Genomic DNA, 288358 nt, shown 5'->3' on the forward strand with positions numbered 1-288358 from the left:
TATTTCTCTGTAGTTGTTATACATACTATAACCATTTTTATTATTATTTTTTAATTAAAATAACCAACTTTTTTTCAGACACAAGAGAAAACTAGAGAACAGAAAAGTAAAAATTATTTGGCTTTTTTTCCTCCACAATGAGTTAATATAATTTTACAGCTTTAGGAGGCAAAATATATACAAAATATTATCCAGAGGCTTTTGTATTTTTTGTTAGTTGATAGTCATTAAAAAAAACCATAAACCTATGTAGCCGTTTTTTTTTTCTTTTTGAAAGTGCCCAGACATCCAAAGATTATTTACAGCTAACTTAGGTCTAAGGTCTTTTAAAAACTTATTTATCTATTTTAGAGATGAGCATCTTATTCTGTTCCCTGGGCTGGAGTGCGATCATAGCTCACTGTAACCTTGAACTCCTGGGCTCAAGCAATCCTCCTGCCTTAGCCTCCCAAGTAGCTGGGACCAGAGGTGCATGTCACTATGCCCAGCTAATTTTTCATTTTTTGTAGAGACGGGAGCCTCACTGTGTTGCCCAGGATGATCTCGAACTCCTAGACTCAAGAGATCCTTCTGTCTTGGCCTCCTGAAGTGCTGAGATTATAGGCATGAGCCACCACGTCCAGCCTGTTTTTTTTTTTTGTTTTGTTTTGTTTTTGTTTTTTAATAGAAATCAGGAAATAAGGCCGGGCGCGGTGGCTCAAGCCTGTAATCCCGGCACTTTGGGAGGCTGAGGAGGGCAGATCACTTGAAATAAGGAGTTTAATACCAGCCTGGCCAACATGGTGAAACCCCGTCTTCTACTAAAAATACAAAAATTAGCCGGGAGTGATGGGCGCGCCCGTGGTCCCAGCTATTTGGGAGGCAGAGGCACAAGAATCACTTGAACTGAACCCGGGAGGTGGAGGCTGCAGTGAGTCGAGATTGCACCACTGTACTCCAAGCCTGGGTGACAGAGAGAGACTTCGATTCAAAAAAAAAAAAAGAAAAGAAAGAAAGAAAGAAGGGAAAGAAAAAGAAATCGGACGGTAGTGGCCGTAAAAGATGAACCGAAATCAGAAGTTCCTTAGGAGCCCAAATTCAGAACCACATGGAATTCTGAGCCCTCTCAGAATTCTCAGAAATCTTAAGGAAGACACTGGACTTCCCTGGTAAGGGATAAGATGGAGCTTGAACCAATTATATTTGAACTGGATGGACAGGATGACACTCTGCTGACATTTGGCTTGCTTGTGCACTTAGGTCAGGATAAGCACAGAGTAGGTGCTCAATGTTAGTTGTGTTTGAATCTTCATTTTGTTAACGTCTGTAGTATTCCTTCCAGAGGAGGCTGTAAGCTCTCTCAGAGCAAAGGTTGCATCCGGAAACCATCCCATTTCTTTATATTTCCCTCGATGTCTGGCAAAGTGCTAGACACAGGATAAGAAGAGAAAAGAAAAGACAAATGTCAGCAACTAAGTAATTTTTTTTTTTTGAGAGTTTTTTGAGAGAGGGTCTCACTTTTTTGCCCAGGCTGGAGTGCAGTGGTGGAATGAGGGCTCACTGCAACCTCGACCACTCGGGCTCAAGTGATCCTCCCATATCAGCTTTTGAGTAGCTGGGACTACAGGCACACCACGACACTCAGCTAATCTTTAAATTTTTTGTAGAGACAGGGGTTTCACTATGTTGCCCAGGTTGGTCTTGAACTCCTGGCCTCAAGTGATCCTCCTCCCTTAGGCTTCCCAAAGTGTTGGGATTACAGGTGTGAGCCACTATGCCTGGCAGCCTCTAAGTATTAACAGAGAATTGCTATTTACTGTGCTATGTCCCAGGCTGAGGGGGGATATGAACCCAATTTGGCTAGCTACAAAGCCTAAACTCCTAACCATTATGGATTATGTAGCCTGCTTCAGGACCCATCTCATCTTGCCTTGCCCCAAATGATCCTCCCCAGAACAAAGCATGACTGGGGTGCCCAGGGCAGGCCCACAAGATGAAGAGATTGAGGGCTGAGATGCAGAGAAGAAGATGCGTCCATAGGGAACATGATTTCCTGTGTGAGATTTCCCTAGCCATTCTCTTGGCTCACACCCCAAAAGCCAGCTTGTCTTGCCACGGCAGACTGCCCTTGCCTGTAGGGCTGCTGGATTCACTAATAAAAATACAAGGCACTCAGTTAAATTAGACTTTCAGACAAACAATGAGCAATTTCTCAGTATAAGTATGACCCATCCAGTATTTCGGATATACTTAAATGATTATTCATTGTTTATCTGAAAGTCAAATTTAATTGAGTTGAGCATCATGTATTTTATCTGACAACCCTACTTGCCTGGGCATGATATTTCAAAGAGCAGAGGAATGGGGGGCTTTTGGGATTTCCCATTTAGTGGTTTCAGCAAGGGGAACCTAACACCTGCTTTTGTTGTTGTCAGCCCTTGAGGCAACTGCTTCAAGCACAATGCTTAAGGCAGTGTTCCAGTGCTGGTGTAGGCTGACCAACTTGTTCTGGTTTTCTCAGGCCGTACCCATTTTTAGCACTGAAAGTCCCACATCTTGGGATCTCTTTGTTCCTGGCAAACCGGGATAATTGGTGATTGGTCACCCTAGTGATGGACATACCCAGAGGTGCTGGAGATGTTGGAAGACAACAAATACACAGAGAAACTGCTAGGTGTGTCTCAAAAAGTCTCAACATTTCTTCCAAGCACATATCCTTGGCTCCATTTTAAAGATAGGCAGGTTCAGGGGAAGTATAGGAATCCTGGATCTGAAAGGTGTTGGTTCTAGAGATCACTAAAGTTCAGCCTCTATTTTTTAAATGCTTATCAAACATTTGCAGAGATACTCTGTCACCTCATTTGGTGATTATTATTATTATTATTGTTATTATACTTGAGCATAGGCATTATGGTAAGAATTTTATGTTCAGTATCTTGTGTAATCTTTTTTTTTTTTTTTTTTTTGAGATAGAGTCGTTCTGTCATCCAGGCTGGAGCGCAGTGGCACCATCTCAGCTCACTGCAACCTCTGCCTTCCGGGTTCAAGCGATTCTTGTGCCTCAGCCTCCTGAGTAGCTGGAATTACAGGCGTGCGCCACCATGCCTGGCTAATTTTTTTTCTTCTTTTTTTTTTTTATTGAGACGGTGTCTCGCTCTGTCGCCCAGGCTGGAGTGCAGTGGTGCGATCTTGGCTCACTGCAAGCTCCGCCTCCCGGGTGGCTGGGACTACAGGCGCCTGCCACCACTACTGGCTAATTTTTTGTATTTTTAGTAGAGACAGGGTTTCACTGTGTTAGCTAGGATAGTCTCGATCTCCTGACCTCCTGATCTGCCCGCCTCGGCCTCCCAAAGTGCTGGGATTACAGGTGTGAGCCACCACGGCAGACCAACCTGGCTAATTTTTATAGTTTTAGTAGAGACAGGGTTTTGCCATGTTGACTAGGCTGATCTTGAACTCTCGACCTCAAGTGATCCTCCTACCTCAGCCTCCCAAAGTGCTGGGATTACAGGCATGAGCCACCACATTCGGCCTTGTATAATCTTTTTAATAATCTGTGAAGTCACCACTATTATTATTCCTTCTTCTTTTTTTTTTTTTTTTGGGATGGATTTTCGTTCTTGTTGCCCAGGCTGGAGTGCAATGGCACGATCTTGGCTCACCACAACCTCCGCCTCCTAGGTTCAAGCAATTCTCTCACCTCAGCCTCCCAAGTAGCTGGGATTATAGGCATACGCCACCATGCCTGGCTAATTTTGTATTTTTAGTAGAGACGGGGTTTCTCCATGTTGGTCAGGCCGTTCTCGAACTCCCAACCTTAGGTGACCCGTCTGCCTCAGCGTCCCAAAGTGCTGGGATTACAAGCGTGAGCCACTGCGCCCAGCTATTATTCCTTTTTTAGAGATGAAAAAATGAAGACTCAGAGAAGTTAAATCATTACACAAAGTCACAGAGCTGGTATTTGGTGGAGCTGATATCAAGCCCAATTGTGCCTGACTTTGGAGTCTATGTTATTAACTACTGTATTCCACTGCTCACAGAGAGCCCTGATCATCTGGATGTCCCACTTGATGTCTAGCTAAAATTCTTCATGCTGCAATTCTAACAACTTCCCCCTTGCTCAGTTATAAGTTATCAGTGGAAGAGGATAGTTACTTCCAGGAAGCCCAGGAATAACCATTCTCTCCAAACTCAGCTCTCACTGGGACAGCCAGCTCCAGTGCGATATCCACTAGCCACCTCCATGTCGCCCCTTTTGAGGACATTTGAGGACAGCTGAACAGCTCCTGCCCCCCATAATGGAGAGCTCTATTGGCTCTTCAGGCTTGTAGCTTAGGTTTAGTGGCTCTCTCTAAAGCCAGTTCCTTGGAAGGGGTCTCTTGGGCAAAGAACTGAGTGGACCCTCTATGGACAGGCAGCAGCAGTAGAGTCAGGGTGGAGAGGACATCCAGTGAGGGTTGGATTTTCTTTTGAAGGTTTCTGCTGTGAAGAAGGAGAAGAGGCTACAGGGAGCTGCTGCCACTGTACCCTTTGAAACCCTTCCAAGAACTGCTGGATTCAGCCTGTGGAAATAATTGCAGTGCTTTATAAATTTTGAAGGATTTTCAAGGATAACCTAAGGAGCATGTAAAACCCTCTTTGGAGGGTCCTTAGGGGGAATCGCTTCTTAGACTTTATGGTTTTGAACTAATTGTGCTTAAAAAAAGAAACCATTTTTCTCTGAGTGCCAGGGTGTGCACAGCCTAGGGAAGGGCAGGCCAGGATGCAGGATGCATTAACCCCTCCCTACTGTGGGGGCTGGAGGTAGGCGACAGCTCAGCAGAGCCTGCAGACAGCCTCAGCTCCAGGTCCCAGTGCCTGACATGAACTCTTGGCTATCACAGAGAAAACCCGTAGCAACAGAGTTCCTCAGGAAGGAATATTTGGAGGGTGGGGGCTCCCCAAGGTCCAAAGAGTCTGCTCCATCCTACTTAGAGGCAAGAGGAGGCAGCAAGTCTCTTCCCTCCATGTGCCAGGATATAGGCTGTCACTTGGGCGCATGGTGGTGGGGAGAGCAGCTGCCCAGGCCTCCTCCTGGGCTTGACCAAGAGGGAGGAGGAGGAAGCGGGGATGGCGAGCCTCAGCTAAGAAGCAGGGGCGGGGCAGGTCTCTGTGTGGGGTATTTGCTGTAAGCTCCAGCAACATAATCTGTGCTTACCTGGGAATGTGCAGCTCTCATCAGGGAGCACCAAGGTTCCCCTTCTTCTCCATCTTGGCTGCTGGCGGTTTGTCAAGGAAGGTACTCCGACCTCAATGTTAGACAATCTGCTCCATAGGAGTCCAGCTTTGATTTGAAGTGCCACCCACAGCCCAGAGTGACACCTTTCAACCAGTCAAGCAACCAGAGATGAAGGGCTTGGCCTGGTTTCACTGAAAGGGACAGCATATGATGGTGATGATGATCATGATGATGATGATGTTGGAGCGGGTGGAATCATATCTCTAAAAGGCTGCTCTGGGCAGTGACTTTGAAAGAAGGAGGCCTGGGCAGCTGCCAAAGCCGGGACCTTCAGAGACAGATGTAGTTCTCAGTCTTTGTGGGGTCAGTAGATGGGCAAGGAGGGGGCTTGTTCTCCTGGGAGGCTGACTCTTGGGCTAAGGACCTCTCTGGCTTTCAAGGGTTCATGTCTTGCCCTCCCACAGGGAGCAGCAACTATTCTTCGCCATCCAGCTGTGCCTCCAGAGAGGTTCCCAGGAGTCTTCTCCTCAGGCTAGGGGCAGCCTATATTTCACAATAGATCAGTGTTTCAGAGACACAGGCAGAAGGGGGTAGGCAGAGTGGATGTTTGTGTGAGGACAGTGGAGGCTAGCTAACCTGCCACGGCGACTGCGTCACTCTCATGATCCACCTGAGGTCAGTGGATTATGAGTAGACCCTGAGGGGCCTGCGGACTTCTGTCACTCAACCCACCCTGAAGGACTTTTCAAATGAGATTTTCAATAGAATAAGTCAGAAATGCATAAAATTACAAATTCCAACCATACTAAAGGGCATAGAGTGAAAAGTCTCCCTCCCACTCCACACCCCCAATTTCCTTCCCTAGAGGCTGTCACTCTTAGCAGGCTATAGGCATCCTTACAGAAACATCAGAGATTTCTCTTGGAAATATATATATTTTTGCTTCCCTCCCTTCCTCCCTCCCACCTTGTCTCTCTCTCTCTCTCTTTCTTTCTTTCTTTCTCTCTCTCTCTCTCTCTTTCTTTCTTTCTTTCTTTCTTTCTTTCTTTCTTTCTTTCTTTCTTTCTTTCCTTCTTTCTTTCTTTCTTTCTTTTTTTTCAGATCCTCTCTCTGTAGCCCAGGCTGAAATGCAGTAGCAGGATCATGGCTCACTGCAACCTCAACCTCCTGAGCTCAAGCCATCCTCCCACTTCAGCCTCCCAAGTAGCTGGGGACACAGGCATGTGCCACCATGCTCAGCTCAAATTTTTAATTTTTTTTGTAGAGATAGGGTCTGACTGTATTTCCCAGGCTGGTCTCAAACTCCTGGACTCAAGCAATCCACCAGCCTTGGCCTCCCAAAGTGCTGGGATCATAGGTGTGAGCCACTGTGCCCACCCTTTTTTTTTCCTTGTGGATCAGCCTGAAGCATAATTCTGATGGCTTCTCTTTTCTGTTCAATTATGCACAAAGTAGAGGAAATAGTATAATAAACCTCCATGTACCCATCTCCTAATAATTAGCAGTATTTGACCAATGTTATTTCATCTAACCTTGTTACACTAAAATTTTCTGGAGTGAGAAAACCCCAGGTATCATAACATTTTATCTATAAATATTTCTGTATTCATATCTAGTGGATAATGACCCTTTTAAAAGCATAATCACCTTGTTATTATCACACCCAAGAAATAGAACAAAAAGTCCTTAATATCCTCTAATCTCCACTGACTTTTGCTGACTAATTTGGAATCCCACTGATCCCACAAACTGCAGGAAGTTTGCCTCTGCCCTGGGTTTCAAACAGGGGCCTCCTACTTAACCTGAGAAGTGTAGAAGGTTGAAAACTTGGGCTACAGCAGCCTGAAGCTTGTCCATCCTCCCCCTGGCCCCTGGCTGTTGTTGCTCAGGGCAAAGGCTCTCTATTCACACATTGTTTCACAGCAGAGCAATCTCCCAAGCAACTTCCAAGCAATAAGAGTCTGGAGACAGGCATTCTCTAGAGATGGCTCTGGTCTTTGCTTGCTAGGTGCCATTGGGAAAGTTGTTTCAGTATCCCATCAGTCAAGTTGAACAAATAACGTTGGTTCCCCAGAAATAATACTAGTTTTATTTCTACTTTGCTCAGAAATCACATCAAACAAGCACCCTCTCTGTAGGGGCAACCCTGCAAAAGTTGGCCAAGTTTTTATGGTGGTGGAGGTGGGTTCTGTGGACAGCTTGTTTCTTCACATTGCTAGTAGCTATGTGGTGCTCCTCGGGCATTCTTTACCTGAGATTTTTCATGTGATGATTTTGGCTTCCAGGCTACTCTTTACTCCATCCCAAGCCACAGGCATCTCCCCATCACAAATACCTCTCATGGCCTGCCCCTATCCATCCTCACACTGTTCCTTGAACCTTCAGGAAAGGCAGAAGATCACCCTCCACTCTCTACCCCTGTCTGCCAGCTCAAAGTATGTGACATCTCTGGCCCTCAGCCCACGGTTCTCTTGGCCAGAAAGGCATAGTCTAGCCAATCGGCATGAAGTTGGGTGTGGAAAGTTCTAGCCACAAGTACATAGGACATAATATACTGCCTGCCTGCCAACCAGCCAGTCTTCTATGCCAGGGCTAGGAAAGCTGTAAGACGCAGCCACTTGCCTTCCAAAATTTGGTCTGAGAAGACATTATCCTGGGAATGAGAAGCAAAGCCTCAGCTCTAGAAGCCCAAATGATAGCAGATGACCCCAGGCTCTCACTGGTACTGTGCCTTCTCTCTTCCCCTTTATGCTCTTCTCTGTGCTCAGGGAGAAGTGGGCCACTAGATTGGGCACTTGAGCCCTTATCTAGTTTTTACTGGGAGAAATTCACCGGACTTCTCTGAGTTTCAGAGTTCAGTCTACGCAATGGAGCAAGGAGAACCCACTTGTTCTGTGGCCTTCAATAATCTGATACTATGGGATCATAGAGCAGAGAGTGGAGGTAATATCCAAATGTTTTTGAGTTATTTGCAAGAAAGCTGCACAATCAAACCAAGCTATGATCAAGGGGGACCAGATTCTCTGAGGTACCATCAGAATTGCATGAAGCAAACTGTTTACGAGTTTCATACAATCCTGCATTGTTCCCGCAGGCACCCAGTACAGGCAGCAGGCTGCCACCAAGAAGTCTGGCAGTGCCCTCTTGAGGAATCCCTTGGCAGTGCCAGGAGCCCAGCTGGACTCTGGAGAATATTTCCCAAGGGCACCCAGCAGAACCAGTGGAAGCAGAATCACAGAAATAGGTGGGGGTATGTAGATAAAGGCCTCTGGAGGACCTGGGAAGATACCTTATGAGGTCTGTAGGGAGCCCTCAGGAAAGGTCGGCTGATGAGGTACTGAGGCAGAGTGTCGGGGTGTAGAGAGCAATGAGAATACACTAGATTCTAGGGAGTTGGGAACCTTAAGGCACTGGGATGAGTGAGACACAGTCACCTGGCTGGATCCCTTTTCTGGCCCTGGGCACAAGAACAAGCATAAGAACAAGGTGAAGACAGGGAATGTGGAGAGAGAGAAAAAGAAGGAAATAGAGAGACAGATACACAGAGAGAAACAGAGACAGAGACAGGTAACAGCGATAGAAAGAGATTGAGACTTGGGGAGAAGATAGAATGAATATTAAGGCAATGGAGATGGAGGAAAGGAGAAGAGAAATGTGTATTAGGGGAATGTGGTTGATAAATTGGTATCTGTAAGTTTATTGGGAACACATATTTTCTTTCCAGTAGCATTGCTGTCCCCAGAGCTGCTGCTGAGAACTCAGGGGAAGCTTTGTGAGAGGGCTCAGCCTGAGTGATGTCTCCTGTGTGCAGAGCTGTCTCATCTATTCGAGCTGTGAAGGATCATTTGTCTCATTCTCTAAATCTGAACTTCCAAAGTTTGGGCTCACTCCTGCCCTCTGATGAGCTGAGGAGACACATTTGGTGATTTCTTGCCCTTGATCCTCCCCCTTCTCCAGGGCCATTCTGACAGTGACCATCCAGAAGTTTATTGCTGGCACAATCCCACAGTTGAGCTTCCAAAGCAGGCATAGTCTATGGCTGGTGAGCAGGGCTGGGGAGGGCAAGGGGCCCTAGGACCCTTTTCATCAGTCACATGGCCTGAGTCTGGTCTGCTCTGGAAAGCTACTACTATACCGTTTTGCAAGGGGCAGCATTTCCAGAGATCCTTTTTCCTTGGGGTTGATATAAGAGCAAAGGATCTAGAGTTCTAGGACTCTAAGCAAGCCTCAAACTGTGCAAGATTTGGCCCCCAGTGGGCCCACAGGGGCATCTGCCGAAGACTTGCCCATTTCCTAACAGCAGAGCCCAAGCCAGTAACGTGTCCAAGGTCACAGCCCAAAGAGAAAACTGTAAGACACAATCTTGCCTCTCTCCCTCCCACAGGAAGGTACTAGTTTCTGCTCAGCATCTCCCTCCTGTTCTCTCCTCTCCCAAGGCAAAACCACAGGAAAAATTCCAGGAGACCATACCTTCCTTCTCCGGAGTCTTCCAACAGGTGCCCCTCTTATTATATGCCAGCCAGTTGTTTTGAAGGCCATCCATGGGAGGACGCTGGCCTCTAGGTCAAGGGAGCTGTGAAGGGAGACAGGACTGACAAGTAGCCCAGACAGACACTGCTTAAGATTCACCTGTTCTAGAAAACCTTCCTAGGCTGATCCCATCTAGCACTGGGCATTTAAATACCTTCACAGTCTTTAGAAATAACTTATTGCTAAGGCAGGTTTTATATAGTATTTCCCTGTTTTTGCTGCTTAGCCATTTTTGTCTTACCGATTCTTTCTCTGTGACAAGGACTATATTTCATTTCTCCTCTCCACCCTCACTGCCACCTGCTGCTTCACTCTAACCCACTCCCTGCCTCTCGCCTGCCTGGCTTAAACTCTCTGATGAAGACATTTCATTTTCAGGATGGAATACTGACTACCTGATTCCCAGATCGTGTTCTTGACTTGTCTCAAAGTCGATTATCCTCCTTGGAAATCACCCACATCTTCAACACTGGCCTTTTCTTTAACCTAGTCTGCGAACTTGCATAGGTCTTGCCCACTTCTGAGTCTTTATTATCATAGCTATAAAGTTATTACAATCCTAGCCTCCCCCAGCCTAATCATAATCTGTTCATCGAATTGACAGCCTGCATTTTGTCTTCATGCAGTTGAAACTGAGAAGGATTTGGAGGAAATTTTCTTAAAAGACAATTTTTTCTTCTCTATTGTATTCGTAGAGCTGGGCGGGGCGGGGGGGGGGTGAGGAATGCTTATTTTCCAAGGAATCGGGAGGGGAAAAGTGGAGAGGGCCAAGGGCAGCTAGGAGTGATGTGGGGAGCTGGGGCAGATTTGGAAGGACTTTGGGAGCTAACATCTAAGTTTTTGACTCTGAGCCCCTATCGGGGCTCTCACTTCATGGCTTCTCATGCTTGTGCTGCATATCCCACACCAATTAGACCCAAGGATCAGTTGGAAGTTTCCAGGACATCTTCATTTTATTTCCACCCTCAATCCACATTTCCAGATGTCTCTGTAGCAAAGCGAAATTCCAGGCAAGCCTTAGGGAAAAAAGGAAAAACAAAGAAAATGAAACAATTGGCAGTGAAAGGCAGAAAGAGAAGATGGAGCCCTTAGAGAAGGGAGTATCCCTGAGGAGGTGGGGAAAAGGGGAGGAGAAGGGGAGGAGGAGAGGAGGAGGAAAGCAGGCCTGTCCCTTTAAGGGGGTTGGCTGTCAATCAGAAAGCCCTTTTCATTGCGGGAGGAGAGGACAAAGATACTCAGAGAGAAAAAGTAAAAGACCGAAGAAGGAGGCTGGAGAGACCAGGATCCTTCTTCCAGCTGAACAAAGTCAGCCACAAAGCAGACTAGCCAGCCGGCTACAATTGGAGTCAGAGTCCCAAAGACATGGGTAAGTTTCAAAAACTTTAGCATTGAAGATTCAAGCGGACACAGGAATTCACAAGAGAATTTCCAACTTTGGGGTTCGGGGGTTCCAATGGTTTAAATGAGTCGTGTTTTGGCACTTGTTTTCTTTTTAAATTCCTTAACATTCAGTTAGATTAACTCCTTCTCCGCTGTACTGAGCGTGATGCTTTATTACCAAAGAATTCCAGCAGCACGTGGAGAGTCCCACAGATCCCTGGAGAGAGTGCCCAGCAGGATGGATGTGGTCATGTGTCCTCCTACTCCCTCACTTCCCTCTATCTTCTCTTTTCCGTTGGTTCCAAGGCCCTGGTAACAGTCGGGTCAGCTTGCCCTCCTGGTTCTGCTGGAGACCACTGAGCACTGCCTAGCCCTCAGATGTACAAAATAACTGCTTGCTTGATGCAAACGTTGAACCGTGTTTGGCATCGATAGGAAGCTGGGGATCGAGCAAGCTGGACTCAGGCTTGGCTATGGCTGAGGAGGCCATTCTCAGGCTCAGGAAATGAAAGTAAAGTCCTCAATGGCTTGACCATGGGAAACAGATATGGGTAGGAGAGTGTGTGTGTGCATATGTGCGTGTGTGTGCACCTATAGGAGTGACCATTTCTAGCAGATATCACAGACATAGTTTTCCTGAGGGCTCTCTGCTGTGACAAGGAGGCTGCTGGGACATTAGAGTTCTTGCTAATTTGACTGAGTATTGAGGGCTTTTCTAGGTTCCATGAACAAAGACAGAAGCTACGAGGCTCTGGTGGTAGTTTCTACTCAGAGTAATGTGTGCAGAGCACAAGGGTCTTTGTCCCTACTGGACTCCACAGAGCCCTGTAGACATTGTTCACATTTGGCAAAACAAAGATAGCAGCTTAAACACATACTAAATGAAATGAGACTCAGTTGTCCCATGTATTCCCTATCAAATGTAGCACCCAGTAGACAACATCCACAGAGATCAATTTGCAATTATATTGAGGTGGTTCAGCCTTTAGGTTGTTTCATCATGAAACACAGAAAGAACACTTTGAAGCATGTGTTCAGGTAAAACAGGAGGGAGAGCACCGGACAGGGAGTCAGAAAAATCAGATTCAAATCCCAGATCTGCTACTTATGAACTATGTGACCTTGGTCATGTCACTGAATCACCACTTCCTCATCTGGAAAATGGGGATAGCAATAACTACTTTGTCTACTTTCAGGGTTGTGAGAATCAAGTAACAATAATGTGGAAGTCCTTTGAAAATGGGCAAGATCTATAACAACTGTAAATCATGATAATAACTACTATTAGACAATAATGTGTATACAGGCTGACTCTTCCTCTTTCCAGGATGGTTGGGTTTTCTTTGCGTGCTTGGGTCAGAATCATATGACCAATTAAGTGTGGCCAGATGAGAGGTGAATGTTGGAGGAACTCAATTCCTGCCCTGGGTAACATCAGGAATCCTATCTAATGTCAGCCTAGCTGATTGGATAGGTTGTGCATTAAAAACAGAGAGGGAGTAAAGAAGAATGTTGAATATTACTTCCTCAGGGGATGAAATCCCTGAGGAAAGACAGGAACAAATAAGGTGACCACAGGGACAGTTGCCTGTTATGGAGGCTGGATGGTTTCCTCCAGAGGAAGATTGCCACAGATAAGGGCACCATTGAGGATGCACATTGGGTCCCCAGTCCTAAGGGTGGACGATACTTGGGCCAGGTACATATGATGGAGCAGCCACTGAGTTTTCATTTATTCAATAACAGAGTATCTAAAGTACTTTGAATTATAGATGATCTCTAACAAGGTACCGGACTGCCACTACTTCTGATGTGGAGTGCACTGCTGTTCAACAATTGCAGTAAACACATTATATCATGGAATCTGGGATTGGAAGGAACTTTAGAAGTTGTCTGAGCCAACCTTCAATGCGGGATTCATTTTTACAACAACCAGTTAAATGTTCATACAGCCTCTGCTTAATAACCTCCAGGAACAGGGAACTTACTACTTCAACCATATAGAATCCCTTAAGATTGGAAGCAAGGAGGAACACTAATTCAGTAGTGTTTGTACAAAAAGTTTATGGGGAAACTGATAACTCATTAATTTTTGCCTTGATTTGGAAGGGGAATGTTTCAAGTGAGTCTTTGGGATAACGATGGAACCAGAAAGGAGCCAAAGAGCAGTAGCTGATTATTCTCTGCTCAGAAACACAATGCCATTATTGAACAGCAAAACATTGTCTGCAAGCCTGTTGTCGTCTGAGAACAGTGGCTGTTACCCTGGTAACCAGACTGTGATGCCTCCATCCAAAAGTGGCTGTTTGCCTAGCAGTGTAGTTTTGGCTGGCTTGGAGTAAGTGGGTGTAGCCCAGGCAAAAAGTGTGGCAGCAGAGTCGGGGTCCAGTTTTATAAAATGCCCGAAGACTAACTGAATCCCATCAAAATGGCAAGAATGCCCCAAGAATGCCAGCAGCCAAAAATAAACCAGATCCCAACCGGCATGTTCACCTAGTCTTCCTGGAGACACTGACTAAAATAATCAAGTGCAGCCTTCCCCACCTCACTTCTCTCTTTGGCCGTGCAGAGCCAGAGGAGTCCTTGGAGAGCCAGGCAGATTGAAAGGTTTACCCTGCTTTCCGGGGCCTTAGGCTTAGCTCTGAGCTAGGAAAGCTACAAGTTTACTTAACAGGCTGATAGCTAGAACTGCTCTCTCAGAGCGATCTGAGTAATAACAACCTCAACCCTGGGAGGTGGGTGGGAGGGGAAATATAGTCTCCAAACCCATTAAGGTAGAACTCCAGCCAGTAACATCACTTTCCCCTGTTGCTTTTGTCTCTCGTCCTGAAGCTTTGAAAGCCATCCCCTGGGTACAGGTCTTTGTCTTGAAAAAAAAAGCAACAGTAGAAAAGCAATAGTAGAAATGCCTTCCCTGCCCACAGCACTTCAGGTCTAAAGAAGACCAAGTGAGGACAGTCACATGATCAGGAAGGGTAACAGCAGCCATGGTAGGTGAATGGAGCAGCCTTTCCTTCCTTTTTTGCTTTCAGAGCCTACTCAGTGCCAAACTTACATCAAAAGCTCAGCAAGTACTGATTGATTAATACCTCTTGGCTACTGCAAAATGGCCCTGAGGGCTATCTCTCAGCTCTGCACTGGCCTCTGAGCTGTCTGCCAGGCAGGGCTCTAGAAGAGAGTCCCAAGGAAGAGAATAAGGTTCCCCAAATCAGCTTCACACTGCAACTAAGGAGAGAGGAGGAAATGGTGGGAGACTGACCTGAGGAACAAGGTATGGCTACTATTGTCTCTAGTACCAGTTACTTCCCTTTCATCTTCCCATTTGTGGGCAAGGTGGAGACAATGTGCCAAGGATAAGTTTTAACAACCAAAGTCCTACCTCAGCTTCCCAATGCTTGCACATAAATTGGAATGTGTACATCATTCATTCTGTGTGTGTGTGTGTGTGTATGTGTGTGTGTGTGCGTGTCTGAAGAGGAGTGGGGAGTATAGGAAACAAGATGGTCCAGATGCTGTTGCCTTGGTAATACTAAAACTGTGTCCAAAGAGGAGGCTGAAATTCCTTTTTAGTTAACCTTGTCCACATGATTTGACTATCCAGCAGGCTTGGATTCCCAGGCCCTAGAGGTTTCGGGACAGTTTTCCAGCACTTGAATGTGGTATATAAGTGCTGATATCACAAGGGATATGTAGGAAAGACAAGATTATAGGCAGGGCATTGTCTGACCAGGACAGGGCCAGAAGCAAAAGTCTTTGTTTGTCTCTGGCACCTCTTGATAATTGTTGTTTTACTCCTAGAACCCACCCACTGATCCCCATCCATCCCTAGTACCAGTCACGGCTACTCTAGCATTTCAGCCTTGTCAATCGCTGTAGGCCCTGATCAAGGAGGCCTCTGTTCATGGGGTGAGGTTAAGGGGTGGGTTCTGGGAGGAGGGTAAGACTGTAGTGCAGATTCGAGACCTAGGGAGATGGGGCCAGTTTCTCACTCAATGAGCCTGCCTGTTGTTTAGCTCTATTGTATACGGTTCTTCTATCTCTCCCTTTGTCAGCTGGATTCAAGGGACAGGCTGGGAATTGTGCAGGGTACAATTGGTCTCTTTCTACCATTCCTTTCTATGAAAGCCCTTCCTCTCCTTCCTTTGATGAGTTCCCAGATTCACACTGAATTTCCATCATGGAGCTGGTCCTTGAGGCGGGCCCAGGGCATGGGAAAGGAGGGAGGGAGAGTTGGGAGCTCTTGGCGCCTGCTTAAAGAGACAGCATCAGGATCAACACAGTCCCTTGATGAACCTGGATCTGTGTAAGTCACATTGGTTCTGTTGATCTGTCAGACCCCTGTGAAGAGCACTGATGAGAAGGGCTTAAAGTTGGAGTGTCAACTATCACAGATTGATTAGACTTGTTTTGGGAGTTTGTATACAAATGTAGCTGACCATGACATGATCTGTTCCCTTTGCTTACATTTTGCCCACACGACTTCGTTATATCCATTTTAACACTTGCTTATATGTGGCTTTGGATTTTGATTCACAGATTCACAGTTTGTTTGCCCCAACAGGATTTCAAGTTTTCTAAAGAAAGGGACTGGCCTTTTAATTCCCTTCTGTTTCTCCTAGTGTCTATGTCACTGCTAGTGTGCTTAATCCTTGTACTGAATTCACATAAACAGAAATGAAAGGAAAACACTGGAGGGGGTCATTATTTTTCTCTATGACCTCTCATCAAAGTTAGGCCGTTTAATCCAATTGAGTTGCATTGAGAAATGTTATTACTATATGGTTCTTTTATGCCAACTCTCCCATCTTGCAGTCTGTACTTAGACTGGAAATGTGAGAATGTCTCTTGAGAGAGCCAAGGAACTTCTCTAGAATTCCTTCCAGCCTTCTTGAATCAAACTCACACCCTTTCAACCAGGAGGGGTTCTGAAATGGAGAGTCTTTGGCTTTAGGCTATTGTTCACACATACCCACGGACATTTCTTGGACTGTGAAAAATCAAAGGGAGCCCAATGGATCTTTTCTCAGAATGCTTTGATTGTTAACTACTTTGATGAAAAAATAATTTCTTGTAGGCTCTGAGTTTTTCTCAGTTAGAATCTAAAATCTGATTCTTGCTTGGACAGACTGACTGAGATTCTTCACTTCTGCTGAACTTAAATGCCCCCAAAGCACTTATCTAGGTTGTGAAGAGATGAACATCTGATGCTTATGCTGATATTACTGAATTGTTTATAGCTTAATAGTGATAGATTTATCTAAAGTCATTTATTTCAGACTACATTAGAAACTCATTAAAGCCTACTTCCTTCTTGTCCCTTGCTTTGAGCTGTAGTGGAGCAGAAAAAGGGAATGCTAAGTTTTTAAAGCTCTAAGAAAATAGAGGAAAAATGGATGTAAAAAGAAAGGCTATGATCTGGTGACTCAGAATTGCTCCTATGGCTTAGCCATTTATCATCCAGTAAGAACACAATCCATGACACTCTCAGGTCATTTGGATGATGATTGAGGGATCAGATACACTCAAGAGGATGTATCTCTTTGCAACCTCATCTTTGCAACCCCATCTTTGCAACCCTGGAGGTGGCATCAGCTAAAGCTTAAAGTGGAGTTCTCTTTTGGCTAGCAAGAGTTCAAGTTCCTCCATCCCTGACCATACCTGCACAACAACTTAGCCCTTCCCGGATGAAAATGCTGGGGTGAGTGAATAGGCCCAAGATGGTCACTTGCTAGGGTGGATGGCTCTTCTTACCCTCGGCTAAACAAACAGTCCTGCCATTGTTCCCTGGGTCTGACCCCCTCCCCACCCCCGGGCCTGCAGGCCCCTGTGGAATACCAATCAGGCTCCTGAGATCTCAGGAAAGAACAAGGCTTCTTTGTCCGGGGGAGCGATGGAGGGCTCTGTCCAAGCCCTGACCCTGTGCTGGGGAGAAAGGGAACAGTGGGGTCACTGACCTTCCTCTCCCCCTATTCCCAGGCTTCAGAGACTTTCTTTACTAGAAGAGTCTAAGAGTTTGGGGGTGGGGAGGAGTTGGACAGGCAGAGAAGGAAAATGGCAGTACTGTTTACTTCCAAGCTCCTTTTCTTGACTTATAGGCTGAATCTAGTATCTTAACCTGTTGAGAAAAAGGAAGATCAATTTCTGGAATGTTTTCTGAGAACAACAATCGATTTCAGTTGTTGCGTTTTTCTCTATGGTACACATGTGTGTATGTGCAGATTTGTACACATGCATGCACGTGCGTGTGCACACACACAGGCACATCCATGGGCCAGTTCTGAAAAGACACTCTTCCCAAGCACGTTTGCAAAGTTCATGCTGAGTAAACTCAGCCTCCACTCACAGCAGCACAGCTACAGATTGCTTCTCATAGAGGCCAAGTTTCCTGGCAGCAATGCTTTAATTCTTGGAAAAGGAAGTTCTGTTTCAAATGTTAGCTGCTTACTTTGTTTGGCTTGGGCTTCTGAGCCTCATCTTTGGTGTGACACACAAGTATCTTTGAAGAAGAGCCTCTTTGAAGGCCAGGAAAGGGCTGTCATTTCAGGAGATGGTGGGTAATAGGACTCACTCCTTTTGTGTCTCTGAGAACAGAGGCAAATGCCTCTACCTCAATTTTCCCATGACAGAGATAATTTGGTCTTTCCAAATCTGTTCACATTGATGCAATTCAGCCATGCAAATCACCAGGTGTTCAAGCTCTCTGGGCTAAAAACAAACTGTAACTAATGTTAACAGAATCAGGCAAAGGAGTCCCCTTTCCCCGGTACCCTATAGAAAAGTGAGTGTGGCTTAGAGAAATGCTTGAATACAAAAATCCAAGCCTAAGTAATTAATACAATTTATTTTTATTGTACAAGCTGTCACAACCTGCTTATTCAAAAATAGCAGCTTCCCAGTACATTTGCTGAGTATTTGTGTGTGTGCATGTGTATACTGTGTTTATAGATATATAACATCAGTGGGTGTGTGTATATATATACATACATATATTTATATATATACATACATATGAATTAAGACATTTTTTCTGAAGAGCTTAACATTCTCATTTCTTCTACATTTTAGGGATCTGGCCAAGAGGCCAGAGGAAGCCATTGTTTTCCTCATCTAGTCAGTCATCTACTTGGCAATTGCTAAGTCTAAGATGTCTCCATATGACATCTTAGAGCATGGGACTAGTACTTGGAACACAGCTGCTTTCAGAGCCTGTGACTTCTTGTGTGCCTTTCCTGTTTCTCAGCAACACTGGCGTAGGGCCTGGGATACCAGGTCTGGGGATCTCAGGGACTCTTAGCACTTTAAGACACATGTGTTCCCAGGCCCTGGTGTGTTCTTCTAGTGCCAGAAAGATGTTTCATGCTTTGCTGACTTTGTATAAAGTCTGTTTGTAGCTGTTTTGACAGAATCTCAGTGTGTAACTGAGCGTGGGGACATTAGCCAAGCTGCATTATAGGAGGACAACACCACCATGCAAAGTGTCTAAAATCATGAAGCCTGCATTTTTATTATTGCAAGTAATATCAATCTTCCTATTTTCATTTCTTGTCCTGCGCTAGCTCCCTCCTGTTTGGACTACTCCTCCCATATGTAAACTAAGAAGAATCAAGCATTCCTTGCAACAAATACACACGATGCTCAAAAATATCCAGGAGCATGCAATTTCCAAAGTTTCCTCCACCTGGAATGTTCTTCATGCTAAAATCCTGTCTGACAATACCAGCATCTCTGGCCTGCACTCATCCCTTCCTGGAACTCCTAATGCATTTACCCTCTCTTACCACTTACTTGGCTGCCTGAATTGTTAGTTGAAAATATTAGGTCTACCTAGCTAATTCTTCCTCAGGAAATTAAAGACTCCCATATGGCTGAGTCTGTGTCTTTTCTCTCTTCTTATCCCATATAACACCCAGCATAATGCTGGGCATATAGTGAGTATTCCATAAATAGTTGATGAATGACTAAAATAAGTAAGCAAACAAACAGACCAGAACAATAAGAAAGAAGAGACTGATTTCATAATCTCTCTGGCTTGCTATTTGAATTGCTGAATTATTATTATTTATTAAATATTTTTAAAATTCTGACAATAAAAGGTAAGGATTTATTTTCTTTCTTTCTTTTTTTTTTTTTTTTTCCTTGAGACAGAGTCTCACTCTTGTTGCCCAGGCTGGAGTGCAATGGCGCAATCTTGGCTCACGGCAACCTCCGCCTCCCGGGTTTAACAGATTCTCCTGTCTCAGAATCCTGAGTAGCTGGGATTACAGGCATGTGCCCATGCCCAGCTAATTTTTGTATTTTTAGTAGAGATGGGGTTTTGCCATGTTGGCCAGGCTGGTCTCGAACTCCTGACCTCACGTGATCCACCCGCCTCAGCCTCCCGAAGTGCTGGGATTACAGGCATGAGCCACGGCTCTCGGCCAAAGATTTATTTTCAAGGATGAAACAAAGTAAGGATTCTGGGTCAATCTCACATGCAGAAAGCCAAAATCTCTAGCTGCTCCTGCTTTTTGACTCTGGGGTACCCACTGTCTCTAAGCCTGTGAGCACCGGGCCTGGCTGGCCTGGCAGAGAGGTTTGAGTGTCATGAGCTACCTACTGGATATGCCTGACTGTTTCCCCTTCTTCTTCCCCAGGCTTGTTAGAGTGCTGTGCAAGATGTCTGGTAGGGGCCCCCTTTGCTTCCCTGGTGGCCACTGGATTGTGTTTCTTTGGGGTGGCACTATTCTGTGGCTGTGGACATGAAGCCCTCACTGGCACAGAAAAGCTAATTGAGACCTATTTCTCCAAAAACTACCAGGACTATGAGTATCTCATCAATGTGTAAGTACCTGCCCTCCCACACAGACCCATCTTTTTTTTCCCTCTCTCCATCCTGGAGATAGAGAACTCTTCAGTACCTTAGTAACTAGCAGGGGACTGGGGTGGAGCCAGAGCGGATTCCTGAGTCTTCCCTCTGTGCAGATCTCTCCTGCTTCACATTCGAAGCCCATTCATTAAGAACAGGTCTGCCTGCCTGCCTGTCAGCCCCTCCCACCCCCGCCCCTTGTTTTCTTACACGTGTTCTGACTTCTGCTAGATGTAGTTAATATTGCCCAAGTTGGAGCCTTCAGTGTAGTAGGTATGGAGAAGCCAAGGGAGGCACTAAGCCTCTCCTATTCCTAGAACAAGTTAGGCTCCTGTTCCTTCATCCACATTTCTTCTTGTCTAGCTCCCCACTCCTGTGAGGTAGCATGTCTGAAGGGTCGGGCAGGGAGAGTAGGTCCCTGGTTCTCCAGGTCCCAGGGTAAGCAAGGTGTGGTGGGAGGAGCATATGTTTCTGGTCACATACACCCTGTCTTCACTTATTTCAACAAAGATAAGGTGAAAGCATGCAGAAGGAACCTAGTGATTCCTCTGGAGAATCCCTAGCCTTGTTAAGGTGCTCGCTCTGGTGTATACCTCACTTATGTGGGGAAAGGAACCAGGTCTTCAATTAATAAGATTCCCTGGTCTCGTTTGTCTACCTGTTAATGCAGGATCCATGCCTTCCAGTATGTCATCTATGGAACTGCCTCTTTCTTCTTCCTTTATGGGGCCCTCCTGCTGGCTGAGGGCTTCTACACCACCGGCGCAGTCAGGCAGATCTTTGGCGACTACAAGACCACCATCTGCGGCAAGGGCCTGAGCGCAACGGTAACAGGGGGCCAGAAGGGGAGGGGTTCCAGAGGCCAACATCAAGCTCATTCTTTGGAGCGGGTGTGTCATTGTTTGGGAAAATGGCTAGGACATCCCGACAAGGTGATCATCCTCAGGATTTTGTGGCAATAACAAGGGGTGGGGGAAAATTGGGCGCGAGTCTGTGGCCTCGTCCCCACCCAAGGCTGGGTCCTCTCTAGGGGCCTGGCATTTGAGTGAGGAAGCGATGGCTGCAGCCGAACGAGAAGGTCAGGAAGAACGTGGTGCCCAGCTGGCTTAGCCTCACCTTTCAAAGGTTCCCTAAGCAAATTTCTTCTCAAAACGGAAAGCATGAGTTTTGTGGGATGCTTTGTACAACCAGACCATTTCTAAGCCATCTGTTGGTATCCCTTTACTCCCTTCCTAGCAGGGACCACAAGAGAAGATCTAACTGGACAAGAATCTAAAATGTGATTGAGACTTGGGCACCTGATCTGAGAGGGAGGATTGATAATAAAAATTAAATAATTGACTCCAAGATGAAATTTACAATATTCTGGGATCCTGCGCTGTTGGAGGTCCCAGAGGGCATTGGAGTAGGTTTGCATGTTGAATGTTTTATCATTGCCTGAGGGTTATCCATGCTTTGAGTGAGGCGCACATTTGTTTTCAGTCTCTGGAGTTAAAGATCCTTTGGGGGCTGAACATGTGTGGGTTCTAGCAATGTCTTTTTGTGGCCAGCAGTTAGCTTAGAAAGGTTTTGTATCTGAAATTTTAATCTCCTATTGGCTTTGTTCAATGACTAGGGAACAAAAATGTTCCTGTGGCAAGGAACATTTTCTAAGCTCAGCCTAAGGCACAAAACGGCACGACTTTCTTTCAAGATCTGTTTTGATTTCTTTACACCTTATCTGCCCAAAAACATCCTCTGAAGCCTCTCTAACCCAGGGATCCTCCTCACTCCTCCCCTACCCATTCCCCCCACCCTCCGTCATGCTGGGGCCAGTTCTCTAGTAGATACTGCCAATGACCCTTGGCAGAGGTGCCCTGCTCACTAATTTCATTTGAGGGAGAGCCCTGGAACCTGGTTTCAATGTCTGGCACACGCCACTCCAGGATCTCCCAGTTTGTGTTTCTACATCTGCAGGCTGATTCTGATTTCTAACCACCCCATGTCAATCATTTTAGTTTGTGGGCATCACCTATGCCCTGACCGTTGTGTGGCTCCTGGTGTTTGCCTGCTCTGCTGTGCCTGTGTACATTTACTTCAACACCTGGACCACCTGCCAGTCTATTGCCTTCCCCAGCAAGACCTCTGCCAGTATAGGCAGTCTCTGTGCTGATGCCAGAATGTATGGTGAGTAAGGGCACGGGTGCTTTGGCTCTCCTACCCACTATGGAAGCACTATGTATTTGGTTATTTTCTTAGTGTAAGGAGGGTGGTGATTACGAGAAAAATATAAGATGATGAATGATTGGGTCTTAGTTTATTAATCCTTCCTACTGAAACCAGAGAGGTTTCTTCCCTGGGAAGGGAACTTGGAAGTGGTGGCAGTTTTCTTGGCTGTTCACGTGGACCTACTCTAGTTGACTGCTGTTCCCAACCCCAAAGCAGCACATTTCAATAACAAACACAAGGTTTCACCATTGTTCAATACCACCTTCTCTTTTTTGTAAACCTGTAGAAAAGAGGATCCTGATTGTTGGTAGAATCCAAATTTACAGCCAGGATAATTAGAGATGGAAGAAGGGCTCTGGGGGAAAGTCTCCATGTGGCCCCGTAGCTCCATAAAGCTTACCCTGGTTGATGTTTGTGTCTTACTTAGGTGTTCTCCCATGGAATGCTTTCCCTGGCAAGGTTTGTGGCTCCAACCTTCTGTCCATCTGCAAAACAGCTGAGGTGAGTGGGTTATTTGGGTTATTTTACAAGGGAGTAGCTAATACCATACATATTACACCCATGGTCTTCAATTTTAAGGACTAAAAGTTTCTCTTTGCTGGATTTTGAATTAGCCGATTGCCTTCTACAACATATTGGCTAAGTATGCCTGAGCCAATGAGCATAGAAGGTAAAACACCTGTTTTCCCTAGAGCTGCATAGAAAGACTTCCTTTCCAACCCTTCCCCTCTTAAAAGAGAAGTTTGTAGCTTTAGGTAAAGATAGAGCCTGATGGCAAAATCCCCCACATGAAAATTTTCATTCCTTTAGTTAAAAACCGTATCAAGAAAATGGGCTGTGCACAGAGGCATTCATAGGTTTTATAAAAACATTTTCAGTTTGGAACTTCTTTATCTCAAATGAGAGGTAAAATAAGTACATTTGAAAAGGAAAGCACTGTATTGAGAACAGATATTATATACAAATGAAGCAAGGGGAATAAAAGTGAATCCTGGGGAGAAAGGTAGTAAATTATTTCTTTGAAAGCAAAATATTGACTTTAAATTTTGGACCCCTGGGCACAACTGTAGGGAACCAGTTCATTATTTTGGAGTACTATGCTATTTCATGAGTATTCTGTGTTCTGGGTGTTATGGGCAAGGTGCTATGGCGTACACTGAAGACTGGGAGGCCCACATTTAGGGAAGTGAAAACTTAGTTAAAGATGTAGAATTAGCACACAAGAAAGATATCAACACATTCAGAAAGCTGTATTCATGATTTACACTGAGGCATATTATTGCTGTTGCAAGAAACAGTTCTTCCTCTTTCATTTTCCTGCAGTTCCAAATGACCTTCCACCTGTTTATTGCTGCATTTGTGGGGGCTGCAGCTACACTGATTTCCCTGGTGAGTTGAGTTTGAATGATCTTGGCAAGTAAATAGGACTGAGATAGTGTGGGTACAGCTATTCTGAAAGGCAAGAAGGTAGACTGCTTCCATCCTTGAAATGCTGGAGGGAAGCTTCTGGGAAAATAGCAAAGGGTAGAGGCTCCGTACTTCTACTTGCACTGGCAAGGCAGAAAAACATCACAGATTAGATAGGAACAAGAAAAGTGGTATGAGGAAAGAGGGGGTAAGAGATTCATAGATACAATGATAATATTTAGTATTTATAGAACATGTAATGTTGCCAAGTACTTTGCAGTCATAAATTACGGTTAATTCTCAATACATTTTGATCAGATCAATGACAAAACACTGAAACATCACGAAACATGACTTGCTATAGCCTGGAATTCTATATACTATCAATATGAATCCACCTTAGATACTCTCCAATGGATTTAGTTACTCATGTGGAACTACTGGGAGGACCTCCTAACATTATTAGAATTGTTTTGACTATAATACAACGCTATGTCCCAGGTCTTGCTGATAGTGTTACAGTGCCCTGTGAATGTAGTGTGCTCATTGTGCAGATTAAAAACGTAAGGCACTGAAGGGTGAAGTGATTTATCTGAAGTCATTTTATAAGCAGTGATCAGACAAGATGAGTTCACAGAACTCCTGGCCCCTACTGCTAAGGTTTCTATACAGAGTCAAGTAATTTCTCATCTTGTAAAATAAATTGATTCATTAACCAGGAGAGGGCGGTACTGCATGATGTGGCTGTGTGTCTACAGCAAGCACCCTATGACTCTAAGTCACTCGGACATACGGATGTGGCAAAGCCCAAATATTGTTCACTTCCCTGAGGAAAACTCAGTGCTAGATCAAACAGAGGTGTTGAATAAATCTTTATGATTTGATTCTCTGGGCCTGGGCCGTGAGACACATCAGACTTCCAGTCAAGTGTATATGGAGAAAGCCAAGCCTGGGATGTACTATTTTTTGCAGAGCAGGAGTTTTTCCCTTATTTAGTTATGATTTTATTTCTACCCTTCCTCATTCCCAAAGGGATCTGAGGAGGGCATTCTTTCTTTTCTACTCTCATTCACATTCTCTCTTCTGTTCCCTACAGCTCACCTTCATGATTGCTGCCACTTACAACTTTGCCGTCCTTAAACTCATGGGCCGAGGCACCAAGTTCTGATCCCCCATAGAAATCCCCCTTTCTCTAATAGCGAGGCTCTAACCACACAGCCTACAATGCTGCGTCTCCCATCTTAACTCTTTGCCTTTGCCACCGACTGGCCCTCTTCTTACTTGACGAGTGTAACAAGAAAGGAGAGTCTTGCAGTGATTAAGGTCTCTCTTTGGACTCTCCCCTGTTATGTACCTCTTTTAGTCATTTTGCTTCACAGCTGGTTCCTGCTAGAAATGGGAAATGCCTAAGAAGATGACTCCCCAACTGCAAGTCACAAAGGAATGGAGGCTCTAATTGAATTTTCAAGCATCTCCTGAGGATCAGAAAGTAATTTCTTCTCAAAGAGTACTTCCACTGATGGAAACAAAGTGGAAGGAAAGATGCTCAGGTACAGAGAAGGAATGTCTTTGGTCCCCTTGCCATTTATAGGGGCCAAATATATTCTCTTTGGTGTACAAAACAGAATTCACTCTGGTCTCCCTATTACCACTGAAGACAGAAGAAAAAAGAATGTCAGAAAAACAATAAGAGTGTTTGCCCAAATCTGCCTATTGCAGCTGGGAGAAGGGGGTCAAAGCAAGGATCTTTCACCCACAGAAAGAGAGCACTGACCCCGATGGTGATGGACTACTGAAGCCCTAACTCAGCCAACCTTACTTACAGCATAAGGGAGCATAGAATCTGTGTAGACGAAGGGGGCATCTGGCCTTACACCTCATTAGGGAAGAGAAACAGGGTGTTGTCAGCATCTTCTCACTCCCTTCTCCTTGATAACAGCTACCATGACAACCCTGTGGTTTCCAAGGAGCTGAGAATAGAAGGAAACTAGCTTACATGAAAACAGACTGGCCTAAGGAGCAGCAGTTGCTGGTGGCTAACGGTGTAACCTGAGATGGCCCTCTGGTAGACACAGGATAGATAACTCTTTGGATAGCATGTCTTTTTTTCTTTAATTAGTTGTGTACTCTGGCCTCTGTCATATCTTCACAATGGTGCTCTTTTCATGGGGTATTATCCATTCAGTCATCGTAGGGGATTTGAAGATCTTGATTTGTTTTAGAATGATGCACATTTCGTGTATTCCAGTTTGTTTATTACTTATTTGGGATTGCATCAGAAGTGTCTGGAGAATAATTATTTGATTATGACTCTTTTTTAAAATAGGAAAATTGGACATTAAGCATCACAAATCATACTAAAAATTGGCTAGTTAAATGAATCTATTGGGATTTTCTATAAGTATTCTGCCTTTGCAGAAACAGATTTGGTGAATTTGAATCTCAATTTGAGTAATCTAATCGTTCTTTCTAGCTAATGGAAAATGATTTTACTTAGCAGTGTTATCTTGGTGTGTTAAGAGTTAGGTTTAACATAAAGGTTATTTTCTCCTGATATAGATCACATAACAGAATGCACCAGTCATCAGCTATTCAGTTGGTAAGCTTCCAGGAAAAAGTACAGGCAGAAAGAGTTTGAAACTTGAATAGCTCCCAGATTTCAGTCTTTTCCTGTTTTTGTTAACTTTGGGTTAAAAAAAAAAAGTCTGATTGGTTTTAATTGAAGGAAAGATTTGTACTACAGCTCTTTTGTTGTAAAGAGTTGTATTGTTCTTTTCCCCCAAAGTGGTTTCAGAAATATTTAAGGAGATGTAAGATCTTTACAAAAAGACACTTGATACTTGTTTTCAAACCAGTATACAAGATAAGCTTCCAGGCTGCATAGAGGGAGGAGAGGGAAAATGTTTTGTAAGAAACCAATCAAGATAAAGGACAGTGAAGTAATCCGTACCTTGCGTTTTGTTTTGATTTAATAACATAACAAATAACCAACCCTTCCCTGAAAACCTCACATGCATACATACACATATATACACACACAAAGAGAGTTAATCAACTGAAAGTGTTTCCTTCATTTCTGATATAGAATTGCAATTTTAACACACATAAAGGATAAACTTTTAGAAACTTATCTTACAAAGTGTATTTTATAAAATTAAAGAAAATAAAATTAAGAATGTTCTCAATCAAACATCGTGTCCTTTGAGTGAATTGTTCTATTTGACTTCACAATAGAAACTTAATAATTGTACCTTGTTCAAGGAGCTCATTCATTTTTCAGGTCATCCAAGTCATTCTCATAACATTTCTCTGAAATAAATAGTAGATGAATAGATTACTTCTATTTTTATAGTTGAAGACACTAAGAAATAGAAGCAAAGTAATTTGCCCCAAAAATTCAATAAGTACATGTCTGAGCTTGTGTTAAAACACAGATGTTGAAATCAGTTTATTGCCTACTTAAAGGTTTCTTTTCTCTTCGAAGTTGGATTTTAGAGTGTTCAGAGTCAACCATGGTTACTTTGTCAATACCATAGTGGTGCCCCAGTTCCCGGTGCATTTAGATTTAAGTTATTGTTACCTTCTCTTTAAATGGTTTGGATGTTCCAGTAATTGTCCCTTAGTAATTCATACGTGACTAATATTTAGTTTTATTTGAATAGTACTGGATGGAAGGTTGAGTACTTAAAGGACAGAGCAGGTATGTAAAAGGCAATGTAAATGTAAACAGGCTGTGGCAGGGCAGTACTAAAATAAATTAGTGACACCTACCACCCTGGATGGCCAGCCTACTAGCTCACCGGGGACATAGCATTAAAGCCCTTTCACAACCCTAGGTTAGAATTTGGCACCGTTGGACAGCACTCTGATGACCAGCTTAAAGAAAGCTGACAAAATCAGCTGCAGATTCATTGCCCCATAGTTGCAGCTGACAAAAGATTGGAGAGAAAGGAATCTTTAGCTGGAGGGATAACAAATCAGTCACCAGTTAAGGAGCTCCGTTCAAAAGCAGTTTCAATTTAATTTCCTGATTTCTGCTTAACCACAATTAATATTCTGCAAGCAAGTCTGGTTGAATGACTTTAAGACATAAAGAATAAAAATATGACAGGGACTTATTTTAAGACACTGGCAAACAAGGACACAGCACCATATTTTGGAGAATTGATTCAGGGTGCTACAGAGTGATTGTATTTTTGCCTCACAGGAACCGAAAGCCAGTTCCCAAGAAAGCTATGTTTTCCATCTGCCCTTATTTGGCTCTGCCCTCTGGGATGAATCTATAGATGGAGTTTCTAGGCTCTCAGAAGCTGAGAGCATCTCCAGTCTCTCAATTGAGTCCATTGTTCTTAGCTCTCCCACACACCATAAACCTCCTTTTTTCTAACTGAAAGAGCTCTCTTTGTGCTTAGATCAGCCAAAGATCAAGATGCAGCAGTATAAACAAGAAACATTTTCTTACAGCACCAGTTGTGTTGCTTTTCCTATCTTCAGGGTCAGTACTGAGTGTAGTTATGCAGGATGTGGAAGGTGCAGCTTTGTCCAGAGCAACATTTGTTCATTCCTTAATTCCTTCTGTGAACATTCATTGAGAAACTACTAAGTACTGTGTTAAACCCCAGGAAGTTCAAGTTTGGGGGCGGTATGGGTAGAAAGGTGATCAAGACCAGATCTTACACTCAAGGATCTCTCTCAGATTCAGCCATAGCAGAGAGGTATCCCAGGGTAAACTGGAGTGGAGGCAAGGAGTCTGCAGTCTGACCGGCTGACTGCAGTGGGCATCTGAATTCTCCCCTCAGTATGTGGGAGAGGTGGGTGTTAAGGGCCTTGACTTCACGTGGCTCTGGGTTTTTAGGGCACTGATACAAACAAAACTTCAATTTAGAGTCCTGACAACTTGTGACTTGCTCTTTCTATGTCACCCTGCTTCTTGCCTTACATGTGACAGCATTTATGCACACACTGTCACAATGCATGTGCGTGCTTCCACCCACTCAATCATTTGGGGAGTCAGAGGGCACATGAATCAAGATTTACATAAACACAGGCTATTCAGCCTGGCCTTTTGTCTCTATCCAGGCTAAATCTGAGAAGCCAAGGAAGGGTAATGTAAGATACAACATATCAAAACTGCACTTGTACCCCCTAAATTTATACAACGACAACAAAAAAGATAACAAGTCTTTCTCTGTTTGGATTTCCTTAATTGTGAACACAGGTAGTGTGTCTACTTTTTTTGTCTTTTTCTTTTTTTTTAAATTGAGACAGAGTCTCCCTCTGTCGCCCAAGCTGGAGTGCAGTGGCGCGATCTCGGCTCACTGCAAGCTCCACCTCCCGGGTTCACGCCATTCTCCTGCCTCAGCCTCCCGTGTAGCTGGGACTACAGGTGCCCGCCACCGCACCTGGCTAATTTTTTGTATTTTTACTAGAGACGGGGTTTCACCGTGTTAGCCAGGATGATCTCGATCTCCTGACCTCGTGATCCGCCTGTCTCGGCCTCCCAAAGTGCTGGGATTACAGGCGTGAGCAGTGTGTCTATTTTGACATTAACAGTTAACTTCATGAATATTAAGTAACAAAAGAAATACTCATAATTATATTTACAAAATCAATACTTGGCTATTCCTACATCAATAAGCAGGTAAGGACTTCAAGTCAATATTTATACATTGGGAAAGATTTTCCTTGTTCACTCACTTGTTTGAAAGAAGCAAACATGCTCTTCATTATATTTGTTGTCCCACAAAGTTTGGTGTCTATGTGCTCCTGTTCTGGGACTCCCTGAATTGACTGACTTTATTCTACAGGAAAATATCAGATAAGGTCATGAGTGTTTTACTGATCATGGATCAGTCCAAGGAAATCCAGTCTTAACATTTTACCCAAACTCTCAAAAAATACTTATTTGATAAATTATCTGTGTCAAGTGTTATGCTAAGTGTTTGTGGTATAGCAGTTAATAAAAGAGATACAGTCTCAGCCCTCACGGAGTTCAACTAAAGACAGAAAGGGGTAGGAAGGGAGACAGGGAGCATGGTGAAGAATGAGGCTAACATCCTTCCACAGAAACAGTGGAAAAGATAGAATCAGGGAGAAACTTGCACAGTCCCATGAGAAACAAAGAGTCATTAAAAAAAACAAAAGATATAGACATGCAAGTCTGTATTTAGATAAATGCAATGGTATTTAAGATTGGAAAACATTAAACAGGCTTGGACTGTTTTGTTCCCCAATGTGGAAAGTGACTCAGCTCTAGGTTCCAAAGGAACTAGCTTCATGGATCTATATATTATGTGAAACCCTACCTTTCAAGCATCAAAGGGGCAAAATACAAAGCTGATTCTGAGGGTTGCAATATTAAAACCAAACAAGCCAACTGATATTTGAAAGTGTATAGATGGTTTTAATTCTAGTTGATGATGAATTCGCATGTAGACCAACTTTAAAAAACAACAGGGAAATGTGGCTCTTTTTTTTTTTTTTTTTTTTTGAGACGGAGTGTCGCTCTGTCGCCCAGGCTGGAGTGCAGTGGCCCCATCTCAGCTCACTGCAAGCTCCGCCTCCCGGGTTTACGCCATCCTCCTGCCTCAGCCTCCCGAGTAGCTGGGACTACAGGCGCCCGCCACCTCGCCCGGCTAGTTTTTTGTATTTTTTTTTTAGTAGAGACGGGGTTTCACCATGTTAGCCAGGATGGTCTTGATCTCCTGACCTCGTGATCCACCCGTCTCGGCCTCCCAAAGTGCTGGGATTACAGGCTTGAGCCACCGCGCCCGGCAGAAATGTGGCTCTTGCAATCAAAGCTTCCTTCCATGTCCCCAACATGTACCAGATAGAAATTTGGTGACATCTCATTCGACTTAAAATATGAAATCTGCCCACATTATCAAATAAAAGTGAACAGAAACATAAAAATTATCCTATATGCAAATGATATTATTTTCAGAAGCTCAGAGTGGTCTTAGCAAACAAATGGCTCAGCTAATTACTGCTAGGAAGAAAGTATACATATCAGCTTTCCTAAAAATAAATTTGTCATTTTCAGTAGATGTTCCCACCTTCTTGTTGATGAATAGTGTGAGTAATTCCATAAAGCAGGTACTTCAGGATATATTCTGCAGCTGGCTTATCTGAAAGGACAAAAGTAAATTACGTTTCTCAAAGCCAGGTAATATATGGGTGCTTATGGAATTTCTACACATGTGTTGTTGTTTGTTTGTCTTTAATAGCTTAGCGGGTTACAACTACTTTAAAGTATTTCCAGGTTAAAAAATTTTAAGTCGTGCTTTATGCCCTATTTGTCTTGGTGTTAAAGAAGATTCAAAATAATTGTCTGGGAAGGGCGTGGTGGCTCATGCTTGTAATCCCAGCACTTTGGGAGGCCAAAGAGGGCATATCACTTGAGCTTGAGGTCAGGAGTTTAGTTTTGCCATGGCCAACGTCGCAAAACTAAAAATACAAAAATTAGCCAGGCATGGTGGTTCAAGCCTATAATTCCAGCTACTCAGGAGGCTGAGGAACAAGAATGCTTGAGCCTGGGAGGCAGAGGTTGCAGAGTGCTGAGATTGTGCCACTGCACTCCAGTCTGGGCAACAGAGGGAGACCCTCAGTAATAATAATAATAATAATAATAATAATAATAATAATAATTGCCTGAAGAGAATCTTGGTCAGGACTGTAGGCAGCCTTACCTCCAACAATAATAGCTGCACTTTATCAAGCACTGTATCTGCAAAGTACGTTACACATCTTATCTCATTTCATCGTCACATCAGTCTTACGAGGCAGAAGCAACTATTATCCTTCAGTTCCATGCTGGAGCATGTGGCCTTGTTGATCACATCAGTTTACACATGAGGATGTTAATCCTATCCTAGTTCAACTGACTGGCAAAACTGCAGGGACTAGCTGCATTCAGCTATTTGTCAGGGAGCAGAACCACTATCATTGTAGCTCAGTATTGTGAACAAAAGTTCTCTGAAAAGGGGCCACAAAGCGAGACCCCGCCTCTACAAAAAAAAAAAAAAAATTACTCCAGCATGGTACCTAGTGCCTGTAGTCCCAACTACTCTGGAGGTTGAGGTCGGAGTATAGCTATAGCCCCAGAGGCTGCGGCTGCAGTGAGCTGTGATTGCACCACTACACTCCATCCTGGGCAACAGAGCGAGACCCTGTCTTGAATAAAAAATAAAACAAAATTATTAAAAATAAAAAGGAATTTGGAGGAAAGAGACTTTTTTTTTTTTTTTGGAAACAGGGTCTCACTCTGTTGCCCAGGCTGTAGTGCAGTGGCACCATCTCAGCTACTACAGCCTTGACCTCCTGGGCTCAAGTGATCCTCCCACCTCAGGCTCCACAGTAGCTGGGACTACAAGCGACTGCCACCAGGCTCAGGGCTAATTAAAAAAATTTTTTTGTAGAGACATGGTTTTGCCATGTTGCCCAGGCTGGTCTTGAATTCCTGGCGGACCTCGGCCTCCCAAAGGGCTGGAATTACAGGCATGAGTCACTGCTCTTAGCTCCAAGGAAAGAGACTTTATTCCAGAGAATAGTTTGGACACCAGAGACACACAACCTTAGGTGTAAAACGAAGGTGTGTTCCACAGAGCAAAGGTAGGGTTCTACTTTTATAGCAAAAGTTTATGCAAATGAAGTATTCAAACTCACCTGGTTCTGATTGGTTGATAGAACTGAGCCCTGACTGGTCAAGGCAACTGAGCCCTGATTGGTTGAGGCAGCTAAGTCATAATTGGTCAAGGCAGATGGCCTCTGGTTGGTTGGTTCAGGTGAGCTCTGGAAGTCCCAAAGTTGAACAGTCGTGTGGGTTTTGGAGGAACTTGAGACCTCTGACCTTTAGTTGGCAGATGGCCCCACTTGGCTCTATTTAAAATTTAGGCCCAGTTAGCCACTCAGGATCCATTTTGAAGTATTGCCTATTTCAGGTTCACATTTGTTCATAGTACCTGCCAAAAACTCCCCTGAGAGAAGCAGTGGTTAAGCGGGGATAACCTGAAGGAAGTGTACTCCATTCATTCCCCAGGCATCTCCAAATATTTTTTACTGTGCAATCCTATCAGTAAAACACAATGGAGCCCACACCCCCACCCCCAGACCTTGCTGCTCTAAGTGTGGTCTTAGAACAAGGAGCATCAGGATCGCCTGGGAGCTAGTTAGAAATGCAGAATCTCAGCCTGATCTACACCCACTGAATCAGAAACTGCACTGTAACAAGATCCCAGGACGATTTGTATACATATTAAAATTTGAGCAGATTTGCTGTGTGTAATTATATAACATGTATTAAAATATATATTAAACATATGCTTTAAGTATTGACATTATATTCATGTACTGCTGTTCTAATATACACATTATAAAGCATGAAAAACAACTTTTAAAAATATAAAATAAATATGAAGTAATATTTTAAAATATATTTTATTTGATAGTATATACATACACAATTTATATCTTATTTGAAACATGATAATATTAATATTTTAGTGAGAACAATGTGACTGAATATGCCTCATTAATTTTGAAATCATGGTTTAACATTTTAGAATACTGAGTTCAGTTTAAACTGACCCTTAGCTTGAATGGATGTTATAGCCGAAAATAATAACTTACAAAGATTCATAGATTTAAATGGATGTAGTATGACAGTGGCAGTGCTCAATAAATTATGTTAATTTTTCAGCCTCACTTTGCAGTTATGCAAAGATTTTTGTTGAAATTTGACTATTAAATTTTCGCTCTCCCTGCCATCATTCAGTGGTCCTTGCAAAGTACATTTTTTTTTTTTCTTTTGTGACGGAGTCTCCCTCTGTCACCCAGGGTGGAGTGTAGTGGTGCGATCTCGGCTCACTGCAACCTCCGTCTCCCGGGTTCAAGCAATTCTCCTGCCTCAGCCTCCTGAGTAGCTAGGCTTACAGGCATGCACCACCACACCTGGCTAATTTTTGTATTTTTGGTAGAGACGGGGTTTCACTATGTTGGCCAGGCTGGTCTCGAACCCCCGATCTCGTGATTCCCCCGCCTCAGCCTCCCAGAGTGCTGGGATTACAAGCGTGAGCCACCGAGCCCGGCCCAAACTAAAGTATTTTTACAAATGAGTTCAAGCTATCGGAGTAGGATGTTTCAGGCAAGTTAAACATATCCTGTTACTTTAAAAAAAAAATATATATATATATATATATAATCTTATACTTTTAAATGTTCTGTTTTTCATGCCTTATATGTGTATATTAGAACAGCAGTACATGAATATAATGTCAATACTTAAAGCATATGTTTAATATATATTTTAATACATGTTATATAATTACACACAGCAAATCTGCTCAAATTTATATATATATATAAATTTTCCATATATATATGGAAAAGAAGTGACACACATAGTTTTCAGCAACAAAGTCACAAGCTGATGAAGGTATCTCCACATATCTGTTTTCAAATGCTCTCTGTATGGCACATTTCCTTTGAAAGGCACTTACTTGGCCAGGCGCGGTGGCTCACGCCTGTAATCCCAGCACTTTGAGAGGCCGAGGCGGGTGGATTACGAGGTGAGGAGATCGAGACCATCCTGGCTAACACGGTGAAACCCCGTCTATACTAAAAATACAAAAAATTAGCCGGGCGCAGTGACGGGCGCCTGTAGTCCCAGCTACTGGGGAGGCTGAGGCAGGAGAATGGCCTGAACCCAGAAGGTGGAGCTTGTAGCGAGCCGAGATCGTGCCACTGCACTCCAGCCTGGGCGAAAGAGCGAGACTCTGTCTAAAAGAAAAAAAAGAAAGGCACTTACTTCTCACTGATTGTTAAAAAGGCATATTTCCCTGACAAATCTGCAGAGTGAGAACACCAGAGTCAATCTTGTTAATATTTATTGATATTAGGTATTAATAAAATTTTTCTTATTTTAAGATTAAAAATTAATACAAATACTAGTTCAAATGGATCATGTTGCAATCACCACAGAGTGCACACATATCTCACATTAGAGGTCATACTGTGTAGCAGTTTCTCCAAAACATTTTGAAGATGGAAATCTCTTTCTAAGGTGATAAGTTTTTCAGGCCTCTACTATAACAGGTGGAGGGAGGTATTACCATTGGTTGAGAAAACATTTAAAATATATAATCAATTCAATAACACTATTTTAAAACTTTTTCTTACAGAAAATTTCAAACATACACAAAAGTAAAGAGGTTCCTTAAATGCAAGGAGCCTCATGTAACCATTACTCAGCTTCAGTAATGATCAATATTGAGTAACATTTTAAAATGAGTTTGTATTCTGTTGATGTCCACACAGATTAAGACATATCATTCGTTCATTTTACTGACAATCCTTACTGTTCAGATGGATGCCAGAGGGGAGACTCCTTGCAGCAACACCTCCATTTTCTTTCTTTCTTTCTTTCTTTTTTTTATTATACTTTAAGTTCTAGGGTATATGTGCACAACGTGCAGGTTTGTTACATATGTATACGTGTGCCATGTTGGTGTGCTGCACCCATTAACTCGTCATTTACATTAGGTATATCTGCTAATGCTATCCCTCCCCCCTCCCCCCTCCCCACAATAGGCCCCCGTGTGTGATGTTCTCCTTCCTGTGTCCAAGTGATCTCATTGTTCAATTCCCACCTATGAGGCAACACCTCCATTTTCTACTCTACCCCCAAGAGGACAGAGGACAAAGCTTGGGGATTGCTCTACTTTAGAGTCTAAAACATCTTCCTGATTTATGCCAGACCAATAGGTAGCAACTATTACTTGAATTGCTTCACAGTGGCCATCTTGGAATTATTTTTACTAAATTGCTCTGTTTTGTGATGTCAGTGACCTATGTTGAGGACTATTTTTAAAAAGCCATCCTACACAACAGTGGCTATGTCTACTATGGTCATGTTTTTGTGGGTGTCATTCATTATACTATATTTATCCAGAAGGCTACAGGGGACCTATTTCTCTTCAGTCTAGTATCAAACTAGTTGTGCTTTATTTGAGTGTTGAAGTAAGAGCAGACTGTCATTATGATTCCTGATGTTGTGTTTTGGACTTTTTTGGCGGGGGGCGGGGCAGAACACATTCATTGTTTTAGTAATTTAATCTTGCTGAGTTGTTGAAACCAAGTAAAGGTTCCAAAACCACCTCTTAGTTTGTTGGATTATTTTTCTTTCTCTTTCCCCTCTCATTTCTGTGGAAGTGTGAAAGGTGGTCAGAATTGAAAGAAGAAGAAAGAAAGAAAGAAAACAGTTCTAGGTCTTTTCTTCCCTCACCCTCATTTCAAACTCTAGAATTCAGAAAACCTTAAAACACTGGACTTAGATGTGGTTTTGTCAGTAAGTTAACAGATGGATTCAAGTATGGTGAATTAACATCTTCTCTCGATCATATTTGTATACTCCAGCCCTAATAAGAACTCTAAGCTCTTTACTCATTTTAATACATCGGCGTGAGAGATATTGTCTGGCAAAAACTTGGAGAAATAGGTATAAATCTGACTTTAAATGGCTCCATGTCAAAAGTTTTTACTTTCACAGGTAAGAAAGTCTTTTGATATCGTTCACTATCTTTTTTTCCCCACAGTAAAAGCCTAGGGTAGCTCATTTCCAGGGCTGTTTTCAACATGCTGGGACAACTCGAATTGTTTCAAGGAGTATTAGGAAAATGATACAAATAAGATTTTAATGCAATTCAATTTTAAATGCATATACCATACACCTTTAGGAAAAGAGAATAAGATAAACTAAAATAGAATAAGTGATAGTTTTCAATTCTGAAGTATTTGGTGATTATTTCTTTAAAACAGGGTTACCAACAGGCATAGATCCATTGTAAGCTCTGCCTCATTCTCTCCCCTTCTGTCTCCCTGGGCTTACAGTGGGGTACAATGATGTCTCCAGGACTGGGTTTTCTGTTACTGTGGACACTCATGACTCCTTCTCCACAGTGTTCCAGCACCCCATTCTCCTAGTCTGAGTGCCCACCTTGTTTACCATTTATAGTAGGGTTGTCCCCACTTCAAATCACTTTACACTTATTGCTCCAGTCCCCTCCCAGGAGTGTGGCTCCTAGGCTCCTATCATTTGGTCCCGCCACCTTCCCAGGTATGCTGTTCCTGCCAAGTGGTGACAGGCCTCCTAAAGACCACTGCCTGATGTTCTCTAGATTTGTTTGTCATTGGGCCTAGCATCTACACTCTGTCCACCTTACTGAGTGTGAATAAATTATTGTTTCACCAGAAGATCCTGGAACTGACAACCTGGGAATCCAACAACGGCAAACAATATGACTTTGATTATGTACCAGCACTGTTGTTTGTACTTTGCAGATGTTAACTCATAAAAGCCTCATAACAATCCAGAGGTGAGCACTATTATTATCATCATTCTAATTTTAAAGATGAAGCAACCGAGGCACGGATAGGTTAAGTGCGTTACCCAAAGTTACAGGCTGGTAAGTGGTAGAACTATGTTTTAAAGTTAGGTAGTCACATTTCAGAGTCTCTTTACTTAACTACTGCTCTATGGTTCTCCCAGCACAGGGAAACATCCTCTCACAGGGGAGGAAGTCTTTAAAATGAAAGAAAACATTTTATATAACAAACTGTCCTGTTTGTCCTGGGAGAGGAGCATGTCAAGGACAAAATAAGATTAATGAGAACAGAACACTGAGGGCCAGAACAGCTAATCAGAACTTGGAACACCTAGTCTCTACCATGAGGGGAGTCAATGCCACTGTGCAAATTATGTAGCCACTAAATACAGAACAAATTTTATCAAGAAATTAACAGCTAAAAAGTACGTAATACATAAACACCAGCAGATAACTTACAAAGATATCAGCATGTTTAAGGACAATATTAAATAGATCAAAGTGGGTGCCTGAGGTGGGAGAAGAAAATAGGGGTAGGGATCATAGAAGAAGAAAGAGAGAGAGAGAGAGAGAGAGACAAAGAGAGAGAGAGAGAGAAAGAGAGAGAGAGAGAATGGGGGTGAAGAGAGAGAGAGGGACCTTGCCTGTAATGATAATGAAAATATACTAAGAACTCAGAAATATGATCAACTCAATTCTCAGCCACCTGAGGTCCAAATTCAACAAACAAATGATTGCCCTGGAATGGCATCCTTTGCTCTTGAGGGCACTGATAATTTTTCTATTTGGACACATAGAGTTTCTGATACATCTTAAGGGTAAGCAGAACTACAGTTTAGGAAGTGGCTACGTAAGAATGAACCTTGATGTAGCCTTTGCTTTACTGGGAAATGACTAGGTTATTCTTTGCCTCTGCTTTTCTTTGCAGTTACATGTGAAAATAAACTCATATCACCAGCTATCAGTGTATGCTAGGTTACTTTTTTACAACTTTATGATTGTATAATTCATACACAATTGACCAATTTAAAGTGTGCAGTCCAATGAGTTTTATGAATAGTATGCTCACAGAGTTGTGCAATTATGACAACAACCAATCTTAGAACATTTTCATCACCCCCAAATGAAGATCCATACCCATTAGCAATGATTCACTATTCTTTCACCCCCACACCCCCAACACTAGGCAATCGCTAATCCACCTTCTGTCTCTGTGGATTTGTCTATTCTGGGCGGTTCATATAAATAGCATCGTATACCATGTGGTCTTTTGTGACTGGCTTCCCTCCCTTAACATAATATTTTGGAGGTTCATTCATGTTGTAGTATGTATCAGTACTTTGTTCCATTTTATTGTCAAATAATATATATTTCAATTACTGAATAATATATATTCGATTGTATGGGTATGCCACATTTTGTTTATCTATTCTTCAGTTAATGAGCATTTGGGGTTTACCCATTTCTTTGCTATTATAATAGTGCTGCAACAAACACTCCTGTACAAGTTTTTGTGTGAACGTATGTTTTCAATTCTAATGGATTTATGCCTAGGAGTAGAATTGCTGAGTCATATGATAATTTTATGTTTACCTTTTTGAGGAACTGTCAGACTGTTTTCCATAGTGGCTGCAACCTTCTACATTTCCAACAACAATGTATGAAGGTTGTAATTTCTCCACATTCTTGTCAACACTTGTTATTACCTGGCTTTTTAATTATAGTCATCCTACTGGGTATGAAGTGAAATCTTATTATGGTTTTGTTTTGCATTTCCCTGATGACTGATGATGTTAAACATCGTTTCATGTACTTATGGTCCATTTGTATATCTTTAGAGAAATGTGTATGAGATATTTTGCCAATTTTAAAATTATTTGTCTATTATTGTGTTATGAGTACTTTACATATTTTTATTTACTTATCTATTTTTGAGACTGAGTCTCGCTCTGTCGCCCAGGCTGGAGTGCAGTGGCGAGATCTCAGCTCACTGCAACCTCCGACTCCCTGGTTCAGGTAATTCTCCTGCCTCAGCCTCCCGAGTAGCTGGGATTACAGGCATGTGCCACCACGCCCAGCTAATTTTTGTATTTTTAGTAGAGACAGGGTTTTACCATGTTGGCCAGGATGGTCTCGATCTCCTCATCTCGTGATCCGCCTGCCTCAGACTCCCAAAGTGCTGGGATTTCAGGTGTGAGCCACTGCATTTGGCCTACTTTACATATTTTAGCTACCAGCTCCTTATCAGATACATGATTTTCAAATATTTTCTCCCATTCTGTGTGTTGTCTTAACTTTCTTGATGGTGGCTTTGAAGCAAAAAGATATTTAACTTAGATGAAGTCAAATTTATCTATTTTTTCTTTCGTTGCTCTTGTTTTTGCTATCATGTCTAAGAAATCATTGCCTAATCTAAGGTCACACAGATTTTCACCTATGTTATCTTCTAAGAGTTTTATAGTTTTAACACTTACCTTTACATCTATAATTCATTTTGAGTTAATTTTTGTTTATACTGTGAGGCAGGAGTTCAATTTCTTTCTTTTCCATGTGGATATTCAGGCATCCCAGCACATTTGTTGAAAAGACTACTCTTTCCCCCATTAAATTATCCTGGCAGTCTTTTTGAAAATAGATTGTAATGTAAGGGTTTATTTCTGGGTTCTCAATTCTATCCCATTGATCTATATGTGTATTATTATGTCATTACTACACTGTCTTGATTATTGTAGTTTTGTAGTAAGTTTTGAACTTGACAAACGTGAGTCTTCCAACTTTATTCTTTTTTGAGTTTGTATTAGCTATTCTGAGTTCTTTGCACTTCCATATCAATTTCAACATCAATTTCAGCATCAGTTTGTCAGTTTTTGCAAACAGAACAGAACAAAACAAAACAGCTTGATTTTGCCAGAGATTGTATTGATTCTATAGATCAATTTGGGGAATATTGCCACCTTAACAATATTGAGCCTTTCAATTCATGAAAACAGGACACCTTTCCATTTATTTAGGTCTTATTTAACTTATTTCAATGAAGTTTTGTCATTTTCTGTGCACAACTCTTGCACTTTTTTGTTAATTTGTTTTCTAAGTATTTTTGATGCTATTATAAATGAAATTATATTTTAGTTTTCTTTTTGGATTGTTTCTTGCTAATGTATAGAAATATGACTGATTTTTATGTGTTGATCTTGTGTCCCTCAGTGCTGCTGAACTCATTTATTAGCTCTAATAGATTTTGGGGGTTTCTTTACAATTTTTTAACATATAAAATCACATCATCTGTGAATAGAGATTATCTTACATCTTTCTTTCCAGTTTGGAGGCCTCTTGTTTATTGCCGCTGCCTAATTGACCTGGTTAGAACTTCCATTACAAGGTTAAATAAAAGTGGAGAGAGCGGACATCTTGTCTTTTTCTTGATCATAGAAGGAAAGCTTGCAGTCTTTCCCCATTAAGTAGAATGTTAACTGTAGATTTTTCATAAGTGCCCGTTATGAGGTTAAGGAAATTCCCTGTATTCCTAGTCTGTTGAGTGTTTTCTTTTATCAAGAAAGGGTGTTCAATTTTGTCATCTATTAAGATGATTATACACTTTTTTCCCTTTATTCTAATAATATGGCGTATTCTATTGACTGACTTTCATATGTGAACCCACCTTGCATTTCTGCGATAAGTCCTAGTTGGTCATGGTGTATGATCCTTTTTATATGTTGCCTGACTCAGTTTTCTACTACTTTATTGAGAATGTTTGCATCTATATTTGTAAAACTTATTGGTCTGTATTTTTCTTTTCTCGTTTTCTCTTTTACCTGGCTTTGGTATCAGGAGATTACTGGTCTCATAGAATGGGTTGCGAAATGTTCCCTCTATTTTTGGAAGAATTTGTGAAGAACTGGTGTTAATCCTTTTTTTAAAAGCCTGGTGGAATTCACCAGTTAAGCTGTCTGGTCCTGGACTTTGTGGGAGGTTTTTTCATTACTAATTTAATCTCTAAAATTTTCTGTTTCTTCTTCAGTCAGGCTTGGCAGTGTGTGCCTTTCTAGAAATATGTTTATTTCATCTAAATTATTTAATTTGTTTATGAAGTTTTTTTTTAAAATAGTTTTCTTTATAATTAAAAAAATTCTGTAAGGTGATACTTTATTCCTGATTTTTGTAAGTCAACTCCTGTCTCTTTTCTTGGTAGGTCTAGCTAAATTTTGTTGATCTTTTCAAAGAACCAACTTTTGATTTTGTTGATTTTCTCTATTGTTTTTCTATTCTCTATTTCATTTGTTTACCTCTAATCTTTTTGTTTGATTGCTTTTGAGAAACAGGATCTCACTCTATCACCCAGGCTAGAGTACAGTGGTGAAACCAGAGCTCACTGAAACCTTGAGCTCCTGGACTCAAGTGATTTTCTCACCTTAGCCTCCCAAGTAGCTGGGATTACAAGTGTGACTCACTGCACCCACCTCTAATCTTTGTTATTTACTTCTTTCTGCTTGCTTTGGATTTAGTTTACTCTTCTTTTCCTAGTTTTAAGATGAAAAGTTGGTTATTGATTTGAGATCTTTCTTCCTTTTAAATATAGGTATTTACAGATACAGTATAAATTTCCTCTAAGCACTGCTTTTCCTGTATCCCGTAAGTTTAGTCAGGTTGTAATTTCATTTTTATTCATCTCAAGGTATTTTATAATTTTTCATGTGATTTATCCTTTTATCTGTTGGTTATTTAGGTGGGTGTTAATTTCCACATATTTGTGAATTTGTGAATTTCCCAAATTGCCTTCACTTGTTGATTTCTAATTTCCTACCGTGATCAGAGAATATTCTTTAGATAATATAAGTCTTTTAAAGTTTATTGAGACTTTTGTTATGGCTTAACATGTAATCTATCCTGGAGAATGTTCATTCTGCACTGGAGAAGAATATGTATACTGCTGTTTGGGGGTGGAGTTTTTTGTAGATGCCTATTAGGTCTGGTAGGTATATAGTGTTATTCAAGTCCTTTCTTTGTGATTTAGTTGCCTAGTTTTTCTACTCATTATTTCAAGTAAGATATTGAAGTCTTTAACTATTATTATTGTTGAATTGTTTATTTCTCCCTTCCATTCTATCAGCTTTTTGCATTATGTATTTTGGGGCTCTATTGTTAGGTGCATATATGGGATAGATTTTTGAAGGTTGTTCAACCTGTTTATCCAAAGTGATAAAAGAATGCACTCAGACCTTAGGAAGAGATTTAACCAGATCTCTTCATGTTGGTCTCAAGGCTAAGATGGAAAAACATTGACTGTTTGGTAATATAGTTATGTGGGCCTTAGCAAATAAGTTCCTGAGGAAGGAAAAGTTAAAACATGGGGCAGACAGGGGGCGGTCCTCGTGGCCCAAAGTCTGCCCTATCTTCTACATGCCAGGACATAGGCTGTCACTAGATTCCATGCTGGTGGGAAAAGCAGCTCATGGTTGCATTTTACTGTTTCATGTTCCAAACACTCCCAAAATGACATATTTTAAGAGAGAAATGAAAAATTAGAGTTTGCTCAGAAGTGCTCAGAAACCAAAGAATCATTCTAGACTCTTCCTTCATGACACATACCTAGTTCTGTCAGTCCTACCTTTTTCCTCTTATTATAACTGAAACCTGAATGATTGAAACAGCCCAATCTCTGCTCCTCGTGCCCCCTTCTAGCCCCAAGGCTGATCTGTCTCCTCACTGCAGTCACAGTACTCTTTAAAAAGGCAATTCTGATCTCCAATCACTTTTCTGTTTAAAACTTTTTACTGAAAGCAAGCATGGTCAGTGATTCCTGTGGGACTTTCCTCCTCTTCACCTCTCTCTACTGCTGTCACCCCAGCCCCCACTGCTCCCATAAGAAGAAGCAGACCTTCCCTGCCTCTCCCACTGTCAAGGGACTCTTCTCTGAAAGAATAACATTCCCTGGGCTTCTTCACTGAATTATTCATCTTTGTTGCCTTGGTATGGCAAAACTTTTCATTAAAAACCCTGGTTGGGAGTGACCTACTCAGTCCAGCCCTCACAACTAGACAGAGAGAAGCCAAGGGGAGGAAGAGATGCAATGGCAGGGGTGGGAGGCTCCCCCAAAGGGGTTGTGACAGGGCATCCCCAAAACCCAGGGACTTGGGAAGCTGAACGGCACCTCTAGAGACTCATGGCCATGGGGTGGCCATGGTGCTCATCTGGGCTGTCATCTTTCTCCACAGTTGTGGTCAAACCCAGAGACCTATTTCCACCATTGATTCTCAGTCCTAGAATCTTCTGAGTACTGAGCAGTCATAGAAAATCCAGTCATGGGATGGAGGAGACCTCAGCTTTCTGTCTAGGTCACTGGGACTCTAGTGGCTGGGTGAAATGGGATGAGTTATCCCTATTGTACCTTGAGTGACTGAGGTCATGTCAGGAGAAGAGCCAGAGTTGGGGAGAGAAGACCGCATTTCTAGTTCTAGCTCTGGTATTAACTGGCTATGTGACCCCAGGGATATTGCTTGCCTTCTCTTTCAGTCTTTATTTGCTAGTACACAGAAGGTAACACACATGCTGCTGCCATAAAGATCATGGGCTCTGTTGCCAGGCTGCTGGCCTCTGCTTCTTTCAAGATATGTAACTCCGAAAAACCATTTAGCTTGACAAAGCCTTAGTCTCCTCATCTGTAAAATGGGGACAACAACAGTACCTACCTCAAACGATTGTTGAAAATGCATGTAAAACACTCAGCACATGGCCTTAATAAACACCCAATAAATGTCAGCTATTGGTCTCTCATCAGAGAGCCTCGTTCTCCAGAACTTGGTTTGTTGAGCTGTAAACTGTCAGGTCTGTCTTTCTGGAAGGAACGTGACATTCTGGCCGTATCGTCTCCCGGAAGAGGCTGTTTGCAGGTAACCTGAGCCATCCCTTCAGAATATGTTTAGATCGATACACATCTCATGTGATGCCATGCAAAGGTACATGGCCCACCCCTCGTTTTCTCTGCACCCTTGAAAACACTGCCTTGGAGCCCAATGCTCCTGAGCTTCAGAAGCCACCTTCTCATGATTCTGTACACAACAGCTGTAAGAGAAACTCTGAGGGCCCACTCTCAGGAAGGCAGGAAGGCTGGGGAGCCAGAGGCCAGATGAACTGGGGCCAGGGCAAGAGGGTCAGTAAGAAACAGGGCCTCCTTCCCCCTGGGCTTTGGGGATCCAGCTAACTGGCTGGAAATGCACCTTTGCCTGTGGCTTCTTTCCCAAGACCTGGCTAGCTTGGCTTTCCTGTTTGCTGTACATGTTGGGATTGACTTCATATTCTGCCTAGAGACTAGGACCCATGAAGAAGGGGCCCAGGCTCTTTCTTTGTTACCTTTTAAGCCTATTAATGGTTGTTATGGAATGAATGCTAGTGAAATTCATATGTTGAAGCTCTAACCCCTAATAGGATGGTATTTGGAGAAGGAGCCTTTTTTGAGGTAATTAGGTTTAGATGAGGTCATGAGGGTGGTGTCCTCACGATGACATTGGTGTCCTTATAAGAAAAGTGAGAGACCAGAGCGTGATTTCTCTCTCTCTGTCTCTCTCTCTCTCTGTTATGTGAGGCAACAATAAGATGGCGGCCATCTGCAAGCTAGTAAGAGGGCCCTCTAGAGAGCCTGACCACCCTAGTCTGGGATTTCCAGCCTCCAGAACTGTAAGAGATAAATTTCTGTTTTTTTTTTGTTGTTGTTGTTGTTGTTTATGGAGTTTTGCTCTTGTCGCCCAGGTTGGAGTGCAATGGCTCAATCTCAGCTCACCACAACCTCCGCCTCCTGGGTTCAAACAATTCTCCTGTGTCAGCCTCCCAAGTAGCTGGGATTACAGGCATGCGCCACCACACCTGGCTAATTTTGTATTTTTAGTAGAGACGGGGTTTCTCCATGTTGGTCAGGCTGGTCTTGAACTTCTGACCTCAGGTGATCTGCCCACCTTGGCCTCCCAAAGTGCTGGGATTACAGGCGTGACCCACCATGCTTGGCTTAATTTCTGTTGTTTTTAACCACCTTAATATCTGTTGTTCTGATATTTTTTATTGCTACTTGAGCTGACTAAGACAGTGATGCTGCAAGAAACCTTACCACCAGAGCAGCTAAGATGAGCCCCCATGGAGCCACTGCCACGCAGCATGGTGGTTCAAGCTGAGGCAGGCACCAGTGCCTCCCATGCATTCTTTCATGCATTCATTCTATTTTTTTTTTCTTTCCTCAGAGGCAGGGTCTCTCTTTGTTGCCCAGGCAGGTGTCATACTCCTGGGATCAAATGATCCTCCCACCTCGACCTCCCAAGTAGCTGGGACTGCAAGTATGTGCCACTGTACCTGGCTTAATTAAAAAATCTTTAGCTGGCATCTACCCTACGCCTGGCACTGTAGTAGGTGCTGTAGGGTGCACAGCAGGCCCAGGCCTCAACTTCGTGGCGCTTAGTGGCTAATAAGAAGGAGTATTGCTGAAGAATCACACACATGGAAAGTGAGACACAATAGAATTTTTTAAACCGCAGGATGTTGTGAACACCTGTAAGACTGGATAAGGGGCCAGGAAAGAATTCCAAGGGGGTGATGTTTAAGTCTGAACACCAAGAAAAAGAAGGCACCAGCTAGGCAAATAGTGAAGGGGAAATTGGTGCAGGTGGAGGGATGAAGTGAGTTCCTGCTTCCCAGCCAGGGCATTTCCAAACTCTTTTGTCTTAGAAGAGTGTGGCTCTCTGAGGTCTGGATGCCTGTTGGCTTCTATTGCCTTAACAAATTCTCTGACTACTGCCATCTGGGCTTTACATCAGAGTCACCAGAAAAACTTGATAAGATGCAGATGCCTGGGCTGCGCTACCCTTAGAGACTTTAAGCAGGTCATGGTGGGGTCCAGGAATCTGCATTTTAACAAAGCCCCCAGGTGGATCTGCTACAAGTGGTCTGCTGTTCTGTGAATGCTTCTTTGAAGGTATTGGCAGGATAAAGTCTAAATGCCATGGCATAACCTGCATGGCTCTTCAGCTTTTCCTGTCTATTGTTCTGGCCGTCTCGCTAGTCACCTTCCTCTAGGCTTCTCATACCCAGTCCCACCACCCCTATCCTCCACAACATTAGAGTAATCATTCTCTAACCCAAACCTAAGCTTCCTACCCCTTTGCTTAGAACACCTTCTTTTATTCCTTGTTCCTTTCACAATAGATCCCCATTTCTTAACATCGTATCAATCATGCTTCTGCCACTTCCCATTTACTCTCTTCACCTTCATACCTCAAACAGTACCTGATGCTGGAAAGACACTGAACAGATATTTATTTAATTGCTGCAATAATGAGGGACTTAAATATGTCATATTTCACTGAAGAACCTGGGGATATTTCAAGTCATAAAAATCATGTCCAGAAGGGAAAGAGCTGTCTTCAGTTATTGGAAGTCCTGTGTCATGTGGAATCCTTGTTTTGAGTGGCTCTAGGACCAAGCAGTAGAAGTCATAAGAAGTCAGAATTTACTCAGTATAAGGGATCATGTGCCATTTTTGCAAGATATAATGATCTGCTTCAAAAAATGGTAACTTTTCTGTCACTTGCCCTCTCTGGCAGGCATTTGATGAAAATACTCAAGCATTGGGTGAAAATACTCAAGCATTGGGTGGAATTTGGACAAAACAACCTACTAGTGAAATCATACGAGTCTATGAGGAAGTAAAAGTGAAGAGGGGAAGAAAACAATCTCTCCATTCCAAGGAAATAGAATGTTGTGGTTAATTATCATGTCACTACGTGACATGCATTAAATGCTTCTTCTCCATACCATAAAATAGAATAATAATAACCCTTATTTTTTCTTTGATGATCCAGAAATTAATTTGGGCTCTTGCAATGTCTAGGGGTCCCCGTTATAAACATTAATTTTTATTATAATAGTGACATGTGGAAATGCCAGTTAAAATCTCCACCAGAATGTCAAATAAACATGCATTTATTACTGTAACTAAAGATATTCTAGAAAAAAAATTAAAAAAATGTATCATGCAGAGACACAATAGCTCTCCAACTCAATTTAGTATATACGAAAAAATTCCCTTAGGACAAAGAACTATGCCATCACAATCTAAAGAATAACACTACAGATTGGAAGACTCATTTGGCTGAAATACAGCTAATAACAAAAGCTAATGACTTAGTCTTCTTAGGTTGCTATAAAAATACCATAGACTGGATGGCTTAACAAGGGAAATTTATTTCTCATAGTTCTGAAGACTGGGAAAGAACCTTCAAGATCAAGGTCCTGGCAGATTCAGTGTCTGGTGGGGCCCCCTTCCTGATTTGCAGACAGCTACCTTTTTCTTGTATCTTCAAAGCAGAAAGAGAGAGAAAGAGAGGTCTCCTATCTCTCTCTCTCTCTCTCTGTTTTATGGAAAGTGGGGGCAAGGAGTTTCTCTCTGTCACCCAGGCTGGAGTGCATTGTCATGAACATGACTCATTGCAACCTGGACCTCCTAGGCTCAAACAATCCTCTTGCTTCAGCCTTTGAAGTAGCTGCGACCACAGGTATGTGCCACCATACCCTCTTTCTCTTCTTATAAGGGCACTAATCCCATTATGAAGTCTCCACTATCATGAACTAATAGCTAACTCTAATAACCTCCTAAAGACTCCACCACCAAATACCATCACATGGGAGATTAAGGCTTTAACATATTAATTTGGGAGATACATTCAGTCAGTGGCAACCAAAAACTGCTGCATAGTTGTCAATTAAACAGCAATTTCCACAGTTGATTGCCGATAGCTATTTTTCTTATTTTATCTCTACATGAAAGAAACAAGAAGAGTGTGGGACTGAGTAGTAGGATCCTGGTGATCCTCCCCGTCAAGTATCTCTTTCTTTGTTCTATTTAGTAGGGACACTTAGATTATATCATTTAGGTAATTTTTAATCAGACTCTTAAAGACTTGGGTCACTAACAAAAACCAACAACTTTGATTTTAACAACAATTTTCTGTAGCTTTTGTTTATTCAGTAAGTCAGAGACTATTGTGGAGGCATAACTTCTCAGTAGTTCCTAAGGTTACTTCCTGTTGGGAGGAACAATAAGGATACGACAGACTCTAGGAAAATTTCTTTCAGGCCAAAGCTGCTTGCTACTGTTTGCTTCTGCTCCCTCCACTGTCTGATGCCTAAACCCTGCTTTGCTTTAAACCAAACCTTTCCTTTTTTTGCATCTCAGGTTTCATTACTTCCCCATCCTTATCTCTCTGTGTCCTTCAAACTACAGTGTTAAAACCATAGCCCCAGATTGCCTGTAGCAATTTGCTCAGCTTCTCGGTTCCTTAGGTTTTTTTTTTGAGACAGAGTATCGCTCTGTCACCCAGGCTGAAGTGCAGTGGTGTGATACACCTCCTGTGTTCAAGTGTTTCTCGTGCTTTCAGCTTCCTAAGTAGCTGGGATTACAGGCACATGCCACCACCTCTGGCTAATTTTTGTATTTTTAGTAGAGATGGGGTTTCACCATGATGGCCAGGATGGTCTCGATCTCCTCATCTCGTGATCCGCCTGCCTTGGCCTCCCAAAGTGCTGGGATTACAGGCTTGAGCCAGCAAGTCCAGTGTCAGTTTTATTATCTATAAAAAGATGGGATTGGATCAAAGCACCTTAGAGTCTGTTCCAACATTTGACCTAAAATGGCACACATCTCACCATATTTTCTGCACCTCACCCCTAAACTGGACTCAACCTTCCTTTTCTAGAATTCTTCTAAAAAAACTGTTTTGTTTTGTTTTTTTTTTTTTCTAATTCTAAGTGTTCTTTTATTCCAGATCATATAGAGCAGTTAAGGCAACTGTAACAGCATTTTTTGAAATACATTGTAAAATAATAAAAGGTAACATAATTAAAATTGAGTGGATATTAAAAAGAAGAAAACAAGCATCAGTATATGTGAGACACTAAATACACTAGAAGAACTAGTATCTAAGAAAAAGAGTTAATATAGCATCTATTAAATACTGCAATCTGTCACCAATGATATCACAAGAACTGTTTTTTGTTTTTGTTTTTGTTTTTGTTTGTTTGTTTGTTTTTGAGATGGACTCTTGCTCTGTTGCCAGGCTGGAGTAGAGTGGCGTGATCTTGGCTCACTGCAACCTCTGCTTTATTCACACATAACAATATTAACCTTAAATGTAAATGGGCTAAATGCCCCAATTAAAAGACAAAGACTGGAAAATTGGATAAAGAGTCAAGACCCATTAGTGTGCTGTATTCAGGAGACCCATCTCATGTGCAAAGGCACACATAGGCTCAAAATAAAGGGATGGAGGAAGATCTACCATACAAATAGAAAGTAAGAAAAAAGCAGGGGTTACAATCCTGGTCTCTGATAAAACAGACTTTTAAACTAACAAAAATCAAAAGAGACAAAGAAGGCCATTACATAATGGTAAAGGGATCAATGCAACAAGAAGAGCTAACTATCCTAAATATATATGCACCCAATACAGGAGCACCCAGATTCATAAAGCAAGTTCTAAGAGACCTACAAAGAGACTTAGACTCCCACACAATAATAATGAGAGACTTTAACACCGTACTGTCAATATTAGACAGATCAATGAGACAGAAAATTAACAAGGATATTCAGGACTCGAACTCAGCTCTGGACCAAGTGAACCTGATAGACATCTACAGAACTCTCCACCCCAAATCAACAGAATATACATTCTTCTCAGCACCACATCACACTTATTCTAAAATTGACCACATAATTGGAAGTAAAAGACTCCTCAGCAAATGTAAAAGAACAGAAATCACAACAAACTGTCTCTCAGACCACAGTGCAATCAAATTAGAACTCAGGATTAAGAATCTCACTCAAAACCGCACAACTACATGTAAACTGAAAAACCTGCTCCTGAATGACTATTGGGTAAATAACAATATGAAGGCAGAGATAAAGATGTTCTTTGAAACCAATGAGAACAAAGACACAACATACCAGAATCTCTGGGACACATTTAAAGCAGTGTGTAGAGGGAAATTTATAGCACTAAATGCCCACAAGAGAAAGCAGGAGAGATATAAAATCAACACCCTAACATCACAATTAAAAGAACTAGAAAAGCAAGAGCAAACAAATTCAAAAGCTAAAAGAAGACAAGAAATAACTAAGATCAGATCAGAACTGAAGGAGATAGAGACACAAAAAACCCTTCAAAAAATCAGTGAATCCAGGAGCTATTTTTTTTTTGAAAAGATCAACAAAATAGATAGAATGCTAGCAAGACGAATAAAGAAGAAAAGAGAGAAGAATCAAATAGACGCAATAAAAAATGATAAAGGGATATCACAACCGACCCCACAGAAATACGAACTACCAACAGAGAATACTACAAACACCTCTACCCAAATTAACCAGAAAAATCTAGAAGAAATGGATAAATTCCTGGACACATACACCCTCCCAAGACTAAACCAGGAAGAAGTTGAATCCCTGAATAGACCAACAACAGGTTCTGAAATTGAGACAATAATTAATAGCCTACCAACCAAAAAAAAAAAAAAAAAAAAAGTCCAGGACCAGATGGATTCACAGCCAAATTCTACCAGAGGTACAAAGGGGAGCTGGCACTATTCCTTTTGAAACTATTCCAAACAATAGAAAAAGAGGGGATCCTCCCTAAGATCCTCCCTAACTCACTTTATGAGGCCAGCATCATCCTGATACCAAATCCTGGCAGAGACACAACAAAAAAAGAGAATTTTAGGCCAATATCCCTGATGAACATCGATGCAAAAATCCTCAATAAAATACTCGGAAACCGAATCCAGCAGCACATCAAAAAGTTTATCCTCAGCAATCAGGTCAGCTTCTTCCCTGGGATGCAAGGCTGGTTTAACATATACAAATCAATAAATGTAATCTATCACATAAAGAGAACCAATGACAAAAACCACATGATTATCTCAATAGATGCTGAAAAGGCCTTTGACAAAATTCAACAGTCTTTCACGCTAAAAACTCTCAATATCAATGGAAGGTATCTCAAAATAATAAGAGCTATTTATGACAAACCCACAGCCAATATCATACTGAATGGGCAAAAACTGGAAGCATTCCCTTGGAGAACCGGCACAAGACAAGGATGCCCTCTCTCAACACTCCTATTCAACATAGTATTGGAAGTTCTGGCCAGGGCAATCAGGCAAGAGAAAGCAATATAGCATATTCAAATAGGAAGAGAGGAAGTCAAATTGTCTCTGTTTGCAGATGACATGATTGTATATTTAGAAAACCCCATTGTCTCAACCCAAAATCTCCTTAAGCTGATAAGCAACTTCAGCAAAGTCTAAGGATACAAAATCAATGTGCAAAAATCACAAGCATTCCTACACACCAGTAACAGACAGAGAGCCAAATCATGAGTGAACTCCCATTCACCATTGCTACAAAGAGAATAAAATACCTAGGAATACAATTTACACAGGATGTGAAGGACCTCTTCAAGGAGAACTACAAACCACTGCTCAAGGAAATAAGACAGGACACAAACAAATGGAAAAACATTCCATGCACATGGATAGGAAGAATTGATATCGTGAAAATGGCCTTACCACCCAAAGTAATTTATAGATTCGATGCTATCCCCATCAAGCTATCAGTGACTTTCTTCAGAGTTGGAAAAAATTATATTTCATATGGAACCAAAAAAGAGCTCGCATAGCCAAGACAATCCTGGGCAAGAAGAACAAAGCTGGAGGCATCACGCTACCTGACTTCAAACTTTACTACAAGGCTACAATAACCAAAACAGCATGGTAGCGGTACCAAAATGGATATAGAGACCAATGGAACAGAACAGAGGCCTCAGAAATAACACCACACATCTATAACCATCTGATCTTTGACAAAATTAACAAAAACAAGAAATGGGGGAAGGATTCCGTATTTAATAAATGGTGCTGGGAAAACTGGCTAGCATAAGTAGAAAGCTGAAACTGTACCCCTTTCTTACACCTTATACAAAAATTAATTCAAGATGGATTAAAGACTTAAACATAAGACCTAGGGCCATAAACATCCCAGAAGAATACCTGAGCAATACCATTGAGGACATAGGCATGGGCAAAGACTTCAAGTCTAAAACACCAAAAGCAATGACAACAAAACCCAAAACTGACAAATGGGATCTAATTAAACTAAAGAGCTTCTGCACAGCAAAAGAAACTATCATCAGAGTGAACAGGCAACTTACAGAATGGGAGAAAATTTTTGCAATCTACCCATCTGACAAAGGGCTAATACCCAGAATCTACAGAGAACTTAAGCAAATTTACAAGAAAAAAGCCAACAACCCCATCAAAAAATGGGCAAAGGATATGAACAGACACTTCTCAAAAGAAGACATTTATTCAGCCAACATACATATAAAAAATGCTCATCATCACTGGTCATTAGAGACATGCAAATCAAAACCACAATGAGATACCTTCTCAAGCCAGTTAGAATGGCGATCATTAAAAAGTTGGGAAACAACAGATGCTGGAAAGGTTGTAGAAAAATAGGAATGCTTTTACACTGTTGGTGGGAGTGTAAATTAGTTCAACCATTGTGGAAGGCAGTGTGGCGATTCCTCAAGGATCTAGAACTAGAAATACCTTTTGACCCAGCAATTCTATTATTGAACATATACCCAAAGGATTATAAATCATTACACTATAAAGACACATGTACAAGTATGTTTATTGCGGCACTATTCACAATAGAAAAGACTTGGAACCAACCCAAATGTCCATCAATGATAGACTGGATTAAGAAGACATGGCACATATACACCACGGAATACTATGCAGCCATAAAAAGGGATGAGTTCGTGTCCTCTGTCAGGACATGAACGAAGCTGGAAACTATCATTCTCAGCAAACTATCATAAGATCAGAAAACCAAACTCTGCATGTTCTCACTCATAAGTGGGAGTTCAACCATAAGAACACATGGACACAGGGAGGGAAACATCACACACCGGGGCCTGTGGGGGGGTGGGGGGCTAGGGGAGGGATAACATTAGGAGAAATACCTAATGTAGGTGATGGGATGATGGGTGCAGCAAATCACCGTGGCACGTGTATACCTATGTTACAAAACTGCATGTTCTGCACATGTAACCCAGAACTTAAAGTATATATAAAAATATATAATACATATATACTACATATATAAATATATAATATGTACTATAGATATATAAATATGTTCTATAAATAAATACATACATAAATAAAGTTTATATTTATAAAGTATATATATAAAGTTTTATATATATATAGAGTTTAGTCTACGGCAGAACACTAACCGGTCTTTATTGCCCCCTTGTGGTTGAAAGTGGAACTGTTTTTATCTCTGCATTTATATTTAACACAAGGCTTCAGAATAACCTGTTTATTACAGCAATAAACTCAATTCAAACCAGTCATTCGACATCATGCAATTAAAGCACCTGGATGAATGAATATTTTTTATTTTTTATTTTTAGCAATTCTTGTATCATGGCGACCGAAGCTTAGATTCATAACCTTTTTAAACAAAAGCAGTCTCAAGTATAATCAGAAACAAAGAACAAATCAAATAAGCACTTCTCTTTCACATAGTTTTCTAATTTATCAGAACATAACCTTTTCTATAATATGGCAGTATATTTTTAAAATACCATAAACAAGATTAAAAGGCAAGAGCTATGGGAGGGCATTGCAGAAAACCAACAATGTGGATAGGATCAAAGGTTAATACCCACAATATAAAAAAAGATTTCCTTGGAATCAATAAGAAACAAAAAAGAATGTTCCCCAACCCCCATAAGGTCCATTCACTCAAGGAAAAATAAAAATGGCCAATAAATATATGAACAATTACTCTCAAAGAATTAAATAAATGTAAATGACAACATGAGATCATGTTTTCACCCATTGGACTGCACATATGAAGTCAAAAAGGAAGATAATAGTCCATACGTTTGGGTGTTGGAAAGATAGTCCTCCTCTTATTCTACTGGTGTTGATGTCATTTGGGATAAGTTTCTAGAGGCCAATTTGCCAGTATACATTAAAATTAATAAAAAATTCATACTCTTTGACCTAGAAATTTTACTAGTAGGAAATAAACAGAGGTGAGAATTAAGATAGATATTAAGGAACTTCACTGCTGCTTTATTTTATGAAAAGAAGGCAGCTGTAAAACAACCTAAATGTCTAGCAATAAATGCTTTATTAAATGTTTAGCAATATGGGTAATTGTGGTAAACCCTTCAATACAATATTATGCAAACAGCAAATTACAGGACACACCCTTGGATATGTCGTTTCTAAGGCAGCCAGGAACAATGTAAGAGAAAAGAGATGATATGAGCCTGTTTCTTGCTTCCTCATGAATGCACCACAGGAAGGCATGATTTGTATTTTTACTCTAATCAATATAGCTAACATTGAACTAAGAGCTATTTCTTTCATTAAGGCAGCATTTCCCAATTCTTTTTATCAATCAATTAACTAGAGGCGGCACAGCTTGGCAGGTCTGATTAAAATTCAGGAGCGCTATAGTGAGACCCATTACACATTTACCCATAGTTCATAGAGCACGAAAGGAACTGGCAGATTACTTAAAAATACACATGCTTGTACACACAAAACCCACCGTTTAAAAAGGCTTTTATATATAACTGAATCATCATTCTCTGTGTTTCCTTGGAGAAGGCAAAGAGATTTATGAAGACACAAAGATCACTGCAGCAGTTCCTATATGGCTACAGGTGACGACACCACATCTTGAGCTGTGAAGATGCTTGTTTTCACTGGGAAAATATTAAGTAACTTCTTGCCCCCTTAAAAAAAAACCCTTTCACACATTATTACCACTACTATCACTAGCAGAATAAGAGATCCTTGCTCACCAGTTTTTGCAAGCATATCAGTAAGAGGACATTTAATAATTTTTCTTTTATTTCGTAAACATGCGTAGCTTTTGTCATTATCCCTTCCTTCTCTTAAAGAGAAAGTAGTAAAGAATGAGAGTTCTTTTGGTGATGGAAACTTGAGGAAATTAAAGTGACCAGTTTGGAAAAATAAAACATTAGTGAATATCCCAAATCATGCACATTATAGTTTTATCAAAAGGTGTATGCTATGGTCTGAATGTTTGTGTCCCCCCCCCAAAATTCATAGGTTGAAATCCTAACCCCCAATGTTATGGTATTATAAGGAGATGGGGCCTTTGGAAGGTGATTAGGTCACAAGGGTGAATCCCTCATGAATGGGATTAGTGTCCTTATAAAAGAGGCCCAAGAGAAACCCCTTCCCCCTTCCACACAGCTAGAAGGTGCCATCTGGGAACCAGAAATCAGGACCTCACCAGATTCTGAATCTGAGGATACCTTGATTTTGGACTTCCTAGCCTCCAGAGCTGAGAAATAAATTTCTGTAGTTTATTGCCTACCAAGCTTATGGTATTTTGTTAAGGCAGGCCAAATGGACTAAGACAGTATATTACAGTTTATCTGCCCTAAAATCAAGTGTAAGAAAAACACTGCACTGTAGTAAATTTTACATTTCTACAGCAAGGACAGAAAAAAAGTGAAATGATTATCTAGATCACTGAGGAAAAAAATTGCTGCAAGATCTACTTTGGGTAACTCAAATGAAAGCAGAGATGTCCATCCCACCTCCCAGCTTGAAATTACTCGAATCGATACCTCAATTTTCCAGTGTGTTTTAAAAATACAGTTACAAGATGGAAGACAAATAATGTATTCCACACCTTCCTCTTTCTGGAAGGACTATCGCCAAACCATTTCCAAAAAATGAGACCATACTGTTTCTTAAGACATCAAGAGGAGATTTCCCACTGGGTTATGAATCAGGCAGAAAAACAGCAAGGACAGGAAGTTAGTATTCTGTTTTTAAAATATCAGTTATTGGCCCCGGCACATTGGCTCACACCTGTCATCCCAGCACTTTGGAGGGCCAGAGGGGTGGATCACTTGAGGCCAGGAGTTTGAGACCAGCCTGGCCAACATGGTGAAACCCCGTCTCTACAACAAACACAAAAATTAGCCAGGTGTGGTGGTGGGCGCCTGTAATCCCAGCTATTAGGGAGACTGAAGCATGAGACTTGCTTGAGCCCGGGAGGCCGAGGTTGCAGTGAGCTGAGATCAGGCCACTGCACTCCAGCCTGGGTGACAGAGAGAGACCCCATCTCAAAAAAAAAAAAAAAAGTCAGTTACGAATGAGCAAATCCTTATTAAGTGGCTTATAAATCTATGACTTTCTATATTCTAAAAGTTGCATCATTATAGACTAGTCAAAATGATTTGGGGTGCTGCATTTGAAGCATGGTCTGATAATGTGTTAAATTATAATCCTCAGAGATGGAAATGGTACATGTGGAAAAAAAAATCTGTTTTTCAACAAATTCCCCACCCCCAATTTCGACTGCCCAAAGTTGCAACAGGCAAAAGTAGACAGAGAAGAGAAGAGAATGAAATCTGTGGCAGATGGAACCAATGTAATGAAACTATATACGCTGTGGAAAGACTTGTGTCCAATTTAAAAACTGCCATTATGTATATTCAAGTCATTGGGTGCTAATATATCTTTAAAATCCAATATGTGAGAGGCAAGAGAACAGAATATTTAACAAAATTATTCTTTGCTTTTCTTATTTGTTTCACCTATATTTTCATGTTTTCCTAAGGTCTGGACAATTCACCAGTCAGGAAAATAAAGGGAATATGTCTACTCTGTTTATATTTTGCGATGGTTTAACATTTATTTTTTTATGTAACATTGTTTATTATAATTTTTTTCCTTTTATTTGTATAAATTTAGGGGGCACAAGTGCAGTTTTGTTACATGGATATATTGCAGATTGAAATCTGGGCTTTTAGTGTACCCATCACCAGAATAGTGTACATTGTATCCATTAAGTAATGGTTTTAAATTATAATAAAGAAAAAAGTGGAAAGTTAAGATTCAATTTCCAGTCCCAATATATATCATGCATTAGAAAGTGGTTGAGCCCATGAGTTTGAGGATGCTATGAGCCATGATTGTGTCACTGCACTCCAGCCTGAGCAATGGAGAGACCCTGTCTCTAATAACTAAATAAATAGAAAGAAAGTGGTATAAAATAAAAAGGACCTCCCTGCCCCAATCTTTAGAGTTTGCTTCACAATCAGTATAGCAGTATCTGATCACTAGGTAGTGGCTGCTTGGAGTACCACATGAAACATGATCCAGAGGCCACATCCAGTGCAGCCTGAAAGAGTGACTTGATTAATAAGTACTGTCCACCACACCCACCCATTGCTCAAAAAGACAAAGGGAGGGAAGAAGCACAAACATTGTGTGTTGGTTATTCAAAATGCACTTTTTATTCACTTTAACACAGATGATTTTTTACAGTCAAAAGAAAATATTGGTACACAATTTTGAGATTCTTTTTTAGCAGCACCTGCAACAAGAGGATTGTGGAATACCTCAGAATAAAGTAGAGATGGCTGGGGCAGGCACAAATTAACCTGATATTCATCAATCCACTGAAGACACACGGAATCTGAGGCCCCTGAAAGTTAGCCAATACATGACAATAAACTAAATAAATATTCTGTATGATGTTTTAACAGACCATTGAAAAGAAGTATAGTCCTAATTAGAAATATATTATTCCAAAAATCTAGTGTTCTTAAAAAAACACCTATTGAAAATATTACACTGCACATTCTAGGGTACACAGTCAATTTCTAAACCTATATGCACAGTTCTTGGTACTCACAGATTTCAGCCTTTGGTGTTTTTTAATCTTACCCAAACTATATGTCAGCACCCCACTGAGTGTTGCTTACCCAAATGCCACTGTTTATGTCACTTAATGTTGAATGCTTTCATTAAGATATTGAGTGGTAATTTGGCAGAAAACAATGGTATGGCTAAGAGGAAAGGGGCTCCAGTTGATAGACCAATAAGATTAACACTTGTCTTAGATGGACAGGATGCCTATGAATCTGACACCCATGTAATTTTTTTTTTTAACTCAAATGACCACATGCCACTCTAACAGAGACAAGTACTTTTGTGAGTTGATGGAGGTCTTTATGATGAAGACCTGAGATCTACAAATAGAAACTAGTATAAGCAGAGTGCAAGTAGAAAGAGAAGGCCCCAGGTCTCATGCACTTGAAAATAATTAGCATTTAACAGTTCTGACGTACAGATTTTCACCCTAACATGATTGTAGCAAAATGATCATAGAACTTGGAAACCAGTGTGGCTGGCTATAGGCATAGGCAGGATAGGGACCAGTACTTAAGAGCTGTGGGGCCCCAGTTCTGGCTTTGACTTCTGGCATCAAAGTTAATTGAACAATGGGGTAAGGATTATATCTTAATTGGAAATATTGAGTATGACTGGGTTGAAATACTGTCCTCTTTTTTCTATTTTGCCAATATGTCCCAGAGCTCTTAAAGCACAAAGGTCCTACATGTAAGTAAGGCTGATTCCATATGTGGCTACAATGGAGAGTTCTAGGCTGTATTCCTATGAAAGCTCCCACCCCCTTCCTGGCCTAGGTCTCTTTTTGGGGTAATTTCTGTCTGTCACTATTTTTTATCATAGATGTTTTAAAGTACAGATTAAAATCTATGCAGGATAAACAGATCAACCAAGAAGAACCACACTGCATATTCATAATACAGTATATAACTGGCAGTCATGGTAATCAAAAATTGTCAAACCATTTTTATATTTAACATGGGAGCTTTAAGATGTTTTTTATCAGTGCACATAAAGATTACTCAGAGCTCAAGAATTTTTCCTGCCACAGTGCAAAAGCAAAAGGAAGAGCTATGTAGTTGCTGTTAAAGATTGATCACAGAATGGTTTGAGAATTTTAAAAGTCCCTCTCCATAGTCTTAGCTATTATCATCAGATAAATCTAACCACAGCATGGCACTGATGTAATTTATAGATTCATAGAACTTAGAGCCAGAAAGGACTTTATATGGAACATGTAGCCAGTACAGAAAATCTTTTTATGGTATTCTAACAGATGGTCATCCAGTGAATATTTTCAGAGGCAGGGAGCTCATTATTAAGGCAGTCCATTCCACTGTTGGACAACTCTGATTATGGGAAATTCATTCTAACACTGGGTTAAAATCTGCTCTTCTGTCACTTTCAATGTCCTAATTAGGCTAGTTTAACATACAGTGCAACATATAAGAAACCAGTTCCTTCTTCTACAATAAATATTTGAGTTAAGGAGCCCTGTGAGAAAAGTTCATTATCCCCCAATCTTTTCTGAAGCCTTCTCCATGAGCCCAGCATGTTGGATCGAAGGACCATCTAAATTATGAGCAGAGAGCACTGCATCCAATTTCATATACTAAGCAGCATTGCTAAATTGGTAAGAGGTTGTCAGAGAAGCAACATCTCTATGCAGCAAAAGTAGACTTAGGAAGGAAAAGCAGACCAACCATTTATTTGCAAAGGTGGTTGGCATATTTAAGCATAATCCATTCACTAGTATCCTATGACTTCAAACACAAGAAGTATAATCAATTGCCAGGGTCATTAGAGTATCTCTTACTGAGATGGTATTTTTTGAAAAGCTCAGATGGAAGCAAACCATACATAAGGATTTAAACAAGTCAGTGTATATCATTATACTTTTGCACTCCTAATCATTACAACTTCTTTATAGTTCAAGCCTAGGAATCCTTATTTGCATTATTATTTTTATTGTAATACAGCTCAAAGTCTGATTTTTTCCCCTTTGGCAGAAATGTCAGAAACTGCTTGGCAAGAGTCTGATAGTGACATTTGTTAGTTGATTAATGGAACACTTTAAGAAATAGTTGTAGCTCTTTAACTCCTTCATGCAGCTGGGTTCTAGGTCTAAACTGTGATTTAAAAAATATTTAACTGTCTCAGGACTAAAAGTTTCTGATATGTCCTGAGACACACATGAAGGGGAAATAGCAGAAATTACACAAAATACACTTGGCTTGATAGAGCTTTTTTTTTCTTTCTTTTCTTTTCTTTTTTTTTTTTTTTAATAGATCTACACTTCAATTTGAAAGGCTCTGTTTCACAATCAGAACCTTGTCTCTTACCCTCTTGTGTGTGTGTGTGTGTGTGTGCGCACTCTTAGAGGGGCACAGTTATTCTTACACTACTGACTGACCAATTTGGGGCACATTTTTAAAAGGCTCCCTATCTTTAACAGCACGAAGACCCTGCTTTGGAGCCACTGTTCAAGTCAATGGTGTGACCCAACATGCAATGCTCCAGCTGTTCCTCTACAGCCAACACCTGCCTGACAGCTTCTTCAAAGGCCACTGTCACATTAGTATCATCTTTGGCACTAGTTTCTAAATAAGGGTAATCCCCATTCTCCATGCACCAGGCTTGCGCCTCCTCAGTAGTCACTTGCCTATCCTCTTTGTCTACCTTGTTACCCAGAACTACAAAGGGGAAATGCTCAGGGTCCTTCACATCTGCATAGTAAATAAATTCTTTTTGCCAGTTACCAAGATTCTCGAAGCTCTGCCGATCATCCACGCTGAAGGTCAAGAGGCAGCAGTCTGCTCCCCTGTAGAAGGGTGTCCTAAGGCTCTTGAAACGTTCCTGCCCTGCAGTGTCCCAGATCTGGAGGGTTACAAAGCGTCCATCTACCTCCAGATCTCGATTTAAGAACTCTACCCCTATGGTGTGAAAAGCCTGGGAGTCAAATTTGTTGGTTACATAACGGTTCATAAGCGAACTTTTCCCAACTCCACCATCACCCAAGAGAATGACCTTTAAGAGCAGGGATTTCCCACTCATTTTTGCAGCACCAGAAGGGAAGGAGTTTGTAACCAAGAGAACCTGAAAATAAAAGGAAAAGTAGGAGGGAAACAGTTAAACCTGAAACTGAAATCAACTTCATAGCAAATTTCTCTGAATTATGAGGCCTTCTCATTCAACTTCTCTTGATTTATGCTCATTAATTGATGTAGTACAGCAGAAGAAATAAAACTAATTTTGCATAAGGGGAAAAATAGGTCTTGTTTTTCTGAGGTCTTTTGTCGTGCCAGGAAAATGGCTGAGTGCCATGGGTAAATGGACTAGCAGATGGTCCTGTAATTTGGTTCAGTTCTGACCCTATTCTAGGAGAGGAAGCCTAGAACAGGAATGCCACTCAAATGTGTGACAACTTTAGCTTCTGGTTTGGACAGTTCCAAACAATAGGCAAATAGGATGAAATTGACTTGGGGTTTGAAGTCTGCTCCTGATGGATACAAGAATTACTGAGAAGAGAAAGCTACATAAACTGGATTCTTGATTCTGTTGGTAGAGGTCTGGGCCAGAATTAGACTGGACCCCAGAATTTGAAAGAGAGAACAAGGTTTCATTTCTTCAGACATTTACCCCATTATACTTGCATTGATAGGAACACCCTCTCAAGTAATTTTTTTCTTCATGGAACAATGGCATTTAAGTTGATGATAATTGACTGATATCAATATAACAGCTGTCATGAAGGAAGGAAATCTTGAATAGCTTATTAGTTTTTGGATTTAGGTTTTAATTCTATAATAGCAACACTTGAAAACATACTGTAAAATTTAAAGTGCTAATGTTTATACAGTAACCTACTTGTTACCTCCACAACATGTCTACATATGGAATACCTACAATGTATCTTAAAATAAAAAGATCAAATGCTTACTGAATGAATACTACCTTTTCCTATATTCTGTTAGGTACTTTCACACTAGGCCTATTGTGGGAACTCAACAGTGATGAAGTTAATTGGATGATATTTATACAATAGACCCAAAGGGATGAAAACGAACCACCAATCAAAGGAGTGCATGCAAAACAGTTTCTGGAAGCACACATATTTGAATATAATTTTACAAAATTTAGTTTCCCTTAAAACGATTTTGGAATGCCTGTGTACTAACTATATATTTTTCTAATATTCATTTTTAAGAGATCAAATATTAAAATATCCCAAATCCACAGTGTGCCCCCTTGAAATACCTACCCAGTGGGTTTTTGTCACAATTTAAATATTTTCCTTTTTTTCCTGTTGTTGTTTTATTCTTTCTTTTTAGGGTGCTATAAAACAGAATAGAAAACATTATTTTAAAAAATCTATAATAAAATAATGTTAAGTCTATATATAAAAATATATTCAAGTCAGAAAAAAAGAACCCACAGCAACCTGAGGTAACCTATAAAGGGTGCTTTTCAAAAATAAAAGTTCAAAATACTACCTAGGCTTAACATAAGCAAAATAATTTTATTCCAAGAACTTTAACTTGTCCTAATTTGTAATTTATATAATTTTTTTACTTTTTATGTTGTCTCTCAATTGAATTCTCCATTCAAAGTAAAAGCAAATTAAAGAAAGTATACGATATTCACAATAGATGACATTCAGGAAAAGGAAAGTACAGAGCAATCTAAGATATGTTTAAATCCTAAGTCAGAGATGAAACTTCTTCCTTTTATACCTACCAACGTTCCCATCTCCAAGAAAGTTGTTAGTGCACTCACCAGTCTGTCTCAAGGTTGTCTCTGCAATTGATTCCACATAATTAGAGAGCAGAAAAAAGTTGTGTTTGTGGGCTTCCTGTTTACAATAAAGTATATTATCTTGGCTAATTATTTTATTAATTAGTTTAGGTCATTTCTCTTTTATTTATTATTTTTTAAAATTTGAGACAGGGTCTCATTCTGTCGCCCAGGCTGGAGTGCAGTGGTACAATCATGGCTCACTGCAGGCTTGACCTCCTGGGCTCAAGTAATCTTCCCACCTCAGCCTTCCGAGTAGCTGGGACTACGGGCGCGCACCACCATGCCTGGCTAAGTTTTGTATTTTTTGTAGAGATGGAGTTTCAACATGTTGCCCAGGTTGTTCTCAAACTTCTGGGCTCAAATGATCTGCCAGCCTCATGTTCCCAAAGTGCTGGGATCATAGGCGTGAGCCGCTGCACCCGGTAGGTCATCTGTCTTAAACACCAGTTTTAATATTTAGCTAGTGTTACTGAATTTAAATATACATTCATTTAGTATTATAACATTATGGCAAGAGTCTTATTTAAGCAGCATCAAGAGTACTAGTCTAAGAAGAAAAACAGTGCCTAGATCTGTGTAGTGTTATTTCTTACTGAGGAAGAACGAAGCTTTAAAAAAAAAAAGAAACTGCTGCTTCATAATCTCATGTTATTTTCTAAATACAGATAAAACTTATAATAAGGATTCATTAGATATCTAAATCAGTAATTATGAATTTAAATAATATCCCCTAAATGGATAGGCTTTATACTCCTTCTCGGTTTATATACACTCTACAGAATTCTCAAGTTTCCTACAATTCCTGATTGTTGTTCTCTTTTTCCTGCTCCCAAATTGCTGTCTTTGGAATTAGCTCAAGTAACAAACATTTCTTTAAATGGAGATGAAACAAGTGTTAGCACACTTTTTATTTTTTTATACTGGTCTGTAGGATAATTTTACAGAGCAGAACTCTTGAACTCTCATTTTAAAAAGTAACAGAAGTACAAACTTGGGCATGATTCTGATGGCATTAAGCATCTGTGCCACATGAGCTTCCTTAAGTTCCTAGCAAACAGGTGTTCACATCATTAAAAGACTCACTGACCCTATTCTCTCAGTTGCAGATAAACTCAATAGACAGGTCAAGGACTGAGTGAATATGGAAACCAAATGCTCAGCTCCAGGAATAATGATGATGTATTAATAACTGTCTGAGATAATGCTGCAGTTGCTTGTGCATTCCCTATTTGGTTATGTGCACACATAACTTCTGGGCCTATAGGCTCTATGCCAAGGAAAAAAGAGGAAAAGCAATGTGGTTCAGTGTCAAGAGCACTGAGCTAGCTGGCAGCAATCAGGACGCCAGGGTCTTCCTCACTGTTACACCATTCATTTATTTTATGAACTTGGGCAGGTCATTTAATCTTTCTGTTTCAGTATCTTCTTACATAAAAATAGAGCAGATAATACCTGCCCTACTTAACAGGATTTGGGGGAGAATGAAAAGTTATGAAGTTTGCAAAAATTTGTAAGCATGTTTTGAAAAATTTGGTTTGAGATTTTTATTCCTCTGGCTCCTCCACATCCTTTCATGCACTGGTGCGGGCCTTATGGCTCTGTATTAACCCTTCTCAGAAAGGGCCTGCTAGTGAAAGTATAAGAATTCTTCCTTTTCTCTTTCTTCCATATTTGAGAATGCCTTGTTTCTCAACAAGCTTGAACATTTGCATATGGCACAGAGTCTCAGCATTGAAAGGACCTTCAGGGTCTTCTGGTCCAATCTTGCTACTGATATTTGAGAAAACACTATAGTGCCTATTGTGTGTTGTGTCCTTACTAAGGAAACCCTCCACTCTCCTCTACTGTCTCCAATTCCCATTTATTTGCTAGAAGGAAAAATGAATACAGTTCAGATTTGTCTCTTTGCCTTAATTCAATCCTGCTGATTTTCCCTTGAAGTATCATTTTTCTAGTCCTGTGCTACCATCCTCATTTTGGCCCACACCTTCTCACATCTAATCTATTGTGAAAGTTCTCTCCCTGCTTCTGGTTTCTTCCCACCCAATCTACTTTGCAAAGCTTCATCACTCAAACATCCACTGGGCGTAGATACCTTTGGGAATTAATAAATATTTAAGGCAAGGTCTTGCCCTCAGGAAGTTTACAAATTAACACGCAAGCTCAGGATCTCATTGTTTACAGTTGAAATAATATCATTATACTGCCTTATTTTGTTAACAAACTGTTCCTGTCTTTCTTACATGATCAATTTTAAATTCCTGGATAGTAAGCTCACTGTTTGTTTACATCTTTGAAGCCCCTTCAGTGTGCAGCACCAGGATCCTCCACGGAGATAATAAATATTTGTTTACCAATTAACTGATTAGGTAGGTCCCCAGAATTAATGCCTCTGAATTGATACCAAGGTACAATAGATCCATAGTTCTGTAAGATGTCCAAATACTATCATTTATAAGGTGACTAAAGAGCAGAAGTTATGAACTTGACTCGATCATTTTCTGGATGGGACGTAATGGGAATTCCACCTGTTGAAAGTCAAGGGAAATGCTCGAGTTTTCCTCCCCTTACTCGTACATTTAAAAAGAAGTATATACATTTCCCCATTCCTACCAAAAACAAGAGCAGAATAATGATCTCCACTTGATGTTGTCGGTGGGCGCTGGCATCTCCACAATCATTCATCGTTTGAAAATGAATGTGATGTCCTTTAGTACGTACTTAAATTAAAAAGAACTAGCACAGTATAAAAGTAAATGAAATCATTTTTTCCTCCCCCAGAATATGTCAGATTTAATCCAAACCTTTAAACAAGGTAGCATTAAGCAGGCAAATGAATTCTTTGATAACACTAAATATGTAAATAGGAAAGTCAAATGCCTTATGCATCCCTTATGGGTCCTCTATCGGGCAAGCATTTGGACCAAAATGCTTATTCTGATTTTGATCCCATTCAGAGAAAGATCTGGCTCTAACTGAGTCAAATATTAGAGAGATGCAATTGCCCTTTCCTACCCCCACAAACTCATTAATGAGCATGCTCTAAGGATAGTTTATTGACTTTTTTTTTTTTTTTTCCCCATCAGGGTCTCAGTCTTGGACAGAAAGGTGAATTAGGAATTCCTGTAACCAATACTCCCCAGCTCTTTGTTCTTTAACACACTTGAAACCTTCTGAATCTGCAGTGCCTGCATCCACAAAGCCTTATTTAAATTATTGTATTTAGTTGGGAATGCTTAGAGGTGGGGGTGGAGGTGGGGGAGGAGGCAGTACAATGAAGAAAAAGAAGTTGAACCTTTGAAAATAGTACATTTTAGTATGATAATGGAGAGAAGAGAGGCAGAAAAGCAAATTGGCATCAGTTCAGTTGCCATAGAGTGGAATGATGCTCAAAATCAGTAGTGCAGATTGCTCGGAGGCAAGTCTTGAAAGGCATGTGTACTGCAGGGCTCGGTAAGGGAATAGCAACTGGGGAGGGCTAGGCACTGGATGAGAGTGGCACTGTTGGAAGTCTGTACAGGGGAGGAGCCATGGTTGGACCTGCGGGGAAAGCCCATCTTGTGGCGACACACTGGTAAGGATTACTCAACTCACTGTTGAATGCTGGCACAATAATTGGAAATACTGCACTGAAGAATTGGGCGCGGCTATCTTTATGTAAAATTCAACACGGATGAGAAATGATCGAATGTTTGAGTGTGTTTCCAATACAACCCAATACTTGGCGTTGGTGGTGGTGGTGGGTGCTTCGTAGCGAGGAAGCCCTCTGACGCACTGGATTCATTTTGCAGAGCTGACAAGTTATCAGCTACATCCATGCCGACTCCAAATGCCACAGCTGTCATGCCACTGAAACGCTATTCCTACATTCATGCCCACATTTATATTCTATATGCAACTCAAAGGGTCCAATGTGGAATTTCACGTCTAACCTTTCACTCCTCACAACGACAGCTCTAGGGCTATAAGCCCAAAAGCACACTAGATAGCAATTTAGCATCGTCCCCAGGCCACGTCTTCCCCAGTAGACTGCCCAGGGACAAATAGGTAGATAAGGTTTGGATGACATCAAGCGAGCTGAACACAAGGAAAAGAAGCTTCCTTAGGAGACGAGAATGCTGGCATCTCTACGACAGGGGCACTGTTAGCATGACGGACCTAGAAAGTGAGATGTCACACACAGTCCCAACTACCTCCGACCCAGGTCCTCTCACCTCACCCCCAGCTCTTAGAGAGAGTCGGCTGTGGCGCATGCGCACTGAGCCACACCCGCTCCCCACCGAGCCCTGCGCCTCTTTGCCCGGCTCTGGCAGCAGCTCGGGATTACTCAGCAACGCCCCCCTGCACTGTCACCTGCCCCCAGCTCCGACCTCGGGAGCGGCTCAGTCCCTTTTCCCAAGCTATGAGTGGTCATCGGGATCAACTACACTTTCCTTTCTCCCTCTTCTCACAGGCCCCCCACCTCCCGGCCTTCCGGGTCCTCCAGCCCCTAGCCCCTGTTCCTGCCCACGCACAGGCACCTTACCCAACACAATGGGAAGGAAACAGTAGAGGGCCGCGGGTGCCAGGTAGGTCAGCTCTGCGTGCCGGGAGTCCGGCTTCTTAGTGTCACCGTCACTGCTCCTGCTGCCTCCTCGTTCTCAATGGGGCAGCAAGTGCGGCTTGGACCTCGGTGGCCTGACAGCTGCAGCTCGCGCCCGCTGCTGCCGCCGCGCAGCGTCTCGCGCCCGCGCCCGCGCCCGCCAGGGGGAGGGGGCGGGGCCCGCGCCGCCTCCTCGTGCCCCTTTCTTAGCGCTGGGGACCCAGTGTAGCTGCCTCCCGCCCTCCGTGTGGCAAGCGCTCCCTGGCTCGCCCACTCTTCTTTCATGCTCATCGTCCAACCCTGGTCTCCCTTGTCCTCCTTCTCCTCCCCTAGCCGATTACTAGGCGCAGTGGCAACAGACCGTCAAATATTGCTCTCCCACTTAGCTCCTCTGCAGCCTGGGGCCTAAGCCCTCAAGCAGGGGTAGCCACTGCCCCACTTCCTGCAATTACCCTCTGATCTACCTCATTTATCCTAGCTCAAAATCCTTTAATTTTGCCAAGAGGGTAGTACATACACCCTCTTGTTTCAAATAACTCAGGAAAACACATGATCACAACACATTGCTAGGCCCTCTAGCTGGCTACTGCTCATGAAATTCTCAGGCCATTAAAAAAAATGTCTACATCTGTAGCGCAGACATAGAGGACACACTGCCCTTTACTCTTACCAGGTAGGGTTCTAGAGGGCCACACAGGGAGCATTACTTGAAGTTCCCGGAATTACTGCTGGGGCAGAATTCGATGTTTTAATTGTGCCTAGCCGACCAGCTAGTCTCTTCTTGTTGTTTTCTGTAGCCCTCTGGTACCTCCAACTAGTTTGTGATTTTTTTCCCCCTGGAATTGAAGAAGGACAAAGCTTCTGAGGTCATTTAGCCTGCACTCCACCTCTCTGTCAGGCAGATCCATCTCTGAAGCTTCCCTATTGTCTGAAACCCTGTGCCCTTGTGGCACAGGCCCTCACTCATCTCATGACCCCTGCAGGCCCTCACACATACCCGCTACTTCCATCTAGGCCACTTTTCCTCTATCTCTTGACAAGGCAAACGTGCGATCAATCTCCGCAGGCCCCAGCTTAAATGTCACTTCTCAGGATAACCTTTCTCGATAATCCCAGAATAGAGATGATGCCCCAGTTTATACTCTTGTAGCCTCCTGTAACTTGCTGTGTTTTTCCTTCATAACACTTACCTATTTTTGGTGGTACATTTAAGTGTATGATTATTTGGTTGATGGCTGTCATCCCTACTAAACTATAGTGGGGAAGGACTATGAGGTCAAGGACAACGTTTATGTTCACCACCGTATGCACAGAGCCTAGGGCAATGCTTGCTGCATAGGACATGCTCAGAAAATATTTGCTGAATATGAATGAATGCTGTATCACTAATAATGGTTATATTTAAATAAAATAAATGGATGTAGCTGAATCTCGCGTGCTCCTATTTAAACCAATCCTGTTTCCTAACATACACTCTAAAACACTCTTCTGATGAAGAAGAGATTCACACAATCCTCTAAATCAATTTTTCTGCATACATTTTAGTCTATTAAAAAACTATTGAGCATGGGCCCCAATATATGTATATGGATTTATAGATTATATACATGTACTACCGTACATGTATACATTACACATTACTTTAAACATACATTTTAATGAATAAACATTAAAATACTCCAGCACAGAAAATTTAAAAGAATGAGAAAAATAAATATATTGATGTTCCAATGTTTTCTTTTTGCACCTCAATAAATAGTTTTGTGAAATGCTTTAAATAACAATCCTTCATATTAGAGTAACTCGTCTTTAGGTGTAACAATCTAGACTACTTTTTCATTTTCTCATAGATGCCATTTTCCAACAGTTTAATCATCTCTGAGAAACCCCCAAACCTACTGGCAAGTTTTAAGGATCTTTTAGTTTCCAAGCTACCTCGTTCTGTAGTCAGGATCTCACAACCGCTGAAAGCACCACACGTTTAGTGAATGTTGGAACACCTAAGGGTGAGAAAAATCCTTTGTTAGACTGAAGATTACTACACAGAAATCCTATATTAAAAGAGTCTCTAGAGGCCACTTAAAAAGCAACTACTATTGTCTGCCTAGAATGGAAGCAACATGACTAACACTAGTTGTGAGGGATCAGCACAAAATGGACAGCACAAAGATTCAAAGTAACAGCTGTGGATGGTTTTGTGGCTCTCAGATATTCCCAATGGTCAATCATTGAGACCTGTCAAATAGCGTCCTCCACACATAATAAAAAATTCTATTTTTATAGCACAGTTATACACACGCACACAAAATAGAATTATAGTGTAGTCAGTAGATAGAAGGTCAAACCAAGATTGCGTTTGGATACCAGAGATAGAGTTACCTTCAGAGTCTCTCTCTCTCTCTCTCTCTCTCTCTCTCTCTCTCTCTCTCACACACACACACACACACACACACACACACACGCTCTTCAACATTCAATGAACAAGATCTCCCAAAGTCTCATCCTGATCAGTTTGAAATAGATTGACCTGAGCTTCAGGAGTACATAATTGTAATGTGATTAATTTAAAAGTACAGCTTCGTCCAGCATTCACAAGTTGTTATGTACAAAAGGGTTCCGTGAAGCATTCAAATAAGTGTATAAACACTGCATACTATTTCCCTTCCAGAAGAGTCACATTGCATATGAAAACATTAATGTCTCTTGGAGTCCTGAAGTAAAGAAATCTGTTGTGTTGTTTTTCAATCCTACATTTCCAAAACTTTTGTGAACATGAATTTCTTTTGTTTATGGAACATCTATTAGCAGGACTAGAACAACTCAGGACCCAATTTAGCAACTGCTGTCCTAATCATTAATATTGAACATGTTCATAGGCCAAAGTATTTGTCATCTTTGGCCTAGAATATTTATGTGGCAACTATACAGGTTATATTTTCCAGATAGTCCTGATTTCAAATACTTTGTCCTATTGTCCTCATTTTTACAACAATACTCATGAGATCATATAATGTTTTATTCAGAAATTATGGCAGCAATAGGTATGTAAAAAGGAAATTAGACAGTAAGAATTTGTCAACTATTTACCTATCATTGTCCAAGAGCAAGTCACAGTTTCTGGTGATACAATATTTTTTTAAAAAAATCATTTGACACAGGGATACTCTTATGGAATAGGAATACTTTGCCAGATTTTTCATAGCCTGAAGGAAAGACCTCTTAAGATTATCCAATTATGGAAGGCATCAGAATGAACTCAGTTTTGTCATTTAAAAAACATTTTTAAGCTCTGTCCACTAAAAATACTTAGAAACAATGAACATCTCCGTGCCCAAATTCCCCTGTAGTGCCCATAGGATGGTTCTAAATGCTATTTCCTAATAAAAGGACCCAGAATTAAATAAATGGCTGACTTCAGATATGTGGCAAGAAATGTCCAAGATGAACATAAAATCTCTTGTCACACCAGATAGCAAGGAAGCTAAAAACGCTATTAGAGTTGAGTCAAAAGGACTTGAAGAGACTGTCATCAGTCAAACATGGGGCAATTTGAGCATCAGTAAAGATAATAACTACAATGGATTGAAATATAACAAATATGCTGTAATCCCAGCACTTTGGGAGGCCGAGACGGGCGGATCACTGGATCAGGAGATCGAGACTATCCTGGCTAACACGGTGAAACCCCGTCTCTACTAAAAAATACAAAAAAACTAGCCGGGCGAGGTGGCGGGCGCCTATAGCCCCAGCTACTCGGGAGGCTGAGGCAGGAGAATGGCGTGAACCTGGGAGGCGGAGCTTGCAGTGAGCTGAGATCCGGCCACTGCACTCCAGCCTGGGGGACAGAGCGAGACTCCGTCTCAAAAAAAAAAAAAAAAAAAAAAAAAAAATATATATATATATATAACAAATATGTTTAAATATACAAATTCATAAAAACACTTAAAAACATAATTGCTCAATTTGGCCAAACCTAGAAAGCTAGCTCATTATTTTAAAACTGGTAAATAAAGAGAATGACTCGAACATTTAACCTGCTTTTTTTTAATACAAACTCTTCCTTGGTGTAATGAAGGAGTTGGCGAGGAAAGTGTTTTAAAAAGATTCCCAGCTAATAAATTACGAAGGAATGATAAAATTACAACCTTTAATGAATTAGTGGATCTAGGTAATAATAATTAATGTCTTCTAACATTACAAAAAGAGTATTAACCATATATCATAAGCCTGTTGATGGAAAAACATAGCAGCACATAGAAAGCATTTTTTGTCAAAAAATGCAATTTGAACCCTGTCAAGCTCCTAGATATAACTGTGAATTTTTAGAAAAATACAAGGAAAAATATGTTAACATTGTAGTGATGTAAGTAACAACATCCAGACTTAGGTTTAGAGTGCAGGTGTGTGTGTGTGTCTGTGTGTTGAGGGGGAGAAACTCTGCAGAAAAACAACATGGTTTCTTCAACAAATACATTTTAAGAGAGAATCCAAAAATAAAAGTTCAAAAGAATGCATTTACAATGACATCAAAGAGAATGAAATATTTAGAAGTAAATTTTAAAAAAGAAGTGCAAAATAAAAACAAGTGCAAAAGTAACACTCTTAAAAACACAAAACTTTGTTGAAATTAAAAAAGATCTAAATAAATGGAAAGATATCACATGTTTGTGGATTGAAAGACAATATTTATAAGGTGGAAATACTCTTCAAATTGATCTACAGATTCAACGCAATTCCTATCAGAACCCCAGCTGGCTTCTTTGTAGAAATTTCCAAGCTGATCCTAATATTCTTATGGAAACTCAAGGAACCCAGAATAGCCAACACAATCCTGCAAGAGAACAAAGTTTTAGGACTCAGGCTTTTCAATTTCAAAACTTACTACAAAGCTACAGTTACCAAAATAGTGTGGTACTGGCATAACGCTAACGTGTAGATCAGTAGAATAGAATCGAGAATCCATAAATGAACACATGTGTCTATGGTCAATTGATTTTCAATAAAGCTGCCAAGGCCATTTAATGGGGAAAGAATAGACTTTTTTCAACAAAGTGTGCTGGAATAACAGGATAGCCACATGGAGAAGAATGAAGTTGGACCCTCACCTCACAGCATATACAAAATTAACTAAAAATGGATTATACTATAAAATTGTTAGAAGACAGCAGTAGTAAGTCTGGTCTTGAGTTAGGCAATGAATTCTTAGATATGACACGAAAAGCAAGGGCAACAAAAGAAAAATAAAAAAATAGGACTTCATGAAAATGCAAAACGTTTGTGCTTCAAAGGACACTATCAGAAATGTAAAAAGACAACTTACAGAATAAGGGAAAATATTTACAAATAATATACGTGATAAGGAAGTTACCTAGAACATATTTTTAAAAATCTTACAACTCAAAGGTAAAAAGATAACCCAATTTAAAAATGAGCAAAGGATCTGAAAAGACTTCTCCACAGATGTACAAATGATCAACAAGCACATAAAAAGATGCTCAGCATCACTAATTATAAGGGAAATGCAAATCAAAACCACAATGAGATGCCACATCACACTTATTAGGATGGCTATAAAAAGTTAGATAATACCAAGTGTTGATGAGGATGTGGAAGAAATGAGGAGCATAACATTCATACACTGCTGATGGACTGTAAAAACGCTGCAGCCACTTTGGAAAACAGTCTGACAGTGTCTTAAAAAGTTAAGCATAGAGATACCATAAGATCCAGTAATTCCACTTCCAGTTATAAACCCAAGAGAAGTAAAAACAAACATCTACACAAAAACTTCTACATGATAGTTTATTGCAGCATCATTCACAATGGCCAAAAGGTGGAAAAATCCCAAATGTACATCAACTGATGAATGCCTAAATAAACTGTAATATATCCATACAATGAAATATTATTCAACCTTAAAAAGAGATGAAGTACTGATACAGGCTATAACACGTATGTATCTTCAAAACATTATGCTAAGTGAAAGAAGCCAGTCATAAAAGACTGCATCTTATATGATTCCATGTATATGAAATGTACAAAACTGGCAAATGTATAGAAAGAGAAATAGATTAGTGATTACTTAGGACTAGGAGACAGGTTAGATGGGGATGTTGGGGGACTGGTAGCTAAAGAGTAAGGAGTTTCTTTCTTAGGTAATGAAAATGTTCTAAAATTGATTGCTGTGATGGTTGCACAACTTTGTAAGCATGCCAAAACCCATTTAACGATACATTTAAAAGGATCAGTGGCACAGTATGTGAATTCTATCTCAATAAAGTTGTACTAAAAGAACTCTAAGGGGGAAAATAAGAGATCTGGAAGTGGAGCCTATAGACAAATCTATAGATTAAAATAAACCTAAATAATTCCTTAGGGTTCTCTTTTAAAGCTAGCCTGAACATTGCCTCTCCATTAAACTCTATAAATCATTAAAACAACAACAACAACAACAACTCTAGCGACAACCTAAGAGACACATTAACCAATTGAATGTTATTTCCTTTCCTCGAGAGTTCTAATCCTTATTTATGTATGGATCAAACAAGCTTAGAAAAAAGATAGTCAGGAAAATTTGAACACTGGCTGTATATTTTATGATATTAAGTAATTGTTCATTTTCGTTCAGTTGTGATAAAGGTATTGTGGTTATGCTTTAGAAAAAATTCTTATTTTTCAGAGATACGTACGGAAATGCTTGTGGCTTAAGTGACGTGATATCTTGGATTTGGTTAAAATAGTCTGGTGACTAGTGGTCGGTGGTAGAGGTTTAGATAAAGCAAGGCTGGACAGGTGTTGAAACTGTGTGATAGGTGTATACACAATTATAGTATACTCTTTATTTTTGCATATATTTGAAATGTTCATAATAAAAGAAATATGAAAACGGATGATTTGATTCTATTTGCTTCAGCCTATGCTTGCAAGATCTCCTCTGACTATTGTTACTTTGGTGCATTAATTCTGGAATGGGTTATCTAGAGAGTGGACATGAGAATCCAAGTCTCTGTAAAAGATGATTCCCCATTGTACATGTGGATAAATTGGGCACATGACCATTATGAGCTTGATTAACATGTATCAGTCTTCTTTAAGCTTTTGAAACTTGCAAAACTAAGGATAATATTTTGGCAATTCACCAGTTTTCCCATCGTTTGAAGTCCCCCTTTAATAGAAAACCTGCCACAATCTGGTATCTTCACAATTCACTATATAGACTCTTGGTTTTGCAAGGATATTAGAGATCATCTAATCCAGTGATTCCCAAACATAGCTGCATGTCAAAATCACATAGAGGATTTACCAAAAGTGTAGATTCCAGATCCCTGCTCTTGAAATATCTGCAGTGGGGCCCAGGAATCTATATTTTTAACAAATTTTTAAGGGGGTTCTAATAAGCTGGCCCATATTCAAGCATTTAGGAACCATGGATTTTTTTCTAGCTTCTCATGGATTGCAGGAATTCCTTCTACAACTCCTTTACTTGTGGGCTTAGCCTCTGTTTGAAAAATGACCTCAGGAGTAGCCCATTCCATTATTTAGATAGTTTGCTTTGTTAAGAAGTTCTTCCTTATAAAGTGACGAAATCTGCAACCTCTAACTCCCATTCATTTTGGTACTAGTTCTGAACTCAGAGATGGCAGAGAGGTTTTGTAGAAGTCTCTCTTAAGGAAAAATAAAGTCAAAAATACAAGTTTCTTCTTTGAGGATGGTGAGTAGCTTCTAAAGGTAGGTTGCTTGTCAGCAAGAATGCAGGTTAAATAGAAAAAATTCAAAGAAAATACAAAGCTTAGTGCATTGTGCAAGAAGTCATTGTTCACTAAGACACTAACAATTTCTCTTTTTTTCCTCCTTTTTTTTTGTTGCCATGAGTCCATAGAAATGCATTTTTCTTTTAAAATATAATAATTTTTTAGGGCTGAAACATTCAGTATTTTACTTTCTTTTCCTTTTGAGAACATTACAGATCTATTGTTTCATAGTTTTTCCAAATGCTGCAAAACATTGTTCAGATGAATATTTAAGTCATAATGTGATGTTTTGTGTGAAAATTAATGTTTTAAAAATTGTGTTGGCTAATGTAAAACATCCAAAGTAAGCCTGTGCAAGTTTTATTAAAGAAAGCATTGTCTTCAAAGCCTATAAAATGTCAGTTTATCTAGATACTAAAGTTGTAGTTAAGATAAAATTTCATCTTCCTATTGCCTTGGAAATAAAAATGGTTTTCCTAAATTTTATATACAGTATAAAAGTTTGTTGCTTAATTATCTTTGACAGCTCCACCTAATTTGCCAATTTAGATCAATTGATATGTACTACCTAGATTACAATGGGAAAAATGTTGTGATATCTGCTGTGGGGATAGGAGTAGGATGGTGGCAATCTGCACACCATCTACTAACCAGTGCAATCCCTCTTCAACATAACAGACCTCCAAATATCTGGGCCGCTCTCATATACCCTCTAAGTTTTCTTTTCTCTAGGTTAAGCATCTGCGAGAAGACACTAACCAGTCTTCGCGTGGACCTGGTTTTTAGATAGTTCATTTTTCTCTTCCCTACCAAACACCCACAATTTTGTCACTCTTCCTCTGGAAATATGGTCCCTAAGCATGAGGTCAATACAAATATGTTTCTACCACACATATAATATTAACAATCATTTCTGACAAGTTACTTGTCTTGCCTTGTCAATACTTGTTTTGTTTCATTTCTGGTCATTTCTCCCATTTGTCATGGTCATATAAAATTATTATTATGTATTTTAAGATTCTAGCCTTCTATCCCAGTTTGGTTTCATTTACAAATTTAGTGAGCATATATATATACATATATATATATATATATATATATTTTTTTTTTTTTCTTTTTGAGACGGTGTTTTGCTCTGTTGCCCAGGCTGGAGTGCAATGGTGCTATCTCGGCTCACTGCAACCTCTGCCTCCCGGGTTCAAGCGATTCTCCTGCCTCAGCCTCCCAAGTAGCTGGGATTACAGGCGTGCACCACCACGCCCTGCTGATTTTTGTATTTTTAGTAGAGACGGGATTTCACCATGTTAGCCAGGCTGGTCTCGAACTCCTGAGGTCAGGTGATCCACCTGCCTCGGCCTCCCAAAGTGCTGGGATTACAGGCGTGAGCCACTGCACCCAGCTGAGCATGTTTGTTTTTTTCCTCCTTCATTTAAGTAATTAATTCATCCATCTAATCAACAAATTTGAGTGCCTATTCTGTGGCTGACTCTGCTCTAGAATCTAGGAGTATGATGGTGAGCAAAAACAGGCACGGTACCTGATCTCCTGAGTTTACAAGCTAGTGGATAGAAATCTAAATGCCATAATGTGTATCGGACATCAACAACATCAAATAACATCAGTTATTACAACGAGGAAGCTGGGGCAGTGCTGTCTTGGAAAACCATAAGGATGCTTTAGAGGAGAAGTCTTGGAAAACCATAAGGATGCTTTAGAGGAGAAGCAGCTCTGTTTAGATGGGAGATGTTTTCATTGACCTGTAATTCACTGTAAAATTTAACACTTGCTGAAAAAAAAATAGAGTTTTACTTCCCTATCAAAGAAAATATATTCAATCTTCTGTCAGTGCAATAACCCAAACACTCAAGCATTCAGTTCCTAGAGTAGGAAATACTATGTATAAATTCTATACTGTAGATAAACAGCAGACATACAGTACACTAAGCCACAGACTGGAAGGGATGCTGAGGGATTCATAGTTATTGTTAATTAAATTTATTAAGGGGGCTAGGATAGAATATGGGTGAAATTTGTTTCTATTGCTACTTGGAGGAGGCAGTTGACCTCATGGAAAATGCATGGAACCAGTTGTCAGCATGCCTGGGTATTGGTGCTGGCTAACTTTGCCATATAGGATATATGAGAACTCTGCTAAATCACTTGACTTCTTGGCCACAATTTCTTCATTATAAAATGAGACTAATATTACCTACCCTGACATCATTATTATGTTACTGGGACCAGCTAACTGAGACAAAGTCCACTAAGCACCTTGGAAAATGAAAAGCAGTACAAATATAAATTTCTTACATTAATTAGTCATTGTGTTTTAATTCTAGACAGGGTAGAAAGATGCTATCCCCGTTAAAGAGTTCTGTACTTCTTCCATAAGGGAATTTTACAATTTGTATAATGCTTTAAAGTTTCAAAAGCTATTTTTGAAAAAAACATGACCCTCTTTCCCCAAAATCATGCCAACACATGACCAAATGAAGATCAAGTAGAAATAGTTATTTTTCTGATGAATTTCAGTCAAAGGTAAAATAAAGTAATAAAATACTTCATCTTTTGAAATACCTCTTACTGCATAATTATTCCAGTTTGTAGGAAAAGTGTATGTCAAGATCTTTTTGTTAGTATTCTACGTTGTCTATACGCTTTTGATACATTTGTTTGAAGCTTTTCTAGGGCCAACATGAGCAGAAATATCACAGAAGTATTTTTTGAAATAAAAGCAAAATTTAACATAATATCACTGATTTTGGGAGGACAATGTTGGCACCGAAATTACTGAGGATGAGTAAGTTCATGGAAAAACTCAGTCTTCAAAAATAATGAAAAGCTTCAGGGTTTGGAAGATATAACCAGTGGCCTTCAAATACATCCCTCTTTCGAGATTATCTGTCTTTAGCATTCTGAGTTATGAGCTCAATGCCTTCTTGGTCATTTGCAAGGTATCAGACAGCAAATACCAGGAAATATGACGTTACTTTGAAGTTGTGCATTATATGGTATTAGTACTGGTGATGATGCCAACAGTTTAAAATAAACTTCAGGTGCACCCACTGTCCCCTTCTCTCTTTTACTCCCAACTGCTACCACAAGATAGAAGAACTAGCACACTAGAACAAGCAATGCAGATTTTGAAAAATGATAGCTATAATCTGAGCCAGTGGTCAACATCAGCCTCACTTAGAAATTGATCAAGGACTTGCATCAATTCACAGAGCATTTATTAAAAAGATCATCTGAATCTCAGTAAGACCAAGGAGCTTTCTGGCATTTTAACTCATCCTATTCCCATCCTCTCTCCTCACTTCTATGGTAACCTTGAAAACCAACAACTCACAATCGCACTGAAAACCAGCAGTCTTGCAGTCACTGGAGGGGTTGGAACAGGATTGGAACACTTCCAAAGCCTCATTCCCAGAGAACTGTCATTATTTGACTGGTCTGGCAGTTTCCTGGAAATCCCCACTCACAGAGTTTCTCTGTAATTCACCTGACTCAGAGCTTGCTCATAGCAGAATACTCTTTTCCTCAGAGCATTTGTCTAAAACAACCAGTAGCAATTGTTTAACACTGCAGTTGCCTGTGGTAATGATAACAATGGGAGAAAACAAGAAATTGACATAAAAACATAGAAGGAAAATCTGAGGAGTGAGATGTCTGTAGGTGGCATTAATCATTTCAATAGACACAGGAAAAGTAGCTGACAAAATCCAACACCCTTTCCTTGATTAAAAAAATCAACAAACTAGAAGAATAAAAGAAATTCCTCAATCTTATAAAGGACATATATGAAAAACCCACAGTTAGCATCACACTTAAGGATAAAAGACTAGATGCTTTTCATCTGAGGTCAGGAATAAGACAAGGATGCCCACCCTCATCTCCAACTTAACTTTGTGTTGGAGGTTGTAGCCAGGGCCATTAGGAAAGAAAATGAAGTAAAAGGCATTCAGATTGGAAAGGAAGAAGTAAAACTATTTTTATTTACAGATTACATGTTCGTAAATACAAAAAAATCCTAAGGAATCTATTAAAAAACTACTAAAGCTTGCAAAGAACCTGAACAGACATTTCTCCAAAGAAGAATAGACATTTCTCATAAGAAAACATAAAAATGGCCATCAAATATGAAAAATTGCTCAACCTCACTAATCATCAGGGAACTGCAAATCCAAACCACTATGAGATATCACCTCATACTCACTAGGATGGCTATAATAAAAAAGACAAGCGATAACAAATCTTGGTGAGAGTGTGAAGAAAGGAGAACCCTTGGGTACTATTGGTAAGAATATAGGTTGGTGCAACCATTATGAGAATCAGTATGGAGACTCCTAAAAAATTAAAAACAGAACTACCATATGACCCAGCAATCCTACTCCCAGGTATAAACTCAAGGGAGATGAAATCACCACCTTAGAAAGATATCTGCACTCCCTTGTTCATTGTAGCATCATTTGTAATAGCCAAGATATGGAAACAACCTAAGTGCCCATTAATAGATAAATGAATAAAGAAAATGTGGTACCTACACACAATGGAGTACTATTCAGCTATAAAAAGGAGACTCTGCCATTTGCCACAATATGGATGGTACTGGAGTACATTACGCTAAGTGAAAGAAGCCAGACATAGAAAGAAAAATATTGCATGACCTCACTTATATGTGAAATCTTTTTTAAAAAAGATCAAATATATAGAGATAGAGAATAAAACAGTGGTTACCAGGGGTGGGGAGATATAATTCAAAGGATACAAAGTAGCAGACATGTAGGATGAACAACTCTAGAGAGTGAATTATACCATAAAGACTATATTTAATAAAATTGTATTGTATTAGAGATTTTTAATAAATAGATTTTAGCTGCTCTTGTCACACACACATAAGAGTAACTATGTGAGATAATAGGTATGTTAATTTGCTTCACTATAGTAAGTGTTTTTCTATCTATACATATCCCATAACATCATGTTTTATACCTCAAATATAAGCAACAAAATTTATTTTAAAAATGATTAAAGATAGTAAGTGTGTTCAGAAAGGTTTCAGAATAAAAGCCAATATATAAAAATAAATTGTGTTTGCATAGATTAGCAATGAACAATCCAAAAGGAAAATTAAGAAAACAATTCCATTTATAACAGCATCAAAAGGAATGAAACACTTAGAAATAAATTTAACAGAAGTTCAAGATGTGTACACAGAAAGCAACAACACATCACTGAAAGAAATTAGAGAATACCTAAATAAATGGAAAGACACCCCATGTTTATGGATTGGGAGATTTAATATTGTTAAGATGGTAATACTCCCCCAACTAAGCTATGGATTGTACACATTCCCTATGAAAATTACATCTGCCTTTTTTTTTTTTTTAACAGAAATCGACAAGCTGATGCTAAAATTTATATGGAAATACAAAGGACCAAATTAGTTAAAACATTCTTTTTTTTTTTTTTTTCATGTACTGGAATAACGTCTGTTGTTGGTTTTTTTTTTTTAATTATTATACTTTAAGTTCTAGGGTACATGTGCACAACGTGCAGGTTTGTTACATATGTACACGTGTGCCATGTTGGTGTGCTGCACCCATTAACTCATCATTTACATTAGGCATATCTCCTAATGCTATCCCTCCCCTCTCCCCCGACCCCACAACAGTCCCCAGTGTGTGATGTTCCCCATCCTGTGTCCAAGTGTTCTCATTGTTCAATTCCCACCTATGAGTGAGAACATGTGGTGTTTGGTTTTCTGTCCTTGTGATAGTTTGCTGTGAATGATGGTTTCCAGCTTCATCCATGTCCCTGGAAAGGACAGGAACACATCCTTTTTTATGGCTGCATAGTATTCCATGGTGTATATGTGCCACATTTTCTTTATCTAGTTTATCATTGATGGACATTTGGATTGGTTCCAAGTCTTTGCTATCTTGAATAGTGCCACAATAAACATACGTGTGCATATGTCCCAGTAATGAGATTGTTGGGCCAGATGGTATTTCTAGTTCTAGATCATTGAGGAATGGCCACAGTGTCTTCCACAATGGTTGAACTAGTTTAAAGTCCCACCAACAGTGTAAAAGTGTTCCTATTTCTCCACATCCTCTCCAGCATCTGTAAAACACTCTTAAGAAAGAAAAACAAAATTGTAGGACTCACACTTCTTGATTTCAAGGCTTACTACAAAGCTACAGTAATCAAGATAGCATGGTACTGACATAACAATAGACATATAGACCAAATGAAGTAGAATTGAGAGTTCATACATAAATCATAAGATTTATGGTCAATTAATAATATTTGTGATACAGAAAACTTAAAAATACCAGGCATGAGGGTTAGAGTAACAGAATCTATCAAGAGAGAGAACATGGAAGACATAGGAACTTCAGATAGTAAGCTCAGTTATCTAAGCAAAGAGTATTCATTCCTTGACCCTCCCCACTCCTAAGGAGATTCAGCATTGCTCTATTTAGCCAAGGTCTTTTAAGGCCTGTGGCAGAGGTTTTTGGCCTAGGGTCTACGAATAGGATCAAGTGGCTCATAAAACCTCTAAAATTCTAAATAATAATTTATGAATGTGTTAATCTCTGCATTTTTTCTAGGGAAAATTTCTACAGCTTTCATCAGATTCTCGAAGGGGTTCATGACCAGAAAAGGTTAATAATCACTCACTGAAGGGTCCTTCTCTGGGATTTAGGCCAGCCACCAGTCCTGAACTGCCCTAACTGAAATGTAACTGGGTAACTTACTTCAAGCAACTATTTCCTTAGAGCTTTTCTTGGTGCTATGAACAGACCTGCTTGACACTGGCTTTGGGGCACATTTTAAGTATTATATAATGTACCTAAATCCTACCTGGTCTTGTTCTGCTGCCATGACTTATGCAGACCTGGTATTGCCCATTACTATGATGGTCATTTCCTGCCTCATCCTGAATCCTGACTAGATCTGTGGTAGTATCACTATCATGCTGATGTCACAAGCACAACCTTTTTCTGACTATTCTGTCAGGACACTTCAGTCATCCTAGATTGATGAATTAGGAAAATTATTATGTCATTGACAAAAAAATTTATAAAGCAGGAGTGGAGGGAGAACTGCTTCAAAAGAAGTTGCTGAGTTTCTTTGTAGACTTTAAATGATGGTGGGACGTACGATTAGAAAACACCAGCCGATGCTGAGTCATTTATGTCTATTGCCAGGCCCCTGTGAGAACCTGAGTTTGTGAGCACTGGCTATAACTGAATCCTTGGGAAAATCCGTTAGGGGACTGGAGGAGAAAGAGGATTGTTTGACAAGATCAAGAAGAAAAAGTTATACAGGTGAGATCCTAAAGAAGGAGACACTGCAATAAATCTTGGATAAGGGTTCTAGAAGAGCATGAGTGAAACAATTAGCTTTGGATAAAAGGAAGAAAGTTTCCAGTATCTAATTAGAGACAGAGACTCTTGGAGTTCCGAAGACACCTAGCCCATCACTGTCATTTTCCAGGTTCATGGTATATTAAAAGAAAATAATAAAGACATGTCAATACAGGATCTAAACATTGTGAGATGTTTAAAATTTTTATACTTAACATACTGACACTTCTATCACCACCAAAAGTTCCACATAATGTAATATAATATGTTTATGAAATAAAAGATTTAAAATGTAACCAGTAATATTCTTTACTGTCTATAGTTTAGTAATAAGACACAAATTTAAAGTTGTCTAATAAATTTCATTTTCTTTAATATTGTCAGTTTATGTTGGGAATTAGGACTAGACTTTCTGAATTTATAATCTTTCTGAAAAAACATTAAAAGTCTAAATAGAAGCCTTCAATAATATGAGACTGGTCAAAATTCAATAATATGAGACTGGTCCTTTTTTAGAGATGTGAGGCTTCTGAAACTGTAGGAATAAAAGGGATGAGGGAATGAGTATGCTGGTCTTTTTTCTGATATATGATTTATGAACACAGTATATCTTTTTTTTTTTTTTGAGACAGAGTCTTGCTCTGTCTTCAAACTGGAGTGCAGTGCAGTGGCATGATCTCGGCTCACTGCAACCTCTGCCTCCCAGGTTCAAGCAATTTGCCTGCCTCAGCCTCCGGAGTAGCTGTGACTACAGGTGCGAGCCACCACATCCGGCTAATTTTTGTGTTTTTAGTAGAGACGGGATTTCACAATGTTGGCCAGGATGGTCTCAATCGCCTGACCTTGTGATCTGCCCACCTCGGCTTCCCAAAGTGCTGGGATTACAGGCGTGATCCACCACACCTGGCCAGCATATAGATTTTTAGATCTTAAAGGAACCTTAAAACCTGATAATCAAAGCTAAATTTGGTAATTCAGATTCTCGTTTTATCACAGACAAGGAAACTCAGAGAACTTCTACAAATTTATGTTACTAGTCTAGACTCAAGATGAGAAATCAAGTCCTCTTCAGAGTTCTCCAAATTTGTCTGATCATATGAATCACCAGGGGACTTGTGAAATATGGATAAAACAAATTCTATCCACTCTGACCTACTAAATCGTAATCTTGAGGCATGGTGCCTGGGAATTTGTGTTTTAACAAGGCCCCAAGCAACATGAGTGTTTACGATCAGGTAATTTTGGGGGACATTGCATCTGGTTTGCAACTCACTCATCTTTCCATCTTGACACTTGCCCTTCATAATTGCCACAATTTATGGCATTTTAAAGACTAAAATGCTCACATTTTATAAAATTAATTAGGCAGAGGGTTTTGAATAGTGAATGAAGGCAAAGTTGTGGACTTAACCTTAATCATCCAATTTACCCTAATTTATGTTCAAGTTGAAGCACTTCAACTTTCAGTCTGTGTCAAATTATTGTGAGGTTGATTTTCATAAGGGTTCTTTTTAGCATGGCATTTGGTTTCTTGAAATCTGAAGACCTCTTGGCTACAGTTAACCCAGTGTATGCTCAATAATCTCTTCCTGGAGAATGTAAACATTCCATTATCCAGTCACCTTTGAAAAAAGACCACTTTCACCAAAAAAGAGCCTCATAACTCACATTTTATAGATGATGAAATGGGCACTCAGAGAAGCTAACTGATTCACCCAAGGTCATATAGCTGTACTGTGGCAGGGCCAAAACACAAACCTGTTCATCTATCTTGTGTTGACTGAGCATCTGCTTCCCCTGGGAAATACACTCACTGATGGGGATACAAAGGTGCAGAAGACTTGGTCTCTACCCCAAACGAAGCCCGGGTCTTCAGTTGCAAAATAAGTCAGACAGCCTGAAGATGCTGGGCCAACACTAATGTCACTTGAACTTCATCAGAGCAAGTAGCTTTTAATTTTGACTCCCATATTTATTAAAAACAGTCCTTGGGACTGTTTCAGAAGAAAGAGATGTTGCAAAGTGTTATCCTAGAGACTTGCTTTGCTTGATCTGACAACCCTTACATATATTTATATTGTCAGTTAAAAATTGGGAAAGTTCACATTTAAAAAATCTAGACTTCTGGATTATATTGAAAAAAGAAAACAAAAACAAAAACACCTCAAGATCTCTTCTTACTGGACCAGCGTTCCCTTGCTGTGATAATTCTTTGGAGGTAAGGCGCTATTGCCTACTTTATTTGGGCTGGTGCTAGCCAATTCAACATAGTTCCTAACCAGCACCTTTTACTCACTCCTACTGCTTACCCTATTCCCAAAGTAATTAAGTTGGCTAAGCCTGGCAACTAACTTCCGGGGCCACAGTTGTTGTCTGAACCATGCTTGACGGCAGGTGGCAGCAGTAAGCTGTTTTATTACCGTTTCTCCTCCAAGTTGGAAGGATGTACTGCAGCCCCAATCGGCTTCAGCGATTTTTCTTTCATTTCTCTGAAAAAACAAAACGAAAACCCAAGGTCATCAGGTTTTAGTTGAGTCATATTTTGACAAAGTAAGTTATGAAAAAGAGATTTAGTGTTAGTAGTGAGAAAAAGCCCATTGCGTGTAACAGGAATCTACCAGGAAAAAAAGCTGGCTGGCTACCAGGAAGAAAAGTCTTGAAGCTGAGAGACAGGGAAGCTGACTTGCAGCCACTAGTTGGGGAATCTCTTTCTCACACCACATAATGAAAATTAACTCAGATGAGTCATAGGCCTAAATGTAAGAGCTAAAACTTTAAAACCCTTAGGAAAAAAAACCACAGGAGTAAACGTTTGTGACCTTGGATTAAGAAATATTTTTTTAGACATAACACAAAAGCACAAGCAACAAAAGAAAAAAATAGAAAAATGAGACATCAAAATATAAGACTTTTGTGTTTCAAGGTACATCATCAAGAAAAGAGACAGCCTCCAGAATAGGAGAAAACGTTTGTGAATCATTGATCTCATAAAGGACTTGTATACAAAATATATAAAGAACTCTTGTAACAGTACAATAAAAAGAAGACTGACCCAATTAAAAATGGTTAAAAGATATGAACAGACATTTCTCCAAAGTATACAAAAGTTAATAAGCATATAAAAAGATGTGCAACATCATTTGTCAGCAGAGAAATGTAAATCAAACAATAATGAGATACCACTTCACTCCTCATGGTTAAGGATGGCTACTTAGGATGGCTAAGATACAGACAATAACAAGTGCTGACACTGATGTGAAGAAGTGAGAAACTTCATAACTGCTGATGAGATTGTAAATGGAGCAACTGTTTTGGAAAACAGTTTGGCAATTTCTCAAAATGTGACCCGGCAATTCCATTCCTTGATATACAGCCAAGAGAAATGAAAACATGTACACGCAAGAGTTGTACACGGAGATAAATAGCAGCATTTGTTAACAATAGCCAAAAGATGAAAACAACATGTCTATCAATTGGTGAATGGATAAACAAAATGTGGTAAGCAGTGCCCCCTTATCTGTGGTCTTGCTTTCCGTGGCTGCAGTTATCTGTGGTAAACTTCAGTCTGAAAATAGTAAATGGAAAATTCTAGAAATAAGCAATTCATATGTTTTAAATTGCATACCATTCTGAGTGTGATGAAATCTGGCATCATCCCACTCTGTCCTGCCTGGGACATGAATCATTCCTTTGTCTAGCGTCTCCACACTATATGTTACCTACCTGCTAGTCACTTGGTCATCTCAGGCATCATAGAACTTATGTTCAAGTCATCCTTATTTTACTTAATAATGGCTCCAAAATGCAAGAGTAGTAATGCTGATTCAGATATGCTAAAGAGAAGCCATCAAGTGCCTCTTTTGACTCAAAAGGTAAAAGTTCTTGTCTTAATAAAGAAAGAAAAAAGATTATATGCTGAGATTGCTAAAATCTATGGTAGGAATGAATCTTCTATCTGTGAAATTGTGAAGAAGGAAAAAGAAATTTATGCTAGTTTTGCTGTCACACCTCAAACTGCAAAAGTTATGGCCACAATGCCTGTTAGTTAAAGTGGAAAATTCATTAAATTTGTGGGTGGAAGACATCAATAGAAACATGTTCTGACTGATGGCAATTGAGTTCGGTACCATCGAGGTTTCAGACGTCCACTGGGAGGCTTGGAATATATCCCCTCCAGATAAGGGAAGTCTACTGTGTATCCATACAACAGAGTATTATTCAGCCAGAAAAAGAATGAAATACTGATACATGCTACAACATGGATCAACTTTGAAAACATTAAGCTAAGTAAAAGAATCCAGTCACAAAATAGTTCTATTTATGTGAAATGTTCAAAATAGGTAATTATACGGCAACAAAAACTAGATTAGTGGTTGCCAGGGGCTGCAAGAAGAAATTGGAGTGACCCTAATGGATATTTATTTTTCCCCAGGAGAGTTGCGAAAATATTCTGAAATTAGACTCAGCGAACGTACTAAAAGCAACTGAATTATACACTTTTAAAGAGTGAATTTTATGGTATGTGAATACAGTTATTCACATACAGTTATTTTTTAAAAAGGGAATGAGATGTTAGTCCCTTGCAGTGTGTCAGGATCAATGGTTAAAAAAAAAAAAAGTTTTATGACACTGAGGAAATATGGTTCAGTGTGGGTGATTTTTAGGTGAATGGATATGGGTTAAAGCAGCTGTGACTCTGGCTCAGACCCCCTTCTCCGGCTTTTGGAGGGTCTTTCTTATAACCTGGCTTTCTGTTGGGTTCCATCTTTGAGAAGTCCTGGCAGGAGATCTGTGAAAGGAAGGCAAAGGTCAGGGTGTTTAGTCACTCAGCTCACTCCCTGCAGGGTCTCTGTGGGATGGCTAAACTCACAATATTTAATAGATGACTCTCACAATATCTCCACCTCTCATCAACTAACTTTGCCCACGTCCTCTCCTCCCTCCTACAGGACTAGCAGTAGTAATAACTTCACCATTATTCATCTGGGGTCATCTACCATCCCTCGTGATTTTCCTATGCCCTACCCACGTATTTCATAATAGTCCTTTTATTAAATTTTCCTAAATTGTCTCATGTGAATGTGCTATCTGTTTTTTTGCTACCACTCTGACTAATACACTCATTAGCCTTCACATCCATTATCTCAGTTAATTCTCACCACAACGTTATGAGGTAGATATTACTATTAACCCTGTCTTACAGATTTGCAAATATGAGGCTAAGAGAGTTTAAGTAACATGCCCGAGGACCTTCTGACTCTAGGACTGTGGCTTCAATACACTATATGAATTTGTTTCCTTTTTTTTTCCCACTTTGGTGGTATCCCTGCATCCAGATCCAAGCAATCTGATACACTCTGACCAGTTTATTCTTCCCAAAACATTCATCCAAGGCCCTCTAGGATCTGGCTTCTGTCTATTTTTTATCTCCCCCTGCTTCTTCACTGTACAAGTATTCCAGTCAAGCTAAACTGAGCTATTCAATTTTTTCTAAACACACCTTATTAGTCCTACCTCATTCTTGTAATCATAAGGTGCCCCAACCCTGGATTTCTCTCCTCACCCCAGTCCCATATTCTTCTCTGCGGTTTTCAATTTTCCTTTCACTTTGAGGCCCAACTGAAATCCTCCTTCCTCCACAGAGTCTGGCTAATCCTGGTCTGCCACTTTCTAGTAAGTGACCTTAAGCAAGTCATCCTAACCTCTCTGAGTCTCAGAGAGTTTGAGCGTTAAATCAATTCTTGGTCCACTGATCTCAAAATACTAATATTTACTGTTCTCAAAATGGCCACCTAGCCTAGGGACTCTTCTTCTCTTCAACAACTTGATCAAGTTTTCACAGTGTTGTCTTGTGTTAAATATCTGCCTTTTTAAAATGGTTGCATAGTATGTGAACCCCTTTCCAATTTGGAGGACTTGTCCATTGCATTTTTTTTTTTTTTTTTTTGAGACGGAGTTTTGCTCTTGTTGCCCAGGCTGAAGTACAACGGTATGATCTTGGTTCACTGCAACCTCCACCTCCTGGGTTCAAGCGATTCTCCTGCCTCACTTGGCCTTCTGAGTAGCTGGGATTACAGGTATGTGCCACCACGCCCGGCTAATTTTGTATTTTTAATAGAGACGAGGTTTCTCCATGTTGGTCAGGCTGGTCTTGAACTCCCAGCCTCAGGTGATCCGCCCGCCTTGGCCTCCCAAAGTGCTGGGATTACAAGCATGAGCCACCACACCCAGCCCATTGCATACATCGTGATGGAAGAAAAGGCCCTGCCTGCCACTAGAGACCAAGAGGAGCCAGACATTCCTACTTCCTTCTCCCAACTACAGGCACATGACCTAGGTTCAGCCACATGACTTAGATGTTTAGCTCCTTCCCAGGACTTTGAATGTGGAGGAGGTGGATACAGGGACAATTGGAAATTTCTCTCTAGCCATAGTTTCACCATCCTCCACAGGCTATAGCATGGTTTAGTATTAATAGTTTGAGAACTTCAGTGTGCAACAGAAACTCCTTGGCATGATATATGTATGTGGGGGTAGGGGGGCGGGGAAGTGTCTTTGTTAAAATACAGGTTCCGGTGCCCTACATTGACCTGCTAAATCAGGATCCCTGGGAGAGGGGCACAAAAATCTTTATTTTTCACAAACTCCTAAGGGCCTTGATGATGCTGATACCCACTAAAGTTTGAAAACCGCAGCTCTAGGACATCTGTAGATAATATGTATAATATGTTATTCGGGTCATATTCATTCTTTCCTTCTTTACCCGTAGCTGTACAGTATCTTTCATTATTTGGTTCTACAGAAGATTAGATCTGTTTTCTCTTTAGAGTCTTTTGCTTTATTTTTCCCCTAAGAATACTCTTTACATAACCGCCACCCAGCGTACGTTAAATACCCACCCCCCCCACACACATCCTGCTCTGACATGTTGAGACATAAACAGGGCTTATATGCCATCAATCATTCCTCTTATTTCTAATTCTTCTAAGAGCAGGAATTTGCTCCGCTTACATAAACCTCTTCCAAGTTCCCAGTCTTTTAAGAATTTAATTTACATTCTTGACACAGCATGGTTGGAAATGATGACAATTTTCAGTGCACTTTGCAAGACTTTTGTTATTTCTTTCACATAAATCCTATCGATTTTATGGGCATCTTTAATTTTTTGGTTTAGTGTAAACTGGATTGATGGTATGACTTTATCTCAGTGTTTCCAATCCTTTATCATACTAATGTTAACCACTTGATTTCATAGGTCATTCTGATTACTTCTCTTTCCTAAGACATTTGAAAATCTCTCCCCAGTCCCTGATCTTTCTTTACATATTGGAGGAAGACATTACTTTCTCTGCTATAGATCTTTTCAGGGGCACGTGCATTCTTCATAAATTGGATCTTTTATTACTTTGAATACAAAACCATAATAAGCCTTCTTGCCACACCTCTTGTCTTTTTGACATTTTTATTATAATCTTGGGTAAGTTAAAAATTAACATGGGTCTCTGTTCCTACTCTAAAAGAAGAAGATTGAAATTAAGGCTCTCTAAAGGACCTTCTAGACAGTTTATGCCTACAAAGCACTGGGGAGTTAGACATCAGAACTCAGCACTGGCAAGCAAATATGAAAGTTTCAGTAAGTCAAAGCATTCTTGAACATTATAGAGCAAGGTTTATAAAACTTGCCTCATACCAAGAATACATTCAGAAGATTGTTTTTTAAATGATGATTCGCTGCACTCTCCCATGCCCATAGATTCTGATTCAGCAGGTCTGGGATCAGGACTGGAAATTTACGTTTTTAAACAAGGGCCCCAAGCAATTCTTCTAATCAGGTAAGCTTAGGAGACATTACTAAAAGAATGGAATATGATGCAGAGTTCTGTTTGTAAGCTTTATTTTTTATTGAAGTATAACATACATACAAATTGCATTTTTACAAAGTGAACACAACTGTGTAATCCACACCAAATCAAGAAAAAGAATATTACCAGCACCCTAGAAGCTCTCCAGTGTGCCCATGCTCCTTAACTACTTCATCTAATAGTAGCCACAATCCTCATTTCTCCCATCCAAGTACTAACCAGGTCTGACGCTGCTTAGCTTCCGAGATCAGATGAGACTGGGTGCGTTCAGAGTGGTATGGCCGTAGACAGCACAATCCTCATTTCTAACACCATTGATTGGTTTTGGCTGTTTTTGGACTTTGTGTGAATGGAATAAAATACCATGTACTCTTCTGTGTTTGATTTCTTTCTCTTACTGTTATTTTTGTGAGATTCGCATTGCTCCCTGAATGACAGTTAGTTATTCTTATTGCCATTCTGTTGCATGAATATACTACTATTTATTTATCCATTGTATTGTTGAATTGTTTCCATTTTGGGGCTACCATGAATAGTATGACTATAAACTTTCTTGTACATGTCTTCTGGTGCACAAATACACTCATTTCTTTTAGGTATATACTCAGGAATGGAATTGCTGGGTCACTGGATATGTGTATTCTTAGCCTTAATAGATACTGCCAAACAGTTCTCCAAAGTGGTTGTTCAAATTTTCACTCCCTTGTGCAGTGTATGAGAGTTCCAGTTTTTCCACTTCCTTGCCAACACATGGTTTTGTCAGTTTTTGATTTTAGGCATTTTATTGAGTATGCAGTGGTATCTAGTCATATATTTAATTTACATTTCCCTGATGACTAATGAAGTTGTTACTGCAGGGTTTTAAGGTCTGAAGAAAACTAGCATGTTCTCTGAAACCAATGAGAACAAAGACACAACACCAGAATCTCTGGGACACATATAAAGCAGTGTATAGAGGGAAATTTATAGCACTTAATGCCCACAAGAGAAAGCAGGAAAGATATAAAATTGACACCCTAACACCACAATTAAAAGAACTAGAGAAGCAAGAGCAAACATATTCAAAAGCTAGCAGAGGCAAGAAATAACTAAGATCAGAGCAGAACTGAAGGAGACAGAGACACAAAAAATCCTTCAAAAAATCAGTGAATCCAGGAGCTGATTTTTCGAAAACAGCAACAAAATTGATAGACCGCTAGCAAGACTAATAAAGAAGAAAAGAGAGAAGAATCAAATAGACACAATAAAAAGTGATAAAGGTGATATCACCACCGATTCCACAGAAATACAAACTATCATCAGAGAATACTATAAACACCTCTACACAAAAGGATATGAAGAGACATTTCTCAAAAGAAGACATTCATACAGCCAACAGACACATGAAAAAATGCTCATCATCACTGGCCATCAGAGAAATGCAAATCAAAACCACAATGAGTTACCATCTCACACCAGTTAGAATGGCAATCATTAAAAAGTCAGGAAACAACAGGTGCTGGAGAGGATGTGGAGAAATAGGAACACTTTTACACTGTTGGTGGGATTGTAAACTAGTTCAAACATTATGGAAAACAGTATGGCGATTCCTCAAGGATCTAGAACTAGAAGTACCATATGACCCAGCTATCCCATTACTGGGTATATACCCAAAGGATTAGAAATAATGCTGCTATAAAGACACATGCACACGTATGTTTATTGCGGCACTATTCACAATAGCAAAGACTCGGAATCAACCCAAATGTCCATCAGTGACAGACTGGATTAAGAAAATGTGGCACATATACACCATGGAATACTATGCAGCCATAAAAAAGGATGAGTTTGTGTCCTTTGTAGGGACATGGATGCAGCTGGAAACCATCATTCTCAGCAAACTATCGCAAGAACAGAAAACCAAACACCGCATGTTCTCACTCATAGGTGGGAACTGAACAATGAGATCACTTGGCCTCGGGAAGGGGAATATCACACACCGGGGCCTATCATGGGGAGGGGGGAGGGAGGAGGGATTGCATTGGGAGTTATACCTGATGTAAATGACGAGTTGATGGGTGCTGACAAGTTGATGGGTGCAGCACAGCAACATGGCACAAGTATACATATGTAACAAACCTGCACGTTATGCACATGTACTCTAGAACTTAAAGTATAATAATAAAAAAAAAATCCAGAAGAAATGGATAAATTCCTGGACACACACACCCTCCCAAGACTAAACCAGCAAGAAGTGGAATCCCTGAATAGACCAATAACAGGTTCTGAATTTGAGGCAGTAATTAATAGCCTACCAACCAAAAAAAGTCCAGGACCAGACGGATTCACAGCAGAATTCTACCAGAGGTACAAAGAGGAGCTAGTACCATTCCTTCTGAAACTATTCCAATCAATATAAAAAGAGGGAATCCTCCCTAATTCATTTTATGAGGCCAACATCATCCTGATACCAAAGCCTGCCAGAGATACAACAAAAAAGAGAATTTTAGACCAATATCCCTGATGAATATCGATGCAAAAATCCTCAATAAAATACTGGCAAACCGAATCCGGCAGCATATCAAAAAGCTTATGCACCATGATCAAGTTGGTTTCATCCCTGGGATGCAAGGCTGGTTCAACATATGCAAATCATTAAATGTAATCCATCATATAAACAGAATCAAAGACAAAAACCGCATGATTATCTCAATAGATGCGGAAATGGTCTTCGACAAAATTCAACAGCCTTTCATGCTAAAAACTCTCAATAAACTAGGTATTGATGGGACATATCTCAAAATAATAAGAGCTATTTATGACAAACCCACAGCCAATATCATACTGAATGGGCAAAAACTGGAAGCATTCCCTTTGAAAACTGGCACAGGACAAAGATGCCCTCTCTCACCACTCCTATTCAACATAGTGTTGGAAGTTCTGGCCAGGGCAATCAAGCAAGAGAAAGCAATACAGCGTATTCCAATAGGAAGAGAGGAAGTCAAATTGTCCCTGTTTGCAGATGACATAATTGTATATTTAGAAAACCCCATTGTCTCAGCCCAAAATCTCCTCAAGCTGATAAGCAACTTCGGTAAAGTCTCAGGATACAAAATCAATGTGCAAAAATCACAAGCATTCCTATACACCAATAACAGACAAACAGAGAGCCAAATCATGAGTGAACTCCCATTCACAATTGCTTCAAAGAGAATAAAATACCTAGGAATCCAACTTACAAGGGATGTGAATGACCTTTTCAAGGAGAACTACTGCTCAACGAAGTAAAAGAGGACACAAACAAATGGAAGAAAATTCCATGCTCATGGATAGGAAGAAACAATATTGTGAAAATGGCCATACTGCCCATGGTAATTTATAGATTCAATGCCATCCCCATCAAGCTACCAATGACTTGCTTCACAGAATTGGAAAAAACTACTTTAAAGTTCATATGGAACCAAAAAAGACCCTGCGTTGCCAAGACAATCCTAAGCCAAAAGAACAAAGCTAGAGGCATCATGCTACCTGACTTCAAACTACACTACAAGGCTACAGTAACCAAAACAGCATGGTACTGGTACCAAAACAGAGATATAGATCAACGGAACAGAATAGAGCCCTTGGAAATAATACCACACATCTACCACCATCTGATCTTTGACAGACCTGACAAAAACAAGAAATGGGGAAAGGATTCCCTATTCAATAAATGGTGCTGGGAAAACTGGCTAGCCATATGTAGAAAGCTGAAACTGGATCCCTTCCTTACACCTTATACAAAAATTAATTCAAGATGGATTAAAGACTTAAATGTTAGACCTAAAACCATAAAAACCCTAGAAGAAAACCTAGGCAATACCATTCAGGTCATAGGCATGGGCAAGGACTTCTTGACTAAAACACCAAAAGCGATGGCAACAAAAGCCAAAATAGACAAATGGGATCTAATTAAACTAAAGAGCTTCTGCACAGCAAAAGAAACTACCATCAGAGTCAACAGGCAACCTACAGAATGGGAGAAAATTTTTACAATCTACCCATCTGACAAAGGGTTAATATCCAGAATCTACAAAGAACTTAAACAAATTTACAAGAAAAAATCAAACAACTCCATCAAAAAGTGCGCAAAGGATATGAACAGACACTTCTCAAAAGAAGACATTTATGCAGCCAACAGACACATGAAAAAATGCTCATCACCACTCGCCATCAGAGAAATACAAATCAAAACCACAATGAGATACCATCTCACACCAGTTAGAATGGCAATCATTAAAAAGTCAGGAAACAACAGGTGCTGGAGAGGATGTGGAGAAATAGGAACGCTTTTACACTATTGGTGGAACTGTAAACTAGTTCAACCATTGTGGAAGACAGTGTGGCGATTCCTTAAGGATCTAGAACTAGAAATACTATTTGACCCAGCCATCCCATTACTGGGCATATACCCAAAGAATTATAAATCATGCTGCTATAAAGACACATGCACACATATGCTTATTGCAGCACTATTCACAATAGCAAAGACTTGGAACCAATCCAAATGTCCATCAATAATAGGCTGATTAAGAAAATGTGGCACATATACACCATGGAATACTATGCAGTCATAAAAAAGGATGAGTTCATGTCCTTTGTAGGGACAGGGACATGGATGAAGCTAGAAACCATCATTCTGAGCAAACTATCACAAGGACAGAAAACCAAATACCACATGTTCTCACTCATAGGTGGGAACTGAACAATGAGAACACTTGGACACAGGATGGGGAACATCACACACTGGGGACTGTTGTGGGGTGGAGGGAGGGGGGATAGCCTTAGGAAATATACCTAATGTAAATGACGAGTTAACGGGTGCAGCACACCAACATGGCACATGTATACATATGTAACAAACCTGCACGTTGTGCACATATACCCTAGAACTTAAAGTATAATAAAAAAATAAAAAAAGAAAACTAGCTAAAATAACAGCTTGATAAGCATTCCATTAATCAAATTTTGTTTTCCTGATGGCTCTTAGTAGAGTATATGCCACATTTGAGTTGTTAAATAAATGTTTGTTGGATGAGTGTCCAGTGAGTAAAATAAAGGAAAGGATTCTTTTTTTTTTTTTTTTTTTTTTTTTTTGAGACGGAGTCTCGCTCTGTCTCCCAGGCTGGAGTGCAGTGGCCGGATCTCAGCTCACTGCAAGCTCCGCCTCCCGGGTTCGGGCCATTCTCCTGTCTCAGCCTCCTGAGTAGCTGGGACTACAGGCGCCCGCCACCTTGCCCGGCTAGTTTTTTGTATTTTTTAGTAGAGACGGGGTTTCACCGTGTTAGCCAGGATGGTCTCGATCTCCTGACCTAGTGATCCGCCCGTCTCGGCCTCCCAAAGTGCTGGGATACAGGCTTGAGCCACCGCGCCCGGCCAGGAAAGTATTCTTAACTGTTGCTTATAACTCTTCAGTTGACTTCACCAAGCCTTCAGAGCTTTGTTGAAGGGAAAAGCTGTGGAAAACCATTATTTAATGATGTAAAGGATCACAGCTGTTCAGCGATTCAGAGTTATTTACATAAGGAGCCTAGAAGACTGCAAGGTAAGTTATCAATAATTAAAAGGCCAGATTGGGTAGTGAAGAATCAGTTGAGAATTGCAGTGGAGAATTAACAAGTAGGGACTAAAATGTAAACTTCTTGTTTGTATCTCTTTAAATTATTCCATATAATGTGTATATTTCATATGTATAATTTGAGGCTAGTGAATACCACCAGTGCTCTAGTCATTTTTCAACAGATACTTATTGAACACCTACTAGATACCAGGCATTGTGTTAAATAATGGTAAAATGAAAAGAGTATAGGCTTTGGACATCAGTACACCTGGGTTTGAATCCCTGATATTCTGCAAGTTATTTGGCCTCTCATAGTCTTAACTTCCTCATTTATAAAACATAATTGTAATGCTTATCATGCAGGTTGTTGTGAGGATTAAAGAAAGGAAAGCATGTAAAGTGCCCGGTACATGAAAGGCACATAATACCTTAGTTCCCTACAGCACTTATCAGAGTGTGATTTATATTATAAGAGTATGCATTCTGTCTCCCCCTTCAGATCGTGAGTTCCTTAAGAGGAGGGGGAATCCCACTCATCTTTGTAGCCTTCAGACCCTAACAGAGTTCCTGGAATGTACTGAAAGTTAAATAAATGTTTGCAGAATTAAAGATCCACTCCCTTCTGTCCAGAAACTTACAAGCCAATAGGCAAGCTAAGAGATTCACATAAATAACTATAGTAGAAGGCAGAATATAATGACTAGCATGTGAAAAGTACAAGCAAAGTGCTTTGGAAGCTGAGAAGAGGGAAATGAAAACGTCTGAATGTCTGACTGTGTAGGTCAAAGAAAGCTTCATGGAGAGAACCTGAAAGATAAGTAAAATTTTTAATAGACAAATATAATAGGAAAGACATTTCAGGCAGAGGGAGCGCTGTTAGCCAAGATTATGAAGTGTGTTATTATAAAATATAAGCTTTTTATTTTAAAAGTTTTATATTTTCAGAAAAATTGCAAAGCTAGCACAGAGAGTTCCTGTATGCTCTGCACCCAGTTTTCCCTATTTTAACATCTTACATTAGTATGTTATATTTGTCACAATTAATGAACCAATATTGATATATTATTATGAAATAAAGTCCTTTACTTTATTCATATTTTCATAGTTTTTATCTAATATTGTTTTTCTGTTCCAGGACCTCATTCAAGATACCACAATACATTGAGTTGTCGAGTCTAAATGTTGGGCTTCTCTTGTTTGTGATATTTCTCAAATTTTCCTTGTTCTTTATGAAGTTGACAGCTTAATGGAGTACTGGTAAGGGATTTTTTAGAATGTCTCTCAAGTGAGATGTGTCCAGTGTCTTTCTCATGATTAGATTGGGGTTACGTGTTTTGGGGAGAAGGTCACAGTGGTAAATACCATTTTCATTACATTATATTAAAGGTACATACTATCAACATGACTTATTCCTGTTGATGTCAACCTTGATCACCAGGTTGAGGTAGTATGTGTCAGGTTTCTTCACTATAAAGGAATACTTTTTACCCTCTTTTCATACTCTACTGTTTGGAAGGAAGTCACTATGCACAGCCCACACTTAGATAATTGAGAGCTATGCTTCACCTCCTTGAGAGTATCTACATAAAATATTTGGATTCTTCTGCATGGAGACTATTTATTCATCCATTTATTTATGGCAGTATGAACACCTACTTATTTTATACTTAGAGTTATAATCCAATAATACATTTTATTCTGTTGTTTAAATTGCTCCAGCTTTGGTTATGGGGAACTCTTTCAGTTGGCCTTTATATCTCCTTGAGATACCCTCATCATTGTGGGATTTTTTTAGTGCTTTGTTACGGAGAATGGTTTTGGAAACCATGATCTAGGCACTAGGCGTGCTCATTGCTACTGGGATGTTAGGTTCACTTTTAAATAATTTGCAGCAGTGGAAGAGCTTTCTATTTCCTCTTCTTGTCAGATGAGAATTTATTTGGGTCATATGTTACTTTTTTCTACTTTATGATCTGTGATGCCGTTTTTCCTTTCCCTAAGTAATCAGCCTCATTACCTAGGTCTAGTGACTTCAGAGTAGCAGGGAAAGGATTGATAAAAACCTTTATTTACACCAAATGCATGCATGCACATCACAAGTATTTTATCCTTGTTTGTCACCTGTTCAATAAGATAAGAGGGATTTTCCTTAGGTGCCAACAGCTTTGTCATTCAACTCCCTGTCCCAAGAAACAGGCACCAAAAAGTTGTTTTATTTTATTATTTGCAATTTTATAACCTATTCTATAACACAGACCTCTTAGAAATACATTTTGCAAAAACCACACTAAATTGTTCAATTTGCCTATTTTTCTTTTAAGAAAACATTTTAACTATCAGAAATAGAATGGATTTTCTGCAGATTCAAAAGAACTCCTCTTTCTCTCATACCCATTTGAAACATTTGTAGATGCAAATTTATCTAAGATTTAGATGTTATGTATCAAGCAACTACAACATGTATAGCATTTGTAGTCTACATTTTACTGTTTGACCCTGAAAATATCATGTTGGGAGACAGTTCTCCATGAGTTTTTCTTGTTCCTGCATGTCTTACAAACAAAACACCGATTGCCCTTTGTTCTGGACTATCTTTTCAAGGATTTTTATGATACGGCTCACATGACTGGAGGAACACCAGGATCCTTTGTCTCACGCTGATTTAAATAAAACAACACGGATACACGTGGAGTGATTTTAAGGAGTGGAGAGTTTAATAGGCAAGAAAGAAAGAGGCTCCCTGTACAGAGACAGAGGGAGGGGGGCTCCAAGCAGAGAGAGGAAAGCCAGAGTGTGGCAGAAAACGGTTATATTAGGAGGCTGGAGGAGGCGGTGTCTGATTTACATAGGGTCCAGGGGATTGGTTTGACTAGGTATGTCATTCATGTAGCCCGCAAAAAAACTGTCCCTCCTACCCTAGCCTTTTAATATGCCAATGCAGGGTGCCATGATATTCTACACATGTGGGGATATCTGGGGGTGGCTGTGATGCTAGGCACAAGTGGTGACAAGAAGAAGGTGGGAATCGCCATATTGGATGGACTCAGTTTCTAATGGCCTGTATTTGCATATCAAAGCTTGCCGGCCTGGCCCATCAAGCAGTTTTTCTGCTAGACAAGAAATGTTTCTGGAGCTGGTTTAAAAGGAAAAAAAAAAAAAAAAAAAGCCTTACCAAGGATCCGTTATCCTCTCTATCTGCCTAAAATAATTTCTTAATAACTCCTTTAATATTTGTATAGGAAACAACCTTACAAGATAGGGAAGGTATCTTCCAAAGGAAGAAAGCCCAATTTGCTCATAGCCTTAGAACACAGAAATAGTGATTCCCTCTGAAGCAAAAGACAGGCATAAAAATTTTGTGTTCCCTAAGCTTAGATTTTTTTCCTTTTAATGCGACCCAGTGAGTGTGAAAGTGTCATTTTTCCCTCTTCCTGTTACCCTGTAGGAACAGAGGCTTGAAAAACCAACATGAAATGCTGATACTCTGACTACTGCTATTGCCTTAGTAATAAACAGTCCTTTGTCTCTACCCTAGGAGTACTACATAGTTTACCAGCATCTATAAAACTGTGGCAAACTAAGTTTCATAGTTATTCACAGTTCTTAACAGTTTTGATGATGAGGTGGTGATGAGTTGGCAATGATGCTGATAGGGACAAGATTTTCTATAAGAGGAAGAATGAGGGCCTTATAGGCTAATAAATGGGATTTGGGGGCAAATCTATGTGAATCAGTAGCAGCTTGTTGACCAAATTTTATAGTCAACCATGCAATAAATGGTTCGTTACTTTATTTCCTGTGAGACATTGGGGAGGTGATTATAGGCTGATAATTGGAAAGTGAGTTTAAAGACCTCTGCGTGAATAGTGGTCTGGTTGTTACTAACTCTCCTATGCAAAAGGGATGTCTTCATTAATCTGGTGGTTACCCTAAGGCCCACTCCACTATAACCATCAGCACTAAGATGCAACCTGGATGGGCATAAGTTCTTGCCCTTTTTAGACAACAGTTAGAAAACCACTGTGGGTACAAACTAAACTAAGGGAGGAGACCACCCCCATATTGTCTTATGCCCAGTTTCTGCCTTCAGAGAAAGAAGAAATAAAAACCAAAAGGCAGAAATGAAATCCACAAGCAGACAGCCCGGTGCCACACCCTGGGCCTGATAGTTAAAGATTGACCCCAACCTAATTAGTTATGTTAGCTATAGATTACAGATACTGTATAGAAAAGCACTGTGAAAATCCCTGTCCTGTTCTGTTCCATTCTAATTACCAGTGCATGCAGCCCCAGTCACGTACCCCCTGCTTGCTCAGTCGATCACGACCCTCTCACGTGGACCCCCTTAGAGTTGTGAGCCCTTAAAAGGGACAGGAATTGCTTACTTGGGGAGCTCAGTTATTGGAGATGTGAGTCTTGTCGAAGCTCCCGGCTGAATAAAGCCCTTCCTTCTTTAACTCGGTGTCTGAGGGGTTTTTGTCTGCGGCTTGTCCTGCTACAAAACCAGGTGATTTTTTAAAATGTTGACTGCTTCACTTAGGAGATTGGGTTTGCGGGCAATGTAATGCTTGTTAAGGAAGAAAAGCAATAGCTGGGCCATCTTACAGGTCAACCGCTCCTTCAGCCTATCAATTCAACCTTATAACCTGGCTGCTTATAAGAACATTTAGGTACTCTCTGAGAGATTTCCTTGAGACAACCAAACTCCCATGGAAAACCATAGATGAGGTATTTACTAGTAGTCAGGATCTTATTGGCCTGGATTGGGTTCATGATGTTGATGAAGGTGATCCACTGGAGAATGAAAAATTGATCCAAATAAATCTAGATAAATTCTGGTGACCAGCCCTGCTGTTTTAGAAAATTCTCTTCACTCTAATAGTGAAATTGGCCCCAAACTTAGAAGATGTTATGGCAATGGTGCTCTAGATGTTCTGGATTAAAGCTGACTTTAAGGCAATTTGCTGTTGTTTAAGTGAAGCCTAGGTCAGCCAGAGGATGTAAATCTCACAGTCCAAACCAGAAAGCAACGTGTCTGTTGCTATGTCTGTGGCTGCTGTTCTTGAGGCTAAAATAAATGGTGTCAGTTATGAGGGACTTGCTACTCAATATAAAGCATTAGACAAATTGAAAACATTGGAAATTCATTTGGTTGAGTCATGAGTTGCTGCCATGCCAATAAAAACTAAAAGTTAATGCAAAGCCTTGTTGAATGACACAGGGCTTCTCTTTCCTTACATGCCATCTGATCCCTCCCCATGCACCCCAATCTCAACGTTTTAAAAATAAAAACAGAAATGTGACTGATTCCAAGGGGGATAAAAGGCCATAGACACTCATATGAATATTCTGGGGAATTTGGGGGAGGGGAAGGACTCGAACTTCAATGGTTTTACTGGATATGGGTGCTGAAGTCACTATTCAACCTGAACCTGTGGAAGGAAAATGTGCCCAGATTCAGGTAATAGGGTTTAAGCAGGGTTTGCATTGGGGCCAGAAAAGCAATATCAGCTTCTAGGCGGGACCCTTTAGGCCAGTTCAATATACTATGATGCTGTTTCTGCATCTGAATGTATAGTAGGAATTAATGAACTATATTCTTGTACTTCTTTGTCTCATAAGTGGGGATTCTCTAAATTGTAAAGAGCTACATGTAGAGAAGTGGTAGTGAGACACTTTAATTGCTTTCTTCCCCTACTGTGCCGTCCAACAAAGACAGTATAGAATCCCTGGAAGAAGAGGAATTGTCTTGACTAATACCTAAAGGCAGCAGAGGTAGTAAAAGATACAATATTTCAACACAACAGTCTTGTATGGCAAGTGAAAAAGACTAACAGAAGCAGGAAGCCTACAGTGAATTATTACCCATCAGATTCAGTTTGTGACTGTAGTTGAATTCATTACATGGAATTATGCCACTTAGTGTACTGTTTTGAACATTGCCAATGACTTGCTCTGGATAGAGCAAGAGGCATCAAAGATCCAAGATCAAGAAAAGTTTGCATTCATGTAGCAAAACCTCAAACATGTATTTGTAGTCTTCCTCTAGGGATACCTAAACTTCCCTGCCATTTGACGCCAGCGAATAGGTCAGGATTTAGCATGGTGCCTCTACCCTCTGAAGTCCATAGTTTTCATGCTATAGATGATGTCCTGTTGATTGCTAAGTCAGACGCCTCAGTCTCAATAGCTCTGACTTTGGTGTTATCACACCTTTGCAAATAGAAAGGCTAGTAAACTCCAAAGAAATGTAGGGGTCTACTTGCCAAATGAAGTTTCTTGGGACAATGTGGGCAGATTCACAATGCTTAATCCCTCTGGCAATCAAGAAAAAGCTGTTTTTTCTTAAGCCCCAGGCATCAGAGAAAAAAACCTTCTTTGACTCTTTGGGTATTGAAGACAGTATGTGTCTCTCTTGGGCATTCTACTTGGTCCTTCATATTAGCTATCCTTCAAATCAGCATCCTTTGAGTAGGTCCCTAGTCAAAAGGCTGAATTGGAATCTTTTCAGTAAGCTGTGCCATGCTCTCTATCTTTGGGTCCTCACAATCCTAATGACCCCTTTAAGCTACAAGCCTCTGTGACTGATTATTTTTCCAATCAGATCATCTGGCAAAGGGAGGCAACCTATTATCCTTTGGGGCTTTGAACCCACTGTTCCCCTGATAAAGCTACCACACACGCCTCTTTTGAAAAGTAGCTATTAGCTTACTATTGGGCTCTTGTCAAAATTGAACACCTGACCCAAGGAGGCCTTGTGACTATCCAGATTGATATTTCCACTTTGGGGTGAGTCAACTTAGACTCAATGACTAATAAGGTGAGGAAAACTCAACGAGCCTCACTTTTCAAATAGAAAAGGTGAATTCAAAAATGCAGCCAGCCTAGCTCCAGCAGCATCGTGGCTTTACATGACAGAATGGCAGCTATCCCTGAGGGGGAAAATTTATTCCTCACTCTGCCATCTGAAGCAAAGCCACTGGTTCCATGGAATTCTCAATTCACATAGCTTTCCCAAATTGCTGGGCCTGATTCACTTATACTTACAATAATCTGAAACCAACGGTGTCCACTCGTCTGTGACAACTGTTCAACTTCAGTTTCTGCTATACAGAGCTGAAAACGGACACGGCCACTCTACTTAAAGGACAGAACTCAAGGTCATTCTCATACTCTGGCCAATACTGTTCTTGATGAACATTGTTATATTTTTACTGTTGTCAATGGCCTAGCTGTTTGGTCTGCCACTTGGAAAACTAGAGACAGACAGATTAAAGACTTCCCTCTTTGGGACTGAAAGCTGTGGAAACTATTTGCAGCTACTGACCACACTGTCAGAGTCACACAAGTAGATGTCATGTGAAGGCTCATTTTCTGATGAGACTGACTGTAATCAAGCTGCTGTTCAGGTCTGCACTGACCAGATTGCCAGAAATGCTGCCTGTATCACATGTACCATCAGAGACTGGGCACAAAGTAAAGGACTTGATGTTCGTATTGCAGAGGACACCACTGCATGACATACTTGTGATCCCTGCCAAAAGTTGACCTAGTTGCTTCATGGTGAGGGAGGATACCTAGGATAGGGCCCTGCCCATTTCTGGATTAGCTACATCGAATCTTTGGCCCCACCTCAAGACTATCAATGGTACCTCACCTCTATTGACACGTTTTTCACATTATGGTACTGCTGTTCTAGTCCAACCAACTGACTCCAGCCACACTATTGTGGCTCTTGAAAAGAATCTCAGCATTCCAGACAATTTGAAATCTAACGATAGTTCATCCTTTTTGGCAAAAGAAACCAAGTGTTTAGGGAAACGTCACCAGTGGATAATGTAGCCTTCAGAACACTGCAGATATTGCTCCAAAATGAGAGTAATTTGATTACTCAGAGGAGTTTGCTGGAGGGATAACTGACTTGCTAATTATGTGCATCCTGTGGATAATTTTCTCTACAATGAGAGCCTTTCAATTAGAAATTGTGGTATAAAATTTGTCCTTGGCTTTAGCTAAAGTGATAAATGACACCACATTGGCCCTGGAAGTCATTCGGGTAAAGTTCAACTTATTGGTCAGGGTTGTTATAGAAGATAGACCTGCCCTAGAATTCCTCCTAAAGGACAACAGTAACTCTGTGAAATTACTAATATATCCTGCTGTACTTGTATTAATACTCTAGGCAAAGTGGAAAGGTCAACACAGAAACTTAAGGGGAAAGCCATTTGGCTTTCTAAGGTCGTTTAAAGGATTTGTTTAGCTGATTGGGTTTGGAATTCTGAGGGGCACGGTTGAAGTCAAGACTGCAGGTTGCCCTCATCCTGCTGCTTGGAATCCTGTTGGTGGCAGCCTTAATTAAATGTTCTATGAGACAAATTGAACAGATTTAGTCCCAGTCTCTGTCAGTGAGAGTAGTCAGAGAGGCTGATGGAGCGGTATACTTATGGGGAAATTTACCAGAAGCTAAGATTGTGTAAAAATGAAGAGCAGATATTGTTGGGAGACAATTCTGCATAATGCTCTTGAGTCTCTGCATGTTTTTTCAAACAAGGAGCTAAATGTCTTTTGTTTTGTATTATCTTTACAAAAATATTTGTATAGCAAATGGCCTTAGAAGATAGAGCTAGTTTCTCCATCAGGATCAGAAAGCAGGCATGCTTTTTGTTTAGTATGATAAACATTATGTCTTTAACTGAGGCAAAAGGGTAGGCATATTGCTGCCTATTGTGAAACATTAAGGTTCTCTAAATTCAGGGTTTGTCTCCTATAATGCAACATGTTATCCTGTAATGCATATAGATGCCATCTGAACCTCTTTACCTTGTCCTTTGGAAATTGGAGCTCTGGGAACTAGTGTAAAAATGCTGATATTCTGGTTACTTCCATAGCTATGAGTAATAAACTTTCTTCACTGGCTGGGGAGTCTCATTTTTTTTGAGACGGGGTATCACTCTGTCACCCAGGCTGGAGTGCAGTAGTGTGATCTCAGCTCACTGCAGCTTCAACCTCCAAGGTTCAAACGATCCTCTAGAAATTTTAAAATTTTTGGTAGATATGGGGGTTTGCCAGGTTGCTTAGGTTGGTCTTGAATTCATGAGCTCAAGTGATCCATTTGCCTCAGTCTCCCAAAGTGTTGGCATTACGGGTGTGAGCTACTGTGCCCCACCAGGAGTCTCATGTCTTCTACCAGCATCCATCAAACTGCCACCAGATGACTTGTTAACTTGCAAGTAGGGTAAAAATCTCAGACTTTTCTCAGTTCCTGATGAGACCCCTGTGTAGTAGGCATGGCTGTTCCCATTTTACAGATAAGAAAACTGAGACTCAAAGAGACTTAGTAAGTTGTTTTTGATGAATGTCACCTAATTGTTCTCCAGAATGCTTGTATCAGTTTAATCACCAACAGAATGTAATGTATGGGTGTGTCCATTTTTTTGAATCCACACCAATATTGGACATTATGTTTTTTAAAAAATCTTTTCCTTATAACGAAAAAAAGATAACTCATAATTATTATATGTGAATTTTAAAATTACTATTAAAGGTGAATGTCTTTTTGCCCCATGATCTCACATGGTCAAGAATTCTTTTCCACTAGTATTCTTTCTGGGTGAAAAATCCAACCAGAGTGATTCTCTTGGTGAGATGGTGACAAAAAGTTAGGCTTTCCATTTAACACAATTATAAAGGACCTTCATTATCTGGTAGTGAGGGGGTCTCCTTAGGCATAAAACAAACAAGTAAGCAAAACCAAAAACCTTGGTTATCAGCTCCTAGAAAATGAGGCCAAGGTTTAGGAATGATAACAGTTAAACATTAAACAATGGGTAACTATATTATTGTGTACCTTAGCACCATGTCAGACACTTTAACATATTTTTAAAAAGGTATTCAGTACACAAATTGAACTGAAACAAATTATCTTATTGATACTTCATTTGATACTTCATGATAACCTCATATGATAGGTATTACTGCCACTATTTTACAGATGAGGAAATTGAGGCTTAGAAATGTTCAGTAAATTGCCTAAGACCACATAGCTATTAAGTGGTAAAACCAGGATTCCAACTAAGATAGGTTTGACTTTGAGACTTGTGCTAACTTTCTTCTAGTGCCTCAGCAACAACTAGTGAGCTAATATTTCTTCTGGGATACCACAGTGGAAAATATTAAAATCCTGATATTATCAGTGTTGTAGTTTCATTCATGTATTAAAATATGTAGTAGTGTTTTATTGTTTGAGATAGTATTTAGAGTTTTTTGTTTCATGTCTAAGAGAATTAAGGAGCATGGATACAAGGGGGAGGTTAGAGTTAAAGTTTAATAAGTGAAAGAAGAAAGATTTTTGCAGTGGAGAGTGGGACCCGAGGTTTGGGTCTGGGTTTCTATGGATTGGGAAAAGGAAGGAATGTGTTTAGTCTGTGGGTTGTCTTGGAGAAAGTATGATTCAGTTTGGCCCGTGACTTTGGTTCGGGACTAATCAGGAGTTGAAGTGATAATTTATAGGGGTTTTCAATTTGGTCTGGGACTTATCAGGAGTTGAAGTGATGATTCATAGAGGCTGGATTTACAGTCTAAAAAGGAAAGGAAAGTGTACACTGGAACCCATTGGAGTTTATTGTATTAATGTCTATAAAAGGAGAAGAAACTTTTTCCTGGGAGTCTGTTGTTTATATAAAGGACAAAGGCATTTATATGTTGAGCCTTATTTTTTTTTAATCTGAGTGAGTCAGAGATTTGTGTAAGGTTTTATCTGAATGGGCTGGAGGTTCTATGTGTGTAGCCGTGAGTATGTCTCCAGGCACAATCTTCTATGTTAGTTCTCTTATTGGTGTCCGTATTTTTTTTTTTTTTTTTTGGACTGCTGTTTTGTGTTATGTGAGGATGGGGCACTGACCTGTCGGTCAGGGGCTCTCTAGGGACCCTTTTCTTGTTGTTTATCTAAGGCAAGTTAGTTAACTTCTCTCAGTCCTCTCTCAGGAGTGGAGACCTTAACTGTTGTTAGGGAGAGTGAGTGTTAATTATTTTGGCTACTTTTTGTTGGAGAGGGGTGTTGTGTAGGGAACAGTAGTTAGGATTTTTCTTGGGGCTGGTTTAAGGGTTCTTAGAAGAAAGGGGTGTTTATGTGTGGTTTCATTTGTATTATTATTTGGAGTTTGATAGTTTTTAGGTAAAAAGAAATAATTTGGGTTATTAGAGGACGTGTATTAAAATGAGACAGTTTAAACTGTCCTTACAGTTTAAAAACCTTGAGGCTGTTGACATGTCCTGACAATTGGTAGTTATATATATATATATATATATATATATTTGTTGTTGTTGTTGTTGTTGCTGTTGAGACGGAGTCTCTCTCTGTCGCCCAGGCTGGAGTGCAGTGGTGCAATCCCGGCTCACTGCAAGCTCCGCCTCCCGGGTTCACGCCATTCTCCTGCCTCAGAATCCAGAGCAGCTGGGACTACAGGCGCCTGCCACCACGCCCGGCTAATTTTGTTTTGTACTTTTAGTAGAGGCTGGGTTTCACCATGTTAGCCAGGATGGTCTCGATCTCCTGACCTCGTGATTCGCCTGCCTCGGCCTCCCAAAGTGCTGGGATTACAGGCGTGAGGCACCCCGCCTGGCCAATTGGTGGTTATAATTATATCTGTTAAGATTTGAGTGTATTTGTGTTTTGTTAGTTTCTTTGGTCTTATTTTTCTAAATAAAGAAACCTCTGGGTTATGGGCATGCTATTTATTTTCATTATTTGGTAGGATTTGTAAGATACTTGTCTAGAGTTAGACAAGTATTGTTTTAGTTTTTATATTATTTATTATTTTTTGCTTTTTTAAGTTATAGTTGGAGATCGTTGGTTGGTTCACAGGAATAAGTAGGGTTAGTTTAAAATGTAGGCAAAAACTTAAAAATAACTATTAGAATTTAATGACAAATGTATGATAAAATTTGAAACATAATTTCTTTCTCTTTAGTCCTCATTTTTGTTAAAAATAAATCATGATAGTATAGAATTGAGTTGTTTGTAAAATAAACTTTAGTCTTATATTTGGTTTTATTATTTGTATAAAGAGTAGTAAGAATTATACACACACACACACACACACATATACTTTTTTTTTTTTTTGGACATGGAATATCTCTCTGTTGTCCAGGCTGGAGTGGAGTGGCGCGATTTCAGCTCACTGAAACCTCTGCCTCCCAAGTTCAAGCAATTCTCCTTCCTCAGCCTTCCGAGTATTTGGGACTACAGGCGCACGCTGCCACACCCGGCTAATTTTTCGTATTTTAATAGAGATGGGGTTTCACCGTGTTACCCAGGCTGGTCTCGAACTCCTGAGCTCAGGCAATCCGCCTGCCTTGGCCTCCCAAAATGCTAGGATTACAGGCATGAGCCACCACACCCAGCACAGAATAATTATCTTTATATAGATTTTAAAATCAAAATTGGCTTTGATGGAATTTTGTTACACGAGGAATTTTAGATAAGACCTTTTAAAGTTGAGTCTAGTCTTGTGTTTGTATCTTTCAATATTTATGAGTTGGGTAAACACTTTTCTTCTTGAGGTCCCAAGAACATGGGGTTCTTGCGCCTGTTAGAAAGTGACATCTTTTTTATTACCACAGGTTAGGAACCCTGTATGGGGACTGTGTAGACAACGTATGAGGCCAGTTTTTTAAAGGACTTTTATTGGTTTTGTGAATCCAGTTTGATTTTTTAAAGGGAAATATATCTTTCCAGTCAAAGTCTTGTAAAATAACCAGTTTTAAAAATTGTGTCCTGTTGTAAAATAAAATGGATTTGTTGTATTGATGTAAATAAGTATATTGTTGTAAGTTAAGAGTATTCATAATTAGTTTCTGAATTCTAGAGGAACGAGGCAAAGAGAAATAAATATGTTCTAAATTTTGTTTATAAGAGTATGTTTTGCTTAGTTGTTTTAACGTTCTAAGTAAAAGTTAAAAACATTGTTTCAGTTTTTTATTAGTTCGGTTTATTTTGTTAACTTTTGTTCTGTTTGATATTTGTAAATGTTTTAAGTTTTTTATGAGTTCCATATGTTTTCCTGTTATTAGAAACCTGTATTTGAGAGAATTTGTTAAAGTCTTATAGTTGATTATAAATTATGTTTTGAAGAGGATTAAAACAAGACAACTGTTTGTAAAATGTTTAGGGTGGTCACAGTTAAGACACTAGAATCCTAGACATATCTCATGGTTTTGGACAAAGAAATTTGGTTATTTCTGATTTATAATATTGTATTATAATAACCTTAATTATAATTGATAGCATATATTCATACACTAGAATCTTAGATATTTTATACAATTTTGGAACATAATATTATTTATCGAAATATAATCTGAAGAAGATTAAATATCATTTTTGCAATCCCACCTACTTAAATATGTTAAATATCTTGTTTATATTTCTTTTGATGTTCTAGGTGCCCTAAAAGTTAGAGGTTAGGAAAGACAGTCTTGAAACTGAAGTTTGATTTTGGGAAGTTTGTTGAATATGTTAGAGTTTTAAAACATTTGATAATATAAAATAGAATTTTAGATTATTATAAGTTACTTATTTTGTTAAAATGACTCAAATATTTGAAAAAGCAAAAATCTTTTGTTAGTCTTTATTATTACATGAGAATCCTGTTCAAGAGAGAAAGTTAATTTTATCTTTGTACTAGTCTATTATTAAGGTTAATCCCAATTTTTAATGAAATTTTATGGATAATTTTACTTAATCTTAACCAGTTTGACTATGAGGTGAGATTTTTACAAAACTTTTATAATTTTTTACAAATTTAGTTAAAGAGTAGATTAGTGTTTTAAGAGTATTTTGTTGTGTTTTTATTTCAATGTTTAATTTACAGAAAAATCCATTTAATATCTTTTTGAATTTAGTCAATGTGTTTACGCAGTTTTTTGGTAAGATTAATTTTTATAGTTTTTCCACAATTTGTTTAAACCTTTTGTTTTATTTTATGTAATTTAAGACAATCTTTTATTTTTAGGCAAAATGTATATTTCTATGTCTTTTTGTAATTATTTACTAAAACACATTTTACTGCGTTTATGTACTTTGTATGTAAATCCATTTTCAGTACTCTCAATTATATGTTTTAATGGTAAGTTTTAGTAATTTTTAACTTTAATGTAAAATCTGATAAGTTGTTTTAATTATATCCTAAGTGTAGACAAAGTTTGACTTTTTCTAGTATAGTTAGGGCAGTGGCTATTTCTATATGTTCCCAGGCCTTACCCACTGTAAGGTAGGGAAGTTGAACAGTTCTTAAAGGCCAAAGTAGTTTACAACCTTAAAACATTTAGTAAATCTAGTATTTTACCTGTATAATTTAGACCACCTATCTACATTTTGAAGACATTTGTATTTTATCATTAATTTTTAAGGCTGTTTTTGTTCTTTAAAGATTATAGTTATGTGAATTGAAAGGTACCATAGTTTTTATATTTTTTTAAAAAAATGTTTGATTCAAGTGTTTATTTTTAAAGTCAATTAATTAGTTTTTTAAAATATAGACATCACACACATAACACATATATGACTACACAAACAGAAGAGGATTCAGTAGTTCAGGGTGGAGTCTTTTAAGAATGTACCCTAGAACTTAAAGTATAATAATAATAAAAAAAAAAAAAAGAAAAAGAATACGGCTAGGAAAGGATGTAGCTTCTGGGGCATAGCTGGAAGGCAAAAACGGATTTTGAAAGGGATTTGTCTGTCTCTAATTCTAGGGTTTCTATGAGGAAAATATAGATTTTTCCCAGAAATGGGATCTGTAGCACCTTTCCTGTTTTCTCAAGGAGACTTGGGCCATCAGAAGTTATCTAAGGGCCTTTCATGTATGTACCAAGAGTGGCAAGACAGAGTGGAGAAAAGTCATTCAGTCAACTGAGAAAAAAACCTTTTCCAGAAAAACAAGATTGATGAAGAAAAAAACATAAAGGCCTTTTGAATATATCTGTAGTTTGGATATCTTTTTTTAATTAAGTTGAGTGTTTTTAAAGAAAATCTTTTTTAGTAATTAAATCTTTACAGAGAATATAAACAGTGTTTCTTATCATTTCTTTTTATCAGTTTGTACCATTACCTGTTCACAATTATGTTCAGGTTCTCTAGTTTCTTTTGGGAGAAAGTGACTGGGTTTAGGCAAGGGCAGATTTTCAATTGGACTGTAGATATTTCTAGTAATAAAGTTTGATATTTGAGAAGGTGATTGTTAGAATTCTTTTAAAGAACAGTAGTCCTGTTATATTGTGTGGGGTGTAAACCGTTATTCTTCTTAACTTGGTGGCCTCTGGCACCAGTAGAGTCACCGCTGTAACTGGAGGCAGGTTGGTCATCTTTTAGTCATCAAGTCAAGTTTGTTGTTTAGGTAGTCCACTGGTTGTTGAGTTGGATCTTGAGTCTTAGTTAAAAGTATCAGGGTAATTCTCTTCCTTTTTGATATATAATGATTAAATATCTTCCGTATTGGAAGACTGAGGGCTGGTATTTTAAGTAAGGCTTTTTTTCTTAACTGGTTAAGGTTTTTTGAGTTTTAGGTTCCCAAGTTAGGGAGTGAGTTTTAGATGTTTGAGGTTTTTTTTATGAGGTGGTATAAAGGGTGAGTTATTTCACCGTACCCACATACACATAGTTTGTAAAATCCAGTAATGTCTGAGAATCCCCTTAATTGTTTAAGAGTTTTGTGAAAGGAAAAAAAGGAAATGGGCTTAATTTATTTCTCATCTGGTGTTCTGGTCCATTCTGATAAGACTAGACCTAGGTATTTTACTGAAGTTTGATAGAGTTAAATTATAGATTTTGAGACCTTATATTCTCTTTCAGTGAAGAAATTAAGAAGAATTTCAGTGTTTTTTTTTTTGAGACATCTTTGGTTGGGGCACAGAGGAGAGTGCTATTTATATGCAGTAAAGTTTTAACTTGAGGGTGAGAAAAATCAGAGAGATTTTTGGACAGGGTCTGTTTCTGTAACTTCTTTATGATATTAGGGGCTGTTTGAGTAATAAATCTGTACTTTATTGTATTGGTAGACAGGGAGGTGTGTTTTATTAAAGCTTTTCTCAGCCCTTCCATAAAGGCTGAGGGATTTTTATCTGTATTTTTATTTAACATAGATAGTTTAGAGTAATTAAGATGTTTGGTTCTGGTTTTTTTGTAAGTCTTTTAATATGCACAATAGAAATTGTTTTTTTTCTTTCATTCATCTATGGGGTCACTAGGGCTCTAATTAGGATTTTCAAGGGGCACTGTTTCTCTTCCTATTGGGAATTGGGATCCTGTCTCTTTTTCACCTCTTTACCCTTTTGACTGGGTTCTTTTTTTGACTGGTTATGGGAGACATGTTCATCTCCGAATGTTCCTGTTGTCTGTAGGGTTGTCTGTTTCTTGGTAGTAGTTAGGGTTTGGCTTAGGAGTAGTATACTATCTCTCCTTGTAAGATTAAATACTTGTGTTAGATTTTGGAAAGCCTTTATATATCTCTCAGGGTTATCAGAGAACTTGTCTAGGTCCCTCTTTATTTGTCTAAGGTCCTGTAATGAGAAGGGAACTTGAACCCTAGTAGTACTATGTCTGCTGGGCATTTCTTGTAGAGGTAACAGTGAATTTAGGGGTTTCTTGGGTGGCAAAACTGGAGGAGCTGATGATATGGCTATTGGGGCCCTGGATAGGTGGGGCAGGGAGGGCACCTAGAAGTTATATTTGTCTCTCTGACTTTGGGGAATTATCTTTTATAGTTTTGTCTGATATGGCTGTCAAGAGGGCAGGGTTAATTTTACAATGCTTATAAAGATTTGGGTTGTCTTGCAGGGCAAAGAATGTTTGTATATAGGGAACCTTGGACCATTTGTCCTCCCATCTGTAGAAAAGATCTAGTTGTTGGATAGTATTAAAATTAACACTTTTCTGAGGAGGCCAGGCCTCCTGCCTGTCTTGTAGTTGGTCATCTTATGACCACACCCTTGTGTAACAGAATATAAGTTGTTTTTTCTTCTGAGTCTCAGGGTCAAAGGAGTTCCAGTGTTTCAGAATATACTTGAGAGGAGTGTAGACTGTGGATGGTTTGTTACCCATCTAGAAAGACAGGGGAGACAAAGGCATCCCTTAGTCTTCTCTTTCCCTTCTGAGTGACCTAGGGTGGAGAGAAAGAGAGAAAGGGCATCTTCCTTCTCCTCTTCCTTCCCCTGTCCTCTGGGTCTTGGTAACGATCATAGGTTCCATCCATGGATGAAAGTGTGATCTTCACCCATGTATCTGGAGGACCTAGTTGGCAGCATTAGTCATGTTCACCTGTATAAAGTCCTAGTTTTCCACCCTGCTGGTTTCCTAGGCCCACTCAGCCTAAAAGCCTTCCAAGGTACCCCAGGGGTCTGGGAGAGATTATGTTGTAGTTGGAGTTGGGCAAGAATCTTTAAGGGAAGTAGTGTCTAAATACTATCTCTGGCTTCCCTTGTTATGGTCCCGGTGAAACAGTGGAATCCCAGAGACTGGGACCAATTGACTTCTAAATATAAAATCTTTTTTTTTTTGTTTAAATCACAATGTAGTTGGATGTAGAACAGGTGCCCCAAGAGAACATAAGGATTGAATAGCTCTCCTTCCTTTGATGGGGACAGTAAAAAGGCTAAAATCTGTTTTGCCAGGATGGCTTCCTCCAGGCTATTGAAAGTGGAATTTTCTTGACAAATAGGGTATGCGGACTGATCACTGACAGAGGGACTTAAGAGAGAAAAGAATTGGGAAACTTGAGGTTTCGGGCAAAGGGTTGACAAGGCTCCCCAAGGAGAAAAATTCCATCCCACTAGGTGGTGCTATAAGGTCTGAAATGTTAGACAAAAATTCTGACTAAATTCTTTTCAGGCAAAAGTTTAAAAGAGACATCTGGGGCTTTATAGGATGTCTCCACAGCATGTCTCTTAGTAGAAGAAAATTAACTTGTTTCATAGAAAGCCTGTCTAGTTCTGTTGGACAATGTTGGCTTTTCACATGGGAAAAGAAAGAGTTTAAATGAAGGGGGATGATTGTCCTGGGAGAAATAACCCCTCGTCTAAACCCATTAAGTGTTATCATTGGGAGATAAATAGGTCTCCAGATCCAGGTCTTGGAATTTCCCCATTTCAAGGAAACCAAGAGACAATAATTCATTGAATTGCATTTCTGATTACTAAAGCACTGACTGTCTTTATCCGGCAAGACTATATCACCAGGTTGTAAAAACACCCACATCATTGTATACAAAGAAGGGATAGGCGACATGATAGTCGAGAAAAGCAAGGAAGAAAATGCAATAGAAAAGTCTGGAAGTCCTGGCCCTGGCACCCGATGGAATATCAGGGACTGGAGTTAGTCCAGGGGCCTTCAGGTAACACCAAGGTGTAGCCTTGGCCAGAAGCCTTCAGTTGCCTCAGGACCTCCTTCCAGTCCCATGGGACTGCTAAGCCTTCTGTGAAAGGAAACTGGATTGGAACAGAGTCAACATTCCCAACAACTGAGAGGAATGGGGATTGAGAAAGTCCTCTCCAGTAAGCCTGTGTCCTGAGTCTTAAGGCTGGAAGCCACCCTATTAGTTTTTTAATTGGCCGACAGGGGCCCAGTGTTTTGTTTGTTTCTTGAGAGGAAAAAACAAAAAAAACAAAAAAAAACTAAGGACAAATCTCCAAAATGAAAGTAAAGAGTTAAATGTCCACTCTTACTCACACTTTAGATGAATCCTTTTCTTTCCCAGCCAGTGCACCAAAATATGTTGTAGTCCTGTCAATGTAGTAGTCTTTTGTTGTTTGAGATAGTATCTGAAGTTTTGTGTCTCACATCTAAGAGAATTATGGAGTGTGGACACAAGCGTGAGGTTGGAATGAAAGTTTAATAAGTGAAAGAAAAAAGTTCTCCATAGTGGAGAGGGGGAGCCAAATGGGTTGTCCACTATGAGGCTAGGGTCTGGGGTTTTTATGTATTGGGAAGGGGAAGGAATATGTTTAGTCTGTGGGCTGTGTTGGAGAAAGTGTGATTCAGTTTGGCCTGGAATCTTGACCTGGGACCAGTCAGGAGTTGAAGTGATGATTCACAGGGGCTACTCAGTTTGGCCCAGGACCTATCAGCAGTTGAAGTGATGATTCGTAGAGGCCAGGCTCACAGTCCAAAAAGGAAAGGAAAGTGTCCACTGGACCCACCATATTCATGCCCACAAAAGGAGAAGGAACGTTTTTCTGGGAGCCTGTTGATTATATAAAGGACAAAGGCATTTCTATGTCAGGCTTTCTTTCTTTATCTGAGTGAGTCGGAAGTTTTTGTAAGTTTTTATCTGAATGGGCTGGAGGTTCTCCTATCTGTGTAGCTATGGGCATGTCTCCAGGAACAACCACCTATGTTAGTTCTCTTACTGGTGCCCGCAGTTTGATTTTTTTCTCAGGCGGTTTTTTGTGTTATGTGGGGATGAGGCACTGACTTGTGGGTCAGGGGCTCTCCAGGGACCCATCCCTCATTGTCTACCTAAGGCAAGTTAGTTAACTCCTCTCAGCCTTGCTCAAGCAATAGAAAAATGTTTGTCCTGGGCAAGAGAATGACTCCATTTTGGTGCCTTAGTGACCATGCAGGGCAAATGCAAATTTGTCCAGGAGGCCACAGGGGAAAGACTTGAACTGCAGCTAATCTGAGTCTTGGCAGAACATCTTGTGATTCTCCTAAAACATGAGAACATGGGATGCTTGAGGCCACCTCCCACTCTTCTTTTTATTTACAAGGAGCCTGTCATGAGACAGTTTCTCATTGCCTTCTGAGTTTTGATACGATATGAATTTTTCTGTCTTGCCCCCTTGGGGTACAACTGCAGGTTATAAAACTGCTTAACTGCTGCATAGCTTTGGCTCCTCAGCAATAGGGTGTCCCACAACTCAAGATGCAAACTTCCAATGGCCCCCTGTGTTTGGTTTTGGCTACCTTGGTGTGTAGGACCAGGACCACGGGGAGCTGGTTCCTTTGGCTACTCTTCCTTTCACTGTGTATGTATGTAGTAAACTTTCTAAATCTGAAAAGGGCTTGTTTCATATTTACTGGCATAATTTGTCAGATCTTGCCTTGCCTTACTTTTCTGCTCAACACTCTATAGGTAGAGTGTATCTATTTTTTCCACCTTTCCTGAGAGGCTTTAACAAATATGATCATATTCTTTAAGCAAACAGATTTATGTATAGTTTATTGGGTCTTCATAATCACCATGACAATAAAGTATTAAACAGATATGAAAACTGAGACACAGAGGGGCTAATCAATTTTCTCAAAATCACAGTAAGCAGCTGAGCTCAGTCTAAATTCAGATATGGTTTTTAGTTCAGTGCTCAATATTCTTACTGTTGCACATTTATAGTATATATTACTGCTGTCAAGGTTGCTACATTTTTTATGACAGATAATTAAATGATCTAAGAATTGACCCATTGAGACAGAATCATTTCTCTTGTGTGGCAGCAAGCAATGCTATGTAATAATCTTATAATACTCTTTATATAGTTTGGCTCATGTTTCTCTAAATGTATTACTATACTTTTCCACATTGAGGTTCATCTTACACTTTCCTGACCACTCATTGCATGTTTCTGCAATTTTCCACTGCTGACTTGGCATAGATTACTTGAACAAATCTACTGCAAAATTGGTATGTTCTCTGTCTTCCACGTCTTTTATAAAAGTATGAACTAAGATGGATCCTAGTACTGAATCCCAGGTTTTCCTACTCCGAAAAACAAAACTTCTATGATAAAATTTCTCCCTCCATCATATATAGTGAACATGATTTTAAAAGTGGTTATGAATGTGTATTCCAGTATTGTTTGTAATAATGAACAATTATAAACGCCTAAATATCCATCAGTAGAGAATTGGATTAATAATGTATCAACTAGGCCGGGCGTGGTGGCTCACACCTGTAATCCCAGCACTTTGGGAGGCCGAGGCGGGCAGATTATGAGGTCAGGAGATCGAGACCATCCTGGCTAACACAGTGAAACCCCGTCTCTACTGAAGAATACAAAAAATTAGCCGGGCGTGGTGGCGGGCGCCTATAGTCCCAGCTACTTGGGAGGCTGAGGCAGGAGAATGGTGTGAACCCAGGAGGCGGAGCTTGCAGTGAGCCCAGATCATGCCACTGCACTCCAGCCTGGGAGACAGAGCGAGATGCCGTCTCAAAAAAAAAAAAAAAAAAAAAAAAAAAAAAATGTATCAACCACACAATGGAATACCTTGTAGCTATTAAAAATAGTAATGTAGATGCATAACTACTAATGTGGGTAAACAACTATTGTAAAATTTTCACATTAAAAATGCGACATTTTCTGTGTATTGGGATGTGCACATGGCATCCACCCAATAAGTAGAAAAACAACAAGGAAAAACACCAAAAGTTTAAAAGTGGTTTCTTGGGGTAGTGTGAATATAGGTAAGTTTAAAAATGAACATGTGTTTTTATAATCAGAAAAAAAAATCTATTTCCATTGTGAAAAAGTAAAAATGGTAAGAATTACCCTTAATGTAAAAACACAGCAGCTGCTTTTCAAAAATTTCAATAATTTGGAGATTGCAAAATGTTCGACAGAAGGTTTTCTTTTAATTTTAATTAGTTGCCTGCATTTAAAGATGTGAGGGATCAAACATAAATCTAAATTTCCAGCTTTACTTGAATAATCAGAAGATCCGGACAGCCATCATAGTCTCACATGGCAATTACTGGCTGAAACAGAGGGGTGGCCACTCCTGTTAGTTGGGACAGGTTCTCTTCAGTGAACCATAGTCTTTGCTTGGCAGCCAGCGCTCACGTGTGGTAACTGCCTGACCAAAGAAATATTGACTTGCAGGTGTCCACAAGCCCTTTTGTCTTCTCCATCTTCTCTGCTGCCTAATCCCCCTTCCCAACTGTGGAGCAGAGAAACCATCTCACCTTCAGCTGTGCATATGTAAAGACAGAAGCATGTGTGCACTCCTGTGTAAGAAAGTGTCAAGAGTTAGGTGGGAGAAAGCATACACGAACATGTCATATTTCAAAACAAAGTGAGCCTGAGGTCAGTGTTAGTAGCCAAGGTACAAAGTCAGGGAAAGTGAGAAAAAGGAAATGCAGGTCAAAATAGGCAGGCAGGTTAGCCTTAGCAAAGGTCAGAAGAGAGGGTTATTACATCTTCCCCACAGCATGCAATATACCCATGCAACAAACCTGTACATATATCCCCTGAATCTAAAATAAATGTTAAAATTGTTTTTTTAAAGAAATATGTTTCCACGTGAAATATCATGGTGGTTTCTCTCCAATATGTAATGCTTGCTTAAGCACTAATGATAATACTTTAATCAGAATATTGAAGAAATAATGTATATATATACATGATCCAGAAGTCCAAATTAAAGGTAAAATATATGCATACATAAAAATTTCACTCTCACCCTTGCTCCTATACACCATTTCCCCCTGTTCTTTATAGCAGCACTGTCCAATACAAATTTCTGATAATGAAATGTTCTATATTGGCACTGTCCAATACAGTAGCTAGCAGCCACAGGTGGTGATTTAAATTTAATTTTTTGAAATTAAAACGTCACTTTCTCAGTTTCACTAGGCACATGTCAAGTGCTCAAGAGCCACGCATGACTAGTGTCTACCATATTGGACAGCACAGCCTAATAGTTTATTGTTTATCTTTCCAGAGTTTCCGTATACAAATATAAGGAAATAAATATTGGTTTTTATTTCAGATTCCATCCACTTTCCCATAATGGAAATAAAATTTACCAATCTTTGGTTTGCAAGATTCTTTCAGAAACAAGTCTTATGAATGTAGGACACCAGGCAGTCTGACAATATGCTAGTACAGTGGCCATAAATTGACAGTAAGACATACATTTTGGCCAAAAGTTCTGCCTTAAAGCTCTGTGATTTTGAGCAAGTTACTTAACTTTTCTGGGTCTATTTCCTCATCTGTAAAACGGAAATAATGTTACCTATCTCATGGGTATTGTGAGGACTAAATGAGGACATAGATATATAATTTAGAATGGTGCCTACCTAGTACATAGTGATAAATAACAGGCATATCTCATTTTATTGCACTTCACTCTATTGCACTTGGCAGATACTGTGCTTTTTATGAATTGAAGACTTGGAGCAATTCTGCATCAAACAAGTCTATCAGTGACATTTTTTCCAACAGCATGTGCTCATTTTGTGTCTCTGTGTCACCTTTTGATAATTCTTGCAATATTTCTAACTTTTTCACTATTATTATATCTGTTATAGTGATCTTTGATGTTACTATCGTAATTGTTTTGGGGTAACATGAACTGTGCCCATATAAGATGGCAGGCTAAATCAGGCCTCCCTATTCCCTGGGACATAACAGTATTGAAATTAGGCTAATTAATAACTCTATGGTGGCCTCTAGGAGCTCAAATGAAAGGAATTGTCACATGTCTCTCACTTTAAATCAAAAGCTAGAAATGATTAAGCTTAGTGAGGAAGGAAAGTCAAAAGCTAATATAGGTTAAAAGCTAGGCCTCTTGTACCAGACAGTTAGCCAAGTGGTGAACACAAAGGAAAAGTTTGTGGAGGAAATTAAAAGTGTTACTCCAGTGAACATGTGAATGATAAGAAAGCAAAACAGACTTACTGCCCATATGGAAAAAGTTTGAGTGGTCTCCATAGAAATTCAAACAAGCTGCAACATTCCCTTAAGCCAAAGCCTAACCCAGAGCAGGGCCCTAACTCTCTTCAATTCTGCGGAGGTTGAGAGAGATAAGGAAGCTGCAGAAGAAAAGTTGGAAGCCAGCAGAGGTTGATTCATGAGGCTCAAGGAAAGAAGCTATCTTCCTAACATAAAAATGCAAGGTGAAGCAGCAAGTGCTGATGTAAAAGTTGCTGATGTAAAAGTTCTAGATTATCTAGAAAATCTAGCTAAGATAATTGATGAAAGTGGCTACACAAAACAACAAATTTTCAATGCAGACAAAACAGCCTTATATTGGAATAAGATGCCATCTACTACTTTCACAGATAGAGAGGACAAGTCAATGACTGGCTTCAAAGACTTAAAGGACAGGCTGACTTTCTTGTTAGAGGCTAATGCAGCTGGTGATTTTAATTTGAAGCCAGTTCTTATTGACCATTCCGAAAATCCTTGGGCCTTTAAGAATTATGCCAAATTTAGGCTGCCTGTGCTCTAGAAATGAAACAACAAAGCCTGGATAATAACACATCTGTTTACAGCACAATTTACTGAATATTTTAAGCCCACTACTGAGACCTACTGCTCAGAAAAAAAGATTCCTTTCAAAATATTATGGCTCATTGACAATGTAACTAGTCACCCAAGAGCTCTGATGAAGATATACAAGGAGGTTAATGTTGTTTTCATGCTTGCTAACACAGCATTCATTCTGTAGCCCATAGATCACGGTGTAACTTTGACTTTCAAGTCTTACTATTTAAGAAATACATTTCATAAGGCTATAGCTGCTGTAGATATTTATTCCTCTCATGGATCTGAGCAAAGAAAATTGAAAACCTCTGGAAAAGATTCACCATTCTATATGCCATTAAGAACTTTCATGATTTCTGGGAGGAGGCCAAAATACCAACATTAACAGGAGTTTGGAAGAAGTTGATTTGAACTCTCATGGATAACTGAGGGGTTCAAGACTTCAGTGGAGAAAGTCACTGCAGATGTGGTGGAAATAGCAAGAGAACTAGAATTAGAAGTGTAGCCTGAAGATGTTACGGATTTGTTGCAATCTCTTGATAAATCTTGAATGGATGAGGGGTTGTTTCTTTTTTTAAAATTCTTATTATACATTAAGTTCTAGGGTACATGTGTACAACGTGCAGATTTGTTACATACGCATACATATGCCATGTTGGTTTGCTGCACCCATCAACTCATCATATACATTAGGTATTTCTCCTAATGCTATCCCTCCCCCAGTCCCCTACCCCCCAACCGGCCCCAGTGTGTGATGATCTCCGCCCTGTGTCCATGTGTTCTCATTGTTCAACTCCCGCTTATGAGTGAGAACATGTGGTGTTTGGTTTTCTGTCCTTGTGATAGTTTGCTTAGAATGATGGTTTCCTTTTTTTTTTTTTCTATTTCTCTACTTCTTTTTTTTTTAAATTTATTTATTTTTTATTATTATTATACTTTAAGTTCTAGGGTACATGTGCATAACGTGCAGGTTTGTTACATATGTATACTTGTGCCATGTTGCTGTGCTGCACCCATCAACTCGTCAGCACCCATCAACTCGTCATTTACATCAGGTATAACTCCCAATGCAATCCCTCCCCCCTCCCCCCTCCCCATGATAGGCCCCGGTGTGTGATGTTCCCCTTCCCGAGTCCAAGTGATCTCATTGTTCAGTTCCCACCTATGAGTGAGAACATGCGGTGTTTGGTTTTCTGTTCTTGTGATAGTTTGCTAAGAATGATGGTTTCCAGCTGCATCCATGTCCCTACAAAGGACACAAACTCATCCTTTTTTATGGCTGCATAGTATTCCATGGTGTATATGTGCCACATTTTCTTAATCCAGTCTGTCACTGATGGACATTTGGGTTGATTCCAAGTCTTTGCTATTGTGAATAGTGCCGCAATAAACATACGTGTGCATGTGTCTTTATAGCAGCATGATTTATAATCCTTTGGGTATATACCCAGTAATGGGATGGCTGGGTCATATGGTACATCTAGTTCTAGATCCTTGAGGAATCGCCATACTGTTTTCCATAATGGTTGAACTAGTTTACAATCCCACCAACAGTGTAAAAGTGTTCCTATTTCTCCACATCCTCTCCAGCACCTGTTGTTTCCTGACTTTTTAATGATCGCCATTCTAACTGGTGTGAGATGGTATCTCATTGTGGTTTTGATTTGCATTTCTCTGATGGCCAGTGATGATGAGCATTTTTTCATGTGTCTGTTGGCTGTATGAATGTTTCCAGCTTCATCCATTAACCTGCAAAGGACATGAACCGATCCTTTTTTATGGCTGCATAGTATTCAATGGTGTATATGTGCCACATTTTCTTAATCCAGTCTTTCAGAGATGGACATTTGGGTTGGTTCTAAGTCTTTGCTATTGTGAATAGTGCCACAATAAACATACGTGTGCATGTGTCTTTATTGTAGAATGATTTATAATCCTTTGGGCATATGCCCAGTAATGGGATGGCTGGGCCAAATGGTATTTCTGGTTCTAGATCCTTGAGGAATCACCACACTGTCTTCCACAATGGTTGAACTAATTTACACTCCCACCAACAGTGTAAAAGCGTTCCTATTTCTCCACACCCTCTCCAGCATCTGTTGTTTCCTGACTTTTTAATGATCTCCATTCTAACTGGCGTGAGATGGTATCTCATTGTGTTTTTGATTTGTATTTCTCTGATGACCAGTGATGATGAGCATTTTTGCATATGTCTCTTGGCTGCATAAATGTCTTCTTTTGAGAAGTGTCTGTTCATATTCTTTGCCCACTTTTGGATGGCGTTGTTTTTTCTTGTAAATTTGTTTAAGTTCTTTGTAGGTTCTGGATATTAGCCCTTTGTCAGATCGGTAGATTGCAAAAATTTTCTCCTGTTCTGTAGGTTGTCTGTTCACTCTGATGATAGTTTCTTTTGCTGTGCAGAAGCTCTTTAGTTTTTTTTAAATTTTAAAGAATAGTATTTTATTGAATAGGTTTTATTCGCAGAAAAATAAGCTTTAATCTACAATGAATGCCAGATTATACAGCAGAAAGCAGTTTTCTTAGTTTCCCACACAGAAAGGTTCTTAGTAAGTGAAAAAAGCCATAAAATCATATTCACAAATATAGTACTCTGTCTCAAAACATTTCACATGATTATTCACAATACTAATACAATTAGATCAGTCATTCATTTAGGTTAAAGTATAACAGTAATGAAAAAAATGCAAAATCTATCATAGATTACATTAAAACCCTTGCTACATCAAACCAAAAATGCAAATTTCTTACTAAATCCAGAAAAATGGTAAAATATATAGTAATTAAAAATATTACATTAATGATACAGAATAAGAAAGTGGTAAATTCCAAAAATCTATAGGCATATTTGCAAACTTCAGACTTCAAAGTTGAAGCTCTTTAGTTTAATTAGATCTCATTTGTCAATTTTGGCTTTTGTTGCCATTGCTTTTGGCGTTTTAGTCATGAAGTCTTTGCCCATGCCTATGTCCTGAATGGTATTGCCTAGGTTTTCTTCTAGGGATTTTATGGTGTTAGGTCTTACATTTAAATCTTTAATCCATCTTGAGTTAAATTTTGTATATGGTGTAATGAAGGGATCCAGTTTCAGCTTTCTACATATAGCTAGCCCATTTTCCCAACACCATTATTATATAGGGAATCTTTTCCCCATTTCTTTCTTTTTTTTTTTTTTGTCAGGTTTGTCAAAGATCAGATGGTGGTAGATGTGTGGTGTTATTTCTGAGGTCTCTGTTCTGTTCCATTGGTTTATATATCTGTTTTGGTACCAGTACCATGCTGTTTTGGTTACTGTAGCCTTGTAGTATAGTTTGAAATCAGGTAGCATGATGCCTCCAGCTTTGCTCTTTTGGCTTAGGATTGTCTTGGCAATGTGGGCTCTTTTTTGGTTCCATATGAACTTTAAAGTAATTTTTTCCAATTCTGTGAAGAAAATCACTGGTAGCTTGATGGGGATAGCATTGAATCTATAAAGTACTTTGGGCAATAAGGCCATTTTCACAATATTGGTTCTTCCTATCCATGAGCATGGAGGAGTTGTTTCTTATGGATGAGCAAAGAAAGTAGTTTCTTGAGATGGCATCTACTCTTGGTTAAGGTGCTGTGAATAGTGTTGAAATGACAACAAAGGATTTAGAATATTACATAAACTTAGTTGATAAAGCAGTGTCAGGGTTTGAGAGGACTGACTCCAATTTTGAAAGAAGTTCTACTGTGGGTAAATGCTGTTAAACAGCATCACATGCCACAGATAAATCTGTCATGAAAGGAAGAGTCATTTGATGTGACCAACTTCATTGCTGTTTTATTTTAAGAAATTGCCACAGCCACTCCAACCATCAGCAACTGCCATCCTTATCAGTCAGCAACCATCAACATCAAAGGAAGACCCTCCTCCATCAAAAAGATTACAACTCATTAAAGGCTCAGATGATCATTAGCATGTTTTAGCAGCAAAGTATTTTTAAATTAAGTTACATATGTTTTTTAGACATAATGCTATTGTGTACTTAAGAGACTACAGTATAGTGTAAATATAGCTTTTATAGGCACTAGGAAACAAAAAATTTGTGTTACTTACTTTATTGTGATAATTTACTTCATTGCAGTCATCTGGAACTGAACCCACAATATGTTCAAGGTATGTGTGTATTTGAAGGTTGACGAGGGTAGATTTGTTGGAGTATGTGTTGGGGGATAGGGATGGGTTGGGGAAGAAAAGCCAAACTTCAGTCGTTTGAGGAGTGAGTGGGTGATGAGAAATGGACATATAAACAGAGTACTCTTTCAAAGAAATTTGAATTAAAAACAGAAAATGGATACTGGTCAGTAAGTAGCAAAAGTGAGATGTGGTATCACAGGAGAGTTTTTTAAGACTGGATATCTAAGAATGTTTCAGAGGTACCCAATAATAGTGGTAGAATCTCAACTAATGATATTGTTGTTATATTACTCTCATCATCACTATACCTCTACCATACTAATTTCCATAAAATACCCATTTTATCTCCCCACTTCACTGGATAAACTCTAAATTCCTCTGCTTGGGATGTAGGTTCCTCTAAAAAGGTAGCATACCATCTAGCTTTATCATTTATATGCTTCATAACATTGGGCAGCTCGCTTAATTTCTCTGAGACCTAATTTTCTCATCTGTAAATTGAAATGGCCCACACTTACCTTAGCAGAATACAGAAAGATTACCTGGGGCTTCTCTCTGACCTCACTCCTGATAGTCCTTGAAGAAGACCCAGCTTCCATGAGACCTGTTTTTAATTCCTACTGCAGAGAGGTGCTGGAATTTGCCAGTTCTCTGTGTATGCTGAGCAATTAAATGCTGCCTCTTAATCAAATGCTGATTGTATATTTATTTCTTTTTGGTGTTGGAAATACAAAGTAACATCAATAGGTTACATTTCATGAGAACTTGCTAAATTTTGGGAGTTGTATAGACTTTTTAAAAAATTTTTATTCTTTTCTTGAGACAGGGTCTCATTCTGTCACCCAAGCTGGAATGCAGTGACACAATCATGGCTTATTGCAGCCTCAAACTCCTGTGCTCAAGCAATCCTCCTGCCTCAGTTTCCTGAGTAGCTGTGACTAAAAGTGTGCACTACCACATCTGGCTACTTTTTCAATTTTTTGTAGAGACAGTCTCTTGCTATGTTGCCCAGGCTGATCTTGAACTCCTGAGCTCAAGCAATCCTCTTACCTCGACCTCCCAAAGTGCTGGGATTATAGCGGTCAGCCACCGTGTTCAGACTACACATTTATTTTCAATCTAACAAACAGATAATGCTTACACTAGGATTGTTTCCAAGGAACACTTAATATATACTAGAATGTTTCTAAGCACTCCAAAGGTATAAACTCATACAACCCTCAAAATAATCCCACTTACAGGTGGGAAAATTAAGGCACATAAAAGTTAAGTAAGTTGCTCAACATCACTTAGCTGGTAAGTGGTAGAGCTTAGACTTGAAACCAGGGCATATAGCTTTAGATTTTGTGCACCCTGTTACTACACTGTAATGCCCCTCACGTAAGCTTAACAACAACCCAGTGAAGCAGGTACTGTTATTATTCTTATTTTACCCTGAGACTCAGAGAGATTAGATCACTTGCCTAAAGTCACATGGCTAGCAAGTGGTGGGTGAGGTTTGAACCAGGTTTGTCTGATTCTTAGGCATTTTGACAGCATGTTAACTAGTCATTCTTCTAACAGTTTGATCCTTTTTTGCCATATGTGCATATTACCTATACAATTATTTATTTCATAAAGCTATTTTAATTAACTGATTTTAAATAACTTTTTATGTATTTTGTAAGCAATAATATCTATGGTTTCACAGATAACATATTATTGACATATTTTTAATTCACACTAAACTGCATAAACTGTTTTTAAAAATCTGTGTACCTCCATGGACATAGAATGTGGAATAAACATTGGAGACTTGGAATGGTAGGAAGAAAGTGAGGGATCAGAAATTGCTTAATGGGTACAATGTACACTATTTGGGTGATGGTTACACTGAAGGCCCAGACTTCACCACTGTGCAATATATCCATGTAACAAAACTGCACTTGTACCTCTTATATTTACACAAATAAAAATTCTTTACAAATCTGTGTACCACTTAAAACTATCTCATCTACCTGAAGAGGCATGTATACCACATTTTGGGATATATTGCATCATATTGCACTTTTAACCCATAGCCCACCCTTCATCTCCAAAGTTCTGTTCAAACCCGTTTTCCCAGAAATCACATGGGCTATTAGTTTCTCTTTTGGAGTCAAAGAAAGAAAACATCTTTAGTGGAGTACCTAGACTGGTCACAACCCAGTGATTAGGATAATACGTGCATTCCAATGGATGCTGGTGATGTTTTGTGGTTAGAGGTGGGGAAGCAGTGCAGGAGAATCATTCATCATACAAACAGAGCCAATAAAAACATTATTCAAATCTTTACAAATGTTTCACTTGTACTCCAACATGCTACCGTCCTAGAAGGCAGCAAAACAGGCTTGGTCCACTCTACTAATTCAAATTATCTGCTTGGCTTTGTAGATCTTTCCAGGACATATATGTACTGCCACGTTCATTGTGCCTTTATTCACAATAGCAACCTCAGTGCTCATAGATGTATGAATTGATAAAAAATTGTGACATCTATATCTGTATATAGACATAGATATATACACACACATTAAGATGTTATTCGACCTTAGAAAAGAAGGGTATAATGCCATTATGACAATATGGATGAACCTGGAGGATAAACCTCCAGGTTTATAAAGTGAAATAAGCCAATCACAGAAGGAAAAATGCTGTATCTCACTTATATGTAAGATCTAAGAAAAAAAGTCAAACACACAGAAATAGAGTAGAAGGGTGGTTAGCAAGGGTGGAGGGGGTGGCAGGAAATGGGGAGATGTAGATTAAAGAGTGCAAATTTTTAGTTTTGCAGGGTAAATAAATTTAGAGATTTCTACAATAGTAGAGCTGTAGTAATAATATTGCATTGTATGTTAAAAATTTGGTAAGAGAATGGATTGTATGTGCTCTCATCTCACACACACAGGCACACACACACATGGACAAACACAAAGGTAATAAATTAATAACAAACTAAACTGTGAGACTTCCAGAACTTACTCAAACCAACCAATCAGAGCTCACACACACAAAGGTAAGAGACTAATAACAGACTAAACTGTGAAACTTCCAGAGCTTACTTGAACCAAGCAATCAGAGCTCACTGGCCTCAACCCATCAAGGCTCAACTGTCTCGACTAATCAGGGCTCAGTTCTATCATCCATCAAAACTAAATGAGTTAGAATCCTTCATTTTGCACAAACCTACCTGACAGGGAACCTGGGAAGGAAATTTTGCTATGAAACTTGAATTCTTCCTTTGTTCTTTGGAACACATCTTTATTTTACACCAAAGGCTGTGTCTCTGTGGTTTGCCAACTATACACTGGAACAAAGTTGCTCTCTTACAAATTACTTTACAGATGACTTTTTTTTTTTCCAAAATGTCATTTACAGGTTCCTATATCATTATAAAAGGGTTATTTAAATTTATTTGTAAACAGTGAGTGGAAAATTTAAGAAAACTGATGAAATATTGGGCTTTGAAGTAAGTCAACAAATTTCAAGAATAGATTCACAAAGTGTATTTCCTTTCCACAGAGGTAAAATATTAGAAATCAATTTTTTAAAAATGGAAAATCTCCAACTGCTTTGAGATAAAGCATACATGTATATAATAATAAATCAACAAAAAGTACTAGGGCCATGAAGAAAACACAATAGAAATTAGAAAACATTAAAATAAATATTAACATTCAAGTTACTTGAGCAAAAAGCAGTCATCCTAATTTTTTTTAATTGCCTACCTTTCTCCTGTTTTGAATTGATGCAAGAGGCAAGACGCATGTCCTGCTCCCAGCTCTGGATTCATGTCCTTAAATCACCATGATTAAAAACAAGCAAGATGACAGCCATAGTCAAAGACGCGAATCTGTTTCTATTCAACCTCAAGGCTGAATTGCACAAGTAAGATCTTAATGCTTTAGCTCCAGCAACCGTCCCACATTCTGGGCCAATGGCTGTGGTTTAGAGGCTGCAGGTCTTTCACTGGCTGTGCTATCGGAGACTGGGACTTGGGCTGTTATCATTGGTACCACCATCCATGCATAATCGCACACCTTAAAGTCTTATTCTAAACCTTGAAAGATTACAGGCTTGAAAAGAGAAGAACTGGATAAACGTGAATGAAATGGAATAGTAATTTGAGACTCTAAAAGCATGAAAAAGAAATGGTTGCTTGAAATAGAAATTGTTTCTTGAAAACTTGATTTATCCTATTTCTGTGTTTCTGTCTTCCTGATACATATAAACTATTACCCTAAGATAAGTTGACAAGTTTGATTACGAATTTCGTGATTCTCATATGTGCTTTTGTACTTTATATTTTGCATATAACGCAAAAAAACACAAAAAACAAAAAACAAAAAAACAAAAAACAAACAAAACCCCTTTATAAGTGTGGAGGACTGACAGAGAATAAGGTGAATGACTTCATTATGAAAACAATTGTGACCTGACTGATCCTAATAAACGGTGATTTAGAAATATAACTGACAGAAAAGACCATGCATGTAGTAAAGAGATTAAATGAAAAATCACTAAATGGAATGAATTATTTTCCACGGAAAAACTGCACCACATATATAGACTGAAACAGAGTTGATAATGTTTAGTTCTTGAGGAAAGAATGCATGAAAAATCGTCAGGACGCCACAGGTCGCCTGCCTCCTTGACAGTCCTCAAATCAAAAGGGCGCCACCCACCCCCACCCTCCAGTAGGTCCCCGCCTTGGTGGGCTACAGTTCTTTCAAACCAAGTGCGGTGGCTCTGAAAAGAGCCTTTGGGTTTCGGTGCTCAGGCGCTCCTGAGGCAGCTCACTTGCTCCTGGTGTAGCGGAGCACAGCCTTAGAGCCCCTGGACACGGCATGCTTGTCCATCTCCCACGGGAGCATCAGGCGAATGGTGGTCTGCATCTCGCAGGAGGTGATGGTGGCGCGCTTGGTGGCGATGTGCTCCAAGATGTCGTGAATGAACGAATCTATGATATCCACCGCTTCGCGGGAAAGGCTGAGGCCCTCGTGAACCAGCTTTAGCACCCGGGGAAAATGGGCGGCGAAGTTGTTCCTGCGGTGGTTGGGGCGGCAGCGCCTGTCCTTCTGCTTGTGGGCCGTCGTGGCATTGGCCGCTTTGGGCTCCTTGGTGCTCACGCTTTCCTCGGAGGTCATCTCAGAGGAAGGCTCAGCCATCTTGGAGTCAGCTGCCAGTGGATAGGAGGAACAGACAATGGCTGTTGATCACCAGAGGGAGGGCTTTTTGTAGTCACCACATGACTGACATCACGGGCCAACTTGAGGTCTGATTGGATGAAGTGACACACAACACAGCGTTCAAGGTGATTGGATGGTCCTGTTGCTTGGCATCTTATCAACCAGTCACAGAGGGTGTTGGCCGTCCTAAACACCCGCCTACTTGCCTCTCTCAGAAAAAGTTACACAGATAGATGCCCCACAGGGCAGAAAGCTCATCCGCCCCCCACCTCAGCTGATCCATGTCGCACCATGAGCACTTTGAAGGGTGTCACTGAAAACTCCCAAAGAGGCAATTTCATCTCGTGCTCCTTGAAGAGAGCCTGACCTCCAGAGCCCAAGTCCATTATGCCAGAGGAATGACTGTGGCCCCGTGTGGACCATTTCTCACCCATCTCAGAATCTACTGTTATCCTGGGCTAAGCCACCCTGGCTTGAGCAGGATCTCCCTGACATGGCAGCCGAAGGCTCCTGGGCATAAAAGGACCCAGCTGTTTGGTTCTTGTCCTCAGTTCTGATCAACCCCTTCAGTGAATGGGGATAAGGAACAATGACAAAGCCACAGTCTCCAAGCAGACAACACAAAAAGAAAGGAGCTTTGATTTAAAAAATATATACAAATACTCAACATTTACCAAGATTAAAACTGCATTCTTAACAACACTTAGATACTTTTTTAAAAAAAGGTTTAAATGTTAGAATCTGCAAATAGACATAACAGCTACAGTATTTTTAAAATTCCTAAATTCTTAAAAAAATTGATTCTCAAGGCAACCTTCTTAGGGAGGAAAAATGTATCCATAAAATGCAAACATTTCAACATTCAAAGGATTTATTATATTACATGCAAAACATTTCCCAAACATGTCTACCTCAGAATAAGTTGTAGCAATTGAACCAAAGACAGGACTTACGAACTTGAGTATTAAGTGTAGTGGAAGTAATTGAGCACACCAATGACGTGCCATTCAAAATGGCCAGTCTTGGCAAGGTTACTCCCTGTCAGACCGTTCAGGTAAAGCAAATCCTCCTGGCAATACAATGAAGTTAGTAAAATGGTCCCAGATTATGATGGGGAAAAAAAGTCTTTTTTACCTAAAAAGGTATACTATGGTAAGAAAACCAGTGAGGTAAGCACACACACATGAAATTCTAAACAGTCCTTTCTAAAAATTGGGGTACACAAATCCTACTTGAAATTGTAGCAACCAAATCCTGCTCTTGATTGGATGGAGGAGGCAAGGGGCATGTCCATATATTCCCTGAATTAATATTCTCAAATCGTCATCATTAAAACATGTAAGCAAACAAACAAATAGCATACAAACACACCAATTTCCTCCTCTACATCCAGCAGGAACAGCCCAGAAAGGCTCTGGTTGGTTCATTCTGTGTCTTGAACTATTTTGTGTCACTATAACAGAATTCCCGAGGCTAGGTAATTTATAAGGAAAAGCAGTTTATTTAGTGGATGGTTCTGTAGGCTGGGAAACACTGGGACATGACCCTGGCTCCTGTGAGGGCTTCCGTGCTGCCTCATAATATAGCAGATAAGATCAAACGGGAAGAGGACAGGTGTAAAGAGAACCCAAGAGATGTCCTGGCTTTGTAACAACCCTCTCTAGAGGGGAGGAAACTAACGCATTGCCGAGAGAATGAATCCAGTCTCTCCAGAGTGAGAGCTAAGTCACTACTGGAAGAATGGCACCAAGCCAGTCATGAGAGATCTGCCCCTCATGATCTGCCCACATCAGATGCATTGGGGATCACACTTCAACATGTTTTTGGGTGGGGACAAACAAATCATATCCAAACTGAGGCATCCTGAGTCGCCTCCGTACACTTTTGGCCAGTGACTGTGGCTCAGAGACTGTAATTCTGTCATTGGTTGAGCCAGTGGAGACAGGAGTGTGAACAAAAGTTCTCTGAAAAGGAATTTGGAGGACAGAGCACTTGTGCCAGTGAATACTTGGCAATCCTGGGAGAGGCTGTCTTGGGTGTGAAACCAATTGCATTGAAGGGAGTGGTAGGGTTTAACAGTGAGTGGTAGGGTTTAAAGTTCGTTCCCTCTGAACTCCTTAATAAAGCCCACTTATGCAAACGAAGGATTGAAATCACTGAGTTCTGATAGGCCTGCACAGCTGAGCTCTGATTGGTCAATGACACTGATCCCTGATTTGTTGATAGAGCCTAGCTCTGATTGGCTGGTTCTGGTGTGCTCTGGAAACCTCAAAGTTGAACAGAGGTGTGAGTTTTCTGGGAACTCAGGGTACATGTGTGACCTCTAGTCAGCAAATGGCCGCTTGGCTCCATTTGAATTTAGGCCCAGTTAGCCACTTGTGATCCATCTTAAAGGATTGGTTCTTTGACATTCAAATATGTGTCCAGAGGCGTGAGCTGCTGTCATTGGATTCTTCCATCATCTGAGTGATGCAGAGTAGCTTTATTTAGTCTTATCTAGTTTCTTTAGTCACCAAAATAAGCTTTGTCAGTATGAGAATGGTTCTGCACATTCTCTGATCTTTTTGTTACTCATGTTTGCTAATGTAGCCCATTACCATTCCTTCTTGCATCTCAGATTATCTTTTTGTGATCACTTTCCATCTGCCTAAAGTATGTTCTTCCTGCGTTCTTTGAAGGTGAAGTTCACTGGTGTAAACACTGCTACTTTTCTAGTTAGAAATGTCTTTTCAGATTGGGATCCACAGGAAGCAGACTCTGAGATGGATTTTAGTGTGCATGACATGTACTTAGAATTAATCCCTGAGGAATGGAAGGGAGGGAAGCAGGAGTGGGCACAGAGAGAAGTGCACCCATACTGCAGGCCCAACCAAAGCCTCTTTGGATCCCAAGGGGAGTTTTGAAGGTAAATGGCCAATCAGAATTATTCCACCTTGGGCAGAGCAAGCCAGATGTTTGTGCCTCCTCTTGAATCAGTCCTTGGATGTGGTTAATCTCTGTAAGTGCGTGACCTTGGGCAAGGCAGCTCCTGCAGCTCGGGTCATACCTGAAAGAATTGATGGCTGATGACTGGCATCCGACTGCTGTCCCAGCAGCTGAAGCAGCAAATCTGTCCTTGAAGGGGGTTCGGGGTGGTCTACCTGCATGTCTGTCACAGCTTACTTCTTAAACGATGTTTGGCTAGGAATGCAACTCTAGCATGACAGCTATTTTTTCCTCAGTGCTTCCTTTTGGCCTCCATTTGTTGATGTATAGATGTCTGCTGTCTAATTTGTACTCCTTTATAGGCAATGTATCTATTTTATGCTATTATGATCTTTGTTTATCATTATGCTGTAGCTTTACTATGATGTGTCCAGGTGTGCTTCCTAAGTTTAGTGAATCATTTATCTCCCTAATTTTGGAAACTTACGGGCCATTTATTTACCAGTTTCATTTCTATATTTCAGGAATCCTACTTGGATACACTTTGAAACAAGAGCAAACCGAAACACAATATACTTCAAATAGTTTGTTGAATATACAAACTATGATAGTTCAAATCTGAACACTGGTACTTTTCCTCTTGAATTTCAACCAAGTAAAAAAGAAAAGAAAGAAAACTCCAGGTATTAGAGCTACCTGACAAAAACTCATGCTGAACCTGATCTTCCAAGTGACAGTAGAACTGAAACGGATGTGTCTGTACAGATGCCAGGGCTGTGTGGGTGGCACAAGTATGATATAGCAAAAGAACAGGAACCAACGGTCAATTTGTCCACAATTAGGGAGCTAATTGACTTTACCACATAAAATGTTTCATGTGAATTCTACAACAATACTGTGTTATGTACAAAATTAAAATTTTTTTTGTTTTAATGGAAAAGCTTTACACAAACAAGCCATTAGCTCATTTCAAGAAAAAAAAAACCCTAAAAATTAGTTTGTCTTCGTTTTAAATCAACTTAAGTTATATGATATATATATATATTTTCATATGCAGTAGATCTTTTCTTCTTTCTTTCTTTCTTTCTCTTTCTTCTCTCTCTCTTTCTCTTTCTTTCTTTCTTTTTCTTTCTTTCTTTCTTTCTTTTTCTTTCTTTCTTTCATCTTTCTCTTTTGTGCTTTTCACTTTCTGACGCTTTTGGATCCATTCTTCAGTTCACATTCTAAAATACTTGTATTGGGTGAAAATGCATAGTACAAAAGTTGGTAATTTCCATCCATTATCTTTGTGGCCTATAAAACTGGAAATCGATGAAGAAAAAAACCCTGCTGATCAAGTTTGAACCCTCCTACAGAAAGGATCTGAACAACTGGGTGGCAGAAGAAATTCTAGCAATTAAGCATGTGGAACACCCTTAGAGAGACAGCCTGGACCTGCGTGGAGGAGTGCATTACCCCAACATCAGCTTTGAGATGATGGAGCTGGATTTTGGCTGCATCCTGAATGATACTGAGGTCATTCGCTAGGTTACCATCACCAACTGCAGCCCCTTGGTCGTGAAGTTCCGCTGGTTCTTCTTGGTGAATTACGAGGAAAATCAGATAATGTAGCACCGGCATAGAACTCCCACAGAACTCTGCTGTTCATTTATTTTCTCTTTCAGGCTTTTCACTAGGTTTTCTGTATTCTGTGTACTCATCATTCATGAATATTTTCATTTTTGACAACTAATTACTGAGGGAATTAATAAGGGGCTTAAAATCATGACTCATTCTAGGTTTCCTAACAGGAAACCTAGATAAAGCATCTTTGAAAGTCCCAATCACCACTGAATTAAGAAAACAATATCCATAAGCCCATTTTAATTTTGAATCTAGTGGTAAGATCATTAAAATTTCATCACTAAAAATTAAAGTATTTGTAGAGTTTTTTAAAAAACACCTGTATTAGCAGAGTATTCACATAGCACAAGTTAAGTGAGTAGTGTGAGAACACAGTAATACTTGCTAACATGCATATACAATGCATTAAAAGTTGCTATATGTAACAATGAGATCACCCATCCCAACCCCTCCTCGCTGAAAACTGTATAACCTCTTGCAGAATGTCAGTGTTTCAAATCTTAGCATAACTTGAGATAGTAGCGTGCTGCCTGGTCCCTTTCAATCCTTTTTCCTATTGACGGGTTCAGTTGTTTTCCTACTGTAAGAGGGAGGTTTCTGTCAGCATCTCAATGCGTTTAGTTCATTTCTCACTGACACATGGGATAGGGAATTTATTTCCAGTAAGTTTCATTGTTTTCTTATGTGCATTAAAATGTTTTAAAGTCTTCTTTGACGTTTCTCGATGACTTCCCTTGCAAGTGTTTATGTCAGTACTACCACTCACAGTCTGAAGTCCATGGTGGGGCTGCCATTTTATTTTTCACATGTCAATAGTCTTTCTGTTCTTATAGTTAGTTAATCGAAGGGCAATAGCAGAAGGCTCACTGACAACCGCTACTTGGGTCACTGTCTTGTGTCATCTGCTGGTTTCTCTTCTACCAGCTGCGGTCTCCACATCATCTTTCTACTGGTTTTCCACTGCTTCTGATTTAACCTTTTATGACTGCACTGATAACTTCAAGAAGAGTCTGGCCAGATGCCTGTTGAGTAGGCAGTGATAGTCCCATTAAAGGTGTACCATGCACTATTGAAACAGTGGTAAGTGCTCTCACAGCCAGGGGGTTTCCAACGATGTTAATGACTTAGTCAGTCAGAATTGACTTCATCTGCTACTTACACTGTGCAGACTTGGATGTGTAGCAGGGATGGTAATGAGTTTGGCAGACTGGATGGTGATTTCGTCTCTGTTTTCAGTAGAAGCTGGCATCCCAGTAGGGTTTGCCTGAATGATTACCTTTGGTGAGGCTGCTTCTGTTGGACTAGTGGTGGTTATTAATGGTGCACCGGCAATAACTGACTCAACTGTCATAGTTGAAATTTTCTGATGTCATGACTGCAGGTACTTGCATTGCCCCACGTACTGTCCTTGGAGCTGCTGCTGTTGCTGACACAGATTTGGTAGTAGTAGGAGACCTGGAGGAAGCATGGTGACCAGGGGAAATGATATTCACAACTCCAGGTACAACCTTCTCTGCTCTGGAGCAGTTTATAGGAGATGAGTTATTTCCACCAAGGACAGAAGTTGCTGCTTTCAGGACACTCTCTGCAGACAGTGACACTCGTTCTAATGACTTGCATCAGAAGCTGCTGCTAAACCTTCATTACAAGTCTGGCATTTGTCATCATCTATGACCAATCTGTTTGAGGGCATATCCTTGCACTGATATACAAGCCTCTGTCCTTCAGCCTTTTCAAAAATTTCCCTACAGTAATAAGATCTAAAAGCACATCCCTTGGCTTCATAATTCATGTCTGGCTTGTTCTTACACTTTTCCCAAAGCTTACAGATAGTGTTTGAATACAGAGGCTTAAATATGGCTTTTTCTCCCTAAGCCCATGTAATATACCTGGACAAATATTTTTCAACATTGAGGCTTTGCCAGAGCATACCAGAACCATACAATCAGAGCTAGGGTCTATCAACCAATCAGGGCTCAGTGGCATTGGCCAGTTAGAGCTCAGCAATTTCAATCCTTCGTTTGCATAAATGGGCTTTATTAGGAAGTTCGGAGGGAAAGTTTACTATTAAAACCCGACCACTCTCTTCAGTGTAATTGGTTTCATATCCAAGGCAGCCTCTCCAGGGATTGCCAAGTGTTCACTGGCACAACAAGAGCTCTGTCCTCCAAATTCCTTTTCAGGGAACTTTTGTTCACACGCCTGTCTCCACTGGCTCAGCCAATGACGGAACTACAGTCTCTGAGCCAGAGTCACTGGCCAAAAGTGACTTCCAATTTGGAGCCGGGGGTGGGGGCAGGTGGCGTGTGGTGTCCTACACATTTTTTGTGCATTCTTTTCCGTGAACCAAACATTGTCAGCTCTCATATATCTATAGCGCAGTTTGCTCCGAGAGAACGTGGTGGATTTTCCACAGTCGTGGAGCATATCTTCAGTTTTCTAAACGGTCACTTTTATTAGTTATTTTTCTAGGTTCTCGTTTATGGGAACGTTTTCGTTTTACTCATAGTTTCCTTTTTCACTCTCATGCTCTCTCGCGTGTACAGTGGGATTTTCCTGACTTTCATTGTGTGTGATATGGCAACAGATCACGTCCAGAAGCAGTTACAAGAATCCAGCTGACTTTTCCTAGGTAAGAAGTCTAGGGGATTTTCAATTATCTAAAAGAAAGTCGATCACCACTCTACGGCTTTAGAAAAAATATTTTTTCATGTGCGTTTGTAATTTATGTTAACATGAGGTGATAGGTTTTGTTTGTTTGTTTGTTTGTTTGTTTGAGATGGAGTCTCGCCTTGTCACCCAGGCTGGAGTGCAGAGGCGTGATCTCGGCTCACTGCAACCTCACCCTCTCGGGTTCACCCCATTCTCCTGCCCCAGCCTCCCGAGTAGCTGGAACTACAGGCGCCTGCCACAACGCCTGGCTAATTCTTCGTGTTTTTAGTAGAAACGGGGTTTCACCCTGTTAGCCAGGAAGGTCTCGATCTCCTGACCTCGTGATTCACCCGCCTCGGCCTCCCAAAATGCTGGGATTACAGGCTTGAGCCGCCGCGCTCAGTCGTGATAGGTTTTTAAGTACTACTTTAAAGTGGATTTTAAGATAAATTCATCAAAATTTCTGTTCTAATAATTTTGAAGTAAATATTGGCAGATAAAACTTACAGAAAAGATTTTGGGGTTCCTACTAATTTTTAGAAGTGTAAAGCTATTCTGAGAAAAACTGTTCTAGATATTTGATCATTTGCAAGATAATCAGATCAGTTGAAAACACTTAGCCCCCTTTTCCGTGGTTAAGCCTTTTGAAAAGTCCAATGCCCGGTATTCATCAAGACTTTGAAATCATACCGCTGATAGAAAGCTTTTTTGTCACCTTCTTGACCCTCATAGGAATGACAGTAGCATTTCATCCTCAAACATGGTGTTGGGCTTTTGTTTGAGGTCAGTAGCATCTTTTCTTTTCTAGGCATTTTAGGTAAAGTAAGAGATACCAAATATTCACACATGCCATTTTAGCAACCTTTGAGATTTACATTTTAAAAAATATTTCTTGGTTTATTCATATAAATCATGTTTATAGATTTTCTAATATTAAATCATACTAGCTTTCTGGGAAAGAAATTCCTTCCTGTGGGTGGCTTCCCTGGATATTAATTAGGTTCCTTCCTATGCCTCGTCATGGTGAAATTCTTGACTGTGCACGGTCACCAAGTGGTTAAGCTCGGGTTTCTCATGACTTTCATACCCTTGGCCACTTGCTTCCTTCAAAAGTCCCCAAGGCACCACTGTGTCCTGGGGGACTTCAGGTTCCCAGAAGCAGCCTGGATGCAAGGCTCAGATGGGCTCCCTCTGCAGCAAGAACCTGGGCTGTGGTGTGGGACAAAACAGGGGCTAGGGAAGTGCGCTGGACCCCTCGAAGAGCCGTTCCTCCACCTGTTTTTGTCTGAGTCTCCAGCTCTCCACACCGCTCACATTTCAGGCACAGTTGTGCTGAGAGAGCAGGCTGTACTCAACTCTGCCCACCCTCAACTATGGCAAGCTATGCATTCCAGGCATTATTCCACCCCTGGAAGATACAACCACAAATTTGGCCCGCTAACTTTTCTAAGGTTTTAGATTCTCAGCTATCTACACACAATGGCCAAAAAGCCTCACGTGCTCCCGTGGCAGATGGAAGACAGGAAATCAAAAGATATCCAGGGATGGGAAAAGGGTCAATAAGAAATTGGTACTCACCAAAAGTCACACAAACATTAAACCATGAAGAGATGGTTTCCTGATCAGGAATGCAACCCATGATGTAGAGGTGAAAGCTCAGAATTTGAACTCAAAGGCCGCAAGGTGAAGTGGCCTTTGTTTTTATTCTCACAGGGGCAGTTTGAGCAGACACAGGAATTTAACTTTCTTTAGGTCAGATTTTTTGCTCTTTACTTTCGTCAAGAAGAGTTTTAAGGCTAGCTGTCACACCATTATGAGTCTTTTTATACATTTAACCTTTTAATACTTTTAATAAAATTGAGGAGGTTAATTTAAGGGATCGATCTTTTGGCCATTGGCAATTATAATTTTTAATAGTGTACTGAATTTCAATAGTGACTGGATGCAATAGGCTCTTCAGAGAAGAAGTAATCCCAAAGATTCCCCCTGTTCCCAGACATAGGCTAAGACAACAAATGACTCCTGGGATTGCTGTTTACCAGCATTCACTAGCTAGACCAGCGGTCCCCAACCTTTCTGGCAGTGTCTTGGAAGACAATTTTTCCACGGACCGGCATTGGGAGGACGGTATTGGGATGATTCAAGGGCATTACATTAATTGCGCACTTTATTTCTATTATTATAACATTGTAATATATATTGAAATAATTATACAACTAACCATAATGTGGAATCAGTGGGAGCCCTGAGCTTGTTTTCCTGCAACTAGACGGTCTCATCTCAGAGTGATGGGAGAGGGTGACATATCATCAGGCATTAGATTCCCAAAAGGAGTGTGCAACTGAAGATCCCTCGCACGTGCAGTTCACCATAGGGTTCTCGCTCCTATGAGACTCTAATGCTGCTGACTTGAGAGGAGGCGGAGCTAAGGCGGTAATGCCAGTAGTGGGAAGTGCATGTAAATATAGATGAAGCTTCTGCTGCTCGCTGATGCTCACCTCCTGCTGAAATAGCCCAGTTCCTAACAGGCCACAGACCTGTACCGATACCTGGATTATGGGTTGGTGATCCTTGCTTGAGGCAATAAAGTTTGAGATCACAAAAGCCCCTTATGGACGGGACTTCTTACGACAAATCCTGCCGAGAGCTTGGCACATTTGGAACAAAATAAAATCTCTCCACTTCCCAGCGAAGAGATTTGTTAGACCAGACGCCTGCTGTGACCCAAAAATCACTTCCCCTGGATGGTGGCAAGCAAGAGAGAGTGCTTCCTCTTGCTCACAAATCAAGCTCTCAAGAACACAGATCAAGACAAGAGGGAACTTTATCCTGTAACCCTCTCTATGAACAACACAGAAAGACAAAGTCAAAGGAATACACTGTTTCTGGCATGAAAGGGATCAAAAATATGAATATTCATACCACAAAGTAGTGTAAGGTGTACCAGATTCGCTACAGCTAGACTAGTCACACAAAAATCTTTTTCTCCTAGGCATGAAACCTTGTAGAGGAGACAAACAGAGAGATTTGTTTTGTACCATCTGTCCAACTGGGTTGTACACAGAGAGAACCTGGGGGCCTGACTGGTAAGAAATTCTTGCCCTTTTGCCAGCTTGTCAAATGACTGCATTCCCTTAACTGCAGTTTCCAGAAGAGTGGAGTGGCTTTGGTGACCCTTCTTGCTATACCAAATTGTGTGAAGGTTTGCTAAGAAATCAACTCACGAAAGGCAGATTAACAAGAGAAAAAGCATACAAGGCCGGGCGCGGTGGCTCACGCCTGTAATCCCAGCACTTTGAGAGGCCGAGGTGGGCGGATCATGAGGTCAGGAGATCAAGACCATCCTGGCTAATATGGTGAAACCCCGTCTCCACTAAAAATACAAAAAATTAGCCAGGCATGGTGGCGGGCACCTGTCGTCCCAGCTACTTGGGAGACTGAGGCAGGAGAATGGTGTGAACCCGGGAGGCGGAGGTTGCAGTGAGCTGACATCGTGTCACTGCACTCCAGCCTGGGTGACAGAGTGAGACTCTGTCTAAAAAACAAAACAAAACAAAACCGTATGAATTTATTTAACATATATACACTGCAGCCTTTGGAACAAAGGCAGAAAGGTACAGGGTAAATTGTCTATTTATATGCTCAGGTTCAGCAAAGTATGGGCAGCCCTGTAGAAATATGATGGTACAAAAAGGCTATGACCTAATGCTAATCTGGCAGGGCTTGTTTGTCTAGACTGTGCTTGGCTTTGGTGAACACACATTTCTTCCTCCTGGGTATAAGGCAGGACCCTCTCTGTAATGGGGTCTTGTGACCTGCAGTCAGACAAGGTAGGTCAGATCATTTCTTCATGGCCAGTTTTACCCAAAAAAGGTGGAGGAAAGTATTTTTAGGCTTTGTTACTATCTTTAGAAAAAAAGGCTTCTGGTTTCTAGGACCCACCTTGGGGAGGAGGGATTCTGGTCTGTTACAGTTGGCTCTCCGGGAAGAATGGGGCTGAGAGACAGGGGGACCTAGGACCTCAGGAACATCTTTTTCATCTGAGACTACTTCTGGGGCCTTTATTTTGGGGTATTGTGCTCTAAGCCCCAACACTAGAAATCAGCTGCATGTGAAAGTTCATCACTTACAATTTTTACTTGCCTCAAAAACGCTAAGAAAACAATAAAGACCAATCCTTTGCCACTGTAAAACTAGGATTGCCTTTCCTCAAGCTTCCAGTAACATCTTCCTAGTTTCCGTCTGATAACTCACCACAAGCACCTTTAACACTCATAGTTCTAGCAACATATCGGTGATCATGATATATGTATTCTCTAAGTCAGAGATCCTTTCTCTGCAGCGAAGAATTCTTCTCTTAACCCTCACTTGAATGGCATTTGGTGTCCATATTTCCCCCAGCTGTCTCCTAAAGGCCCTCTAGGTTTCTTCTGCCATGCATGTCAAAATGCTTCCAGTCTGTATCCATTATCTAGTTCCAAAGCTGCTTCCACTCTTTCAGGTGTTAGCTATCAGATCTGCTTGGCAACAGAATCCCTATTAAGTTTGCTCTGTTAGCCTGACAATGTACCACAGACCTGGGTGGCTTAAACAGTAGACATTAATTGTTCACAGTTCTGGAGGCTGGAAGTCCAGATCAGAGCATCAGCCGGATTGTTTCCTTCTGAGTAGTGAGAGGGAAGGATCTTTTCCATGGATTTTTCCTCAGCTTGTAGATGGCCCACTTCTCTGTATGCTACTTCACATTTTCTTCCCTGTATGCATGTTTCTTTGTCTGAATTTCCCCTTTTGATAGGCACAATGCATGCTAGCCGTTTCGGGTTAGAGCCCACCCTAATGAATGTAATTTAACTTCAGTATCCCAGTAAAGAATCCATCTTCAAGTAGGAGAGAGATGAGGGGTCAGGAGTCCAATAGAATGTATTTGGTGTTTTTTTGGGGGGTTGGGAGACACAACTGAACCCATAGGACATAGAAATCCTGAGTTGTAGGTGGGAATATCTCCTGCCTCTTCCATTATGTTAAGAAAACACTGGTGACTTATGAAGGGAAATAAGGTAACTCCTACCCATCTTTTTTCAAGACTACTTGAATGTTGGGTAATTTTATACACACATATACGCGCGCACACACACACACATACACACACACACACATATATAAATATATATATAAATGTGTATATATATATATATATATATATATAAAATCTGGTTTATTCCATTAAATTATCTCGGTATAATGAGAGTGAAAAAGCTAACGGACATTGTTAGAGACAGAATGTTGATCCGACTAATCCTTATAAAGGGAAACCTAGGAATATAAGAGACAGAAATGACCATGTAGTAAAGGGATTAAATGGAAAATTATTAAATGAAAATCATTGCTGTCCTTGAAGCAAGTTGAGCTATAGATATATTAGAGTTGACAATGTTTAGTTCTCGGAAAAAGGAAGCATGAAAAATCGTCAGGATGCCACGGGCCACCTGCCCCTCCCCTTTATTACCTCCCCCCGCACGAGGTAATAAGAACCCATTAATCTCATGACCTCAGGTCTCAATCACACCCCTTTGTCAAAGTTTATCCCCGTTATTTCTCTGATTCTTACATGAACTCGGAAACTAGCGTTCGCCTTTATTTTACTTGCAGCCTCTCAACAGGTGCCTGCCGTGAGAAAATTAGCCTCTGGGGTAGAGTCGACTTTTGTCCACTGGGGGTCGCAGATCCCAATCCTCAGGGCCTCAAGACTGTGACGCGAAGGAACGAAAGGAAGGATTGGAAGCAGCCTCCTCTGAAAATCCGATACCTCCCCTCCACCGCCTCCACTGTCGCCAGGCGGAAAATTCCCTCTCCCATCTTCTGAACGCAAGCCATAGTGCCTCCTGCACCCCCCTTAACCCCCTTACATTTCCTCCGGGAGACCCTCACCCTACCAGCTCTGCAATCCGCCGCACAGAACTCAAGTTCGGATTTGGCTTTGATGACCTGCCAGGGAGAAAGGGACTAGAAGTTGGATAACCTCCCACCCCCATATTTCTTCCCAGGAAGAGATAAGGAGATGCAAAAGGGGTTCAAGACAGCTTGCGATCTTCTCCTCCCGCCCCTTGCCACCTCCCGGAACACCTGCCCTCCCGCCCAACAACACTCCCGCCCACTTCAGTCCAGGCAAATCCTAAATCCTACCCAGTCGGTAGCATCCAGATGAACCACAACTCCTTCCTCAGCGCAACCAGGCCGTGGGAGTGCTCCATCCCCTACCTCGCAGTTACTGATTCTCCAAGCCCGGCGCCGCCCAGTCCTGGAGGGGCTTCCCCCACGCCTCTCCGCGCCGGGCAATCGCGCGCTCTTTCTTTACCTGCGCTCCATTGTTGGGCAGCTTATGCTCCCGCGTGGACAGCTCTGTTTCGCCTTCCGGTCCCCGTAGCTCTGCTGGGGAACAGGATCGCTGGGGCCTCCTGGGCCGATAAACGACCCGGGGCTGCCCGGCCCAGAGAATGTTCCGCACGACCGCCCAGTGACAGGTAGCCGAGTCGAGGCAGCGCGGTTCCCAAGGCAGCCACGGCTGCGCCCACCCTCCAGTTCGGAACTCGGGGCAGTCGCGGTTGCTTTCAGTCTCTGCCAGTTGAGACAAAAGAGCGTGACAAGACGCGCGACGCGGCCAATCACCGGGGCGAGGGTGCTGCCTCCCCGCGCAGCCTCTGGCCCCGAAGCTACTGCTAGCAAGACTCGAGAGCTGGCGGGCGGGGGCTGAAGCCGACAGGCGCGGAAGCCGGCGCGGCGTCAAGTGGAGCTCCGACGCACGGACCAGGCCCATTTCCCTTTCATCTGTGAGTTTGCTGCTACCCCATCGCTTCCCTTCTCCCCATCCCCTTCCGCCTCGGCTCTGCTCCGGGCTTTGAGACCGGATACCTTAAACACGAGGTGGGACAGAAACCAAGTGAACAATGAGAGTTCCTCACCTTTGTATAGGGGGAAGGGGGAAACAGCATTTACTGAGTGCTTTCTGTGTGCGGATGCGCCTGCACGGACGTCTCCTTTCTTATCAGCAGCCGTGTGAAGGAGGTAGCAGCGTACCCATTTAACAGGAAAGGACTGAAGCACCCAGGCAGTACAGTTAGGAAGTGCAGAGCTAAGAGCTCACACCCAAGTTGACATATCTGGCTTCAAAGGCTGCCCCTTGCCAACACTCCTCTATTCTGTTAGATTAAGGGATAGTGGAGAAAAACCAAAGCCAGGATGGGAGGACCAACTTGGGACTGCATACAATTAGTGAGCAAGAACCGTTATCTCCATTTCACAGATGAAGAAACTGAGCCAAAGACAGAGAGGTTAAGCGTCTTGCACTGTATCCTGCAGCAAAGAAGTTACAGCATCCAACTTAGCACCTGTATGTTGATCTCTAGATGCTAATTCTTTGCCCTGCAGGGTTGTCTGAAGAGCATTTTTGCACAGGTAGTCTCAAACCATCTCAACAGCAGTCTCGATGTGATGGTAGTGCTGAGGGAGGGGGTGAGGAGGTAGTGGGGACAGGGCTGAGGGAAGATGAAGGCAACCTTTATGGTGCCCATTGCACAGAAGAGGAAACTCTTCTTGGCACTCTTCTTTCCTTACTTTTTTTTTTTTTTAAATACTTTTTTTATACTACAAAAGCTGCCTGTTTTATAAAAGCAACATAATTTCGACAGCTCTTTGTGACCCCAAGGGAGGCAAGGCTCAGAGAGGTAAAATGATTTGTCTGAAATTATAAGGTGAAGTAAAAATTTGGACCGAATCTCTGAATCCAGAACTCATACTATTAACTAAAGTATGAGTACAAGGTGGGCTGCCTCAGAATCATTTTGGAGAGCTTGTTATAAATGCAGATTATTGGGCCTTACCCCTGGGGGATTTTGATGTACTAGGACTAGGCATGAAGAGTGTGATTGTAGTTTTAACCAGCCCTGTAGTTGATTCTAAGGTGTAGAGAGATTCGTGAACCACTGTTCTAAACACCACTACGTGATGCTGAAGGTTATAAGTAAATGGGCCTGTTATCAGTGTATCTGTCCATGGCATATCTGTCATGAAATGTAACTCCAGAGCACAGATTCCTACCCGTGGTCCTTCCTGGAATTGTATGCAAAGAATCTGGACTCCGTACATTCTTCCGAGTCCACAGCTTTGCAGATTTTCAAATAGGTCTGTCATAACATCTTCCTTCTTCAAGCCATGCTTGACGAAGAAGTGTGAGAAATAAAACCCCATTTAACCTAACCCCCAAACCACAGCTCTCTGTTGCTGATATAGCTCTTTCATTTCCTGGCTCAAGGACAGGTTGCTAGGTTGCCCTTCTGTGAGCTCTTCAGGGGACTTCTCCTTTGCTGGATTTGGCATCACTGGCCCCAGAGAAGGAGCAACTCCATGGAAACGGCATGCAGGGTTGTCCAAAGTGAATGGCCGTGAAGGCAGTGGCTGGAAAACCTGCTCCATTTTTCCCTGACTTAGAGAGCAGGTATTACTTCCTTTATGTATAGTGTGGCTAGGAGGCTCCTGTGGGGCCTGTTCTTGACTCCTGATGCTTGGAAGCAAGTGAACAGTTTGATACCCTTCCGCTGCCATTGGCTTCATCTTCAGCCTGCCAAGGCACTTCACTCACTCATTTCCACCCTCTTATTTACAACTCCAAGATCTAGAGTTCCTTGGAGTAAACAATGCAAATTTGGAGATGAAGCACCTTCCATCTCAGGATTGTGGCCTGTGGATGGAACAGTGGGATAGTGGTGGTGGAAGGTGGAAAGTGTGGATGTATGGATAAGGCAGGTTGCTCACCTCGCACACTCAAGGGTGATGCTGGCAGTAGCACTTAGGTTTCCTTCAGACTTTTGCTTCTGCTCCCCTGTCCCATGACATCTGACTCTTGCCTCCCAGAAGACTCTTGTTCAGTGTTTAAATTGGCTTCATCATCAAATTAGGTATTTGCAGCTGGACTTGGTAGGAGTGGAATCACATAAGACCAAGAATAAGTGGACAAAAATAGTGACAGGAAATGGACTGTGTAAAGGTGCCAGGGTTGGGCTACTGGAACAAAGCGAGGGACTCTTCGTGCAGGGATTGGGGGCGTATTTGCAACCTGGCTCCAATTGAATACAGGACATCCTATCTCTGGCCTCATGTGTGTGAGTGTGTTCCAACTGATGGCTCCAATGAGACCACATTTTGTAATTTTAACACATAAACCTTAAAAGCTTGAAGGTTTGGAGATAAAGCTTTCAGCTGAAACAATAATAGCTGCCTTTGGCTGCCTTCCTCCTTTGTGCCAGGAACTTTCTATCTGTTATCTCATTTAAGCTTCCCAGCAACACTGTTAAGACAGTCATTGTATCCTATTTTGCAGAGAGGGAAACTGAATTTCAGGGACGTTAAGTAACTTGTGTTAGGCTTAAACTTTTAAGTGGAGGCACTGGGACTGCAGGCCAGGGATGTCAAACTCCAAAGCCCATGAAAACTCTTCTTTCTTGCCTTCCAAAAAAGTCTAAAATGCATTCTGCAGATGACCTAGTTCATTAGACCAATTGCAGCCTTTAGAATAATTTAGTTGTTATCTTGCCTTTATTCCCATTATCTCTTTATTTTTTTATTTTTTTTTAAGACAGAGTCTTGCACTGTCGCCCAGGCTGGAGTGCAGTGGTGCGATCTCGGCTTACTGCAAGCTCTGCCCTATTATCTCATTATTTATTTATTTATTTATTTATTATTAGTGTTATACTTTAAGTTCTAGGGTACATGTGCACAACATGCAGGTTTGTTACTTATGTATACATGTGCCATGTTGGTGTGTTGCACCCATTAACTCGTCATTTACATTAGGCATATCTCCTAACGCTATCCCTCCTCCCTCCCCCCACCCCACAACAGGCCCCAGTGTGTGATGTTCCCCATCCTGTGTCCAAGTGTTCTCATTGTTCAATTCCCACCTATGAGTGACAACATGTGGTGTTTGGTTTTCTGTTCTGGCGAAAGTTTGCTGAGAATGATGGTTTTCAGCTTCATCCATGTCCCTACAAAGGACATGAATTCATCCTTTTTTATGACTGCATAGTATTCCATGATGTATATGTGCCACATTTTCTTAATCCAGTCTATCATTGATGGACATTTGGGTTGGTTCCAAGTCTTTGCTATCTTGAATAGTGCCACAATAAACATACGTGTGCATGTGTCTTTATAGCAGCATGATTTATAATCCTTTGGGTATATACCCAGTAATGGGATGGCTGAGTCAAATGGTATTTCTAGTTCTAGATCCTTGAGGAATCGCCACACTGTCTTCCACAATGGTTGAACTGGTTTACAGTCCCACCAACAGTGTAAAAGTGTTCCTATTTCTCCACATCCTTTCCAGGACCTGTTGTTTCCGGATTTTTTAATGATTGCCATTCTAACTGGTGTGAGATGGTGTCTCATTGTGGTTTTGATTTGCATTTCTCTGATGGCGAGTGATGATGAGCATTTTTTTATGTGTCTGTTGGCTGCATAAATGTCTTCTTTTGAAAAGTGTCTGTTCATATCCTTTGCCCACTTTTTGATGGGGTTGTTTGATTTTTTCTTGTAAATTTGTTTAAGTTCTTTTTAGATTCTGGATATTAGCCCTTTGTCAGATGGGTAGGGTGCAAAAGTTTTCTCCCATTATGTAGGTTGCTGTTCACTCTGATGGTAGTTGCTTTTACTGTGCAGAAGCTCTTTAGTTTAATTAGATCCCATTTCTCAATTTTGGCTTTTGTTGCCATTGCCTTTGGTGTTTTAGACATGAAGTCCTTGCCCGTGCCTATGTCCTGAATGGTATTGCCTAGGTTTTCTTCTAGGGATTTTATGTTTTTAGGTCTGACATTTAAGTCTTTAATCCATCTTGAATTCATTTTTGTGTAAGGTGTAAGGACGGGATCCAGTTTCAGCTTTCTACATATGACTAGCCAGTTTTCCCAGCACCATTTATTAAATAGGGAATCTTTTCCCCATTTCTTGTTTTTGTCAGATTTGTCAAAGATCAGATGGTTGTAGATGTGTGGTATTATTTCCAAGGGCTCTGTTCTGTTCCATTGGTCTATATCTCTGTTTTGGTACCAGTACCATGCTGTTTTGGTCACTGTAGCCTTGTAGTATAGTTTGAAGTCAGGTAGCCTGATGCCTCCACCTTTGTTCTTTTGGCTTAGGATTGTCTTGGCTATGCGGGCTCTTTTTTGGTTCCGTATGAACTTTAAAGTCGTTTTTTCCAATTCTGTGAAGGAAGTCATTGGTAGCTTGTTGGGGATGGCATTGAATCTATAAATTACCTTGGGCATTATGGCCATTTTCACAATTTTGATTATTTCTATCCATGAGCATGGAATGTTCTTCCATTTGTTTGTGTCCTCTTTTATTTCATTGAGCAGTGGTTTGTAATTCTCCTTGAAGAGGTCCTTCACATCCCTTGTAAGTTGGATTCCTAGTATTATCTCATTTTTAAAAATGAAATTATTAATATAACTTATGGAGCAACTTATATACCAGGTGCTGTGCTAAGCACTTTCCATACTTTGTCTCATGCATCCTTCATGACAATGATTTTACATATAAAGATACTGAGGATCAGAGAGGTGAAGAAACTTGGCCAAGGTTATAAAGCTAGGAAGTGACAGAGTGAAATTCAAACCCAGGGCTGGCTGAATTCAGAGCCCATGTCTGTGCCCTAGGACACAATGCAGTGGGGAAGACAAATGTGGTCCTCATTCTAAATAGGCTCCTCTCTGTCAACCACTGCTCTATTTCCTTCTCACCACATGGCGTAGGCCATCCCCATGCACAACTCACACTTTTAAGCCTATGTGCCTTAGGTCACGTTCTCAGCCTAGAATGCTTGCTCTCACTCCTCTACCTAACAAGACCCTATGCTACTCTATTCAGTTAAGGACTGTGTCATATGCCCCTTCTCAGAGAAGTTTCTTGGGTGCTCCTCGTCCCAGGAGGAATAAATTGCTCTTGTCTTTTTGCTTCCACCTTCATTAGTGTACCCTTTATTTTGTCTTTCTGTAGAGTTTAGCTCATTGTTTACCTGTCTCCCCTACTAGATTCCCAGGCACTTGAGGATAGGCACCAAATTCTATTCACTCTAGCTCCATGGTGGTTTACCCACAATGATTTAGTGGATGATCAGTACATGTTTGTGAGCTGACCAAAGGACTGGCTGAGAGATGCCCCGAATGAACAGACAAACGCATTCATTTGTGGCTGGATCCTGGGGCAATCACACAGGCTACCCATGTGGACTAGACTGGCTGGGAGAATCTGGAATCCCCTGGGCTCATTTTACTAGTCTGTAAACATAGGAGGCAGGTCAGGGTACAGGTGATATCTGCTCAAGGCCAACTGTAGGTCCATTCTGTGGTCTGTACTTTGAATTCAGGTCAAGGGGCCAGGCTCTCCTAGATTATTTATGTTGTGCCTTCCCATTTGTGGAAGAAAGGGCTTCTCTGCCTCCCTTAGGAACACAAGCTGTGTTCCTACATGCCTCTTTATCTGCTTCTGGCTGTCCTGAGAGTGTCTGGAAAGAGAATGCGCTCTGTGGAGACAGATAGTGAGGTACAGAAGCATCTTTTTTTTTTTTTTTTTTTTTTTTTTTTTTGATATCTTTTATCGAGGCCACCGTGTTATGGATTCTCAACCACTTTATCTCATTTTATGTTGTTAATCTCTGCCACAATGTTTTGAGGTGGGTCTTAATGTCCCTGTTTTGTAGCTGAAGAACCTGAGACTGAATGAAATGTCTTGCCCGAGGTCACACAGTTAAGTAAGTGGCAGAGGCAGAATTCAGTCTTGGGTCTGTCTGCCCTTTCCAAAGCCTGGCATCTTAACAGAAAATACATTGGAGAAACATGATCTTCAGTCCCATAAAATGGAAAGGATTGGATTTATACAATGGATTACATATTTAAGGTGAGATGTTTCTCAATTATTGATCACTTTTAGTCCCCTGCAATGATTTACAAAAATGGCAGAAGGAGTCGGAGATTAAAAAGTACAATTCCTCTATCAAGTACTGGACTACTGGCCTGAATGCCCCCATATCAACCCCCTCTGACAGATATGGTATGGAGATGACTCCAAATTATTTTGCCCTTTCTGCTCCTTTTACAGCTCAGGTGGGTAAGGCTCCAAGATGTTACTGAATTTCTAAAGGTCACACATCAAGTTAATAACAAAACTCACTTAGAATGCTAGTATCTCATACTACCCCACCTGCTTCCTGGCCTTTCTGGGGTAGGTGCAATAGTTAGGAGTCCTTGCACTGCCAGATCCTAGCCCAGTTTTCTTTCTGCTAAATCGCCCTACCTTATGGTGTCAGTGAACACATGTTTATAAATGGTAGGGAGGAAGTGGAACATTATTGCACTCTGAGGTAGAAGAAAGGACAAATATTTGCCTCACCACCTGTCCTTATTTAGGTGAAGGTAAGACTTTGGAAAGAAGATCTTTGGTAGGAGAGCTGAGGACTGTTGGGGGCTCCTGTGGATTTAGCGGCCTGGGTATCTGGGAGGAGTCTCCTTTGGCTCTGGAGAAATGGAAGTGGGGCTGCCAGGGGCCAGAGGTGCCCCAGAGGGATGCAAATAGTGGGCCTCTTGAACTTTTACTCCTGCTCATTTCTCAGCTAAAGGGTAAGAGGCAGAGGGGCCCTCCCAGTTTACTGGCCATGAGCATTAAGGAGGCTGAGGCTTAAGGCCATCATGGAATACGGAGGACGGGGAGGTGGTGATGGGCCAAGCGCAGGAGGCTGAGCCTCCATATCTCTCCACCAAGAGGTGAGTGTGGCTGGGAGTGGTGGTAAAGTGAGATTGTGGGAAAGTGGATGGAGCAGGGGGGTATGAATGAGATTGTGGGGATATGGATGGAGCGGGGTGGGGTATGAATGAGATTGTGAGGATATGGATGGAGCAGGGGGGATTGAATGAGATTGAGGGGATATGGATGGAGCGGGGGGTATGAATGAGACTGTGGGGATATGGATGGGGCGGGGGGACAGGAATGGGATTGTGGGGAGATGGATGTAGCAGGGAGAAGGGGCTAGGGAAGAGCAGAGCTGATGGGAGTGATTCTGGAAGGAATAGTACGCCAAGGTGGATTCTTGGCCTGGCAGCCCTGGGAAGGCTGCACTGGGCTTCTTGCAGTGTGTGGCTTCTACTCCTCCCTGGGGACCTCATCCTGGACTCTGTGGTCCCCCATCGGTCTGCTAGCTTAATTAGAGTCCCAACCTTCACACCCTCCACCACATAGCCCAGGGTTCTGAGGGGAACCTGTGGGTCTGCTGTTCCTGCCAGGCTTCCTGTCCCTGTCACTGTAGATGGAAGCCCTCCAGACTGGCCATCATGCCCCTCCCCCTCTCCCTTGTCCTCCTGCCCCACACCCACACAGCTCTGTGCTCTTTCCCTGAGGTGCCAGCTCTGGCTGTTGCACACCCTGTCTCGTCAGCCCAGGGACCCCCTCTTTCCTTCCCGGCAAACTTCCTCAGATCTGCTCTGAGCATTCATTTTTTTTCGATCCCAAAGTTCCTTGATATGTCCTGGCTTCCAAGTTGCTTCTCATACTAGCCATCTGCTTCCCGGCCTTTCTGGGATAAGAAGCAATAGTTTGGAGTCCTTGCACTGCCTATTCTATATAGTATAGTGGTTCTGAGCCGGGAACAGTTTTGCCTCCCAGGGGACATTTGGCAAGGTCTCAAGATATTTTTGGTCGTCACACTGGGTATGTCACCACTGGTGCTACTGGCACACACTGAGTCAAAGCCAGGGAGCCTCTGAATATCCTCCAATGCACAGGACAGGGACCAAGAATAAAAAATTATCCTGCCCAAAATGTCAATAGCACGGAGTTTAAGAAACCCTGCTCTGTTATATAACTACAAGTCTAAAAGGTTAGGTTTGGAAATTGCCAGGTGTTGATCCTTTAGGCACTGAACTTCCAAGAGTAGCTGCTCTTTCCCTTCCCCACTTGCCGGAGAGGGGCTGGGCATTGCCATGAAACATCTACAACTTGGGCAGAAATCTATGGAGAGAAAGGTGAGGGGAGATTCCCCCTCTCCAAATTTAATACCAACTTCTAGAGAAAGCATTGCACTTCAACTGTTAAATGCCTTTCTTCTTCTGCAAGACAGTGCCAGTTTTTTTTGAAACAGAATAGCAACTTATTATTCTAGTAGTTTATAAAATGGACAGTTTTATGTCATGAAAGTTGATGCATTAGGTTTTGGAGTCTTCCCCTCCTCTATTTCATGTTCTTCAGTTGTAATCCTTCTTTGAATATTGGAATATTTGCTGTGTCAGCAAAATACTGTAGTGGTGGCTCTGTTCAGAAAAACTGATTGCCTTTCTTTTAATTTAAGGTTAATGAATTCTTAATTTCTTAAGGGTGTGCTTATATATCAGAAACTGGCTCAAAGAATTGCTTGTTTCTGTTGAGCTGAGTTTCTTAGGGTTCATTTCCAATTAAGCAATGAAAATGCTTGCCAACAGAATTAATTGGTCGGTCTAATCTCTTTTTTTACCACCCTTGCCTGTTTCTTCCATCTGCACACAGTTGTCTTCAGCATGGGGGAGCAGAACCACTCTCCCGGGAAGGAGCTTCAGCCCAGGACACGTGCAGAGGCTCCAGGAAAGAAAAGCTGGCATTCCCAGGCCTATGCCCTTGGGGCCGTTTCCAACTCTATGTCTACTTTTCTGACCTTTCCTATCTATAAGTTTGTGTTCCGGCAACAGATCCATGCCATGGCAGTGTCAGAGGCTGTGAGACAGCTTTGGCGCGAAGGTCCTCAATACTTCTACTGGGGAACCTACCCTCCTCTTCTCTCCAAGACGTTGCAAAGGACTCTTCTGTTTGGGACTTATGATAGCCTGCTGTGCTTTCTCTCTCCTGTTGGGCCACATACCCTGGGACACCACTGGGTTGCAGGGGTCATGTCTGGCCTGGTGGAGGCTGTGGCACTCAGCCCCTTTGAAAGGGTGCAAAATGTACTCCAGGATGGTCACAAGCAAGCTCGCTTCCCCAGCAGCTTCAACATTCTTGAAGAATGCAATTCTTACGGGCTTTGGGGGCAGCTGTCACGGGGCTACTACCGTGGTTTCTGGCCTGTCCTGGCCAGGAACAGCCTGGGGAGTGCTCTATATTTTTCTTTCAAGCACCCCATCCAGGATGGCCTGGCAGAGCAAGGCCTGCCCCATTGGGTTCCTGCCTTGTTGTCTGGTAGTGTCAATGAAACAATCACCTGCCTAGTTCTGTATCCTCTGATTGTGCTGGTTGGTAATATGCAGTCCCATATTGGATGGCAGAGCATGCCAAGCCTGTGGGTCTCTGCCCAGGATGTGTGGAACACTTGGGGCCAAAAGCTACTCCTGATCCTCCTGATCTACCGTGGAGGCTCCCTGGTCATCCTAAGGTCCAGGGTGACATGGGGCCTCACTACAGCAATCCATGAGTATCTGTAGAGGAAGTCACACTCCAGGAAAGAGCTGAAGACTGACTAGCTGCAGAAAGTGTGGCCATGCCATCTTTGTTATTCTAAATCTTCCCTGCTTGGTTCTATGTAGCTTACTTCTTTGGCTCAGTTGCCTAATACTTTAGCATCTGTAAACTCATTGCATGGGAGAAGTTCCCAACTACCAACCTGTTGAGCAAGGACAAAGCCCAACAGGATTCCTTAGTCAAAAAGAAACGTTCGCCCCAGTCTCTCCACAGCTTCAGTAGCCTCAGAGCCAGGAGGCCTTTAAATAACGTGTAACACAGATTAAGTGTCATTCATTTAAGGAATTCCTTGGCAATAAGCAGAAACTTAAAAGATGACCTTATTTAGGCACTTTGAGCTCTGGGACCCCTCTAGGTGTCCTCCAGACCAAATTGAGTGGAACTCCAATTTCAAAGAACTATGCTTGACTCTTAGGATGGGAATTCCATAAAACTTCTCAGATGGCTACATTTTCATGACATTGTTCACTGCCTCTACCACCACCTCTCACTTCTCAAGGCTGTGGGTCCTACTTTTAGGGTAGCAGCTGTGACTGGAAATCCCAAATTAGGCTTGCGTGAACTCATCAGGTGCCACAAGAACTAGTGGGGCTGGAGATGGGAGTGTGAAGAAGTATGGCCCATGGATGGAAAGGATAAAACTTCGAAAGAAGAGATTTAATTACATGCAAAATAGAAACATTTGCTATAGTCTGCTTGGTGTTATTTGCTAGGACATTTCTGACAGCAAAGTGATAACATTGCCTAGAAACTATTTTAGTTTCCCTAAGAAACCTGGAAGTGAAGTGACCATATCTCTTCACAGATAATTGCATATTTTGTTGATGTGGTAAATGTAGTTAGTATGACATAAAGATCAGAAATCTTAGCCTGTCATTCAGAGCCTTTCAAAATACGGTCCTCATATAACTTTCAACATATTGTCACCCCACTTACATAAACCCCAAACACTAGCCATAATGAACTCTTGTTCTCTCCCCAGACATTCCATGAACTTTCCCATGGCCATACTTTGGCCCACACTATTCTTTCCACCTGCAGTGCTCCTTCTTCACATGCCAGTCTACCAGAATCCTTCCAGCTCCTCAAAGCCCAGTTCAGAGGTCACCTTCTCTATGGAGCCTCTTGATTTCCCCCAACTGAATGCGACATTAGTCTCTGTGATGCCCTTTTCTAACAGCACTTCATACATGGTACTGATTCTATTATGTCACTAATCTCATGTGACTCTGTTCTTGTATTCTTCAATACCTCCTACTAGACCATAGAACTTATTGAAAGCAGGGATTCTTGTATGCATTTTTAAATCTTCCATTGTGCCTAGGTGCTCAATAACGTTGGTCGAATTATTGAATTTATTATCAAGCTGTGATGTGGTATATTCTCTGGGTACTGTCCCTTGTACACGAAGATAAACTTATTGACTCACTGTCAGCAGGACACATGCCTTTGGGCTGTGTTTTTGTTTTCTTTTAATAGCGGATTTAGTTTTGTGCTAATGATAATGATGCTTCTACTGATGATAATAGTAATAATAAAAAATTACTTTCAACTGGAACATTTGATGAGTTTGTGTTACTGATGGCATGTTTGCTATTAGCACCAGTTCAGGAACTGAAACTTCTCAAACAGATTCACAATGTATAACTGTCCTATTTGTTTCAACTCTGGGGTTTTGAGGATTTCCAAGATGACATGTGTTATAGTTTCCCCCTACAGATAATTTTGTATTTTTAGTAGAGATGGGGTTTCTCCATATTGGTCAGGCTGGTCTCGAACTCCCAACCTCAGGTGATCCACCTGCCTTGGCCTCCCAAAGTGCTGGGATTACAGGCATGAGTCACCACGCCCAGCTTCCATATGAAATTCAGAGTAGTTTTTTTCTAATTCTGTGAAGAAAGTCAATGGTAGCTTGAAGGGAATAGCATTGAACCTATAAATTACTTTGGGCAGTATGGCCATTTTCATGATATTGATTCTTCCTATCCATGAACATTGTGAACATGGAATGTTTTTCCATTTGTTTGTGTCCTCTCTTATTTCCTTGAGCAGTGGTTTGTAGTCCTCCTTGAAGAGGTCCTTCACATCCCTTTTAAGTTAGATTCCTAGGTATTTTATTATCTTTGTAGCAATTATGAATGGGAGTTTGCTCATGATTTGGCTCTCTGTTTGACTATTATTTGTGTATAAGAATGCTTATGATTTTTGCACATTGATTTTGTATCCTGAGACTTTGCTGAAGTTGCTTATCAGCTTAAGGAGTTTATGGGCTGAGACCATGGGGTTTCTAAATATACAATCATGTCATCTGCAAACAGAGACAATTTGACTTCCTTTCTTCCTATTTGAATACACTTTATTGGTTTCTCTTGCCTGATTGCCCTGGCCAGAACTTGCAATACTATGTTGAATAGGAGTGTTGAGAGAGGGCATCCTTGTCTTGAACCAGTTTTCAAAGGGAATACTTCCAGCTTTTGTCCATTCAGTATGATATTGGCTGTGGGTTTGTCATAAATAGCTCTCATTATTTTGAAATATGTTCCATCAATTCCTTGTTTATTGAGTGTTTTTAGCATTAATGGTGTTGAATTTTATCAAAGGCCTTTTCTGCATCTATTGAGATAATCATATGGCTTTTGTCATTAGCTCTGTTTATGTGATGGATTACATTTATTGATTTGCGTGTGTTGAACCAGCCTTGCACCCCAGGGATGAAGCTGACTTGATTGTGGTGGATAAGCATTTTAATGTGGTGCTAGATTCGTTTTGCCAGTATTTTATTGAGGATTTTCACATTGATGTTCACTAAGGATGTTGGCCTGAAATTTTCTTTTTTTGTTGTGTCTCTGCCAGGTTTTGGTGTCAGGATGATGCTGGCATCATAAAATGAGTTAGGGAGGAGCTCATCTGTTTCTATTGTTTGGAATAGTTTCAGAAGGAATGGTACAAGCTCCTCTTTGTACCTCTGGTAGAACTCGGCTGTGAATCCATCTGGTCCTGAGCTTTTTTTGGTTGGTAGGCTATTAATTACTGCCTCAATTTCAGAACTTGTTATTGGTCTATTCAGGGATTCGAGTTCTTCCTGGTTTAGTCTTCGGAGGGTGCATGTGTCCAGGAATTTATCCATTTCTTCCAGATTTTCTAGTTTATTTGCATAGAGGTATTTATAGTATTCTCTGATGGTAGTTTGTATGTCTGTGGGATCAGTGGTGATCTCCCCTTTATCTTTTTTTAATTGTGTCTATTTGATTCTTCTCTCTTTTCTTCTTTACTAGTCTGGCTAGAGGTCTATCTATTTTGTTATTTTTTTTCAAAGAACCAGCTCCTGGATTCATGGATTTTTTGAAGGATTTTTTGTGTCTCTATCACCTTCAGTTCTGCTCTGATCTTAGTTATTTCTTGTCTTCTGCTAGCTTTTGAATTTGTTTGTTCTTGCTTCTCTAGTTCTTTTAATTATGATGTTAAGGTGTCGATTTTAGATCTTTCCTGCTGTCTCCTGTGGGCATTTAGTGCTATAAATTTCCCTCTACACACCGGTTTAGCTGTGTCCCAGAGATTGTGGTACTTTTTATCTTTGTTCTCATTGGTTTCAGAGAAGTTATTTATTTCTGCCTTAATTTCATTATTTACACAGTAGTCATTCAGGAGCATGTTGTTTAGTTTCCATGTAGTTGTGCGGTTTTGAGTGAGTTTCTTAATCCTGAGATCTAATTTGATTGCACTGTGGTCTGAGAGACTGTTATGATTTCCGGTCTTTTGCATTTGCTGAGGAGTGTTTTACTTCCAATTATGTGGTCGATTTTAGAATAAGTGCTATGTGGTGCTGAGAAGAATGTATAATCTGCTGATTTGGATGGAGTTCTATATATGTCTATTAGGTCCGCTTGGTCCAGAACTGAGTTCAAGTTTTGAATATCCTTGTTAGTTTTCTGTCTCGTTGATCTGTCTAATATTGAAAGTGGGTTGTTAAAGTCTCCCACTATTATTGTGTAGGAGTCTAAGTCTCTATGTAGGTCTCTAAGAATTTGCTTTATGAATCTGAGTGCTCCTGTATTGGGTGCACATATATTTAAGATAGTTAGCTCTTCTTGTTGCATTGATCCCTTTACCATTATTTAATTCCCTTCTTTGTCTTTTTTGATCTTTGTTGGTTTAAAGTCTGTATTATCAGAGAGTAGGATTGCAACCCCTGCTTATTTTTGCTTTCCATTTGCTTGATAAATCTTCCTCCATCCCTTTATTTTGAGCCTATGTGTGTCTTTGCACATGAGATGGGTCTCCAGAATACAGCACACTGATGGGTCTTGACTCTTTATCCAATTTGCCAGTCTATGGCTTTTTAATTGTGGTATTTATCCCATTTACATTTAAGGTTAATATTGTTATGTGTGAATTTGATCCTGTCATTATGATGCTAGCTGGTTATTTTGCCCATTAGTTAATGCAGTTTCTTATAGTGTCGATGGTCTTTACATTTCGGTTTGTTTTTGCAGTGGCTGGTTCCAGTTTTTCCTTTCTGTATTTAGTTCTTCCTTCAGGAGGTGTTGTAAGGCAGGCCTGATGGTGACAAAATCCCTTAGCATTTGCTTGTCTCTAAAGGATTTTATTTCTCCTTTGCTTATGAAGTTTTATTTGGCTGGAGGTGAAATTCTGGTTTGAAAATTCTTTTCTTTAAGAATGTTGAATATTGGCCCCACTCTCTTCTGGCTTGTAGGATTTCTGCAGAGAGATTTGTTGTTAGTCTAATGGTCTTCCCTTTGTGGGTAATCCGACCTTTCTCTCTGGCTCCCCTTAACATTTTTTCCTTCATTTCAACCTTGGTGAATCTGACAATTATGTGTCTTGGAATTGCTCTTCTCGAGGAGTATCTTTGTGGTGTTCTCTCTATTTCCTGAATTTGAATGTTGGCCTGCCTTGCTATGTTGGGTAAGTTCTCCTGGATAATATCGTCAAGTGTGTTTTCCAACTTGGTTCCATTCTCCCCATCACTTTCAGGTTCGCCGATCAAATATAGGTTTGTTCTTTTCACATAGTCCCATATTTCTTGGAGCCTTTTTTTTTTGTTCCTTTTCATTCCTTTTTCTCTAATCTCGTCTTCATGCTTCATTTCATTAAGTTGATCTTCAATCTCTGTAATCCTTTGGAGGAGAAGAGGCTTTCTGGTTTTTGCAATTTTCAGCCTTTTTGCATTGTTTTTCCTTCATCTTCGTGGATTTATCTACCTTTGGTCTTTGCTGTTGGTGACCTTTGGATGGAGTTTTTGCGTGTTTGTCCTTTTTGTTGCTGTTGATGGTATTGCTTTCTGTTTGTTGGTTTTCCTTCTATTAGTCAGGCCACTCTTCTGCAGGTCTGCTGGAGTTTCCTGGGGGTCCACTCCAGACCCTGTTTATCTGGGTATCACCAGTGGGGGCTGCAGAACCGCAAAGATTGCTTCCTGCTCCTTCCTCTGGAAGCTTTGTTCCAGAGGGGCACCTGCCAGATGCCAGCTGGAGCTGTCCTGTATAAGGTGTCTGTTGACCCCTGCTGGGAGGTGTCTCCGTGTCAGGAGGCACAAGGGTCAGGGACCCACTTGAGGAGGCAATCTGTCCCTTAGCAGAGCTACAGCACTGTGCTGGGATATCTGCTTCTCTCTTCAGAACCAGCAGGCAGGAATGTTTAAGTCTGCAGAAACTGCACCCACAGCCGCCCCTTCTCCGTGCTCTGTCTCAAGGAGATGGGGGTTTTATCTATAAGCCCCTGACTGGGGCTGCTGCCTTTCTTTCAGAGATGCCCTTCCCAGAGAGGAGGAATCTAGAGAGGCAATCTGGCTGCAGCGACTTTGTGGCATTGCAGTGGGCTCTGCCCAGTCAGAACTTTCCAGAGGCTTTGTTTATATTGTGAGGGGAAAACCCGTCTACTCAAGCCTCAGTAATGGCAGACCCCCCACTCTCCCACCAAGGTCGAGCGTCCCAGGTCGACTTCAGACTTCTGTGCTGGCAGCAAGAACTTCAAGACAGTGGATCTTAGCTTGCTGGGCTCTGTGAGACTGGGATCCGCTGAGCAAGACCACTTGGCTCCCTGGCTTCAGTCCACTTTCCAGAGGAATGAACGGTTCTGTCTTGCTGGTGTTCCAGGCTTCACTGGGGTATGAAAAAAACTCCTGCAGCTAGCTCGGTGTCTGCCCAAACAGCCGCCCAGATTTGTGCTTGAAGCCCAGGGCCCGTGTGGTGTAGACACCTGAGGGAATTTCCTGGTCTTTAGGTTGCAAAGACCTTGGGAAAAGCGTAGTATCTGGGCCAGATAGCACAGTCCCTCATGGCACAGTCCTTCATGGCTTTAGGGAGGGAGTTCCCCGACCCCTTGAACTTCCTGGGTGAGGCAATGCCCCACCCTGCTTCTGCTCGCCCTCTGTGGGCTGCACTCACTGTCTAACCAGTCCCAATGAGATGTACCGGTTACCTCAGTTGGAAATGCAGAAATCACCCACCTTCTGCATTGGTCTCGCTGAGAGCTGCACACTGGAGCTGTTCCTATTCAGCCATCTTGCCCAGGAGTCTTGCATTCCTTTTTTATAGCTTAATACTATTAAAATGTGTACATACACAACATTTTCTTTATCCATTTATTGACTGATGGACACTTAGGTTGATTCCATAACTTGGATCTTGTGAATAGTGCTGCAATAAACATAGGAGTGCAGATATCTCTTCAATATACGGTTAAAAAAAATTTTTTTTTGAAATATACCCAGCAGCAAGATTGCTGAATCATAATGATAGTGCTATTTTTAGTTTTTTGTGGAACACCCATACCGTTTTCCATAATGGCTGTACCAACTTACATTCCCAATAACAGTGTATAAGAGTTCCCCTTTCTCCACATCCTTGCCAGCGTCTGTCATTTTTTTTTGTCTTTTTGATAATGGTCATTTTAACTGGGGTGGTATGAAATCCAATTTTTGACTGTTACAAAACAGAACTACCATGATTTTTCTTGGTAATGTACATAAACATAGATATCTCTAGGGGATTTATGTAGAATTCTGGTTTATGGAATATGAGCACCTTCAATTTAATTGAATGATGCCTAACTTTTCCTAATGGCATGTACCGATTCACACCCTTACTAGCCAGGTTTAACAGTTCCCATTGCTCCACCTGGTGGTCAACACTTAGTATTATCAGACTTCTTAATTTTTGCCTATCTAATGAGTGTAAATGGCATCTTATAATTTGATTTTCCTGATTACTAATAATGTTGAGCATCTTTTCACAAGCGTATTGAATGTTAGTATTTCCTCTTTTGTGAAGCATTTATTCAAGACATTTGCCATTTTTTCCTGTTGAGTTGTGTAACTTTTTCAAATTAATTTGTAGAAGTTGTTTTTAGTTCTTTCTCCTTTATATGTGTTCCATATATCTCTCCCAATTTTGTCACTTATTTTTCCATTTTAATGATTTCTTTTGATAAACATAAGTTCTAATTATAAGATAGATATCGAAGTTATCAATCCTTTTTTATGGTAAGTGCTTTTTGTGTCTTTTCAATGAAATCTTTCTATACCCCAATATCATGAAGATATTCCTTTATAATAACATTTAACACTTTTATAGTTTTGACTTTCACATTTATGTTTTGAATATACTTGGAATTAATTTTCATGTAGAATATGAGAATAGAGGTCCAATTTTTTCTTTATGAATATCCAATTGCCCCAATATCATTTGTTGAAAAGTCTTTTCTTCTCCCATTTAGTTACAATGCCAACTCTGTCAAATATCAAGTGTTCATATATTCTTGGGACGATTTCTGACCTGTCTGTTCTATTCTACCAGTTTATTTATCTAATCATGTGCCAATACAGCATTGCCTTGTTACCTGTAACAGTAATAATAATAAATGTCTTGATATCTGATAGGGAAAGTCTTCCCACCTCATTCTTATTCCTCAAGAGTTTCTTAACTATTCTTATCAATATGCACAGAAATAGATGCTGAAATTTTCCTTTCACAAAATTACTGTTGAGATTTTAATTTCAGCAAAACTTAACTGTTGAGTTTTAATGTAAACAAAAATAATGGTTGAAATTCTAATTTTAATGTCTCTCCAAGTTTCATAATATTCTACATAGTGTTCATATCTTTTTTGGGATTTTTATTTTTTGCTTAATTTTTAAACTATTACCAACAGTAAAGCAGATTATCATAAATGGGATTATAATGAGTTTCTTACATATAATGCCCTTCTATTTTAAGAGAAAAATATATATCTGTTAAGAAATCAGTTTATGTGTGTTGATGCCTCATGTTGACATATTCAGTATAACATATATTGATTAATATTATCTACTATGTTATTATCTATACAAATGCCACTAATTCATTAGGTTTTTCAAAAAGTAAACAGCAAACCTTAAAAAATTTATTATGATAATGGAGATGGAGTACAAAAAGGGTCAACTCTGAGATAGAGTACATGAAAGCTCAAGATACCTGTATACAACTGCCTACTTGATATTTTCACTGAAATATAGGCATTCCAAACTTAATATGTCAAAGATTAAACTATTTATTCTCCTTACCAATCTGTCCCTAGTCTTTCCACTTCCAATGGTATCATCATCTTCTGGTACTTTCAACACAAAGGATACTATCATATAGGGAACGTGACTCTCTCACTCATTACTCTATTTCCAGTTCCCAGATTGTCATGCACATAGTAAGTGCTCAATAGATATAGAATGGATGAATGGGCCCTGCCCTCCAAACATGTTCGATTAAAAATCATTCAAGAATATACACAAAGTAGTATATGAAAAAATGACAGAAGACTTCTGTCCTTTCTTTTCAATTATTAGACCCACAGCCTTAGTTCAGTCTTTCCTGATTTTATACCTGAAAAACTGCCACAACTCTTTTTATTGGCTCTTCTTTTCACCTTCCAATGTTAATAGTTTATAAGATAAAATCCAAACCACTTGGCATGACATTCAAGGTCCTCCATAATCTGACACCAGCCTACCTTTTTCACCTCATTTTCCTCTACTTAAATATTATGAATCTCGATGTCCCAACTACACAAGACTACTGGATGTTTCTCAAGTGTGCCCTACATTTCTCTTTGTTCTTCTTTTCTCCTCTTTCTGGAATTCCATTGCCCCCATTTCTTACTTCAACAAATGCTATCCATTTTTAAAGACCCAATTCAAATGTCATTTCCTCTATGCAGGCTTCTTGGACTCTCTCAGGTAGAATTAGGCTTCCCTCTTTTCCACTTTCCCCTGTTACTTATCAATCTTGATATAACATTTAAAATCATAGATGTCATAGAATTATAATATTAGATTTAGAAGTGGTCTTGGTGATCATGTGATCCGACTTCTTCATGTTATCAAGGGCCAGAGCTAGGAGAATCCAGGTCTTTTAATTTGCCTTGACTCGCGATTATGTATGTACGTATTTTTTATCCTCTACTTGACATGTCACTGGGCAGAAATAGGGTGTTATTCATCTTTGTGTTTTTATTCATGATATGTAATAACATCTATTGCACATAGTGGATATACAATAAGTATGTTTTAATTGACTTAAGATTAGAGGGATGGATAAAGTAGAGGTACCATTCATAGTATTGTACTCTGTGCCAGGTACTATGCCAAAGTTTTACAAGAATTACCTGATTGATCACACAATCCTATGAGATAAGCACCATTTGTAGCTTTATTTGCCCAAGACTTCATAGCCAGTGTAGAATCTGGACGAAAATCAAATTCCTTTGGCTCCAGATTCTTTGTTCTTAGTCATTGTGCTATGGTGCAGAACAACAAGGTGGGAACTCAAACATTTTGGGTTTAGAATATGATTGATGAATGAATTTGGCATGAAAGACTAACTTTAATTTCCTGGAGGACATAGCAGCTGGGTTTGGGAAGACAGTTTGGGACTATATTGTGGAAGGCTCTGAATGCCAAGCATGGTGTAAGAAGTTACCTCCCTTCCCTAGCTCTCCATCTGCACCAGTCTAGATCACCGTCTGAGGCCCAGCTCAAACAGCACATATTGTTTGAAGACTTCCAGAATCTTCCAAGTCACAATGAATTTCCCCTTCTCCTACAGCACTTTGTTCATACCTTTGTTATAATACATAATATTACTTTCTTTCTTTTATTTTTTTTTGAGACGGAGCCTTGCTCTGTTACTCAGGCTGGAGTGCAGTGGCGTGATCTCGCCTTCCCTGGGTTCAAGCAGTTCTCCTGCCTCAGCTTCCGAGTAGCTGGGACTATAGGCATGCACCACCATGCCCCACTGGTTTTCGTATTTTTAGTAAAGATGAGGTTTCACCATGTTGGCCAGGCTGGTTTTGAACTCCTGACCTCAGGAGATCTGCCAGCCTCGGCCTCCCAGAGTGATGGGATTACAGGCGTGAGCCACTGAGCCCAGTCAATATGACTTTCTTAACAGAAATATTTTGTGGCTATATCTGTTTTCTTCATATTTTGTAAATTCCTTGAGAGCAGGCACCTTATTTATGATTGTATACCTCTTTTCATTTCACAACTGATACATAATAGATGCTTGTCTTAGTCCATTTTGTGTTGCTATAAGTGAATACCTGAAACTGGGCAATTTACAAAGAAAAGAGGTTTATTTAACTCATAGTTCTGCAGCCTGGGAAGTTTAAGATTAGGCAGCTGCATCTGGTAGCTTCTGATGCGGGCCTTGTACTGTGGCAAAACATGGCAGAGAAATGGAAGGGAAACCAGGTCCCTGCAAAGAGAGTAAAACACCAAACATGAGACGCAACCTCACTTTACAACAACTTGCACTTGCATAACCAATCCAGTCCCACAAAGAGTAAGAATGGACTCACTCCCACCAGACTGCTTTAATCCCTTCATGAGAGTGAATCCCTAATGACCCAGAAGGCTGTTAAAGGTTCCACTCCCTCTCAACACTGTTACATTGGGGACCAAGTCTCAATCTCAGTTTTGGTGGGCACAAACCATATTCAAATAATAACAATGCTCAATACATATTAGTTGAACTAAACGTTTCATTAGGAGAATATAGACATGAATAAAGCATGGTTTCTGCTCTCAAGGGAAGCCAACATTCTATCAAGGGAAACAGTACATTATTCCACATGAGAAGCTATACTAGTGACATGTATAAAGCATGAGGAATTCAGCGATCAATTAGAAAATGCAATAGGAAAAATAACCCATTCATGATATTCCCAATATCTATAAGGCAGCTAGGAAGATAGCTAACAAAGATGTATAAACCATTATGCAGAAAAGTATGAGATTGTACAAAAGGAAATTTAATAAAAATCGGAAAGTGGGGGAATATACTTGTCAAGAACTACAAAAAGTGTAGAATTTGACCCTATTTACAAACTTACAAATTAACCTGACACACGCAGTTTCATGTATTCTGTCAGAAGACATGAGAATCTTGCGTGAGAGGCAAAGGACTTTATTACTCAGAAAAAGCAGTAGCTAGAACTTCCTGTTGGTTTGTGTTCGTTCCCAATGCCCCCTAAATCCCACAAGGGCAATGCAAAGGACCAATGATGGATGGCTGCACAGTGGGTTGCATTACAGGAAAGAAACAACACATTTGGAGGATCCACCGCTTTTATAGAAAATGGAAATAAGCTGGCTCTTTGTGATGTTTCCCCATCCTTCAGGGTTTCTCACTGAAAACATGGTCTTGAGAATGGCCAAGGTGAAGAGTCATCAGTGCCTTACATTTTTGGCATAATCAGCAAGAACATGCATGAATGCTTAGGGGCCATGATGGGTTGTCTTTCCCAAGAATACTCCATTTGTATGTGTGGAGACTTTAAGTCAGCAAATTGGTAATTCTTCTCAAATTAGTCCATAAATCCAATATTATTCCAATCAAAATATTAACAGGCCAATTTTTTTGTGGAATTTGAAACACTGATTACAAAATTGGAAAAGGCACATATAGTAAATTGTTATATGAAAGAAGTGACATTGCAAAGGAGTGAAAAAACGATGAATAATTTAATAAATGTGATTGGGACAGTTGTTTCCCTTCTCAGAGAAAAATCTAGATCCATGCCCTATACAAAATAAAGTCTAGATGTATAAAAGTCCAAAGTACAAAATCGAAATCTTAAAACCAATAAAAAATCATGTCCTCAGAATAATTTCCTAAACAAAATCCCAAAACACAAGTTTTAAAGGAAAAGATTGATATATATTTGATTCCACAAACATCGTATAATGAAAAAAATGAGAAATAACATTAGTGTTAAAAGATGAGCAATGATTGGTACAGGATTTTTGGAAAGCTAGTTGGCTCTATCTACTGAAGCTGAACCTATGCATTCCCTACGACCAGCAACTCCACTTCTTGGTATATACCCAAGAAAAATGCATATGTATATTCACTAATGACATTATGAATATGCTCATACAGCATCATTTGTAATAGCCTCACACTGAAAAAAAAAAACCAAGTGTCCACAAACAGTAGAATGAATAAATAAATTGCAGTATATTCATACACTAAAATGTAGCACATAATGGAGAATTAACTACAAATTCACGACAACATGGATGAATCTCACAAACCTAATGTTGAGCAAAAGAAGCCAGACACAGAGGAGTATATACTGAAAGATCCCATTTATTTAAAGCAGAAAAGAGGCAAAACTAATAATCAGGAGAGTGGTTATCATCCTTGGGCATAGTGACTGGAAAGGGGCACAAAAGAAGCTTGTGGCGGGGCAGGGGGAGGTTGGTAATGTACTGTGTCTTGATCTGAGAGCTGGTTATATGGGTGTCTTTACTTTGTGAACATTTATCAAGATGTACACCTAAGATATGCATGTATGTCTATTGTACTTGAATAAAACAGTTTGAAAATCTGCCTAACAGGATACTTTCTTATATATGGCTCTCACCAGTAGAGTTGCATGCATACCAAAAGTCATGTGTTTCCTCAAACAGGTTTATTTCAGTTACATTTGTTGTAAATGAACATAATGTGTATGCAAAAAAGAAGACCAGCAACAGATTTAGAGAAACTTTTTGCAACATATATTGCTGACCAATAATTTGATACAGAATATGCAAAGAACCCCTAAGAAGCAATACTTAAAAAACAAACAACTTAAAGGATGAATAGGTAAATGACCTGAAAAGGTACTTCACAGAAGAGGAAATGTGTATAACCAGGAAACCTATAAAAAGATGCTTATCCTTTTTCATGTCCTTTACAGGGACATGGATGAAGCTAGAAGCCACCATTCTCAGCAAACTAATATAGAAACAGAAAACCAAACACCACATGTTCTCACTGATAAGTGAGAGTTGAACAATGAGAACATTTGGGGACAGGGAGGGGAACATCACACACTGGGGCCTGTTGGGGAGCGGGGGGCAAGGGGAGGGATAGCATTAGGAGAAATACCTAATGTAGATGACGGGTTGATGGGTGAAGCAAGCCACCATGGCACATGTATACCTAAGTAACAAACCTGCACGTTCTGCACATGTATCCCAGAACTTAAAGTCTAATTTAAAAAAAGATGCTCATCCTCATGAAATAATCTGGGACATACAGATTCAAACACTAGGGAGATACTCACTTTCACCTATTAGATTGGCTAAACAAGTCTGAAAATACCAAATATTGGCAAGAATGTGGGAAAATGGAACTCATACACTGCTGGTATGAATATAAATTGATGCAATTACTGTGGAAACTTATTTGGCAGTGTGTAGTCAGGTTGAAGATGCATGTACTGTGTCATCTAGCAATTTCAATTCTAGGAGACATGTTTATAGACTAATAGGAGGCTACTGCAAGAACATTAACTGCAGCATTTTTTGTAATGGAAAAAATGGAAGCAACTTATGCATTAATGAACTGGAATATTCATATAACAGAATATTATATATTGCTTAAGTGCACCTCTATCTGTTACAGTATAAACATAGGTAAAGTGTTTAGAAATTCATAATGTTGGGTGAAAAGTCATAATGTTTTGTAAAAGAACAAGTTGTAGAAGATTACACAAAGATATGCTCTAACTTGTCATAATGCAAAAATCACCAGAAAATGATTCATTTAACAAATCTTTATTGTAGGCACAATTCTAGGTACTTGGGATCAGTGACCAAAGCAGAGATCTCTTCCCTTGTAGACCTTACATTTCAATGGGGGAAGACTGAAATAAGATAATTAGCATAAGTAAATAAATTATATAGTGTGTTAGATGGTGATGAAGCAAAAGGAGAGGATGGTAAGGGGGATAGAGAAAACAGGGTGGGCAGTTTGCAGCATTAAGTAGGATGCTTCAGGTAGGTCTCATTGATATAGTGAGATGTGAGCCTTGAAAATGTGAGAGAATTTAAATGAGTGGATCTATTGGAAAAGAGCACTCCTTCCTGGAGGAACAGACATTGCAACGGTCCTATGGCAAGTGTGAGCCCGGGCTATTTGTAGAATAGCAAGAAGGCCACAGCTGTGGCAGAACGAGGAGGGCAGAAGAGATCAGAGATATAACGGAGAACTAGAAAATGTCAGGCTTCTGCAGGGACTTTGACTCTGATTCCAAGTGGAATACGGTGTCTTTGCAAGATTTTGAGCAGAGAAATGCCATGATTTGATTTACATTTTAAAATGATCACTTTAATTTTTGTGTTGAGAATGTACCACCACAGGGGAATGAGAGTGGAAGCAGAGAGGCATGTTAGAAAGCTGTTGTAGTTATCCAGATGAGAGATGATGGTGGATTCGACCTTACATGTACCAATGGAGATGGCAAGAAGTGATTGGATTTTGGATGCATTTTGAAATAGAGCCAAAATGATTTCCTGATGGATTGGAGAGAAAGCAAGAAATTGAAGGTGATGTTAAGGTTTTTGGCTCAAGCCAATGTACAGCTGGAGTTGCCATCAACTGAAGTGAGGAAGGCAGTAGGAGCAATAGGTCTTAGAGAATAGATCAGGAGTTCTGCCTATGACAGTTTGAGTTTGAAATGTCCATTAGACATCTGAATGGAGGTGCTGAGTAGGCAGCTGTATATATCAGACAGGAGTTTAGGATGAAGATCTGGCCTGCAGACATGAATTTGGAAGTTAACCTAGAAATATTTTGTATTAGCTATTGGACCGAAAGAGATCACCAAGGGAGTATACATAGGAATGCAAAGAACAGGGATGGAGCCCTGGGACATTCTCATTTTAAGAGGTTTGGAAGAAGAGAAGCCAGTAAAGGAAACTGAGAAGAAGCAGTTAGTGAGATCAGAGAGTGTGGTGTCCTGGGAGCCAAAGGAAGAAAGTGAACCAAAGAGGAGTGACTCATTAGCTGTGCCCAATGCTGCTGATAGGTTAAGTAAGGTGAGGACTAAGAATTGATCATTGTATTGAATAATGTGAAGTCACTCATGACCATAACCGTGACAGGAGCAGTTTCAACTGATTTGTGGAGGTGGACCCACAAATCAGGTGGACCCTGATTAGAATGTGTCCAAGAGAGAATGGGAGGAGGAAAATTGAGGACACTGAATAGAGACCACTATTCAATAGTCAGGGGATGAGAGAGTGGTCAAACTAGGTATCTGGAGGAAGAACTTTCCTGATAGATGAAACAGATATTGCAAAGGCTCTAAGACAATAGTGAGTATGACTTGTTTGAGAAACAGCAGGGAGGCTACAGCTGGGGCAGAGTGAGTGAGGAACAGAACAGGCAGAGAGAGTGGGAGATAGGAAAGGATGGTCATCTGGCGCTCCTTCTTGGCCCCAAAGTGAAGTAGGTAGAAGGCCTAAGGGAATGTAGTCTCAGACAGAAATACTGGTTCCAACAAAGCCTTATATTGTGTATAGAAACATATTTCATATGTATCTGTAAAAGAGATTTGCATCAAAGGGGAGCAAAGAAATTGGGTAATGGCAGGTGGTAAAGTGGAGCCAAGAGAAAAAAAATATATATATATATACATATAAAACAATTTACTATATACACTTTTTCCAATTTTGTAATCAATGATTCAAATTCCACAAAAAATTGGCCTGTTTTTTATATATATATATATATATATATATATATATATATATATATGTGTATATATATATATATAGTGTACATATGATGAATATTTGTGTGTTATATAATAAAGATGAGAAATAACAGTATAATTGAATCCTGATTGAAATGACCCAATAGAGAGCACAACATTGATAACGCTGGAGTTAAGGGAGAGAAAGAAGGTAGTGATTCTATCATTCATTCTGAATGATTCTCCTATCATTCAGCTGATAGGAGAAGAAGATATCTAGTGGGAAAGGAGAGGGGCTGGCTTTAGAGGGCAGTCTGGAAATATCATTATATTAATTTGCTAAGGTTGCTATAACAAAATACCACATACTGGGTGACTTAAACAACACACATTTATTGTCTCACAGGGTTGGTTTCTTCAGAGGCTTCTCTCCTTTGCTTGTAGATGGCCGTTTTCTTCCTGTGTCTTCACATGGTCAGCCCTCAGTCTGTGTTATCTGTGTCCTTATCTCTTCTTATAAAGGCACCAGTAGTATTGGGTTAGGACCCATCTTAATGACCTCGCTTTGACTTAAGAGGTAATTATGTTACATTATGAGGTACTGGGGGTTAGAACTCCAACATATGAATTTTGGAGGGGTACAATTCAGCACATAATAATCATATATGATATCAACAGGAAGACCATGTGTATGGATGTGGGTGCAGATAGGTGAAGTGATGTGGTGGTAGGAGTCTGTAGAAGCTATCTTCTGATGGCTTCAATTTTCTAGTGAAACAGGAAGCAGTGGAAGAGTTAGGATATGGAGGCAGTGTCAGGAGTTTGAGGAGAAAGAAGTTGCAAAATAATAACTTGGAAAAGTCAGAAAATTAAGGGACAGGAGACCTGTAGCATGATTGCCTAGCAGCATTAAAGTCTGGTTGAAGTTCATGGTCATGAAGTTAAACTGAGAGTTGTCATGTGGTTGTGAATTTTCCCCTAGCCAGCTTTAGCTGTATGGGTGTGGGCTCATGGGGAAGTAGCTGGATTTAGCCAGGGGTTGTGATTTTGCCAAGCAACACAAAGTGAGAGAGGGGCGGGATAGTGGAGGGTACATGTAGAGGAGTGGTTGTAAACACTGAGCATGACATCTGAGCTAAGAAAGGAGAAGAGAGAAGACAATAAAGGGAAGAAGAGATAGTAAAAATCTGATAAGATCAATGGATTGGAGATTTGGTGAGGTTGAAAGAAAATGGGGTCCAAAGTGAGTGGGCTGAAAAGAGAGAGGTGTATGGTCAGAAAGAGGGATGTTTGAAATTGAGATTACAGAAAGGTGCCCAAAATTATAGTGACAAGGGCTAGGGTATGGCTACATGAGTGGGTACATGAGTGAGTAATTGAGGTGGAGTTGAGCACAATGTCATGGAGGAGAAATGTTCCAGAAACAGAAGGGGCTAGTTTGTCAGCTTATCAGAATGATTTTTTTTTTTTGAGATGGGGGTTTTGCTAGGTTGCCCAGGCTGGCCCAAACTCCTGGGCTATCTTCCCAACTTAGTCTTCTGAGTAGGTAGGACTATGGTGAGTGCCACCATGTCTAGCTTTAGAATGATTGATATTGAACTCACTAAGAATTAAGATAGGACAACTACCATTGAGAATGATCATGTTCTCAGAGACAAAATGAGAGTCTGAGAAAAGAGGGGAGAATATTTCTGACAACAGCAATAAGAGCTGGTTGGTGACACTAGCTGTCAAAAGCTGGAAGTTTTTAGGGAGGTGGGAGAGGGATTGCTATCTAAAGGCAGCAATGAGAAGCAGTAAAGTCACTTACACAACTTTTAGGATCTGTGGTACAGTAGTGGTAGGAGAGAAAAATCATCTGCTCCTTGTGAGTTGGCTTCAGGGGATCCAGAGTCCTCAGGGAAGGGGGCATTCAGAGAAGAAGCTTAGACTATGGAGGATTAGCAAGGGTGCATTGTGTTTTATTAGTAGTGGAGGGGTGAGAGAGTGACCTAAAGAGGGGATGTGGACACAACCTTATGGAGGTTAGAATGTAGCAGTTGAGAGATGTCTTGGGATACTTGTGGTGACTGGCACAAATGGAGATAAATGCTATCATCAGTTGAGTTCTAATAGATTCAAAGGAGATCAGGTTGGGAGGATTTTGAGGTTTGGGCTATGGAGAGGTGGGTATCTGGAGCTTCCTGTCAACCCCAACGGATGTGGGGGGTGTGGTCTTAGACTTGGATCACTGGTTCAAACAAGGCTTCATTTTGCTCCTTCATTGTGCTCAGAAATCACATTAATCTGTAATGACAGAAAAATAGGCCAGAGGGCCAAGATGGCCAACTAGAAGCAGCCAGTGTGTGTGGCTGTCACGGAGTGGAATGGAAGGGGAGAGTAAATATAGCACCTTCAACGGAAACATCCAGGTTCTCACATTGGGATTAATCAAGGAAATAACTTGACCCACGAGAATGGAGAAAAGCAAGGCAGGACAACGGCACACCCAGGTGCAGCACAAAGCCAACGGAGGCTCCCCGCGGAAAGAAATGGTGAGTGAATGTGTGGGCCTGGGAACCCATGCTTCTCCCATGGATTTTTGCAACCCACAGGTCAGGAGATCCCCTCGTGAGCCCACTGTATCAGGGCCTTCAGTCTCACACACAGAGCTATATGGAGTCCCGGCAGGACAGCAGACATGTGTGGAGAACCAGGAACTTTTTTTTTTCTTTTAATTATACTTTATGTTCTAGGGTACATGTGCACAAAGTGCAGGTTTGTTACATATGTATACATGTGCCATGTTGGTGTGCTGCACCCATTAACTCGTCATTTACATTAGGTATATCTCCTAATGCTATCCCTTCCCCCTGCCCCCCTGCACACCACAACAGGCCCCGGTGTGTGATGTTCCCCTTCCTGTGTCCAAGTGGAGAACCAGGAACTTTAGATACTCTGGCTATCTGGGCATTCTGGCAAAAGTAGCTGCAACTCCAGCAAAGCAGGAGGTTAGACCCCTGTACCTACCCCTAGGAAAGAGGCTGAATTCAGGGGGCCAAGCAGCCATGGTGTGTGGGTTCCACTTCCAAAACACCTCACAGGATAAGACCTACTGGCCTGGAATTACAGCTAGCCACCAGTAACAGTGCTGCACCTACCTGGGACAGAGCTCCAAGGCAGAGGGGCAGGCTGCCATGTTTACTATTTGGGTGACTTAGCCCTTCCAGCCTTCTGGCTTTGGAAAGTCCAAAGCAACTTGGGGCATAAGGGATCTCCCAGCACAGCACAGCTGCTCTACCAAAACATGGTCAGACTGCTTCTCTAAGTGGGTCGTGATCCTGTTCCTCCCTACTGGGAGGAACCTCCCAACCGAGGCCTCCAGCCACCCCTGCTGGTGATCTCTGGGTGACAGAAATTTGAAAACTCCCTGGGACAGATCTCCCAGAGAAAGGGCAGGCCCCCATTTTTGCTTCTGCAGTGGAGCTGTCCTTGCTAACTTCAGGCTAACAAAGAAGCAAAAACCCTAAGTTCCTTATACACACCCCCAACAAGCTATAGTCAACCCAAGGAGAGGAGGCCAGTTTGTCTCTGACGGGTCCCACATACCCTCTACTGCTTTTCACTGGACAGGGAACCCCTGAATTGGGCTTACAGCACAGAAACTCTATCCCGGGCTAACTGCACTGAGCTATTGCTGACTCACATTTCTCTGGTGTGGAGCCCCCAGGAGACAAGCAAAGTGGTAAAGCAGCAAGTCAGCTGATGTGGAGCCCAGAGGCTGTTGCAGGAGCATCTGCAGCAGAGCATGGCCAAGCATGGCCATCCCTTTAAGCTCAACATGCTCCCATAAGAGACTTTAGCACTATGGGAACTGTCAGACCTGATCACTGCAGGGCAGTCTTGCACATCAGACAGGGCTGGTCAGACCTGAGCACTCCTTGGACTGCTGTCCTCTCCCTGTGCCCCAGCCTGGCCACACCTGCTTATAGGGCAGTCTTGCATGCCCTGGGGTCCCACACCATAGCTTCTATGTTGGTGGATCATGCCTGACTGGTGGAAAGCTCCAGTGTGGCGGCTCCTATGGCTGTGTACCGGCCTGCGTGTTAACTCCCCATAGTATAGCTTCCCCCAAGCCCACAGCAACTCTGCACATCACTCTGCGGGCACCTGTCTGCATGGGTGGGTTTTGCTTTACTTGTCCTGCCAGCATGTGGGAAGGCAATAGGTCCCCAAACCCTGCTGACTACTGTTGGAGATGGAGCCTTGGCAGACACAGAGCCAGCAAGTCTCGCCTCACCAGCGAACAGTGAATAGGGGATCTGCCCATACCGTGAGTGATGACTCCTGCTTGTGAGGCACAGAAAAGGCACCCAGATCTGAGACAGCCAGCACTCTGCCCCAAGCCAACACTACCTCCATTGTAACAGCCCACACAGTCTCCAGCAGCGGCCCCCTGCTCCCTGCTCCCCACAGCTGCTTTGCCTCTGCTGCTGTGGTGAATGCCCACAGGGAGGCAGGCACCTCTGTATCCACCAGTACTTGGCTGCAGCTGCTGCACCTTGATCCCCCCAGTACCGTAGACTCCAAACATCAAGGAGCCAGAGAAGAAAGTTGGGGCCTAATACAAGTCCCCCAGAGATAGAGCATGCAGTCCAGAGGTTAGGAGCTGAACATTGGCACCCTAAAATCTTCCAGAAACGAAGCCAGATGGATGACTCCACCTTATACCACAATCAAACCCTCAAGGTCATCAAATAGGATAAAAGAAAAAAAAACCATCCAAAGGTCAGCAACCTCAAAGGTTGAAGGTAAATAAGCCCACAAAGATGAGAAAGAATCAGTGCAAGAATGCTGAAAACTCAAAAAGCCAGAGTACCTTCTTTCCTCCAAATGATTGCATCACTTCTCCTGCAAGGGTTTGGAACCAGGCTGAGGCTAAGATGGCTGAAATGACAGAAGTATAGGAAAGAAGTTCACTGAGCTACAGGAGTACATTGTAACCCAATGCAAGGAAGTTAGAAATCATGATGAAACATCATAGGAGCTGACAGACAAAATAGCCAGTATAGAGAAGAATGTAACTGACCTGATAGAGCTGCAAAACACACTACAGTAATTTCATAATGCAATCACAAGTATTAATTGCAGAATAGACCAAGCAGAGGAAAGCATCTTAGAACCTGAGGACTGCCTTTATGAAGTAAGACAAGCAGTTGATGGGTGCAGCACACCAACATGGCACAAGTATATATATGTAACAAACCTGCACATTATGCACATGTACCCTAGAACTTAAAGTATATATATATATAAAAAAAAAGACAAGCAGATAAGAGTATATAAAAAAGAATGAAAAGGAATGAACAAAACCACCAAGAAATATGCACTTATGTAAAGAGACTGAATCTACGACTGCTTGGTGTACCTGAAAGAGATGGGAAGAATGGAATCAACTTGGAAAACATATTTCAGGATGTCTTCCATGAGAACTTCCTCAATCTAACTACAGAAGCCAACATTCAAATTCAGGAAATGCAGATAACCCCAGTAAGACACTCAATGAGAAGTTCATCCCCAACACACATAATCATCAGCTTCTACATATTTGAAATGAAAGAAAAAATGTTAAAGGCAGCTGGAGAGAAAGGCCAGGTCACCTGCAAAGTGAAGCCCATCAGATCAACAGCAGACCTCTCAGCAGAAACCCTACAAGCCAGAATAGATTAAGGGCCAATATTCGACATTCTTAAAGAAAAGAAATTCCAACACAGAATTTCACATCCAGCCAAACTAAGCTTCATAAGCAAAGGAGAAATAAAATCCCTTTCAGACAAGCAAATGTTGAGGGAATTTCTTACCACCAGACCTGCCTTACAAGAGCTCCTGAAGGAAGCCCTAAATATGGAAATGAAAGACTGTTACTAGCCACTACAACAGCACATTGAAGTCCACACACCAGTGACACTATAAAGCAATCACATAACCAAGCCAGCAAAATAACCAGCTGACATCATGATGACAGGATCAAATCCACACATATCAATACTAACCTTAAATGTAAATGGGCTAAATGCCCTAATTAAAAGACAGAGAGGGGCAAGAAGAACCAAGACCCACTGGTATGCTATCTTCAAGACACCCATCTCACATGCAATGACAGACATTGACTCAACATAAGGGGATGGAGAAAAATCTACCAAGCAAATGGAAAACAGAAAAAAGCAGGTGTTGCAATCCTAGTTTCTGACAAAACAGACTTTAAACCAACAGAGATCATAAAAGACAACGAAGGGCGTTACATAATGGTAAAGGGTTCAACTCAACAAGAAGATCTAACTATCCTAAATATATATGCACCCAACACAGGAGCACCCAGATTCACAAAACAAGCTCTTAAACACCTTCAAAGCTATGTAGATTCCCACAAAATAATAGTAGGAGACTCATTGACAATATTAGACAGATCATTGAAGTAGAAAATTAACAAAGATATTTAGGACCTGAACTCTGCATTGGATCAAATGGACCTGATAGACATCTACAGAACTCTCCACTCCAAAACAACAGAATATACATTCTTCTCATCGTCACATGGCACATACTCTAAAATTGATCACACAATTGGAAGTGAAACACTCCTCAGCAAATGCAAAACAACTGAAATCATAAACAATCTCTTGGACCACAGTGCAATCAACTTAGAAATCATGACTAAGAAATTTACTCAAAAAGATACAATTCCATGGAAATGGTAATTGTATTACAATTCCATGAAAGACTTCTCCTGAAAGATTTTAGGTTAAATAATGAAATTAAGGCAGAAATCAAGAAGTTCTTTGAAACTAAATAAAGCAAAGCTATAACATACCAGAAGTTCTGGGACACAGCTAAGGTAGTGTTAAGGGAGAAATTGATAGCACTAAATGCCCACACCAAAAAATTAGAAAGATCTTGAGTTAACAACTTAACATCACAGCCAAAAGGACTAGAGAATGAAGAGCAAACAAATCCCAAAGCTAGAAGAAGACAAGAAATAACCAAATTCAGAGCTGAACTGAAGGAGATAGAGACACGAAAGCCATTCAAAAGATCAGTGAATCCAGGAGCTGATTTTTTGAAAAAAATTAATAAAATCAATAGACCACCAGCTAGACTAGAGAATAAGAAAAGAGAGAAGATTCGAATAAATACAACCAGAAACAGCAAGGGGGATATTACCACTGACCCCCACAGAAATAGAAACAACTATCAGAGAATATTATGAACAACTGTATGCACATAAACTAGAAACTCTAGAAGAAATGGATAAATTCCTGACACATACACATGCTCAAGATTGAACCAGTGGTGAGGGGCGCCCAAGATGGCCAAATAGGAACAGCTCCAGCCTCCAGCTCCCAGCGTGAGTGACACAGAAGATGGGTGATTTCTGCATTTTCAACTGAGGTACTGGGTTCATCTCACTGGGGCATGTCAGACAGTTGGTGCTGGTCAGTGGGTGCAGCCCAACCAGCGAGAGCTGAAGCAGGGCGAGGCATTGCCTCACCTGGGAAGTGCAAGGGGGAAGGGAATTCCTTTTCCTAGCCAAGGGAAACTGAGACACACAACACCTGGAAAATCGGGTAACTCCCACCCTAATACTGTGCTTTACCAAGGGTCTTAGCAAAGGGCACACCAGGAGATTATATCCCATGCCTGGCCTGGAGGGTCCCACGCTGATGGAGCCTCCATCATGGCTAGCACAGCAGTCTGAGATCTAACTGCAAGGCGGCAGTGAGGCTGGGGGAGGGGCGCCTGCTATTGCTGAGGCTTAAGTAGGTAAACAAAGCCACCAGGAAGCTTGAAATGGGGGTAGCCCACCACAGCTCAAGGAGGCCTGCCTGCCTCTGCAGACTCCACCTCTGGGGACAGGGCATAGCTAAACAAAAAGCAGCAGAAACCTTGGCAGATGTAAATGTCCCTGTCTGACAGCTTCGAAGAGAGCAGTGGTACTCCCAGCATGGAGGTTGAGATCTGAGAACGGACAGACTGCCTGCTCAAGTGGGTCCCTGACCCCTGAGTAGCCTAACTGGGAGACATCCCACTAGGTGCAGACTGACACCTCACACCTCACATGGCTGGGTACACCTCTGAGATGAAGCTTCCAGAGTGAGAATCAGATAGCAACACTCGCTGTTCAGCAATATTCTATCTTCTGCAGCCTCCGCTGCTGATACCCAGGCAAACAGGGTCTGGAGTGCACCTCAAGCAAACTCCAACAGACCTACAGCTGACTGTCCTGACTGTTAGAAGGAAAACTAACAAACAGAAAGGACACCCACACCAAAACCCCATCAGTACGTCACCATCATCGAAGACCAAAGGCAGATAAAACCACAAAGATGGGGGAAAAGCAGTGCAGAAAAGCTGGAAATTAAAAAAATCAGAGCGTGTCTCCCCCTCCAAAGGAACGCAGCTCATTGCCAGCAACGGAACAAAGTGGGACGGAGAATGACTTTGACGAGCTGGCAGAAGAAGGCTTCAGTTGATCAAACTTCTCAGAGCTAAAGGAGGAACTACGTACCCAGTGCAAAGAAACTAAAAATGTTGAAAAAAGAATGGATGAACGGATAACTAGAATAACCAATGCAGAGAAGTCCATAAACGAACTTATAGAGAAGAAAACCATGAAATGAGAACTACATGACAAATGCACAAGCTTCAGTAACTGACTCAATCAACTGGAAGAAAGAGTATCAGTGATTGAAGATCAAATGAATGAAATGAAGCGAGAAGAGAAGTTTAGAGAAAAAAGAGTAAAAAAAAAAAATGAACAGAGCCTCCAAGAAATATGGGATTATGTGAAAAGACCAAATCTACATCCGATTGGTGTGCCTGAAAGTGACGAGGAGAATGGAACAAAGATGGAAAACACTCTGCAGGATATTATCCAGGAGAACTTTCCCAACCTAGCAAGGCAGGCCAACATTCAAATTCAGAAAATACAAAGAATGCCACAAGGATACTCCTCAAGAAGAGCAACTCCAAGACACATAATTGTCAGATTCACCAAAGTTGAAATGAAGGAAAAAATGTTAAGGGCAGCCAGAGAGGAAGGTCGGGTTACCCACAAAGGGAAGCCCATCAGACTAACAGCAGATCTTGGCAGAAACTCTACAAGCCAGAAGAGAGTGGGGGCCAATAGTCAACATTTTAAAGGAAAGAATTTTCAACCCAGAATTTCATATCCAGCCAAACTAAGTTTCATAAGTGAAGGAGAAATAAAATCCTTTACAGACAAGCAAACGCTTAGAGATTTTGTCACCACCAGGCCTGCCCTACAAGAGATCCTGAAGGAAGTACTAAACATGGAAAGGAACAACTGGTACCAGTCATTGCAAAAACATGCCAAAATGTAAAGACCATCAATGCTAGGAAGAAACTGGATCAACTAACGAGCAAAATCACTGGCTAATATCATAATGACAGGATCAAGTTCACATATAACAATATTAACCTTAAATGTAAATGGACTAAATGGTTCAATTAAAAGACACAGACTGGCAAATTGGATAAAGAGTCAAGACCTATCAGGTTGCTGTATTCAGGAGACCCATCTCACATGCAGAGACACACATAGGCTCAAAATAAAGGGATGGAGGAAGATCTACCAAGCAAATGGAAAACAAAAAAAGGCAGGGGTTGCAATCCTAATGTCTGATAAAACAGTCTTTAAACCAACAAAGATCAAAAGAGACAAAGAAGGCCATTACATAGTGCTAAAGGGATCAATTCAACAAGAAGAGCTAACTATCCTAAATATATATGCAACCAATATGGGAGCATCTAGATTCATAAAGCAAGTCCTTAGAGACGTACAAAGAGACAGAGACTACCATACAATAAAAATGGGAGACTTTAACACCCCACTGTCAACGTTAGACAGATCAACAAGACAGAAAGTTAACAAGGATATCTAGGAATTGAACCCACCTCTGCACCAAGTGGACCTAATAGACATCTACAGAATTCTCCAACCCAAATCAACAGAATATACATTCTTCTCAGCACCACATCACACTTATTCCAAAATAGACCACATAGATGAAAGTAAAGCACTCCTCAGCAAATGTAAAAGAACAGAAATTATAACAAACTGTCTCTCAGACCACAGTGCAATCAAACTAGAACTCTACCTGACTTCAAACTATACTACAAGGCTACAGTAACCAAAACAGCATGGTACTGGTACCAAAACAGAGATATAGACCAACGGAACAGAACAGAGCCCTCAGAAATAATACCACACATCTACAACCATCTGATCTTTGACAAACCTCAGAAAAACAAGAAATGGGGAAAGGATTCCCTTTTTAATAAATGGTACTGGGAAAATTGGCTAGCCTTAAGTAGAAAGCTGAAACTGAATCCTTTCCTTCCTCCCTATATGAAAATTAACTCAAGATGGATTAGAGACTTAAATGTCAGACCTAAAACCATAAAAACCCTAGAAGAAAACCTAGGTAATACCATTCAGTACATAGGCATGGGCAAGGACTTCATGTCTAAAACACCAAAAGCAATGGCAACAAAAGCCAAAATTGACAAATGGGATCTAATTGAACTAAAGAGCTTCTGCACAGCAAAAGAAACTACCATCAGAGTGAACAGGCAACCTACAGAATGGGAGAAAATTTTTGCAATCTACTCATCTGACCAAGGGCTAATATCCAGAACCTACAAAGAACTCAAACAAATTTACAAGAAAAAAAAAAAAAAAAAACAACCTCATCAAAAAGTGGGCAAAGGATATGAACAGACACTTCTCAAAAGAAGACATTTATATAGCCAACAGACACATGAAAAAATGCTCGTCATCACTGGCCATCAGAGAAATGCAAATCAAAACCACAATGAGATACCATCTCACACCAGTTAGAATGGCAATCATAAAAAGTCAGGAAACAACAGGTGCTGGAGAGGATGTGGAGAAATAGGAATGCTTTTACACTGTTGGTGGGATTGTAAACCAGTTCAACCATTGTGGAAAACAGTATGGCGATTCCTCAAGGATCTAGAACTAGAAATACCATATGACCCAGCCATTGCATTACTGGGTATATACCCAAAGGATTATAAATCATGCTGCTCTAAAGACACATGCACACGTATGTTTATTGCAGCACTATTCACAATAGCAAAGACTTGGAATCAACCCAAATGTCCATCAGTGACAGACTGGATTAAGAAAATGTGGCACATATACACCATGGAATACTATGCAGCCATAAAAAAGGATGAGTTTGTGTCCTTTGTAGGGACATAGGTGCAGCTGGAAACCATCATTCTCAGCAAACTTTCACCAGAACAGAAAACCAAACACCACATGTTGTCACTCATAGGTGGGAATTGAACAATGAGATCACTTGGACATGGGAAGGGGAACATCACACACTGGGGCCTATTATGGGGAGGGGGGAGGGAGCAGGGATGGCATTGGGAGTTATAACTGATGTAAATGACGAGTTGATGGGTGCTGATGAGTTAATGGGTGCAGCATACCAACATGGCACATGTGTGCATATGTAACAAACCTGCACGTTGTGCACATGTACCCTAGAACTTAAAGTATAATTAAAAAAAAAAGTGGCACATATACACCATGGAATACTATGCAGCCATAAAAAAGGATGAGTTCGTGTCCTTTGTAGGGACATGGATGCAGCTGGAAACCATCATTCTCAGCAAACTATCGCAAGAACAGAAAACCAAACACCGCATGTTCTCACTCATAGGTGGGAATTGAACAATGAGATCACTTGGACACAGGAAGGGGAAAATCACACACCGGGGCCTATTGTGGGGAGCGGGGAGGGGGGAGGGATAGCATTAGGAGTTATACCTAACATAAATGATGAGTTAATGGGTGCAGCACACCAACATGGCACATGTATACATATGTAACAAACCTGCACGTTGTGCACATGTACCCTAGAACTTAAAGTATAATTAAAAAAAAAAAAAAGACTGAACCAGTAAGAAACTGAATTTCTGAACAGACCAATAGTGAGCTCTCAAATGCAGGCAGTAATAGCCTAGCAACCAAAAGAAGCCCAGGTCCAGGGGATTCACAGCTGAATTCTATCAGATGTACAAGGAAGAGTTGGTACCATTCTTACTGAAACTATTCCAAAAAATTGAGGAGGAGGCACTCTGCCCTAACTCATTCTATGAGGCCAGCATCATCCTGACACCAAAACCTGGCAGAGATACCACAACAAGAACAACAACAACAACAACAGAAACTTCAGGCCAATATCCTTGATAAACATCGATGCGAAAATCCTCAACAAAATACTGGCACACTGAGTCCAACAGCACATCAAAAGGCTTATGCACGACAATAAAGTAGGCTTTATCCCTGGGATGCAAGGTTTGTTCAACATATGCAGATCAATAAATGTGATTAATCACATAAACAGAACTCAAGACAAAACTGCACGATTATCTCAATAGATGCAGAAAAGGCTTTCAATAAAATTCGACATCCATTCATGTTAAAAATTCTCAATAAACTAGGTGTTGAAGGAACATACCCCAAAATAATAAGATCCATATATGACAAACCCACAGCCAACAACATACTTCCAGCAAAAGCTGGAAGCATTCTCCTTGAAAACAGGCAACAAACAAGGATGCCCTCTCTCACTACTCCTGTTCAGTATAGTATCGTAAGTTCTGGCCAGGGCAATCAGGCAAGAGAAAGAAATAAAGGGCATCCAAATAGGAAGAGAGGAAGTGAAGCTATTCCTATTTGCAGATGACATGCTCCCATATCTAGAAAAGGCCATCGTCTCAGTCCAAAAGCTTCTTAAACTGGTAGGCAACTTTTGCAAAGTCTCAGGATACAAAATCAATGTTTAAAAATCACTAGCATTCCTATACACCAACAACAGTCAAGCCAAGAGTCAAATCAGGAATGAACTCCCATTCACAATTGTCACACGAAGAATAAAATATCTAGGAATACAGCTAACTAGGGAAGTGAGAGAAAAAAAAGAACTACAAATAAAAAAGGAGAACTGCTCAAATAAATCAGAGATAGCACAGACATTCCACGCTCATGGCTAGGAAGCATCAATATCATCAAAATGGTCATACTGCCCAAAGCAAATTATATTAATAGATTCAATGCTATGCCTATTAAACTACCATTGACATTCCTCACAGAACTAGAAAAATTATTTTAGAATTCACATGGAACAAAAAAATAGCCAAGGTGATCCTAAGCAGAACAAACAAAGTTGGAGGCAAACCATGCTACAGGGCTACAGTAACCAAAACCGCATGGTACTAGTACAAAAACAGGCACATAGACCAATAGAGCAGACTAGAGAAGCCAGAAATAAGACCATATACCTACAATTATATGATCTTTGACAAACGTGACAAAAACAAGCAATGGAGGAAGGGTTCCCTATTCAACAAATTGTGCTGGCATAACTGGCTAGTCATATGCAGAAGATTAAATCTGGACTCTTTCCTTACATCATATACAAAAATTAACTCAAGATCGATTGAAGACTTAAATGTAAAACTCAAAACTATAAAAACCCTGGAAGACAACCTAGGCAATACCATTCAGGTACGAGCAAATATTTCATGACAAAGATGCCAAAAGCAATTGCAACAAAAGCTTCTGCACAACAAAAGAAACTATCGATAGAGTATGCAGACAACCTACAGAATGGGAGAAAAGTTTTGCAAACCATACATCTGAGAAAAGTCTAGTATCCAGCATCTGTAAGGAACTTGAATAAATGTATAAAAGAAAAACAAACCCCATTAAAAAGTGGACAAAGGATGTTAACAGACACTTTTCAATAGAAGACATACATGTAGCCAACAATCATAAAAAAAGCTCAACATCACTGATTAGAGAAATGCAAATCAAAATCACAAGGAGATACCATCTCACACCAGACACAATGGCTATTATTAAAATGTCAAAAAATAACAGACGCCGTCAAGGTTGTGGAGCAAAAGGTATGTTTGTACACTGTTGGTGGGAGTATAAATTAGTTCAGCCATTGTGGAAGACAGTGTGGCGATTCCTCAAAGCCCTAAAGACAGAAATACCATTTGACTCAGCAATCCCATTACTGGGTATATACCCGAAGGAATAGAAATTGTTCAATTATAAAGACACATGCACAGGTATGTTCATTGCAACACTATTCACAATAGTAAAGACATGGAATCAACCTAAATGCCCATCAATGATAGACTGGATAAAAGAAAATATGGTATATATACAGCATGGAATAATACGCAGCCATAAAAAATAAAGAGGTCATGTCTTTTGCAGGGACATGGATGGAGGGGGAGGCCATTATCCTTAGCAAACTAATGCAGGGACAGAAAACCAAATACAGCTTGTTCTTACTTGTAAGTGGGGTCTAAATGATGAGAACACATGGATACAGAGGGGAACAACACACACTGGGACCTGTCAGGGGGCAGAGGGTGGGAGGATGGAGAGGATCAGGAAAAATATCTAATGGGTGTTAGGCTCAATATCTGGGTGATGAAATAATTTGTAGAACAAATACTCATGACACAGTTTACCTATGTAACAAACCTGCATATGTACCCCTAAACTTAAAAGTAAAGAAAAAAAAAAAAAAAACCCGCTGGAAGCTACACATCACATTCAGGATAGGACTACCCCTGGGGAAGTGGGAAGGTGAATAGAAATGGAGGGAAGGTCAAGGAAACCTCAATTATCTTCTTTAAAGTTTTCATTCCTTAAAAGAAAGACAAAGTAAATATACCTAAATGTTAACAACATTGAAATCTGAGTAGTAGAAACACTGGTGTTTATTATATTTAATGCCAGGGACATTGTAGGTACACAATTAATATTATTTGTTGAATGAGTATGCTTTTCTGTTTTAAAAGTTTCTCCAACATACACAATTCTCAAATTAACAGAAAGTGCTACAAGAGCAAAGAAAAGGGAATGAAGTGAGGTGGGGAAAGCTTGAGAAATCCTTTTGGAAAGAGTGATTTCTGATCTATATAGATCTATACCACCATACCTGGGGTGCCAGTAAAAGACATAGTTCTATCTCCATCTTACCTTAATGCTCTAAGGTTCTGGGTGAGTATCCAGAAAATGATCTTGAACGTTTAGTCCTTTCAAGTAACTACCGGATCCTCAATTTTCTCTTCCAGTAGACACTGGGTGGTGCTATTGTCCAAAAATTCCTCCCTATCACGGATTTATTATTTCAATCCATATACATCTCCACAACCAATGTGTCTTATGGACCAAAGTGCTAGGGATTGGGGATATAAAGGTGAATAGCTTCAGTTGTTCCGTGATTATAAACTGATTGCTATCGGGTTCCGTGGCCGAGAAAGTTGCAAATGTGACTGTTACATTTTATAGGAGAGCACTACTGTCACAGAAATGTCCAGTTGTAGGGGTGAATGACCCTGAATCACCCACCCTCATCATGAGCACCCCTACTCCACGACCTGGCCAAGGATTAGAGCAGACAACACCGAGCCCCACTTCCAACCTACTGTTAGGTTTTCATAGCGTCCTTAGGCCCCAGTGGCTATAAAAAGCCCAGAGAGCCTAAATACCGGTCATTCGGCTTGGACCTCGGTGTTCCAGATGTTCTGAGCTCACTGGGCAAGATGTGTCTGCTTATTGCAAAGGCCTCTGTTATTGTGAAGGAGTGAGTGTACTTTGGATGAAGGGAATGTGGACCCTCAGGACTAAAGCAGTGGGAGAGGCCAGGGATGTGGGGCCTGGGGAGGCGAGGTCTGCTCTGACGTCACCAAGCCCCAGATCTTAGAAGAGATGGTGGGCGCAGGCTCTGGAGGCTCAAGCCGAGGAGGCGAAGGAGGAGAGTCCGGAAATCCTCAGCCAATCGGAGAGGGCTGGGGCGGCGCCTGCTACAGGGCTTAGTACTGCAGGGCTCTGCGCGGGAACGCTAACCTTGTGCGGAGCGAGCCTGGGTGTCAGCCCAGCGTACGGCCTTTCACGAGTCTTCAAGCTTTCAGGTGAGGACCCGCGGCCTTGCAGGAGCCAGAGGACCATGGGGACGGGAAGGCGTGGGGGTCGCGAGGCGGGAGATGCCGCGCCTTCGGGTGCCAGAGGGGCCGGGTATGGGGCTGGCGTTTGGCGTCTGCGCCGCCGCCAGGCCCGGCGAGTCCGAGCCTTTGTCTTCCTGGGGCGCCGCCTTCTGCGCGCGATGCCGAGCCCTCCCGGGGGCCGGTCTCTGGAAACAAGGCCCCGGGGCGGGGGTAGGGGACCCTTAAAGCGGCCAGTCTGCGGATGAGGAGTTTGGGGGCTGCCCGGAATGGGCGCTCTGGTACTGGGCCCTGGTTCCTTTCACCCCCGTGGCTGTTAGACTGGGCGTCCGACAACGCTAATAGTTATTTGAAAAAGTATGCAAACTGCTCCTGACAGACAGGCTTATGCGCCCGGCCCTGCTATTATTTATTTGTTAGTTCCAGTTTCCCAGCTCCGAGCTTGGCGTCTCATCGCTTGGCAGAGGAGGGTCTTAGGGTAACCTCGACGGAGTGGAGGCATGTTCGGCACTTCTCACTGCTTGGGGGCCTCTCCATTCTACTCCAGGGACTAGACAAAAGTGTCTTGCTCCACCAGGGTGGGGCCAGGCTTGCTCATGAAAGCTCTGCCTGGGATATCCTATTGTCTCTTCTGAAGAAACTCGGGACTTTCACAGGGCACCAGCCATTTCGTCAGGTCCGCAGCTATGCACCTCTGAGCCTCATCTCCTCCCTCTCTGCAGAGAAAACATGGTGAAAGAAGACCCACTTCTATTTGGTTTATTCCATTCTAATGAAGTCCTGGGTCTGATCCTAGTTAGCTGTCCCTTCTTACAACGTTTACAAATCAGTGCCACAAGGAGCTATTATGAGACGTGTATTGTAGTGCCTTAATGTACTGTCGTCTCTGGGGATTTAAAATAGAAAGAAATTAGTACAACTTATCTCACTCTTTTTTGTGTGCTGCTCCCCATCTCCCAAGAAAAATGGCAAAAACCAAAAGTAAATAGCAAGTGAAGATGCTCAAATGGTGCTATGTTCTGTTACAAAATAATTACCTGGTTAAAGCCAGTCTTTATTTTTTCTTCTATCCCTGTCTGGTCTTGTGCTTCTATCACCTCTATTTTATCCTTGCTGTGATTTTAAGAGTCAGACATATTGGCTCTGGGTTTCTAGAACATCTTGGTTTCTGGCGCGTTCTGATCCAATGGCATTTACTGCCTATCAGAAACGGCTAATGATGAAATTATTCTAACAAAAATGTAACTTTTCTAGTATCTGTTGCTGTTTTTCTGTTGAAAATGAGCGGGTAGACTATACATTGATAGGAAATGTGAAAATTTTTGCTTGTGACCCCTTAGTCCGAAGACAGTTCTGCCAGGTAAGTTTTCTTAAAAATGTTTTTTTCGTCCGGGCGCGGTGGCTCACGCCTGTAATCCCAGCACTTTGGGAGGCCGAGGCGGGCAGATCACTTGAATCCAGGAGTTCGAGACCAGCCTGGCCAACATGGTAAGACCCCCGTCTCTACTGAAAATACAAAAATTAGCCGGGCGTAGTGGCGTGTGCCTGTAATCCCAGCTTCTCAAGAGGCTGAGGCAGAGGAATTGCTTGAACCCAGGAGGCGGAGGTTGCAGTGAGCTGGGATCGTGCCACTGCACTCCAGCCTGGGCAACAGAGCAAGATCCTTTCTCCAAAAAAAAAAAAAGTTTTTTCTTTTCAGGCTTTCTTCTAGTCAAGATGAGTGATAAACCAGACTTGTCGGAAGTGGAGAAGTTTGACAGGTCAAAACTGAAGAAAACTAATACTGAAGAAAAAAATACTCTTCCCTCAAAGGAAAGTAAGTCATGCGGGGTTCTATTGGAAGCAAACAGTAGAGAAAGTTAATAGGTTCAGTAAATAAACCTATCTTCTAGTAAATTTTTTACACAAAGTAAGCAATAATTAGAGTACCATGGTATTTAATGCAACAGTTAAAACTATCAAATAGTTTTCTTCTGGTTCTCACATGATGGGCCCAGTAGTGATGGGGGAATAAAAAACTAGTTTCTTGTTGGAAAATTATTAAAAACCACATTAAAACCAATCTTGGAATATGGGATGTAGCACTAAAAAACACTTAGTTTTTGTCTACTTTTGGGTATTTGGCATTTTTCTACATTTAAAAATTGAGTCCATAATATTATCCCTAAAGAACCCTGTAGACTGCAGTTTTGGCTTTCTATATCTGATGACAAGATAAGGTGAGAACAATTTAGATCTTAGTATACTTAAAGCTCTCAGATTCAAGAGATCGGTTCTGTCCTTTGGAGTTACAGCCTGCTGGAGAAACTCTAAGCATATTCACAAAAGCCAAGGGGCACCTTTTGTTATGTCAGTTTTATTTGAGAGTTGCAACATTAGTTAAAATTATCTGAAAGTGTATAATTTTCTAACTTAATGGTGACAGATAAATCTGAAGAAAGTACTTCACTTACTCCTCAGTCTTCAATAATCTGAAAAAATGACAACAGCATTTGGAAAAACAAACCCTAGAGTTGATGTAGTTTCTAGTTGGTAGTTCAGGTGCTTAATGTGCACACGCATGCACACACACACCCCACTGTGAGTTTTGTGGTTAATGCCTTGGCATTCTAAATTTAAAACATGTATGGCAGCCTTCAATGACTTACAAAGAGCTCTTTTGGAAGAAGCTGAACTTAGTTTTAGGAAAATACTTTTGTAATTTTTTGTTTCTTTTTTCCCCCAGCTATCCAGCAGGAGAAAGAGTGTGTTCAAACATCATAAAATGGGGATCTCCTCCAAAGAGCAGATTTCAACATTGCCTGACAGTCTTGGTTTTAGGCTTGTTTTTTTTTTTTGTAACCCTATGTGTTTGTAAAGATTTCAGACATCTTCTGATTTCTTCTCACCTATATTCCCTGGCTAAGAGATCAGGGGTAGTGAATGTTTCCTTAAGTTCCTTTCTAAACTTCGGATTGGTATGTAAATTCCAAATGGCAGATGCTGTCAATAATCTTGCCATTGATGACCTTTGTGTACGTAGTCCTTGCACCTCATACAGGATAAGCCAATTTTAACTTTCTACAATGGTTGCCTCAATTGTTTCATAATCTTCATGAAGTTGCATCATTTGGCAGCTTATAGTTTATTTTCACTTCCAATGTAGCAATAAAATAATAAATATTATCGTTATTGTGTGACTCTTGTGGTTCATTCTGGTGGTATTCTAAGGAATGAAATGTACACAAGGCTACCTTTTCACCCAAACAAAATGGTTGAAGGAAAACTTTTAGCAGATTGTTCCTGGGGGGAAATATTCAATTCCGTCCAGGTCCAGTGAGTCCTGACTTGGGGATGGTAGGTGCTTTTTCTTTAGAGTTGGAATCACAGAGTTAGAGAACCTTGGGAGAGAAGGTCATGTGGACTAACCTTCTTATCTGAGAATGAGGAAATGAAAACACAGGGTCTGATGTAATCTGCTCAAGGTGAATAAGGGTTGGAATTCAAGCTAGGCTCTCTTGCCTTCTGGAAAGTCTTTTTTCAGCTTAATGGGAGTTAACATCCAAGACTGAAGTTGGATGGAGAAAGGGGCAGGAGGCACTTGCTAACACACCATATTAAGCACATGACATCTAATGACCTGTAGCACTGAACTTCTGGTATGGTTTTTCTACTGAACAGAATTTGCTGTTTTATGAACTAAACATTTCTGGTGTTCATGGTGAGCATAAATGCTATGGACTGAATTTTGTCACCTGTGACCTCCCGATTCATATGTTGAAGCCCTAATCCCTAGCGTGATTGTATCTGGAGATAGGTTGTTTCAGAAGTAATTTAGGTTATAAAGTGATAACAGTCAGGGCTTAATCTGATAGGATTGTGGCCTTACAAGGAGAGAGAGACCAGTCTCCAACATGCAAGGACACAGCAAGAAGGTGCCTGTCTACAAGCCAGGAAGAGAGCCCTCACCAGAATCTGACCCTGCTGGACGTCAACTTGAGATTTCTTGAATCTAGAACTGTGAGCAAGTAAATTTATGTTGTTTAAGTCATTTAGTATTTTGTTACGGCAGCCTGAGTTAATACAGTAAGGAATATATATAATTGCATGCATTTCAATTCCCGCCTTTAAACAATACTTTTTATCTCTTTTTAAAAATTATTATTTTAGTTTTATGACACAGGGTTTTGCTCTGTTGCCCAGGCTGGAGTGCAGTGGTACAGTCATAGCTCACTGCAGCCTTGACCTCCTGGGCTCAAGCAATCCTCCCGCCTCAGCCTCCCTAGTACCTGGGACTACAGGTATGTGCCACCACAGCCAGCTAATGTTTTTGATTATTAGTAGAGATGAGGTCTCACTATGTTGCCCAGGCTGGTCTTGAACTCTTGGGCTCAAGCAATCTGCCTGCCTCAGCCTCCCAAAGTGCTGGTATTACAGGCCTGAGCCACCATGCTCAACCTACTTTAATCGTGTATAAAAACAAATAACCTATAATCCCACCAATTAGAAGTATTAGCCATCCATACTTGTGATCTATTAATGTACATATCTTCCTACAAAGATGGATTATACCATTCATACCTATTTTCAACCTCAAGTATTATCTTACCTCCCCCTTTCTCTTCTTTCTTTCTCTTTCTCTTTTTCTTTTCTTTTCTTTTTCCTTTTCTTTTCTCTTTTTTGAGACGGAGTCTCATTCTGTTGGCCAGGCTGGAGTGCAGTGGTACGATCTCAGCTCACCACAACCTCTGCTTCCCGGGTTCAAGCGATTCCCTTGCCTCAGCCTCCTGAGTAGCTGGGACTACAGGGGTGCACCACCATGCCTGGCTAATTTTTGTATTTTTAGTAGAGACAGTTTCACTATGTTGCCCAGGCTGGTCTTGAACTCCTGATCTCGTGATCTGCCCTCCTCAGCCTTCCAAAGTGCTGGGATTACAGGTATGAGCCACCATGCCATGCCTTACCTCGCCCTTTCTAAGGGCTCACATCCTTAAATAACCAGTAAGATTACATGAAGTGGAAGCTGTTTTCTCTGCTGTAGCTTAAAGTTGCAAAAGCAAAACAGTAGGTAGGTCAACTCTGATCAAGTGCCAATGAGGTGACACAGTCACAGGGCTTAGTGTAGCCAGAGGATTTGAGCCTTGGAAGTAACCATGTTAGTCACCAATACCTTATCTCCTGCCTGAGGCATTGTCCAGTAAAGTCACTCAGCCCCTTGCAGTGGTATGCTGTTTACATTGTGCCCAAATGTGCCTCCCTGTAGCTTCTATCCAGTAGTCCTGGGATTGTGTGCTGGAGACCTAGAGACAATAGTTAATCCATCCTCCAGAATTTGAAGTCAGCTGTTCTGTGCCTGTCCCTACACCTCCAAGTCTTCTGCAACTGACACTTCTCAGATCCTTCAGACCCAAATTACATAGATGGGAAACCATCCTGGTTACAGATATGCTCAGATTTGCTCATTACCAGGTCCGTGAATCCTGATTCGATCATCCAACACAGTTGCTCCCCTTTCTGTGTTGTCATTTGCAAATTTGATGAAGATGCTATTCATTTATGATAGATTCAGCAACCTCTCCATTTGTACATTAATGCAGCTCAAAGGAAAGCCTGAATGTTGTCAGGTGACCTGGGATTGAACAATAACTCCTAGTTAGTTGCATCTGGTAGCCATCCTTTTCATTAAAGTCTTGATTTGCACCCTGGATAGTGTAAGTGTTAAACTGAGTGGGAGCAGATGAGAAGTGCATAGTGGGAGGTGAAAGACATGTAATTACTAAGTGAATACTCATACACAAATGAGATGGGAAAAACTCCAGTTGCTCATCTGCAACAGTTTTGCCCCACGTTTCTCAAGTATTTAATGTTGGGCTACTATTCTAGTCACTAGGTTTACTTGTCTTTTGAATTAGGGGGAGATTTTTTTCCAAATAAGCAAAGATTGAGATTTATGTCCCTGAATCCATCTATTATCTGCAAAACTGGCAGTACCAGGGCTTTGTTGTTGCAGTTGCATTTATAGGGAAAGGAAAAGGCTGGAGTTAAATGATTGTCTTCTTTTTTTTTTTATTATTATACTTGAAGTTCTAGGGTACATGTGCACAACGTGCAGGTTTGTTACATATGTATACATGTGCCATGTTGGTGTGCTGTACCCATTAACTCGTCATTTACATTGGGTATATCTCCTAATGCTATCCCTCCCCGCTTCCCCCTCCCCACAATAGGCCCCGGTGTGTGATGTTTCCCTTCCTGTGTCCAAGTGATCTCATTGTTCCATTCCCACCTATGAGTGAGAACATGCGGTGTTTGGTTTTCTGTTCTTGCGATAGTTTGCTGAGAATGATAGTTTCTAGATGCATCCATGTCCCTACAAAGGACACGAACTCATCCTTTTTTATGGCTGCATAGTATTCCATGGTGTTCTTTTATTCATTAACATCCTTTGAAAATGACTGGTCAGTGGCTTTACACCTTTATTCTGTCAGTGTACATAGGCAGAGACGACCTTAATTACTAAGAACAGAAAAGGATGAAATGTCAGAAAGAAAAAAATACTGAAAATTTAAAAAGAAAAATCAGCCAAATAAAATTTCATGCCTAATTCATCTCTGCAAAGGATAAAAAAAGTCTCATTTAGTATCATGACTTAAAATTCCCATGAAACTCTGCAGGCCAGTGAGTTTTATAAACACTCCTAGAATGTAACTAATGCATGTTCATACCTAATGAGAATATCTTGCCTTTGGAGTCTTTTGAAAATTTTTTTAAAAATTTTACTTTAAGTTCGGTATACATGTGCTGAACATGCAGGTGTGTTATACAGGTATTCATGTGCTATGGTGGTTTGCTGCACCTATCAACCCATCATCTAAGTTTTAAGCTCTGCATGCATTAGGTATTTATTTTAATGCTCTCCCTCCCCTTTCCTCCCAACCCCTGACAGGCCCAGGTGTGTGATGTTCACCTCCCTGTGTCCTTGTCTTCTCATTGTTCAGTTCCCACTTATGAATGAGAACATGTGGCATTTGGTTTTTTGTTCCTATGTTAGTTTGCTGAGGATAATGGTTTTTGGCTTCATCCATGTCCCTGCAAAGGACATGAACTCACTCTTTCTTATGGCTGCATAGTATTCCATGGTGTATATGTGGCACATTATCTTTATCCAGTCTATCATTGATGGGCATTTGCGTTGGATCCAAGTCTTTGCTATTGTAAACAGTGCTGCAATAAACATACGTGTGCATGTATCTTTACAGTAGAATGATTTATAATCATTTAGGTATATATCCAGTAATGAGATTGCTGGGTCAAATGGTATTTCTGGTTCTATATTGTTGAGGAATCGCCACACTGTTTTCCACAATCATTGAATTAATTTACACTCCAATCAACAGTGTAAATATGTTCCTATTTCTCTGCATCCTTGCCAGCATCTGTTGTTTCCAGACTTTTTAATCTTCACCATTCTAACAGGCATGAGATGGTATCACATTGTGGTTTTGACTTGCATTTCTCTAATGACCAGCCATTATGAGCTTTTTTTTTCATATATTTGTTGGCCACATAAATGTCTTCTTTTGAGAAGTGTCTGTTCATATCCTTCACCCACTTTTTGATTTTGTATTTTTTCTTGTAAATTTGTTTAAGTTTCTTGTAGATTCTGGATATTAGCCCTTTGTCAGATGGAAAGATTGCAGAAAGTTTCTCCCATTCTGTAGGTTGCCTTTTCACTCTGACAATATTTTCCTTTCTGAGCAGAAGCTTAAATGTGTAGAAATATGTTTGATTCTTGCCTCGGTAATATTCTACCTGTTTGATCTTGGGCAAGTGACAATCTTTTGTGGTTCAGTTTCTTCATCCACAAAAATGGAGAAAATAACACTACTTCACAGAGATCCTGTGAAAGGCAATTAAAGTGTTCCCTGTAAAGCGCTTAGAACAATGCCTGGCACAGTTGCCATTCAGTCAGTGGTGACTCTTTTTATTACTATAGCAATGCCTAGTTTTTGAGTGTCAGCTATATGGGTGGTAATGAAAGCGAGTGCAATTAACTGGCAAGGTCAGAAGTAGGGTAAGTTCATTCAATCTTCTGGCTAATACGTGTCATGTGGACTCTGCCAATGTTCTAGGGATTGTTATTTTCAGTAATAATAATTGTAATTAAGTCCTCAACTTTACCATTGAACTGAATATGTTGTTGTCCCCAGTCATATCAAATGGTGAAGAAATATCTCTAAAGAGCCAGGAAAAAACTACTGACATAACTGTCTGGTCACTAATTAAAGGCAAAGGTATTGATTAATGGAATCATGAAAATGATATATAACTGGATACTTACATGTGGAAACAACACTCAGATCTCTGCAGCAATGTTTTGGTGCAGAAAGCTTGTATTAGGGATTTCCAGAGTAATAAAACCAATAGGATATTTATCCATCCATCCATCTATCTATTATCTATCTATCTATCTATCTATCTATCTATCTATCTATCATCGAGATAGATTTATTTAAAGAAACTGATTCTTGTGATTATGGAGGCTGGCAAGTCCAAAATCTGCAGGATGGGCTGGCAGCCTGGAGTCCCAGGTAAAAGCTGAGATTACAGTTTAAGTCTAAAGACCATGAGGCTGAAGACCCATGGGAGAGCTGATGTTGCAGTTCAAGTGTGAAGGCTGTCTGCTGCAGAATTTACTCTTGCTTGGGGGAAGTCAGTCTTTTTGTTCTATTCAGGCCATTATGGAGGGCAGTGTGTTGTACTCAGGTCCATTGATTTAAATGTTAATCTTACCCAAAAACACCTTCACAGAAACATTCAGAATAAAATTTGACCACACATCTAGATACTGTAACCCAACCAAGTCAGGATACCTAAATCTCTATCCTTGCTTATTTGGGAAAAAGTCTCCCCCTGGTTGGAAAGATAAGACAAGATGTAAAATTGGTCATCACATGGCTAAATGTGGATTATCAAGTAAAGACTGTATAATCCTATCCTGAAAATATTCCCCACTCCCTGATTTCCACGCTTTCTCTCACCAGTTTGCAACAGAGTAAACATATGCTCCTCAACTTACAATGGAGTTCAGTCCAGTTAAACCTATCATAAAGTCAAATAATTTTAAGTTGAACCATCCTAAGTTGGAGTCTGTCTGTATTGGACACAAATGTGCAACATGGAATGGCTATGCATATGCTTTAGACAGCTATTGAAACATAGAATTTAGCACAGGAATGGTTGAGTTTGCTAACTGCTGCTTGAAGAAACTCCCATAGTTTCATGAGAAAATCAGGTTCCTTGTATACTTTTGCATGATGCCTAACTTGATGCTTTTGTTGTATACCTCTGAATTGATCACATTGCCCTCAAGGAAAAATCAAACTATGAAAAGACTTGCTGTAAAGGTGAAGCTTACCTCATCCTATCTACCTAATGTATCCATGCCTTGAAGGTGCCATCACTACAATATGAGATAGGATGGCAGAAGACAATGTTCAAGTGCTTGGTTCTGGACTCAGACTGACGTGGATTTGAATCCCTACTCTTTCATTTATCAGCTGTGTGTGATCATTGGACACATTACTTAGTTACTCTGTGTTTTGCCTGCAAAAAATTGAGGCTAAAATATCTATACCACAAAGGGCTATTAGGCAGAGGCAAGGTGATATGCAGACCATGGAGGAAACACAATCTGACATTATCATGGGTTTAACACTGGGACTCAGACAGCTTTGTAGAAAAAGAATTTTTTTTAAAAGTACAGTACAGGAGAGGGGACTGTACCCAAGAAGGGTGGTATGGACTAGCCACAGAATTCAGCAATGGGGTCTCATAGGTTGTCAGGGGCCAGTCTCTTATCTAATGTAGGTTCATTCATTTATCTGTTCATTTAACAAACATCTGAGAGCTACTACACTCACAACTTCCTGCATGGTCTAGCTACCATGGAAAGTACAGAGTCATAAATTTGGACATGTTTCAGAGCGAAAGGGATGCTATTAAGAATTACTCAGGGTATAGGAACAGCTCCAGCCTCCAGCTCCCAGTGTGAGTGACACAGAAGACGGGTGATTTCTGCATTTTCAATTGAGGTACTGGATTCATCTCACAGGGGCATGTTGGACAGTTGATGCTGGTCTGTGGGTGCAGCCCGACCAGTGAGAGCTGAAGCAGGGTGAGGCATCGCCTCACCTGGGAAGCACAAGGGGGAAGGGAATTCCTTTTCCTAGCCAAGGGAAATTGAGACATGCAACACCTGGAAAATCAGGTAACTCCCATCCTAATACTGTGCTTTACCAAGGGTCTTAGCAAAGGGCACACCAGGAGATTATATCCCACACCTGGCCCAGAGGGTCCCACGTCCATGGAGCCTCCCCCATTGCTAGCACAGCAGTCTGAGATCTAACTGCACAGTGGCAGCAAGGTGGGGGGAGGGACGCCCTCCATCGCTGAGGTTTAAGTAGATAAACAAAGCCGCCAGGAAGCTTGAATTGAGTGGAGCCCATCACAGCTCAAGGAGGCCCGCCTGCCTCTGTAGACTCCACCTCTGGGGACAGGGCATAGCTAAACAAAAAGCAGCAGAAACCTCTGCAGATGTAAAAGTCCCTGTCTGACAGCTTTGAAGAGAGCAGTGGTTCTCCCAGCATGGAGGTTGAGATCTGAGAAGGGACAGACTGTCTGCTCAAGTGGGTCCCTGACCCTGAGTAGCCTAACTGGGAGACATCCCCCACTAGGTGCAGACCAACACATCACACGTCACACGGCTGGGTACACCCTGAGACGAAGCTTCCGGAGCAAGAATCGTCCTTTGTAGGGACATGGATGCAGCTGGAAACCATCATTCTCAGCAAACTATCGCAAGAACAGAAAACCAAACACTGCATGTTCTCACTCATAGGTGGGAACTGAACAATGAGATCACTTGGACTCGGGAAGGGGAACATCACACACCGGGGCCTATCATGGGGAGGGGGGAGGAGGGAGGGATTGCATTGGGAGTTATACCTGATGTAAATGACGAGTTGATGGGTGCTGACGAGTTGATGGGTGCAGCACGCCATCATGGCACAGGTATACATAGGTAACAAACCTGCACGTTATCCACATGTACCCTAGAACTTAAAGTATAATTAAAAAAAAAAAAGAAAAAAGAAAGCAACACTCGCTGTTCAGCAATATTCTATCTTCTGCAGCCTCTGCTGCTGATACCCAGGCAAACAGGGTCTGGAGTGCACCTCAAGCAAACTCCAACAGACCTGCAGCTGACTGTCCTGACTGTTAGAAGGAAAACTAACAAACAGAAAGGACACCCACACCAAAACCCCATCAGTACATCACCATCATCGAAGACCAAAGGCAGATAAAACCACAAAGATGGGGAAAAAGCACTGCAGAAAATCTGGAAATTCAAAAAATCAGAGCGCATCTCCCCCTCCAAAGGAATGCAGCTCATTACCAGCAACGGAACAAAGCTGGATGGAGAATGACTTTGACGAGTTGAGAGAAGAAGGCTTCAGTCCATCAAATTTCTTAGAGCTAAAGGAGGAACTACATAACCAGCGCAAAGAAACTAAAAACCTTGAAAAAAGAATGGATGAATGGATAACTAGAATAATCAATGCAGAGAAGACCTTAAAAGAACTGACAGAGATGAAAAGCATGACACGAGAACTACATGACAAATGCACAAGCTTCAGTAACCAACTCAAACAACTGGAAGAAAGATTATCAGTGATTGAAGATCAAATGAATGAAATGATGTGAGAAGAGAAATGTAGAGAAAAAAGAGTAAAAAGAAATGGACAAAGCCTCCAAAAAATATGGGATTATGTGAAAAGATCAAATCAACGTCTGATTGGTGTGCCTGAAAGTGACGGGGAAAATGGAACCAAGATGGAAAACACTCTGCAGGATATCATCCAGGAGAACTTCCCCAACCTAGTAAGGCAGGCCAACATTCAAGGTCAGGAAATACAGAGAACACCAGAAAGATACTCCTCAAGAAGAGCAACTCCAAGACACATAATTGTCAGATTCACCAAAGTTGAAATGAAGGAAAAACTGTTAAGGGCAGCCAGAGAGGAAGGTCGGGTTACCCTCAAAGGGAGGCCCATCAGACTAACAGCAGATCTCTCGGCAGAAACTCTACAAGCCAGAAGAGAGTGGGGGCCAATATTCAACATTCTTAAAGAAAAGAATTTTCAACCCAGAATTTCATATCCAGCCAAATTAAGTTTCATAAGTGAAGGAGAAATAAAATCCTTTACAGACAAGCAAACGCTTAGAGATTTTGTCACCACCAGGCCTGCCCTACAAGAGATCCTGAAGGAAGTGCTAAACATGGAAAGGAACAACCGGTACCAGCCATTGCAAAAACATGTCAAAATGTAAAGTCCATTGGTGCTAGGAAGAAACTGCATCAACTAATGAACAAAACCAGCTAATATAATGACAGGAGGTACAAGGAGGAGCTGGTACCATTCCTTCTGAAACTATTCCGATCAATAGAAAAAGAGGGAATCCTCCCTAACTCATTTTATGAGGCCAACATCATCCTGATACCAAAGCCTGGCAGACACACACACAAAAAAAGAGAATTTTAGATGACTATCCCTGATGAACATCAATGCAGACCAAATCCAGCAGCACATTAAAAAGCTTATCCACCACGATCCTGAAGAGTGTTTTCCAACTTGGTTCCATTTTCCCCCTCCCTTTCAGGCACCCCAATCAGACGTAGATTTGGTCTTTTTACATAATTCCATACTTCTTGCAGGCTTTGTTCATTTCTTTTTCTTTTTTTTTCTTTTGGTTTCTCTTCTCGCTTCATTTCATTCATTTGATCCTCAATCGCTGATACTCTTTCTTCCAGTTGATCGAGTCGGTTACTGAAGCTTGTGCATTTGTCACGTATTTCTCGTGTCATGGTTTTCATCTCTTTCATTTCGTTTATGACCTTCTCTGCATTAATTACTCTAGCTATCAAGTCTTCCACTTTTTTTTCAAGATTTTTAGTTTCTTTGCGCTGGGTACGTAATTCCTCCTTTAGCTCTGAGAAGTTTGATGGACTGAAGCCGTCTCCTCTCATCTCGTCAAAGTCATTCTCCGTTCAGCTTTGATCCGTTGCTGGCGATGAGCTGCGCTCCTTTGCAGGGGGAGATGGGCTCTTATTTTTTGAATTTCCAGCTTTTCTGCCCTGCTTTTTCCCCATCTTTGTGGTTTTATCTGCCTCTGGTCTTTGATGATGGTGACGTACTGATGGGGTTTTGGTGTAGGTGTCCTTCCTGTTTGATAGTTTTCCTTCTAACAGTCAGGACCCTCAGCTGTAGGTCTGTTGGAGATTGCTTGAGGTCCACTCCAGACCTTGTTTGCCTGGGTATCAGCAGCAGAGGCTGCAGAAGATAGAATATTGCTGAACAGCGAGTGTACCTGTCTGATTCTTGCTTTGGAAGCTTCCACTCGGGGTGTACTCCACCCTGTGAGGTGTGGGGTGTCAGACTGCCCCTAGTGGGGGATGTCTCCCAGTTAGGCTACTCAGGGGTCAGGGACCCACTTGAGCAGGCAGTCTGTCCCTTCTCAGATCTCAACCTCCGTGTTGGGAGATCCACTGCTCTCTTCAAAGCTGTCAGAGTCCTTTGCGTCTGCAGAGGTTTTTGCTGCTTTGGTTGTTGTTTAGCTGTGCCCTGTCCCCAGAGGTGGAGTCTACAGAGACAGTCAGGTTCCCTTGAGCTGCTGTGAGCTCCACCCAGTTTGAGCTTCCCAGCAGCTTTGTTTACCTACTTAAGCCTCAGCAATGGTGGGCGCCCCTCCCCCAGCCTCGCTGCTGCCTTGCAGTTAGATCGCAGACTGCTGTGCTAGCAATGAGGGAGGCTCCGTGGGCGTGGGACCCTCCCAGCCAGGTGTGGGATATAATCTCCTGGTGTGCCCCTTTGCTTAAAGCACGGTATTGGGGTGGGAGTTACCTGATTTTCCAGGTGTTGTGTGTCTCAGTTCCCCTGGCTAGGAAAAGGGATTCCCTTCCCCCTTGCGCTTCCCAGTGAGGCGATGCCTCGCCCTGCTTTAGCTCTCGCTGGTCGGGCTGCAGCAGCTGACCAGCACCGATTGTCCGGCACTCCCTAGTGAGATGAACCCAGTACCTCAATTGAAAATGCAGAAATCACCCGTCTTCTGTGTCACTCGCGCTGGGAGTTGGAGACTGGAGCTGTTCCTATTCGGCCATCTTGCTCCGCCCCCCCCCCCCCCCCACCGATTTTTCACGCATTCTTCCTCTGAGAACTACACATTGTCAACTCTGCTTCAATCTATATATGTGGTGCAGTTTGTTCCATGGGAAATAATTGATTTCATTTGATAATTTTGCAGGTAATCACTTCACTACATAGTCATTTCTGTCAGTTCGATTCCCAGGCCTCCGTTTATAAGGATTAGTCAGATTGACGTTATTTTTGTAGCTAAGTCTCTTAATATTTTCACTCTTATTCTCCCCAGAGAATTTGGTGGAATAGTCCACATGTCCATTATGTTTGATTTGGCAACATATAAAATGACATTCTTGATATAAACATCTTACCTATTTAATCCTGTTTTTCGAACATGTCTCATATACAGAATTCTTTTCAACACACAAATTAGGATGCAAAGAGAGTACACGAAATAGCCAAGTAGAATTTTCAGGAAGCATCTCACTATTCCAAGATCTTGAGCAATGAAATTACTGTTCTGATTGCTTCAGATTTATCCAATTCTTTTCCTTTCTTGTGCATAAACTCCTGTTTTTAAAAACACAAACTTTTATCAGTTGCAGTTGTGCATCTTTGGATGATGGGTGTGTCCAAGGAGAATGCCAAGCCCCATTCTCCACTCATTTCACCACAGAGGAACCTGCAGCCCACGAGCACAAGCATGGAAGATGACTGGGACTGAAACAGTATGTGCGTTCATTGGTGTTGCCCTATTACATGGAAGAGGGACAGAGAATGATTTTTGCTTGCTCTGTGACTCTTTGCTCACTTGCTTTCAAATGTGGTGATTTAGAGATATGAATCTGTAGCTGGTAGTGGGGCATGTCTCTTGCTCCTTGCAATGACTAAGAAAAAGATGATGAGGCAGTAAGAGATCTAAGAAGATCCCTCCTTTCTCCTCCTGGGATGTCAATGTTAATATTAATGTGAATGTTAATACAAAATAATTTACATTGTGTTGTCTTCTTGGCCCAATGGGTGTGTGTTTGTTTTTCTATATCTATATTGCTGAGGTTCAAAACAGTTGTGACTTTCCAGTTACTTTTTAAAAAGTATTATGTATATCTAGCACTCACTTCTGTGGAGAGAATACATACTGTGGGATTTCAATCCTTGGAAATGTATGGTACATTGCTTTAAAGTCCCGTATTTGTCTATTGTATTGTTGTTATTAGTACTTTCAAAATAAGTTGTAAATTCCCCTTTGGAGTAGGATGCCGACACCCGATTAGGATGTCAAGTCAAGCAAATGATAAAACGAACCCTGGATAATCTACAAAACCAAATCCTTCTGCAGCTCATAATAACGTGATAAAACCCTGGCAGGAGAGACCAACCACAGAGGATTTCACCTGTGGCAGAACCGCAAGCGCTCAAGAGAAAGAATGTGGGCAATGCAAGATGCTCCAGAGAGCTTCCGTGAACAATGCAGGTGGAAAGAGGGGAACGATGGCTGATCAAGGAGGCCATGGAGAAATCTGTTTTTCATTTTAGGCCCAATGCTAACTAACTGTGCTGGGCCATAATACCTCCACAGCTCACCTGCAAATAGATAAACTAAGGATTTAGGGCCACTGACCCACCTTATCAGGATTAGGACTTATTTTTGAATTTTAAGAAAAATCTCATAAAAGTTTTCCAAAAAGAATAAAAAAGCTTGCTTCCAAAAGTGACTGAAAAAAATCTATCACAAAATTAGCTGCAATGAATGTCCCTGTGTGGTGCTTTGAGATGGTCTTACACATCCCTCACAAAATTATGGAAGCTGAAGCCTCTTTTCAGAGCTGTTTGCCTTTGCAGGGATTAAAAAGTAACTGTGGAGTTGTTTGAAAAACACTGCATTCCCCTCAATCACTTTATTTCTATCAGGCTCATTGGTGCTGCATGAACTTGCCAGAAATTTTCCATAGGACATGAAAATGTTCCACCAAAGAATGTTAATACTTGCATACTGTTCTTAAGCACTTAGTCTCATGAGTAGTCATTTATGTAAACATTGAATGATTAGGACTTTCTTCTTGTGTGTTGTGTTTGTAAATTCAGAAAGTATACGGGAACGTTAGTGAAGTAATGTTTAAAATGCACCATAATCCAGCTGTGGAATGCTGACTGGAAGTGTAAGGGTGACTGACATAGACAAATTATAGGCAAGGGAGAGGAGAAATGGGTCTTGATATTGAAGACTGGAATGGGAAATGAATACATCTGATTATTCATCTCTGTGGCTGAAGGTGGGTAAAGGGCAATAAGTGAGCATCGGTGATCTAATGGTGTGTTTTGGTGAAAGAGGCACTAAAGGAATTGGTGTGCATCATGTAAATAACAAATTATAAGCATCATACCAAGGAAAATAGTAGTAGCAGATCGTGGATACCCTCATTAAATTTTGTCACCATGACCCGTATCAAGGAATTCCCATGGAAATACATGACTGAGGATTCAAACATATTATAGAAATACTAAGTTCGAAATTTTTTTAAAAATAAAATATACCCCTCTCAATATCCCAGTAATTAAAGATACTCTTCCAACTCATTAGTGTTCATCTGGGTCAACTGTTTTCCAAGTTATAATTTTTTGTTAAAAAATAAAAATAAAACTTCATGACCTTCAACCGTACATCACTGAGAAGATGGGAGCATCCGACGAGAGGAGTTGAAATCCCACTCTACACTGGATCACTGGAGGGACACAGCCACTGAGCCACAGCCATTGGTTCCACGTGTGCTAAGGGACCCAGCCAAAAAAAGCATCTGTCTGGGTGTATGTCCTTCAAGACTAAGGAGGAAATTTGTGTTTACATTCTTTCTGGGAGCTTCTTTTTCTGATTGTTTGGTCACAGTCTTGGAGGTTGAGAGATCTGAATTTATAGCTATGAGTGGAAATGTCTTCTGCCTACTCCATCAATAAGACAACAAAGGGAGTCAAATGAAAATCGAGAGATAAAAATGATTCTCTCTTTTCCCATCCCCAGTTTGGTCTCCAAGCTATTTGAAAGTTCAGGTAATAAAATGTTTTTTTCACCTCCAAGTACATGAGCCTGACAAACAAAACCCACCACGTTTATGTGGCAGGATAAGAATCCCACCCCAGTGTAGTGGCCAGCACAATGGGTTTGGTGCTCATTCTTGACCCATCACAGCCTTTCTCCTCTTTGATTGTGGCCCTCACTTCTGGATAAGCGGGGAATAAATGTGTGGCGGGGAGGATGAAGCTTGAAAGAGTGGCATTTATTCTTTCACCTTATTATGAAGGACCACCGTCAAACATCTGGGGTCACAGGCCAAATGGGCTAGCACCTGAATAGGGCATTAGTGGAGCACAAAAGCGCCTTGAATCCTCTTCACTTGCATCATCAATCCAGTCCCTGCCATGCAGCATCTCTCTGATGTGTGTGACAGGCCGGTCCTACACCTCATGGGCCTGCTACTACTTCCATGATTCTTCTGAAATCCTGAAATATGTCCATCATTTAACTAACTGTGCTCCCAAATCTACACAGAGGCCCTGGTGAACCACATGTGCTTTGGGGGATTGATGTTAGGCAAGGACTATTTGGTGGACCGGATGCTTGTTGAGGTATTTTGTCATGAACCAGGGGGAATTTTGTGTTAATGAGGAATAAGGTACATAATTACTGTGCTTGCTATAATCCTCGGACTGGCAGAGTGAATTCTGTCCCTTCCAGGAACTTGGTATCTCTTCACAAATACATCATGGGCCTTCCTTACCAGAGTTCCACACTACTCGGTTGAATCCGACACCAGCACCCACGTTGATCTCCCCAGTGTCGCTCCAGTGCCTGGTCCATCCGACATGGCATTAGCCTTTGAGTTTGGCAGCCTGTCACAGTTTAGTAGAAGTAATGATTCTTGAGGTTAATGTACCTCACAGGAAATACCTCGAACTGTAAGGAAATGCATCATTGATTTGCTTCACCTTACTCAGTCTCCATTTGAGCATGAATTCAAATGAAATTGCATAAACAAGTGTTTCGCCTAATCAAACTTCAACGGAGTGGAATGTCTGACAGGCAGAGTTGCCTCTTGTTCTTAACATTCACTGAATTATTTTTATTTGCAAATGTCTTGTTTTGTTTTTATATGCTTTCATTACTCTTGAGTCAATATGCAGGAATTGGATTGCCAGGTCACATGGTAAGTGTCCGTTTAATTTCCAAGGAGCTGGCAAATAGTTTCTGAAGGGCTGTACCATTCTCCATGAGCACTATCAATGCATGGGAATTCCAGTTGTTCCACATCTCTGCCAACATTTGATATGCTCAGTCTTTTTGTATTTCTATTAATGTTATTTTTAACAGTCCAATCTTAACTGTTTGCGTTTATGGGATACAATGTGATATTTTGAAATACGTATTCAATGTGGAAATATTACATCAGGCTGATTAACATGTCCATCCCCTCATTTACCTATCATTTTTCTGCTAAGAGATACGAAATTTACTTTCTTGGTTGTCCTGATTTACACAATCCATTAGTACTGACTGTAGCCATCCTGCTGTGCAATAGGTCTCAAAACATACTCATCCTGTGTATCTAGAACATGGCACCCTTTAACTGGCAACTCCCCATTTTCTTCCTCCCACCCTTCCCAACCACATCCCAGCCCCTGGGGAGCCATCTTTCTACTCTCTACTTCTATGAGTTCAGCTTTTTAAGATTCTACCTGTAAGTATGGCGTTTGGTATTTGTCTTTCTGTGCCTGGCTTATTTCATAACTTAGCATAACGTTCCCCGGCTTTATCCACAGTGTGCCAAATGACATACGTTGCTTTTGTAAAGGATGAGGAGCATTGTCTTGTGTCTACATACCATATTTTCATTATCCATGTACCCAATGATGAACTCTTAGTTACATTCTGCATCTTCACTATGGTGTATAATGATGCCGTGAACATGGGAGTGCAGATATCTCTTCATGGTACTGATTTCATTCCCTTTGACTATAGACCCAGAGCGGGTATGTGGGATTTCCGGACCATATAATATTTGTATTATTCCGTTTTTTGAGGAATTTCCACACTGTATTCCATAATGGCTCTGCTACTTCACATTTCCACCAAGTGTGCACAAGAGTGCCCTTTTCTCTGCATTCTCGACAATACTGTTATGACTTTCATCTTTTCTGGTAAAAGCTATTCAAACAGGTGTGTGAGGTGACATCTCACTGTGGATTAAATTTGCATTGCTAGGCCAGGCGCAGTGGCTCATGCCTGTAATCCCAGCACATTGGGAGGGTGATTCAGGTGGATCATGAGGTCAGAAGTTGAAGAGCAGCCTGGCCAAGATGGTGAAACCCCGTCTCTACTGAAAATACAAAAATTAGCAGGGCGTGGTGGTGGGCGCCTGTAATCCCAGCTACTCAGGAGGCTGAAGCAGGAGAATAGCTTGACGCTGGGAAGCAGAGGTTGCAGTGAGCCAAGATCGTTCCACTGCACTCTAGCCTGGGAAACAGAGAGAGACTCAGTCTCAAAAAATAAATAAATAAATAAATAAATTGCACTGCCCTCGTGATTAACGTTGCTGAGCATTTTTAATGTACCCACTGGCCGTTTGTGCTGCTTCTTTTCAGAAAGTCTATTGAGGTCCTTTGTTGATTTTAGAATTGAATTATTTGTTTTCTTGCTATTGCATTGTTCGTATTCCTTCTATATTTTGGATATTAGCCTCTTATCAGATGTACAGTTGATAGTATTTTCTCGAGTTCTGTAGGTTTGTTACTGACAAACGAGGTCCCCTAAAAGGTGGTATCTTTCCCTGGTCGGAAAATCACAGGTATAGGGGATCTTTAATGAAGGGATTGGGCATTAAAAGCACGGGGAGGAATACTCATGTCTTTTCTCTGAATAGGTGCAGAACTTCTCGAAAACAGATGCCACCTTCTTTATTGTCCATTCATGGTTTCTTTCAGCCGTTGTCATGGTGATTGTCAATCTTCATGCTGCTGTTGGGCGGGTCAGTTCGTATGGTAATTAGATTATAATGAAGTTCCAGGTTCCTCAAAGATCAGTTGAACTGTCATGTTGCATCCCATCAGTCTCGGCTGCTTTGGTCACGATGGTGAAATTCTGATGTCAGGCACCCTGTTTCCTAAAGACAAGCAGACTTAAGGCAGGGTAGAAATTTAATTAGGTCGTGTAGGCATTGCATTGGGTAACAGGTTGTCTCCTCATTCTATTATTTATTTAGTTTTATAAAAATGTTTTTAAATTGACACCATCACTTTTGTCCACTCTTCGCTTTAGTTGCCTACGTTTTCAGGGTCATATCCAAAAAATCATTGCCCAGGCCTATGTCATAGAGCTTTGTCAAAATATGAAAGTTGAATGGCTACAACACAGAATTAAAGAAATTTTAAATAGCAGAGTAGGCACAGTTGGACAGAGAATTGGAGAATGAGAAGACAGATGTAAAGTCGCTATGAAAATTTCATTGGGACATAACACATGAGAAAGGAGTGAGGAGAACTGATAAACCTTAAGGATTTGACTAAAAAGCACATAGTATATCCCATAAGTAATACTGGGCAAGTTGGGAAGAATTCTTATCAAAGGGAAAATAGCTGGTAATTTTACAGAATTGAAGGAAGACCTGATATCCTACTTTCAGGGAGCACACTTGTACCCATCCTTCTAAAGCTTAAGAAAAGTAAAAACAGAAGTCACAATAGCTGAGAAAAGAAAAAAAGACAACTACATGGCCTATAAAGTAAGAACAAATAGTTTGGCAGCCAACCTCCTTATTTCAAGAAATAAAAGCCAAAATCAGAGGAGATGTGTGTCAACACAGAATGTCATTGCTAGCTAAAGTATTATTTGAAAATGAGGCTGTGGTAGGTGTGGACGAGCCAGTGTCCCCTTTAAGGATGGATTTGCTGTTTCTGGAGTTGGGAAGGCACGCAGCTGCCAGTCCTGAGCTATTAGTCCTTTCCGGTATTTCCGTAACTACTCTTACCTGACTTGACCATACACGCTGCCTGATCCAGGAGAAGTCGAACGGTCTGGTATTTTGGCACAATGGCGAATACCCTGATGGGCCCCTTTATCTTCAGATCTCACCCTGGGATCCCAATAGGATTCCACTGGCCTTGCACTGGAGACGAACTTCTCCCTACGCCCACTCCTGCCTGCCTCCTGACCCTTCCTCAGCTATTGACCCTAAATAAGTTTCTCACACACTAAACTTTATTTCAGAGTCCATTTCTTCCAGGGCCTAATGATGAGATCTGAGAGAAATGGAAAACTCTTAATGTAGATACCAACAAACACTTTGTTAAAGACACTTCTGAAGAATGTCATTTAAAGAGATGTAAAATGATCACAAGAAGATGATTGGAGGTGCCAAGAAGGAAGGGCAATAGAATAAATTAACAAGAGGAGTAAAACGATGATTGTTTAAAACTGACGCAGGAGAAATGCAACAACAGAAAAAGAAAACCCTTCAGGATGATATCCTTGATAAGCATTGATGCAAACATCCTCATCAAATACTGGCAAACCGAATCCAGCAGCACACCAAAAAACGTATCCACCACGATCACGTGGGCTTCATCCCCGGGACCCCCATGATGCAAGGTTGGTTCAACATACGCAAAGCAACACTTATGATTCATCACATAAACAGCACTAAAGAGAAAAACCACGTTTATCTCAATAGCTGCAGAAAAGGCTTTTGATAAGATTCAACACCCTTCATATTAAAAACTCTCAATAAACTATGTACTGAAGGAACACACCTCAAAATAATAAGAGCCATCTATGACAAACCCACAGCCAACATCATCCTGAATGGGCAAAAGCTGGAAGCACTCCCCTTGGAAACTGACCCAAGAAAAGGATGCCCTCTCTCACCACTCTGATTCAACATAGTCTTGGAAGTTCGGGGCTGGGCAATCAGGCAAGAGAAAGGAATAAAGAGCATTCAAATAGGAAGAGAGGAAGTCAAAATCATGTCCCTGTTTTCAGATGACATGATCCTGTATCTAGAAATTCCCATCACCTCAGCCCAAAAGCCTCTCAAGCTAATAAACAACTTCAGCAAATCCTCAGGATGCAAAATCAATGTGTAAAAATCACCAGCACTCTTGTACATCTACAACAATGAACCCGAGAGACAAATCACGAACGAACTCCCATTCACATTTTCACAAAAAGAATAAAATGCCTAGGAAGACAGCTAGCCAAGAAAGTGAAAGCTGTCTACAAGGAGAACTACAAACCACAGCTCAAAGAAATCAGAAGTGACACAAACAAATGGAAAAATACTCCATGCTTTTGCATAGAAATAATCAGTATCATTAAAATGACCATACTGCCCAAAGCAGTTTACAGATTCAATGCTATTCCCATTAAACTACCATTGACATTCTCCACAGAACTGGAACAAATATCCTAAAATTCACGCAAAACCAACAAAAGAGCCCAAATAACCCAACGCAATCTTAATCAAAAAGAAGAAAGCTAGAGACATCACGCTACCCGAGTTCAAACTATACTCCAGGGCTACAGTACTGGTACAAGAACAGACACACAGACCAATGGAACAGAATAGAGAACCCAGAAATTAGTATTATTGTTATTATTATTATTATTATTTTGAGACAAACCCAGAAATTAAGACTGCACACCTGCAACTATATGATCTTTGACAAACCTGACAAAAACAAGCAATGTGGAGAGGATTTCCTATGCAATAAATGGTGCTGGAGGTGCTGGCTAGTCATATGCTGAAGATTGAACCTGAACCCCCTTTCTTACATCATATACAAAAATTAACATGATATGAATTAAAGACTTAAAAGTAAAACCCAAAAGTATAAAAACCCTGGAGGACAACCTAGGCTACACCATTTGGGACATGGACACCACTAACAGGCAAAGATTTCTTGACTAAGATGCCAAAAAAAATCCAACGAAAGCAAAAATTGACAAATGATATCTAGTAAAACTAAAGAGCTTCTGCACAGCAAAATAAACTCTCCAAACAGTAAACTCACAACCTACCAAATAGGAGAATATTGTTTCAAACGGTGCATCTGACAAGGTTCTAATATCCAGCATCTGTAAGGAACTTAACCACATTTACAAGAAATAAACCAACAACCCCATTAAAAAATGGGCAAAGGACATGAACAGACATTTCTCAAAGAAGACATACATGGGACAAACAAGCAAATAAAAAAGGTCAACATCACTGATATTAGAGAAACGCAAATCAAAACCACAATGAGATACCATCTCACGTCAGTCAGAATGGGTACTATGATGAAGTCCAAAAATAACAGATGCTGGCAAAGTTGTGGAGAGAAAGGGATGCTTACGCACTGTCTTTGGGGGAGTGTAAATTATTTCAACCACTGTGGAAGACAGTGTGGCAATTCTCGAAAGACCTGAAGTCTGAAATACCATTCGACCCAGCAATGCCATTACTGGGCATATTCGCAAAGAAATAGAAATCGTTTTATTATACAGACGCGTGCATGCATATGTTCACTGCAGCACTATTCACAATAGCAAGGACATGAAATCAACCCAAATGTCTCTGAACGACAGGCTGGATAAAGAAACTCTGGTACCTATATACCATGGAATACTATGCCTCCATAAAAGAGAATGACATCATGTCCTTTGCAGGGACTTGGATGGAGCTGGAGGCCATTATCCTTAGCAAACTACTGCAAGAACAGTGATATGGTTTGGCTGTGTGTCCCCCACCCAAATCTCACCTTCAATTGTAATTCCCATACTCCCCCCATGTCAAGGGTGGGACCAGATGGAGGTGATTGAATCGTGGGGGTGCTTTCCCCCATGCTGTTCTCAAGATAGTGAGTGATTTCTCACAGGATCTGATGGTTTTAGAAGGGGCTTCCCCCTTCGCTCTGCATTCTCCTTCCTGCCACCACGTGAAGAAGGACGCGTTTGCATTTCCCTCCACCATAATTGTAAGTTTTGTGAGGCCTCCCCAGCCCTGTGGAACTGTGAGTCAATTAAATCTCTTTCCTATATAAATAACCCAGTCTTGCCTATTTCTTCATAGCAGCGTGAGAACAGACTAATACAAGCAGAAAAACAAATAACACATGTTCTCACTTATAAGTGGGAACTAAATGATGAGAACACATGGACACATAGAGAGGAACAACACACACTGGGGCCTATCGGAGGGTGGAGAGTGGGAGGAGGGAGAGGATCAACTAATGGTTACTAGGCTTAATGGCTGGGTGATGAAATAACCGGCACAGCAAAGCCCCATGACACACGTTTACCTCTCTAAAATACCTGTACATTCTGGACATGTACTCCTGAACTTAAAATAAAACAGAAAACAGCCTGATGCAATAAAGATTATGACTGTATTAAAAATTAAGGAAACAGGCAGGGCACAGTGGCTGATGCCTGTAATCCCAGTTCTTTGGGAGGCCGATGTGGGTGGATCACTTTAGGCCAGGAGTTCAAGGCCAGCGTGGCCAACATGATAAAACCCCGACTTCACTAAAAGTACAAAAATTAGCCAGGTGTTGTGGTGCATCCCTGTAGTCTTACCTACTGGGGAGCCTGAGGCAGGAGACTCTCTTGAACCCAGCAGGCGTAGGTGGCAGTGAACCGAGATCGCACCAATGCACTGCAGCCTGGGTGACAGAGTGAGACTCTGTCTCAAAAACAAAACAAACAAACAAACAAAAAAAACCCCAAAAAGACAAAAGAATTAAAGAAACTAAAGAAACAAAATAAGGACTAAGGACTATATGTTACAATTTTGCATCACTTAGATGATGGGAGCATCCTGTGAGAGTAGGTCATGCCATAGTCACCACTGGCTCAGGCAATAAAGGCTTTCCAGTCCTTGAGCCGCCACCAGCCATGACTGAAAGTTTGGGGAGGTGATCCGGAAATGAGCCCATGAGAGCCTCCCTGGGATGTTTAATCTTGCAAATTGTGAAGAAAAATGATGTGGCTCTTTCCCTGTTGTTTGTTTGATTTTTTTTTTAAAAGAAAACTGTCATGCTGACTTACTGATATGAATGCAGAGATTGTTGTGGACAGGTCTCTTGTGCCTTGTACCAAACTAAGAGAAGGACTGGCTTGCTAAACATTTAAGTAGATTTATAAAATCATCATTTGTAAAGGGGACTGTTCAGAAATTGTTTACTAGACTTCAGTCACAGAGTTTACTATATATGATGTTATCTAATAACAAAAATGAGCTTATTTGTCCTTCTTAATAGTGAACCGATTTACTAGGAGTAGAATAAATTGTTAAAGACATTACAGGAAATACACTTGAAAGCCTAACCTTTGAAATGACAGTTCATTGATGACCTTTATTTCTTCAGCATTTCTTAAGAATCTTTCTGTTCAATTCCTGCAAATTAATGTTACTTAAAGGCATTTAAGGAATGTCTTTGCATATATTATCAGAGGCTCTTGAAAGCCATCTTTCTAACTTGAAAATAATTTTCATTTTGGAATCCCTGACTCTCTCTCTCAGGGGCTTCCTAGGATATTTAAGGTGATATTTTTTAACCCAGTACCTCTTAAACTTGTTAGCCATTTCCAGCTTCCGAGTTGTGATTTGTGGTTGTTGTTTTGTTTTCCTTTTTTAAATGTTTTTTTAAACCTGGTCAATGTTGAGTGTTGTCATGTGTTTTTAACAAAAGCGCCTTTCTGTTTCTATTGTCTGCTTGGAGGCTGAGGTATGGCCATTTATCGTTCTGCTGATTCACGGAAGATGTTGATCAGAACTGAAGCTAGGAGCCACACCACCAGGTCCTTTGATGCCTAGGAACCCTCAGTGGCCATGTCAGGGAGTTCCTGCTCAAGCCAGGGTGGCTTAGCCCAGGATAACAGTAGATTCTGAGATGGGTGAGAATTGTTCCACACGTGGCCACAGTCATTCCTCTGGCATAATGGACTTGGGTTCAGGAGGTCTGTCTCTCTTCAAGGATCATGAGCTGAAATTGCTAAACTTTGGGAGTTTTCAGTGACACCCTTCAAAGTGCTCACGGTGTGGTATGGATCAACTGAAGACGGCGAACGTGTTTTTTCCCTGTGGGACATCTGTCTGTGTAACTTTCTCCGAGCTAGGCCACAAGGGGCGCTTAGGCCCGCAGATGCCTATTGTGATTGGTTGATGAGATGCCAAGCAACGGGACCATCCAGTCACCTTCAACGCAAGTAGGTTTGCTGAGAGGCTCCCTGCGTGACACTTCATCCAATCAGACGTGAAGCTGGCCCGAGGCGTGGAGCCATGCTGCGTACCCAAGTGCCCCCACTTCCCCGATCCACAACCGCCATTGTCTGGTCCTGCCGTCTGATGGCTGCTGCCTCCGCCATGGCTGAAGCTTCCTCTGAGACGACCTCTGAGGAACAGCTGATCACCCAGGAGCCCAAAGAGGCCAACTCTACGATGGCCCAGAAGCAGAGCAAGCAGAGGAAGCGAGGGTGCCGTGGGCCCCGCAGGTGCCACGCCGACTGCCGCGGGGACAGCTTCGCCACCTATTTCCGCCGGGTGCTGAAGAAAGTTCACCAGGGCCTCAGCCTTTCCCGGGAGGCTGTGAGTGTCATGGATTCTTTGGTCCATGACATATTGGACCGCATTGCCACCGAGGCTGGTCGCCTGGCCCGCTCCACCAAGCGCCAGACCATCACCGCCTGGGAGACCCGGATCGCTGTGCGCCTGCTGCTGCCGGGGGAGATGGGCAAGCTGGCAGAGTCCGAAGGCACGAAGGCTGTCCTCAGGTACACCAGGAGCAAGTTTGCTCCCTCAGGAGTGCCCGAGTACCACGGAAACCCAAAGAGTCTTTTCAGAGCCACCCAACATAGCCCAAAAGACCAGTGGCTTGCTAAGGGAGGGACCCCACTGGAGGTTGGGGCGGGTGGTGCCCTTCTGACTTGGGGGCCATGTGGCATGTGACATCCTGCGATTTTTCAAGCATTTTTACCTCAGTACTAAAAATTGTCAACTCCAAAATATCTGTAGTGCAATTTGCTCCAAGAAAAGTAGCTGGTGTTTCTGTGATTGCATTTCATTTCCTCAGTTTCCTAAATGGTCATTTTTATTAGTTTTGTTTGTAGGTTATCTTCATGGTGATATTATTATTGCATTGATCTTTACGTTTTTCTCTCTCATTCTCCTGTGACTGGATGGTGAAATTTTCCAGAACTTCACTATATGCCATACAGCAACAGAGAAAATGAATATGCTGATACAGGAAGCAAGGTAACCCTCCTAAACATTTTCAGCCCCTATTCCATCACCAATCCATGTAAATAAGCAAATGCAGCCCAGTTACAGTGTACATATAGCTAAATAAAATTTTCAAGAGTCCATTTACTTTCCGGCTTCCTTGACTCTGAGATCACTATTGCAGTTCATTTTTTTTTTTTTTTTGCATGACAATATCTTTTCATTTCTTTTTAAACAGAAACCTTTGTTACCTCCAGGTTTGTGTCAGTAGGCTTAGGGAGTGTCCACGGAAATGGTTCATGCCCTAGTGTTTAGTGGTGCAGCCAAGTAGTGACCTGCAGTCTATGAGCAAAGTCAACTTCCCAATGTGGGGGGAGTGAAGCAGGCTGAACTCACAATAACCATGCACTGATATGCAGCCTGGTGATTGCGGGGACAGGGTTGTGATCTTTACCTGATGTTTTTGTTTCCAGTGCTTGTCATCATGGTCATTTATGGATATGAATCCAAAGCTAGGAGTAGTATATGTTCCTTGCCCCTAGCATCAAGTTATACAGAGCATGGTCAACATTAAGGGGAAGTCAGATAATGCTTATTTCCTCAAGAGATTTGCATATTAATATTCATGTTAATGTTAATATTGGTTAGCTTTCATTGTGCTTTCTTCTGGGTCCCAAGTCTTTGTATTTTTAGCACTTTTTCCTATAAGTGTATTGCTGAATTTTAGATCAGCCTCTGAATTTCCCATTGATTTCCTTCTTAATGGATGTCCAGCCACCCGAGAATGTGGACAGGAGAACGTACTCTGGGATTGTAACCCACAGGAATTTATTATGTTGTGCCTTGAAACTCCTTATGTCGCCATTTTCGTCAAATGTTTCCTGTGAATTTTGAAACATCTCATAAGCAACCCTTCTCTTTCATATGTAGAAACCAATAAAGGATGGCACTCTCAGTCAAACCATGAAATGAAAGCTGGATAAATGACAACAACCAAAATTTTCTTGAGCCCATCAGAAGTGTGAAAGAACCACCCTAGAGGGACCCAACACATAGCCACATAGATTATTCCACCTTTGACAGAGGACCATTTGGTCATGAGGGAAACGGGGGCAGGGCAGGAGAGTAACCAGAGCTTCCTTGAGTAGTGCAGTTGGGAAGCGGGGGAAGGTCACCACCAGAGCTCCACTTGGGATCCATAGAGAAAGGATGTAGAGCCAAGAAGTCCTCTCATCAGGATTTGTTGCTTTCTGTTTTTACAGAATATTAGAAAAATGTTATGAAAATAGTTGAAGAGAAATGCTGACTGCACAAGGAGACCAAGAAAAAAACCCCCAGGAAATCAGCCACAACTAAATCGCTCTGGACAGTGCTGCCAGGTCGTCCTACATGTTCGAAGCAACACTTTGAAAACCAAAGACGCTTGGCAGAACCCTGTTCCTTTGCAGAGACAGAGCTGTGTACCTGGTCCAAAGTACCACATCTCACCCAGTGACTTACTTCTCATTATGCTAATTGTTTTGCTTTAAAGCGCCAATCTTTCTGTCAAATGGGACATACCAATAAATTTCTAAAGTTATCCTTGCATGTCTACTGGGTAATTGTTAACCCTGTTTTACTAATGCTCCTCGTTCATTTCTGAATTTACAAATGGAAAAAACACACTCCAGGGTAAAATATCCTAATGGATATGGTTTCTGAAAAAGACGTCAAATTACCCAGTAGACATGCAAGGATAACTTTAGAAATTTATTGGTATGTCCCATTTGACAGAAAGATTGGCACAGCACACCAACATGGCACAAGTATACATATGTAACAAACCTGCACGTTATGCACATGTACCCTAGAACTTAAAGTATAATAATAATAATAATAAAAAACAAACAAACAATGAACTCTGATTGGGCTGTGGGGAGTGAAGAGTGAGACTTCAAGGGGACTGATGCCGGTGAGTTATAGGAAGAAAGAGAAAAAGGTTGCTTTGATGTGAAGATCGGCAGAGGACGCTCACACATCTACTACAGCATTTCAGCGGGTGATTGAGGAGAAGGGGAACCTAGTGAGCAATCGTGATGTCAAGCGGTGACTTACTGAAAACACAAAGTAAAGGAAACAGCTTTATGGCATAAACAACTAATAAGAAGTATTAATGTATGGAAAATAGGATGAATAAGACAAACATAGTCTAATCAATATTTTCATCAACATTCCCTGTACCGTAGAGTTCATTCGTAAACATGAGCAAGGACCCAAAGACAGTACAGAGAAAATGACATCAAAAAGTTTAAGGAACAATACCTATTCTAGGCTCCCTAGAAATGGAATCCCACTTTTTCAGATTTATCTGATTCTGCTTTTTTTCAGGCTAGAATCTTCTGTTTTTGGAGACCTTCATGCCTGGCCTCTGTGCATCGTAGGGATGATGGAATGGTGTCCGATGGAGCAGCACAAGCTCCACTCGGATCTGTGTCAGCCAGTGAGGCACCTGCAGCCGAGAAGCCACAGCCCAAAGTATGATCAGGTCTGCCGGTATGAACTAGGAAGAATTAGTTGTCCAGGGATGTTCAATGGGAGTTGAAGGGGAAACCTGTGATTAGAGGGGTGTGCTGCTTTGGTTCCTCGATGGGTTGTATGATTTTAATGCTGTTGATGGAGGTGTATTTTATTAGTTTTTCTGGTATAAAATTCTGAAAAAGTTGTTGGCCTTCCATGGAATTCGTGTGAGTCCGGGCCATCAGACAAGAAGTTGTCTACAGATCTTTCTTGAATACCCATATCTCCTATATCTCAATACCTAACTTCTGCAGAGATAGTGGATTGAATCTGTGAGCCACCTGCCTCACCTTTTTAGCTAATGGTTTTCCAGGCACTCCCTTGCACCTGTTTCCAGAGCAAGGTATCTGCATACTTTGAGTAGCTTCTGAATCATCCAGTGATGGCTTTCTTTTCTTCAATGTTTCCTTGGCTAATTTCTCTCTCTTCTCTCCCATTTACTGTATGGATCTGGAAGAAACCAGATTAAGTCCTAAATATTTTTCTAAGTTTTTCAGTATAGTGGCCACGGTTCTCCCTGGTCCTCTTAAGTTTCGCTGAAAAAATTGAAGTCACAAAAGGGAGAGCCATAGGACATAAGGCATATCAACTTATTTAATGTGTATCCCCGGGAGCCTTTAATGTTAATAACCAAAGATAGATGGGAGATTATCTATTTTTATGCCTGGGCTCAAAGGAGTATGGACAGCTGTGTAGAAATATGATGGGACAAAAAGGCTACGATCTAATGCTCATAGACTGAGTGGGGGAAACCCGCCAAGGTCCATCCATCTAGACTCTGCTTGGCCTATTTGAGCACACAGTCCTTCCTCCCAGATATGGGGCAGGACCCTCTCTGGAATGGGGGTCTCGTGACTTCCATTCAAACAAGATAGGTTAGCTCATTTCTTCATGGACAGTTTTTACATGAAAATATGGAAAATATCACAATACCATTTCTATTTTTTTTTTTACACTCTTTAGAAAAATGGGCTTCTGGTTTCTAGGACCCACCTTCCAGAAGTGGGAGTCTGTTCTCTATGTTTAGCCCCCCGGGCTGAATGGGACTGAGAGACAGGAGGACCAAGAACGTCAGATAAAATATTTTTCATCCAAGACTACTTCTGAAGTCCTTATTTTGGGGTATTGTGCCCAGAGCTCAAACACTAGAAATCAGCTGCATGTGCAAGTTCATCACTTACAATTTCTACTTTCCTCAAAGACACTAAGAACACAATACAGCCCAACCCTTTGCCACTGTAAAACTAGGATCGCCTTTCCTCATGCTTCCAGTAACCTCTTTCTAGTCTCCGTCCGAAAACCCACCACAAGCACCTTTAACACACATAGTTCTAGCAACATTTCTGTGATTATGATATATGTATTCTCTACATCAGAGATCCTTTCTCTAAAGCAAAGTATTCTTTCTTAATCCTCCTTTCAATTGCATTTGGGTTCATATTTTCCCTCCACTGTTTCATAAAGGCACTCTAGACTTCTTGTATTATGCATATCAAAATGCTTCCAGCCTCTATGCATTTCCTAATTCCAAGGCCTCTTCCAGTCTTTCGGATATTCCTTATTGCATCATCCCACTGCTTGGCAACAGAATCTCTAGCAGTTTGCTAGGGCTATTCTGACAAAGTACCAAAAACCTGGTGGCATAAACAGCAGGAATTTATTTTTCATGTTTTGGCAGGCTGGAAGTCGAAATCAAAACGTCAGCTGGGTTGTTTCCTTCTGAGTAGTAAGAGGGAAGGATCTCTTCCAGGGATCTTTCCTTGGCTTGTAAATGACCCACTTCTCTACATGCCACTTCGTATTTTCTTCCCTGGACACAGGTCTCTGTGTCTGAATTTCCCCTTTTGGTATGCAAAATGCTTGCTAGTCATTTTGGTTAGAGCACACCCTAATGAATGCAATTGAACTTGAGTACCCCAGTGAAGGACCTATCTTCAAGTAGGAGAGAGATGAGGGGTCAGGAGTCTAATAGATTCATTGGAGATGGAGGAATCTTAGGTTGCATGCTCCTTATTGGAATCTAATGACTGATGATCTGTCACTGTCCCCCCATCACCCCCATATGGGACTGTCTAGTTGCAGGAAAACAAGCTCAGGGCTCCCACTGATTCTCAGTTATGGTGAGTGGTAAAATTATGCCATTACACATTACAATATTATAATAATAGAAATAAATTGCACAATAAGTGTAATGAACTTGAGTCATACCAAAACCATTCCCCCAGTGCCATTCCGTGGAAAAATTGTCTTCCCTGAAACCTGTCACTGGTGCCAGAAAGGTTGGGGACCGCTGGTCTAGCTAGCGCGTGGTGGCAAACTGCAATTCCACGAGTCATTTGTTATCTTAGCCTATATCAGGGAACAGGGGGAATCTTTGGGATTACTTCTTCTCTGAAAAGGGCATGGCATCCAGTCACAATTGAACTTCAGTACACTATTGAGAATTCTAATTGTCAATGGCCAATAGATTGATTCTCTAAATTAACCTGCTAAATTATATTAAAAGGATTTTAGAGATTTCTCATTCTGACCGATTGATAAAATGGTTAAATATAAAAAAAGACAAATCATGGTATGAGAGCTAGCCTTAAAACTTGGCTTGACAAAAATGAAGAACAAAAAATCTGACCAAAACAAAGATAACCTCCTGTGTCTGCTCAAACTGACCCATATGGCAATAACAACAAAAGCCACTCCACGTTGTGAAATCTACTTTCCACCTCTTTGGAAACACCTCATGCATCCTTCGTTGTGTCATAATCTTGGTGATACTTAACTGAAAAGGACCTTTACTTTACAGAAAACAAAACAAACAAGAAAAGGTCAAAACAGAAATATCAGCTGCTTGTCTTCTTCTTCTGCTTGTGAGCCGTAGTGATGTTGGCCGCTATGGCCTCCTTGGTGTTCAGGCCTTTGTCGGAGGTCGTCTCAGAAGGCTCAGCCATCTCGGAGGCAACTGCCAGTGGATGTGAGGAACAGACAATGACGGTTGACCACCAGCGGGAGGGTCTATTGTAGTCACCGCATGGCTGACATCACAGGCCACCAACTCCACATCTGACTGAATGAAGTGCCACGCAGGGAGCCTATCAGTAAGCCTCCTGGTCTTGGAGGCAATTCTATGGTCCCGTTGCTTTGCAATCACCGTGGGTGTCTGTCGACCTGCTCCCCGACACTCACCTGCCACAGATCAAGTCCTCAACCCTCCCCACTCTCAACTAGGGCTAGCTCTGCGTTCCATGCATTCTTCCACTCTTCTTCTGAGACCACTCCAGTTTCAAACAAGCTGGGTTGTACTAGGAATCCTCTCTAAATCATATTCCTCATCTGTTTATCCTTATTTCTTCCTCTGGGAGCACACTGTGTTTTGGGAGAGCTGCAGTACTTCGCTCAGTATGGTGTGTCAGGGTTGCCAAAGACCTGATGTGTGAGGCTTCTTTGCCTTTTCATAGATAGGGTGAGAGCATAATTTCTTGTCAAATAAATGTGGGGGCAGTGTTCGGAGTGAATGGGGTACTAGGAATCATTGGGCTGGGACAATAGGCAAAATCAGGACGTGTGGCCACTCTTTTGGGGAACAATCTGGGGATAGAATAAGAACATCCCAAAGGGTTTGGTACACAAAAATTGGTGGGCAGTGAGACCAATTTACTTTTAATAGCATCTTTTTCATGATTTCTTCTCTTTGACATTCTGGTGCTTTATTTTCCTGGAGATAAATGATGTGGCTAGGCTTATGGGAAAGAGACAAAACACCATTAGAGTGTCTGTTTGGGTCTTAGGACTCATGTGAGCTAATGGGACCAGACTCGACAGCAGGAGTGATTGAGGGCATGGGTTTGGGGTTCAGAGGAGACCTGGACTCAGACCCCAGCTGTGCCTCTTACTGGCTGTACTGCCTTGGGCAAGTGACTTGACCTCTCTGAGCCTCAGTTTCCTCCTCTGTGGAATACGGGTCTAGAAGTTTCTTGTGAAGATCCAGGGTGATGATGCAGATGGGGTGCCAGACACATAGTCAGCTACCAATGAATCGCAGGTGTACCTGGTCCTAATTCTGAGATTCCTGCCCTCGGGCAATCACAGGTGGTAGAAGTGGGATCCAATGCCAGACAGCTGTATGAACATGCTCTCCTGGCTTCTTGGGCCCCATCTGTTTGCTTCGGGCTGATAGTGAGATAAGGGAGGATGACATTTCCCCCCTGAGCCACATGTTAGTAAAGAGGTAGAGAGAAAAATGCTCAGAGTCCTGACAGGAAGTTGCTGGGGAGCATCTATAAAGTGCTCCTAGCTTGGTACACTACCCACTCGGGACTTTGTGGCAAACTATTCCCCCTGATTGCCACGGAATCTGGCTTCCAATACCATCTCCTCGCCCCTGCCTACTGTCTCCCGAAATGGAGAGGGGATGAGAAATGGAGAGGGGATGTGTCAAGCTAAACCTCAAGGCAACTGTCCCAGGGAATTCCACAGTGGCTCCAGTATCCCCCAAAGTAGCAGCAGATGACCGACCCACTGGCCATCCTCGAGGTGAACTCTAGAACAAGCCCGGGTCAAACGAGCCTCCTTAGAATTGGTTTGTTAACCTAGAAGATGTTGAATCCATTGGGAGTCCGTGGTGGAAATTTCACTCCCACAAATCCTTGTGAGAGAACGAGGCCACAAGATCATGCGTGGGACCTATGATGCAATGAGGAGACAGGCTCCACTGTGCTTAAATGTCCCTAATAAGTAGAAGCCAGAGGAACCTCACTCAGTGCTATTCACCCGATCCTAAGGTCACTGGGGAAGGTCTCAGACACCTTGTACCGGCATGTCTGGTGCTTTGGAGCGGCTGGTTGGAGGGCTGAGCTTAGCTGGGCCTCTGCACCCCTCCAAGGCCCCTCAGAGCCTATCACTGTGGTGTCTCCAGCAGTAGAGGCTGACTTCTTACATGACAGCTCAGAGCTCTCAGACAGGCAGAGGCCACTCTAGTCCTCTGAAAAGTTACCTCTGTGATAGGCTAACATCCATCATTCTCCATGCGTCAAAGCCATCACGGGACTGTCAGGAGCCTGGAGGGAGGGGCAAACAGATGAGATCAGTGGGCCAATAGGAGGAGCATTCAAGAATGAGCAGCCTTCCTGAGATGCAGACTATTCAGCACACACTTCTTGAGATGCTGCTGGGTGGCACACACAGAGCATGTGCATAAGAAGAGGTCCTTTACTCTCTGGGTCGAAGAGGTAGGCTCCGGAATGGTTTTACATTGGACTTATCGCTAGCAGGGTGACCTCTCCCCTTTAGTTGATCCTCCTTCTCCATGCCGTAGTGATTGCCCTTAAGTTACATGAAGTTTTTAACCATTATAGACCCTCTTTCTCCCTTCTGGGGCCTTGGCTGTACATAAACAGATGCACAGAACAACAGTAAGGAGAATATGGGGAGTCAGTACTTGTTAATAGCAGCTTGACTAGAACCTGGTCTCAACATCTGATCCTCTAGATTTGGAGCCCCTGAGTGTTCCGAATTCCCTCATCAACCTCTTTTTTCAGGGGTTCCCCTAAAATCTGACACTCCAATGACAATCCATCCCTCTCTATGGAGTCCACGACAGCACACATCTCAGCATTCTAGAGATGATGGTTTCAGGCCACCAGAGGAATTTAGGGAGTGAGAACTGCAGGAGTGACTTTATCCCACGCTGTTTGAACAAGCACTGTGGGCCAATGGCCGTGGCCCAGGAACCGTAGGGCCTTCATGTACTGAGCCAGTGGCGAGTGGGGCTTGGACTCCTCTGATTGACGTTTCCATCATCACAACGATGCATTAGTTCCAAGTCCTGAAGGTGGGCATTTCCAGAAAGAAAAGGCTATAATCTGGAAAAGAACAGACCGAATCAGATACATTAGAACTAGTTAGAGTAATAACTTCAGTTTCTAGGGAGCTTGGAGAGGTATTGGCTCTTGAACTCTGTGATGTACTTATGTCATCAAAAACAAATACATTTTGTGGATGGGCGACTGCTAAGATATTTATTTATTCTTTTTATATATTATACATATTTTTATATGTGTTATATACATTTTACATTATGTATATATTTTTATATATTTTTATTATTACTTTTTTTTACGGTTGGGTCTCAGTTTGTCACCCTGGCTATAGTGCAATGGTGCCATCTTGGCTCATTGTAGCTTGGACATCCTGGGTTCAAGCAGTTCTACCTCAGCCCCTGAAGAAGATGAGACTGCAGGCATGTGTCACTGTGCCTGGCTGTTTGTGTGTGTGTGTGTGTGTGTATTTTTGTATTTTTGGTAGAAACGGGTTTCTCCATGTTGCCCTGGCTGATCTCGAACTCCTGAATTCAAGTAATTCACCCACCTCGGACTCCTAAAGTCGTAGGATTACAGGCACTGCGCCAGGCCCTAGATATTTAAATGACTTCCATAATATGGGTCCTGTTGTAAAAAACAACCTAGTGGGTTACCTTTGTAATATTAATACATCTGTTTTCTAGGTTGAGGGTTATACTTTTTTACAGAAGCAGTAAAGCCATTTTCCTTTTAGGTTGTCTTTTCTGTAAACCTCACCGTCAGATCACGAAGGCTCCTTAGGTCTCCTTTTTCCTCCTGCACCCACTGAATTGAACAATCAGATGTCCTCACTTCCCCTTGGATCTTCAGCATCAAACCCCATTTCCCCCATCTCCTTCCTAAATTTCATTAGTGTCAGTCAGCTTTGAGCTTCCAGACTTCAAGTCTAAAACCCGCTTCTGATGCATTTTTTTTTAATGTTGTATGGACAAACACTGGCATTTTGAAGCAGCGGAAATGAGCATGATAGAAATTAAGTGATTTATAGACAAAAGATTTTTTTTCCTCTGATGTGCAGAGTTCTGTTTTGGAAAGTGTGCACATGTCCGCATAGATCCTTTGGCTTCCAAAAGGATAGGAAAAACTGAAGGCACCACCCAGAGGGATTGACTTGCAGTTGAATTGTGGTAGTTTCTCCTGGTCTGCTTAGGAAAAAAAAATGTTTTTCCAAGTCTTTTTATGATACTTGTTTAATTCCCCAGAGTAAAAATAAGTAATGATTCTTCTGAGGTGGCTCTTTATCTTAAATCTTCACCCTCACGATCCCAAGGAGAGTCCTGAATGTATCATGTCCCACCAGAATTCTTGTAATTTAGGCCTTAAAAATGTAAACATTTATTCCCATTCCTCCATCAAGCATTGTGCCCTTTTTGCCTGGGCTATTCAGGGATGCTTCCCCTAGTATCCTCCCTTACTCCCATTCATTTACTTGAGGTCACAGGGCTCTATGAAAGGTAAAGAACCTTTGTGTTTTGTCTCTCTTGGAGAGTCCTAAGCTCCTTCTGATGGGCTACAGAAAAGCGTTTATTTTTGGAGACTATCTGACGTTGATCTCATGGTTTCACTGACAGCGCTGTCCCTTACAGGTTTGTACATGCTACTGAATGGTGGAGTTTACAAGTTATTATAAAAGTGCAAATGAATCACTAAACAAAATTAGCCAAATCTAGGACTTTAAAGCAAATAGTCCTACATTTCCGAAGATTGAAATCACAGAATATCTTCTCTGCCCTTTGAGCTGAACAGTGACAAATATATATAATAAAATTACTCAACATTCAAGTAGACTTGAAAAAACATGAGTAGGGATCATGTTATTCTCCTTCATCAGTCACCAGAGTTCTCTTAACACACTGGAAGAGACAGGAGATATTCACATCTACAACTCAGGATTCCTACGTCCTATGGGTTCAGTTGTGTCCCCTGCTGCCCCTGCCACACCAAATACATGAATTGGACTCCTAACCTCTCATCTCTATTCTACTTAAAGATGATTTCCTTACTGGGGTACTCAAGTTAAATCACATTCTTTAGGGTGGGCTCTAACTCAAAATGGCTGTCGTGCATTGTGCCTATCAAAAGCGGAAATTCAGACATGCAGACATGTGTACAGGGAAGAAAATGTGAAGTGCCATAGGGAGAAGTGGGCCATCTACAAGATAAGAAGAGATACCTTGGCGAGATCTTTCCCCATTCCTACTAAAAGGGAGACAACCAAGCTGACGCTTTCATTTGGATTTCCATCCTCCAGAACGGTGAACAATAAATTTCTGCTGTTTAAGCCACCAGGTGTACGGTACATTGTCAGGATAACGACAAAACTAATAGGGATTCCATTGCCAAGCAGTGGGCCGATTCGATAACGAAACGCCTGAAAGAGTGTAAGCGGCTTTGGAACTAGGTTAAGGCTTGAGGCTGGAAGCATTTTGATATGCATGACACAGTAAGCCTAGAGTGCCTTAAGGAGACAGCTGGGGGAAATATGGAGGCCAAATGCAATTCCAATGAGGATTTAGAAAGAATTATTTGCTGTAGAGAAAGGATCTCTGACTTTGATAATACATATATGATGATCACTGATATGTTGCTAGAACTATGAGTGTTAAAGGTGCTTCTGGTGAGTTATCAGACAGAAACTCAGAAGATGTTATTGGAAGCTTGAGGAAAGGTGATCCTGGATTTACAGTGGCCAAGAATTTGGCTGTATTGTGTTCTCAGTGTTTTTGAGGAAAGTAGAAACTGTAAGTGATGAATTTGCACATGCAGCTGATATCTAGTGTTGGAGCTCAGAGCACAATACGTCAAAATGAAGGCCTCAGAAGTAGTCTCGGATGTAACAGATTTTCTGTGACCTTCTCAGTCCTCCCATCTCTCAGTCCCATTCTGCTCCTGGAGCTTAATATACAGACCAGAATCCCTCTTCCCCAAGGTGGGTCTTAGAAACCAGAAGCCCTTTTTTCTAAAGATAGTCACAAAACCTAAAAGCGGTATTCTAATATTTCTTCCACCTTTTTTTTTTGTGTGTGTGTGTAAAACTGGCCATATGGAGATGATCTGACCTACCTTGTTTTACTGTAGGTCACAAGACGGCCATTACAGAGAGGGTCCGGCCCCATATCCAGGAGGAAGAAACGTGTGCTCAGTAGGCCAAGCACAGTCTAGACAGACAGGCCCTTCCAGGTTTTCCCACTCAGTTTATTGGCATTAGATCATAGCCTTTTTGTCCCCTCATATTTCCACAGGGCTGCCCATACTTTGTTGAACCTGAGCCTACAAATAGGCAATTTCCTCTGTATCTTTCTGCCCTTATTCCAAAGGTTGCTGTTCATATATATTAAATTTGTATGCCTTTTCTCCTGTGGATCTCCCTTTTGCCAGTGGACTTCTCAGCAACCCTTCAGACAGTTTGGCATAGTGAGCTGGGTCACCAAAGCCAGTCTGCTCTTCTGGAACCCACAGTTAAGGGAATGCAGGAACCTGACTAGCCAGTAAGAGGGTGAGCATTTCCTACCAGTCAGGCTCCCAGGTTCTCCCTCGGTGCAACACAATAGGGTAGATAGTAGAAAATAAATCTCTGTCTCCTCTACAAGTTTTCATGCCTGGGAGAAAAAAAATCTGTGTGTGACAAGTCTGGATAGACACAGCAGGTGGTGAGTGCCAGCCAGCAAGGGAAGCTTCATCTGTATTTACAGCCACTACCCATTGCTGGCATTACTGCCTGAGCTCCACCTCCTGTCAGATCTGCATCATTAGCATCTTAAAAGAGCGTGAAGCCTATGGTGAACTGCACATGTGAGGGATCTCAGGTTGGGTTGCACATTCCTTATGAGAATCTAATGCCTGATGATATGTCACTCTCTCCAATCACCCAAATATGAGACCATCTAGTTGCAGTTAAAGAAGCTCAGGCCTCCCATTGATTCTACAACTTGATGAGTTGTATAATTATTTCATTATATATTACAATGTAATAATAATAGAAATAAAGTGCACAATAAATGTAATGCCCTTGAATCATCCCCAAACCATCCACCCAATGCCCCAATGTCCGTGGAAAAATTGTCTTCCATGAAACTGGTCCCTGGTGCCAGAAAGGTTGGGGACCGCTGGTCTAGCTAGCGAGTGCTGGCAAACTGCCATCTCAGCAGTCATTTGTTATCATAGGCTATCTCTGAAAATGGGGAATCTTCGGGATTACTTCTCCTCTGAAGAGGCTGTTGCATCCAGTCACTATTGAAATTCAGTACGCTATTGAGAATCCTAATTGTCAGTGGCCAAAGATCGATCCTTTAAATTAGCCTCCTCAATTTTAATAAAGAGATTTTAGAGATTTCTTATTCTAACCAATTGATAGAAAGGTTAAATATGTAAAAAGACACATAATGGTATGATCACTAGCCTTAAAACTTTGCTTGACACAAGTAGAGAGCAAAAAGTTCGACCTAAACAAAGTTAAACTCCTGTGTCTGCTCAAACTGCCCCTGTGAGAATAACAACAAAGGCCACCCCACCTTGCAGCTTTTGGTTTCAAATTCTGTGCTTTCACCTTGACACCATGGGTTGCATTCCTGGTCAGGAAACAAGCCCCTCTCGCTTTAATATATGTGTGATTTTTGGGAAGTACCCATTTCTTATTGACCTTTTTCCCTTTCTTGGATTGATTTTGATTTCCTGTTTTCTCCCATATGCGTCAAGGTCACATGAGCCCCTTTGGTCATTGTGTGTAGATAGCTGGGAATCTAAGACCCTGGAAAATTTGGTGAGACAAACATGTGGGCTGTATCCTGTTAATGCCTAGCAAAACTTCCTTTTCTCTTTGAGCTGTCTCTGGGGTTTGGGGCAGTTCTGGATCTTGTGAAACTGCTTTCTCCCTGTTTGGAGACACCTCCTACATCCTTGGTTAAGTCACAATCTTGGATAAACTTAAAGGTACCTTTGCTTTACAGATAACAAAGCAAACAACAAAAAGTCTAAAGCCAGAAATATCAGTTGTTTGCCCTGGGTAAAATCTAATAAGAAAAAATTTCTAAGGATTTTTAAAGAGCTCGATAGTAAAAAATCAACTCAATATATGTTAATACTTAAGATACACACGTGTTGATTTGCTGGCATCATGCCGGAATAGGAACAGCTCTGGTCTGCACCTCCCAGCGAGATCGACATAGAAGGCGGGTGATTTTTGCATTTCCATCTGAGGTACCATTTTCATCTCACTGAGACTTGTTTAACAGTGGGTACAGCCTATGGAGGGCAAGCCGAAGCAGTGTGGGACTTCGCCTCACCGGGGAAGCACAAGGGGTTTGGGAATTTTCTCCCCTACCCAGGGCAAGCCATGAGGGACTGAGCCTGAAGAACCCTGTACTCTGGCCCAGATACTGTGCTTTTCCCATGGTTTTCGCAACCCACACACCAGGAGTTTCCCCTGCTGTCTACCCCACCAGGACCCTGCGTTTCAAACACAAAACTGGGCAACCATTTGGGCAGACACCGAACTAGCTACAGGAGTTTTTTTAAATTTATTTTTATTTTTATTTTTTCCGTACCCCAGTGACGCCTGGAACGCCAGTGAGACAGAACCATTCACTCCCCTCGAAAGGGGTGCTAAAACCAGGGAGCCAAGTGGTCTGGCTCAGCAGGTCCCACTCCCACGGAGCCCAGCAAACTAAGATCCACTGGCTTGTAATTCTCACGGCTAGTACAGCCGCAGTCTGAGATCGAGGTGGGACGCTGGAACTGGGTGGGTGGAGGGGCGTCTGCCATTGCTGAGGCATGAGTAGGTGGTTTCACCCGCACGGTGTAAACAAAGCTGCCGGGAAGCTGGAACTGAGCAGAGCCCACTTCAGCTCAGCAAGCCACTGTGGCCAGACTGTCAGATTTCTCCTCTCTGGGCAGGGCAACTCTGCAAAAGTATTCCACTGACGGGCTGACTTCAACATTATTTATTTTTTTATCTCATAGTTCTGGATGTGAATTGTCACCTTTTTATAAGGAGACCAATCCTGTTGGGTAGGGTCAGCCCTCATAACTTCACTTTAACCAGATGACCTGTGTAGAGACTCTCTCCAAATAAGGTCACATTCTAAAACACTGGGGGCCAGAACTTCTACCTGTGAATTTTATGGAGACACAACTCCGTCCATACGATTACATCTTCTGCATCCACTCCCCTGCCCAAATTAATATCCTCACATAGAAAATGCATTCATTTCATCACAATATTCCCAGAGTCTTAACCCACTCTGAAGTCAACTCTCCAACATCTCATCTGAAAGTCTTCTATAACTGGAATGGGTGAGTCTCCAGGTATGACTCATGCTGAGGCAGGAATTCTCTCCACCACTGCACCTGTGAAGCTAGACAAGTTATCTGCTTCTGAAAGACAGTTGTGGGACTGGTATCGCATAGGGCTTATCATACCAAAAGTAGGAAATCTGCAAAACTACTGGAGTTTGTGGACCCTAAGCACCTATGAATTGTAGTGGGGCAAATTCCATGAAATTCTACGGGTGGAAAAGATTCTACTTGGGCCCAATGCTCTGTCCTTAGGGCCAGTTAGGTCACAGCTTCACACCCTAAGCACTGGGCGGCAGGCTAGCGGGGGATGGGGGGGGTTGCTCTCCCTCCCCTGCCCCTCCCACCTGGGCTGCTGCAGCCCATCCCTCTGAAACGGAGGAAGTGGGACAAATGCCTGGAACTCAGGAGGTGACCTCCGTTTCTGGGACAAAGAGACAGATGGCCCAGTCCCCTAGTACTGTGCCCCCGGTTCTTGGGGGCAGTGACAGCCATGCCAACCTCAGACCCAACTTTGGAGTCCTTTCCTTTCTTAAAAAGAAGAAATGGTCACAGCTGGGTACCTCAGTCAGTCCGTCTCTTGTCTGTACAGTTCAGGAACTCTAACAGCCTCCTTTCATTTCGTCCCATCTTTGTCTTCCTCTGTCCAGTGGGGCAACATTTTCTCTGGTATAAAATTCTCAAATACTTGTTGGCCTCCCATGGAATTCACATGGGTCCGGGCCATCAGACAATAAGTTGTCTATAGATTGTTCTTAAATACCCATGTCTCTCATATCTCAATTCCAAACTTCTTCAGAGATGATTGATTGGATCCATGAGCCCCATGCTTCACCTCTTTAGCTAATGACATTCTAGGCACACCCTTGCACCTGTTTCCAGAGCAAGGTATCTGCATCCTTTGAGTACCTTCTGAATCATCCAATGCTGGCTTTCTTTTCCTCAGTGCTTCCTTGGCTAATTTGTCTCTTTTCTCTCCCCTTTACTATAAGGATGTAGGATAAATCTGATTAAATCCTAAGTAGTTTTCTCAATTTGCCAGTGTAGTGGCCAAGGGTCCCCCTGCCCTTCTTAATTTCATTTTAAACTCAGCTCACAAAAGGCAGATCATTTGGACATAAGGCATACCTAATTATTTAACATGTATCCCCGGGAGCCTTTAGTGTTGATAGCCAAAGACACATGGGAAATTATCTATTTTTTATACCTGGGCTCAAAAGAGTATGGACAGCTGTGTATAAACAATGATGGGGAGAAAGGCTACGATCACATGCTATTAGACTGAGTGGGGGAAACCCGGCAAGGCCTGTCTGTTTAGACTCTGCTTGGCCTCTCTGAGCACAGTCCTTCTTCCTGGGTATGGGGCAGGACCCTCTCTGGAATGGGGGTCCTTTGACCGACAGTCAAATGAGCTAGGTCAGATAATTTCTTTACCACCTGGGTTTTACCCAGAAAGACTTGGGAGGTGGGGAATTAGATTAATGTTTTCAGTTTTTATGAACTGGCTGCATGGGACAGGGTCTCTGGTTTGGAAAACTTGCCTTGGGGACGAGGGATTCTGCTTTCTATGGCTAGCCTCAGGGGAGAATGGTACTGAGAGACAGGAGGACAAGAGAAGACCAGAGAGAAAGTGCCTGCCAGTATCCTTCCATGAATTTTTTTAAAAAGAAAATTTTGGACCATCGCTGCTTATTAACTACTTTTTGAGAAAAATCAAAGTAAAACAAGTATTGTAAGTTCATGACAAATGTTTCAATAGCCACAGTGAAAGGCACAACTGACAAGGAGATTGGGTTATTTCTGTGGCATACAACAATTTAACATAATAATAATAATTATGGATAACATATCCCAAGACAGGTTAGAATTTTAGGAATCTTATACAATTTTGGGACATGTATTCATAACACTCTTATACAGATATAACCCAAAGAAGTTTAAGCACAATTTCATATTTTTTAATGTTACCTGTATGATGTTAACAGACCAAATAAGCCTAATATGTCTCTCTCAGGCTTCCAGGGCCCATAATATCCAAAAAGCTGGTATGAGTTCAAAAGAGTGAATTCCAAATTTGAATGGATTTGGGGAAGTTTTTCTAATTTCAAAGGTTTCAAACTCTTGCTCACAACAGGAGCCCAGGTCACTGTAAAATAACGGTCATTTATTTATGCAAAGTGATGAATTGAAGATTTTAAAAAGCAAAAACCTTTACTCTTTGATGGAGAGGAGGCTCCGTTTCCCAAACAATCATCAGAACTGATAAGGATGGCGCATGGTCAACTGAATCTCTCTCTCTCTCTCTCCCTCCCCCTCTGTATTTTTTGTGTTTATGCAGAAGGTAAACAAAAATGTTTTACTACCTATTCCCATATTTTACCTTCACATTAGTGTATTCTTAACACCAAAGCTAATTTTCCTAAAATCTTTTAAATAAATACATTCAATTTTAGTTCATTTGATCACAAGGTAAGATTTTTAATAAAGCTTTATAAGTTTTTATTCTCTTTTTTCACTTTTTCTCAATTATTTTATTTTATTTTTAAGTTAAAAGTTCTTAAAAACTTTTAATCTAGGCAACAGTACATTTCCTCACAAAACCTACGTTCCCATTCATTTTTATGAACTTTTGTAAATTACAAAATCTCGTGTTGCTTTTTAAATATATCTTGTACAGAAAATTGTTTCTCTTATATCCAGAAGTTTACATTTTACATGTTTACTATAATGTTAACTCTCAGTAGCCCTGATTATTATTGAATAACTCAGAAGGTAAGTAATTTTACATACATTTCAGATGTAGAGCCCAAGACAAAGGGCAATGCCTGGAGTCAGGCCTCCCCATGGACCTGTAAAGGTTTAAATTTAAAGACATAAAGTTCCCAGACAAGCCGGTATCAAAAGTATTACAGAAGTAACTGTTTAGTGATCTTTTTTTTTTTTAATTTATTTATTATTATTATACTTTAAGTTGTAGGGTACATGTGCATAACGTGCAGGTTTGTTACATATGTATGCTTGTGCCATGTTGGTGTGCTGCACCCATCAACTCGTCATTTACATCAGGTATAACTCCCAGTGCAATCCCTCCCCCCTCCCCCCTCCCCATGATAGGCCCCGGTGTGTGATGTTCCCCTTCCTGAGTCCAAGTGATCTCATTGTTCAGTTCCCACCTATGAGTGAGAACATGCGGTGTTTGGTTTTCTGTTCTTGTGATAGTTTGCTAAGAATGATGGTGCAGCTGTTTAGTGATCTTAAAACATCTGATAGACAGACATTTTTCATTTGATTTACCAATACTTTTCAAGTATTTGAATTTACCATAGATTATTGAGGTCTCATGAACTTGAAAAGTATTTGGCTTAGTTATTTAATTTATGAGTAGTCATTTGTGTTTAAGTTCATTTGGTACCATGAGTAACCAATATATAGACATATATATAGACATATACATACATGTAGGCATAATATATAAAACTGACATGCACACATGAGTGTATCTAAAAGCCAAAGAGGTCAAGGGGTATCATCTACAAGAAAGTAGAGCTTTAGACTTCAGAGGAATCTGTCTCCACTTGCTGCTTCTGGAGTTCTGTGAGGAAGCACCAAAGTTTTATCCTCCAAAAGGATTGTGTGGAGCCTTATCTGTTTTCCTTAAGGGTCATCAGGCTATTGCAAAGGAAAGAAAAAAGGTTTTCGGTGCTCTCACGTGGCATCAGAGTTGGCAAGAGAAAGGAGGGACAGACAGAAATAAATGGTGAAATAGACAAAGGGAACACATATACTTAGCAGGGGTGCAAGAAAAGAGGAATTTAGTTGGCTGAGAATTTTTTACAGAGAACAGAGGCTTTAAAACTGCCTTCCGTCTGTCTGTCTGTCTGTCTCTCTCTCTCTCTTTCTCTGTCCTTGTCTCTGTGTGCGTGTTTGTGTGTATCTTTTTTTTTTTTTTTTTTTTTTTTTACACTTCAAGTTCTGGAGTACATGTGCAGAATGTGTAGCTTTGTTACAAAGGTATACACCTGGCATGTTGGTTTGCTGCACCCATCAACTGATCACCTACATTGGGTATTTCTCCTAATGCTATCCCTCCCCTAACCCCCCAACCCCCAACAGGCCCCGGTGTGTGATGTTCCCCTCCCTGCGTCTATGTATTCTCATTGTTCAACTACCACTTATGAGTGAGAATATGTGGTATTTGGTTTTCTGTTCTTGTGATAGTTTGCTGAGAATGATGGTTTCCAGCTTCATCTGTGTCCCTGCAAAAGACATGAACACATCCCTTTTAATGGCTGCATAGTATTCCATGGTGTATATGTGCCACATTTTCTTTATCCATTCTATCATTGATGGACATTAGGGGTTGGTTGCAAGTCTTTGCTATTGTGAATAGTGCCTCAATAAACATACGTGTGCATGCGTCTTTATAGTAGAGTGATTTATAATCCTTTGGGTATATATCCAGTAATGGGATTGTTGGGTCGAATGGTATTTCTAGTTCTACATCATTGAGGAATTGCCACAGTGTCTTCCACAATGGTTGAACTAATTTACACTCCCACCAACAGTGCAAAAGCGTTCCTATTTCTCCACATCCTCTCCAGCATCTGTTGTTTCCTGGCTTTTTACTGATTGCCATTCTAATTGGCATGAGATGGTATCTGATTATGGTTTTGATTTGCATTTCACTAATGACAAGTGATGATGAGCATTTTTTCATATGTTTGTTGGCAGCATAAATGTCTTCTTTTGGGAAGTGTCTGTTCATATCCTTTGCCCACTTTTTGATTTTTTTTTATTATTATACTTTAAATTCTAGGGTACATGTGCACAATGTGCAGGTTTGTTACATATGTATACATGTGCCATGTTGGTGTGCTGCACCCATCAACTCGTCATTTGCATCAGTTATAACTCCCAATGCCATCCCTCCCCCCTCCCCTCTCCCCATAATAGGCCCCAGTGTGTGATGTTCCCCTTCCTGTGTCCAAGTGATCTCATTGTTCAATTCCCATCTATGAGTTACAACATGCAGTGTTTGGTTTTCTGTTCTTGCGATAGTTTGCTGAGAATGATGGTTTCCAGCTGCATCCATGTCCCTACAAAGGACATGAACTCATCCTTTTTATATGGCTGCATAGTATTCCATGGTGCATATGTGCCACATTTTCTTAATCCAGTCTGTCACTGATGGACATTTGGGCTGATTCCAAGTCTTTGCTATTGTGAATAGTGCCGCAATAAACATACGTGTGCATGTGTCTTTATAGCAGCATGATTTATAATCCTTTGGATATATCCCCAGTAATGCGATGGCTGGGTCAAGTGGTATTTCTAGTTCTAGATCCTTGAGGAATCGCCACACTGTTTTCCACAATGGTTGAAGTAGTTTACAGTCCCACCAACAGTGTAAAAGTGTTCCTATTTCTCCGCATCCCCTCCAGCACCTGTTGTTTCCTGACTCTTTAATGATTGCCATTCTAACTGGTGTGAGATGGTAGCTCATTGTGGTTTTGATTTGCATTTCTCTGCTGGCAAGTGATGATGAGCATTTTTTCATGTGTCTGTTGGCTGTATGAATGCCTTCTTTTGAGAAATGTCTGTTCGTATCCTTTGCCCACTTTTTGATGGGGTTGTTTGCTTTTTTCTTGTAAATTTGTTTGAGTTCTTTGTAGGTTCTGGATATTAGCCCTTTGTCAGATGAGAAGATGCAAAAATTTACTCCCATTCTGTAGGTTACCTGTTCGCTCTGATGGTAGTTTCTTTTGCTGTGCAGAAGCTCTTTAGTTTAATTAGATCCCATTTGTCAATTTTGACTTTTGTTGCCGTTGCTTTTGGTGTTTTAGACGTGAAGTCCTTGCCCATGCCTATGTCCTGAATGGTACTACCTAGGTTTTCTTCTAGGGTTTTTATGGTATTAGGTCTAACATTTAAGTCTCTAATCCATCTTGAATTAATTTTCGTATAAGGAGTAAGGAAAGGATCCAGTTTCAGCTTTCTACTTATGGCTAGCCAATTTTCCCAGCACCATTTATTAAATAGGGAATCCTTTCCCCATTTCTTGTTTCTATCAGATTTGTCAAAGATAAGATGGTTGTAGATATGTGGTATTATTTCTGAGTGCTCTGTTCTGTTCCATTGGTCTATCTCTGTGTTTTGGTACCAATACCATGCTGTTTTGGTTACTGTAGCCTTGTAGTATAGTTTGAAGTCAGGCAGTGTGATGCCTCCAACTTTGTTCTTTTGGCTTAGTATTGTCTTGGCAATGTGGGCTCTTTTTTGGTTCCATATGAACTTTAAAGCAGTTTTTTCCAATTCTGTGAAGAAAGTCATTGGTAGCTTGATGGGGATGGCATTGAATCTATAAATTACCTAGGACAGTGTGGCCATTTTCACGATATTGATTCTTCCTATCCATGAGCATGGAATGTTCTTCCATTTGTTTGTGTCCTCTTTTATTTCATTGCGCAGTGATTTGTAGCTCTCCTTGAAGAGGTCCTTTACATCCCTTGTAAGTTGGATTCCTAGGTATTTTATTCTCTTTGAAGCAATTGTGAATGGAAGTTCATTCATGATTTGGCTCTCTGTTTGTCTGTTATTGGTGTATAAGAATGCTTGTGATTTTTGCACATTAATTTTGTATCCTGAGACTTTGCTGAAGTTGCTTATCAGCTTAAGGAGATTTTGGGCTGAGACGATGGGGTTTTCTAAATATACAATAATGTCATCTGCAAATAGGGACAGTTTGACTTCCTCTTTTCCTATTTGATTATCCTTTACTTCTTTCTCCTGCCTGATTGCCCTGGCCAGAACTTCCAACACTATGTTGAATAGGAATGGTGAGAGAGGGCATCCCTGTCTTGTGCCAGTTTTCAAAGGGAATGCTTCCAGTTTTTGGCCATTCAGTATGATATTGGCTGTGGGTTTGTCATTAATAGCTCTTATTGAGATACGTCCCATCAATACCTAATTTATTGAGAGTTTTTAGCATGAAGGGCTGTTGAATTTTGTCAAAGGCCTTTTCTGTATCTATTGAGATAATCATGTGGTTTTTGTTTTTGGTTCTGTCTATATGCTGGATTACATTTATTGATTTGCAAATGTTGAACCAGCCTTGCATCCCAGGGATGAAGCCCACTTGATCATAGTGGATAAGCTTTTTGATGTGCTGCTGCATTTGGTTTGCCAGTATTTTATTGAGGATTTTTGCATCGATGTTCATCAGGGATATTGGTCTAAAATTCTCTTTTTTTGTTCTGTCTCTGCCAGGCTTTGGTATCAGGATGATGTTGGTCTCATAAAATGAGTTAGGGAGGATTCCCTCTTTTTCTATTGCTTGGAATAGTTTCAGAAGGAATGATAACTATGATCAGAGCAGAACTGAAGGAGGTAGTGACACAAAAAACTCTTCAAAATTCAATGAATCCAAGAGCTGGTTTTTTGAAAAGATCAACAAAATTGATAGACCGCTAGCAAGACTAATAAAGAAGAAAAGAGAGAAGAATCAAATAGATGCAATAAAAAATGAGAAAGATGGTATCACCTTCGATTCCATGAAATACACACATCAGAGAATACTATAAACACCTCTATGCAAATAAACTAGAAAATATAGAAGAAATGGATAAATTCCTGAACACATACACCCTCCTAAGACTAATCCAGGAAGAAGTTGAATCCATGAATAAACCAATGACAGGCTCTGAAATTGAGGCAATAATTAATAGCCTACCAACCAAAAAATGTCCAGGACCAGATGGATTCACAGCCGAATTCTACCAGAGGTACAATTAGGAGCTGGTACTATTCCTTTTTTGAGAATTTTATACCAGAAAAACGTTGCTAGACTGGATTCTATGGGAAAAAGTTGGGACGAAATGAAAGGAGGCTGTTAAGAGTTCCTGGATTGTACCAGCAAGAAAAGGACTGACTGAGATACCCAGCTGTGATTATTTCTTCATTTTTTAGACAGGGAGGAAGGACTCCAAAGTAGGGTCACAGATTGGCATGGTCATCACTGCCCCAAGAACCAGGGGCACGGTACTAGGAGAGTTGGCCATCTCTCTCTTGGTCCCAGAAACAGAGGTCACCTCCTGAGTGCCAAGCACTTGTCCCAGCTCCTCCATTTCAGAGGGATGGGCTGCAGCAGCCCAGGCTCGGGAGAGGGCCCCCACCCTGCTGCCCAGGGCTTAGGATATGAAGCTGTTACCCTATTAGGCCTGAGCGGCAGAGCATTGAGCCCGAATAGAATCTTTTCCATCCTTAGAATCTAATGGAATTTGCCCCACTAGGTTTCAAAGGTGCTTAGGGCCTATGAACTCCAGTAGTTTTTCTGATTTCTTGCTTAAGCATGATAAGCGCTATCTGGTTCCAGTCCCACAACTGTCTTTCAGAAGCAGATAACTTGTCTAGCTTCACAGGTGCAGTCGTGGAGAGAATTCCTGCCTCTGAATGAATGAATCATATCTGGAGACTCACCCATTCCAGATATAGAATATTATCAGGTGAGATATTGGAGAATTGATGTTGGAGTGAGTTAAAACTTTGGGGATGTTGTGATGAAATGAATGTATTTTCCATGTGAGGACGTTAATTTGTGCCATCGAATGGATGCAAAAGATATACTAGCATGGATGGAGTTTTGTCTCCCTAAAATTCACAGGTTAAAGTCCTGGCCCCCAGTGTTTTAGAATATGACCTTATTTGGAGAGAGTCTCTACACAAGTCATCAGGTTAAAGTGAAGTTATGAGGGTTGACCGTACCCAACAGGATTGATCTCCTTACAAAAAGGTGACAGTTGGTATCCAGAACTGTGAGATAAAAAATACATAGTGTTTAAGTCAGCCAGTCTCTGGAACACTTTTGCAGCAGCCCTAGAAAACTAATAGAATACACCTCCATCAACAACAGTATTAAAAGCATACAACCCATCGAACATCCAAACAAGCACACCCATCTAATGACAGGTTTCCCCTTCAACTCCCATTGAACATCCCTGGACAACTAACTGTTCCTAGTTCAGACCGGGAAACCTGATCACACAATGGGCTGTCTCCTCGGCTGCAGGTGCCTCACTGGCTGAACAGATCCAAGTGGAGCTTGTGCTGCTCCATCGGACAGCATTCCATCATCCCCAGGATGCATAGAGGCCAGGCATGAAGGTCTTCAAAAACAGAAGATTCTAGCCTGAAGAAGGGAAGAATCAGATAAATCTAAGCAAGTGGGATTCCATTTCTAGGGAGCCTAGAATAGGTATTGTTCTTTAAACTTTTTGATGTAGTTTTCTCTGTACTGTGTTTGAGTCTTTGCTCATGTTTACGAATGGACTCCATGGTACAGGGAATGCTGATGAAAAGATTGATTGAACTATGTTTGTCCTATTCATCCTATATTCCTTACATTGATACTTCTTATTTGTTGTTTAAGTGGTAAAGCTCTTTCTCTTACTTTGTGTTTTCAGTAAGTCACAGCTCAACATCCTGATTGCTCACTAGGTTCCCCTTCTCCTCAATCACTCACTGAAATGCTGTAGCAGATGTGTGAGCTTCCTCTGCTGTTCTTCACATCAAAGCAGCCTTTTTCTCTTTCTTCCTATAACTCACCTGCATCAGTCCCCTTGAACTCTCACTCTTCACTCCCCACAGCCCAATCAGAGTTCATTGTTAACCCTGTTTTACTAATGCTCCTCATTCATTTCTGAATTTACAAATGGAAAACACACACTCCAGGGTAAAATATCCCAATGAATATGGTTTCTGAAAAAGACATGTCAAATTACCTAGTAGACATGCAAGGATAACTTTAGAAATTTATTGGTATGTCCCATTTGACAGAAAGATTGGCGCTTTAAAGCAAAACAATTAGCATAATGAGAAGTAATTCACTGGGTGAGATGTGGTGTTTTGGACCTGGTACACAGCTCTGTCTCTGCAAAGGAACAGGGTTCTGCCAAGCGTCTTTGGTTTTCAAAGTGTTGCTTTGAACATGTAGGACAACTTGGCGGCACTGTTCAGAGTGATTTAGTTGTGGCTGATTTCCTGGGGTTTTTTCTTGGTCTCCTTGTGCAGTGAGCATTTCTCTTCAACTATTTTCGTAACATAACAAGAAGTCCCGATGAGGAACTTCTTGGCTCTACATCCTTTCTCTATGGATCCCAAGTGCAGCTCTGGAGGTGACCTTCCCCCGCTACCTAACTGCACTATTCAGGGAAGCTCTGGCTGCTATCCTGCTATGCCCCCATTTCCCTCTTGACCAAACGGTCCTCTGACAAAGGTGGAATAATCTATGTGGCTATGTGTTGGGCCCTCTGGGGTGGTTCTTTCCCGCTTCTGATAGGCTCAAGAAAACTTTGATTTTTGTCATTTATCCAGCTTTCATTTCATGGTTTCACTGAGAGTGCTATCCTTCATTGGTTTCTACATGTGAAGGAGACGGGTTGCTTATGAGATGTTTCAAAATTGATTGGAAGCATTTGACAAAAATGGCCACATTTTTAGCTTCAAGGCACAACATAATAAATTCCTGTGTGTCGCAATCCCTGAGTATGTTCTTTTGTCCACATACTCGGGTGGCTGTAAATCAATCGAAAAGAAAAGCAATGGGAAAGTCAGCAGCTGCACTGAAATTCAGTAATACACTTATAAGAGAAATTGCTAAAAATATAAAGACTTGGGGCCGGACACGGCAGTTGATGCCTGTAATCCCAGCACTTTGGGAGGCAGAGGTGGGCGTATCACGAGGTTAGGAGATCCAGACCATCCTGGCTAACGCAGTGAAACCCCATCTCTACTAAAAATACAAAAAATTAGCCGATGGTGGAGGCGGGTGCCTGTAGTTCCAGCTACTGGGGATGCTGAGGCAGGAAAATGGCATGAACCCGGGAGGCAGAGCTTGCAGTGAGCCGAGATTGTGCCACTGCACTCCAGCCTGGGCAACAGAGCAAGACCCCCATCTCAAAAAATATATATATATAAAGACTTGGGACCCAGAAGTAAGCACAATGAAAGCTAACCTATATTAATATTAACATGAATATTAATATGCAAATCTCTTGAGGAAATAAGCGTTATCTGACTTCTCCTTAATGCTGACTATGCTCCGCATAACTTGATGCTAAGGGCAAGGAACATATACTACTCCTACCTTTGAACTCATATCCTTAAATGACCATGATTACAAACACTGAAAACAAAAACATCAGGTAAAGAATCACAACCTTGTCCCCCCAGCCACCAGATTGCGTATCAGTGCAGGGCTGCTGTGGGTTCAAACTGGTTCACTCCCCCCACATTGGGAAAATAACTGTTGCTCATAGACTGCAGGTCACTCATTGGTTGCACCACTGAACACTAGGGCAGGAACCGTTTCCGTGGACACTCCCTAAGCCTACTGACACAAACCTGGAATACGAAGGTTTCTGTTTAAAAAGAAATGAAAAGATTATCGTCATGGCAAAAAAATAATGAACTGCAATAGTAATCTCAGAGCTGAGGAAGCTGGAAAGTGAATGGATTCTTGAAAATTTTATTTAGCTAAATGTACACTGTAACTGGGCCTCCTTTGCTTATTTACATGATTCGTGATGGGAGAAGTGTTGAAGACGCTTAGGCCGGTTGCCTTGTTCTTATATCAGCGTATTCACTTTCTCTGTTGCTTTATGGCATACAGTGAAGTTCTGGAAATTTCCACCATCCAGTCACAGGAGAATGAGAGAGAAAAAGTAAAGATCAGTGCAATAGTAATATCACCATGAAGATAACCTAGAAACATAATTAATAAATATGAACATGTAGGAAACTGAGGAAATGAAACACAATCACAGAAAGGCCAACTACTTTTCCTTGGAGCAAATTGCGTTACAGGTATATTGGAGTTGACAATTTTTAGTACTAAGGGAAAATGCTTGAAAAATCGTAGGATGCCACACACCATATGCCCCCCAAGTCAGAAGGGCAACACCCACCCCAACTTCCGGTGGTGTCCCCTCCTTGGCGAGTCACTGGTCTTTCGGGCCACGTTCGGTGGCTCTGAAAAGACCCTTTGGGTTTCCGTGGTACTCGGGTGCTCCTGACGGAGTGCACTTGCTCCTGGTGTACCTTCATGCCTTTGGACTCGGTGAGCTTGCCCATCTCCCCCAGCAGCAGCAGGCGGACAGAGATCCAGGTCTCCCAGGCGGTGATGGTCTGGCACTTGGTGGAGCGGGTCAGGTGACCAGCCTCGGTGGCGATGGGGTCCAATATGTCATGAACCAAAGAATCCATGACACTCCCGGCCTCCCGGGAAAGGCTGAGGCCATGGTGAACCTGCTTCAGCACCTGGCGGAAATAGGTGGCAAAGTTGTTTCCCCAGCAGTTGGCATGGCACCTGCAGGGCCCATGGCACCCTCACTTCCTCTGCTTGCTGTGCTTCTGGGCCGTCATGGAGTTGGCCTCTCTGGGCTCCTGGCTGATCATCTGTTCCTCAGAGGTCGTCTCAGAGGAAGGTTCAGCCATGTTGGAGGCAGCGGCCATTAGACTACATGACCAGACAATGGCGGTTGTGGACTGGGGAAGCGGGGGTGGGGCACTTGGGTATGCAGAATGGCTGCAAGTCACGGGCCAGCTTCAGGTCTGATTGGATGAAGTGTCACAGCAGGGAGCCTCTCAGCAAACCTACCTGTGTTGAAGGTGACTGGATGATCCCGTTGCATCGCATCTCCTCAACCAATCACAGTGGGCATCTGCGGGCTTAAGCGCCCCCTGTGGCCTAGGTCAGAGAAAGTTACACAGATAGATGCCCCCCAGGGCAAAAGGGCATCTGCCCTCCTCAGCTGATCCATGCCACACTGTGAGCACATTGAAGGGTGTCACTGAAAACTCCCAAAGTTTAACAATTTCAGCTCATGATCCTTGAAGACAGACAGACCTCCTGAGTCCAAGTCCATTATGCCAGAGGAATGACTGTGGCCACGTGTGGAACAATTCTTACCCATCTCAGAATCTACTGTTATCCTTGTCTAAGCCACCCTGGTTTGAGCAGGAACTCCCTGACATGGTGACTGAGGGCTCCTGGGCATCGAAAAACCTGGGAGTCTGGCTCCTGACTTCAGTTGTGATCAACATCTTCCGTGAATCAGGAGAGTGAGAAGTGGCCATACCCCAGCTTCCAAGCAGACAGTAGAAACAGAAAGACGCTTTTATTAAAAACATATGACATTAATAATTTTTTTCTTTTTTTATTATTAAAAAAATTATTAAAGTTATTCTTTCTTTGTAGCAGCTTCAGATGGAGGGGCAAAACCTAAGAAAATTTCTTGTCTTAAGCACCACACCACAGTTTATAGCTACATTTACAATTAAAAACTTCTTAAAATGAAGTACGCCAATTAGTAAGTTTAATAACTTGTTAGAGGAACAATACTGCAGATTTAATATAATTATCAAACCAATTTTATGCGCAAAGCCAGACATAGGTAATGCATTTTGGAAAAAAAAATTTTTTTGTGGATTAGCAATGTAATACACATTTGATGGGAAATATTGGGAAAAGGTAAAAAAAAGTATGAAGAAATAATTCAGATTTTTTTAGATTAATATCACCTAGAGATAACCACTTTGGATGTAGATAATATTAATATATGGAATCATATGTAATAAATACAGGTATGTTATATATATGAATATTAGGTACCATGTATGTATCATTTACCTGTACATATATATGTTTGTATATGTAAGGATGTAACCTGTACATATATATGTTTGTATATGTAAAGATGTATGTGTATGTATATCAAATACATAGACCAGATTTGCATTTCAATATTACTTTACAACCTTCAGATGTACGAAATGCCACATTTCTTTTAATCTCTAAATTAGTTAACTTTTCTGTGAGCTCCTCAAGCTGGGTCTCAATGGTAAATTCAATCTCAGACATTCTGTGGACCTCTTCCTCTTTCTGGGTTAAGCTGCACCTTTTGTTTTTCACTTTGTCCTGGTCACCACCACCTCCACAGATCCCTTGAAGGCAGGAGGCTCTGTTGCTTCCCTGTCAAGCTTAACACTGGAGTCTTCGATCCTTGTAGTTGTACAAATATTAGTTATTTTCTTGGGATGGAGGAAGAAAGTAATCACTCATTTCTTCTAGTATTTTTGTAATTTTTTAAAAAAGGTCGTAAGTTAATCCTTCACTATAGTATCTGGGCCCATATATAAACATATATTTTTTATAAAGGTTGAGCTTGTGCTTTACTGTTTTATATCTGCTTTTAACTTCAGATGGTATTTAGGAGAAATGTCCCATCATTAAATATTTTAAACCTGAAAAAAAAAATATGACAACACTCAACATTGACCAGGTTTAAAAAACAATAAAAAAGGAAAACAAAACCACAACCACAAATCACAACTCAAAAGCTGGAAATGGCTAACAAGTTTAAGAGGCACTGGGTTAAAAAATATCACCTTAAATCTCCTAGGAAGCCCCTGAGGGAGAGAAAGGGATTCCAAAAATGAAAATTATGTTCAAGTTAGAAAGATAGCTTTCAAGAGTCTCTGATAATATATGCAAAGACATTCCTTAAATGCATTTAAGTAACATTAATTTGCAGGAAGTGAAAAAAAATATTCTTAAGAAATACTGAAGAAATAAATGTCACCAATAAACAGTCATTTCAAAGGTCATTCTTTTGAATCAGTGTATTTCTTGTCATATATTTAACAAGAATCTTATTCTTCCCCTAACAAATTGGTTCGCAATTAAAACAGGCAAAAAGGCTCATTTTTGTTTTTATATAACATCATGTAAGGTAAACTCCATGACTGAAGTCTAATAAAGGATTTCTGAACAGTCCTTTTTACAAACGATGATTTTATAAATCTACTTAAATGTTTAGCAAGCCAATCCTTCTCTTAGTTTGGTACAAGGCAAAAGAGACCTGTCCACAACTGACTCTTAAGTCAGTTGACATTCTCCATTTACCTGATTTTTTTTCTTAATTACAAAAACTGGAGGGAAAATGTTGGAGCTATGTGTCCTTTTTCTAATCGTTCAGTAACTAAGTAATCTAAGGCCTCCAGTTTCTCTTTACTTAGCGGCCATTGTTGTATCCAAATTGGCTTATCTGTTAACCGTTTTAAAGGTATAGATTCTGGAGTCTTAACAATGGCCGCCATCAAAAATGATGTCCTAAATCTTGGCGGGAACTTTGTCTTTCCGCTTAAAGCCATTCCTTCAAACATTGCAAAATTTTTCCTACTCCCATACCAGGGACATACCCGATTTCATGCATCATATGTTGACTTTGAGGGCTGTATAATTGCTCAGGAATTAGAACTTATGCTCCTGTTATGCCCAGACTGTTTGTTCCCCAAAGAAGACCACCAGAGTCCAGAGTCAAAGCCAAGCGGCAAGGATCTTTACTACAAGTTCGAACCTGGTCCCTCCTTTACACAGTATACAAGAGGGCCCTGAACAATGCGAGCGTTTGCTTTTTATAGCCCGAAAGTTGCAGGGGAACAAAGAAATTCTTTTGGCTCCTGCGCTTTCAGTAACCTTGAACGGCTGTCTCCTTATCGGAGACTTTCCAGGTGGTGTTTGTACTGGGCTCAGGGAGTTTGAGAGATATATGGTGGTGGGATGGGAGGATGGGATGTGTTTGTGCTAGGCTCAGGGAGTTTTGAGCCCGGGGCTGAGGAATGTGCCCAGCTCCTTTCATTCCCCCCTTCTTTTCAGGTATCTTTAGAGCCAATCTTTGGTCTTATAAGTCTGATTCTGTTTCAGCGTTTACAGGTTGGTATTGGGCTCTGAGGACCATGAGTTGTACAGTGTCAAATCTTTCCCTAACAAATTGTAAAATTCTGTTAACAACACAAGGTCCTACGGTAAGCAGAAATAGTAGACTTAGCAGGGGTCCAAGGAAGGGGGCTAACAGAGAAAACATAGAGGAATTCCACCATTGGTCTGCAGCTGAAGCAAACTGCCGTGTTTTTACTTCAGTGCTTAACTTGCGTAACTGTTGGACCCGGTCCTCTACAAGTCCTGATTCATTTATGTAGAAACAACAGTCTTCTTTTAGAAATATACATGTACCACCTTTTTCTGCAGTGAGTAGGTCTAGGGCTGTCCGGTTCTGCAAGGTTACCTGAGCTAGGGACGTGAGCTGCCGCTGAAGGGAGGCAAGGGACTCAGCCGACTCCTCCATAGCAACGGCAAATTGTTGGTACAACTTGTTACTTTCTATGAGGGTGTGACCTAGGGCTCCCCCCGCCAGTCCGGCCGCAATGAAGGATGCGGTGAGGGAGATTCCTGCAATGAGGGGGAGAAATATGGCTCGTGCAGGTCTTGGTCTAGGGTCTGGGTGAATAACAGCACTAGTCCAGTTACCGGTATACCCTAGGAACTCGCCAGCAGTTAGTAGAGTCAACCGGGGAACTAATGTGACAGGGAGACACAGTAGGTTATTAACAGAAGGACTAGGTAGGTTCTTAGATAAGGTTCCATTACACCAGAAGAATATGCCTGATGGAGCCCTTAAGGTGATATTAGGGGGCGTTGCAGTGATGCTGCAGAGGCTGGAATTGGTTCCTGAGAAACAGTAGGGAAACTTCTCCTGACTGGGGTTTAGGTATAGGGGCACGTTCAGGATAGGAGCATACGAGAGGTTTCCGAGGTTGTTAGCTTGGGCAAAGGTAGAGGATCCCCATGGCAGAGGGACAGCGGTTAGCGGTGGATGCCCTAGAGTGGCGCACAGAAAGCAGCCAGACAGGCTATGAAGTCCTGTAAGGTTAGCAAGTTCTAGTCCTTCTTGTAATAACTTTAACCAGGAGAAAGGACATAAGTCTTGTGTTAGTCTGTTTTCCTGTCGTTGGATATTCCCGTGGACCAGGGGCAGTACTTGCACTAGGCCTCGCCACAGATAGAGGTGACTGCTAGGCCATGTGGAGGAGGGGGAGTAGTATACAGCCCCATGTTGAGGTGTGGTCCAGCGGGAGTTCCAGGGGTCTCTAACTATCCATGTATATGAAAAGTCTCTATCCCGTCTATGATGGAAGGGCCATTTAGGGTCTAACTGTTTTCTCTCTCCCCAATAACGGGGTCTATGGATGTTACAATAGTTATAAGGACAGCCGGCATTTTGGTGCCACCAATAGTGTTTACAATTGTATTTAGTCTGATCAAACTCAAAGCATATTATTGGTGTCATAGGTTTGGCTATTTGAAAACCAGTAAAATTTAGTAGAATTGGGCTGTTGCACCCTGAGGAAGGGCAATCAGCACTGGCCAATAATTTTCCGGGCTTATGAGGTTGCCCAGGGTGGGTTCGGTTTTCATAAAGCCAGAATCTCCAGACAAAGGGATTATGAGCTGGTTTTGTGATTTCTCCAGCGGCCACTAGGGTGACTAACGTTAGGGTTAGACTACCTAACTGCATGTTTGCAGTGAGCTATGCTGCCGGCGCAGGGTGAGTTTTAAGGGGTTGTTCCTAGCTCTGTCCACAGTCCACGTGTCCGGTGCTTCAGCCGCCGCCGTGATTGGTCCCAGAAGATCGGAGGTTGGGTCCACTGGCTTGACGTGGGTGTAGTGGATCCACGATGCAATGCCTTCTACCTTCAGGGCGGTGGGTGTGGTTAGGAGTACCTGGAGTGGTCCTTTCCACCTGGGTTCTAGGGTCTCTTGTCGGTGTCGCTTGACCCGGACCCAGTCTCCCGGCTGGTACGGATGGGGTGTCGGCGGGGGACCGGTCTCATATAGTTCCTTCAGCTTGGGCCAGATTTCTTGATGAATTTTCTGCAAGGCTTGTAGGGAAAATAAGAGTTCAGAGACATTTTCTGTTTCGGACTTGAGCAGATCATCTTTTAGGCCGGGAACTAAGGGTGGGGGTCTGCCATACATAATTTCATAAGGAGTAAGGTCCAGTCTGTAAGGGGTATTATGGGCCCGGAACAGAGCGTAGGGGAGAAGGACCACCCAATTAGCGCCAGTCTCCATAGTTAATTTAGTTAAGGTCTCTTTTAAGGTCCGATTCATTCTCTCTACCTGTCCTGAACTCTGGGGCCTGTAAGCGCAATGTAGTTTCCAATTTGCCCCAAGGATGGAAGCCAAATCCTGACTTACCTTAGCGACGAAGGCCGGCCCATTATCTGACCCTATCTGGACGGGGAAGCCATACCTGGGGAGGATATCTTCCAGGATTTTCTTTGCTACAACCTGAGCAGTTTCTTTCTTGGTGGGGAATGCTTCAGTCCACCCTGAAAAAGTATCTACAAAGACAAGTAAGTACCGATACCCGTATTTTCCTGGCTTTATCTCAGTAAAATCTACTTCCCAGTAGATACCGGGCCTGGTTCCCCTGAGCCTTGTTCCCGTTGCAGCCTGGGATTGGGGGTAGGCGTTGTTAAGCTGGCAGACTTTGCAACTTGTCACGATGTTGCTGGCCATCTCGGCTGTATGTCTGAATTTGAGCTTAGAGCATCTGATCAGGTCTATCATCCGCCGAGCACCCAGGTGGGTGGTTCGGTGGATGTGTTCTAACACTTGTTGTCCTAATTTTTCTGGTAGGATGGTTTGGTCATTAGTATCAGTCCACCACCCATTCTGGATCTGTTTCAGGGGAAGCTTGTCAATCCACTGGAGATCTTGTTCTGAATAATCAGGGAAATATGGCAAGTCCCGGGGGCCCGGGTCAGGGAGCTGGAGTGCAAGGAGTTGGCTGGGAGCCTTCGCCACCTTTCTTGCAGTTTGGTCCGCCAGAAAGTTGCCTTGAGCAGTTGGAGTAGTTAGTTTCTGATGCCCTGGGCAATGCACAATGGCTAACTTTTCTGGCCTCCATAGGGCTGTTAGCAGGGCTAGGATTTCTTGCTTGTTTTTTATCTCTTTTTCTTCAGCCGTCAGTAACCCCCGCTCCCTGTAAATGGCCCCATGTATATGCGCTGTTGCAAAAGCATATCGGCTGTCTGTATATACCGTCAGCTTTTTCCCCGCCCCTAAGGTAAGAGCTTGGGTGAGCGCTATCAATTCGGCCTTCTGGGCCGATGTCCCCGGGGGCAGGGGTTCCGCCCAGATTACCTCAGTCTCTGAAGTCACTGCCGCTCCAGCGTACCTCTGGCCCTGACGCATGAAGCTGCTCCCATCAGTGAACCAGACGAGGTCGGCGTCAGGAAGTGGGCGATCCTGCAGGTCTTCTCGAACTCCGTGCACCTGAGCTAGTATCTCGGTGCAGTCGTGGAGTGGGGCGTCCAGGTCCAGGTTGGGCAGCAGCGAGGCAGGGTTTAAGGTCGTTGGGGGCAGGAAAGTTATCCTGAGAGGATTTAGTAGTAGTCCTTGGTAGTGGGTGAGTCGGGCGTTACTCATCCATCGATTAGGTGGCTGCTTGAGTACACCTTCGATGGCATGTGGGGTAACGACCCGCAATTCTTGCCCCATGACAAGCTTATCAGCATCCTGCACCATCAGAGCCGTGGCTGCAATCATTTGGAGACAAGGGGGCCACCCGGCAGCCACTGGGTCTAACTTCTTTGACAGGTAGGCAACTGGCCTCTGCCAGGGGCCTAAGTTCTGAGTTATTACTGCCTTGGCGATACCCTTATTTTCATCTACGTATAAGTGGAAGGGCTTGATAACATCAGGTAGTCCCAGTGCAGGCACGGAGAGTAGGGCGGTTTTAATCTGTTGGAAAGCTGACTTGGCTTCGTCTGTCCACTTAAATGGCTGCTGCCCCCATGTTGCCTGATATAAGGGTTTAGCCAGTTCTGCGAACCCAAGTATCCATAGTCTGCAAAACCCCGCTGACCCCAGGAATTCCCTCACTTGTCGGGTGGATTGCGGCCTGGGGATCTGCAGAACAGTCTGTTTTCGGGCGTCTGTTAACCAGCGCTGCCCTTCTTTAAGCAGGTACCCTAGGTATGTTACCTCTGACTTACAGATTTGAGCTTTCTTTGCTGAGGCTCGGTAGCCTAGATTTCCCAGAGCTTGTAAGAGACCCTTGGTCCCTTGGATGCAAGCTTCTTGGGTCTCAGCAGCAATCAGGAGGTCATCAACACACTGTAGTAAGGTTATTTCAGGGTGTTTGTGTCGGTACTCACCCAGGTCTTCATGGAGGGCCTCATCGAACAGGGTAGGAGAGTTTTTGAATCCTTGCGGCAGTCTGGTCCATGTCAGTTGGCCACTTATGCCCCTATCAGGGTCATTCCACTCGAAGGCGAAGAGCTTTTGGCTCTGAGGGGCTAAAGGCAAACTGAAGAAAGCATCTTTTAAATCTAAAACAGTGTACCATTGATGTTTAGGGTTTAGGGTACTCAGGAGGGTATATGGGTTAGGCACAGTTGGATGTATGTCCACAACCCTTTTATTGATTTCTCTTAAGTCTTGTACAGGTCTGTATTCTCCACTATTAGGTTTTCGTACCGGCAACAATGGAGTATTCCAGGGTGAGTGACATGAGTGGAGGACCCCTTGGTCAAGGAGCCGGCGGATATGCGGGGCAATTCCTTTCTTGGCCTCTAGGGGCATCGGGTATCGGCGTACCCGCACGGGGTCTGCCCCAGGTTTAAGTTCAACAAATAAAGCAGGACGGTGTTTTGCTAGTCCTAAGCCCCCCGTTTCCGCCCAAGCTTCTGGATATTGCTGGAGCCAGGTTGCTATGTCCTGGTCAGGGGCCGTTTGCTCCTGGTGGAGCCGGTACTCATCTTCTAGGGTTATAGTTAGGACGGACACAGGTTGATTGTGGGAGTTGGTCATGATGGGCCCCTCAGGGAGGAAATGGATCTGTGCTCCCATTTTAGTTAGCAGGTCTCTCCCTAATAGGGGACAGGGGCTCTCAGGGATAACCAGGAAAGAATGGGTTACATTCTTGGCTCCGAGGTTTACTGTTCTTTGTGTTGTCCATGGGTATTTCTTAACTCCTGTGGCCCCTTGTACCCACGAGGACTTGGAGGATAATTTTCCATTAGTTTTAACTAAGACTGAGTGCTGTGCTCCCGTATCGACCAAGAACTGGACTGGGGACCCCTCCACTTGCAAAGTTACCCTAGGTTCGGGGAGGGGATCCGAACCCCATCTTCCCTAGTCTTCATCTTGAGTGACTAGTACGGGTGTAGACCTAGGGGGTCCCTGTCCTCGTTGTTTCTTTTTGGGGCAGTCTCTTACCCAGTGGCCAGCCTCCTTGCAGTAGGCACATTGGTCTTTTTTCAGATTATCATGCCTGGGGGGCTGCCTGGGTTGGGTGTACTCTGGCTGTAGATGCTCTTTCTGTACTACTGCTGCCAGGACCTTGGTCATTTTTTCAGTGGCCTTAAATTGCCTTTCTTCTGGAGTATCTCTGTTATTGTAAACCCGCTGGGCTATCTGAAGGAGGTCCTGAATCCGCTTTCCTTCCAAGTCTTCTAATTTCTGGAGTTTTCTTTTAATATCTGGGGCTGCCTGATTTACGAATGACATTACAACAGCTGCCTGACTTCCTGGAGCCTCTGGATCTATGGGGGTGTACTGTCTAAAAGCTTCCATTAATCTTTCTAAGTAGGTGGCTGGGCTCTCTGTCTTTTCTTGCAGAATAGAATATACTTTAGCCAAATTAGTGGGCTTGCGAGCAGCTGCCCGGAGACCTGCCATTAGAGTCTGGCGATAAAGGCATAGCTGTCCCCTACCTTCTGCCGTGTTGTAGTCCCATGCCGGCCTGGTCAGAGGAAAGGTCGCATTTATGAGGTCGGGGTTGGCAGTTGGTTGACCGTCGTCCCCCGGGACCAGCTTTCTAGCTTCTACCTGTATTCTTCTCGCTCTTCCGTGGTAAACAAGATTCGGAGGAGCTGCTGACAATCGTCCCAAGTGGGCTGGTGGGTGAACATGACACTATCCAGTAAAGACAGTAAATCTTTGGGGTTGTCTGAAAACTGAGCACTCTGAGTCTTCCAGTTATACAGATCACTGGTGGAGAATGGCCAGTACTGGAGCCTGGGGATTCCTGTGTCATCTGGGGGTCCTATTTCCCGGAGGGGTAAAGCCACCATGGAGTCAGGCGGCTGGGGGGGGCTAGTCCGCGAAGTGCGCCCTCGCGTCCGCCCCGCCGGCCCCTCAAAGTTACTTTCCCTTTCAGCAGGCCTGTGAGTGCTGGCCGCCTCCCCTCCGCCTGCTCTCTCCCGCGACTCAGCCCGAGGGGCCGGGGCCTGGGGCCCGGAGGGGTACGGAGGGGGTTCTGTGAACAGTGGGTCCCCGCTATCAGGTAGAACAGGATTGGGGGTGCAGTTGGTTGCTTGGTTTTTAGTGGTTGAACAACCAGTGCCTTAGAGGGTTCAGAGGCTAATTAGAAAGGGGACAGCCAAGGAGGCGGGTTTTCAACAAGGTCCTGCCATATGAGGATGTATGGGATTTGATCTAAGTGGCCCGCATGCCCAGGTAGGAAAATCTTGGATTTTACCCTAGTGATGACAGCAAGTCGGAAGGTCCCTTCGGGTGGCCACCCCACATCAAAGGCAGGCCACTCGGAGCGACACAGAGTAATTAGCTTTCCTTTCCTGATTTCCATACCAAGATCATGGCCCCTTGCTCTAACTTCTTTGAAATTATTTGTAAGGAGAGATAGAGGAGTACTCTGGGTATTGCCCATCCTGTAATGATTTGTAGTCCTTTCCTGTAAAGGAATGTGGGTTAGAATCCCTATAGAGGAAATCTGATCTGACTTATTAATGATAGCTAGCCGGGAGCGCGGTGCCGGAAGCCGGGAGCCCGGGGACCGGGGCCGGGAGCGCGGCGCCGGAAGCCGGGAGCCTGGGGACCGGGGCCGGGAGCGCGCCGGAAGCTGGGAGCCTGGGGACTGGGGCCGGGAGCACGCCGGAAGCTGGGAGCCTGGGGACCGGGGCCGGAAGCGCGGCGCCGGAAGCCGGGGACCGGGGCTGGAAGCGCGGTGCCGGAAGCCGGGAGCCCGGGGACCGGGGCCGGGAGAACGGCGCCGGAAGCCAGGAGCCCGGGGACCGGGGCTGGGAGCGTGCCGGAAGCTGGGATCCCGGGGACCGGGGCCGGAAGCGCGGCGCCGGAAGCCGGGAGCCCAGGGCCCGGGGCCGGGAGCGCGGCGCCGGAAGCCGGGAGCCCGGGGACCGGGGCAATTCAGACCGCAAGCACGCACCCGGGGACCGGGGCAATTCAGACCGCAAGCGCGCACCCGGGGACCGGGACAATTCAGACCGCAAGCGCGCACCCGGGGACCGGGGCAATTCAGACCGCAAGTGCGCACCCGGGGACCGGAGCAATTCAGACCGCAAGCGCGCACCCGGGGACCGGGGCAATTCAGAGTCAGCTGTTGCCCGGATCATGAACGCGCTCCGGCAACTCAGATCGCAATTTAAATCAGAAGAGAGCCAGGGGACGTCTCCCACCGGTCTACACTGGCCGTCCTATAGCGCGTCCGCCAGGACTGTGCCAGCTTCAGTTTCAGACCTCGCGAGTCACAGATTCAGATTCAGAACAGACACTCAGACACAGACAGACAAACGGAGACGAGCCGGCTCACCTATCAGTAGATCGATCCCAGCAGATCCGTTGACCAGGGGTCTGGTGGGCTTGGGAAATCCCGGACGAGCCCCCAGATGTTATGCCCAGACTGTTTGTTCCCCAAAGAAGACCACCAGAGTCCAGAGTCAAAGCCAAGTGGCAAGGATCTTTACTACAAGTTCGAACCTGGTCCCTCCTTTACACAGTATACAAGAGGGCCCCGAACAATGCGAGCGTTTGCTTTTTATAGCCCGAAAGTTGCAGGGGAACAAAGAAATTCTTTTGGCTCCTGCGCTTTCAGTAACCTTGAACGGCTGTCTCCTTATCGGAGACTTTCCAGGTGGTGTTTGTACTGGGCTCAGGGAGTTTGAGAGATATATGGTGGTGGGATGGGAGGATGGGATGTGTTTGTGCTAGGCTCAGGGAGTTTTGAGCCTGGGGCTGAGGAATGTGCCCAGCTCCTTTCACTCCCCATTGTTGTAATAAATCTCTTCCCCATAAATTTATAGGTACAGAAGTTATAATTGGTTGAATATTCCCAGGTTGTCTATCGGGCCCTTCACAATGCAAAATATAACTACTTTGATATACTTCAGGGGCTTTACCAACTCCAACTATGTTAAATTCAGCAGGTTGAATTGACCACACGGACGGCCAGTGCTGTAGAGAAATGACTGAAATGTCCACTCCTGTATCTACCAAATCTTTAAATTTCTTTCCCTGAATAGTTATTTCACAGGTAGAATTTTTATCAGTAATTTGATTCACCCAATAAGCTGCTTTGCCTTTTTTATTTGTGCTTCCAAATCCTCCTGTTGGTTTAATTTCATTTTTCCCCATTTCTACATATGGCACAATCAGGAGTTGTGCTATACACTCTCCTGGCTCTCCTTTCCAGGGAACAGAAGTAGATACAACAATTTGAATTTCCCCACTGTAATCTGAATCAATGACTCCTGTATGTACTTGCAGTCCTTTTAAATTTAAACTAGACCTGGCTAGAAGTAATCCAATCTTCGCCACTGGCAAGGGTCCACAGACCCCTGTTGGAATTTTTTGCAGGGGTTCCCCAGGCAGAAGGCTCACAGCTTTTGTGCAGTGTACATCTACTGTGGCACTACCAGCTGTGGCAAGGGACAGACATTGTATAGGGGTGAGGGAATGGCCTGACCCAGAAATGCTCTGGTTTGAAACAGGGCCTGGAACCGGCCCTTTATGACATTTCCCGAAATTGGGTTCCCATCTTTATCAAACTTAAAGTGACACTGATTAGCCCAATATTTTCTTTTTTTATGTTTTGGACATATTCCAGGCTCAGCAGTTTTCTGTTTTTCCCTCAACTGGTGGCCTGACTTGCTGATTTTTTCTACACTCTTTTTTAGAATGACCATGCTTCCCACAGTTAAAACAAGTTCCAGGAAACGGAGTGTATCCTTTACCCCCTTTCAGTCCTGCCATGGCCAACAAAGTAGCTTTATGCAGATTACCGCCAATACTGTTACAGGCCTTGATATAATCAACTAAATGTGCTTTCCCTCTAACAGGTCACAGAGCAGCACAGGATTAACATTGTTGAAAGCTAATAATCACAACACTATATTGTCAGCAGCCGAATCTGCAATCACCTTTTTAAGAGACTCCTGTAACGGAGCTATAAAATCTGCTTATGGTTCTTTTGGTCCCTGTTTTACAGCACTAAAGGAAGGGTATTGTTCTCCAGCTGAAGTGATTTTTTTCCCAAGCTCTAATGCACACTCCACTAAGCTGTTCTATGGCATCATCCTGCATGACCACATGTGTATCTAAACCAGCCCAGCTGCTGACCCCCAAAAGTTGGTCTGCAGTGATATTAATTTGAGGTTGTGCCTGGGCATTGCAAGCAGCCTGAATGGAAGCTTCATCTGCTCACCAAAGATTTTGAATTATTGTGTTGGTTTCTATTAGAGGGTGGAGTTTTAAATTGTAAGAACTGAGCAAGAGTCAGACAAGCTCCAGTAAAAGCATCCCAGTGAATAGGAATCATCTGACTGGAAACAGCCACATTCTTTAACAGCCCCATTACAAAAGGAGAACCAGGTCCATATTGATTAATAGCTTGCTTAAATTATTTGAGTAATTTAAAAGGAAAAGGCTCAAATGCAGCTGTAATCTCTTCCTGTTGTTTTGGGGGTGGTATTCTAACAGGGAACTGCCAAGCCTCTATATCAGCCTCTTGTCTAGCTTGCTGAATTCCTGCCTGAATAGAATTGAGAGCAGTCACTCAAGGCGCTGATCAAACAGTCACTGGGGCAACTACTTTCCACCCAGTGTCCTCTGGAAAAGAAAGACCTGGAGAGTCAGGCCACTCTTTTTCTTCAAAATAAGGAGGGGGTGCAGAAAGGTAGGGATGAATCTCTTCCTCCTTTGCCACCTTAGCTTTAACTGGTAAACAAACCTGTTCTGTCATCTTTTCTGTTACTTTGTTATACTTTCCTTCCTCCTCATCATTAGTGAGAAAGGTTCCAAGGTGGAATGATCCAGAGCCCACACTTGTCTCATTGTTACCCTGATGCTTCTGAGCTCCCTTTCTTACTCACCATGGAGATGGCTTATGAGTACTTGGGTGTCCTCCAGCTTAGTTGCACATTCTCCAACAGGCACTCTGGGGACCCTTTGACCTGAGTTCGAGCCCCACATAATAGCACCACTTGCTGAGACTAGCTCAGCCATGGAGACCCTAACCCAGTGCCACTAGAAGAATTAAAGAAACACACATAGAAATATAGAGTGTGGAGTGGGAAATTGATAAGCATTATTTCTATAGACTATAGATCAACTAAAGGTATTCCTTACGGGAAACAAACGGATGGGCCAAAACAAAGGGATGGGCTCTGGCTAGTTATCTGCAGCAGGAACATATCCTTCAGGCACAGATCGCTCATGCTATTCTTTGTGGCCCAGGAACGCCTTTAAGCGGTTTTCCATCCTGGGTGGGCAAGGTGTGCCTTGTCCTCATTCTGGTAAACCCACAACCTTCAGCATGGGCATCATGGCCATCAGGAACATGTCACAGTGCTGCAGAGATTTTGTTTATGGCCCGTTTCGGGGCCAGTTTATGGCCAGATTTGCTGGCCTGTTCCCAACAGTGTGTATGTACCACATTTTCTTCATCCAGCTTATCATTCATGGGCATTTGTTTTGATTTCATGTCCTTGTTATTGAGAATAGTGCTGAAATGAACGTATGCATGTGCACATCTGTATAACAGAACAATTTCTATTCCTTTATGTATATACCCAGAAATGGCATTGCTGGGTTGAATGCTATTTCAGACTTCAGGACTTTCGGGAATTGCCACGCTGTCTTCCACAATGGTTGAAATAATTTACACTCCCCCAAAGACAGTGCATAAGCATCCTTTTCTCTCCACAACCTTGCCAGCATCTGTTATTTTTGGACTTCATCATAGTAGCCATTCTGACTGAGGTGAGACAGTATCTCATTGTGGTATTGATTTGCATTTCTCTAATATCAGTGATGTTGACCTTTTTTTATTTGCTTGTTGGCCCCATGTACGTCTTCTTTGAGAAATGTCTGTTCATGTCCTTTGCCCATTTTTTAATGGGGTTGTTGGTTTATTTCTTGTAAATGTGGTTAAGTTCCTTAAGCCAGGGGATGTTATGCTAAGTGATGAAATAAGCCAGACACAGAAAGAAATATACCAAATGTCTTACTTATAGGTAGAATCTTTAAAAGCTGAACTCGATGAACTCATAGAAGCAGAGAGCCAAATGTTGGTTCCCCAGGGGCTGGGACGTGGATGGGGAGGGTGGGTGCAAGAAAATGGGGAGTTGCCGATCAGACAGGGACATGTTCTAGATACACAGGATAAGTATGTTTTGAGATCTATTGCACAGCAGGATGGCTACAGTCAGTAGTAATGGATTGTGTAAATCAGGACAACCAAGAAAGTAAAATTCATATTTCTCAACACAAAAATTATAGGTAAACGAGGGGATGGACATGTTAATCAGCTTGATGTAATCTTTCCACATTGAATACATATTTCAAAATATCCCATTGTACCCCATAAATGCACACAGTTAAGATTTGTCCATTAAAAATAGCATTAATTGAAATACAAAAAGACAGAGCATATCAAGTGTTGGCAGAGATGGGGAACAACTGGAATTCTCATGCATTGATAATGCTCATGGAGAATGGTACAGCCCTTCAGAAACTATCTGTCAGCCCCTTGGAAATTAAACAGACACTTACCAGGTGACCTGACTATCCAATTCCTGCATATTGACTCAAGAGTAATGAAAGCTTATAAAAACAAAACAAGATATCTGCAAATAAAAACAATTCAGTGAGTGTAATAACAAGAGGCAACCCTTTCTGTCAGACATCCCACTCTGTTGAAGTTTGGTTAGGCGAAACACTTGTTTATGCAATTGCATTTGAATTCACGCTCATATGGAGACTGAGTAAGGTGAAGCATATCAATGATGCATTTCCTTACAGTTTGAGGCATTTCCTGTGAGGTACATTAACCTAAAGAAGCATTACTTCTACTAACTGCTGACAGGCGGACATACGCAAAGGCTAATACCATGTTGGATGGACCAGGCACTGAAGTGACATTCGGGAGATCAACGTGGGTGCTGGTGTCAGATATAATCCAATAACTGTGGAACTCTGGGTAAGGAAGGCCCTACCCATGGAAGCAGTAGCAGGCCCATGAGGAGCAGGACCAGCCTGTCACACACATCAGATAGATGCTGCATGGCAGGGACTGGATTGATGACGAGAGTGAAGAGGATTCAGGCTGCTTTTGTGCTCTGCTAATGCCCTATTCAGGTGCCGGCCCATTAGGCCGGTGACCCCAGATGTTTGACGGCAGTCCTTCATAATAAGGGGAAAGAATAAATGCCACTCTTTCAAGCTTCATCCTCCCTGCCCCACATTTGTTCCCCACTTATCCAGGAGTGAGGGCCACAATCAAAGAGGAGAAAGGCTATGATGGGTCAAGAATGAGGACCAACCCCATTGTACTGGCCACTACAATGGGGTGGGATTCTTATCCTGCCACATAAATGTGGTGGGTTTTATTTTTGTCAGGCCCATGAGCTTGGATGTGAAAAAAACATTTTAGTACCTGAACATTCAAGTAGCTTGGGGACAAAATTGGGGGTGGGAAATGAGGGGAAAGCATTTTATTCTCTCTATTTCCATTTGACTCCCTTTGTTGTCTTATTGATGGAGTAGGCAGGAGACATTTCCACTCATACCTATAAATTCATATTTTGCAACCACCGAGGCTGTGACCAAATGATCAGGAAAAGAAGCTCCCGACAAGAATGTAAACACAAATTCCCTCCTCAGTCTTCAAGGATGAACACCCAGAATGATGCTTCTTTGGCTGGGTCCCTTACACACGTGGAACCAAGGGCTGTGGCTCAGTAACTGTGTCCCTCCAGTGATCCAGTGTAGAGTGGGATTTCAGCTCCTCTCATTGGATGCTCCCGTCTTCTCAGTGATGTGTAGTTGAAAGTCAAAAAGTTTTATTTTTATTTTTTGACAAAATATTATAACTTGGTAAAAAGTTGACCCAGATGCATCAGAATGGGTTGGAATAGTATCTTTTGTTACTTGGACGTTAAAGGGGGTATACTTTATTTAAAAATTTTTGTTCTGGGTATTTCTATAATATGTTTTGGAGAAAGCAGACTAAACCCTAAATACTTTTTTCAGTTTGTCAGTATAGTGGCCAAGTTTCCCCTGGTCCTCTTAAGTTTCGCTGAAACCTCAAGTCACAAAAGGCAGATCCATAGGACATAAAGCATACCAAATTATTTAACGTGTACCGCCGGGAGCCTTTAGTGTTAATAGCCGAAGATAGATGGGAGATTATCTATTTTAATGCCTGGACTCTAAGGAGTATGGACAGCTGTGTAGAAATATAATGGGACAAAAAGGCTATGATCAAATTCTAATGGATTGAGTGGGGGAAACCTGGCAAGGCCTCTCTGTCTACACTCTGCTTGGCCTTTCTGAGCACACAGTCCTTCCTCCCACATATGGGGCAGGACCCTGTCTGGAATGGGGGTCTTGTGACTTCCTTTCAAACAAGATAAGTTAGATCATTTCTTCATGGACAGTTTTTACATGAAAATGTGGAAAATATTACAATACCATTTCTAGGTTTTGTGACTATCTTTAGAAAAAAGAGCTTCTGGTTTCTAGGACCCACCTTCGTCAAGAGGGATTCTAGTCTCTGTGTTTAGCTCCCGGGGCTGAATGGGACTGAGAGACAGGAGGACCAAGAACGTCAGAGAAAATCTTTTTCATCCAAGACTACTACTGAAGCCCTAATTTGGGGGTATTGTGCCCGGAGCTCCAAAACTAGAAATCAGCTACATGTGCAAGTTCATCACTTACAATTTCTACTTTCCTCAAAGACACTCAGAACACAATACAGCCCAAACCTTTTCCACTGTAAAACTAGGATCGCCTTTCCTCATGCTTCCAATAACCTCTTCCTAGTCTCCATCTGAAAACACACTACAAGCACCTTTATCATACATAGTTCTAACAACATTTTGGCGATCATGATATATGTTTTCTTTAAGTCAGAGATCCTTTCTCCACAGAAATAATTATTTCTTTACCCTTGTTTCAATGGCATTTGGTGTTCATATTTCCCACCGCCATTTCCTGAAGGCACTCTAGACTTCTTGTGTCATGCATGTTACAACGCTTCCAGCCTCTATGCATTATCTAGTTCCAAGACCTCTTCCAATCTTCCCGATATTCCTTATTGCATCATCCCACTGCTTGGCAAGGTAATCTCTAGGAGTTTGTTAGGGCTATTCTGAAAAAGTACCAAAAACCCGGCAGCATAAACAGCAGATATTTATTGTTCACGTTTCGGCACACTGGTAGTCCAAATCAAAGCACCAGCTGGTTTGGTTCCTTCTGAGTAGTAAGAGTGAAGGATCTCTTCCAGGGATCTTTCCTTGGCTTGTAAATGGCCCACTTCTCCCCATGCCACTTCACAGTTTCTTCCCTGGACGCATGTCTCTGTGTCTGAATTTCCCCTTTTGGTATGCACAATGCATTCAAGTCATTTTGGTTAGAGCATACCCTAATTAATGTAATTTAACTTGAGTACTACAGTAAAGGACCTATCTTCAAGTAGGAGAGAGATGAAGGGTCAGGAGTCCAATAGATGTATTGGGGACTGAGGGATCTTAGGTTGCACACTCCTTATGGAAATCTAATGACTGATGATCTGTCATTGTCCCCCCATCACCCCCATATGGGACCATCTAGTTGCAGGAAAACAAGCTCAGGGCTCTGACTGAATCTACATTATGGTGAGTTCTAAAATTATTTCATTACACATTACAGTATAATAATAATAGAAATAAAGTGCACAATAAGTGTAATGCACTTGAGTCATCCCAAAACCATCCTCCCAATGCTGTTCTGTAGAAAAATTGTCTTTCCTGAAACAGGTCACCGGTGCCAGAAAGGTTGGGGACCCCTGGTCTAGCTAGTGCGTGCTGGCAAACTGCAATCCCACGAGTCATTTGTTATCTTAGCCTATGTCTGGGAACAGGGGCAATCTTTGAAATTACTTCTTCTCTGAAGAGGGTATGGCATCCAGTTGCTGTTGAACTTCAATATACTACTGAAAATTCTAATTGTCAATGGCCAGTAGATTGGTCCTCTAAATTAACCTGCTAAATTATATTAATAGGTCTTTAGGGATTTCTCATTCTAACTGATTGACAATATGGTTAAATATATAAAAAGACACATCATGGTGTGATAGCTAGCCTTAAAACTTGGCTTGACAAAAGTGAAGAGCAAAAAATCTGACCAAAACAATGATAACCTCCTGTGTCTGCTCAAACTGCCCCATGTATCAATAACAGCAAAGGCCAATCCACCTTGCACCCTCCGAGTTCAAATTATGCACTTTTGCCTCAATGCCATGGGTTGCATTGCTGTTCAGGAAACCAGGCCCTGTTGGTTGGATATTGGTGCAACTTTTGGGGAGTATCTATTTCTGATTGACCCTTTTCCCTTCCTTGGATTGCTTTTGAATTACTGTCTTCCTTCACCTGCAATGGGGGCATATGAGGCCCTTTGGCCTTCATGTGGAGATAGCTGAGAATCGAAGACCCTAGAAAATTTGGTAGGACAAATATGTGTGTTGTATGGTGTTAAAAGCTAGCAAAACTTTATTTTCTCTTTGAGCTGTCTCTGGTGTTTGGGCCAGTTCTCGTCCTTGTGAAATCTACTTTCCACCTTTTTGGAGACACCTCATGCATCCTTCGTTGTGTCATAATCTTGGTGAAACTTAACTGGAAAAGTACCTTCACTTTACAGAAAGCAAAACAAACAAGAAAAGGTCAAAACTCAGAAATATCAGCTGCTTGTCTTCTGCTGCTGCTCGTGGGCCACAATGGTGTAAGTATAGTCCTCACTCTTTCCCCTCCTAGCTTTCTTCCTGGATGTGCAGGCATTGATTCTCCTTTGAATTATATCAGACAGTTTGGGTCAACCGCTACCAAGGTTGCATTATGAGTAAGTGGCCTTTTCATGCATCAAGTCCTATGCTAGATTCAGTTTCTAGTGAATGCCTGCAAATAGGTGGATGGCAGGAGGGGCAGACATAGAGTCTAGAATGGGAGTGCCTTCCCCATGAATTTTACCCAGTAGAGACAGGCCTGCTTGAGAGAAAGCTGTAGGTAATGAAGACATAGGACTCAGTGGGTCCTTGAGCTTAGGTAAGGGAATATAGTTGCTCTAGGACATGGGGAGAAATGGAGAGGGGATGGGTCTAGCTAAACCTCAAGGCAGCTGTCCCAGGGAATTCCACAGTGGCTCCAGGATCCCTCAAAATAGTAGCAGATGACCCAAGATGTTTGAATCTCTTGGGAGTCCATGGTGGGCATTTCACTCCCACAGATCCTTGGGAGAGAACGAGGCCACAACATCACCCATGGTACCTATGATGCAATAAGGAGACAGACTCCACTGTGCTTAAGTGTCCCTCACAAGTAGAAGCCAGAGAAGTCTCACTCAGTGCTATTCAGTCAATGCCTAAGGTCACTGGGGAAGGTCCCAGACACCTTGTACCCGCATGCCTGGTGCCTTGGAGGGGCTGGCTGGAGGGCTTTGCTCAGCTGGGCCTCTGTACCTCTCCAAGGCCTCTCAGAGCATATCACTGTGGCATCTGCAGCAGGAGAAGCAGACTTCTTACGTGGCAGCTCAGACCTTTCAGACAGCCAGGCAGAGGCCACTCTAGCCCTCTGAAAGGTTACCTGTGGGACAGACTAACGTCCAGCATTCTTCATGCATCAAAGCCATCACAGGCCTGTCAGGAACCCTGAGGGAGGGGCAAACAGACGTGACCTATGGGCTAATGGGAGGAGCACTCAGGAATGAGTTGCCTTCCTGAGATGCAGCCTATTCAGCACACACTTCTTGAGATGCTGCTGGGTGGCACACACAAAGCATGTGTATAAGAAGATGTCCTTTACTCTCTGGGTCAAAGTGGTAGGCTCTCGAATGGTTTTTCATTGGACCTATCGCTAGCAGGGTGATATCTGCCATTTAGTGGATCCTCCTTCTCCATGCTGTAGTGACTGCTCTTAAGTTACATGAAGTTTCTAACCATTATAGACCCTCTTTCTCCCTTCTGGGTCCCTGGCCATACATTAACAGACACACATTACGACAGTAAGAATATGGGGCATCAGTACTTGTTAATAGGAGCTTGCCTAGAACCTCGTCTTTATATCTGATCCTCCAGATTTAGGTCCCCCTGATTGTTCTGAATTCCCTCATCAACCTTCTCTTTCAGGGCTGCCCTAAAATCTGACACTCCAATGACATTCCATCCCTCTCTATGGAGCCTACAGCAGCACACATCTAAGCATCCTAGAGAGGACAGGTTTCAGGCCACCGGAGGAATTTAGGGAGTGAGAACTACGGGAGCGACCTTGTCCGTCACTGTTTGAACAAGCCCTGTGGGCCAACGGCCATGGCCCAGGAGCTGCAGGGCCTTCATGAACCAAGCCAGTGGATAGTGGGGCTTTGGTTCCTCTGACTGGACGTTTCCATCATCCTAAGGATGCGGTAGTTCCATGGCATGAAGGTGGGCATTTCCAGAAAGAAAAAACTACATCCTGGAAAAGACAGACAAAATCAGAAACATTAGAACTAGTTACAGTAATAACTTCAGTTTCTATGGAGCTTGGAGAAATATTGGTCCTTGAACTTTGTGATGTACTTATGTCATCAAAAACAAATACATTTTTTGGATGGGTGACTGCTAATATATATTTTTATATATATTATATATATTTTGATATGTTTTATATATTTTTATAATATATGTATTTATTTATTTTTATTTTTTCTTATTTTAGGGTGTCACTTTGTCACACGGGCAGGAGTGCAGTGGCGCCATCTCAGCTCACTGCAGTCTGGACCTCCTGGGTTCAACCGATTCTCCTACCTTAGCCCCAGAAGAAGCTGAGACTGCAGGCATGTTTCACTGCGCCTGGCTAATTTTGTTTGTGTGTGTGTGTATTTTTGTATTTTTGGTACACCAGGAGTTTCCCCGGTGCTTATCCCATCAGGGTCCTGGGTTTCAAGCACAAAACTGGACGGTCATTTGGGCAGCACCGAACTAGCTCCAGGAGTTTTTGTTTTGTTTTTCCATACCCTAGTGGTGCCTGGAGCGCCAGCAAGACAGAACCATTCACTCCCCTGGAATTTAGGAAGGAGATGGGGGAAATGGGGTTTGATGCTGAAGATCCAAGGGAAGGTGAGGACATCTGATTGTTCACTTCAGTGGGTGCACGAGGGTAAAGGACACCTAGGGAACCTTTGTGATCTGATGGTGAGGTTTACGGAAAAGACAAGCTAAAAGGAAATGGCTTTACTGCTTCTGTAATAAGGTATAGCTGTCAACCTAGAAAACAGACATATTAATATGACAAACATAACCCACCAGGTTGTTTTTTTACAACAGAACCCATATTATGGAAGTCATTTAAATATCTAGGGCCCGGCCCAGTGCCTGTAATCCTACCTCTTTAAGAGTCAGAGGCGAGTGAATCAATTGAGTTCAGGAATTCGAGATCAGCCTGGGCAACATGGAGAAACCCGTCGCTACCAAAAATACAAAAATACACACACACACACACACACACACACACACACACACACATATTAGTCAGGTGCAGTGACACATGCTTCCAGTCTCAGCTTATTCTGGGGCTGAGGTAGGAGAATCGCTTGAACCCAGGATGTCCAAGCCAAGATGGCACCACTATACTCCAGCCCGGGTGACAAAGGGAGACGCTACCATTATATATATATATATATAATCTTAGCACTCACCCATCCACAAAATGTATTTGTTTTTGATGACATAAGTACATTACAAAGTTCAAGGACCAGTACCTCTCCAATCTCCCTAGAAACTGAAGTTATTACTGTAACTAGTTCTAATGTTTCTGATTCTGTCTGTTCTTTTCCAGGTTGCAGTCTTTTCTTTCTAGAAACGCCCGTCTTCATGACTTAAAACTACCACATTGCTGGGATGATGGAAAAGTCTAATCAGAGGAGTCCAAGCTCCACTCTCCACTGGCTCAGTCCATGAAGGCCCTGTGGCTCCTGGGCCTTGGCCATTGGCCCACAGGGCTTGTTGAAACAGCGTGGGATAAGGTCGCTCCTGCAGTTCTCACTCCCTAAATTCCTCCGGTGACCTGAAAACTGTCCTCTCTATGATGCTGAGATGCGTGCTGTCGTAGGCGCCATAGAGAGGGATGGATTGTCACTGGAGTGTCAGATTTTAGGGGAGCCCTGAAAGAGGAGGTTGATGAGGGAATTCGGAACACTCGTGGGCCCCAAATCTGGAGGTTCAGATATTGAGACCAGGTTCTAGTCAAGTGCCTATTAACAAGTACTGATTCCCCATATTCTCCTTACTGTCATTCTGTGTGTCTGTTTATGTATGGCCAGAGCCCCAGGAGGGAGAAAGAGCGTCTATAATGGTGATAAACTTCATGCCACTTAAGGGCAATCACTGCGGCATGGAGAAGTAGGATCCACCAAATGGGAGAGGTCACCCTGCTAGCGATAGGTCCAATGGAAAATCATTCGAGAGCCTACCACTTCGACCCAGAGAGTAAAGGACCTCTTCTTGCACACATGCCTTGTGTGTGCCACCCAGCAGCATCTCAAGAAGTGGGATAGCGTCTGAGGCAGGTGTACCACTTGAGTCCCAGAGTTCAAGATCAGCCTGAGCAACATGGAGAAACCCAATTCTATGAAAAATACAAGAGTACACAAACATAAAAAATAGCCAAGGGTGGTGACACATGCCTGCAGTCCCAGCTTATTGTGGGGCTGAGGTAGGAGAATCGCTTGAATCCAGGTGGTCGAGGCTGCAGTGAGCTGAGATGGCGCCGCTGCACTTCGGCCGGGTGACAAAGTGAGATATTACCATAAAAAAATAAAAAATATATATATTAAAACAGTGTTGGGCATTTGCTCTGCGGAAGGTAAGTGTCCGGGAGTACGTCAACAGACACCCACTGTGATCCCCAAGCAACAGGACCATCGAATTGCCTCCAAGTCTAGGAGGTTTGCTGATAGGCTCCCTGCATGGCAATTCGTTCCGTCAGATGTGGAGTTGGTGGCCCGTGATGTCAGCCATGCGGTGACTACAATAGACCCTCCCGCTGGTGGTCAACCGTCATTATCTTTTCCTCACATCCACTGGCAGTTGCCTCTGAGATGTCTGAGCCTTCCTCTGAGACGACCTCTGAAGAAGGCCTGAGGACCAAGGATCCCAAAGCGGCCGACGCCACTATGGCTCACAAGCAGCAGAAGAAAATAAGCAGCTGATATTTCTGGGTTTTGACCTTTTCTTGTTTGTTTTGTTTTCTGTAAAGTAAAAGAACCTATTCAGTTAAGTAAAAGAACCTATTCAGTTAACCTTTCACCAAGATTATGACACAACCAAGGATGCATGAGGTGTCTCCAATAAGGAGGACAATAGATTTCACAAAGTGGAGTGGCCTTTGTTGTTATTCCCACATGGGGCAGTTTGAGCAGACACAGGGGGTTATCTTTGTTTTGGTCAGATTTTTTGCTCTTCACTTTTGTCAAGCCAAGTTTTAAGGCTAGCTGCCACACCATGATGTGTCTTTTTATATATTTAACCTTTTTTATCAATCGGTTAGAGTGAGAAATCTCAAAAATCCTTTTAATATAACATAGACAGTTAATTCAATCTATTGGCCATAGACAATTAGAATTCTCAATAGTGTACTGAAGTTCAATAGTGACTGGATGCCAAACCTTCTTCAGAGAAGAAATAATTTCAAATATTGCCCCTTTTCGCAGACATAGGCTAAGATAACAAATGACTCGTGGGCTTGCAGTTTGCCAGCACGCACTAGCTAGACTAGTGGTCCCCGACCTTTCTGGCACAAGTGACTGGTTTCAGGAAAGACAATTTTTGCACAGAATGGCATTGGGGGGATGGTTTTGGGATGACTCAAGTGCATTGCACTTATTGTACACTTCATTTCCATTATTATTTTATTACAATGTGTAATGAAATAATTTTACAACTCACTATAACTGGGAATCAGTGGGAGCCCACAGCCTGTATTCCTGCAACTAGACGGTCCCATATCGGGGTGATGGGGGACAGTGACAGATCATCAGTCATAAGAATTCCATAAGGAATGTGCAACCTAAGATCCTTCAGTCCCCAATACATCTATTAGACTCCCGACCCCTCATCTCTCTCCTACTTGAAGGTAGGTCCTTTACTGGGATACTCAAGTTAAATTACATTAATTAGGGTGTGCTCTAACCAAAATGACTTGAATGCATTGTGCATACCAAAAGGGGAAATTCAGGCACAGAGACATGTGTCCAGGGAAGAAAATGTGAAGTGGCACGGGGAGAAGTGGGCCATTTATAAGCTGAGGAAAGATCCCTGGAAGAGTTTCTTCCCTCTTACTACTCAGAGGAATCAACCCAGCAGGTGCTTTGATTTGGACTTCCAGCCTGCCAAAACGTGTACAATAAATTTCTGCTGTTTATGCTGCCAGGTTTTTGTTACTTTGTCAGAATAGCCCTAGCAAACTACTAGAGATTCTGTTGCCAAGCAGTGGCATGATGTGATAAAGAACATCCGAAAGATTGGAAGAGGCCTTGGAACTAGGTAATGCATACAGGCTGGAAGCGTTTTGACGTGCATGACACAAGAAGCTTAGAGTGCCTTTAGGAAACGGCAGGGGGAAATATGAACACCAAATGCAACTGAAACGAGGGCTAAGAAAGAATTGTTTGTTGTAGAGAAAGGATCTCTGACTTAGAGAATACATATATCATGATCGCCAAAATGTGTGTTAAAGGTGCTTGTGGTGTGTTTTCAGACAGAGACTAGGAAGAGGTTATTGGAAGCATAAGGAAAGGCGATCCTAGTTTTACAGTGGTAAAGGTTTGGGCTGTATTGTGTTCTGAGTGTCTCTGAGGAAAGTAGAAATTGTAAGTGATGAACTTGCACATGTAGCTGATTTCTAGTTTTGGAGCTCCGGGTACAATACCTCAAAATGAGGGCTTCAAAAGTAGTTTCATGTGAAAAACATCCTCTCTGTCGTTCTTGGTCCTCCTGTCTCTCAGTCCCATTCAGCTGCGGGGGCTAAACATAGAGACCAGAATCCCTCTTCCCGAAGGTTCTGAGAAACCCAAAGCTCTTTTTTCTAACTTTGTAATATTTTCGCATTTTCACGTAAAAACTGTCCATAAAGATATGATCTAATCTACCTTGTTCGAATGGAAGTCACAAGACCCCCATTCCAGAGAGGATCCTGCCCCATATCTGGGGGTAATGACTATGCTCAGATAAGTCAAGCAGAGTCTAGAAGGTCAGGCCTTGCAGGTTTCCCCCACTCCATCTATTAGCATGAGATCATAGCCTTTTTGTCCCATTATATTTCTACACAACTGTCCATAATCCTCTGAGCCCGGGCATAAAAATAGATAATTTCCCATATATATTCCGCTATTAACACTAAAGGCTCCGGGGAATATGCTTCGAATAAGCTGGTTTGCCTTATGTCCTATGGATCTGCCTTTTGTGACTTGAGTTTTCAGCGAAACTTAGGAGGACCAGGGGGTGTCTTGGCCAATATACTGACAAACTGAGAAAAGTGTTTAGGATTTATTTTTTAATGTCCTACATGCGTATAGTAAATAGGACAGAAGAGGGAGAAATTAGCCAAGGAAGCGCGGAGGAAAAGGGAGTCAGCATTGGATGATTCAGAAGGTACTTAAAGTATGCAGATACCTGGTCCTGGAAACAGATGCGAGGGTGTGCCTGGAAAACCATTAGCCTAAGAGGAGAGGCATGTGTCTCACGAATCCAATCAACCATCTCTGCAGAAGTTAGGAATTGAGATATGGGAGATATGGATATTCAAGGAAGATCTGTAGACAACTTCTTGTCTGATGGCCTGAACTCATGTGAATTCCATGGGAAACCAACAATTTTTGAGAGTTTTATACCAGAAAAACGTTGCCAGACTGGACTGAACAGGGACAAAGATGGGACAAAATGAAAGGAGGCTGTTAGAGTTCCTTGATTGTACCAGCAAGAAAGGGACTGACTGAGGTACCCAGCTGTGACCATGTCTTCATTTTGGAGACAGGGAAGAAGGACTCCAAAGGTGGGTCAGAGGTTGGCATGGCCATCACTTCCCACAAGAACCAGGGGCATGTTACTAGGGGACTGGGACATCTCTCTCTTGGTCCCAGAAACAGAGGTCACCTCCTGAGTTCCAGGCATTTGTCCCACCTCCTCGGTTTCAGAGGGATGGATGGACTGCAACAGCCCAGGCTGGAGGGAGTGCCCCCACCCCGCTGCCCAGGGCTTAGGGTGTGAAGCTGTTACCCCATTGGGCCTCAAGGACAGAGCATTGAGCCCAAGCAGAATCTTTTCCATCCTTAGAAGATAATGGAATTTGTCCCCACTAGGTTTCCATGGTGCGTAGGGTCCATGAACTTCAGTAGTTTTTCGGATTTCTTGTTTTTGGTATGATAAGCCCTATCCAGTACCAGTTCCACAACTGTCTTTCAGAAGCAGATATCTTGTCTAGCTCCACAGGTGCAGTGGTGGAGAGAATTCCTGCCTCAGCATGAGTCATACCTGGAGACCCACTCATTCCAGATATAGAAGATTATCAAGTGAGATATTGGAGAATTGACGTTGGAGTGAGTTAAGTCTTTGGGGGATATTGTGATGGAATGAATGTATTTTCTATGTGAGGACATTAATTTGTGCTGCTGAGTGGATGCAGAAGATATACTAGTATGGATGGGGTTGTGTCTCCCTAAAATTCACAGGCAGAAGTCCTGGCTCCCAGTATTTTAGAATGTGACCTTATTTGGAGAGAGTCTCTACACAGTTCATCTGGTTACAGTGAAGTTATGAGGGTTTACTCTATCCAACAGGATTGGTCTCCTTACAAAAAGGTGACAATTGGTATCCCGAACTGTGAGATAAAAAATACATAGTGTTTACGTCAGCCAGTCTCTGGAATGTTTTTCAGCAGCCCTAGAAAACTAGCAGATTACACCTCCATCAACAGTATTAAAAGCATACAACCCATCAAAGAACCAAAGAAGTACACCCATCTAATCACAGGTTTCCCCTTCAACTCCCATTGAACATCCCTGGACAACTAACTCGTCCTAGTTCAGACCAGGAAAGTTGATCACAAATTGGGCTGTGGCTCCTTGGCTACAGGTGCCTCACTGGCTGACCAGATCCGAGTAGAGCTTGTGCTGCTCCACTGGACAGCATTCCATCATCCCCATGATGCATAGAGGCCAGTCATGAAGATTTTCTTAAACAAAAGATTCTAACCTGAAGAAGAGCAGAATCAGATAAATGTAAATAAGTAAGATTTCATTATGAGGGAACCTAGAATAGGCATTGTTCCTTAAACTTTTTGAAGAGTAGTTTTCTCTGTGCCATGTTTGGGTACTTGCTTATATTTTCAAATGAACTCCAGCTTACAGGGAAGGCTGATCAAGTGTTTGACTGGACTATCTTTATCCCATTCATGCTATTTTCCCTACATTGATACTTCTTGTTTGTTGTTTGGGCAGTTAAGCTCTTTCCCATAGTTTGTGTTTCCTTAAGTCAGAGCATGACATCACGATTGCTCACTAGGTTCCCCTTCCGCTCAGTCACCCACAGAAACGATATATCAATATGTTAGCTTTCTCTTCCGATCTTCATATCAATCCACCCCTTTCCTCTTCTTATAATTCACCAGTATCAGTCCCCTTGCCCCATCCCTCTTCACTCCCCACAAGCAAGTCAGATTTCATTGTTGACCCTGTTTTACTAATGGCCTTCTTTGATTTCTGAATTTAAAAAGGGAAAACACATATTCCAGGGTGAAATATCCCAATGGATTTGGTTTCTCAACAGGACTTGTCTAATTACACACATATGCAAGGGTAACTTCAGAAATTTATTCGTAGATCTTAATTCACAGAAACATTAGCACTTAACAGCAAAACAATTAGCATAATGAGAAATAAGGCACTGAGTGAGATATGGTGTTTTGGACCAGCTACACGGCTCTGTCTCTGCAAAGAAACAGGGTTCTGCCAAGAATCTTTGGTTTGGCAAGTGTTGTTCCGGACTGGTAGGAACATTTGGCGGCACCATCCAGAGGGATTTACTTGCAACTGATTTTGTGGGGTTTTTCTTGGTCTCCTTGTGCAGTAAGCACAGCTTCAACTATTTTCATAACATTTCTCTTCAACTATTTTCGTAACATTTTTCTAACAATCTGGAAAAACAGAAAGTAACAAATCCCAATGAGGGGACTTCTTGGTTCTACATCCTTTCTCTGTGGATCCCAAGTGGAGCTCTGGAGGTGACCTTCCCCCTTTCCCATCTGCACCACTCAGGGAAGATCTGGCTACTATCCTGCCCTGAACCCATTTCCCTCTTGACCAAGGATTCTTCTTTAAATGGTGGAATAATCTATGTGGCTGTGTTGGGCCCTCTGGGGTAGTTCTTTCCCACTTCTAGTGGGTTCAAGAAAATTTTGATTTTTGTCATTCATCCAGCTTTTGTTTCATGGTTTGACTGAGAGTGCCATCCTTTACTGGTTTCTACATATGAAGGAGAAGGAGTGTTTATGAGATGTTTCAAAGTTCACAGGAAACATTTAACAAAAATGGCCATAGATTGAGTTTCAAGGCACAACATAATAAATTCCTGTGGGTTGCAGTCCCAAAGTATGTTTTCTTGTCCACATCCTCAGGGACTGGAAATCAATTGAAAAGGAAAGCAATGGGAAAGTCAGCACCTGCTCTGAAATTCAGCAATACACTTATAGAAAAAAATGCTAAAAATACCAAGACTTGGGACCCAGAAGAGAGAACAATGAATGGTAGCCTATATTAATATTAACAAGAATATTAATATGCCAATCTCTTGAGGAAATAAGCATTATCTGACTTCTACTAATGGCTACCAATGCTCTGTATGACTTGATGTTAGGGACAAGGAACATAGATTAATCTTAGCTTTGGATTCATATCCCTAAAAGATCATGATTACAAACACTGCAAACAAAAACATCAGGTAAAGAATCACACTGCCGTTCCTTTAAACACCGGGTTGAATATCACAGGAAGGCTGCTGTGGGTTCAGCTTGGGTCACTCCCCCCACTCTGGGACAATGACTGTTGCCCATAGACTGCAGGTCACTCATTGGCTGTGCCGCTGTACACTAGGGCATGAGCTGTTTCCGTGGACACTCAGTAATCGTACTAACACATACCTGGAAGTAAGGAAGGTTTCTGTCAGAAAGAAATGAAAAAATTATTGTCAGAGCAAACAGAGAATGAATTGTAATAGTGATCTCAGAGTCGGGGAAGCTGAAAAATGAATGGATTCCTGAAAATTTTATTTAGCTATATATACACTGTAACTGGGCCTCGTTTGCTTATTTACATGGATTCATGATAAGGGAGGTGCTGAACACGTTTAGGAGGGTTACCTCTCTTCTTATGTCAGCGTATTCACTTTCTCTGTTGCCATATCGCACATAATGAAGTTCTGGAAAGTTCCACCATACAGTCATGGAGAATGAGAGTGAAAAAGGTAAACATCAGTACCTTGATAATATCACCATAAAGATAACCTAGAAAGATAACTAATAAAAATGGCCATTTAGGAAACTGAGGAAATGAAACCCGATCACGGAAACACCCCCTACTTTTCCTTGGAGCATATCGTACTACAGATATATTGCACTTGACAGAGTTTTGCACTGTGGGAAAAATGCCTGATAAACCACAGGACGCCACATGCCCCCCAAGCCGGCAGGATGCCACCCACCATAACCTCCGGTGGAGTTCCCCCCCTTGGTGGGCCACTGGTCTTTAGCGCCATGCACGGAGGTTCTGAACCAAGCCTTTGGGTTTCCCGGGTGCTCAGGTGCTCCTGAGACAGCGCACTTGCTTTTGGTGTACCTGAGGGCGGCATTCGTGCCCTGGGCCTCAGCGAACTTGCCCATCTTCCCCGGCAGCAGTAGGCGCACGGCCACCTGGATGTCCCGGGAGGTGATGGTCACACGCTTGGCGTAGCGGGCCAGGCGACCAGCCTCGGTGGCGATGCGGTCCAATATGTCATGGACCATAGAGTCCATGACACTCACGGACTCCGGGGAAAGGCTGAGGCCCTGGTGAACCTGCTTCAGCACCTGGGGGAAATAGGCGGCAAAGCTGTCCCCAAAGCTGTCCCTGCGGCGGTTGGCATGGCACCTGCGGGAACCTCGGAGCCCTCGCGTCTTCTTCTGGACGGTCGCGGAGTTGGCCTCTTTGGGCTCTTGGATGCTCTGGTCTTCCTCAGAGGTCATCTTAGAGGAAGCCTCAGCCATGGCAGAGGCAGCGGCCATTAGATGGCAAGACCAGACAGTGACGGTTGTGGACCAGGGAAGGGGGGCACTTTGGTTTGGCTGCGTGGCTCTACGTCACAGTCCAACTCGACATCTGATTGGATGAAGTGTCACCCAGGGAGCCTGTCAACAATCCTCCCTCCATTGAAGGTGATTGGATGATCCTGTTGCTTGGCATCATGTCAGCCAATCACAGAGGGCGTCTGCCGGCCTCAGCAGCCCCTGATACCTACCTCAGACAAAGGAACACAGAGGCTTGCTCTGTCGCCCAAGCTGGAGTGCAGTGGTGCGATCTCAGCTCATTGCAACCTCTGCCTCCTGGTTTCAAGCGATGCTCCCTCTTCAGCCACCCAAGTAGCTTGGACTAGAGGCTTGTGCCACCACACCTGCCTAAGTTTTGTGTGTGTGTGTATATATATATGTGTGTGTGTGTGTATATGTGTGTGTGTGTGTGTCTGTATATGTATACATGAGGAAACATGATGAAACATATATATATATATATATACGTATATATATACATATATACATATATATATATATAGTAAAACGTGGTTTCATCATGTTTCCTCAGGCTGGTCTCGAACTCCTGGACTACAGCGATTCTCCTGCCTTGGCCTCCCAAGGTTAAGGGATTACAGGCATGAGCTATTGTGTCTGGTCGAGAAAACTTATTCCAAGAAAATAAAACATGGTGTTGATACCCATTGAAGGATGCACCCTAAAAAAAAATCTGAGAATATTTAAAAACGTGGTTACAAAACTCATACCTGAAATATTAATTAAATCATATTACACACACACACACACACAGATAAACAGTTTACTGCTATAAATAACAATTTAGAAGCATCAAACGGGACAAACATTACTAATGGAACAAGCAGATCTCATAGAATCTTTTTTCAATATTACCTCTATTATACAATTCATTTAAATACATAAAAACACACAGTGCAGAAACAACTAAATCAAAAATTCAATGAGAAGCACCCTTTTCAAGCTTCTGAGAAACTGAAATAAGGACTCTAACTCATTCACATTTGTCTAATTCTATTATTTCCCAGTCTACAATCTTTTTTAATGCAAAGCTTAATGTTCTGTGAGTATGCATCACTTACGATGGAAGTGTCCAATGAGAGGACCAAAACCTCACTCTGCACTGGCTCAGCTAATGAAGTCTCTTCAGCCCTGGGCCTGAGCCATTGGCTCAGAATGTGAGCAGGTGACCAGTCCTGAACTCATAAATGACCTCGAGCTGTTCAGCCTTGTAATTTGAAGAGAAAATTAGTTTGAGGTTTGTCTACTTTTTATTTCTTTGTTTGATTTTTCATTTTCTTGTAATTGTGGTGACTTACGGATTTGAATCCAAGGCTGTGAGTAAGCATGTCTACTACCTCTTGCATCATATTGTGAAGGAAAGCTCTCTGAAAAGGAATTTGGAGGAAAGAGACTATTCCTGTGAACAGCTTGCATACCAGGGAGGTGCAGACTTCAGTGTAAAACAAAGGTGCAGTTCCAGAGAACTAAAAAAGGATACAGCTTTTATAGAGAAAATCTCTATAAATGCATGCGGTGTCTCCAATATGGAGGAAAATACATTTCACAAAGTGGAGTGGCCTTTGTTGTTATTGCCACATGGGGCAGTTTGAGCAGACACAGGAGGTTATCTTTGTTTTGGTCAGATTTTTTGCTCTTCACTTTTGTCAAGCCAGGTTTTAAGGCTAGCTGCCACATCATGATGTGCCTATTTACATATTTAACCTTTTTATCAATCGGTTAGAATAAGAAATCTCTAAAATCCTTTTAATATAACACGGAAGGTTAATTTCGAGGATCCATCTATTGGCCATTGACATTTAGAATTTTCAATAGTGGACTGAAGTTCAGTAGTGACTGGACGCCATACCCTCTTCAGAGAAGAAATAGTTTCAAATATTGCCCCTGTCCCCAGACATAGGTTAAAATAACAAATGACTCATGGGATTGCAGTTTCCCAGTATGTGCTAGCTAGACCAGTGGTCCCCAACCTTTCTGGCACCAGTGAGTGGTCTCAGGGAATACAAATTTTCCACGGAATGGTATTGGGGGGATGGTTTTGGGATGACTCAAGTGCATTACACTTATTGTGCACTTTATTTCTATAATAATTATATTATAATGTTTAATGAAATAATTTTACAACTCACCATAACTGAGAATCAGTGGGAGCCCTGAGCCTGTTTTCCTTCAACTAGACGGTCCCATACAGGAGTGATAAGGGACAGTTACAGATCATAAGACATTAGATTTCCATAAGGAGTGTGTAACCTAAGATCCCTCAGTCCCCATTACATCTATTAGACTCCTGACCCCTCATCTTTCTTCTACTTGAAGGTAGGTGCTTTACTGGGGTACTCAAGTTCAACTGCATTCATTAGGGTGAGCTCTAACCAAAGTAAGTACTATGCATTGTGCATAACAAAAGAGGAAATTCAGACACAGGGACATGCGTCCAGGGAAGAAAATGTGAAGTGGCATAGGGAGAAGTGGGCCATTTACAAACCAAGGAAAGATCACTGGAAGAGATCCTTCCCTCTTACTACTCACAAGGAACCAACCCAGCCGGTGCTTTGATTTGGACTTCCAGCCTGCCTAAATGTAAACCATAAACTTCTGCTTTTTATGCTGCCAGGATTTTGGTACTTTGTCAGAATAGCCCTAGCAAACTACTAGAGATTCTGTTGCCAAGCAGTGGCATGATGCGATAGGGAACATCCAAAAGATTGGAAGAGGCCTTGGAACTAGGTAATGCATACAGGCTGGAAGCGTTTTACATGCATGATACAAGAAGCCTAGAGTGCCTTCAGGAGATGGCAGGGGGAAATATGAACACCAATGCAATTGAAAAGAGGGTTAAGAAAAAATTCTTTGCTCTAGAGAAAAAAACTCTGACTTAGAGAATACACATATCATAATCACCGAAATGTTGCTAGAACTATGTGTTAAAGGCACTTGTGGTGTGTTTTCAGAAGGAGAGGAGGAAGAGGTTATTGGAAGCATGAGGAAAGGCGATCCTAGTTTTACAGTGGAAAAGGTTTGGGCTGTATTGTGTTCTGAGTGTCTTTGAGGAAAGTAGAAATTGTAAGTGATGAACTTGCACATGCTGCTGATTTCTAGTGTTGGAGCTCAGGGCACAATACCCCAAAATGAGGAGTTCATAAGTAGTTTCAAGTGAAAAGGATTTTTCTGATGCTCTTGGTCCTCCTGTCTCTCAGTCCCACTCTACCTTGGAGCCTAAACCTAGAGACCAGAATCTCTCTTGCCGAAGGGGGTCCTAGAAACCAGGGAAGTGGGGGCACTTTGGTATGGCCACGTGGCTCTATGTCACAGTCCAGCGTGACATCTGATTGGATGAAGTGTCACCCAGGGAGCCTGTCAACAATCCTCCCTCCGTTGAAGGTGGCTGGATGATGCTGTTGCTTGGCATGTCAGCCAATCACAGACGGCGTCTGCAGGCCTAAGTGGCCTCTGTTGCCTACCTCAGACCAAGGAACACAGAGTCTTGGTCTGTCGCCCAGGCTGGAGTGCAGTGGTTTGATCTCAGCTCACTGCAACCTCTGCCTCCTGGTTTCAAGCGATGCACCCTTGAAGCGACACATGTGTGTCTATATATACACACATATATATTTATATATGTATATATACAAATATATACATATTTATATATGTATAATATATAATACATATATAAATTATATATGTATTTTATATATATATATATATAGGCTGGTCTACATATATATATATAGGCTGGTCTCGAACTCCTAGACTACAGATTCTCCTGCCTTGGCCTCCCAAGGTTCAGGGATTACAGGCATGAGCTATTGTGCCTGGCCGAGAAAACTTATTCCAAGAAAATAAAACATGATATTGATACCCATTGAAGGATGCACCCTAAAAACAAAATAATCTGAGAACATTTATAAACGTGGTTACAAAACTCATACCTGAAATATTAATTAAATCACATTACACACACACAAAGATAAACAGTTTACTGCTATAAATAATGATTTAGAAGTGTCAAACGGCAAACATTACTAATGGAACAAGCAGACCTCATAGAATCCTTTTTCAACATTACCTCTATTTTACAATTCATTTAAATACATAACAAAATCCACAGTGCAGAAATAGCTAAATCAAAAATTCAATGAACAGCACCCTTTTCAAGCTTCCGAGAAACTGAAGACTCTAACTCATTTGCATTTGTCTAATTCTTTTATTTCCCAGTCTACAATCTTTTTTGATGCAAAGCTTAATGTCTTGTGAGTATGCATCACTTATGATGGTAGTATCCAATGAGAGGACCAAAACCCCACTCTCCACTGGCTCAACTAATGAGGTGTCTTCAGCCCTGGACCTGAGCCATTGGCTCAGAATGTGAGCAGGTGACCAGTCCTGAACCCATTTACAAGCTGTTCAGCCTTGTAATTTGAAGAGAAAATTAGTTTGAGGTTTTTGTCTACTTTTTATTTCTTTGTTTGACTTTTCGTTTTCTTGTAATTGTGGTGACTTAAGGATTTGAATCCAAGGCTGTGAGCAAGCATGTCTCCTACCTCTTGCATCATATTGTGAAGGAAAGTCCTCTGAAAAGGAATTTGGAGGAAAGAGACCATTCCTGTGAACAGCTTGCATACCAGGGAGGTGCAGACTTCAGTGTAAAACAAAGGTGTAGTTCCAGAGAACTAAAAAAGGATACAGTTTTGGGGGGGGGCGGAGCAAGATGGCCGAATGGGAACAGCTCCAGTCTCCAACTCCCAGCTCGAGCGACACAGAAGACCGGTGATTTCTGCATTTTCAACTGAGGTACTGGGTTCATCTCACTGGGGAGTGCCGGACGATTGGTGCTGGTCAGCTGCTGCAGCCCGACCAGCGAGAGCTGAAGCAGGGCGAGGTGTTGCCTCACCTGGGAGGCGCAAGTGGGAAGGGAATCCCTTTTCCTGGCCAGGGGAACTGAGACACACAACACCTGGAAAATCGGGTAACTCCCACCCCAATACTGCGCTTTGAGCAAACAGGCACACCAGGAGATCGTGTCCCACACCTGGCCGGGAGGGTCCCACACCCACGGAGCCTCCCTCATTGCTAGCACAGCAGTCTGTGATCTACCGGCAAGGCAGCAACGAGGCTGGGGGAGGGGCGCCCGCCATTGCTGAGGCTTAAGTAGGTAAACAAAGCTGCTGGGAAGCTCGAACTGGGTGGAGCTCACAGCAGCTCAAGGAAACCTGCCTGTCTCTGTAGACTCCACCTCTGGGGACAGGGCAATAACAAACACAGCCGAAACCTCTGCAGACACAAACAACTCTGTCTGACAGCTTTGAAGAGAGCAGTGGATCTCCCAACACGGAGGTTGAGATCTGAGAAGGGACAGACTCCCTGCTCAAGTGGGTCCCTGACCCCTGAGTAGCCTAACTGGGAGACATCCCCCACTAGGGGCAGTCTGACACCCCACACCTCACAGGGTGGAGTACACCCCTGAGAGGAAGCTTCCAAAGCAAGAATCAGACAGGTACACTCGCTGTTCAGAAATATTCTATCTTCTGCAGCCTCTGCTGCTGATACCCAGGCAAACAGGGTCTGGAGTGGACCTCAAGCAATCTCCAACAGACCTACAGCTGAGGGTCCTGACTGTTAGAAGGAAAACTATCAAACAGGAAGGACACCTACACCAAAACCCCATCAGTACATCACCATCATCAAGACCAGAGGCAGATAAAACCACAAAGATGGGGAAAAAGCAGGGCAGAAAGGCTGGAAATTCAAAAAATAAGAGCACATCTCCCCCGGCAAAGGAGCGCAGCTCATCGCCAGCAACGGATCAAAGCTGGACGGAGAATGACTTTGACGAGATGAGAGAAGAAGGCTTCAGTCCATCAAATTTCTCAGAGCTAAAGGAGGAATTACGTACCCAGCGCAAAGAAACTAAAAATCTTGAAAAAAAAGTGGAAGAATTGATGGCTAGAGTAATTAATGCAGAGAAGGTCATAAACGAAATGAAAGAGATGAAAACCATGACACGAGAAATACGTGACAAATGCACAAGCTTCAGTAACCGACTCGATCAACTGGAAGAAAGAGTATCTGCGATTGAGGATCAAATGAATGAAATGAAGCGAGAAGAGAAACCAAAAGTAAAAGAAGAAAAAGAAATGAACAAAGCCTGCAAGAAGTATGGGATTATGTAAAAAGACCAAATCTACGTCTGATTCGGGTGCCTGAAAGTGAGGGGGAAAATGGAACCAAGTTGGAAAACACTCTTAAGGATATCATCCAGGAGAACTTCCCCAACCTAGTAGGGCAGGCCAACATTCAAATCCAGGAAATACAGAGAACGCCACAAAGATACTCCTCGAGAAGAGCAACTCCAAGACACATAATTGCCAGATTCACCAAAGTTGAAATGAAGGAAAAAATCTTAAGGGCAGCCAGAGAGAAAGGTCGGGTTACCCACAAAGGGAAGCCCATCAGACTAACAGCAGATCTCTCGGCAGAAACTCTACAAGCCAGAAGAGAGTGGGGGCCAATATTCAACATTCTTAAAGAAAAGAATTTTCAACCCAGAATTTCATATCCAGCCAAACTAAGTTTCATAAGTGAAGGAGAAATAAAATCCTTTACAGATGAGCAAATGCTTACAGATTTTGTCACCACTAGGCCTGCCTTACAAGAGACCCTGAAGGAAGCACTAAACATGGAAAGGAACAACCGGTACCAGCCATTGCAAAAACATGCCAAAATGTAAAGACCATCGAGGCTAGGAAGAAACTGCATCAACTAATGAGCAAAATAACCACTTAATATCATAATGGCAGGATCAAGTTCACACATAACAATCTTAACCTTAAATGTAAATGGACTAAATGCTCCAGTTAAAAGACACAGACTGGCAAACTGGATAAAGAGTCAAGACCCATCAGTCTGCTGTATTCAGGAGACCCATCTCACACGCAGAGACACACATAGGCTCAAAATAAAGGGATGGAGGAAGATTTACCAAGCAAATGGAGAACAAAAAAAAGCAGGGGTTGCAATACTAGTCTCTGATAAAACAGGCTTTAAACCATCAAAGATCAAAAGAGACAAAGAAGGCCATTACATAATGGTAAAGGGATCAATTCAACAGGAAGAGCTAACTATCCTAAATATATATGCACCCAATACAGGAGCACCCAGATTCATAAAGCAAGTCCTTAGAGACTTACAAAGAGACTTAGACTCCCATACAATAATAATGGGAGACTTCAACACTCCACTGTCAACATTAGACAGATCAACGAGACAGAAAGTTAACAAGGATATCCAGGAATTGAACTCATCTCTGCAGCAAGCAGACCTAATAGACATCTATAGAACTCTCCACCCCAAATCAACAGAATATACATTCTTCTCAGCACCACATCATACTTACTCCAAAATCGACCACATAATTGGAAGTAAAGCACTCCTCAGCAAATGTACAAGACCAGAAATTATAACAAACTGTCTCTCAGACCACAGTGCAATCAAACTAGAACTCAGGACTAAGAAACTCAATCAAAACCGCTCAACTACATGGAAACTGAACAACCTGCTCCTGAATGACTACTGGGTACATAACGAAATGAAGGCAGAAATAAAGATGTTCTTTGAAACCAATGAGAACAAAGATACAACATACCAGAATCTCTGGGACACATTTAAAGCAGTGTATAGAGGGAAATTTATAGCACTAAATGCCCACAAGGGAAAGCAGGAAAGATCTAAAATTGACACTCTAACATCGCAATTAAAAGAACTAGAGAAGCAAGAGCAAACACATTCGAAAGCTAGCAGAAGGCTAGAAATAACTAAGATCAGAGCAGAACTGAAGGAGATAGAGACACAAAAAACTCTCCAAAAAATCAATGAATCCAGGAGTTGGTTTTTTGAAAAGATCAACAAAATTGACAGACCACTAGCAAGACTAATAAAGAAGAAAAGAGAGAAGAATCTAATCGACGCAATTAAAAATGATAAAGGGGATATCACCACCGACCCCACAGAAATACAAACTACCATCAGAGAATACTATAAACACCTCTACGCAAATAAACTGGAAAATCTAGAAGAAATGGATAATTTCCTGGACACTTACACTCTTCCAAGACTAAACCAGGAAGAAGTTGAATCCCTGAATAGACCAATAGTAGGCTCTGAAATTGAGGCAATAATTAATAGCCTACCAACCAAAAAAAGTCCAGGACCAGATGGATTCACAGCTGAATTCTACCAGAGGTACAAGGAGGAGTTGGTACCATTCCTTCTGAAACTATTTCAATCAATAGAAAAAGAGGGAATCCTCCCTAACTCATTTTATGAGGCCAACATCATCCTGATACCAAAGCCTGGCAGAGACACAACAAAAAAAGAGAATTTTAGACCAATATCCCTGATGAACATCGATGCAAAAATCTTCAATAAAATACTGGCAAACCGGATTCAGCAACACATCAAAAAGCTTATCCACCATGATCAAGTGGGCTTCATCCCTGGGATGCAAGGCTGGTTCAACATTCGCAAATCAATAAACATAATCCAGCATATAAACAGAACCAAAGACAAGAACCACATGATTATCTCAATAGATGCAGAAAAGGCTTTTGACAAAATTCAACAGCCCTTCATGCTAAAAACGCTCAATAAATTTGGTATTGATGGAACGTACCTCAAAATAATAAGAGCTATTTATGACAAACCCACAGCCAATATCATACTGAATGGGCAAAAACTGGAAAAATTCCCTTTGAAAACTGGCACAAGACAGGGATGCCCTCTCTCACCACTCCTATTCAACATAGTGCTGGAAGTTCTGGCTAGGGCAATTAGGCAAGAGAAAGAAATCAAGGGTATTCAGTTAGGAAAAGAAGAAGTCAAACTGTCCCTGTTTGCAGATGACATGATTGTATATTTAGAAAACCCCATTGTCTCAGCCCAGAATCTCCTTAAGCTGATAAGCAACTTCAGCAAAGTCTCAGGATACAAAATTAATGTGCAAAAATCACAAGCATTCTTATACACCAGTAACAGACAAACAGAGAGCCAAATCAGGAATGAACTTCCATTTACAATTGCTTCAAAGAGAATAAAATACCTAGGAATCCAACTTACAAGGGATGTAAAGGACCTCTTCAAGGACAACTACAAACCACTGCTCAGTGAAATAAAAGAGGACACAAACAAATGGAAGAACATACCATGCTCATGGATAGGAAGAATCAATATCGTGAAAATGGCCATACTGCCCAAGGTAATTTATAGATTCAATGCCATCCCCATCAAGCTACCAATGAGTTTCTTCACAGAATTGGAAAAAACTGCTTTAAAGTTCATATGGAACCAAAAAAGAGCCCACATCTCCAAGACAATCCTAAGTCAAAAGAACAAAGTTGGAGGCATCACGCTACCTGACTTCAAACTATACTACAAGGCTACAGTAACCAAAACAGCATGGTACTGGTACCAAAACAGAGATATAGACCAATGGAACAGAACAGAGTCCTCAGAAATAATACCACACATCTACAGCCATCTGATCTTTGACAAACCTGAGAGAAACAAGAAATGGGGAAAGGATTCCCTATTTAATAAATGGTGCTGGGAAAATTGGCTAGCCATAAGTAGAAAGCTGAAACTGGATCCTTTCCTTACTCCTTATACGAAAATTAATTCAAGATGGATTAGAGACTTAAATGTTAGACCTAATACCATAAAAATCCTAGAGGAAAACCTAGGTAGTACCATTCAGGACATAGGCATGGGCAAAGACTTCATGTCTAAAACACCAAAAGCAACGGCAGCAAAAGCCAAAATTGACAAATGGGATCTCATTAAACTAAAGAGCTTCTGCACAGCAAAAGAAACTACCATCAGAGTGAACAGGCAACCTACAGAATGGGAGAAAATTTTTGCAATCTACTCATCTGACAAAGGGCTAATATCCAGAACCTACAAAGAACTCAAACAAATTTACAAGAAAAAAACAAACAACCCCATCAAAAAGTGGGCAAAGGATATGAACAGACATTTCTCAAAAGAAGACATTCATACAGCCAACAGACACATGAAAAAATGCTCATCATCACTGGCCATCAGAGAAATGCAAATCAAAACCACAATGAGATACCATCTCACACCAGTTAGAATGGCGATCATTAAAAAGTCAGGAAACAACAGGTGCTGGAGAGGATGTGGAGAAATAGGAACACTTTTACACTGTTGGTGGGATTGTAAACTAGTTCAACCATTATGGAAAACAGTATGGCGATTCCTCAAGGATCTAGAACTAGATGTACCATATGACCCAGCCATCCCATTACTGGGTATATACCCAAAGGATTATAAATCATGCTGCTATAAAGACACATGCACACGTATGTTTATTGCAGCACTATTCACAATAGCAAAGACTTGGAATCAACCCAAATGTCCATCAGTGACAGATTGGATTAAGAAAATGTGGCACATATACACCATGGAATACTATGCAGCCATCAAAAAGGATGAGTTTGTGTCCTTTGTAGGGACATGGATGCAGCTGGAAACCATCATTCTTAGCAAACTATCACAAGAACAGAAAACCAAACACCGCATGTTCTCACTCATAGGTGGGAACTGAACAATGAGATCACTTGGACTCAGGAAGGGGAACATCACACACAGGGGCCTATCATGGGGAGCGGGGAGGGGGGAGGGATTGCATTGGGAGTTATACCTGATGTAAATGACGAGTTGATGGGTGCAGCACACCAACATGGTACAAGTATACATATGTAACAAACCTGCACGTTATGCACATGTACCCTCCAACTTAAAGTATAATAATAATAAATAAATTTAAAAAAAAAAAGAAAAAAAAGGATACAGTTTTTATAGAGAAAGTTCCCATAAAGGTTCCCAGTACAGTCCATTCATGCAAATAAAGGATTCAAACTTAGTTCTGATTGGTTGACTCAGTTGAGCTCTGATTGGTCAACACGACTGAGCCCTGATTGGCAGGGGCAGGTGAGCTCAGGTTGGTTGGTTCAGGTGACCTCTGAAAGTTGCAGAGTTAGATAGTGCGGGTTTTTGGGGAATTCCTAGTACATGTGTGGGCTCTAGTCTGCATGTGGCAGCTTGGCTATAGTTTAAATTTAGGCTCAGTCACTGGGATTCATCTTGAAAGATTGACTCTTTTAAGTTCACATTTGTCCACAAGTTTAAGAAAATGATAGTGACCAATTAAAAAACTAGGATGACTCTCCTTTTATTTATTTATTTATTTTAAAAAATTTGATTGTTGCGGGGCTTTTTCCCTTTCAGGCACATGTGTCTGACAAAATTAACCCACTATGGTAATTTGAGACAATATAAACACTTACGTCAGTACAATGCTTTCTCCAAAATATGATTGGGCCTGATTCGTGCCCCAATATAATACTCTTCCTTTTTCATGAGACTGTCACTCTGGAATAAGGGGGAAGGAGTGTAGAAGTGAGTGAGGGCACAGTAGAAGCTGTAAGGGTGACTATTTACTCTTTTTCCTTATCCCAGACATTTTACCTAGTATAGTGACCATATGTCCTGATTTCGCCCGTTGTCCCTGAGTAATTCTTAACAGCACCCCCTTTCACTCTGAGACATGTCCAGATTTACAACTCTGTACTTCCCAGGGTAACTAGATCATGCAGGAAGTTGTGAGTGTAGTAGCTCTCAGATCTTTGTTGAATGAACAGATAAATAAATGAACCTATATTGGATAAGAGACTGGCCCCTGACAACCTACCAGACCATTGCTGAATTCTGTGGCTAGTCCACACGACCCTTCTGGACCACTTGGGTACAGTCCCCTTTCCTGTGCTGCACTTAAAAAAAAAATTTCTCTACAAAGCTGTCTGAGTCCCCGTGTTAAACCCATGAGAACGGCAGATTTTGTTTCCTCCATGATCTGCGTATCACATTGACTCCTCCCAATAACCCTTTATGGTGTAGATATTTTAGCCTCAACTTTTTGGCAGACAAGAAACACAGTAACTAAGAAACGTGTCCAATGATCACACAACTGATAAACAGAAGGGCAGAAATTCAAATCCACGTCAGTCTGAGTCCAGAACCCAAGCACTTGAACATTGTCTTCTGCCATCCTCTCTCATATTGCAGTGATGGCACCTTCAACGCATGGACACCTAGGTAGACAGTCTGAGGTGAGCCTCCCCTTTACAACAAGTCTTTTTGTAGCTTGATCTTTCCCTGAAGGCAACGTGATAAATTCAGAGGTGTAAAAGCAAAAGCATCAAGTTAGCCTTCCTGCAAAGGTATGCAAGGAACCTGATTTTCTTGTGCAACCACGGGAGTTTCTTCAAGCAGCAGTTAGGAAATTCAACCATGCCTGAGCTCAATTCTGTGTTTCAATAGCTGTCAGAAACATATGCATAGCCATTCCATGTTGCACAATTGTGTCCAATACAGATGGACTCCAACTTAGCATGGTTCAACTTAAAATCATTTGCCTTTATGATAGGTTTAACTGGACTTAACTCCATTGTAAGTTGGGGAGCATATGTTTACTCTGTTGCAAATTAATGAAAGAAAGGGTAGGAAGCAGGGAGTGGGAAAAATTTTCAGGTTAGGGTTACATGGTCATTACCTGATGATCCACATTTAGCTCTGTGATGGTCAATTTCATGTTTTGTCTTGTCTTTCCAACCAGGGGGAGATTATTTTCCCAAATAAGCAAGGATAGAGATCCAGGTAACTCGACTTGATTGAGTTATACTATCTAGATATGTGGTCAAATTTCATTCTGAATGTTTCTGTGAATGTGCTTTTCGGTAAGATTAGCATTTAAAACAATGGACCTCAGTACAGAAGACTGCACGCCATAATGGCCTGAGTACCCTAGAACTTAAAAACAAAAAAAGAACAAAAAGACTGTCTTCCCCCAAGCAAGAGTAAATTCTGCAGCAGACAGCCTTCACAGTTGAACTGCAACATCGGCCATCCCCTGGGTCTTCAACCTCATGGTCTTTAGACTTAAACCGTAACGTCAGCTTGTACCTGGGACTCCAGGCTGCCAGGCCACCCTGCAGATTTAGGATTTGCCAGCTTCCTTAATCACATGAATCAGTTTCTTAAAATAAATCTCTCTCGACCGATAGATGGATAAATATCCTATTGGTTTTATTTGTCTGGAAATCCCCTAATACAAGCTTTCTGCACCAAAACATTGCTGCAGAGATCTGAGTGTTGTTTCCACATGTAAAATATCCGGTTATATATCAGACATTTTCGTGATTCCATTAATCAATACCTGTCCCTTTGATTATTGACTACACAGTTATGTCAGTAGTTTTCTCTGGGTCTTAAAAGATGTTTCTTCATCATTTGATATGACTGGGGACTGCAACATATTCAGTTCAATGGTAAAGTTGAGGACTTAATTACAATTATTATCACTGAAGGTAACAATCCCTTGAACATGGGCAGAGTCCATGTGGCACGTGCTAACCAGAAGACTGAATGAACTTATCCCACTTCCGACCTTGCCAGTTAATTGCACTCCCTTTCATTACCACCCATATAGCCTACACTCATATTGGTTGGTGTCAATTAAACCAGGCATTGCTATAGTAATAAAAAGAGGCATGGCTGACTGAATGGCAACTTTGCCAGGCATTGTTCTAAGTGCTTTATAGGGAACACTTCAATTCCCTTTCACAAGATCTCTGTGAAGTAGTGTTATTATCTCCATGTTTGTGGATAAAGGCACTGAACCACATAAGAGTGTCACTTGCCCGAGATCAAACAGGTTTCTGTACACTTAAGCTTCTGCTCAGAAAAAGAAAATATCATCAGAGTGAACAGGCAACATACAGAATGGGAGAAAATTTTTACAATCTGTCCGTCTGACAAAGGTCTGATATCCAGAATCTAAAAGAAACTTAAATAAATTTACAAGAAAAAAAAAAAAAAACCTCATCAAATGTGGGCAAAGGTTATGAGTAGATACTTCTCAAAAGAAGACATTAATGCGGCCAACAAACATTTGAAAAAAGCTCATCGTCACTGGTCATTAGACAAGTGCATCTCAAAATATCAATGAGATACCATCTCACGCCACTTAGAATGGCGATCAGTAAGAAGTCAGGAAGCTACATATGCTGGCCAGGCTGTGGAGAAATAGGAACGCTTTTACCCTCTTGGTGGAAGTGTAAATTAGTGCAACCATTGTGGAAGACAGTGTGGGGAATCCTCAAGGATCTAGAACCAGAAATACCACTTGTCCCAGTAAACCCATTACTTGGTATGCACGCAAAGGTGTATAAATTATTCTATTACAAAGGCACAAGCACACGTATGTTTATTGCCACATTATTTACAATAGCACAGACTTGGAACCAACCCAAATGCCCATCAATGATAGACTGGATAAAGAAAAGTTGGCACATAAACACCATGGAATTCTATACAGCCATAAAAAAAGAAGGCGTTCATGTCCTCGGCAGGGACATGGATGAAGCCGGAAGCCATCATTTTCCACAAACTAACACAGGAAGAGAATACCAAACGCCGCATGTTCTCACTCAAAAGTGGGAGTTGAAAAATGAGAACACATGGACACAGGGAGGGTAACATCACACATCGGGACCTGTCAGGTGTCGGGGACAAGAGGAGGGAGAGCATCAGGACAAATACCTACTGCATGCGGGGCTTAAAACCTAGATGACGGGTTGACAGGTGCAGCAAACCATCATGGCACATGTGTACTTTTGTAACAAACCTGCGCGTACAGCACGTGTATTTCAGATCTTAAAGTAAAATAAAAAGAAAAGAAAAGAAACAAACATAGTAACCCCAAAAGTAACACCAGTTTAGAGATAGCAGAATAGAGATTTGGTGAATGACAAGATAGATCAGAATAATTATACACAATACCGCATATAGAGAATGAAGAAAGAAAAGATTAAAGAGAGGCAAGGAGACTAAAGGTGTGGACAAAGAAAGTAGGATGAACATCATATGGGCATTATAGAAAATGAAATAAGAGTGAATTTTGAGAAAATAATATTCAGAGAGAAATGGCTGGTAATTTTCCAGAATAAAGGAAACACATGATTTGCTGATTCAGGAAACACACTTGTACACATCATACTAAAGCTACAGAAAAGTGAAAACATAGAGATCATAATAGCTGAGAAAAAACACATTTTCTTCCGGGGAATAACAAAGAGTTTGTCAGCAGACCTCTGTCTATCAATGAATGGAAGCCAAAAGCAAAGTCTGCGAGAAAATACTGCCAACATAGAGAGTTGCATTCCTAGCTAAAGTATCATGAAATAATAAGGAAGCTGTGATAGACAGGTAGGAGAACCACCCAGAATCCCTGTCGAGGACGGATTTCATGTCTGTGAGGCTCAGAGTGCAGGTAGGAGCCAGTCAACAGCCACTTGTCCCTGAGGACATTACCTGAGCTACCTTGCTCTATCTCATGCCCTTCCCGAGGTGGACCACATGCAAGGACAAATCCAGGAAGGGGTATAAAGATATAGCTAACTATTTCCAATGCTGAATATCTCTGATGAGCCATTTTATCTTTAGAGCTTCTCTGGGTATCCCAAGAGGCTTTTGTTTGGCCTGAAGTAAGCATGAACTTCTTCCTCTGCCCACTCCTGCCTCCTTCCTGTCCGTTCCTCAGCTGCTGATCCGGGATAAGTGTCCTGCACACTAAACTCCATCACAGTGTCAGCTTCATGCAGAACCTAACGCAGAAGCAATGATAAGGGAGAGAACCTAAAAACTCCTAGTGTTGACACCAACAGAAACCTTGTTAAAGAAATTTCCAAAAAATGTCATTTAAAGAGATGTAAAGTGACCAAAAGAGCACGACTGGAAGTGCCAACAGGGAATAGTAATGCAATACACTGACAAATAGGTGTGAATGAAAAACAATGACTTATGAAACGGACACAGTGAAGACTATGAAGCCATTGAACAATCAGTGAAACAAGAAAGAATGACATATTATAATTAATGCATCACGTGCACAAGGGCAGCATCCTTGCAATTTAAGGGGCACATGACCTGCAGCATCCCACCGATTTTTCACACATTCTTTCCCTGAGAACTAAACATTGTCAACTCTGCTTCAATCTATATCTGTGGTGCAGTTTATTCCAGGGGAAATAATTGATTTCATTTGATAATTTTGCAGGTAATCACCTAGCTACATGGTGATTTCCGTCAGTTTGATTCCCAGGCCTCTGTTTGTAAGGATTAGTCAGATCAATGTTATTTTTGTAGCTAAGTCCCTTAATATTTTCACTCTTATTCTCCCCAGAGCATTTGGTGGACTAGTCCACATGTCCGTTATATTTGATTTGGCAACGTATAAAAACAAATTCTTGATATAAACATCGTACCTATTTAATCCTGTTTTTCGAACATGTCTCATATACAGAATTCTTTTCAATACACAAATTAGGACGCAAAGAGAGTACATGAAATAGCCAAGTAGAATTTTCAGGAAGCATCTCATTATTCCTGATCCTTGAGCAAGGAAATTACTGTTCTGATTGCTTCAGAATTATCCAATTCTATTCCTTTCTTGTCCATAAACTCCCTGTTTTTTAAAAACACAAACCTTTATCAGTTGCAATTGTGCATCATTGGACGATGGGAGCGTCCAAAGAGAATGCCAAGCCCCGGTCTCCACTCATTTCACCACAGAGGAACCTGCAGCCCTTGAGCCACAACCATTGGCACAAGCATGGAAGATGACTGGGACTGAAACAGTATGTGCGTTCCTTGGTGTTTCCCTATTACAGGGAAGAGGGACAGAGAATGATTTTTGCTTGCTCTGTGACTCTTTGCTCGCTTGCTTGCAAATGTGGTGATTTGGAGATGTGAATTTGTAGCTGGTAGTGGGGCATGTCTCTTGCTCCTTGCAATGACTAAGAAAAAGATGATGAGGCACTAAGAGAACTAAGATGATCCCTCCTTTCTCCTCCTGGGATGTCAATGTTAAATTTACCTTATGTTGTCTTCTTGGCCTGTTGAGTGTGTGTTTGTTTTTCTATATCTGTATTGCTGAGATTCAAAACAGTCGTGACTTTCCAGTTACTTTTTAAAAAGTATTGTTTATATCTAGCACTCACTTCCGTGGAGAGAGAACATATTCTGGGATTTCAGTCCTTGGAAATGTATGATAAGTTGCTTGAAAGCCCTGTATTTGTCTATTGCATTGTTGTTGTTAGTACTTTCAAAATATGTTGTAAATTCCCCTTCCGAGTAGGATGCTGACACCTGATTAGGATGTCAATTCAAGGAAATGATAAAACGGACCCTGGATAATCTACAAAAACAAAATCCTTCTGCAGCTCATAATATCGTGATAAAACCCTGGCAGGAGAGACCAACTGCAGAGAATTTCACCTGTGGCAGAGCCACAAGTGCTCAAGAGAAAGAATGTGGGCAACGCAAGATGCTCCAGAGAGCTTCCGTGAACAGTGCAGGTGGAAAGATGGGGCCGATGGCTGATCAAGGAGGCCATGGAGAAGTCTGTTTTTCATTT

General features: G+C 41.5%; 5 protein-coding genes, 1 long non-coding RNA gene and 3 pseudogenes across 23 annotated transcripts in view; 4 read left to right on the top strand and 5 right to left on the bottom strand.

Annotated features, from left to right (window-relative positions):
* Positions 1 to 1163: 1163 nt before the first annotated feature.
* Positions 1164 to 22661, bottom strand: LOC144338718 (uncharacterized). 3 transcript variants are annotated; one of them, XR_013413041.1, is made up of 6 exons: positions 22561 to 22661; positions 10123 to 10743; positions 9668 to 9770; positions 8487 to 8790; positions 5177 to 5740; positions 1164 to 1406 (listed from the first exon to the last, which is right to left on the bottom strand). It is a non-coding gene; the product is annotated as an uncharacterized LOC144338718 (long non-coding RNA). The 3 variants fall into 3 exon arrangements; XR_013413042.1 differs by lacking the exons at positions 8487 to 8790; positions 10123 to 10743; positions 22561 to 22661 and adding an exon at positions 9969 to 10112; XR_013413040.1 differs by lacking the exons at positions 8487 to 8790; positions 22561 to 22661 and having other exon boundaries at positions 9668 to 10922.
* PLP1 (proteolipid protein 1) lies at positions 10926 to 26757 on the top strand. 8 transcript variants are annotated; one of them, NM_001260539.2, is made up of 7 exons: positions 10926 to 11093; positions 19741 to 19927; positions 20623 to 20779; positions 21950 to 22118; positions 22588 to 22661; positions 23484 to 23549; positions 24664 to 26741. In NM_001260539.2, the coding sequence occupies exons 1-7, from the start codon at positions 11090 to 11092 to the stop codon at positions 24733 to 24735; spliced, it is 729 nt and encodes a 242-aa protein (NP_001247468.1). In that variant the 5' UTR covers positions 10926 to 11089; the 3' UTR covers positions 24736 to 26741. The 8 variants fall into 8 exon arrangements, 6 of the variants coding, with proteins under 6 accessions (NP_001247468.1, XP_077843693.1, XP_014983362.1 ...); XM_077987567.1 differs by having other exon boundaries at positions 10931 to 11093; positions 20623 to 20884; positions 22588 to 22694; positions 23459 to 23549; positions 24664 to 26757; XM_015127876.2 differs by having other exon boundaries at positions 10931 to 11093; positions 20623 to 20884; positions 24664 to 26757.
* A 7306-nt stretch (positions 26758 to 34063) lies between these two features.
* Positions 34064 to 143402, bottom strand: RAB9B (RAB9B, member RAS oncogene family). Of its 6 annotated transcripts, XM_028841697.2 has the most exons (5): positions 84672 to 84745; positions 69060 to 69124; positions 67795 to 67960; positions 62007 to 62080; positions 57324 to 60841 (listed from the first exon to the last, which is right to left on the bottom strand). In XM_028841697.2, the coding sequence occupies exon 5, from the start codon at positions 60797 to 60799 to the stop codon at positions 60194 to 60196; it is 606 nt and encodes a 201-aa protein (XP_028697530.1). In that variant the 5' UTR covers positions 60800 to 60841; positions 62007 to 62080; positions 67795 to 67960; positions 69060 to 69124; positions 84672 to 84745; the 3' UTR covers positions 57324 to 60193.
* Positions 132787 to 165940, top strand: LOC106995284 (solute carrier family 25 member 53-like). 2 transcript variants are annotated; one of them, XM_077989261.1, is made up of 6 exons: positions 132787 to 132941; positions 135263 to 135382; positions 136428 to 136513; positions 139526 to 139619; positions 142183 to 143920; positions 152116 to 165940. In XM_077989261.1, exons 5-6 carry the CDS (start codon positions 143770 to 143772, stop codon positions 153018 to 153020), a joined length of 1056 nt encoding a protein of 351 aa, XP_077845387.1. In that variant the 5' UTR covers positions 132787 to 132941; positions 135263 to 135382; positions 136428 to 136513; positions 139526 to 139619; positions 142183 to 143769; the 3' UTR covers positions 153021 to 165940. The 2 variants fall into 2 exon arrangements, with proteins under 2 accessions (XP_077845387.1, XP_077845388.1); XM_077989262.1 differs by lacking the exons at positions 132787 to 132941; positions 135263 to 135382; positions 136428 to 136513; positions 139526 to 139619 and adding an exon at positions 150194 to 150344 and having other exon boundaries at positions 143774 to 149481.
* Positions 132787 to 188314, top strand: LOC697805 (thymosin beta-15A). Of its 3 annotated transcripts, XM_077989282.1 has the most exons (5): positions 132787 to 136513; positions 139526 to 139619; positions 142183 to 143360; positions 186845 to 186961; positions 187871 to 188314. In XM_077989282.1, exons 4-5 carry the CDS (start codon positions 186862 to 186864, stop codon positions 187906 to 187908), a joined length of 138 nt encoding a protein of 45 aa, XP_077845408.1. In that variant the 5' UTR covers positions 132787 to 136513; positions 139526 to 139619; positions 142183 to 143360; positions 186845 to 186861; the 3' UTR covers positions 187909 to 188314. The 3 variants fall into 3 exon arrangements, with proteins under 3 accessions (XP_077845408.1, XP_077845409.1, XP_001086343.1); XM_077989283.1 differs by lacking the exons at positions 132787 to 136513; positions 139526 to 139619; positions 142183 to 143360 and adding exons at positions 185019 to 185115; positions 186567 to 186633; XM_001086343.5 differs by lacking the exons at positions 132787 to 136513; positions 139526 to 139619; positions 142183 to 143360 and adding an exon at positions 185019 to 185115.
* On the bottom strand, positions 133925 to 136308 carry LOC100423328 (ETS-related transcription factor Elf-2 pseudogene; annotated as a pseudogene).
* Positions 188315 to 210708: 22394 nt separating the features above from the next.
* On the top strand, positions 210709 to 212585 carry H2BW1B (H2B.W histone 1B; annotated as a pseudogene).
* A 26321-nt stretch (positions 212586 to 238906) lies between these two features.
* On the bottom strand, positions 238907 to 239820 carry LOC100423438 (histone H2B type W-T-like; annotated as a pseudogene).
* Positions 239821 to 269872: 30052 nt separating this feature from the next.
* Positions 269873 to 288358, bottom strand: part of H2BW2A (H2B.W histone 2A) — a 30452-nt gene continuing 11966 nt past the window's right edge. Inside the window, exons 3-5 of the mRNA XM_015127914.3 lie at positions 282622 to 282643; positions 270326 to 270799; positions 269873 to 269909 (exon numbers count right to left, since the gene is read on the bottom strand). Of these exons, the coding sequence (XP_014983400.2) occupies positions 269873 to 269909; positions 270326 to 270799; positions 282622 to 282643 (533 nt within the window). The remainder of the gene's footprint in view (positions 269910 to 270325; positions 270800 to 282621; positions 282644 to 288358) is intronic.

The sequence above is a fragment of the Macaca mulatta genome, chromosome X (genome assembly GCF_049350105.2).
Source record: "Macaca mulatta isolate MMU2019108-1 chromosome X, T2T-MMU8v2.0, whole genome shotgun sequence".
Taxonomy (NCBI): domain Eukaryota; kingdom Metazoa; phylum Chordata; class Mammalia; order Primates; family Cercopithecidae; genus Macaca; species Macaca mulatta.

Excerpts from the sequence above, each read along its gene's own strand:
- PLP1 (XM_077987567.1), top strand. Across the intron at positions 22,695-23,458 it reads TTGGGTTATTTTACAAGGGA|TTCTTCCTCTTTCATTTTCC; the intron begins GTAGCTAATACC and ends TGCAAGAAACAG. Across the intron at positions 23,550-24,663 it reads CAGCTACACTGATTTCCCTG|CTCACCTTCATGATTGCTGC; the intron begins GTGAGTTGAGTT and ends TGTTCCCTACAG.
- RAB9B (XM_028841699.2), bottom strand. The coding sequence starts at position 60,799 with ATGAGTGGGAAATCCCTGCTCTTAAAGGTCATTCTCTTGGGTGATGGT.
- LOC106995284 (XM_077989261.1), top strand. The coding sequence starts at position 143,770 with ATGGGAGGACCAACTTGGGACTGCATACAATTAGTGAGCAAGAACCGT. Across the intron at positions 143,921-152,115 it reads CAGCATCCAACTTAGCACCT|TTGTCTTCAGCATGGGGGAG; the intron begins GTATGTTGATCT and ends ATCTGCACACAG.
- LOC697805 (XM_077989282.1), top strand. The coding sequence starts at position 186,862 with ATGAGTGATAAACCAGACTTGTCGGAAGTGGAGAAGTTTGACAGGTCA. Across the intron at positions 186,962-187,870 it reads TACTCTTCCCTCAAAGGAAA|CTATCCAGCAGGAGAAAGAG; the intron begins GTAAGTCATGCG and ends TTTTTCCCCCAG.